The 263893-nt window shown below is 50.3% G+C and overlaps 6 protein-coding genes and 1 long non-coding RNA gene across 9 annotated transcripts; 3 read left to right on the top strand and 4 right to left on the bottom strand.

Moving 5' to 3' along the window:
* Positions 1-9720: 9720 nt before the first annotated feature.
* Positions 9721-17947, top strand: RFLNB (refilin B). Its single transcript, XM_057713763.1, has 3 exons — positions 9721-10010; positions 12927-13036; positions 14868-17947. Exons 1-3 carry the CDS (start codon positions 9798-9800, stop codon positions 15196-15198), a joined length of 654 nt encoding a protein of 217 aa, XP_057569746.1. The 5' UTR covers positions 9721-9797; the 3' UTR covers positions 15199-17947.
* A 6721-nt stretch (positions 17948-24668) lies between these two features.
* Positions 24669-25409, bottom strand: LOC130840485 (Parkinson disease protein 7 homolog). The gene has a single exon (XM_057716064.1). The coding sequence runs from the start codon at positions 25292-25294 to the stop codon at positions 24701-24703; it is 594 nt and encodes a 197-aa protein (XP_057572047.1). The 5' UTR covers positions 25295-25409; the 3' UTR covers positions 24669-24700.
* A 7721-nt stretch (positions 25410-33130) lies between these two features.
* LIAT1 (ligand of ATE1) lies at positions 33131-36039 on the bottom strand. The gene is made up of 2 exons (XM_057717102.1): positions 35853-36039; positions 33131-33649 (listed from the first exon to the last, which is right to left on the bottom strand). Exons 1-2 carry the CDS (start codon positions 36037-36039, stop codon positions 33159-33161), a joined length of 678 nt encoding a protein of 225 aa, XP_057573085.1. The 3' UTR covers positions 33131-33158.
* Positions 36040-48156: 12117 nt separating this feature from the next.
* LOC130839549 (basic proline-rich protein-like) lies at positions 48157-81577 on the bottom strand. The gene is made up of 4 exons (XM_057713807.1): positions 81536-81577; positions 74713-74971; positions 48849-48955; positions 48157-48756 (listed from the first exon to the last, which is right to left on the bottom strand). Exons 1-4 carry the CDS (start codon positions 81575-81577, stop codon positions 48157-48159), a joined length of 1008 nt encoding a protein of 335 aa, XP_057569790.1.
* On the top strand, positions 48259-193889 carry RPH3AL (rabphilin 3A like (without C2 domains)). Its single transcript, XM_057716063.1, is given in 10 exon segments — positions 48259-48302; positions 102113-102224; positions 105963-106106; positions 109066-109195; positions 140737-140823; positions 168818-168992; positions 189077-189166; positions 190694-190800; positions 190802-190840; positions 192789-193889. Coding segments are annotated over 9 exon segments (918 nt in total). The 5' UTR covers positions 48259-48302; positions 102113-102147; the 3' UTR covers positions 192858-193889.
* Positions 193890-220539: 26650 nt separating this feature from the next.
* Positions 220540-243009, top strand: DOC2B (double C2 domain beta). 2 transcript variants are annotated; one of them, XM_057716062.1, is made up of 9 exons: positions 220540-220912; positions 228093-228172; positions 231101-231175; positions 233993-234102; positions 234252-234378; positions 237388-237545; positions 241236-241317; positions 242104-242200; positions 242752-243009. In XM_057716062.1, exons 1-9 carry the CDS (start codon positions 220540-220542, stop codon positions 242886-242888), a joined length of 1239 nt encoding a protein of 412 aa, XP_057572045.1. In that variant the 3' UTR covers positions 242889-243009. The 2 variants fall into 2 exon arrangements, with proteins under 2 accessions (XP_057572045.1, XP_057572044.1); XM_057716061.1 differs by lacking the exon at positions 242752-243009 and having other exon boundaries at positions 242104-242349.
* Positions 241102-250055, bottom strand: LOC130840483 (uncharacterized). Of its 2 annotated transcripts, XR_009050015.1 has the most exons (8): positions 249973-250055; positions 249671-249852; positions 246581-246708; positions 245580-245755; positions 244671-244773; positions 243896-243969; positions 243482-243607; positions 241209-241239 (listed from the first exon to the last, which is right to left on the bottom strand). It is a non-coding gene; the product is annotated as an uncharacterized LOC130840483 (long non-coding RNA). The 2 variants fall into 2 exon arrangements; XR_009050016.1 differs by lacking the exon at positions 243482-243607 and having other exon boundaries at positions 241102-241239.
* Between the last annotated feature and the right edge of the window lie 13838 nt (positions 250056-263893).

Here is a 263893-nt window from a genome sequence, read left to right as displayed (position 1 = left end):
CATCCTCCCAGGCCCCTGTGCTCCTTCTCTTGCGGCCTTTGTTAACTATTTCCAACAAGAGACTACAGCTGCTGCCTCCATCTGCTATATACATTCCCTCTTATTCAGCATCCATCTCAACTACCTTCCAGAAACTTCTCTGGAAGGATGATCTTCTTGCTGCACTTCCATCCTCTTTGCACTCTCTCCGTTGATTTGGTGAGTCCTCCCCACCCCTAGGAACTCTCCCTTCACTCCTTCGACACCCCGCTTTCCTGGCTCCCACACGTCTTGGACTCCATCACTGACTCGTCTTCTGAACCTTGACCGTGGTCGAGCCCCAAGGTCTTAGGACGCCTGTGGTTTTCACTCCAGACTCCTTCAGAGAACTTTTCTGCCCATCACAGGCATAAACACCAGCTCTGCCTTCTGAGGTGTCTCAGATTTTTTGCCCTTGTCCATCTCCCTCAGCTGACCCCAGCCCACCTGCAGTTCCCGTCATCAGCCGGGACACAGCATCTCCAGGTTCACCCGGCTCCCTTCCTGAAATCCCCCATCTCTAAAGGGCACCACCTTCCTTTCCTAGTTCCTCAGTCTCAAGGCCTTGGAGTCAGGCACTGTGGACAATGCTCTTTGTCAACCAAGATGGTTAGTCAATTCTAAGAAATTTTTCTTAATGATTATACAAACACCAGTCACGGAAGCCAAGGGAAAAATCTAAGTTGCCCCAGCAAACCAAGCCTCTCAGTCCCAGTCAGGCCTGGCGGGTGGGGTTTCCACAAGGGGAAGCCCTTCTCCATGGTCTCCTGGCCGGGCCCACCGAGTTCCTCTTTGCTCTGAGGGTTTCTGAGAAGGAGATGCCATCAGGCTCACTCCCCTGGGCCTCGTCTCACTCATGAGTGCTAACCCGGGTGGTTCTCAGCGTTTCTGCACTGCTGTTTCTGTTTTCTTCACCTTATAAAACATTTCAATACTCATTTTTAAAGTATACGGTATGAGTATTCATGTTAATAAGTTTAAACAATATAGAAATCTATCAAAAGTCCTACTCTCCTTCCAGACTTTGTCTTATACTGTGGGGGAAGGACACTTGGCAAACAAAATTAACATTAAGCATATCTGCCTATCTTTCTACAGCTAAAAAGGAAATCTTGGACATCTTTTCCCTCAGCATATATAGAGCTACTTGTTCTTTTTAAGGCTACATCGTGTTTTATAGTTGAAATAGACCATCGTTTACATAGCCAGTCTCCTGTAGGTATACAGACAGGTTTCTATTTTTTGGCAATGAGAAACACATCACCAGGGGAAATCTTTCTGTAAATATCTTTGCTTACTTGTGCTCACCTTTTTATAGGCTCCTCTCCTAAAATCATTCAATTCCCATTTTAAAAAATGAAAGGGCACACACATTTGAAATGTTACCAAAATGCCCTCTGCAAAGATTGTTTTGCTGCACACCCCCATTGACTCTGTGTGTGTGTGTGTGTACCCTCTTTTCCACATCCTCACTCGCCCTAGATGTTTTTTCCTGCTTCTTGATCGAGAGGATGTAGTTGCAGGTCTATCTGTTGAAACCCAGTAAGCAGAACTTCCCCTTTGGTTTTCATTGCACAAAACCAAATATGACCCGACCAGTGTTGTGTCTTGCTGCAAGAAAACTTTCTAATTGAGCAAAAGCCCTGTGGCATCCCTCATGGTCAGGGCTCCTAGAGGACATGCTTTGTTGGTTTGCTCATGAAAGGAGCAGTCATCCTTTGTATATAGAGAGGTAATAGTTTGACGTTCAATTGAGCATCCTTCCTATTCTTGATCTCTGCCCTTTCCCCAGGCTCCATCAGCAGGCAGGGCTCCCTATATGCACTGTCTTCTGGCAATGATGCTATGGAGATAATAGCTTAAATTCTTAGCCCCTGTAGGGACTTTGTGATTCTATAGTAGAGAAGAAAGTCTTGAAAGCCGTAAGTTACAATAATTGTTGGAATGGCATTTTGCTTTGTTTTCAACCCTTATTCTAAAAGTGGACCTTGGGACTTCCCTGGTGGCACGGTGGTTAAGACTCTGCGCTCCCAATGCAGGGGGCCCGGGTTAGATCCCTGGTCAGGGAACTAGATCCCACACACATGCTGCAACTAAGAGTTTGCATGCTGCAACTAAGGAGCCCCCCTGCCGCAACTAAGACCCAATGCAACCAGAAAGAAAAGGAAGGAAGGGAGGAAGGAAGAAAGAGGACCTTTAATTTTAAGAGCCAAAATGCTGGAGGACTTTGCACACAGTCCACACCACCAACATGGGAACAGTGCATCTTGACATAAACATTTTTTTCCATTAAAATAAAAGAGAGGGGGGTGAATTTTGACCAGCAGGTAGGAATGGAAAAACTAGAGGGAATATGACTTGGTTTCAAGTATAAGAGAAAACCCCCATAAGCTTGAGGGAAATCCTGATCTAGAAGCCGTTGCCTGGCTTCCAGCAATTAACCTGGAAGACTACAGTCCCCATAGAGATGTGAGGTGTTCAACAAGGCCCCTGAGGAGGAGAAACAGTGTCTGAGAGTGTTGTCCGACAAGATGGGCCCAAGGGTGGGCACACCTCACAGAGTCCCTCACACTCCATCATGGGGAAGTGCTGGCTTCCAAGCTCCCTGAGCTCCCAGAAGTGATGAAAGGGCCAGCTCATTGGAGGAAACTTCAGGCTGGGACAACTAGGGTGTAGATCAGGTGGCCTATGGATATGAAAAGCAGAGGGTGGCATTCCGTGGCCAAGCAGAACAAGTTACACCTCATTAGAGGCCAGAGAGGCAAGAAGATGACCTTGGACCAGGCACTCACCACCAGCCACCCCATCCTTGCTGCCGGGATGTTACAGAAGCCTCCCCCAGATGCCACCCAGGCAAGGGATGAGAGTGGTAACTACGCAAGAGCCACTAGTCATTTCCCAGGAGATAAGAACTATACTGAGGGACTTCCCTGGTGGCGCAGTAGCAAAGAACCTGCCTGCCAATGCAGGGGACACGGGTTCGAGCCCTGGTCCAGGGAGATCCCACATTGCCGTGGACCAACTAAGCCCATGCACCACAACTACTGAGCCTGCACTCTAGATCCCGAGAGCCACAGCTACTGAGCCCACATGCTGCAACTACTGAAGCCCACGCGCCTAGAGCCCATGCTCCACAACAAGAGAAGCCACCGTACTGAGAAGCCCTTGCACCACAAGGAAGAGTAGCCCCTGCACACAGCAATGAAGACCCAACGCAGCCAAAACAAAACAAAAAAGCTATACTGTCAGCAGGACACTTTTCCAGACTTGAGAGAAACTGGGAGTTTATGAGCTACATTGACCTCAGTTAAAAAATAGAAAATAAAAAGAGCATTCACCTTTTGCATGCCAGAGTACAGTCACAAAACAATACCCATGACAAGTGCAAAAGGAGAAGTAACAGCTTGTCACCGTGTCGTTGACATGACATTTCCAGCCAGAAGCACAGCTGGACTAAACCAGCCACCCTAACTCGTGCTTCCCTTTGTCATCAGCACAACATCTTTGCAGGATGCATGTCCGGGAATGGAGTTAATTGACTCCAGAAGGCAGTGAACTTGGGGCCCTTGTCAAGTCTGCAGTGTGCTCCACTCAGGGATTCTAAGCCAGGGGAGAACGATGACCTCATGGCAGAGACCTCCTGGCAGAGCTGTGGCGGTTACCTCCTCCTCCCATCTTTGCCTGGCTGTCCCTTATTTGGTGCTTTAGTATCAGCCCAGGTATCACTCCCTCCAGAAATCTTCCCCCAAGCCTCACCTCCCTCTCTCCACCAGGCCGGGGTGGGTCTCTTTGTGCCCCCACACTCTGCCTCTCACACAGTGGGCCCTTGGTAAGTGCTGGTTGAAGGAATGGGTGTAGTGGGAGAGCACACATGAACCCCCAAAACTCCAACCCAGAGCAGATTATGGGAAGAGCTCTCAGCCTTGGGAGTAGAGGTGAAATGGATTCTGGGGAAGGAGACCAGGGTATCGGCTGATAAACAATTTTTCAACAGGGAGCAGAAAGCCCAGATTCCTTCATGCCCACATGTGATGGGAGGCCCCGGGCTAAGCTCACATTAACAACTCTTTTTATTACAAGCGTGTAGAACAGGTAGGCATTGTGCTCTGTCTTAGGGTTTGTAAGATGATGATATCTGACATTCTAGAAACTTCTGCTTCCAACACAGCCTGCTAACAGCAGGTCCTTTCTTAGATGGCAGACAGCCTTGATGCTAAAAAAGGCATCCCTGGAAGTAGCAGAGTCTACCTTTGAGTCTTTGAAAAGCAAGGTGTTGAGATGGGAGTCGGGTGATGTTTGATGGGTGTCTGGTGGGGCAGGGGGCCCAGCTGGGTCTGAAGTCGAGTATCCCCATCTTCTCAGGTCCAGACGCGCTCTTTGCACGTGGGACCTGGGAGCCTCTTAGAGAAATCCGAAGAGAAGGGGTAGAAGGGTAAGCCTGGCTCAGGGGAGAGGGGTTTGGAATTCAAAGGGGTTCTTTGCTTGTCTTACTATTTGTCTCTTGGCCCAGCTGCACACAGTTCAAGCTGAATCCTAGGGCGGGAGGCAGGCATAAAGGGAGCCACACTGCCTCAGGACCACCCTATAAACATAACTAGAAGGGGCAAGAGGCACTGAGCTGCAGATCACAGCACAGCTCCGGCACCTTGGAGCCATGGGGTCCTCCCCACTGCCCCACCAGCGCTGGCAGCAGCAACCAGGTCTTTGGTACCCACAGCGGTGCCGTGGCTGCAGCCTCTCTCTAAGTGCCTGGTGGAGCCGATGGTGGTCTGTGCAAGGGCAGCCTGTTGGAGGGCCGTGTGGGGCACTGTCACCCAACTTAGCAGAACCAGAGGCTGGGTGCAAGAAAAGGAAAAGAAAATTAAGAGCAGGCATTCTGTGCATACAACCAGATGTATTTATGAGAATATGAGAGACACCTTCAGAGATTTATAGAAAGACTTGTCACTGGTTGGGGTCATCCTGCGGAAGTGCAAGGCAAGAGTCGATAAAATTCCAGTTAACCTCCTGCTGATACGATCTGGGAAAACACGAGACACATGGAATTTTTCCTTGGGACCTCTTCTCTCACCTTAACTTCTTTTCGCACCCCTGGCTAATTTTCAGTAGAGACTCAAAACTTGAAAAACATTTCTTCAAAGGCAGGTAAATGTCTTCAGCAAGTCTCAGGAGTTCCCAGCAGTACGTAACTGCAAACCGCAGCCACCTCCCCCCATCCCCCCTTGAGTATTCTGCTTTGAATTTGGGGGAGGAGAGGAATGCACTGGCTCTGGGGAAGGACAGGGGAGCCAGCTGGCCACCCTCGGGCTTCCATTCTCATCCTTTCCCACGCAGCCCTGGAGACCCAAATCCCCCGGGGGTCCTGAAACACCATGGAGTCTGGAGGCTGCCTTTGGAGAGTGGCTGTGCAGACCGGCCATTTGTTCCCTGCACACCCTTCTACGGCGCCCTTCAGCCAAGGAGCCAAGGGTCTTAACTTCAGTTGCTCAACTAAGGGCTATTTTTCTGGGCTGCGAGTCCTTGTCCGGTGTGAATATGCAGAACGGAGCCAGGAGTGCAAGTGTACTGATGCCGTTCCAACGGGGCCATGAGCCCCAGCTCTTTGCAAAATCCCATCTGGGTTTTATTTTGCAGAGGCCACAGCCCTTTTTCTGTGTAACTAGGGAGCATTTGGGAGAACAGCTCTCAGCTTACAAATAGGAGGCCTCGAGGGTGGAGCCCAGATTTGACTGGGGTCCCCGGGTTCCCCACACAGAGGTCACCAGCCTGATTTCACCCCACGCTGCATTCGGGGTCTGGGTGAGTGTTGCCACCTGGGCTGGGCCAGATCCCATCTTTCCACCTGACCTGGTGGTCTCCCAGGTGAGAGGTCAGAAAAGGAGCCAGCCTGTTCCCTCAGGCCCACTTCGCTCTGAAATGGCCAAGCTGTGGTGTCCCTGGCCTCTATCTGGTTCAGGCCATCTTTGTGACTCCCAGGGGCACAGAGGTATGAACCAACGTCACCGAAGCTTGTGTGCAGACTCCTGTGTCAGTACATCTTTTTAATGTAGTTCCTTTCTTTATCGAATATGACAGGTCCCTTTCAGTGATATGACAGATCCCTTTCAATGCTCTTTAAAACCGATAACCTTAATCTTAAGATACTTAAGGAAACAAAATAAAGTCCTGTTTTTTAAGCATTTGGTTGAGATGGGTGCATGTGAAGGCAAGGGAGGACCTGGTTCAATACTAAGGCAAAGCCACTGCACCGTGAATCCCGGAACCCAGAGACCCAGGGGACTGGGACTGCAAGGTGCCTGGGGCCCTGGGCACATGCCAGCACGCTGGAGCCGGCAGTGTTTTTAATCCACTGTCTGGCTGGGTTTACTGAAGACAAGCTGTTCCAAAAACAATAAGCAGCAGCTGTTGTGGGGATCCTGTCCTGCTCTTGTCTAACTCAACTCCCATTTGGGCATCAGCTTAATTTAGTGGAGAAAAAGGGAAAATGTAGGATTGGCATTCATTGTGACATGGCTTTGTTCCTCAGACTCTGCTGGGAACAGCCTCAGGCCAGAAGCCAAGTCCTATGAGGACACCAGTCTCTGTGATCCAGGCAGGAGACCATGGCCGTTCGGAAAGGACAGCTTTGAGAAGAGGTCACTCTTTCGGCAGGGTCCGTGGTCTCCTTTTGTGCAACTCACCCGTGATTTCTAGGCGCCCCCCAGTTGCTCCTCAAAAGAAGGCCTGTCTTCAAATCCAAACCAGGAGGGGGTAAAGTGGAGTCTGTTGTCTTTCCTATGCTTTGGTTAGAGTTTTCTGTTTTTGTTTGTTTGTTTAAGAAACGTCCTTTGGAAAAGAATCTGTAATAAGATGTAGGGCAATGTTGAGCCCAGGGCATGGGGCTCTTCCCAAGGACTACAGCAGATTTGCAGTGCAGACTCATGGCTCAGGGCTGAGGAAACACAGCCGACTTCCAGGGCGTGCTGCAGGGCTCTCAAGAGGTTGCAAAAGAAGTCCCTCTGCATTCGCAGCCAGGGGGACTCGGGCAGGTTGAACTTGGATGGTTCCTGTTGTAAGAACCCCTCTGCTTACCTCCACCAGGACTGCCATGAGTTCACGGAGGTGCGGGTGCAGGCAGGACACCTGAGCCAGGCCGAGCATGCCCTCCACTTTCTCCTCTGAACCCAAGCAGCTTCCAGTCAGCTCCGGCTTATCTTTGAGCTCTTTGAAGACAGTCTGGACAGGAAAGGACAAACCTGGGGTCCCAGTTGTCTTCTGATTGGCTCAACAGAGTTCTGGGAGCCAGGGAGGGGAAGACTTCAATGCCCTTTTTGGGGGATGGACATCTGAGTGGTCCAGGGGACTCTGTATGCAACCACGGGCTCCACCTCTGCTTCTCTGTCAGCGTCAGGTCCCTGGGCTGAATTCCCCTTCAAACCCCTCCAGTTTCCTGTGTGTGTATCAGGGCTGGGCTCCTCCGTAAGGAAGGAGGCCAGGGTGTGCAATCATCTTTTGCTTTGGGAGCTCCTTGGCAATTGTCCCGAGGCCTGAGGATGTTCCGATCGCTCTCAAAGTCAAGATGCCCCTCTGGAGTTGGGGAGAGGTGTTGGGGATTAGACAAAACTCTCGTAGGCTGGAGCTAAGGACGTAGACACTTCTGGGTCCAGTTTGATGGCCGAGATGCCCATGTGAAGCCCTGGGCCACCTGTTTGATGACCCCAGTGCCAAGGAAGAAGGGGTGCCTCAGAGATGTCCCCTGGATCTGCCTGGACCCTCCAAAGCTGGCAGCTTCACACTCCCCTGCTCACTTCAGCAGCTTTGATGTCTCTGTGGATCTTTGTCAGGATGTAAGTAATCTAAGCCCTTCAGAATTCCCCTCAGAAGGGGGCAATGCAGGGTTCCCCTAGGCTCCAGGTTTTAGTGGGTCCAGGTGGAGATCCCTCCCAACACAATCCACAGTGATCCAGGCTTTGATGGAGACAGTTGTGCTGGCCTAGCGTGCTGACCTTCCTCAGTCTCATCCTCCTCTTCCAGACTGATGACCTTGAAAGCCACGACCAACTTGGAGCAACTGCCATCTTCCTGGACACCTCTTCCCCCTGGCCAGGCTTAGGGAAGAGTTCTTAGAATCTACCTGGGAATACTGGTGGGCAAACTCCCTCTAGGGCGCTGAGTCCTCCCACTGCCAGCAGACTGCCTTTCCACACCCCCAGGAAGCTCTTAGAGTCCTCCTGTGATGCCCCGAGTTGGGGGCATGAGATGTGCAGATGGCGAGGTCAACAGGGGTAGGGAAGTATAGCCACAGTACATCCTTGCACAAACCATTCATCCAGGACTCTGCACCTGGATTTTGTAATGTATTCCCACAGGTCCTGAATGAATGACCTCCCAGCACACAGGCATGTACCAGCTTTTATTCTCCATGGAGGGGATGATACTGGGCTTCCTGGTCACAGTAAGCAGTCTTGTACCAGCTGTGAGACTTGGGGCAAGTCAAGTTCCTTCTCTGTTTCCATACCTGAAAGTGATGAGTAAGGAGGGGAAAAGGGCTGAACTTTGCTAGCAAATCTCGAACATCTACTTTCTCTAAATTCATACTTCACAGGTTGCAAGCAGGACAAGTATCCTTTGTTTTTGCAAGAACACAGACTGGGCTGCCACGTGGGGCGTGCACGGTGCCCACCTCTCATCTAGCCAGGGAAGTCCCTAGCCCAGGGCACTGCTCCTCTCTAGATGTGGCACCTGCCAGCTAGGTCTGGGCAAGCTCCAGCTTGGGGCCCTAGCTAAGCACCCATCAGAAACCCCCAGGGTAGGGTGGCTGGTGGGGGATGGAGACTTCCTATACTTACTGATAATCAGGGGGTTCTCTGTAAGAAACAGTACTTGATTTTTCTAGTACTTTTAAATTTGAGAAGAGCCCACTTCTACAGCTGACAGCTACTGCAACAAGTTTCCACTCAGACAGGGCTTCTCTGTCAAACTCAGGGGGAAGTCCCCCGTCTGAAAAGCTGTGACCCCCCCCACCAAGGAGCCCCTGGCCCTTCAGTCAGCCGATGGGAAGCCCGAGGGCTGCGCCCACGCAGTTTTCTTGCCCCGTGTGGCCACGGCCTGTTCCGCTGAGCACCCAGGCCAGGGAGTGATGCGCTCCTCCCCCTGCCCCCCGGGAGTCCCCTGAGGATAAACGGAATAGGCGCTCTTTTCCTTCGGGGCAGAAATGAGAGCCAGAGACAGACTGAGAGGCCGCCCGGTTGAGCCAAGAGGCGGTTGAAACCATACGAAGCACATTAACTATTAATAATTTCCAGTTGTTTGCTCGCTGGGTTCGGCCTCTGCGGGCCGGGGCCCTAATTTTCCTCCCCGCTCGACGCCAGGGCTCGAGATAGCGCCGGCCGGCCGGCGGGGCCAGGCGAGGGGATAAGGCGCCCTCGGGCCCAGGGAGAGCAGGGTCCCCTGTCCGCTGGCGGCGGGCCGGGCGGCCGGGCGGGGCGGGGGTCCGAGCCGGCGCCCCCCGAGCCTGGCCCCGCCGGCCGGCCGGCTCAGCTCCGGGCGGGCTGAGCGGCCAGGCGGAGCGCAGCGCGGGCGGCGCACGGCGGGAGCGCAGCGGCCCCTGGCGCCCCGCCTGGCTGCTCGGCCACCGCGGGCCGGCGGGGCGGGCCCCCAGGCGGGGCGGGGCTTGGCGGGAGGGGCGGGGCGGGGGCGGGCCCGGGAGCGCGGCGGCCGGCGGACCCCGGCGGCGCGCGGGCGGCGGGCAGGGAGGGCGGCCGGCGGGCAGCGGCCCCGGCCCCGCCGCGCGCACCGCCATGGTGGGCCGGCTGAGCCTCCAGGATGTGCCCGAGCTCGTGGACACGAAGAAGAAGGGCGACGGCGTCCTGGACAGTCCGGACTCGGGGCTGCCCCCCAGCCCCAGCCCCAGCCACTGGGCTCTCGGGGCGGCCGGGGGCGGCGGCGGCGGGGACCGGGCTCCGGCCCCCGGGGCGCTGGAGCCCGACACGGCGGCCACCCCCGCGACCCCGGTGAGTAACCCTGCCCTGGCCCCTTCCCCCGCCATCCTCTCCATCCCCCCGCGCCCGGGCCCCGGAGACCCTCGGGCGGTCGTGTCGGCTCTACCGGGGCTCGCTGTCGGCGCCGCCGCCCGCCCGTCGGGACGGCGTGGCCAGCGCCGGGAGCCCGGGGCGGGAGCGCGGCGAGAGCCCCGCCAGCTGGAGCCGGTGGCTGGAAAATTGTCATCGCCTGGGAGGCGCGGGAGCCCCGGGAGAGGCGAGCCGCCGCCTCCTCCCTTCAGGGTGGCGGCCCCCGGGGCTGCCAGGCTGCGACTCGGCCATATTCCTGACCCTGCCGGGCTGGAGGGGTCCCGGGACACCGAGGGGGACCCCCATGCACCTCCGGGCTTTGCTCCCGCCCCCGGCGGCTCCGACGGGCCTGCCCCCTCTCTGCTGGTGTTGGGGAGAGGGGTATACTCGGGCTCCCCGACTCAGAGAGCAAAGGGAGCCAGCTTTGGGGGGCTGTTAGTGGCCTTGGAGGGGACCTTTTGAGATCGGTGGCCCCTCTTGTCCCCTCACCCAACCTGTGTCTGGCACATGATGGGTGGGAGGGCTTTAGGTGGGTGGAAACTTTCAAAAAAGAGTCCTTTGACTTTATGTTAAAATTTTTATTTAAAGGAAAACCACCAAGTCGCTTTTACCTTAGGAGTCGCTCAGGTGTTGGTGTTTATTGCCTTTACTTAAAGCCCAGGGGACCCACATCCTGCCTACAGTCAAGCTCAAAGTGGGGCTCTGAGCCCGCCCCTCCCCCCGGGGAATGGGTGTTTGCAGCGCTGTCCCCTGGGGGAAGTCGTCAGTAGCAGCTGCTGCTCTTTAGGGACCCACCCGCTTTGGTGCGTGGAATTCTTGACCACAGATCCTGTCTCTCGTGCTTTCCATTAGAAGGCAGCACTTGCTTCATCTTGGCCTTCAGAACCCTGGCCCCCTGGCCCTTTTGAGCCTCATCTTCCACACCCCCTGATCACAGGTAGATACACACATCAGCGCCGCTAATGCTGCTGCCTCCGCATGGCGTGACTTTTCCTTCCCAGGCCGTCTCCTTCTCCCTCTCCCAACACCCAGCTGGCTTTTCCACCTGTCAAACCCTGCAGTGCCCAACTCGTCACCTCCTCTGGGAAGTCTTCTTCGATGTTTCCCAGAGCCGTGCCAGAGGCTGTGACTTCGTCCCCTTTCCCTGGTGGCACCTTGTTCATGCCTTGAGCTCCTGCTGCCCCGCCCCACTCCCAGCCTGCCCTGGCGCAAGGCATGTGCTCAGGGAGCGTTCGGTGGCTGGGACAGGGGAGCAGAGGAGGCAGGGGCAAGAGATCCCAGTGCTTGTGCGGATACCTGGAAGAAGGCTGTAGTATGAGTGCTGGGCGGTGCCTACCTCCTCTTGGTGGCGGTGTCGTCCTGCAGCCCCCAGGACTCCCAGGAAGGCACCCCCTAGGTTGGGGAGTGCCTGGTAGCCAGAGAGTTGGGGGCAAAGCAGCGCCCGCTGTCACTGCCAGGGGCTGTTTCCTTAAGGTCTGTGGCAGCCAGTGCTCACGCCTTACCCCTCCCCCACCCACTGACCTGGGTTCACAAGCCCCAGTGAGGGCTTCTTAAGCTCTCCCCCAACCCCGAGTTCAAGGCTGGACCCTGGGGACCTCCTGACTCTCCCTGATCTATCTGGTCCCCTTTGGCTCTTGCATGTCCACCCGGTGCTCCCACTTGACCCCTTGTCCTGATAGCATAAGAGTCTCAGAGCCAACCTTCTAGAAATGTCTGCTTCCTGGAAGACGTAGGGGTGGGGCTGCCACTGCCACACCCTGTCCCAAGTGTAGGGCCTTCTCTGAAATCAGGCAAAGAAAATGACAGCTCCCATTAACCCAGGAACCTAAAGAGCTGCTGATCTATTGCTCGTTTAACACGGAAGCCCTGATTCCAGTCAGATCAGGTGAAAAACTAGCACCTGCGTGGAGGATGGCCCTGTCTCTGACTCAGGCTACTTGGTGAGTCAGAAAGCCTGATGCAGGAATCCCCTGGCAGTCCAGTGGTTAGGACTCAGCGCTTTCACTGCCAGGGGCCCAGGTTCGATCCCTTGTTAAGGAACTAAGATCCCACAAGCTGCAAGGCGTGGGCCCGTACACCCCGACCCCCGCCAAAAAGAAAAAAAAAGTCCTATGCTTTGACCAGCCTGGAAGATGGTGCTGCTATGCCCTGGGATGCTGTGCTCTGGTTCTTTGGGTTTTCTGGGTAGTGGAAGGTGACAGAGAACGTTCTGGTGTTCATCTGACCAGTGAGTTTGCAGATTCCTCCATCTTGGCTGCGTGTTGATCTGGCCGCCTCAGAGGCAGAGGACATGGGGGAAGCTGGACTGAATCTTCAATGTAAAAAAAGGAAAAACAAAAAAATCCCTCATAGCATTTCTTTTTGTTGGTTTTGGCCTTTTCTGAAGAGTTGCTGAGACAATGACAGGGTTGCGGGCACGTAATTGAAGGTTCTGGTTAGCAGAGCCCTGGTTCATGGCGGTTTTCTCGCCGCCTTGCTGCGGGATGATGCAGCAGCCCCGGGTCTGGCTGCGGTCTTGACGCTGAGCTCCAGTTTGTTTCCTCTTTTCATCCTTCCACAAAACCTCACTGATGGAAAGGGACACCCCCTGGGTGTGCAGATAAGGCCACAGGGCACATGCTGTGACTCTGCTGAGGGCACACAGCGTGTCCACGATAGACTTGGGATGCGAGCAGACCTCTTGGCACCCTGCCCTGTCCAGGGGTCTTCCCGTGCTGCGGGTCAGCCCTCCTCCAGCATCATTCCAGGAGCGGGGCACAGATCACAGTTGGGCCCATCAGCGGGAGGCTGGAGCCAGGACCTTCTGCGGGGAAAGCATTGGATGGGCCTGCGGTCTAACTGCATTTTTCATCCTTGCAGAATCCAGCTTCTCTCCCCAACCCCCTGGGCTCCAGCTGCTCGCCAAGGTTATGCCCCCTGTCCTTTGGCGAAGGAGTGGAGTTTGACCCCTTACCACCAATGGAAGTAAGGTAAATATAGAGTGCCCTGATTTCATTTTATTTCTGTTTTCATTTTTTATTCCAGTAATCAATGCTTGTTATTTAAAAAAAAATAGTCAATGACAAAAGTGTGCCAAAGACTCTTATAGATTGGTGGGTACTCTTTCAGATGTTTTTTCTGTATTCTAACCATTTGAATATAGATACACTTACTAAAATAAAAACGAGATCTCGTGTTATACATAAAGTCCTGCAACTTGCTTTTTACACTTCACTTATCATGGCCATCAGATGTTTAACAATGTGTAATAAAGTAATTCCTCTTTCCAGAAGCTACTTCTCACATCTCCTCACCGCCCACCATCCCAATGTCAAGGTGCTGTGGCCTTCTCTCAGGTTCTAATTTCACTGCACAAGCACCGTTCTTCCTCAGGGAATTTATCTCATCCAGGCTCACCTGGGGGCAGGATCCACTGAAAGGCTCCATTAAAGATGTCTTTTTAGAGAAAGGACTTTTACTTTTGGTAGCTGGTGGTTTTATAACTGGAGTTTCGTTGCATGAACACAAAGGGCCCTTTGACACAGAACAAAGGAGGCTCACCAGTTTGGAGGTGAGCAGTTCAGCCTTTTATTCCTGAGGAGCTTGTATATTGAACAAAATGGGGACAGGACTTCATGACGTTAGCTTCCCCAGCCTCTTAACCTACTTGCCCAGGGAGAATAGGTGTTTCCATTGGACTCATTTTGAAAAGAGTGCTGAGTTTTACTCCCTAACCTGTGGAGGGGGGCTGGCAAGGGGCAGTCCCGTTCAGTGTGTCTATGTGTGGTGCTTGCGCAGATTTGTGTATTTTATTTTTTTTATTTTTTTAATTTCTTGGCCGCGCCATGAAATTGCGGCATGTGGGATCTTAGTTGCCCCACCAGAGATCGAACCCGCGCCCCCTGCAGTGGAATGGTGGAGTCCTGACTACTGGACCACCGGGGAAGTCCCACTTGTACATATTTTAGTATCTATGAAGATGCAATGATCAGGAAGTAAAATGAATTCATGCTTTGCTAACAAAAAACAAAAAACCTCCCAAATTGCCCAAGAAGGACTTAAAAAAAAAGAATAAAGTAGCTGCTGAGGAATGTGGATGTTAATTTATTTTATGGAAATCAAGACTGTAATTGGCTTTGATGGATAAGGTCAGATCTCAGTTCCCTGGGTTTGAGGGAGTCTCCAAACTGAAGGTGGAGGTGGCCCTGGTTCTAGTATTTGGTATCACTGAGCTTTCAGAACCAGCATTCAGGATGTCTGGGTACCCGCCTCCTCTCATTAAAAAGCTGATCGTTTGCTTCAGGGGACAGAGAAACGACTCACCCCTCTTGGACAGGAGAATCCGCCTTGTTATATAATCATTCCCACTGATAGCAACCGCTGTGTTAACACTCTCCCCCATGATACTGGGCGCCTTTTTCAGAAAGAGGAAACTGAGGCTTGGAAGTTAAGTAACTTGGCCAAGTTCTCAAAGCCTAAGTCCACAGGAGCCAACTCCAGGGTGTGCCGCCTGCAGTGAGGAACAGTGAGTGCCGGGTGAACTTGAGAATCCTGCATGTCTGCACCGAAACCCCAGCTCCGCTGCTCCCCCCGCTCCCTGCAACTCTGACCTTAACCTCTGCACCCCATTCCTTCTCCCAGGGTTGTTGGGAAGATTAAATGAGTAAAGTGCTTAGAACAGGACCACACAGTAAGCGCATCATAAACTCCTTGCGGCTTCTCCCTGGAGTCACCACATCTCAAGGTTCAAGGTCGCGGTAGGGACCCCTGTGCCCCCGGCTCAGAGGCGCGGCTTCACGCTGCCTTATGTCTCCCGCCCAGGTACACGTCCTCGGTCAAGTATGACTCAGAGCGGCACTTCATCGATGACGTCCACCTGCCCCTGGGCCTGGTGGTGGCCTCCTGCAGCCAGACCATCACCTGCGTCCCCAGTTGCACGTGGCGCAGCTACAAGGCCGAGGTGCGCTTTGAGCCCCGCCACAAGCCCGCCCGCTTCCTCAGCACCACCATCGTTTATCCCAAGTACCCCAAGACCGTCTACACCACCACGCTGGATTACAACTGCCGCAAGACACTGAGGAGGTTCCTGTCCAGCGTGGAGCTCGAAGCCACAGAGTTTGTGGGCAGCGATTACCTGTCGGAGGAGAGCTGACTGGAGCAGGCTAGGGGGCTGGCCTGGCTTTCCCGTCCAGGTCGGGTTGGGCCAGGCTGCCCTCGTGTGTCATTCCAGTCCCAGAAGAGTCTAACCCAGAGATACCTCTAAGCCCAGCCTGGGGAATTAAAAAAAAAAACAAAAGTCACAATATCTTCTAATTATTGAAAGAATTTGATTTTTACTTTTTTTTCTAATCATTTTTAAAAGGAGTATATTTCCTAGTTTGCTGCTATGTAGCTTCCCCGGAGTCTCAATCTGATGAGAAAGTACAAGGATGGCTAGAGCAAAAGTAAAATGGCCACACTTTGAAATAGGGTGGAGGGGAGAGCTCTTCTTCCATTGGTCAGTTTGTCTGAGGAAGAGCGTGAACAAAATCTCTGAGATGGAAAAAGTGAGTCTGAAGAAATTTCAGCCCCCAGTGTCTTCACTGCTATGAAAGTGGTGCTAATTCAGTGGGCTGTGACACCCATATGGGTTCAATCTGTGGAGAGTTAAGTTCCATTCCGTTTTTTTTAAATTTCCATTTGTATTTCCTGCTAACCAAAACTTGTGGGATTCTCTAAATCTTTTTTGTAATATCGAAAAACCCCAAACCACAATATAAGATGCCTTTCAAAAAAGAAAGAAAAAAGGAAGGAAGAAAGTAAATGTTCACCCTGTTCTTGCCTCTATAGTGGGGTCAGGTCAACTGGTAGCTGAGTTTGGGGGCAACAGCTTGGTTCTGGTTCCTTCTGCAGGTGGGTTCCAAGCTCGGGCTCTGGTGAAGCGCCTTGAACCCTCGGCACCTGTAACGCCTCCACAGGCTTGTGTCACTCTCCTCGTGTGTATTTTGGGGTTTCCAAATACTTTCCTAGTTTTTTCACAAGGCAAAACATAGCAGAGGGTCCTTTGGAGAGAAAGGGCATTTTGAAAGAATGCTTAGGGAAAACCCTCTTGGGGAAGTCCACGAGAGGCCTTTCACTCACGGTGAGAGCCGACGGCCACACCTAGGACTTGACGTCCCCGGGGAGGAGGTGGACATAGATGTCTCTGGTGATCTGGTCCATCAGAGTGAGTGTCCTTTCCCATGACCTTGGGTCAGCACTGCACAGGAATTCTGCTGGTGCCTGAGGTCTAAGCGAAAAAGCAAGGAAATCTGCCCCCCGCCCCCAACCCAAGTGAAGCAAAGGTGAACCGAACACAGGGAATGGTGTCACAAGTCAAACTCCAAAGCCTGAGCTCTCTGTGACTATATACGTTTAAGCGTCCGTTTTAGTGTGACAGTCATGGCATTGGGTGTGAAGGGAAGAAACTGTGTGAATTCAGCTGAAGAGGCCACAGACACGGGGACACAGGCTGGGCCAGGCCAGGAGGGCACGGAGGCCAGGCTGCCTCTGGCCTTCAGCCTCCTGCCCGCCTTGCTTCACACTCCACCCCACCCTGCCTCACCCGGCCCATACTTCTTCCTCCTGCCAGTCCCTGTGGGGTTTGAGTAAAGAAAGTGGCAGATGGCTTTTGCTCTTCTGATATTGGGGAGAACAAAACAATGGGTATTTCCTCTGCATCCAAATTGTGTCAAGTGCTTGGGGCTTGCAGAGTCCTGAAGCTCAGACTCCCGTTGTTATCTCCGGGTTTCTGCTGCTGGCTTCCATCTGTCCTGAAAGCAGAATTGAGAGCTCTCTGGGTACCCAGGAGCCACAGCAGGGACTGTTGTTCTGAGGACAGCAGATGTGATGGTAATCACTGCCAAAGTCATCAGAGACCTGGAGGGCCAACTGGTCTGCTCCCCTCTTCAGGTGGAACAGTGTTTAGTCCATGGTGCGCCTGATTGGAAGCATCCCTTCCTTGGGGGCTGTGATCGGCTCCATGGTCCCGAGTCTGCCGGGTTGAAGCTCAGCTGGGACCCCTGGAGGGGGTGCTCTGAGACCCTGTAGTCTCCTGTCTTCAGTGCAGAGCAGCTTCCTGCATTTGGAATAGTGAATTACACAGCATTTTTTGATTAAAAATGGATTTTTCTCTCTGATTTCATATTCTTGTCATTTAAGACAAGTGGTAAATGTAATTTTTAAGCTATGGTAAGAGAATTCCCAAGGTTTTGCTCTGGCCCAGTGGAGACACTTGATGAGCCCAGGACAATGTCTTGGGCAGCTCGGCCAGAGAGACGAAGGGGAGAGAACGTGTGTGTGCCTTTGAACACAGCCCCGTGTTGAGATGCACGAATGAGATTTTTGGATATGAAATATATCAGTAAAGTAAGTAGAAGTGAGCGGCTGTGCATGTGGCATGTGAATGGAAAAGCAGATTTTGTTTTGTTAAGTTATTCACTAGGGACCCAACTGTAGTTCTCTCAAATCCTTTCTTTTTCTTCAAATCTGCTTTGCTGAAAGTTGCAGAAAAGGAAGCACGTGAAGACATAAGGGGACACGTCAGGGTGAGTTGAATCGTGGTGGATTCATGTTAGTTTGCAAGGCAGAAACTATGATTTTTAAAACCCACTGATTAAAAACAAACATTCCTAAGGGTGTCTGGGAAATACCGTTTACTTACGAGTTAAAAAGACTTTCTCTCAGACTCCTAAATTATGTCTTTTATGTAATAAGGATGATTTGTATTTCCAGAGAAGAGTTTTCTTTTGAAATCACAGGCCTTTGAAAAAGAAGAAAGTATCTTTTCATTTGACACGTTTCCTGTTTCTCACCTTAGGAACAGTATTTGACGAAAACGATTTCTTAAGTTTATCTTTGACATCTGTCCCACTCCATTTTGCTTTGTGACTTCTTCATTTAATAATAAATTATCTTTTAAAAAAAACTTGGAGATGCTTCCGTTTTTAAAAATAAAATAATGTCTGGTTAAGAAAAGTGAGAACGATGGCTCCTCTTCTTGAGAAACTTTAAGACATGATTATATATTAGTGGTATAATACTTCTGACTGGGGTATGTGTTCTCCTGGAGGTACAAGAATATTTTGCAAAAGGTTCGTGGGCACAGGTAGCTTTAAAGGATTTGTTCCCAGATTCGATGTGTGCTCTCTCCCAAAGCCGATCTGTGCTGAGATGCACCTGTGAGTGGCGATGTCCGGCCTCCCCTTTCAAATTGCCTTCCTTCCACTTTGCAGAAGAAATACTTGCCCTGGTCCAACCCAGCCTGAATATTAGTGTGGTATGCTGCTCTGGGCTGGAAAAATCTGTAGGTAGGACAGAGGGACAGCTAGAAACATGGTGTCTGGGCACCAGGACCCATGGTAGGTTTTGTGTGTGCCTGCAGCGTCCTGCATATCAATTGTTATGGTGGTGGAAGCAAGGTGGTCTGACGTTGGGAGATTCTCACTTCCAGAATCTCGTAAAGTGAGGCAGTCAGAGTGATGACACTCCTTGTGACCAGTCACATCTCTTCAACCTCAGACTGTTGTCTTCCCCGAAGAAAAATCCCTTTGGGCAAAGCAAAGAGAGGGTCAGTAAGAGCTATTGAAAGTGAAGGCATCTTATTTCACTCCAGCCTCAAATTCATGGCAAGGCTCTGTGCCTTTTCTGTGTCTTTAAGCTGTGACTCGGAAATAAACATGTAAAAAAAAAAAGAAACATGTCCCAGGAACACATATTATTCTTACAAATACATTTTAAAAGCCAGTCTCTTTTTAATAGAAATTAAGTATAACTTGGCTGATTGGGATGACAATGAGAGCTGATTTTGCCATTTAGGTTGCAGTGTGTAAATTTTCCATAACTGAATTACCTAATCAGCAGTTCCAAGGTTTTGATGGAAAAATATGTAAAGCGTGTAAGATTAAAGCTATAATGTGTGTGTGTAGAGAGAGGCAAAAGTGTGTTGAAGCTATTAATGTTTCAATTTTCTAACCTTTCTAAGAGTATCAGATTAAGCTTGTACCCCCAAGAGAAACAGCAATAGGTATAATTAATAATAATATGATAAATCTTAGAAAGCCCATTTGGTATACTTCCCAGAAATTTGAGAAATGAATAACTTTATTGATTAGGTAATGACTCCTATTGCGTGGAATGCCTCTTGTCAAAATTAAATTCTAATAATTTTATTTTGGAGTATAATCATTATTCAGTGGTTTGTATACATCACTATTTCCCAAAGTGCTTTCTGTGGAATAAAATACGGTTCTGTGATCAAATAAGTTTGGGGAAATGAAAAGTTGAACCATGCTAAACATGTTTATTGCAGGCTTCTTGGAACCCTTGTATTAATCAGCTGTTGTTATAGAATACCCCCCCCCCCACACACACACACATACAAAATCACGGTGATATACAGCAGTAAGCATTTTTTTTCTTGCTTACGAGTCTATGGGTCTAATAGGGCATTTCTGCCCAAGGTTAGGTGTTAAGTTCAAGTTTGTTCCCGTTGTCTCTGAAGTAGGCTGGGAAGGTTAGATTCTTCTCATGGAAGAGGTCAAAAGCTCCCAGAGGAGCAAGCAGAAACATAAATACCTCTTATGGTCTACACTAGGAACTGGCACCCTGGTACTTCCACCCACTTTCTACTAGGCCAAAGCAAGGTGCATGGCCAAACCTCACATCAATGGATCAAGGGAACCATACTTCCACCGTGGATGTGAGAAGGAGTGAGTTTTTGCTGAAGAATAATCTACCTTAGCCTTTAATATGGTAACATGCATTGATAATCTTCAAAAGGGAAGATCTAGTATGTAACATTTTCCAAACTCATTAACCCAAAGAACCTATGTGCATTTCATAGGACTAGTGTTTTTTGGAATGCACTTTAAGAAATGCTAGTTTGTGTGTATAACAATCAGAGTCCAGCCTGGAAACCTAAAACCATACAAGATATTTCCAACAAAGGGGATTTCATACAGAGAGTTGACCACACAGATGTTGGAAGGCTAAAAGAACAAGAAGGGGACCCAGAAGTAACCCCAACTGTTAACTGTAGGAAGCGGCTCCCTTCCCTAGCGCCCCCTTATGGCCATTTCCATCTTAAGATGCTAGGAAAAGATGAAATTAAACGCAAAGTCAGAGGAAGAAAGGAAATAATATTCTTATTGATGAAATGGAAACAGATAAATAATTGTGAAAATTTCAAAAACAAAAATTTGATTCTTTGAAAGAATTGATAAAGCTCAGCTAGATTGATTAGGAAATAGGAAACACAAGTTACCAATATCATGACTGAATAGAGATCCTACAGGCACCCAAAGCATAATAAGATAATATTAGGAACAATTTAGGCCAACAAATTTGACAATATCGGTAAAAAATTTTTCCTATGACAACATAGGAAAAATTCCTTTAAAAAACTTTATCTGGGGGATGGATGGGGGGAATGAATTGGGAGATTGGGATTGCCATATATACATTACTAATAAGAAAAAAAATACCAAATTGTACATTCTAAATATATGCAGTTTATTGTCTGTTAACTGTATCTCAATAAAAGTTCTTTAAAAAACAAAAAAGAAACTCAGAAAAGAAAAAGAAAAAAAAGCAAAACACTTTATCTGACCCAACTGACATGAGATGCAATAGAAAACCTGAAAAGAAAAGCAAACTGTTTGTTAATTTATTTCTGTCTTCAAAGACTCCATTAAGAAAATATTGAATGAAAAATAAGCCATGCACTGAAAAAAAAACTCACATCTGACAAAGGACTTATATCCAGACTATACAAAGAGCTCTCACACGTCACCATGAGAATGACAGCCCTGTTAAAAATAGGAAAGCGACTTGAACAGACACTTCATAAAGGAAGATATATGGATGGAAAATAAGCACATGAAAAAGTGTTCCATGTCATTAGCAGTGAAATGCAAATTAAAATCACAATGAAATGCCATTAGATACTTACCCAAAAGAAATGAATGTGGGTCCACAAAGTATATAATGTTCATGACAGTTTTATTCGCAACAGACATATGTTGAAGGAACTGAAATGTCCATCCACCAAACAGAGAATTGATCCACCTTGGTGTGTATTCCTACAATGTAATACCGCTTAGCAGCAAAAGGAATGCATTACTGCTACATTTAATGTGATGGATGAATCTCACAGATATAATGCTGACAGGCACCAGACAATATATACTGTATGGTCCAATATACAGAACATTCTAGAACGGGCAAAACTAAGTTGAAAAAAATAATAGCAATTGCCTAGGGGTGTGCGGTATGAATGACTTGGAAGGGACACGAGGGAACTTTCTTTAGGAATGGAAATGTTTTACACCATGATTGGCATAGGCTGCATGGGTTATACCCTGTCAAGATTGTACAATTTAGATCTGTGCATTCTAATGTAATTTTTCCCCAAAGAAAAGAGAAGCATAAAAAATGAGAGGGGTGGGGTGTGGGAAAACATTCAGGTGTTTTTCTGAAGCCTTGAAAATGTAACAGAAAATATGGCCAAAAGTAATTGAAGTACGTGGGCTGAGCAACTGGGTGCAGGACGTCCTGCTTGTGCAGCGGAGGAGCGAGGGGTGCGGACTTAGGAAAGCCGGGTCAGCGCGAGTTAGAAAGCTGCTTGTGCACGCACTGATTGTTCTTCTGCTGTTCTTGCACAAGACCACTGCCCCCAATCATATGAGGCCCTTTGTACAAAGAGAAATTTGGTTACTTCAGAGAAAACATTGATTGTGGGACGCAACGGGGAGTGTGGGAACTTTATGCTATCTTACTTCCTGAATGTCGGGAGCTCAATAAAAGCAACCTGGGATGAATCCGCGGGGCTCTTGATCCTAGAGGTCTTGAGTCCCCCGGTCCCATCTTTCTCTTAAGTCTGTCTTTGTGTTTCTTTATGCTTTGCGGCACCCGTCGTTCACCCTTGCCGAGACCAGCTCGGCGACTCGAGGTGAGTGACGGGTGCCGCAAGCTTGAAGAAGACACAGACACAGACTGAAGAGAAAAGTGGGACCGGGGGGCTCAAGACCTCTCGGATCAAGAGCCCCGCTGACTCATCCCAGGCTGCTTTTATTGAGTTCGTGGGCTAACATTCTCAGGTTACACTCATAAACAGTCAAAGGCCTCACATGATTGAGGCAATTATCTTTGTTTACTTCCTGGGTCTGAGTTGAGCAGGTGTGGACTTGAGCTGGGGGTGGAGAGCAAAACAGCCCTGGGGGCAGGAGACCTCTCTCAGATATTGGGGGTCTGTGCCCCACCCGTGTTGGCCCCTCTGCGACTGTGCCTGTCTTAGGTTGTTCCTCCCTTGAGGAATCTTACCCGTCTCTGGCTAACCAGTCATCCTCTAGGGCCAAACACGGTGATATAAGGAAGGTTCTATGCACCACCCCTGTTGGCCCCTCTGCGGCTGTGCCTGTCTTAGGTTGTTCCTCCTCTGAGGAATCTTACCCGTCTTTGGCTAACCAGCCATCCTTCAGGACCAAATAGGGTGATATTAGTCTCCACGCCCCGCACCCTCAGCTCCTCCACTGCTCAAGAATCCCATCGCTCGGCCCACATCAAAAAGGTTCCCGAATGTCTTCCCACACACCCTGAGTTACCGAGCTGGTCTCAGCAGTGGGGAGTGGATGGGGATATAGATAGATGAAACAAGAATGGTAGAAGATGGTAATTCTAGAAACTGGGTGATGGGTACATGGGGTTTCATTATACTATGTCTACTTTGTATATATTTGAAATTTTCCCTACTAAAAAATTGGAAAAAGTATATCAATGTTTATATGACACAACTAATATGTGCTCATTTTAAAAAAATCAGAAAATACATATTAGCAAAAATAAAAATCACTCCTATTTCCCCTAAACCATTACTAGTTTTTGGAAAACTGCAGCTTTTTTTTTTTTCCCCTCAATGCAGGATTTTAGTTCCCTGACCAGGGATGGAACCCATGCCCCCTGCAGTGGAAGCACAGAGCCTTAACCACTGGACTGCCAGGGAAGTCCCTGGAGAACTGCAGCTTTTGATGGTGGTTTGAACGGACCAATCTAAGAGACAACACTGCCTTTAGATGGCGGCACTGTAAATACTGTTTTCAACCTCACAGTAGTGTAGGTGTTGAATCAAGTCATCTGAGCATAAGGGGGCTGTGTGTGTGTGTGTGTGTGTGTGTGTGTGTGAGTGAGGGGCGGGGGAGGGGGTTCTTTTCTTTCTTTCTTTCTTTTTTTTGGCTGGGTGGCACTTCTTTCAGGATCTTAGTTTATTTCCCCCACCAGGGATCGAACCCAGGTCCCCAGCAATGGAAGTGTGGGGTCTTAACCCCTGGATGGCCAGGGAATTCCCAGGAGGTTTCTATTCTTTACATTTGTTGGTTTCTTTTTCAGAATGAGAATGCAGGGTCTTGGGTGTGTCAAACCAATTGCTGCTAATTACAAATTACTGCTTTTCTCCAAACGCACTGGGGCTTGGGGTAGGTAATTAGGCTGGCAAGCACAAATAACAGAATGCTCTGAACATCTGCGCCACTGTTCCCAACCTGCAGAAGCTCTTACAAAGCAATAAGGGTCCAAAAAGTTAGTTTAAATGAGTTCTTTTATTCATTTTTTTCAAGTATTTGTTTGTATCTGCTTATTTTCAAAAGGGAATAGGAATGACTACAAAAGTCACCTTCTGTGTGATACAGGCACTCAAAATACGGTAAAAGGATAAAGGCCACATAGTGAAAGGGTGAAGGTGGGTGTTGGAGAGATACTTGACCAGAACCCAGACTACAAAGAGATGCTGTAACTGAGGACAAAACTTTGTCTTGAGCTTCCTTACAAGCACAGCCAAAACGGAAAGAAGACTGTGACAATATCTAGTATATGGAAGTGAACCCCTAAAGACAGGGCTTTTTCCTGGCACTAAGCTCGAAGAGGCCTTTAGCACCACCTGTATGTATTTAAGGGGCACAAAATCAAAGATCCATATATTCTTCCAGTACTATTTCCTACTGGACTCTCGGGAAAAGCAAGGAGGGCATTTAAAATAGGGACTTATATGTATGGTAAAGGTACACACAGACTCTGCAGCCGGGGAGGGGAGGAAATAACTTTTCCTCTACCCTCTTAGGTTTAGTGCATGGTACCTGCGAATTAAACTGACAAAAGACAGATTAACAGGAGAAAAGGCATATAATGTTGTTGATCTTAATATTTTTTTTTCCATTGGTACTTTTTAATCGCATATTAGAGACACAGTTAATGAACGGGAGAAAAGTCACAAGCCTCTTCGATTTCTGTTTTATGCTTTTCCTCCCTGCTGTGTAAAACGTGTTCCCTGTTCATTTATCTCAGCAGCTGTATCAATAGTTAAGAGCAGCAAATGAAGCTGATAGTCAACAGGTTTCACACAAGAAAACGGAGACCAGAGGTAGAAGGAGGAACAAGCGGTAGCTTGCGAAATGCCCCATTTATTCTGTAATCAAGGTTCAGAAACGTGGGGACAGGACTGTAGGTTGAGGAATCTCTGTGCAGCTGTCACGTCACAGCCACACTTGGGGGGTATGGTGACGATGGCGTCTCTGCACAGTAACGCCCCCCCCCCTTTCTAGTTTAAAGCAAATGCGGTGAGGATGGATCACAAACGGCCTACTTCTCTAACCCACTGTCAAACCTCTGCTCTCATCTTTAAGAACAAGTGGGGCCTTCACTTGGTTGGCCACCTCCTTGCCAGCCAGCGCCTCGACAATCACCAGAGCGAACTCGAAGCTGGTTCCCGGCCCGCGGCTGGTGAGGACCAGGCCATCCCTCTCCACACGGTTCTCTGAATAGCTGTAATGACTTGCATTCATCATTTTGTCTTTAGCAAGTGGGTGTGTTGTGACTTTGCTTCCAAAACCTATTTCATGAGCCAGCAGAGCCGTAGGACCTGCACAGATCGCGGCGATGAGGCCCTTCCTCTCTTCTTGCTCCTTCAGTATCTCCTTCACGGCAGGTGACTCAGATAAATTCTGTGCGCCTAGATTACCCCCTGGCAGAACCACCACGTCGTCCGGTCCCTCTTTCTTTGCATCTTCCAGACTGGCATCGGGACAAATGACAACATCTCGGGTACACTGTACCGGGTCTTTTCCAGCCAGACCTGCAATGGTGACCTTAATTCCAGCTCGTCTCATGACATCTACAGGGATGACCGTCTCCATCTCCTCTGTTCCTTTAGCCAGGATGACCAGAGCTCTTTTTGAAGCCATTTTTATGTTGTAATTTTTAAAGACTTAACTGATCCTCGCCTCTCTTCGCACGGACGCGGAGCCTCGGCCCGGCCCGGGGGCACCGCTGCACCAGGGACGACTGGGCCAGAACCGAACCAAAACGGGACGCACGAAAGCATGCACGCCGGCACGCACGCGCGCTGCCGGGCCTATCTTAATATTTTTTACATACACAGGTTTTCACAGAGGTGAAAAGCCAAAAAAGTTAGACTCGGGAGCTTATATACCATTTTAACAAAGGGTGATAAATTGAGAAAATTGAAGAGTGACTAGAAAAAGGAAAGGGAGTTTGGGCTTCTAGGGCCAATGAACTATGGGAAAGTGACTAGGAAATAATTGGGGAAATTAATGGAAGATAAGGGTTATTTAACAAGGTCTGTTTATACAGACTCATCTTGGTGCCTCTGTGTCTCCAGTGGCAACAGATGCTCTTTCCTCCTTGTGGTACAGGAGGTGGGGGGCAATCTGTGCCAGCTGTACAAGGGGAAATTGATGCCCTGCTTTTAGGCAGATAAGGGCAGAACAAAGAACTTTTTCTACATCTGTTGATTTTCAGTTGCCTTCGGCTCAAAATAATCCTTATGCCACAGTGACATATTTTGGAGCAGCATAGCCTGAGTCCCTTCACCAGACCACTTGGATTCACATCCCAACTCCGTCATTTATTAGCTGTGTGACCTTAGCAAGTCCCTTATACTTTCTGTAAAATAAAGATGAGTTCTTTTCTCTTAGAGAACATGTGAAGATTAAATGAGTTAATACATGTGAAGTGCTTAGAATAGTACCTGCCATGAGTTAAAAGCTATACAAGTTTTTTTTTTAAGAACTTTTATTGAGATACAATTGACATACAGTAAACTGCATATATTTAAAGTGCACAATTTGACATTTTTTTCTCATTAGTAATGTATATATGGCAATCCCAATCTCCCAATTCATTCTGCACCAGGCCCCCCCCCCCGCCCCCGCTTTCCCCACTATACAAGTGTTTCTTGTTTTAATTGTCTTTTGGCTTGTGATTTCACTTCCAAGAATGTACCCAAAGCACTGGGCAATTGCACTAAAATGTGCATATAAAGAACTCTGTTCTTTGCAGAGTTGTTCAGAATAGCCAAAAAATAGGAAACCAAGTAAATGTCCACAAATAGAGATTGAATAAATAGTCTATACAATGAAATAGCAGGCAAGCTTTACAAAGTAGCATGCGGATGTCGTTTTAGGGACTTGGAAAGATGTTTATGCTGCATTTTTAAGAGGATCATTTGAAGACAACACACGTAATTTTACCCCATTAATTTTGTTTTCCTGTATGTAGATACTTGAATAGAAAAAGACTGGAAGGATGGATACCAAACAGATGAGGCCCATTCTCTCTGAATGGTGAGACTATTGCGTGTTTTTAAAACACTTTTCTGCTTTTCTATAACTTCTGATTTGTCTGTAGTATACATGCGTTTCCTGTGTAATCTGAGAAGTAAAACCTGTGTGTAGAACATGGTACAGCTTTTTGGTGACTTAAGTGTAGAGAAACCAGAGAGTTAAATGGTCAGTATGTAAACAGCTGTGTAGAGTCTGAGCTTTTACACTATTTGCAAGTGCAAGCTAACACATTAACCTCCACACTTTCATGGACGTTGGCTAAAGACATGAGACTCTTGGGTCAGAGACAAACAATGATTTATGAGTCACAGCAATAGCTAGAGAGTCAGCATTTGTTGGTTTCCAGAGCCTCAATTCCCACAGAATGACGCAGAGGGGGCCAGGTGGCACTGGGATATAAGGGGTGTTTTATGGGAGAGGAACTCTGAGCTTAGGAACCAGAATCGAGACCCTGTCTATCTTCCAAGGCTGTTGGTCACCCCAACATCCTTCAAATAACAAAGGCAAAAAAAAAAAAAAAAAAAAGGGGACTTCCCTGGTGGTCCAGTGTTAATACTCCGTGCTTCCGCTGCAGGGGGCACAGGTTCGATCCCTGGTCCGGGAAATAAGATCCTGCATACTGTGAGTTGCAGCCAAAAAAGAAAAAAAAGGGGGGGCAGTCAGTGACTCCTCACTAGTTGTGCAGACATGTGAGAGATCTGGGGGGAGTCTCTCCCAAGCACCGGAGCTGCTCAGACATCCACTTGCACATAAGTCACCTATGGAGCTTGTTAAACTGCAGGTTCTGATTCAGGAAGTCTGGGCTTGGGCCTGAGAGTTTCTAACCAGCTCCAGGTCCTGTGGGTGCTGCTGGTCCCAGGCCCATGTTTTGAGCAGCCAGGCCTTGGCACCATCCTCAACACCAAGGCGTGGGCAGTACGTAGCTGCATGTGGGTCTGCCGGGCCTAGGGTGAGGTGGAGAGGATCATTCCCAAGCTCTTCCCAGTGATGATCAGAAGCGTGCGTGACAAGAGTTTCAAAGGACTTGAAACCAGATTTGACTATGAACAAGTACACAGAGTGGCCAGGAGGCCTGAGAGAGTGTTTTCCCATCACCCTGGGGCCCTCCGGAACCCAGTGGCTGGGGATTTCTACCTCCCCAGGCCTCTTCTTTCCAGGAAGCTTCCCTGCCAGCCACAGTTCCCAGAAGGACTCCCTCCTTTCAACTGCACCCCAGCTGGCTGCAGCCACTGGCCCTGCTGACGCGGCCCAGGTGCTGTCTGCATCAACCGCTTTCCATGGTGGTGGAGCTTCAGGAGGGGTGTAGCTTGGCTCCCCTCTGCTTCGGGAGCCTGTGTGAGGCAGCACAGCACAGCGATTAAGAGCGGGACCTTTGGAACCTGCCAGACTTGGGTGTGACATCCCAGCTCCTCCCCTTAGTCTCTGAGTGACCCCAAGCAGGTCACTTTCCCTATCTGTGTCCATTTCCTCACGTGTCATTGGGATCACGACACCTCGCCTCTCAGAGATGGTTGTGGAGATGGAAACATGCTATGTCGGGTGTGTGATGCCTCTGCTGCGCCTGGAGAGGGAGGAGCCTGATCCCGGGAAAGGTTATTCCCAGTATTCTGGCAGCACTTAGCAGAGAACTGCAGACAGAGCACTGGCTTGATAAATGTTCTCTAAAAAGACCATCGGAGACCTTGGAGCCCATCTCTTACAAGCTGTGTGACTCAAGTAAGTCACCTCTTCTCTTTAAGCCTAAACTGTAATATGGAGATAATAATTCCCGCCACTCAGGGGACATCTCAACTGAGGAACAAATGAGATAGAAGAACCTATAAACTAGAAAATGACCTAAGATATTGTAATTACAAGGTAGGGGACAGGATGCAAAATGCAGACCATGAAAATATAATATAAATAGCCACCCACAGCTCCACATATAAGCATAACAGAAACCATCTAGTCGTACCTAGCACTTAACTCACCCAGCAGCCCCCTCAACCCTGCAGGGCACAGCATCGCTTCTGGATACAAACTTAAGCCTCCTCTGAGCACCGACGGTGGGAGTCTGTGGTAACGGATAACACACGGCTTCTTAGAAGAAGGTTGGGTTTGGGGTTTTCCACCCTCAGGTCGAGGGGGAGGCAGCTCTCTGAGAAGCACAGCTGATGGTGAGGGAAGAAGCCACCTGTATTAGTAATAAAATTACCCCCAGATTTAGTGGCTTCAAACAACTTTATTATCTCACCGTTTCTGTGGGTCAGGGATCTGGGTGTAGCTCAGCTGGATGCCTCTGGTTTCCAGTCTCACAGGCTGTAATCAAACTGTCACTCGGAGCGTAGTCATCTCCAGGCTTAATGGCGGTAGAACCTGCTTCCCAGCTCACTCATGGGGCTGTTGGTGGGAGACATTGATTCCTTGCCACATGAGCCTCCCTGGTCCTCTGCCCTAAGCTTCCTCAGTTGTTAACATCTTGCTGTGAGTTGATACATTGGTTACAATTGATGAGTCCACATTGATACATTATTATTAACCAAAGTCCATAGTTAAGGAGTCCCTTTTGGTGTTATACTTTCTATGGGTTTGGACAAATGTGTATCTACCCATGCAGTTTCATACAGAATAGTTTCACAGCCCTGTGCATCCTTCCCTCCACCTGCGCTCCACCTGTTCATCCTTCCCTCCCCTCACCAACACATTCTCTTTTTGTCACCTCATCTCAGAAGAGACATTCCATCACTTTTGCCGGGTTCTTGTCATTAGAGTCAATAGGTCCTCAGTGGAGGGGCGTGAACATCGGGAGGCAGAGATCACGGGGAACATCTACCTCACCAACTTACACCAAAGTCATTACATCCCTGAAATTTTCCTGCCGTGTCCACGGTGGTTATTTAAGAGGCTCACACAGAAGCACTTTGTTTCTAAGTCTCCAACCACTACTAGTGTGGAAACCCGGGAGCTACTCAGGGTGGGAGTGTCTTTCAGTAAGCTGGCCACGTAGGTACATTCTAGCTACCTGACCAGCCTTAAAGGTGGAAACCCACCCCCTAGGCACTGCCAAAACCAGGTGCAAATCATAAACCCAATTATTACTAAACTGTGCTGACCAGCTGATATATTCTGCTCCAAAACAGCTCACGGAGCCATGGTTACACAGCATTGTTCATCTTTAGTGAATAGATTCCACAGTGCTAGACAAGGATCAGTAGTTCTGGAGATAAGTGTGCAGTCAGTCCAGGTCGTTGAGATTAACTCATGCTATGCAATCCACCCCCGTGACCCTTGGTCAAGGTCTTTTAAAAATGAATCGTTCTTCACCTGGGGAGTAATGGACAAATCTACTTGGCATCTCTTGAGGGAGTCACTCTCTACTCTGTAGGTTTTCTATAGATTCTATGACAATCTGTTCAGTACATGTGTCCAGTGGGGTTGCCTCCCCTCCTCCCCCTCCCCACCATAACCTAGGTCTTTGCAGCAAACACTCCATTTCATTGGCCACTGTGATTAGTCCACTGATGGGCATATGACCTGTGCCAGGCCACAGATCTTCTTTGGGGTTTATATGGACACGGGAGTGACTCTCTTTTCTTCGATGAACTATAAGGATGTCAGTGGCTATCTTTGCAATCCTGGTATGAGAACCTGCCTGAACATGAAGCTAATCAGGGAGGCAGAGCCAAGATGTGGAGAAAGAGACACATTTTGATGACACAGTATGACCTTCTGGATCCAGCCATGCCTGAAGTCATATCCAAGCCTGCAATGTTGACCTTATAAGTCAATCACTCCATTTTGTCCATAAGCCAGATTCCCATTTAGTTCCAGGCTACAAGTAGGCACGTTCTTGTGTGGCCCAGAGCCCCCTCCCCAGAACACAGACTTTGAGACCCTCGATTCATTCCTGCTACATTCCCTCTTGCTCCAGACCCCTGTAAGTTGTTTTGTGGTCTGTTTGGATTCCATCAGCTAGCCAGTCACTGAAGCCACGTTTCTTCGTGAAGCTCACCCTTTGCTGAGGTGCGCTCTACATGCTCACCCAGAACAGTCTCTCCAGTGGCTATGTGGCCGCCCCCACCTAAAGCATCACTGCTCAAAACTCTTACCATAGATTGAATGCTTCCTGAGGGGCCAGGCACTATGCTAAATGCTTTGTGTAATGACTGCATTTGATTCTCACAACACTGAGGTAGGTATTTGCATCCCTGTTTCCAGGTGTGGTAACTAAGGCTGAGAGAGGTTAAGCAATTTGTCTGAGGTCACACAGCTAGCCCGTGGTGGGAAAGAGAAAAATGCAGCTCTGAGATCAACGCGTATCACTTTCACCACTATCCCAGAACATTTCATGGCAGAAAAACAACCGCAGGCCATGCCTGTCCCCACCCCCATGGAAGACAATACAAAGTGACCAAGGAATTCTGAGGCAGGTGTTCCCTCAGACTCCTACATGCACTGCACCCTCAGCCACCAAGGTGGAGCCAGAGGGCACAGGAAATGCCAACTCAACCGCCCCACCCTCTGCTGTCTTTACCTTGAACCAGGGTCTGAGGCTATCAGTGGGTGCTTCCCATCACCTCCTCCCCACAGAGCCGCACCCGAGCCCTCAGTCCCCTCTGCTTGATTCCATGGGTGTGCCTCACCCTGGCAGCAGGGGACAGGTGTGGCCTTGGCACAGGGAGGGCCCCTGCCAGGCCCGGCTGCTAACCGCCTCTCCAGGGGAGGACAGGAATCTTGTGAAAGCCCCTCAGTATATCTTGCCAGAGTGCAGTGGCCAACAAGTGAAAACCCTGGCATGAGCCTTTTAAGGGGGAGGGGGCTGCTCTGTCAGCCTGGGGCTAGCGGAGACCAAGAGGACCATTTTCACTTAACTTTTTTTTTTTAAGCTCTTTATTGGAGTATAATTGCTTTACACTGGTCTGCCAATTTCTGCTGTACAACAAAGTGAATCCGCTGTATTTACACATATATCCCCATATCTCCTCCCTCCTGCGACTCCTTCCCACCCTCCCTATTCCACCCTTCTAAGTCATCACCAGTCATCGAGTTGGTCTCCCTGTGTTACGCAGCAGCTTCCCACTAGCTGTTTTACATTTGATGGTGTATATATGTCAGTGCTACTCTCTCACTTCATCTCAGCTTCCCCTTCGCCCCCCCACCCCGTGTCCTCATGTCCGTTCTCTACATCTGCATCTTTATTCTTGCCCTGTCACTGGGTTCATCATTCACTTAACTTTCAAACAAGCATTCTGTGATGTTTTGTGTTGGCTTTCAGCTTCTCCCAAGTACACTATATGTCTTCACCTCCTTGGAAGGCAGGGACCTCATCCTAAATGTCCCCTCTGTCCCCTTCAGGGCCTGTACTGTGCTGGACACAGGCGTCCAGCACTACCCCAGAGACCACCTCGATCTCTTGGGACTTTCGGGCTGCTTCTCTGTGCCTGAGGGTGATTTCCCGCCACAGCTGAGGTCGGCCTCTGGCCTGAGTGTGGCCCACTGGAAATGCCAGGAAACAAACACCCCCAGGACCCCGCAGCCAATGCCTCTGGGGAGTGTAACACCCCAGCTCCCTCACCTTCAGGGTGGGGGGGATAATCCTGACAGTGTTTCCCTGTGGGATGGAGGCCTGGTTGCCCAATATGGAAGCTGGTTTAATAGTGTCCCTGGATAGGCCATCTCCCCTTCCCTGCATCCTCGGCACTGAGCTCTCCTTCACCTCCCAGATAGTCTACTTGCAGTGGAGTCTTTGTCTGCTTCTGGAAGAACCCAAACTAAGGCAGCACATGGCCCTCACTCAATATCTGTGGGAAGAAAGAATATTGATTTAGAACAAGTAGTATAGTAGGGCCTTTTTAATGTTCCAGAACTTTGCTTGAAATGCTGTCTTGGGGGATTACAGGAGGACCATATTGATAAGAGAAGCAATATTCCTTTCGAGACTTCGCGTAATAATCTCCCAGAGACAACGTTCTGGAACTTGCCTATTTGGAACTTGCCTATTTTGAAGGCTACGTAGGGCAGGGAGTATATTTAATTAAAAGAAAAAAAAGTCTTCAAGGAATTTGGGATATTTTCCTTGGGCCTCCAAAAGCATGCTGTGTAAGGAACTGTACCCATGAAATTAGTTTAAGACTTAGAATTGATACAATCTACACACTTTCTCTTTTTTTGTGGGTGGGGGAGATTGTAGCTATCTAATTGAGATGGGAAATTAAATAACAAAGAGACACCAGCTTATCTGAGAAAAAAAGGACATTCGGAAAAGAATTCTGTTCATCAACTTGCTTGCACCCTTAAGGAGCTCTGGCTTCCCAGGCCATGAGGGGCATTTTGGTGGAGAGCGAGTTGACCTCATCAACACACCAGACACCTGCTCCCTTCGGAGGTAGGTCCGATTTCCTTTTATTTTTATTCTTTTTCTTTTTAATCACATAAATTTGTGGTAAGCATAAATTATAAGCTGGTCCGTGCCACGGGTGGGCTTTCACTCAGGCAGAGCAGTAGCTAAATCAGAGTGGAGGAGCTTGGGGATAAGGTTTCCTTCGAAGCAGTGATTGGAGCGCTCGGTTGTCAGCGAGGGCTGCCGGCTGCTGCTGCTGCCGTCCTGGTCGGAGAGGTAGGCTGGGTTCTCGGGGGTCTCCTCGGCACCGGGGTCAAAGTGAAAGCCCTTCAGGGCCCAGACCCGGTACCGCTTCCTGCGGTTCAGCTTGTAAATGCGAATCCTTTCCTTTTCTGCCTCTGGGTCGGCGAGAACGCCATCCCAGCGCAGACTTTCGTTGATCTGGTTGGAAAGGGTCTCTTCTATTTCGGTAAAGTGGGGGAGACTTCTGGTGGAGGAGTAAGAGGGGTTGAGCTTGCTTTCATCCCCGGCCTGTCTGTGCTCTGGCACTGGGCCACGATTTTTGCTGGGACTTAAGATGTCATGGAAGGATGCCGACAGCTGCTGAGTCTTCAGGCCTCGACTCTGATGTTTATCTGCTGAGCAGATGGGCGGTGTTAGTGTTTGTGATGCCTGCCTTCAGCCTGCTGGGGGGTGATGCCCAAACTAAAGATCTAGTGCGGGACTGGAGGCCCCTCCTTACCCAGGGCTCAGGTGGCCAAGCCCACCAGCCGCATACACACCCACTGCTCTTATGCTTCGGGTTGTCATTCTGGGGAGGGAGGAACCTTTTATTGAGCACGTACTATGAACCAGGACCTCAGGGTAACGGCTATCAGCCCTATTTTCCAGGTGAGGAAACAGACTCCCCAAATCTCAGTCACTTGCCAATGTCACATAGCAGGTGGCAGAGCTGGGATTTGAACGCAGACCTGACTCTCAGTGCCCTGTTCTTTCCACACTGCCCCCCTCCTCGCCTCCCCACGTGCTTGCCAAGGTACTGTCCAATTCTGTGAGCCTATGACTTACCCCTAGTCTAGACACTTTATGATGGAAGAAATGGAGAACAGCAGAAAAGCTTCCTAAATCTGAGTGTGGAAATCATTCTGCCAAGCCAGGAAATACTTTTGCTGTGTGGCTTATACTGTTTTAAAAATATTAATAGCACTTCTGAGTTACATAATATGCATATACAGTACTACAAGTTGTGATTCTTTCATCAGCTCATCCTATTTTTTGGGGAGAGATCAATCTCCCTCCCCCCACCAAAAAAAAAAAAAAAGAGAGAGAAGAAAATAAGGGGAAAAAATCCTCTCCTGGCATTCCTATATCTTCCTACTCCCCCAAAACTATTTGGTGTCCCCTGCTGACAGTATGAGGTACACACCACTGTAATTTTTAGAGTCAGAAGCTAAGCTAAAAAGATAATAAATTTCCTAATTTGGTTTGGCAGCTACACATGGGGCTTATTTTTTTTTCTTTCACATGGGGCTTATTGACCTAAACTCCAGAATTATTTTCTTGCCTTTTTATTACGATTCCACCTGGAGAAGTAATTATAATCTGCCCATTGCTCCCTTCCCCAAACTACAAGAGAAGGCTGCTACTCTTTCTGCCTCCAGCTTGCCAGGAGAGCCGGCTCTGCACAAAGAGGACCAGAGCCCAGAAACTTGAACTTGAACCCAGGACTAGCCGTGCCAGGGTCAATGAGAGCCACCCCCAGAGGCACTGAGGTGAACCACACAAGTGACAGTAGAGATTTACAGCACCCATGGACAGGCGCATTCTATCTCACTGTGGCACCCTCTCCACAAATAGGTGTTCAGGGCCTTTGTCAAGCCCCTAGAGGGTTCTACGAGAGGAGCTCGGTCAGCCGCAGGGCTCTGTGGGTTTGTGGCAGCTGCTGGTGGGTGTGTGTCTGTGAAGTGTCCACAGGAGAGCGTAGCGTGTGAACCCCATGCGTGTGGTCTTATGTGTACGGGAGGGGTCTAGCATGTGAGTGCGTAGCAGAGTGTCTGTGTGTGCAGACTGTGAAAGTGTGCGCCTGCTGGGGTATCTGTGCTTTAGCTTTATTTGGTGGTTATATTGATAGAAGGGGGTGTTGTTGAGGGTGTTAGGGACTGTAAGAGTGTGTAGCAGTGACTGGTGTGATGGCATTTGTGTGCAGTTAGAGGCTGGCCTTGGCGGATGAGGGAAGGTGAAGGGCTGTCTGTGCCAGGAGGGTGTTTTATATGCATGTACTGAGTAAATACATAGCATCTAGAGGCAGTGCCCCTAATGAATGAGGGTGTAAGGAGGGTCTCCAGGTGGAAGGCCTGTGACTCTGTGTATGAGTGAAAGCGTCTGTCACTAGTGCCCTAGTATCTGTGGGTGGGGAAAGTGTGAAGATGGGACATCTCTGTAGGAGGGCTTGAGATTTCCGTGGGGAAGGTATGGATGTTCAGGATTCTGAGTTTGGACTGAGTGATTAGGCAGATGAGTGTCTGTGTAAAGCTAGGAGTCACAGTGTGGGGCTGGGAGGCTCTGTGGGGATGTCTGTGTGGGGTTGAAGGTCTCCACAGATGTTGAGAATTCTCCACGCAGGATGTGGGGTCTCTGCGGACATGGGCGGTCTCTGTGGGGAGGGCTGGAGCATCATGTGCGGGGAGCGGGAGGACCTCTGATTGGGACTGAGGAGTTTCTGTTTCTGGGTTGAACTGGTCCCCAAGTAGATGGGGGTCTCTGAGGGGTGGGGTAGGTGTCCTCGGAGAAGAATCTCAGGTACAGGAGCTGAGGCTGCCCGCTAGCTGCTCCTCTTACCGTCCTTCTTGCCCGACCCCTTGGTCTTTTTCTTCTTTTTCTTCTTCACCTTCCGTTTGGTCAGTTCTAAGGCGCAGCCCGTGATGGGGGGCAGTCTGGACCCCTGCAAGGCCGCCATGCAGCCCTCTCGCTCCTCCTCCTCGTCCTCGCCCTCCTCCGACGCCCCGGCCCCACCGCCACCGTCCATACACCCGCGGGGCCGCCCCTCGCGCCTGGGGCAGCCCGAGACCCGCTGCAGCTGAGCCCGCGGCTCCAGGTGCAGAGGGCCCGGCTAGGGACACGCGTCTCCATGGCGACCGCGCGTGCGCAATCCGGCAGCTGCTGCCCAGGAGCCGCTGGCGGACGAGGAGTGCGCATGTGTGTTTTAGCCTGCGCGCTTGGCTTGGTCCGCGATGCTAAGAGGAGGAGTGAGTAGGAAGATTCTGAACGCTTGCGTTGACACACATCTTCCACTCCTGTGCCCTTTTAAATGCTGTGTGTTCTCTCCTAAATTTTTATCTCCCGAGTTCCAATCTTGTACATCTACCCTGGTCTTTCAAGCCCAACGTGTGCAAACTCTTTTCTCCATCATTCTGAATCTCCGTGAACAAAAACAGCTGGTTCTTCCAGAGCCCTGGTGACCTTCCTTGCCCCCACTCTCTACCCGTGCCCTCACCTAAGCTAGGGCTGACCACCGTGCCTGCGACGTGAACTTCTGGACCCCTTTCCTAAATGGTCTCTGCTTCCAAACCCGACACATTCTTTATCCACACAGCTGCCAGAAGGAAATTTTTAAGATGGTTGACAATTTCACTCTCTTGCTGAAAACCCTCCGGGGAGGCCGTCACAAGACTGAACTTCAGTGTGGCTTACAAGACCTGGTATGATCTGTCACCTTTTCTTTACAGATTTATCTACCATAGATTGTATTCTCCAAAGACGGTTCCAATAACATCTCTCATCACCCAGGCTCTTCTAGAATCTTGCCACTCCCACATCAAGAGACACAGTCTAATTCCACTCCCTTTCAATCTGGGTGGCTTGGTGGGCCCACATGTAGCCAGTAGTATATGGTGAAAGTGACACTGTGTGACTTCTTAGGCCAGGTCATAAAAGGTATGGCATATCTATCTTGTTAGCGGAAGACTTGTTCCTGGAGACCTGAGCCTCCTGGTAAAATATCTGAGAACCCTGAGGCTACCATGCTGCGAGGAAGCTCAAACTAGACCACATAGAGAGCCCCCAAGACTGTGTGAAAGGAGAAAGATGGCCCAGCTGTTCCAGCCCGCACTTTTCCACCTGGAGCTATAGTCTGACGATAACAGCAGGAGAGACTCCCAAGCCAGCCCCACCCAGCCAAGCCCTTCCTGAATTCCTGATTCAAAGAAACTGTGAGAAATAATAAAAATGATTGTAACTGTTTAAGTTACAAAGTTTTGGGGTGATAAGTTATGAAACAATACGTAACTGAAATATAAGTCTTTGATTTTAGCCATTCTAGTGTGTATGAAGTTGTGTTTTCCTGTGGTTTTAAGTGTCATTTCCCTGATGACTAATGATACTGAGCACTTGTTAAACTACTTATTAGCCATTTGTGTAACTTACTTTGTAATGTGTCTGTTGAAGTCTTCTCCCATTTTGTCATTGGGATGTTTGTATTTTTATTGTTGATTTGTAAGAGCGCTTTACATGTCTTGGATGTAAATCCTTTGTCAGATATATTGCTGCAGAGATTTTTTTTCCAGGTCTGCAGCTTGTCAATTCATTTTCATAGTTCTGTCTTTTGGTAAGAAGAACTTTTATATTCTGATGAAGCCATTTTATATTTTTTTTCTTTTTGTATACTGGCCAAAGAATCTTTCTCTACTCCAAGATCACAAAAATACTCTTCTGTTTTCTTCAAGAAGGTTTATGGTTCTGGGGTTTAAGGTTAGGTCCACCATCTGCCTTAAATTCATTTTGTGAATAAATTCAGGGATCGAGATTCATTTTTTCCAAATGGATTTCCAGTTGTCCTAGCAGTTTTCATTGAAAAGACATTCCTTTCCCCACTGACTTGACTTGGCACTTTGGTAGAAAATCAATGAACTGTATACATGTGACTCTATTTCTGGGCTCTATTCTGTTACATTGATCTATTTGTCTTTCCTTACAACAATATCACACTGTCCTGATTATTGTAACTTTATAATAAGTCTTGGCATTAAATAGTGTGTCCTCCAACTTTATTCTTTTTGAAGATTGTTTTGACTATTCTAGAGGCTTTGCTTTCCCATATACATTTTCAAGTCATCTTGTCTATTTCTTTTTTTTATTTTTCCTTTTGGCTGTGTTGGGTCTTCATTGCTGCACGTGGGCTTTCTCTAGTTGCAGTGAGCGGGGGCTACTCTTCATTGTGGTGCACAGGCTTCTCATTGTGGTGGCTTCTCTTGTTGCAGAGCACGGGCTCTAGGCACACAGGCTTCAGTAGTTGCAGCACGCGGGCTCAGTAGTTGCAGTGCGTGGGCTTTAGGGCACACGGGCTTCAGTAGTTGTGATGTGCAAGCTCAGTAGTTGTAGCTCACAGGCTCTAAAGCTCAGGCTCAGGCGTTGTGGTGCAGAGGCTTAGTTGCTCCGTGGCATGTGGGATCTTCCCAGACTGGGGATTGAACTCATGTCGCCTGCATTGGCAGGTGGATTCTTAACCACTGCACCACCAGGGAAGTCCTCATCTTGTCTATTTCTTCAAAACCGCTGGCTGGATTTTGATGGGAATGGCATCAAATCTATAAATTTTGTGACTCTTAGTACTCAGTGATGACAGTCATTAGTACTGATCTACACACAGGCATGAGTGGACACATTGCTCTGTAAAGGACCGTTCTGTTTTTCTATTTTCCTCCATCTGTCATCTGCTGTCAAGGTCTCTAAAGTATCCCGTACAGCTCTGCACACAGCCAGTGCTTGGAATCTGCCCTCTTGATTGTCTGCTTTTGTCCCCAAGAGCTAAGTGAAATGTAAACGACTGAGGTCCTTTGTGCCAATGACCACCTGCTAGTGGTGATGTCTGGGGTTTGCTTTCCTACCCTGCTGACCCTGGTGCTTGCAGGCGGGTGCTTACAAAGACCGGCTGCCCTCCTTTTCCGAGAAAGGCTGGCCTGTCTTCCCTCTCAGCTGGGTCCCCTGCCTGGATGTTTCTCTGGCAGGAGGCAGCTTGACCACTTCTCTTCCTGACTTTCGTGACGTTTGCATCAAGTTTATATTGAACCAGCCAATCAGCTTCGAGAGAGAAAACTTATATCCAGCAAAAGAATATGTTTTTTGGAATAATCATAAAAAGTCCCTTGCAAGCAGGGAGAGATGGGGCAAATATATCCCTGTTTGATAGATGAGAAAGCAGAGAGATGCAAAGTGACTTGCTCACCTCTCAATGCTAATTAGCCTCCAGGTTGGGCCTGGAGTCCTCCTTCCCAGTGTTACACGTCTGGCATCTCGCAAGAAAACAGTTGACTTTACAATGATGTTCACTGACCAACAGAAGAGATGACGGTGTTCGCATTATTTGTTTCAGCTTCCTTGTTTATACTTTCTCTTTGTGGTTTCAGTGGCTGTTATTGTTATGAGCAGGTAGGAGCTAAGGTTTCCTTCTCTACAAGGATCAGGTTTTCCCCTTTGGCCAGTGCTGACTAGGCATGCTTGGGTAGAGCTTGCAGCTTTGTCCCTCCCTGCTGCCTGCTCAGCCTTGGTCCCCACAGCTGGCTGGGCTGCAGGTTCCAGCTCTCTGCTCTTTCCTGCCCACTTTCTCCATGCTGTCAGTCCCTTCCCCAAGGTAGACAGGCAGTGTCCACTCTTCAGCAACACCAGCCTTAGACCTGGGCAAGGGGGGTCCCTGCCCTGGGCCTTATGCTTCATAGGACACTGCTCTGACTCTCCCCCCCACCCCGCAGCTGTAACCCTAACCCTAACTCCCATAGGAAGTGTGTGGAATCAAGGGGTCCCGCCCACGCAGCCCCTCACATTTCTCCTCCAAGTCGTAGCACACCGTCCGAGTACCTGGCACCGTGGAATTTCTTGCCCAAATGGCCCCTGCCTGCTTGTAGGGTGTATCGGGCCTCCTTCCTGAGTCCATCCTCCTGAGTAGCCCTAGGCCAAGGGCAGCATAGGTGGAAACTCAATAGGCAGGCTGAAGTGTCCAGACCTGTGCATTCAAGGGTCTTCTCAGTGCAGGACAGAGCTGGGAGTCAGAAGAGGAGGGGTGCAGATCCCCAAAGAGCTGGAAATTCTAAATTTAAATCTGGCCTTCCAGACTGGTGTGAAGGTCTATTTGTCAAGGTAGAAAGATGGTATTTATTTTATTTAACAGTATGTCAATTTATTTTATCACTTTTAATATTTAGATATATGGTATGTGGGCCTCCACCTACTTTTACCCCAGGCTTTGCAACTGTTAAGAGGAGGCTTGCTCTTTATTTTTCTTCCTTTTATAAGCCACTCCAACTGCTTCCTGATTTTTACTTCGTACCTCATGGTACCTTAAAAAAAGGAAAAGAAAAATCCTACAACCTATTAAGTAAATCACATTATATCCATATGGCAGACTACTTGGGAGCTTCTAAAACAGAATGAGGCAGCCTGGTTTAGGTCGATTTGGGACAAAGGCAAAGACAGTGTCCTTGGAGAAGAAGTAGGGCGGTGTGAAGGGTTGCTAACACCTGCTACCCTTTCCTCACTCCCCTCCAGCCACACTGACCCACTGACCGCCTTGCTGTTTCTCCTGGGCTGGAGACATCATCTCCAGATGTCTTAGCCCAGGTCTTGACTTCCTGTCCCCTCCTCGCAAACACTCTTGCTCTAGATGTCCTGCCTTCATGCTGATGGGGACCAGAATATGTCACCCCCAAATATGCCTCTTTATACAGGGTCTGGGTGCTCTTCAGATGTGATGGTCTGTTTCTCACATCTGGGCCATTTCTGCTTGTCTCTTCATATGACAAATCCCAGGAAGCTGGGACCTACACAGGCAATTCTGTTTGTACAGCCCCTTCCCCACACCATCTGTAGTTAAGTGGTGTGCCGATGAGGATGCTGGAGCCTCTCTTGGGACCTTAGTTTCCTTCAGAACATTCATTGATTGTGTCTACACCTTGGCCCCCCGTCTATTTCTGGAACTCAAAGATCTAAATTTCTTCCTGTATTTAGTTGTCATTGATTTATGCTGCCATCTCTATAGGAAGCCACGTGCCTCTCGAGGGCTTCCCTGCCTAAACAATGAAGATCCTTTTGTGCAACTAGGTCCAGGCCTCTTTGGCTGCCTGCTGAACCTGCCCCCATGGCCCCTGCCTGCTTGTAGGGTGTATCGGGCCTCCTTCCTGAGTCCGTCCTCCTGAGTAGCCCTAGGCCAAGGGCAGCATAGGTGGAAACTCAATAGGCAGGCTGAGGTGTCCAGACCAGCCCCCATGCTTGCCCTCCTGGGCTGCTGTTTAACTCTGAGTCCTGGAGGCCTGTTGGTTTTGAGGTGACGAGGAAGCCCAAAGGCTCCAACTCACCAGGAACATTTCTCGAAAGTGTTAAAGAAACACAAAGCTGGATAATAGTTAATGGTGGTAAAGACAGATTTTACACAGTACTACTGTATCAAAGGAAAGAGACTTCTTTAGCATAGAACCGAGCTTGGTTCTGATTTATGTAGAGAGGACTTGGCCTTTAAAGGGAGAGCAAGGGAGTAGGGAAGGGGAGTGAATGAGGACTCAAGCAGAGTCAGGACAGTGAAAAATTACAAAAGAGCAAGGAAGTGGTCAGTGTCAGTATGATTAGGCCATCTTAGTCTGGTGACTGGCACTTAACCAAGATACCTGCTTACAGAGACTGAGACACAGGGGTCCCGTCCTTCCTGAGGGTTATATTTCAAAGGAATGGCTCCCGGGTCCTTGGGAAAGACACTCCTGGGTTCCAGGAGATACACATACATCTCAAAGGCACAGAGAAAGGATTTACGACAATAAGTTTTCAAAATAAATGCCCTAAGGAAATGGAGGCCAGGAACCGATCAGCAGGTAGTGGCTGGAACATGTGGTAAATTCCCTTGGCAGACTTGAGCTTTCTCAGACAGAAACTCAAGGGGCGTGGCGGGGGGGGGGGGGACTGGGTCATCGCAGGGACACCGTGGCCTTAGGCTGCTAGAAGCCAGGCTAGATTTTTTTTCTTTCAAGTCTCTGTGCGTGGGAGGGTGGACAAAGTCATTTGTGTTGAGAGTTGCAGTCCTCATAGGCCAAGACTGTGGCCTCGTTGAGAAGTGGGCTCAGAGGTACCTGACGGAAGTTTAGTTAAGGAAAGAACCTCTGTCAAATGGAAGGTGGAAGTTAACGAGGTCAACCCTGTAGTTGGGGAAGCCAAGAATGAGGGTTTCTGAGTCTTCCACCTGATTAGGTGGCCAGCGGGTGCCAGCCAGTGTGGTCATGGATCGCTAAGGACACCCAGAAATCCTTGGGCTCCTGGGGGCATCCTGCCACCTAACTTGTCCGCACTGCCTGCTCCCCAGGCCCAATCTTCTGAAAATGTCATAGGAAACATACAGAAGCAGCTGTGGTTTATTGGACCAAAAGAACACCACGTGCCTTGAAGTAAGAAGAGAGTTTGAGCTTTAATCACTAATTTCTGTGTGTGTCTCTGGGCGCATAAATGAGCACATCTATAACCTGAGGACATGAATATCTAGGCCACAGATGATTACATCAATCAGTGGCACTTGGAAATATATAAAACTCCATAATGAGGGTGCATTTTATTCATAAAGCCTTCCCATCTGTGGGAGTGAATCTGTATAAGCCAGTATCTATTTACCTTTGTCTCTTAGACTCAATAGAAAAGAGGCATGTCTTCCTCACACACACGCCGATAGAGCACTGATTCTCTTTACTTCTTGATGGTGACTCAGAAGTTAAGGATCTGAGGCTGGAAATGACTGGCCAGCTGTAATCCACATCCTTGGCAGGGTCCAGGACCCTTCTCACACTGGTCCCAACCTAACACTCTGGGCTCATTTTCTGCTCTGCCTCCCCATTCACCATTCCCAACCTTTCAACATTCCCTTTCTTGCCTTCTCTGTGCCTTTGCACCTGCTGTTCCTTCTACCTACAATGTCCTTCCCCATCTGGCCCACCTGGAAAACTCCTACTCCTTTGAGAACCTGAACAAGGGTTTCCTCTGGAAAGCCTGATCTGAGCCCTGCCACACCGTAGTCCACTCCTCTGTCTTTCTTTTGTATCTTATGCAGCCACAGGGGTAAGGTAGAATACCAGCCCTGCTACTACCTGGTTGTATGACCTTGAGCCAATTCCTTAAGGTGTTTATGTCTCAACTTTCATAGCAGTAAAATGGAGATAAACAATGTCTTACTTCCATGGCACCTGTCTAATCAGTACACGATAGGCAGCATGTTACAGCCTGCACGCCGTTGTCCAGAGACGATTTCTTTATGTTTCTGTTTTCCCCACTTAACTCTGAGGTTCTTGAAGACCAGGTATCTCTAAGTCACACACCTGCTGCGGTCTCAGGAACACTGGGCCTTTTTGGCAGCATGGGGTGGCAGAGGCAGAATTTGCAGAAGGGACCAAAGAAAATTCGGGAAAGAACTCAATAACTAGGATGTCAGTAGGGGCTCCTCTAAGCCTGGAAATCAAAGCAGGACGATTCCCTAATATGAAGCACTTATTCTCCTAAGGCTCCCTGCTTTGGGCCCTGTCCTTGCTGTTCTGCAAGGACACTTTCTTTCAAAAATTCAACACTTTCTTTGAGTTGTCCACCAAAATCAACTCACACCTAAGTGTCAGCGAGATAAGTAGACTTCACTGAGGATTTTGTAGGGGAGCTACCCATTTTTTTCTTTGGCAATGTCTAATCTGCCATTAATCCCATTCAGTGTATTTTTCATCTCAGACATTGTAGTTTTCATGTCTAGAGGTTCAATTTGGGTCTTTTTTTTTTTAAACTTCCATATTTGTACCTAATATATTCAAGCCTTCCTCTAGCTTCTTGAACATATGGAATATGGTCTTAATAACTGTTTCAATGCCTTTGCCTAGTAATTCTATCGTCTGTGTCATGTCTGAGTCAGTTATGAGTTGCTTCTGGTAATTTTTTGTTGGATGCCAGACATTGTGATTTTTACCTTGTTGGCTACAGGATATTTTTGAATTCCTATAAACATTCTTCTTTTTTTTTTTAATTTATTTATTTATTCATTGATTGATTGGCTGCATTGGGTCTTCATTGCTGCACATGGGCTTTCTCTAGTTGCGGCGAGCAGGGGCTACTCTTCATTGTGGTGCACGGGCTCCTCATTGCCGTGGCTTCTCCTGTTGTGGAGCACGGGCTCTAGGCATGTGCACTTCAGTAGTTGTGGCACATGGGCTCAATAGTTGTGGCTCATGGGCTCTAGAGTGCAGGCTCAATAGTTGTGGTGCACAGGCTTTGTTGCTCCGTGGCATGTGGGATCTTCCTGGAGCAGGGATCAAACCCATGTCACCTGCATTGGCAGGCAAATTCTTAACCAATGCCCCACCTAGGAAGTCCCTATAAATATTCTTGAACTTTGTTGTGGCAGTTAACTTGATTGCAAAGAGTTTTATCCCTTCCAATCTTGAATTGAAGCTTTCTTAAGTGGGACCAGAACTGGATTTCTGGATTTAGTCTAAGGTTAATTTTTCTTCAGTCTTGAAGCAAGACCTTTTTTACTCTTCTAACTAGTGGCCCCTGAACTGTGATGTTTTCCACTTTGGCTGTTGGGAACAGGCATTATTCCGGCCCTGTGTGAGCACTGGGCACTGTTCCCACTAATCCTTTTGGGTGGTTCATCCCCAGCCTCGCGTAATTTTCTCACATACCTGTGCTGAGCGGTACTCACTAAATACTTGAGGGGGACCTTCTGCAGAGCTCTAGATTTCTCTCTCTGTGTGCATTTCTCTCCTCTCTAGTCCTCTGCCCTGAGACTCTGACTGGTTTCATTGCCCCAGAATCCAGCCCTGTCTCTTCCATTCAGGTAGATTTCTCCTTCTCTGAACCATGGTCTGGAAACTCTCCAGGCAGTAACTTGAGCAGTGCGGGGTTCATCTTGCTGTTTCCTTTCTCCCAGAGATCACTTTCCTTTGTTGCCTGATGTCCAGTGTCTTGAGTGTTGTTGTTTCATATATTTTGTCTGATATTTTAGTGGTTTCAGGTATGAAGCTAATTCTGGTCCCTGTTACTCCATCTTGAACAAAGCAGAAGTCTGGGTAAAAATATTCTTATTTGATTGTGTAATGAATTCGTTGAACAAATTCAACTTGAAGATGTTGAACCAGGAAATAGCCTTGTTTTTTCTCGAGGGAGGAAGGAGGAGAGCTCTCTTCTCTCCCTCCCTTATCTTTTTCCTGCTTTGAGCTCCTCCAGATTAGGGCATTTGAGGGTTTCTCCAGGAGGTCCTATGTGATACATCCTCTCTGCTTCCCTCTACATCCTGCATCCTCTGACAGCTAGGGTTCCCTTGCCCCACCAGCCACTTTCTTGGATAGGAACTTTTTCAAGGCCAAATACAGCTCTTTTCCATGGTTTCCTCTTGGCCTTTAGGAGACTCCCCTGGCCTAATAGTGGAGATGCAGGCCTGCCTACCCTACTCTGTTTGTCCCACTACTGTAAGCACAGAGCAGTTTCCTGCCCTCCCCTCCGTAATTCTCTAGGCTAAAAAGATACACCAGGCTCTGGGTCAATGGTTCTCAATGATGGGGGATGGAGGGTAGGAGGGAGGACCCCCCCACCCCCACCCCGGTGATAACTGACAAGGTCTGGAGGCATTTTTGTTTGTCATGACTGGGGAGTGGGTGGTTAAGGATGTCACTAAATATCCTACAACGCACAGGACGGTGCCTCCCCCCCTCCCCCCCCCCAAACAACACAGGATTAACTGGCCCAAATGTCAATAGAGCTATGGTTGAGTGACCTTGTTCTAGGTTCATGTCAGCCCCCAAAGTCCAGGAGGCAGAGTCAACTCCCCTAAACTTCTTCTCTCACCATATTCTGCTCCTGGAGCTACGAAGAGTCACCATCTCAGCCAGCATCCTTCTGGGGAGCAAGCTGCCCCTCTTATAGGCACCTTCAATTTCTTGAAGGGGTGTTCTCTTTTTGTTCTGTCATCCTGTAACTCCGTTTGAAGAAAGAAAAGACATGAGCTTATTTGGACCGAGTTGCAAAAAGAGAGGAGAGAAGACCATTCTGAATTTGGCTGCAGAGGTGGTGGGGGTGGGGTGCTCTTTCCCAACCTACGGGAAGAGGAGTTAGTCAAAAGAAAGGGCTTCATCATCAGGCTCTCGCCAAGAGATTGGAGTGAGAGGCTGTGCAGCAGCTCGTGGCTGGTCGAGGGTGGTGTGTACCTGTGCGTGTTGGCTTGTGTGCCCCTCCGCAGTGAGCACGATGGAGCCCACCACCAAGAGGACGAGCTTATGGTGAGGGATGGGGGAGAGGAATGGGCCAGGCCCAGTGTACTGCCTTGCGGGCCAAGGGAATACACACTAGGCCAGGAGAGGAGGAAATAGCTTTTTAAGCGAGCTGGGAGGCTGTGTCTGCTCTCCCTTGTGAGCTACCCCCGAGGGCATGGGACACAGCCAGACAAATGCTGTTTTGTTACTGTCAGTGGGACAATGTAGTAGGGCCTGGGGAAACCATGGTTAAGTGAGACAACTGTGAATCCCCAGTCTAGCCAGAGCCTGGCACAGAGCAGAGGACAAGGAGTGCTTTGCTGAAAGCTTTGATACTGAAGGAATGAAGGCTAGCGGGGTTCACTCTGTCTGAGCCCCAAAGAAGTACAACTTTGTCCAGGAAGAGATGCTACATGGCCGCCACTTCAGGTCAGTGCAGAAATCTTTTTCCCATGGTCAGCAGTCCAAAGAGAGTCTGGGTCACCCCCAAGATGGTGAGTGCTCTGTCTTGGGCTGTGCAAGCAGTGGTGTGAGCGACTCCTGCCTGGAGGGGTGGTTGTGGGGTGGGTAGGTGAGCTAGAGCCTTTAGAACGCTGTAGCCTTGAGGTTTTAGGGTGAGTAGGGTGACGATGGTGGTGAGGATGGTGCTTGACTGAGCTCTTCCGGTGAGCCAGGCCTGAAGTCAGGGGCATCCCCCACGTGACCTCATTCAGTCCTCACAGTGGGGCCATCACGTCCCTTTTACACATAAAGAAACTGAGGCTTAGCCACTGGCTACATTGGTGGTTTAAATTTTTTTAAATTTATTTATTGGCTGCGTTGGGTCTTCTTTGCTGCACATGGTCCTTCTCTAGATGCAGTGAGCAGGGGCCACTCTTCATTGCGGTGCGCAGGCTTTTCATTGCAGTGGCTTCTTGTTGCAGAGCATGGGCTCTAGGTGCGTGGGCTTCAGTAGTTGCAGCATGTAGGCTCAGTAGTTGTGGCTCACGGGCTCTAGAGCGCAGGCTCAGTAATTGTGGCACATGGGCTTAGTTGCTCCATGGCATGTGGGATCTTCCCGGACCAGGGCTCGAACCCATGTTCCCTGCATTGGCAGGCGCATTCTTAACCACTGCGCCACCAGGGTAGTCCGGCAGTTTAAATTTAAATTAAGTAAAATTAAATGAAAATTAAAAGTTCATCCCATGTGACCAGTGGCTAGCAGACACAGCTGTATGACATTTCTGTAATGGCAGAAAGTTTACTGGACAGTACTAGCTTAGAGAGATTTGCATTCTTACCCAAGAGCACATCTCCCATGGCCAAGATCCAGAACCCAAACGGAGGGCTGACCCAGGTACTGGTGGGGGCTGCTGTGTGAGTCTGGAAACCAGAATTTCTGGATCTGGTCATCACTCAGCTACTGATTCTGGAGTTATCTCAGGAAATCAGTTCATAACAGGTTTTTGGTCACATTGTTTTCCTAGCGCTGCCCCTCCATGCGTCTCACTCCCACCCCACCCGGATACAAAGCCGGGCGCCGCGGCTCCGAGTGGGTGGAAGTGGAGAGTGTGGCAGCTGTGACACAGGGCTGATGGGTTTTGTGGCTGTGTCCTTTAGTGACTGTGGCAGGTGGCCTCAGCTCGTCCGGCCGGCGCCCATCAGTGGAGCGTTCATTCATTCAACAAATACACGTGGAGCTGCAGCAGGTGCCGGGTGCCGTTTCAGGCCCCAGAAGTCATACCTGCCCTCTTTCTGCCTCCTGGGGTGGTTAGAATGGCTTATTTGGGGGTTTGGGGACTTGGAGCTGCTTAGGGAACAGACAGTGATGTTTGTTACCCAGAGATAGGAAAGGGCCGTGGAGACTGGCTCCCTGGCGAGGACAGCCACTCAGAGGGGCCCGGGCCTACGCGGTGCCCTCAGGCCGCTTCTCCGCCCGCCGCGGCCTTCAGGTCCCGGGCCGGGCGGGGCGGAGCGGGGTGGGACGGGGCGGGGCAGGCGCCGGTCCCCGCGGCCGCCGCCAGAGGGCAGCCAGGGAGCGCGCCGGAGGCCCGCCGGACCCCGGGTAAGTCTGGCTCCCCGGGGGCGGCCCCCCTTTCGGGGCCGGGTCTGCGAGCGCCGGGGCGTGCGTGCGGCTCGCTGGCTGGGCCGGGGGACCGCGGGGGCGCGCGGCGCGGCCCCGGCGCGGCGGGCGGGGAGCGGCTGCGCGCGGGGTGGGGGCGAGCCCGGGGGCCGCAGGGCGCCCGCAGGGCCCGAGCCGCGCTCCCTCCCGCCCGCTGCGCCCGCCGCCAGCCTGGCCCGGAGCCCGGGGCTGGTCTCGAGAGGCCCCGGGGCAGCGCCTGGGCCCGGCCCCCGGAGCGCCTGGGGCTCAGCGTCCGGCCCTCGGCCTGTCTGGGGCCCTCGGGGGGCCCGTCGTGCGCCCGCGCTGGGGGCCGCGGCGCGGGGCGGGGGTGGCCGAGCCGGGGAGCCGGGGGGCGGCCGAGAGCGGCGGCGGACGGCAGGCGGCGCTGGGGCGAGCGCTGCGGGCGAGCGCGTCAACAAGTGCCGTGTTTACCGAGCGCCGGCGGGGCGCGCACGTGCGCGGGAGGGGCCCCGTGGGGACGGCGCGCACCACCCCTCCGCACTCGGCCTCGCCTTGGGCGAGCCTCCCACGCTGCAGACGGTGGGCGTGGGCACCCAGGGGGGCCTGGACCCTGGCCACTGGGGCTTTCAGCCCCGCTTAGGTGGTCAGGAGTGGGGCTCGGGTGGCGCTTGGTGCCCATAAGGATGTGAGGAGGGCGCGATGGAGTTAGCTGTCCCTGGCCAGACAGGATTCCTCACCCTGCGCACCTCTTTCAGCCTGAGAATTCTGACCCGGGTTTGTTTTCCAGTCCTCCCCAAACCCTGCTCCCAGCCGTCTGGCCCTCCTCTGTTTCTCCCAGGCCGAACGTTTGGGGGAAGCGCAGAAATCCATCCAGGGGGCCTCCCTGCCTTCAGGATGAAGGCTCTGGGCTCACAGTGGTGCCCGTGACTCCTGTGTTGCAGGGGTGGAAGCCCCCTTTCTTGGGCTGCAGCCAGGGCCCTGCTGGCAAGTCTGGGAATTTTGTCCCCTGCCTGGGGCTCAGAAAGCTGAGGACCTGATTTTCCCACCTGCGTGGTCTGTGACACCCCCACCCCTGGAGATGGCCCTGGGGAGAGATGTGATGCAGGAGGTGGAAACCCATCCTCCATGAGTTCGGGGCTGGGGGAGTCGCGGAAAATGGTAAGATTCCATCTGTGCAGCTGCGTGGGAACCTTTGATTTCCCAGCATTTGGAGGTATGGGGCAGTCGGAGTGTCGCTGAACAGCCTGGTAAGAGCATTGGCCAAGCCAGGTTTGCAGTCTAGTCTCTGCCCTTCCCCCTCCACACACCTTGAGAGATTGTGCCGGTCTGTGGGTGCCCCTGTATCCTCCTGCCGCTGACATCCACTTGGCCTCCCATCTCTTGGGGGAGAAAACACACGCATCGGAGCAATAAGCTTCGTTTCCTCTTTTCTCTCACTGTCACATTTTCCCGGACAAGTGCTCTGCACCTGCGGCCTCCCTTTTGGCTCCATGCCTCCCCTCTTAATCCTGCGCAGCGGGGCTGCTGGCCCCACCACGTTGCTGAAACTGCTTCCCTGAAAGCTTGTTTCCAAACACCGATTGTTTTGTCGGCCTCATCCTGCTGCCAGTCCTTCTGCCCCGGAAGCGGGCCCCTGCGTGCACGGGCCCTCTTTGCAGCCCTCTCTGCTGTGATTTCTCTCCTCATTTTGTTCTTATTCCTGCATCATTCCTTCTCCTCTTCTGACCTTCCGTCTTTTCTGGGATGTTTTGTGAGACCCTGTGTTTATCTTCTCAGAGAACTTGCTTCGGGAGTCCTCAGGGACCCCCCCTCCCCCTTTTAGCACTACTCTTGGCTCCTTGGATGCCCAGTGACACCCCAGACTCACCCTGTCCTCCTTACTCCCCAGCGGTGGGTTTCTTTCCCCACGTCACACTCACGTTTCCCTGAAGTATCTCGCCTCTCCCTGCCCCTTTGTGACCGGGCTACTGCTCCAGGCCTTGAACGTCTCAGGCCAGATTTCAGAGGCCCTTTCACTGATCTGATGCCAGAATCCCTTCCAGCCCCCGCAGTGCATCTGGCGTGTCATCTCTAGACTGATGGTCCCTGGATGACTACAGCTTTTACCCTGTTGCTGAGCCCGCTCCCCTGGGAAATCTTCAGAGGCTCCACGTCTCCTCGCACACAGGGCTCATCTCCTCCACCTCCTGCAGCTCCTCAGCCACGTGGCCTCCCCCTCCAGCAGCAATGTCCAGTTCTAGTACTTCTTACCTCACTGCCATGGTCAGCCCTCTCAGCCTTAGTCTTGGGGACCCAGCTCAGCAGCTGTTTCCCTGGGAGAGTTTTGCCTCTCCCAGCTTCCCTGGGGGCTCCTTTCCTGGCCCTCCCTCTCCACCATGCCCTCAGGACCACGGCTGCCTGTCTGCTGATCACAGGCCCCTTTGTGTCCTTGAAACCTCTACTTTTCCTCCCAGATCTCGAGGACTGGGTACCCTGTTGGCTCTCAATAAAAAGAGTCCCTCCCCTTAACCTCCAAGGGCACCTCCAGCCATCCTTCAGAGTGTGGTTTAAATCCTCCCTCCCTCCTGGACTCTTCGAGTCCCAGATTCCCATTGGCCTGCACTCCTGGGCTCGTGGATGGATTCATTACAGTTTGTGCCACCTAATTTAATACTTTGTTCTCTGCTATTAGCCTCCAGTTGTATCATGGGTGTGAGAGATGCTTTTCCGGCTCTTAATCATAGAAGCTGTTGGTTGAGCGGTTGGTACGTGCTGGGCATGTGCTGATCTTCCCAAGCGATCCCTCGTGTGTATTATCCATGCATCCGCCACAGGGGTAGGCGCTAGGATTCTTGTTTTCATTCTGCCCATGAGGACACAAACCCCACGAGGTCCAGAAACCTGTCTAAACCACACAGCTTGTAGATGGACGGAAGAGAGGTTGAAACTGAAGTCTGAGTCCTGAGACTGTTTTTTGATACTAGGGTTTGCTGTTTGTCCAGGAAAGTGTGCACTTCAGTGCAGGGAGTGTGTTACAGGTCCTCTTGGCGCCTGGCCCCGATGTGCAGGACGTCCTGGTGGTGTGGTCACCTGTTTTCTTGGGACCCCACTGGACCCCAGGAAAGGACTTTGTAACAGAACAGATGCTTAATGGTGGGACCAGTGACTAGGGAAGGCTGTGACAGCTGCCCCAGAGGCCTTCAAAATAGGCCGTGTGTATGTGTGCGAATGTGTGTATGTGTGTCTTAAGTAGGAGTCATGAAACAGAGAACCCTGAGGAGCCCTCAGGTCGTTTCTGTCCCTTAGCACACTTTTAAATGGCTTTTTTGTAAACAAAATTAACCCTATCCCCAAACAGTACTGCCTTCGACTAAGTTTCCTTAGAAGCTGTCCTTCCCTTCCCTCTACAGGTCACTGTCATATGAAAATGAGTTCCTGATGTGAAATACAGTTGCCATGGCAACCAGTAATGTGAGGCCCGAGTCTCTTGCTCCTAGGTCTCTGCACCATATGCTTCTAGGGGCCTTTTCCATCTTTGTCGCCTAAAAAAAAATTCTCCATTTGACTCTCCTTTTATGTGGACATTTAAAACATATGTTTTTTCAGGCAGCAGTTTTTAGGCACCGTTGGTGCCCCAGCAGCTTGTCACCAGGCTGCTGGGGCACCATTAATAATGACCCCAAATGGTGCCCCTGGTGTAGGTCACATTTTGAATGAAATCCAGTGCCCTGTGGGTAAAAGGGCAGTAGCTGTGGCCTCCACACACCCTTGATAGCTAGAGAGGCAGAGGGGAAGAGCATGGTCTGGTGTAGGGAGGGCTTTTTAGAACAGTTTTTTTCTTTTTTTTGGCCACACCATGTGGCACGTGGGATCTTAGTTCCCCGACCAGGGATTGAACCCGTGCCTCCTGCAGTGGAAGCATGGAGTCCTAACCACTGGACCGCCAGGGAATTAGGAAGGGCTTTTTGGTACAGCTTTGTACTAGCTGGAGGTGGTGAAATTGTTTATCTTTAGCTACTGTCTCCTGTGTAAGAGCCTTGCTCAGCCATCCTGGCAGGGGCCGCCCAGAGCAGGGTGCCTCAGGTGTGCTGAGAAAGACAGGGTGCCTTTGGCCATAATCATAGCTACTAACTCTGATGGGTGCTTATTTTGTGCGGACCTTATTCCTGTATTTAATTCTCAACCAAATGAAGGTAGAAGTACTATTGTACTTCTAGGAAAATGATGCACAGAGAGGTTAAGAGCTTGCCCAATGACACACAGCAAGTAGGTGGTAGAGTTGGACTTTAGTACTAGGAAATCTGACTCCTGTGGCCAACACTCTTTACTTGGTGCCACATAGATAGTGGAAAGACTACATTTAAAGAACGAAAGGGTGAATTGGAGAGGGAGAGCAGGTTGGCTTTCTCAAGATTTGATTTAAAACAGTCGTTTTCAACTTTTTATATCTTATGAGAGGCAAAAGGCTGCAGTGAAAAGGCAAGTACTAGAGTGTTCACAGCAGCACTATTTGTAATAGCCACAAAACTGGGAATCACCCAGCGTCCATTGGCAGTAGAAGGGACACATACAGCGGGGTGAGTACCTACAGTAGGACACCGTACCACAGAGCCACAGCCACACGGAGCAACACGGAGGAACCATGCAGACACTGTTGAGCCAGGAGGGAGGCGAATAAGAGATGTACCGTAGGATTCCATGTATATGATGTGCAGAAAGGGCAGAATGAATAAAAGGTGTTGGAAGTCAGAGTGGTAGTTCCCAAGGGCACAAGGAGGCTTCTGGGAGGCTGGTGAGGTTCAGTTTCTGTATCTGGGTGTTGGTCCCATATGTGTGTTCATGTTTTCAGAATTCTCCAATTTTGATATATGTGCTTGTGTGTGTGTGTGAGAGAGAGAGAGACAGAGAGAGAGAGATACTTCAATAAAATGTACTGAAACCGAGAAAAAGGCAGCAGTGACCCTAAACCCAGGACATGAATACTGACACTCTGTTCCCTTATAGGGACCATGCCCTTGACATGGTACCTGGAACTTTGGATTTCTTGTGAGAGGTGGGTGGTGACATGAGGCTGCGCACCCAGGTTCCCGGGGGGGACAGTTCTGGGGATGTGGGAGCAGGCCCAGGGTCCGCTCTTGTTTTCTCCTATCCCCTGCTACTTCGTTGGGTTGGGGAGAGCTTGCTAAGCTAGGAGGTGGCTGGTTGGGTTCTGCCAAGTCTATGAAGCGGCCCTTTTCTCCCTGCCGTGAGGCCTGGGCATAATGGAGATGAAGTGAATTGCCGTCTGCTGGTTGCGGGGGAGTGTCGGGTTGGCCTGGAGAAACTGCAGAAATATGGCTGGTGCTGCAGCCCTCGGCACAGACATCCTCACCCCTCCAACAGCAATGCACTGTCTGCAGAACATCAACATTTCAAGGACTGCGCCAGCCTGGAAGTGAGCGGCGTTCATTGGGAGATCAGCTCCTCCTTTCACGTGGAAGTTATATGCTGCTAAAAATACTGGAGCATCTTATGTAAGACCGCAGTTATGTAGTTAGCACCTTATGTAAAAGCACTTAGTATACTACGGACAATTAGTCAGTCAGGTGTTGTGGTGACCTTGGTGGGCATCGTCACAGAGTTGGTGGTTGGCTTGCCTGGCGAGGAGGGTGAACAGTTGTCGGCATCCAGGCCTGCCTGACTCAGTTGCACTCACACCTAATTTACCTGTTGATGCCTTTTCCTCTTTGGGCCTGGCCCATCCAGGCAGTTGAGCTGACACCAGGGTTTGTATAGTTTCTTCTTGCTCAGCCCTCATCCCCTTCTCATTTACTGGTAGAGCATCCTCTGATTCACAGAAGCCCAGAAGGGGTTAGAAGGGCCTCCTCCCCCATTCAAGCGTCCCCTCCAGGAGTAGCCAGGGGCGTGGCCGTTGGCCTGAGTGCTGCCAGTGACCAGGGCAGCCCATCCCATGGTTGGATGATGATTTGAATAGTTACGGAACAGCCATGGAACAAAACCAAGGTGCAGAATATGCCAGGTAGGCTGAAACGCTGAGCTGAAACTGACAAGAAGACATTTCACAGGGATCAGGTTTTTAAAGCCGTGGGAGCTGAGGCTTGGACAGCAATTTGGCAGGACCTGTTAAAGTACAAAGCATCTGCCCTACATCCTAGGGATTCTACTTCTCGGGGTCTGCCCTAAAGGAAGCCTGGCATGTGTGCTCAGGTGGAAAGTTCTGGGACAGCCTTTGTGGTAGTTTGCAATCCACGGTGGAAAAACTGTACATAGTTTGAATGTTTGCTGGTGGTGGAATAGCTCCAGCTATATCAGCATACACTTTCATACCTGGGAGTCCTGTGCAGCTTTGAGAAAGAATTAGTTGGATCTTTCTATAACAATAATGATGAATCTCTAAGATTATAAGGTGAAGAAAGCAAAGTGATAAATACATTGTGATGCCTCATGTAGAAATGTTTTCACATAGTCCTTCATACTTTATATGAATATAAATATATGTAACACATACCTACCTGTAAAAGCATATAAAAAGGTCTAGAAAAGGGAGTTCCAAACTTATAATAGCTGTTATCTCCAGGGAAGGGGAAAGGGCACCAGGATTGTCTGTGTGTGGGGGGAGGGTGATCAAAGAGAAATTTAGCCTTCTCTATAATATTTAAACTTTTAAAAATAATTTTATTGATGTATAATTTATACACCTCAAATCATTCATTCATTTTAAGTATACAATCTGTTTTAAATTTTTAAAAGGAAGAGTAATTATATAATTAAAAATTAATGTCTAATTTAACCCCCTTCCTGATACGAGAAGCCTTCCTCTGTCCATCCCTGAGTCATGGATGGACTGTGACATGAAGCTTACTGTATGGTGTTTTACATTTAGGGGCAGCTCACAGAGATAGAAATTCTTCCCTCTTTTGAGCTGAGATCTTGAAATTGGCCTCTTTGTCACTGCTTCTGGGTCTGTCACTTTGGAGGCATCACAAATAGTGTTCCCTTTCCCATGGGGCAGGATTTGCACTGGTATAAGCTCCCCATCACGCCGGCCTCCTCCAGGGAGAAGAACTTGCCTCTTTCAGGGGTTCCTTGTAGGTTCTACAGGGTGATGGGGATCACACTCCAGGCTGTGCTGGGCACCTGGCCCATCAGCCATCCTCCTAAAGTTTTGCAGAACTGGACCCTCTGCATCCAATGTTGCCTGAACATGGCATAACACCTTTTAAAAAATAATGGTCATTTAAAAATTTTATTTATTTATTTATGACTGTGTTGGGTCTTTGTTGCTGTGCAAGGGCTTTCTATAGCTGTGGTGAGCAGGGGCTACTCTTCATTGTGGTGCACAAGCTTCTCATTGCGGTGGCTTCTCTTGTTGCGGAGCACCGGCTCTAGGCATGCAGGCTTCAGTAGTTGCAGAACTCAGGCTCAGTAGTTGTGACTTGTGGGCTCTAGAGCACAGGCTCAGTAGTTGTTGCACATGGGCTTAGTTGCTCCGTGGCATGTGGGATCTTCCCAGACCAGGGATCAAACCCACGTCCCCTGCATTGGCAGGCAGGTTCTAAACCACTGCGCCACCAGGGAAGTGCCTCATTTTTTGAATCTTAAAGGTAATTCATATTCATTATGGAAAATTTAGAAAATACACAAAAACACAAAGAAGAAAGTAAATATCTGTGATTCCCAACCTCCAGAGATAACTGTGTTTAATGTTTAGAAATCAAGATCATTCTATATGTGGATGATTTTATAACCTATGTTTTTTAAAGAACTTTTATTGAGATACAGTTAACATACAATAAACACCTATGTTTTATTTAACATTTATCCACAAGAATAGTGACTGGCATATATGTAATACATTTTTTTCTTGGTCCAGTGTTTGTTTTTCTATTATTATTATTAAACATAGATAAGTTTCTAATGTTTTTGTGGTGTTGTGGACTGAATGTTTGTATCCTCCTGAAATGCGTATGTTGAAGCCCTGCTTCCAATGTGATGATATTTGGAGATGGGGTGTTTGGGAGGTATTTAGGGTTAGATGAGGCCATGAGGGTGGGGCCCTCATGATGGGATTAGTGCCCTTATAAGAAGAGATGGCAGAGAGCTCTCTCTTTCTCTCTCTGTCTTTACGCATGCACTGAGGAAAGGCCATGTGGACACACAGCAAGAAGTCTGCTGTCTACAAGCCAGGAAGAGAGTCCTCACCAGGAACTGAATTGACTGGCACCTTGACCTTGAACTTCCGGCCTCCAGAACTGTGAGAAATAAAGGTCTGTTGTTTAAGCCAGCCAGTCTATAGTATTTTGTTTTTGCAGCCCCAGCAGACAGATGCATGTGGTTAAGTCTGCCAGTCCTTTCATTTCATGATTTCTTCCTTTGCTTTTGGGTTTGAAAGGTCTTCCCCACCCCCATGTTCAGATAAATATTCACCTATATTTTCTTCTCATTCTTTATTCAGTGTCAGCTCTTCCACTCAGCTCTCTCTTGTACAGTCAACTCTAATCCTACTAAAATTTATTTTGGTTTATGGTATAAGATTAGAGCCTGATTTTATTTCTTCCCAAGTTGTCGACCAGTTATTTTAGTTCAATTTCATTTCCTACTAACTACATTTGAAATTTAAATTTAATTTTTTTGGACTATTCAGTTGACCCTTGAACAACATGGGTTTGAACTCTGTGGGTCTACTTATACATGGATTATTTCCACTAAATAAGTACTGCAGGGCTTCCCTGGTGGTGCAGTGGTTAAGAATCCACCTGCCAATGCAGGGAACACAGGTTCGAGCCCTGGTCTGGGAAGATCCCACATGCCATGGAGCTACTAAGCCCATGTGCTGCAACTACTGAGCCTGTGCTCTATAGCCCATGTGCCACAATTACTGAAGCCTGCACACTTAGAGCCCGTGCTCAGCAACAAAAGAAGCCACTGCAATGAGAAGCGTACGCACTGCAACGAAGAGTAGGGCCCACTCTCCGCAACTAGAGAAAGCCTGCGTGAAGCAACAAAGACCTGACATAGCCAATAAATAAATTAATTAATTAGTTAATTTAAAAAATTACAAAAGTACTGCAGTTCTACACAATCCATGGCTGGTTGAATCCAAGGATGTGGAACTGCAGATATGGAGGGCTAACTGCAAAGTTACATGGGAATTTTCAACTGCGAGGGGGTTAATGCCCTTGACCCCACCTTCCACCATGTTTAGGGTTAACTGTACCTTACAACCATGTTGTTCAAAATTCAAAAAGGCAAAACATGAGAGTCTCCCTCCCCCCTCCCTTAGCCTCCCAGGTCCAGTAACCTGTATTACTCGGTTAATAGATTTTGGTCTTGGACACTAGATTTCCTTCGCCCTTCTCCTGACTGACTCTATAAATGTTAGCTTTATTATCACGCACAAATACACAAGCTTCCAGGGCTTCTCTTTTTTCGTTAACCGATCTCTTTTTCTTCCACCATCACATTTCAGTTTTTTTTTTTTTTTTGCCACGCCTTGAGACATGTGGGATCTTAGCTCCCAGACCAGGGATCGAACCCACACCCCCTGCATTGGAAGTGTGGCATCTTAACCACTGGACTGCCAGGGAAGTCCGACTATCACATTTTTTAAATTATGACTTTATATATTTAACCCCTGGCAGTGCAGATTCTTTCTCAACATTTCCTTGGTTTTGCTTGCCCATTTATTCCTTCTTCTTTATGAAATGTATAGTGTTTTATTGCTCTTCTGCACATATCATTAGAATCTAATTTGGAGTGACATTAAAATTCTAAAATGATCATGACACTGAGTTTTCCTCTCTATAAATACGGTCTGTCTCATATTGATTCATGTCCTCCTTCCTGTCATTCTCTTTTTTAATAGCACCCACTAAAGTTTCATAGATCTCTTTATGGGGGTTGTGAACATTTCTTGTTAAGTTTGTTCCTAGGTGTTTTATGTTTTTCATTGCTAGGGAATAGGATCATTTCCCCCCAACCTTATCTTCAACCAGATTGTGTTGGAGTATAAGAAAGTATTTGATTGAAAAATTATTGTGAAATAGATATATATTCATATAAAACATATATACAGTTTAATAATAAAGCACACATATGCCCAGCTAACTGAAGAAACAGAGTATCAACAGCCCTTTAGAAATTGCTTTTATGCCTCTCCTTATGTGAGTTTTCCTCTCTCCTCATCCCCAGGGGATACACTAACCTGAATTCTGTTATTGTCATTAGCCTGCTGTTCTGTATAACTTTACCATGTAGGTTTATGTTTGTAAACAATACGTTTTAAAATTTTGTATACTTTTGAACTTTTATAAATGGAATCGCAGTGTATTCCATTTTTTAAAAATTAATTAGTTTATTTGTTGGCTACGTTGGGTCTGTTGCTGTACGCAGGCTTCTCATTGCAGTGGCTGCTCTTGTTGCAGAGCACAGGCTCTAGGCACATGGGCGTCAGTAGTTGCAGTGCGGGCTCAGTAGTTGTGGCGCACAGGCTCGGTAGTTGTGGCTCATGGGCTTAATTGCTCTGCGGCATGTGGGATCTTCCCAGACCAGGGATCAAATCCGTGTCCCCTGAATTGGCAGGTGGATTCTTAACCACTGCGCTTCCAGGGAAGTCCCTGTATTCCATTTTTAATAGATCCATTTGTGTGTGTGCGTTCTTGAGACTCATCTTGTCGTATGTAGATGCAGATCATTCCTTTTTTTGCTGCTACAGTAAAGAGATCCAATTTTTATCCCCCTCCACTTGTTGATGGGCATTTGGGTTGTGTCCACTTTTCTTTGCTGTTACCAACATCTTTTCCATGTGTAAGTTTCTCCAGGGTATGTACTTGGGAGCAGAATGATAAGGTCATAGACTGTGTGTTATCTTCTCCTTCCCTGGTTCTCCCTCCAGCCCTGGACCAGAGTGCTTGTTGCTCTACAACCTCATCATTATTTAGTATCATCCACACTTTTAATTCTTGCCAGTCTGGTAAGTGTGAACCAGTATCTCACTGCGGTTTAAATTATTTTGATGATTACTGCTCAGACTGAATGTGTTTAGGGGCTATCTGTGTTGACTCATTTACACGCCCATACTTTTCTTTACCTGGTTTTTTCCTGTTAGATTATTGCCAGTTCATAAAAGATCTTGCCATGTTCACATTCTGATACTTATCCTTTGTTTATTGCGTGGTGCAAATACTTGTCTCCCTGTGTGGCTGGCGTTTTCACTTTCTTAATAGCATCTTTTAGTGGATAAAACAGTTAAGTATTTCAGCAAGCTTATCATTAACTGGATTTCAATATTTGTGTATGTTTCTTTTCTTTTGTGATAAAGTGCATGTACAATGAAATATACAAATCTTGTGTGTTTCATCCGAAGAGCTCAGATAAATGCATATGCCTGTGCAACCCAGACCTATATCAAGATAGATGCCATGCCCATCACCCCAGAAAGTTCTCACATGCCTCTTCTCAGGCAGTCTCTTCCCGGCTTCCCCAGAATCAACAATTCTGATTTTTCTCCAGCTCAGTTTTGCCTGTGCTAGAACGTCACATAAATGGAATCATACGGTATATACTCTTTTGTCAAAGGCTTCTTTCACTCTGACTTGACATAGTGTTTCGAGATTCTTCCCTGTTGTTGTGTGTGTATCAGTAGCTGCTTCCTTTTGATTGCTGAGCAGTATTCCACTGTATGAATACGTACAATTTGCTTGTCCGTTTACCTGTTCATAGAGCCTTGGGCTGTTTTTATTCAGTGGTTTATTTACTATAGAATTCACCATTTTTCAGTATATAATTCAATGGTTTTTAGTATATTCATGAGGTTGTACAACCATTACCACCAACTAGTCCCAGAACATTTTCATCCCCCAAAGAGAAGCCTGGATCTTGGCATTCACTCCCCTTACTCTCCCAACAACCTCCTCGGCCCTAGGAAACCACTAATCTATTTGCTGTCTCTGTGGATTTGCTTATTCTAGACATTTCCTATAAGTAGAATAATACAGCACGTGGTTTTCCCTGACTAACTTTCATTTGTAATGGTTTCAAAGTTCGTCTATGTTGTAGCATGAATCAGTACTTCATTCCTTTTTATGGCGAAATAGTATACCATCGTATGGTTGTGCCATATTCTGTTTATCCCTTCATCTGTTGATGGACATTTGGATTATTTCCACTTTGGGCTATTATTAATAATGTTGCAATGAACATTCACATACAAGTTTCTGCATGAACATGTGTTTTCATTCCTCTTGGAGGTATACTTAAGAATGGAATCGCTGGTTATATGCTAAATTTGGGGCTATTATAAAATGGAGTGGCCATAAGTCTTCTTGTTGACATATGTTTTCATTTCTCATATATAATTTCTCTTCCCTGTTTTACTGCTGTTAGGAGTGGAATTGCTGGTTCGGTGTGACTGTTGTTTTTTTATTGGCGCATGAGATCCACTCAGAGAACGGCACAAGTTCTAAGTGTACTGCTTGTCTAATTTTTACAAAGCGGACATGGCCATGTAGCCATCACCCACGTCAAGGGGTGGGGTGTTGGCCTAAGCTGGGCTACTCCGCTGGGCCATTCTTTCTGGGATCTGAAGTCTAAGCAGAGTGAAACAGGAAGGGAAAGAATATGGGAGCCACTTACTCCCAACGGTGGCAGCTGAAGAGACCTTGAGGCTCAGACTCTGCAGCTGCCGGGGTTCCTGTGTTCTTCCATATAAACGCCTCGGCCTTCCCATCGATTCTGAGCTTCCAGATATCCCGGCAGTAAATCCCTTTCTGCTTAAGTCATCCAGACCTGGTTTCTGTTGCTTGCAATCGAAGAATCCTGTTGGATCCAGTGTGCGCAACCGCTAGCACCCAAAATTTGGTGGAATGTGTCCCTCCTATTGTTTTTTTTTTCTTTTTAAGATTTCTTTCTTTCTTTCTTTCTTTCATTTTTGGCTGTGTTGGATCTTTGTTGCTGTGCACGGGCTTTCTCTAGTTGTGGTGAGCAGGGGCTACTCTTTGTTGCAGTGCGCCGATTTCTCATTATGGTGGCTTCTCTTGTTGCAGAGCACGGGCTCTAGGCATGTGGGCTTCAGCAGTTGTGGCTCGCGGGCTCTAGAACACAGGCTCAGTAGTTGCGGTGCACGGGCTTAGTTGCTCCGCGGCATGTGGGCCCAGGGATCGAACTTGTGCCCCTGCATTGGCAGGCGGATTCTTAACCACTGCGCCACCAGGGAAGCCCTGTCCCTCCTGTTGTTAAAACTCAGAGTAGAAGCTGCCTTTAACCAATCCTTGAATTTTTACATGACCCCATTTGAACCTTTGGATTCCTGGGCTGACATGACAAGTTGGACTCTCAACGGGTAGTCACTTTACCTTTAACTTTTAAAAGTGTGAGGCAAAGCTACTCCAAACATTTGGGCTTGGTGAAGGTTGTTCCCCGCCTCCCCAACTTTAAATTTAGTTCCCAGTTTTGAAACAATTTCCTCTTGGTCCCTAGTGGAAAGTTAATGGAGAACACTGGCTTAATTTAGAAGGTGAAATGTAGGAGTGTATATTATTTTCCGGACTTCACTTTTGGAAACCAGGTTTATGTCTCTTCGATGTAGAGCACAGGGGGGTTAGATGAGGGGGTGTTTGGTGCCGTGATCAGAAAACAAGGGCTAGCACCCCAAGTTCTTTCACGCCATCCCTTAGGGACCCTTTGCCTAAGAAGGTTCGATGTCGAAATTGTTCTGCTCTAAGTGGGGCCTCATTTACAAGTAAAAAAAGAAATGAATTCTCTTCTGGTATCTTTTTTGATGTCATTGAATCACATGGATTAGTGACCAGAAATGACCCAATTTCTACTGGTCTCAGCGTTGTCAGTGCTTGTCGTCATTTATGTCAGGGTCTGGGCAGGCATTTGATCAGGGGTCGGTGCCATGGGTGAGATTTGCCAAGAAAAGGTCAGAGATGAATGTGAAATTCTTTCTACCCCCAAATGGAAACGATCAGCCCAGACTGTGTCTTGAAGTAGCCACCGAGCTGCTTTCCATGTTTCCCAGGTGCCATTCCTTGGCTTTTCTTGAGAGCCGGTTCCTGCGGTGACCTTTACCCGCCAGTTCTAATCCTGCTGGCGGTTTTCCTCATGTGCAGAAGCCACTGCTTGGGGACCGCTGACCCCAGCCTGGACATGAAGCCCTTTCTCCCACTCCTGGGGCTTATTAAGACCTTCCATTTTTGACTTGAGCACTGCAGAAAGTGGGCGTGGTTCGTGACCACGTGGTCTCCCAGATCTGCAGAGCAGGATACTAGCTGCTTTGAGGATCTTGCTTGGGCAGAGCTGCAGGTGGCTGTGGATGTGGTGGGTCTGCCAGAGTCATTTTTGCGGGTTGAGACCCATAGGAGGGCACCATACGTTTGTGGTTTACGATGACGATTTTCTCACACATGGCCGTGAAGCATCTTGTTTTAGGGTTACCAGTTTATGACAGCAATTTTCCAACAGGTGGAAGAGACGCGCCTCCACCAAGAGGCACCTCTTCTCACTTCACATAAAAGGGCCTCGTGGCCTGGGATGGCCTCAGACTTCCCCAAACCCATTTGCAGGTTTGGGTGTCATGTGGTCAACTGGGTCACCCCAACAGGGTGAAGGGGGATGATTTAGTGAAGGGGGAGACTCAGGAGTGAGAGGTCCCAGTATGGAATCTAAAATGCCTTTACAGACTTTGTATCTAGGTCACTCTGAGGTCAGGGCAGAGAGGACAGGCCCAGGCAGGCAGCCAGGACTCAACGGGTGACTGGCCTCCTGGTGCAGACCTGGTGTCCAGAGCGTGGGCTCACACAGAAGCTAGTCAGCGGCTGAAGGCTTGCACCCCAGGGGTCATGGCCTTAGAGGACGTCCACTGTACATCACTGTCAATGGTGGGTTCTGTTGACAGATTTTAGAACGTGGACTCTTAGGGTTCGTGTTGGCATCTGGGACAGGAATGGGGGCTGGATAGCAAATTGAGGCAGGTCAGAGGAGCTGGGAATAGATGCACTTCAGGGAAGGCTGGGTAGCAAGGAGTACGTGTGGGGATTGCAGGTTTAGGGGGGAGGAAGATAAGGTACCTCTCCAGAGGGTGGCAGGTGAGAACCGAGGCAGACCGTCTGCAGGGTCTCATCAGGAGGTAATGGGGTCCTGACAAATCGGCTAGTCTAGTGACAGGCAGCCTTAGGACAGATCTTCAGAAGCGTGGGGGATGAGGCCTCAACAGGGAAGAGGGTTGGCGCATAGTCAGCTGAGAGCCAGAGCCTCAGGGTCTCTGGGATGTGGGTGGGTCCAGTGTGAGCAAAGCAGAAGCTGAATTGCTTAGCAGTTGAAGACTCAGGCTCTGGGTTCAGACTTGCAGGCTTTCATCCTGGCTCTGCCACTCCCTCACCCTGTTCCCTTGAGAGTTTGCTTTGCCTCTGTTTGCTTATCTGTAAAATGGAGGTAATAATAGTATCTGTCTCACTGTCCAGAGGACTCAATGAGAAGTCCTGGACAAAGCACTTAGAACAGCACTTGGTGAATGATGGCAGTTATTATTGTCAGTATTGAGGTCTCCCCAGTTTGGCATGATGCATGTGCTTTGGCCTCAGAGCTGCCTGTGAATGGGGTTCATACTCAGGCTTGAGGGCTGCTGCTCTCATTTTGTACTGAATTTTGTAGCCTGCTTGCTTGCCTTGTTTCTGCAGCTGCTGGAAATCTCTGAGTCCAATGTATTGCATCAGATTTCTGGTGCCACCTCCTCTTTCTGCTTTCCGCCTGGCCTCTGTTCTCTTTGATCCTCAAGTTGTTTATTTTTTATTGTGTTCAGCCCCTAAACTGCCTCAAGCCCTCCTGGAAATAGGCAGTTATAAATTTCCAATGAATGCATATAATTTTAGATCATACATGGAATCAGAGTTACAGTGTAAGGAGGTATGCTCTACCTGCCCACATCCCTGTCCCCTCCTCTCTCCCTGAGTCTGGGGGATCAATTGGCAGTAAGAAGGACCATCCCTGGGACAGATTAGGGTTCACAGCAGAGAAGAGGCTGCAGATATTCTGGCTGTGAAGATGCACTCTCAGGCCCAGGGTGGAATGGGTGAGAAGGTGGGTGAAGGAGGACAAAAACTAACGCTTAACAAGTACCCACTGTGCACCTGGCACTGTATAGGTGCTTAATACACTTTGGGCAGCTCCAGGAGGCTGGTAGATGAGTATCCCCGTCATGAGACTGTAGAATTTGGGGGAGTTTAGTATGTAAGTTTAGAGATGGGATGTGCATCCGATTGCAGAGTCAACCCAGACCCAGTTGTGGGCCATGTGAAGGGCCAGGTGCGAGACCTTCCCCAGGACTTCCTCCCACTCTTCAGACTTGCCAGGACATATGTCTCAGTCATCTATTGCCACAATATTGCTGTGTAACAAACCACCCCCAAACCCACTGGCATATGGCAATAAGTATTTATTCCTCCCTCATGTACCTGTGGGTTGGGTGGGGTTTGGCTGACCTAGGCTGCTCTCAGTGGGACTTGGTTGGCTTTAAGCTGTGAGTTGGGTTTAGGCCTGTTTCATGTGTCTCTTATCCCAGTTGGACAAATGACCACCAAGGCATGTTTGTGTCATAGTTACAGGCAGGAGTGCAAGAGTACAAGCTCAGTTGCACAAGCACATTTCAAGCCTCTGTTTACATCATCACTACTGACATCATTTGGCCAAAGCAAGTCACATGGCAATCTCAAGCCAAGTGGCAGGGAATCACATGGCCCACCATTGAGCCATGGCAGAGTGTGGCTATCTCATACTACTACAGAGTGAAGAATTGACACCAATAATTCAGCCTAGTTTAGGATGAGTTTCATTTGTTCACTCAGTAAATATTTTTTGAAAGGCTATGGTATGACTGGTACTGTGTTGCCTCTGGGGATAGAGTGGTGAACAAAGCAAGCTTGGTCCTTGCCTTATGGAACTTACATTCTAGTGATAGAAACAAACTAGAGAGCTACTTCAATCATTAATTATTTAATTACCGTTGCAATCATCTCTACAGAGGACAAGTACAGAGCACTGGGGGGCATGTACAAAAGGGCCTGACCTAGTCCAGGGAGGAGGAGATAATTGAGCTCAGAATTGAAGGGTAAGACTAATTAGGCACAAGATCCCTAATAAGTTTAACAGTTGACTTCTCACCTGAAACCATGGAAGCCAGAAGGCAATGGGACGAAAGTCAAAGTGCTGAGACAAAAAGACCATCAGCCAAGAAGTCTATATTCAGGAAAAAAAAATCTTTTAAAAACAAAGGAGAAATCAAGACATCCCAGATAAATAAAACCTGAATTTGTTGCTATCAGACCTGCCCTACAAGAAATACCATAGAGAGCCATTCAGGCTGAAATGAAAGGACACTAGACAGTGACTGAAATTCACAGGAAGAAATAAGGAGCATCTTTCAAAGTGTAAGTGCATTTTGTTGTAACTCTTTTCTTCTCCCATCTGCATAAAGCAATAATTATAAAACTGTGTTGACAGACTTATAATACACAAAGATATAATTCATGTAATAATAATAGCATAGAAGGGGGAAGAAACAGCTATATTAGAACAAAGTGTTTGTATATATTAAAATTAGATTGGAGTTAATCAGAGTGATATTATTTTAAGTTAAATTGTTAGTTGTAATCTCCAGGGCAACTGTTAAGAAAATAACTAAAAAATATGTAATAAAAGAGAGAATTAAAATGGTATGCTAGAAAATACCTATTTAACATGAAAGAAGGCAGTAAGGGAAGTGTATAGGAACAAAAAGACATAAGACAATATAGGAAATAAATAGCAAAATGACATAAATCCTATCTTATCAGTAATTACATTAAATGCAGGTGGACTAAATACTCCAATAAAAAGACAGAGATTGACAGAATAAGTTAAAACCCCCAATTCTATACTATCTACAAGATACTTTAGATTCAAAGATACACACTGGTGGAAAGTGAAAAAGATAAAGATATACCATGCAAGCATTAACTAATAGAAACCTGAAGTGGCCACACTCATATTAGACAAAATAGGGTTACTGCAGACAAACAAGGGTATTTTGTAATGATAAAAGGGTCAGTCTGTCAGGAAAATATACCAATTATAAACATGTATGCACCTAACAATAGGCCCCCCAAATACATGAGGCACAAACCAATAGAAATGAAGGGAGAAATAAGAGTTGGAGACTTCAAGGTTCCACTGTCCATAATGGACGGGACTGGTAGGCAGAGGAGCAATAAGGAAATAGAAGACCTGAAGAACACTATAAACCAAGTAGACCTAACAGGTGTTTATAGAACACTCCACCTAACAAGGGCAGAATACAATCTTTTCACATGCACATGAGAGAACATATATTAAGTCATAAAACAAACCTCAATACATTTAAAAGGATTGAAATCATACATTATGTTCTTTGACTACAGTGAAATGAAATTAGAAGCAAATAACAAAAGGGAAATTTGGGAAATTCACAAGTATGTGGAAAGTAAAAACATCCCTAAATAACCAATGGGTCTGAGAAGAAATCATAAGAGAAATTAGAAAATACTTTTGAGATGTATAAAAAAAAATACAGCATACCAAAAGTTATGAGATGCAGCTAAAGCAGTGCTCGGAAGGCAATTTGTAGCTGTAAATGCCTATATTAAAAAAGAAGAAAGACTTCAATAGCCTTCTTCCACTTTAAGAAACTAGAAGAAGAAGAGCAAACTAAAATCAAAGCAAGCAGAAGGCAACAGGTAATAAAGATTAGAGCATAGAAAAGGGAAATAGAGAATAGAAAAGACCACCAACTGTATGATTCCGTTTATATGAAATGTCCAGAATATGCAAATCAGAAAGCAGATTAATGGTTTCCAGGGGTTGGGGAGATGGAGGAATGGGGAGTGACTGCTAATACGTACAGGGTTTTTTGTGGGGGCGATGAAAATGTTCTGCAATGAAATAGTGGTAGTGGTTGCATAACTGTGGATATACTGAAACCAGTGAATTGTACATTTTAATAGGGTGAATTTTATAGTACATAAATTAAATCTCAATAATGGTGTTAATAAAAAAAAAATCAAAACAGGGAAGTAGGCAGAGGAGGTTGGGAGGCACAGAGTTAGGGGAAGCATTCCCCAGGGAGGAGTATCAGGGTGTCTGCAGGCCCGAGGGGGAAAGAGTGTAGTGTGTTACAGAGGCCCTAGGTGGGCGGGGCTGGGCGGGGCGGGGCGGGGCTGGGCTGGGCTGGGCTGGGCTGCCTTTGGTTTTATCATTAGAGCAGTAGAAAGTCAGTGGAGGGTTTCTGTAGGTGGTTCCACTGCGGGGCTGGCGTTTTGGAGAGCTCATTGTGACTGTGTGAGGAGAACAGATTGGAGAGGGCCAGGAGTGGATTTGGGGAGGTATCTGTGGTAGCCCAGGTGAGAGGAACCTGCATGTCAGGGAGGTTATTGTTCAAGGTCACCCCACGAGATGGAGCCAGGCCTGTGTCCCTCTGGCACCACAACCTCTGCTCTCCACTGGCCACTGATTTGCACCCTCCCAGGTATTCCTGATAAGCCCAGAGCATGGCTGAGATCTCCCTGCTTAAGGAGAGAGGAGGAGGGAAACAGACATCATATTAATCAGGCTAAGTAAGTAGGACTTGTGACTAACTAGGGCCGGCCTCACTGCAAACAGTGGACATTAAACAGTAGAAATGGGAATTTATTGCCAGGACGCTGGAGTACCTCACAGAAGCCCAGGTCCCTGGAAGGGTTGGATTAAGCACATGAACCAGAAGAAAACCCAGGAGCCCTCTCTCTGCCTTGTGTTTGTTCAGCCTCTATTTCGGCTCTTCTCTCCTTTCTTTCACTGCAGACTACCTTTCTCTTCCCTGGGCATTCCCACCAGGGGAAAAGGGCCCCTCCATCTGCTCCTAAATTTGCATCTTTTTATTCCAGAGAGCAATTGAGTTGAGATTTCAATCTCTTAGCCAATTTCCTAAATTCTCAAGGAGGGAACCTTGATATGCCAGCTTGGGCTAAGTGCACCCCTGAAAGAGTCAGCTGGACCCGAGGGGGCTGATCCCAGTGTAAACTCAGGGCTTCTGGAGCCCATGCCTAAAGGCAGCTGGGCAGCTGGTAAGACCAGGGAGAAGAAGGGGCATCTGGATGCAAGTGACCTTATGTCAAGGGTCCCTCCACCCGCACTTTGGAGAACTCACTGCCTAGGATGGGTCTAGGGATAAGCCACATGAGACCTTATTTTGTCACTTGAACTGGCTTGTAAAGAGCCCTCTGACTGTCCATCTCCCCTCCAAAGGGGCCTTCATTTTCAGCCCTTAACCAGGCAGGGAACATTCCAGAATTTAGAATTAGTCTTAATACCGCTGTGAATCCTGTCCGTTCCCCTAGAAAAGCAAGGTCTAGCTCATGCCTTGCTGAAAAACTTGTTGAAAAGCACCCCAGTTACTGTCATTGTCTCATTTTCACCTGCTGTTTGAAACTCAGCGGCACTGATTCAGGTGCCTGGAAACCCTGGTGATTGTGGAATAATTGGGCCTCTGACTGGGGACAGAAGGGGACAGGAAGTGTCTGTGAGGTCTGGTGGGAGGCATGTGTGAGGGTCAGCCATCAATCGCGTCTCCAGCCCCACCATTTCCAGCCTCAGCGCATTGCTTTCAGCTGGGCTGCAGGTAATGCGTGCTGTGCTGCAGGTAACGCGTGCTGTGCCGCCTGCGCTGTGTGTGCAGGGGATGCTGTGGACAAGGGATGGCTGGTGGGGTGGGGGGGAAGCTGAGAGCCCCAGGCCCTTCACACCCGGGGCAGCCATTTCCAGTGCTAAGGAGGGGGATTGATCCTGGAAGGGGCTTTTTCTCTTGCTGTGAGAAGCAGGGAATTGAAGTCCTTTAGTCAGGCGCTCTCTCCGACATCAGAGGCGGGGACAAGGAAGGACACTGCATGCAGATGTGGGTTCCAAAGGCTCGTTTCTCTTTGAATTCCCGTAGCATTTATAGGAGGCCGAGCGGTCTGGCATCTTCTTATTTACGGCCGTGTGCTGGTTGCCTGGAATGTTGTTTCCAATACTAATAATAACGCTGGCGGCGTGCACGCGGCTGGTGCCATGCCTCTGCATTTAATTTCTGTTATAACCCAGTGAAGGAAGTAGGGCAGATTGTTTTATATGCATTTAATAGCTGGTAAACCCTCAGGTTGCCTGGGTGTAGGATGGAGCAGGTGTGTGAGTAATGTTTCCCCTTCTCAGCCACACAGCTGGTTAGAGCTGGGACTAAAAGCCTGCCTTCTGATCTCGGATCCCGAACTCTGTTCACGACAGAGTGGAACAATGTTCGGAATTCTCTCGGGCACAGAGTGTACCTTATTCTTCCTGGTTTTCCTGTCATCCATCCATCCATCCCTCCATCTGTGCCTCCATCTTGTTCTATAAAGGAATTGGGATGCTAACAAGAACATCTATTTCTCTAGATATCTTGAATATATAAGAAATTAGAGAAATATGTATTTATAATGAAAAGGTAGATACTTAATGCCAGAGCTATGTGTAGATATTTTTATATATGCTTGTATATGTGTGTGTATGTAATTAAATAGAAACCCATAAAAATGAGATCAGGAAAAACATGGATTAACTGGAAGATCACAACCAGGGAGAGAGTCAGGGTATATATTCAGGCTGTAGAGCTATGCACGGTTTACTATGGTTGAACCACAGATTTAGCTCTGAGCTAGTGAGTGCTCAAAGCAGGAAAAAAATGTATTATTTACATGATTCATGGGGTCCATAAGGAGCAGGAGACCAGACGCTGAGTGCTTTTCCAGGCGATCAGATCTGAAGGAAATTTCTTGCCTGGATGGTCATCTACGAGACCCTGAGGGGCAAGGGAAATATGTGGCACGCGTGCCACTGCTCCCTGATGCTCCTCCCATGCTAGACATCACTAATCAACCACAGTGCTTTCCCACTGAGGCCAGAGAGAGCCTTGCGGTCCTTCGAGCATGGTGTTCCAGGCAGCCATTACCAGCGATGTGGAGTCGGCATGCAGGACCCAACCACTTGCTCTTTCAGCTCTGGGGGTGATGGTGGTGTTGGGAGTCATGAGGGAGTTCTGAGTGGAGGAAGTCGTGGCAAGCACCTCTGCAGGGGTGACATGCGTGGACACCATGTCCTGTTGTCCATCAGAGGTGTGTTTGCTATAAACCCCGTCTAGGTGCCAGTTGGAGGGACCCATCAGGGTGATGACAGGTCGTAAGTGGGTCAGGAGGGACTCAGGGGACATGCTAGGAATTTCTGACTCATAATAGTCATTTACTTGTTCCACAGATATTTAGAAAATGCCTATGATGTGCCTAGAAAGAGCGCCTGACACACTGTCCTCACCCCCCTCATCCCAGTTTACCATCACTTTTTCAGAGATGCCCCCCTGACTCTTCTCTGCATCAGAGTTCACAAATGATGCCCCCTTGCACCTTTCTCTCACGGCCCATATCACAGCGCGTATGGATATATTTAGTTATGTTTGTTGGTTTCATGTTTCCGCCACTGAGATGTGAGTTCCAAGGTGGAGGGACAGTGTCTGTTGTGTTCATCATGGTATCCCCAGCCCTAGCCCAGCACGTGGTAGGTGCTCAATACGTATTTGTGGAATGAATGAATGAATGAATGAATGAAAGAGAGCGCAAAGGTGAAGCAGATGCAGGCTGCCCAATATAAGATAGAATGTAAATATAAGGTGGCAACTGCTCAGTGCTACAGGGAGGGGACAGGCAAGGAGCTAAGGGACTTCGGGGAGGAGAGGCTGCTTCCAGAGGGAAGGGGAGAGCAAGGCAGGCTCTGTGGTGTAGCAGGACTCTTTGCTGGGTCTGGAAGGATGAAGTGGAGGGAGGGACATCTGGGGCCCTGGGGGTAGTAGCAGGCAAGGCAGAGAGGCGGAGCTGGAAGAGAGGAGCCAGAATGACTTTGGGGTGCTTTTAGGGCAGTGGCGGGGAGCAGGAGCAGCGACACCAGGAAAGGTGGGTCCAAGCCAGCTGCTGGAGCTTTGTCCACGGGCTTGATTTGGGCAGCGGGCTTGTGAGTGGAGCAGGGATGGGGGGAGGGGCCCCAGGCAGGCAGGGGCAGGCCGGAGGGCAGCTGGGGAAATCAGGGAGGCCCCAGTTTGGCCTGGGGGTGTTGGAGGCAGTGCCTGCGGGGAATGCACGGCCTTTGCTCCCTGGACTCGGTTTACACCCTTCCTCTCCTGTGCTTGTGACCCTTGGGTACCACCCTCTGGCAGGTTCCAGCCCCAGGACTCAGCCCCAGCCATGCTCTGCCCTCCCCCTGTCCCCAGCCTGGCGCAGCTCTCTAGGGCTCTGTATAGCTAGTTTCCCCAATGACACCGTGGCCAACAGATTTCTAATTTTAAATAGAATGTGCGTGGATCACATGTAGCTTGTTGTCTTGAGCACAGTCTTTGACCTTCCAGGTAGAGATTTGTTTTCCTAATTTCCTTCCTCTTGAACTCTTTAAGGTGTTTTTTTCTGTCATTTACCTAGGGAACTTGTATTTCCTATTTATATTAATTATCAAATTACTCTATTTCACGTATGGGTCATTCAGTTTATTCCTTTTGGCCTCCTTCTTGCAAATCTGACATGTGGATTTGTTAAGCAGTTTGGTACCTATTTCACTGCTCATGTCCACTCGGTGAGGTTTTGACTGGAGAGTGAGGAGATGCAGCGGTGATGGGGCCTTGTTGCTGGTGATTCCTGGATCCTAGGATGACGCAGGGTGGGGAGATGCCAGCGGATACACATGCTCCTCACGTGTTAGTGCTGAAGGTTCTCGAGCCGGCATGCAAAGCCTCCTTTCCACGTCCATTCTGGTTGCACTAGCCTGGAAGGCCGGCCAACCTCGGGTGGCCAGAGGGGGATGGTGGAGCCTGAACTTGGAACCTGGGAGGTGAGCTGAGGGTCTGGGATGACCCAGGGCAGCTTCCTGTGTCCTGGGGATGTGAACAGTGGGTCAACTACCTGTGGTGGTCTGGGTGGATGCTGAGACAGGGGAGGCTGCCACACCATCCAGGGGCCGTGGAAGAAGCCCCCAGTGGAGGGGTTCCCTTTGGGCCATGTGACTGCTGCAGAGAAGCCAAAGTAAGCCTAGGAATGAGCACTGGGTGCTTCAGAGGAAAGCGCTGCCACTCTGGCATCTCCTAGCCAGGCAGCTGCTGGCACAGACTCCAAAGGGGTAGTCGGCATGGGAGCAGGAAACTTACTTCCAGGGCTTCTGTCATTTCCATTAAGACATCAGGCTCATTCAGTTTCATACGTGCAGTGCATTCTCACCCCTTCCTGCTCCTGGTTAGGTGACTTACTCAGGACCCTTGATGCAAATGAAAGATCCAACTCAAACTCGTTTAAGCAAAGAGGAAAAAAAAGGTGGTGGGTTGGGGGGCAGACTGTGGAACTGGCATGTTAGGTCTCAGAAGAGTGCTTCAGGCATGGCTGAATCCAGCAGTTGGTTGTCTCCCTCCATCTCTCAGTTCTGCTTGGGTTTATTCTCAGACTGTTTTCAAGTGGCAGCAAGATGGCCATGGGCCATCCCAGGCCAACATCGTTCTCATAGCTTGCTGTCACAGAGAAAGAGGGTACTTCTCAATAACTCTGGTAAGAGCCCAGGGATGACTCTGTGTGGCTGGGCCTGGGTCACATGCCAGCCCTGAGCCAGCCACTGTGCCCAAGTGGTGGGGATATTCTAATCAGCCAGCCCTGGTCACATTCACCCTGAGGAGATGGAAGGAGGGGCCCATGTCTCCCACCTAAAAGGACCGGGTATGATTTCTTGGCCCTGAGGAGGAATCATTCTCAAAGAGAGGAATGCAGACAGCATGTGCATCCATTGTGGAAGGCCAGCAGAGGCCCTGGCCTTTGCACGTGGGTGCACAGCCATCTGGAGGCTGGAGGCAGGTTTCAGGGTGCCATCTGCATAGCAGGGCAGCAGCACGCCTGCTGTTCTCTGTTGAGAGGAGCACGTACACTCAGACCTCTTCACATCCTCAGGTCTGGTTCATTCTGGACCTTCAGACTGAGCCAGACTTTCTGTGTTGCAAGCTGCTGGGAGCACATGGAAACCAACCTTTCTCCACCGTTTCTGTCCCAGAGGCCGCCTCTAGTCACTGACACCACTTTTCACTTCTCTTTGGCCTCTGGTCCCTAGATCCACAAATCTGGCTCTGATGTCTGCATTTGGCCCTCATCCCTACGGAGGTTTGAGTCTCTTATCTGGACACTTGACTCAGCTCAAAGCTTGGCCTGATTCTGGTGTCACCTGCAGTTTCCAGCCTAGTGGCCAGGCTGGACCTGTAGCTTCCTCTAAAGTCAGAGTGCCCACTCAGGATGAAGAACCAGCTGGTTCCCGGCCCACCTGGGTATGTGGCAAATGCTTTCCACAGACCCAGAGAGACTCACATCACATTCTCCTACGTGATACAACTGGGATCACACATTAGCACTTCTCAACAGTTTTAGCTACAAAATCTTTTCTTCAAAGGCTGTCTTCCCTGAAAATCCAGTATAGGAAGCTGACAAGAGCAGAGTTGCTCTGGGCTAGGTTGGAATACGTCCCCTTTATCCACCTTCCCCTCATTCCACATCAGCAGCCCCGGAGAGGTACGTGGCACCCCCTAGGGCTCCCTGGAACCTGGTTTGAGAACCTCTTCACAATTATGCCCCTCCATCCCTCTTAGCAGCACCTGCTTTCGTTCCCCACTGGGGATAGGTGCTAGACGTGGTGTTTTTCTTCTCACTACAACATTTTTTCTGTCATTAGCTTGTTTGCACTATGAAAAGGTCAACAAGAGGACCCTTGTCACCTTCCTTCTCCCTGCAGGCAGGCGTCGGGCCCCCCCTTTGTGACCCCTGTTCTCCTGGAGCTGCACGTGGCAGGCTGTTCCATTTGCGGCGTTGGTCACGTTATGTGGGCCCCGGTTTACCTTCTTCCTGGGGAGCTGCACCCAGGTGGATGTCCCTCCCCCAGTAATTGAAGTTTCGGGAAGTTATGAGATGCTGACACCTCGTGTACGACCACTGCCTGGAAGGAATAGTTTGAAGACCTTTCCATAAAATGTGCCCTTTTTAAAAAAAAATGTTTATTGGAGTGTAGTTGATTTACAATATTGTGTTCGTTTCCGATGTACAACAAAGTGAATCTGTTCTACATAAACATATATCCACTCTTTTTAAGATTCTTTTCCCATATAGGCCATTACAGGGTATGGAGCAGAAAAATGTGCCCTTTTTAAAAACAACAACAAAATCCTTGAAACTGTAAAAGTGGCGAGACTTTTTAAAAAAAAAAACCACCAAAAAGAATGCAAACGTTCCCCAGGGAGGCCTCCTTTCATCTGTTCAGTTTTAGAAGATGTCATCAGGGGGACTTGGTCACCCACAGATAGGCGGCGGGGGGCGGGCTTCAGCGTGGGCTTCCGTCCGCCGAGGAGAATCCAGGCCTTGGTTTGGCTCCAGCTGGGCCTTCCCGCGGCCGCCACTTGTTGACTTAAGTCCCAGTGATTCAGATCCTCCCGGGGTCGCCCCTGACAGCGCGTGGTGCGTGGTGGGCAGGAGCAGGACCTCCTCCTCCGCCTGGGGCACCAGCAGGGCCAGGCCCGGGCCAAACCCCCTCGGTTCCTGGTAGGTGTTTTGGGGTCTCTGGCAACGAGGAGACGGGAAGATTTTGTGTTTTCTGGAGCCAGGGATTTTCCCAGAACTTTGCTAACTCCCGGGAAGGGTGTGTCTGTGCTGTTAGAGCGTCGTTAATGGTTGACTTGCTTTTTCTGGGTTACCCCCCCCCCCGGAGCCTGCTGCTTCCCGGGAAGAGGCAGCAGGGGCCGGAGGAGGGCGGGGAGCCCCCCGGCACCTCCGTGACAGTTGCTACGCTCTCTGGACCATCCTCTGAGAGACCCCAGTGGATAGGGATGGGTTGAGGGGTGGCTGGAGGAGGGGATGTGTGTTTTGGTGGAAAGTTGGGCAGCGGATGGGCCCAGGGCCAGGTGGAGAAAGGGGCCATGTTACTACAACTGAGCGAATTGGAACTTTCGTTAATTATTTCTGTTGCACGTCGTGCAGTGTGTAGGCACTGGAAGAGAGGCTGCAGCCCCCCAAGTGCTATTTGGGGTCCAACAGGGTGAGCCTGTGACAAGTGTCCAGATGACTGTGAGATAGGACCAGAAAAACCAAGGGCCAGAAGGAAGCAAAAGTAAATGCCAAGGCGGCGTTTCTTAGAGTGTGGGAGGATTTTTAAGTATATTATACAGTAATATTAATTATATTATACAGACGAGCACTTAAAACATTTTAACGATTATCTATTTATTGTCGTGAGTATTAGAACGTAACTTTTTCTTATAAATTTATTTATTTCTTGGCTGTGTTGGGTGTTCATTACTGCACGCGAGCTTTCTCTAGTTGTGGAGAGCGGGGGCTCTTTGTTGAGGTGCACGGGCTTCTCATTCTGGTGGCTTCTCTTGTAGTGGAGCACAGGCTCTAGGCACATGGGCTTCAGTAGTTGTGGCTCGTGGGCTTAGTTGCTCTGCGGCATCTGGGATCTTCCCAGACCAGAACTTGACCGTGTCCCCTGCTTGGCAGGCGGATTCCCAACCACGGCACCACCAGGGGAGTCCCTAGAACGTAACTTTTTAAAGTTCCTTTCTGTTTATAGCAAATGATACGGTTTTGTGTTTATGGTGGAGATATAAAGTTTCCTTTGAAAATAAATGTAAGTAAAAGAGTGAGTTGAGTTAAAGGAAAATATTAAAGAAAGAGTAATACGGATGGCGGGTGGCATGGGAATGCCTGAGGTTTGGAAACAGCCTGCTGGAGAAATGCAGAGGCTGGGAAAGGAAAGGGCCCCTGGAGGAGTCAGCTGGGGTGGGGGAGGGGGAGGATCCAGGTAGGTGGAAGCGGGAGGGGGTGCATCTGTACCGGCAGGCGTGCACATGTGCGTGTGCAAGTCTTGGTATCCATGTGAGTTGCGACGTGTGAGTCGTGTAGGGACTGGAGGGTGGGTTGGGCTGTATCGTGGAAGATCTCGAATCCCAGGATATAGATTCTAAACTTAACTCAGGGAGCAGTGGGAACCACTGAAGGTTCTGGAGGTGGGGGGGCTTCATGACGGTCCTTGAAGAGACTCATTTATTTGTGGTGGGTGCCAGGACTGGAGGCAGGAGGACCAGCCAGGGGCCTAAGGAAAGAGAGTGTAATAGGCCAAACTAGAGCCATGGCTGGGAACCCGCAGCCCAGCCACCCGGCCCATCTCCTGCTGGCTCTGGCCGGCCGCCTACAGACATTGAAGAGAGGCAGGTCTGGGGTGGACGAGCCAGCTCTGGGTCTCTCTGTGGGGAGGCAGTGGGAGCTGGGCAGGGGTGGGGGTCAGAGGTTGTACATAGAGGCCTGCAAGGGAGGTGCCCACCTCTCCCGGCTGGGCCCAGTGGTCTGTTCCTGGGATCTCCTGGCTATGTGTGGAACGTTCTGGGGGAAGCGGGTGGGGTCGGCTGAAGGAAGCTCCTCTCTGGGTCAGAGCGCTGATTCCTGCAGGAGGAGGAAGCACGCAGTTTCCTGCCCTAACAGTTTGGCCCAGGCAGCCTGGCTGACAGCCAAGGGCCAAGGCTTCATTCATCAGCCCGGCCCACGGTCATCTAGGTCACATTTTTTTCTTCCTTCTAGTGCAGAAAATTTCCGCAGGAGTTCAGAGGCAGGCTTGGTTTAAAAAACAGGGTTGTTTTTGTTTTCCATCCCTTTGAAGGCCTACTGTGTGCTGGGCATGGTGTTTGGAACTTTTACTCTGTTCACCCTGGACAAAACCTGCATTGTGCAGAGGATGAAACAGGGTGTGGGGAAATGTGACCTGTCCCAAATTACACAGTTGGTTCACTGCAGAGCCAGATTCCGAACTCACACACTTGCATTGCTGTAGGAATGAGACTATGGACCAGATACGTCACTTGGGAGAAAGAACTCACTGTCTGGTGTGGGGCTGCTCCCTGCAGTGTTCTGGGGTGTGTCTGTAAAATGGGGGTGTTGGCACGCAACAGTGCTGCTGTGGGGATTGCATGAGATACAGTATAGCTAAGGCTCTATGTAAGCGCTAGCTGCTCTTAACTGCTGTTATGGTATAAAACCAGAGTTGCAATCCTGAACATTAGTTTTACTGGGAGACATTTTTGGGAGGGTGTCACTTAGGGTGGGGGAGAAACACTGTTTTAATTTTAAAATAATTAATTCATATGGCGTAGAATGGGACGTTTTGACCTTGGAGACACTTTGTCTTTGGCCTAGCTGTTTCTGGCCACACTCCCCGTCCCTGAATGTCAGGGGAGGTGTGAAGGGAGGAGGGGGAATCTGTGTTCACTTTCCTCTGTTATGAGCCTTCCTTAGGTGAAAGCTCGAGAAGAAAGCTTCACCTGGCTATTTTCACGGGCTCCCACGAGGCCCAGGCCTCTGATCTCACCTGCCCTAAATGAGTGCCCAGGGGCTGTGTCCTAATTGCCTATGACCTTAACTAGCCATTCTCTGAGTTACTTTCCAGCTTTAAAATTCAGAGTGACTCGGGCTTCCTAGGTGGCGCAGTGGATAAGAATCTGCCTGCCAATGCAGGGGACACAGGTTCGATCCCTGCTCCGGGAAGATTCCCACATGCCACAGAGCAACTAAGCCCATGTGCCACAACTAATGAGCCTGCACTTCAGAGCCCGTGTGCCGCAACTACTGAAGCCCATGTGCCTAGAGCCCGTGCTCCGCAACAAGAGAAGCCACTGCAATGAGGAGCCTGCGAATCACAACAAAGAGTAACCCCGCTCTCTGCAACTAGAAAAGCTGGCATGCAGCAACGAAGACCCAACACAGCCAATAAATTAATTAATTAATTAATTTTAAAAAATTAAAAAAAAAATTCAGAGTGGCTTCTTCCTTTCTGGCAATTCTACCAGGATGACTCTCTTCCTGGAATGCCTGCCTAATAGTGCCAAGACCCTGCTTTTCCCTTTCAGCTCTCTGCCAGACTCTCCTCCACTTGGAAGCCCTCTGGGATTGCTGCAGAGAGAAATCCTAACTGAACCTGCTCTTTGCTCCCACTGTTCTTGGTACAGTCCCAGCATTTATTAGAGCCGTGCTCTGATTCACTCAGGATTCATCCCACTTATGTACAGTTCGCACTGGCTATTCACAGTCAACAAAACAAAGGTGGCCCCTCTCCCTGTGGACCTTACAGAGATCAACAGGTAAACAAAGAAAGAAATGCACACGTTCAAACAGTGACACATGAGATGAAGAAAAAGAATGGGGAGCTAGTATTTGTCGACCTTTCTGTCTTCAGCACTAGGCTATCCCTCACCTGTGTGGGCCACATGGTGTGGACAGAGAAGACGTTTGTGGAGTAAAGTCACGGACAGCAGGCACTTTCCTCCTTTGCAGAAGGGATAAGGTCAAATTGTTAATCAAAACAAAAACATTTTGAACGGTATGACACATTACACAAATCTAACTTTAATAATGTCAGTAGTATTGCAGGAGTCTTTCCCATTGATGAAGACTAGGGTGGTGGGTTTTTTTTCCTCTGTAGCACAAAATTTTTAAAAAATTTCCGTTGCATCTAAAAAGCAATTTTAAGTTTACAGGAAAAAATTGAGTGAAATGTACAGAGTTCCCCCTTACTTCCTCCAGTTTTGCTTTATTAACATCTGCACTGATGTGGTGTGTTTGTTACAAGCGATGGGCTGATAGAGATACACTGTTATTCACCAAAGCCCACAGTCTTCAGTAGGGGGTTGCTCTTGGTGTTGTACATTCCATGGGTTTTGACAAATGTATAATGCCATGTATCCACCATGACAGTATCATACAGAATAATAGTTTCCCTCCCCTAAAAATCCTGTGCCCCACCTATGCATCCTTCCCTATCTCCCCCGAACCTCTGATCTCTTTACTGCCATCATAGTTTTGTCTTTTTCAGAATGTTATACCATACGTAGCCTTCCAGATTGGCTTCTTTCTTTTAGTAATATGCATTTAAGTTTCCATCTTTTCATGGTTTGGTAGCTCATTTTTTATTTTTTTCTTTATTAAAATATATACTTTTTATTTTTGGTGGCTCATTTTTATTGCTGACTTTTATTTCATTGTCTGGACATACCACAGTTTACTTATTCATTCCCTTTTTGCATGGATTGCTTCCAAGTTTTGGCAATAATGAGTAAAACTGGTATAAATAATTAGTGTGCCATTTTCTTGTGTGTGTGGATATAGGTTTTCAATTCTTTGGGTAAATACCAAGGAATGTAATTGCTGGATCATATGGGAAGAGTATGTTTAGTTTTGTAAGATACTGCCTTCAAAAGTAGCTGGACCATCTTGCAATGAATGAGAGTTCCTGTTGCTCTGCATCCTTGTTAGCATTTGGTGTTGTCGGTGTTCTAAATTTTGGCCATTCTAATAGGTGTGTGGTGGTATCTCGTTGTTACCTTCGTTTGCAATTCCTTAATGACATATGACATTGAGCATCTTTATGCTTATTTGTCATCTGTGTATCTTCTTTGGTGAGGTATCTGTTCAGATCTTGCCCAGTTGTAATCCGGGTTGTTTTCTTTTTTTAAAATTAATTTTATTTAAAAAATTTTTGCGTCTTTGTTGCTACATGCGGGCTTTCTCTAGTTGCAGTGTGTGGGCTTCTCGTCGTGGTGGCTTCTCTTGTTGCGGAGCACAGGCGCTAGGCGTGCGGGCTTCAGTAGTTGTGGCACATGGGCTCAGTAGTTGTGTCTCATGGGTTCTAGAACACAGGTGCTGTAGTTGTGTCACATGGGCTTAGTTGCTCTGAGGCATGTGGGATCTTCCCGGAGCAGGGCTTGAACCCGTGTCCCCTTCATTGACAGGCAGATTCCCAACCACTGTGCCACCTGGGAAGTCCCAGTTGTTTTCTTATTTTGAAAAAAAATAGTGTTTTCCCCATTTAGAATCTTGCCTGAAGGTTAAGGAAAGATTGTGTGTGTGGGTGGGAGTGATTGGCGTGGGAAAGGGGCCAGCACACATAGTTTTGTTTAGGGCCAAGAAGTTGGGATACCCTTGAGATCAAGAGCTTGAGCTTGGAGTTCAAGTCCCGGGCTTTGTCACTTACTAACTGTGTGGCTTTGGGTACGTTATTCACCTCTGTCGGCCTCAATTTGCTCACCTCTAAAATGGAGATGTTAAAACCTGATATAAAAAATAAAGGAGATGATTCTATAAAGCAGTTGGCACCAAGCTTGACAAACAGTAAACACCCCATAAATGGTGGGTGTTCTCACAGACAGTTAGCAGACATACCTTTGGCTTCTCCCCTCCCTTGGGTCCTAGTCTTTGCGATCCCAAAACCCACTAGACTTCCATGTGTGCTTACGGTGCACAGTTGGGGGGGGGGTGTGCGTGTGGGGAGCCTGCCATGTCCCAGCGGGTGCCCCCTTCTTGGCCTCATCCCTTCCCCAGCCTCCTCTCACTTCCCTGTCGGGAGCCCCGACTGGTTCCACCCACCTCTCCTTGGTCACTCCTTGTACCCACCATGTCCCCTGGGCCTCCTGTTTCTCCAAGCCGGGCTGTAAGTGTAGGCATCCCAGCTACTTGCCATTTTGACTTCTCTGAGGATGAACCCTAGGTCTGTTTTGTTTGAGGGGGATGCTGCTGGTGGCAGTGAGGAAAAGGCAGAGAGGGGGGAGCGTGACCAGGTTAGCGGGGTCCTCCCAGCAGTGCCTCTAGGCTGGCCGGCTTCTGGTCCCTTTAGAGATGGGCTTTGGGGTTGGTTTCTGAGGCGACCTCACCAACGTGTCCCCCACCCCTCTCCAGAAAGCCACATGGCCTTTCCCCTCATGCAGGCTTCTCTTTGGAGTCAATATGCATTCTGCTCACCAGGCATCTGCCCTGCCCAGAAATGCCCTTGTCTGGGCATTTCCCACTGTACCGAATGGAAGGCCCAGAAACCATCCACATTCACCACGGGCTGCTGGACGTAGGGAAGTGCCTTCTAAGGTTCTTTGTAGATGAATCAGGCGAGCCGGAGGACTGGCCACAGGCGGAGGGTGAATTCTGTAAAGCATTGCTCCCTTCCATCAGGGAAGCAGCAGTTTAGCGGTTATGATCATCATGGGGGTGATAATAGGCTATTATTATATTATTCTAATATGAACTGACCTCCTTGGTCATTGAGAGAGTAAAATGAATTAATATGTGTCAAATGCTTAAAACAGAACTCACACGCACGCGGTGGTAAATAAGGATGTCGGCTGGTCTCGCCATCATCTGCTCAGACCCTTTCCCCAAGGCACTCCCATTCCCACTCCCCTGACTCATCTCCCAGCTCCTACCTGCTTCAGTTCCCTCAGGTGAGCGTAGGGGACTGAAGGGACATTTTGGCATGTCCTTAACCCAAAGGAATGGCCTGTTTGTTCAGTTTAGTACAGTGGTGTTTATTGGTGCTCCCTACCTGTGCTCTTCTGAGTACTGGGAATTCCAGGATAACAATACTGATGATGAGGGTGGTGGTGGTGATGGTGACAGTCCTGCACTGGAGGTGTACAGTGTCATGGGTCCTATGCTAGAGGTGTTACCTGTACCATTTAAATCCGGGTTTTTCCAACTTGGCACTTTGATGTTTTCAGTTGGATAATTTTACATTGTGGGGGGCTGTGTTGTGCGTTGTAGGGTGTCTAGCAGCATCCTGGCCTCTACCCACTGGGTTGTAGCCAGTGGCACCCCCAGACACTGCCGGCTGTCTCCTGGGGGAATAAAACCACCCCGATTCAGAACCACTGATCTAATTTATTCTTCCTAACAGGCCGGGAGGCTGCTACTCATTTTACAGGTGAGGTAACTAAGGCTTAGAGAAATGAGGGAAGCTGCCCAAAGTCACTGAGCTAATTCGCACAGAGCCAGAATGCAGGTCCCAGATTACCTTCCCCAGAGAACAGGCTCGGAAGGAACCACTGCCCTTTATTTTCTGGCAGAAGAAGAGAATTCATCAGCCGTTGGCAGGGCCACCGAGGGTAGGTGACCAGGTGGGGGCCTGCTGGCTCAGCCCGGCCATCCGTTGCCAGGTTCATTTGGAGCTAATGAACCTGTGGCTGCTGCCCATTTTCTGACTTGGTTTGAACCCAAGGAGCTGAATGTATTTATGTGGAGAGACTGTGTCTACAGGCCTCAGGCCTTGACCATGACAGGGACGTCCCACTGCTTCTCCTTCCTTCAGACACAGCCCTGTTGCCCGCAGACACCTGTGGGGAGAAGGTACAGGCGTGGGCGTGTTTTTCTGCAAATTGGGCCACCTAGGCGCCTTCTCCCACTGAGGCTGTGAATCTCATTTTACAGTTTGCATGCCCCAAATACTCATTTGTAATTTTGCTGTTTTTAAACAATAGTTTATTATGAAAAATGTTAAATATAAAGCAAAGTTGAAAGAAGTCTGCAGTGTACACTTACATGCCCACTACTTCAGATTCTACTATTAACATTTGACTTCACTTCTCTTTCCCTTGTCTGGATACCAGTTCAGCATCATCTCTAGCTGGTGGGTCAGTGAACACACTGTAAATTCTTCATAAGGACACATTCACAGAATGGACAGTGGTAATCAGAGAAATGGTCTTCATTAACCAGGTTAATGGGGGAGGTAAAGGGTGGTGGATGACCCTACCCACTGTTAAAGCAAAGCTAGTGAAAACAAGTTACTAAGTAGATTGGAAAGTTATTTCGTTAAAAATGTCATCTAGTATTTAATCCATGCCATCTTAAAGTATAGAAATAATACAAGTGCAGTAGTTTCTTTTTCTTTTTTCTTTTTTTTTGCCACACCCTGTGGCTTTTGGGATTTAGTTCCCTGACCAGGGATTGACCCTGCAGTAAAAGCATGGAGTCCTAACCACGGGACCGCCAGGGAAGTCCCCAAGTGTGATAATTTCAGACAGTAAAAGTTATACAAATTGTCTGACACAAAGAAGACCACATATGTGAAATTCTAGATTAAGTCCTCTTTTCCTTTTGTGGAGTCATCCTTTGTCTCAGAAATCAGCAAAGATCTTTGGCAGATACTCTCACCCCTTCCTCACTAACTCCTGCTCCCTCCAGCCCAGATTCCATGTGGGGAAGTGGGGGCCCCCACAGTCACCCCTTGAGTCCCCTCTCACCTTCCCCAGGTGGGCCTCAGCTACTGCTTGGGCGGGGAGGGGATGGTCCCCAAGCGGGCACCGTCCTACGAGGCCACAGCACATCACGTTACCACTTGGTATATGCGATTCCAAACAACAGACACCTTTACTCAAAGTTGCTGTTTTTTTAATTATGAGAACTTTTTAAAACTTTTTATTTTGGAATTATTTTAGGCTTCCGTGAATGTTGCAAGAATGATTCAGAGAGTTCCTGCATACCTCTCACCCTGCTTGGGCTGGTAACATCTCATATAACAATGTAGCTGTTCCTCAGTTTTTTCTTATTGTTCATGACCTTCATGTTTCTGGAGTCCTGGTCCTGGGTGTTTTGGGTTTTTTTTTTAAGGTTTAATTAATTAATTACTTTATTTATTTTGGCTGCTGTGTGTTTGTTGCTGCGCGTGGGCTTTCTCTAGTTGCGGTGAGCAGGGGCTACTCTTCATTGCGGTTTGGGGGCTTCTCATTGCAGTGGCTTCTCTTGTTGCAGAGCACACACTCTAGGCACACAGGCTTCAGTAGTTGCAGCACTCAGGCTTAGTAGTTCTGGCTCCCAGGCTCTAGAGCACAGGCTCAGTAGTTGTGGCGCATGGGCTTAGCTGCTCCACAGCATGTGGAATCTTCCCGGACCAGGGATTGAACCCGTGTCCCCTGCATTGGCAGATGGATTCTTAGTCACTGTGCCACCAGGCAAGTCCCCTGCTCAGTTGTTTTATAGTATGTCCCTCTGTTTGGATTCGTCTGGTATTTTCTCACGATTAGATCGCATTTCTGGCAAGAATACTACCGAGACGATGCTGTATCTTTCTCAGTACATCATATCAGGAGGGACATGATGTCCACATGTCTTGTCACTGGTGATATTAGTCTTGATCACTTGGTTAAGGTCGTATCTGCCAGGATTCTCCCTTGTACAGTTACTGTTTTATTTTGTAATTCATAAACATCTGGGGGAGATACCTCAAGACTATATAAGTGTCCTGTTTCTCCCCAAACTTTTGGCTACTAATTTTCATATCCATCCATGGATCTGGCCTGCAGCAGTTATCACTGGGGTGTTTTAACGCTGCTTCTTCTGTTTCCTTCATTCCTTCTGTACAAGACAGACCGCAAGTATATTGCAGGTTCAGCTCCAGACCACTGGGGTAAAGCAAATGTCAAAACAAAGTGAGTCACAATTTTTTTGGTTTCCTAGTGCATGTAAAAGTTATGTTTACATGCTACTGTAATCTATTAAATGTGCAATAGCATTGTCTTAAAAAAATGTACATACTTCAATTAAAAAATACTTTATTGCTAAAAGATGCAAACTATCATCTGAGCCTTCAGTGAGTTGTAATCTTTTTGCAATGGTGACTTCAAAGATCCCCGATCACAGATCCATGTAACAATTATAATAATAATGAAAAAGTTTGAAATATTGTGAGAATCACCAAAATGTAGCACGGAGACAGAAAGTGAGCAAATGCTGTTGGAAAAATGGCCTCGATAGACGTGCTAGATGCAGGGTTGCCACAAACCTTCAATTTGTTAAGAAACACGATCTCTGCAAAGCACAATGAAGTGGAGCCCAGTAAAACGAGGTGTGCCTGTATTTATTAATTAACTGTAAGAGAGAGTTGTCCCCCTCTCCTACTAATGTATATATTTATTCAATCATTTATATCATAAAGACTCAGGTATTTATTTTATCTTACGGGTTATAATCCAGTACTATTGTTATTTTTTTTTGTTGCGCAAAGTGCTCCAGCTTTAGCCTTTGAGAGCTCACTGTGGAGGTTTTGTTGTGAAAATCTTCGGCCCTTACAGAAAAGCTGAACAAATAGTACAAAGATATCCCTCCACCTAGATTCAGTCACTCTTAGCATCTGACCGTATTTGCTTTCTCTCTCTCCCCTGCCCCTCTCCCGCAGTGTTTTCACAAATGCACCATCTGTTGTTTCTTCTTTTTTATTGAGGTTAATTTGCAGTTAATCTGTCCCCAGGCCATCAGAGGGTGACAGTAAAATGTAAATGGTCAGTTCCTTGTCCCCTGGAGACTGTGTACCTTGGTTGCCCTGTCCAGACCCCCGGTTCATTCTTCACTGTGCCCCGTGCTTTTTTTTTTTTTTTTAACAGCTTTATTGAAATATACAGTAATTCACATACCATAGAGGTCACCCATGTAAAGTATACAATTCAGTGGTTTTGGGTACTGGGCTTGTCAAAAACTTCGAACCCGAAACCTGAATGAACCTTTTGACCAGTATATTCACAGATGGGAGCAGCCATCACCACAGCCAGTTTTAGAACATTTTCATCTCCACCAAGAGAAACCCCGTATCTTTTAGCTATGACCTGCCGTCTTCCCCAGGAAGCCCTAGGCAAGTGCTAATCTATTTTCTGTCTCTATAGATTTGCCTATTCTGGACATTTCATAGAAATGGAGTCATATACTCTGCTGTCTGTTGTGGCCAGCTTTTTTTAGCATAATGTTTTGGAGCTCCATCCACGTTGTAGCTTGAATCAGCACTTTGTCCCTTTTTATGGCCAAATAATATTCCACCACATTTTGTTTATCCGGTCACCAGTTGATGGGCATGTAGGTTGTTTCTACCTTTTGGCTAGTGTGAATAGTGCTGCTGTGAACATTTGTGTACAAGCGTTTGTCTGAAAACCCGTCTACCATTCTTTGGGGTATATAGCTACGATTAGAATTGCTGGGTCCTGTTATAATTCTGTATTTAGCTTTTTGAGGAACTGCCAAACTGTTTTCCACAGTGGCGGCACCGTTTTACATTCACACCAGTGAGGAATGAGGGTTCCCATTTCTCTACATCCTTGCTAACACACGTTATTTTCCATTCTTAAAATTATAGCCATCCTAGTGGGTGTGAAGTGGTACCTCATTGTGGTCTGGGTGCGCATGTCCCTGCGGGCTCATGTTGGGGAGCATCTTTTCATGTGCTTTTAGGCATGTGTACATCTTCTTTGGAGAAATGTCTGTTCAACTCCTTTACCTATTTTTTCATTGAATTGCCTTTTTATTGTGTTGTAGGAGTTCTTTAAATTTTCTGGATACTAGACCCTTATCAGATATGTGATTTGCAAATATTTTATTTTCCATTCTGTGAGTTATCTTTTCACCTTTTTTTTTTTCCATTTTATGAATCATTTATTTATATGTTTCACGCTACATGGGCATTTGAAACTATTTCCTGTTTGGGTGTATTAAAGACAGTTTAACGACAAAAATATTTATACATATCTTTTGTTGCACAAGTGAACACATTTTTGAGGGATGAAAACATTTCCAAGACCAGGGTGGCAGCTTTTTTTTTAGCATCCTTACCTTCCAGGGTTACATAGTCACAGACTCAACTTTAAAGATTCACACCCATGAGAAAAAGGTGGGTTGTGCTGGCTGTGTGGGCCTGGGTAGCAAGGTACAGGCAATGAAGCCACCCATTTTGTTCAAAATCTTGAAAGGCAACATTTATTAATAGACATTTTTCTTTTTGTCTCAAACACCCAAGATAGACCTGATAGCTGTAAAAATTAGCCAAAAAAATTCAACTCAATAATATGAATCAGGTTTATGGAAGTAGGGACGTTATAGTCATAGGAAGTAAGAGATGGAAAGCAATAATAATTCTGCTGTTTGTGAAATTTAATACAAGGTATATATGGTGAGCACTTGTTCTTTTAATATTTTTCTAGAAATATAACATGAAAATATTGAAATAGACATATGTTCAGGAAAACATTTAGGATTAGGGTTGGCTCTTTGGTGCACAAAATTTATTTTTTAGAATGATTTTTTTAGACTTATTTATTTATTTATTGGCTGCGTTGGGTCTTCGTTGCAGTGCGCGGGCTTTCTCTAGTGGCAGAGAGCAGGGGCTACTCTTGGTTGCGGTGCGTGGGCTTCTAATTGCAGTGGCTTCTCTTGTGGCAGAACACGCACTCTAGGTGCGCGGGCTCAGTAGTTGTGGCGCACGGGCTTAGTTGCTCTGTGGCATGTGGGATCTTCCCAGAGCAGGGCTCGAACCCGTGTTCCCTGCATTGGCAGGTGGATTCTTAACCACTGCGCCACCAGGGAAGTGCTGGTGCACAAAATTTTTGAATGTCTATGACATCCACTTAATTTTTTTTCTTTTGTTGCTTATGCTTTTGGTGGGTGTGAAGGGGTATCTCCTTGTGGTTTGGGTTTTTTGTGTTTTTAATATTTTTTATTTATTTGGCTGTACCAGGTCTTAGTTGCAGCACGCGGGATCTTTAGCTGTGGCATGTGGGATCTAGTTTCCTGACCAGGGATTGAACCTGGGCCCCCTGCATTAGGAGCGCGGAGTTTTAACCAGTGGACCACCAGGGAAGTCCCTGTGGTTTGGGTTTGCATTCTTATATCTAAGAAACCACTGCCAAATCTGAGGTCATGAAGGTTTGCTGCTCTGTGATCTTCTAAGCGCTTTATAGTTTTAGCTCTTACATTTAGGTCCTTGATCTGTTTAGAGTACATTTTTAAAATGATGTGATGTAAGGGTCTAACTTCATTCTTTTGCATGTGGCTGCCCAGTTGTCATAGCACCATTTGTTGGAACGACTTTTCTTTCCCCATTGAGTGGTCTTGACACGCTTGTCGAAAAATCAGTTGATCACAGAGGTATGGGTTTATTTCTGGACTCTCAGTTCTATTCCCATGCACGTGTTTTGAGTGTCATCTGGGCATGAGGTTTGTCCTGCTCTCAGGGAATGTTTTGTCCAGTAGGAGAGGTCAGATGCTTTCATAAACCACCAGAAACTGGGAAGTGCTAGGAAGAGGTAAAAAGTGTTTGTGAAGATGCCAAGGAGGGAGTCATTGCTTCAGGCTGGGGCAATGGGTGTCGAGGGGAGGAGCAGGGGTGCTGCCTGGAGGGGGCATGGACTTAGACACAGGGTATGATGCCACGTGTTTCTGTTTGGAAACCAGTTTGGCAAGGTGGCATAGAGCCTGTGGATGGCCACGCACTCCCAGGGGAGGACGCTGGGCTTGCTTTGGAAGTGTCCGAGCAGAGCTGGGCCGTTGCAGGGCCCCTCTGGTGGCAGGGTAGGCTGGGTCGGGCGGGGGGAACCAGGAGACAGGGGAACCACTTAGGATCGTAGGGTGACTGAGGTGTGGGCCAGCTGCTGGGTCAGGCAGTGAGAATGATGGGGAAGAAGGGGCCGTCAGAGACCTGTGGCTTCAAGCCGCTCCGCCCTGTGGGCGTAGGTGGAGCGCAGCAGCCCTTGAGCCCCTCTGCTTAGCTCCCGGGCCTTGTACCTCTAATCCCAGCTGCTGGCTGCCTGCTCCAGGAAACCCATGCCGGCCTGCCTCCTCTGCGGTACCTCCAGATCTGCTCCACCCCAGGTAACCCCGAGCCTTCTCGGAACTCCCGTTCAGCCCATTCTTGCAGGTCTCGGTTTCTGTGAACTCCTGGCACACTCCTGAGGGCTGGGAGCAGGGGAGAGGCTTGGAGAGTGCTCCCTGGCCTGTTGCTTTCATTAGGCGCTGCACGCTGCAGCCAGGGCTCCTTGGGGGCAGAGAGGGTGACAGAAGGTGCCAGGGGCCGGCTCCGTGGCCTTGGGCGCGTGGCTGCACGTCTCAAGCAGCGGGTCTCGAGCCTCTTCTCTGGAAGGGGATGATGGCGCGCCATCCCCTCGGGTGTGTGGTGAATTTCGCTCGGCCATCCTGTGGCCAGCACCTGGCCGGTGGGCAGCGCCCTGTGAAGTCAGCCGCCTTCCCTTCCCAGGGAGGCAGCTCAGGGCCCGGGCGAGCCTGTGCAGTGATATTTTGTTTTGTGGGCTCCTCCTAAAAGCCTCCAAAACCACTGGCAAAACGCCGGTGGTTCTGTTTGGCCTTTTCCCAGCTCACCTTCTCAGTGCCAAGCCACATTCTGGGGGGGTCCCCTCCCCCACTATCAGGTCCCCGCCCCACGCCACCTTGCTTGAGTCTTCAGCAGTCCCCACCGTGGTCGTTTCGGATGGACGCCCCCACTTCTTCGGGTCTCAGCCTCTGCCAGGGAGACAGGGAGTGTGCAGAGAAGTGGACAGCTGGCACCTGGGCAGCATGTGCTTAACCTTGGAGCTGGAACAGGGAACCGTCTGTTTGTGTTTCCATGAATGAGAGGGGACAGCTGGCCGCAGATAGCAGCTAGGTCAGCGGGGGTTGCCTTGGCTGCTGGCTTTAAGCAAACAGCCAGGACCAGGGTCCCTGCCCTGGCTCTGGGGAAGTGGGCAGAAGAAGTGGGCCGAAGGACCTGGCAGAGCCCGAGAAGGGCCACCTGAGAGCTGATGTCCCGGCAGGGCTGTCCAAGGCTGCTGCTCCTGGGACCTGAATGCACAGAGGACCACCCCATCGCTCACCTGAGGCTTGGGTGAGAAGGGGTGGGCCTCTTTTCCTTCCAGAGGCTTCTCTGCTTCATGGAGAGGTTTCTCTCGGGCCCCTCCTCCAGCAGCTCTCAGGTGTGAGTTGCAATCAGATTTCCTTTGCAAAAATTCTGTTTGCCTTGGACTTGCCGCACAAATTGAATAGATGGAAGCGGGCTTGCATTTCTGCATTAAAAGACAAGTAGCATTCCGACCCCTCACCGTGCGCCCCAAGCCAGGTGCCTGGCAGCCCCTGGGGCGGGTGACTCGGGCATTTTCTGAGCAGAGTCCCGCGAGCCACAGACACCTGCTTACCCTGAAGGCTTGAGTTTATCCTGGTACAGCTAAGTTTCCATTCCATCTCCTGTTCTTTATTTTTGGTGCCATCAACATCTTTTTTGACAGTCTCGAGAATCCTGTGGAACGTTTCTCAAAATAATGGCTCTAAATGCACACATAGGATTACAGAGGAAGCCGATTATATTGACTTATCATTATCAGAATTTTTTTTTTAGAAAACAAGCTTTTAATGCAGTAACCTATGTGCTTCTTTTTTTAAAATCATTAAACAGCCTTGCAGTAGGTCTAATAACTATTGTAATTTTAAAGTAGTGAGGGGCATCCATAATATTCCGAGGTATCTGCAGCTCTGTATTGTGATTAAGAAAATATCTGTGATTCTACCGATGACCAAGACACAGGTACTTTTAGTATGACTGTGGTGTGTTGCCTGTCTTCATAATGAAAGGACAGGTTCATGAAAATGAAGATACAGTGTGTTCCTATCCAAGTTCATGGCTCCCCTTTTAAGAACTCCCAGGACAAGCAATGACCAAAGGAGATTGTTTTCCTGAGTCCGCTTATCACGTCAACTCCCTGTGTTAGATGTAAACCCCACTCCTGGTCCTGAGCACCCCAGGAACTCCAGGGGGCATTTAAGACTATCTTGAACATCTCTGCGTACATGAAGGGGCCACCATGTCTGCCGTCCCCACCCCCAAGGTAGGGCTCTGGGTTCTCTTTTCCCCATGTATTATGGGTTGGATTGTGACCCCATGTTGAAGTCCTAATGCCCAGAACCTCAGAATGTGACTTAATTGGAAATAGGGGCATTGCTGATGTAATTAGTTAGGATGAGGTCATATTGGAGTCTCCTTTGGTCTCTCTCTCTTTTTTTTCCCCTCTTGGCCTCGTACGAGGCTTGTGGGGATCTTAGTTCCCTGACCAGGGATTGACCCTGGGCCCTTGGCAGTGAGAGCACAGAGTCCTAACCACTGGACCACCAGGGAATTCCTGGTCTTAATCCAACACGATGAGAAACATAGGGAGACGGCCACATGGAGACGCACAGGGAGGAATGCCACGTGAAGATGAAGACAGAGACAGGAGCAAAGCAGCCGTGAGCTGAGCCGCACGCAGCATTGCCAGCAAAGAGCAGAAGCCAAGGGAGATGCTTCCCTAGACAGATGTTTCTCTGGGTCCCGCAGAGAGAGCTTGGCCTTGCCCACATCTTGGTTTTGGACTTCCAGGCTCTAGGACTGTTGCAAGCCTCCCAGCTTGTGGTACTTGGTTACCACAGCCCTTGGAGACTGATACCACGTGGCCCAATGGGGACCAGAGCACTGCTCTGGGCCCCACAGTCAGCCTGTGAGGCTTCCCTCCTTCCTGTGTGTTCAAGGGTGCGTCCTGCCCGAGGGACCTGGTTGCCCTGGAGTCGGCTGCCAATGACTCTGGGATCCTCTTGATCTGGGACCTCCACCTGCACTGTTTCAGGCCTGTTAGAAATGACAGAAGTGAGGTGTGCCTCCAGGAACGTGTAGGCAGAACTTGTGGCTGTTAAATCGGAGGGCTGGAACCTGACATGAGGGGGGAAGAAGCGGGATGCTTTGCATCTCATTTCCGTCAGAGGCTGCAAGTAGCGTGTCAGCCTGGAAGTGAGAAAACTGTTTCAGTAAGACAACGAGACAGGCAGGGATTTAGGTCCCCTGGAGTGGGCATTTTGGGTGAGGATTTACTTCCCTGGGGAGAAAACCCCTGCAGCGATAAGTGAGGCTCCTACCTGTGTACCTTGTGAAGCCTTCTGGGGGGTACAGGAGCTGCCCCTGCTCGCCCCACAGTCAGCTGAGATGTGGTGCATGCCTGGCACGGAGTCGACACTCGGAGCTTGTTTGGTAGGTTGGTTGCACCGGGTCTTAGTTGTGGCAGGCGGGCTCTTTGGTTGTGGCTCACTGGCTCCTTAGTTGTGGCATGTGAACTCGTAGCTGTGGCATGCGTGTGGGATCTAGTTCCCTCCCTGATCAGGGATGGAACCCGGGCCCCCTGCATTGGGAGCGCAGAGTCTTATCCACCGCGCCACCAGGGAGGTCCCATTCAGAGCTTGTTTGCTGAGTGAATGAATGAGGGCAACGAAGCCAGAAGCGGTGCCGCGTGTCTTTCTGAGCCCTGTGGCTCAGTATGGATGTGCCCTGGGGTGTCTAGGGTGGACTGGTCCTTGCAGGGCACAGACAGGAAAGGCTGCAGGAATCTGAGCCTGCACTGCAGGGTCTTAGAGAGCCTGACCTGAGGGGAGGAACCTGATTGGGCACAAGGACAGGTAGGGTGCCCTCGCTTGTCTGACTCTTACTAAGTCATCTTTAGAAAATGGTTCCAGAAGTAAATTCACCTGCAGTCCCAAACCCTACTCTCTGACACACGACTCTGCATTTTCCTTGTGGGCACATGACTGTTCCATTGTGCTGTCAACGTGTCTATGATGTGGTCTACCTCTTGCAGTTAATCTGGCCATAAACCCTTTTCCAGGTCATTTGTCTCTTTTTTTTTTCATTTGTCTTTTTTTAACATTGACTGTGACATTGTGCCCGGATGGGCCACTGTTGACCACTCAGGAGTTAGAGCCCTTTGGGGATTTCCCATAGGTTTTGTTGTATAAACCACTTTGCAGAACGGGCCTGAGGCAGGATGGGTGAGGCCTGCTCCTGGAAGGGCCTGCGTGTGGCTGGGAGGAAGGTTAAGGAGGGGTGGCTCAGACTGTCCCGCCTGCGATTCTAGGCTGAGGAGGCTGGGCTTTATTCCATGGGCTGCAGTAAACTCTCGAAGGTTAGTATTCATTCCACAAGGGCAAACCTGCATCCTGTGTCCCGAGAGCTGCAGTCTTTGTGGGGTAACAGAAGGGAAGACCCCCACCCTCCGGGACAGAGTGGAATGAAATGCTGAGGGGAGGCAAATGGGGTCGATTCCGAGTGGCGGTTGGGTTGGGAGGAGAATTCCCAGAGGATTGGTGCAGAGCCTCTAGACGGTGTACAGGGAAGGCGGGTCACGGGAGACGTTCCAGAAACAAAGCTAAGCAGCCAGAATACATCCAGGCTCCCAGTGACGAGAGCGTGGGCCTTGTGGAGGGGTGTGGTGGCAGGCGAGCCTGGAAGGGTAGCTTGGGCCAGATCATGGATGGCCTTAGTGCAGCTTGGGGTTTTCCCTTTAGCACTGGGGAGCCATTGAAGGTTTTAGAGCAAGGGAATCACATGGTCTGACCTATGCTTTAAGGATGACCTCTCTGGCTGCAAGTGAAGGGGGCAAGGTGCACCCCAGGAGGTTCAAAGGCCAACTGGGAAGCTTTTGCCAGAGTCTGGGCAAAGAGAGGGGGAGAATTGAATGGGGAGGGGGAGAGACGTCACCCCAGGAAGCAGATCTAGCAGGGTGCCTGCTGACAGGGTGAGTCCTAGGGACGTTTGTAAGGAAGTCGCTTCCCCAGGGCCCCTGTCTTATCTCCCAAATCCTCTCCAGCCTTGCCTTGTGCGTAATTAGCCCACAGAGAGGTTCCCTTGGGTTTCAAACAGGCCTTTGAGGCTTCCTGTCTGACTCTTTCAACCTCTGAGCACACTGTGACAGGTGGAGGAAATGTTGATGTCTCCGCTCACCTTATCTCACTGCTATTATCATGTTTCCCGTATCATAGTAACAGAGCAGATGTCAGGGCCTGTTGCTAAGGGTTCCCTGGAATATTAATACCTGGGTGTCAAACTGCGGGCTCTCACACGGTGTCTTGGAAGCCTGGGGAAGCCTCGGGAAGCACCGGCTGGGTGGCAAGTATGCTTTTATATTTGTCCCTGCTTCTTCTCCCTCCTTTAGACCCTCACCTCCTCCCCCGACCCCCACCCCTGCCCAGGCACAGCTCGCTGCTCCGAAGGCAAACCCGGCAGCAGCAGTGAATGAGCAGCCACCCTTCCCTCCCACGCCAGGGCAGGCGTGACCAAAGGATCACAGCATCCTTTCCAGAGGCTGATGCAGGCTCCACATCCTTCCCCGTGTGGCTCTCCAGGCATCAGCTCCTGCTAGGCACCGAGATGATGCCCCTTCCCCAGCCCTGCACAGGCCGCCTGAGAGGGCTCCTGGGCCCTGCCCCTGCCCCCCCCCCCCCCCGCCCCGAGATTTTCCTCTGGCACATGGGTGGGGAGCAGAATGGGTTTTACCTGCTTTTTGTGCCTCCTGTTTTGCCTCCCTCATCGGGCCTTTTGGCCTTTCCACTGCTTGCAGTTTGCAAGTCAAACTCCATACAGCTCTGGGATATTGGCCTCCGCAGGATATTGAGGTCACGTTGGAATTTTGTTTCCCAAATGCCATTTGTATCAGTTATCGATTGCCATGGTAATGCCACATAACCTCCATTCACTAACTGGGTGGTTTACAACATTATTGCTTCTGAGCCTGTGGGTTGGCTGCTGCTCTTGGCCAGGCCTCCTTCATCACGTTCCTTCCTCATGTCTCCGTCATGGTCCAGCCACTCCCACAAGACCTCGCTGCACCTGTGTGGAAAGGTGCACGTTTGTTCTCTCTCGGTGGCTGTTCACACCCGGCGTCCTACACTCTCTGGTGACTTGTGTTTGCCTTTGCACGTGGTGTCCCCTCCCAGACGCTGCTCCATGAAAGCTCGTCCATTCACATCCCAGCCCGAGGCATGAGACATGGCTCAGTTGTATGCATCAGTGAGAGTGTCCCTGAAATAAAGCCAAGGAGGTGAACACCCCAGGGTCTGACGGTGGAGAGAGAACCCCACCCGGAGCAGGTGCGGGCGGTGAGGCGCTGTCCTTACTTGGCAGTTGCCTTTGTCCCTGTGGCCCTGTAGGCGGGGCAGAGCCCCTGGGGGTGAGTGTGATCCTCCTCCAAGGGCAGGGTGTGTTGCCCTCTGGTGTCTTTTTCAGAATCTGGTGCGTCTCAGAGACAGCCGCAGGCCGGAAAGGTTTTCCACCCTGTGTTAAAGAGGAGGTCGTAAGGTGTGGAAGGTTGGGTCAAACGGCAGTGCTTTCCTGGCTCAGTGATGATGTGCGCTGCCGTCTGGAGTTGACAGGCTTGTGTTTTCATTTCATCCTCGCCGTGGGCCTGTGTGGAGGTGGCGCCCCCGGCCCTTTGTAGAGAGAACTCGGCGGGCGTTCCTGACCACCGGGTCATGCCGCTTCACCAGCGAACCCCACAAAGTCCATTAAGAGGGAGAAGCCTTCTTTTAAGTAGACTTGAATGTTTGCAGAGAAGAGGTCTTTTTTTTTTTTTTTTTTTTTTTTTGCTGATTAAGACTGTACACGTTATTAAAAGCAACTTGTTGGAGATTTACAGACAGATTCCTCCATCTCTGAGTTCTGAGTTTGAAAATACAAAAACCTGCATGAGGCCGATGGGACACAGCTGCCTGCAGCAGAACTTTTTGTAGGGAATGATTCCAGGTGCACTTTGGAGACACATTAAAAAAACACACACTTCCTTTCCCTTTGGGTGAATTTATCCTATTGCCCTATTACTCAGAAGTGGGCACAAAGATTTATCTCTCAGGATACCCATTTTAGGGCTGAATGTAATAGAACAAAATTGGAAGCAATCTATGTGCCTCCCCCAACAGGAAAATGATAAAATATATCCAGAATACTAAGTTACAATTAAGAACCATGTTTGAGGACTTTCAGTGATGTGAGAAAATACAGTGTGATGAGAAAGTAGAGCAAACAGTGTACATAGTAAGAAACCAACTGTACTTAAAATCTGTACAAAAATACCTAGGAATACGTGGGAAGATCTTAAACGAAGACGGTGAGTCTTCATCTGGGGGTGGGTGATGAGTGCATTTAGGGGGCATATTCTGCAGTGCCCGGGAGAGACCACGGTGCATGCATTTTGACTGTGCCCAGTGGAGTTGGCTGTGACTCCATCATTTGTCTGCAGCAACTAACGCCTAGGGTGACTCGCTCTTATTTATTTATTTATTTATTTATTATTTATTTATGGCTGCATTGGGTCTTTGTTGCTGCGCACGGGCTTCATCTACTTGCCACTAGCAGGGGCTACTCTTCGTTGTGGTGCAAGGGCTTCTCAGTGCGGTGGCTTCTCTTGTTGCCGAACACTCGCTCTAGGTGCACGGGCTTCAGTAGTTGTGACTCACAGGCTTACTTACTCCGCAGCATGTGGGATCTTCCCAGAGCAGGGCTCGAACCCGTGTCACCTGCATTGACAGGTAGATTCTTCTTCTTTTTTTTTTTTTAATAAATTTATTATTTATTTATTGGCTCTGTTGGGTCTTTGTTGCTGCGCGCTGGCTTTCTTTAGTTGCAGTGAGCAGGGGCTACTCTTCATTGTGGTGCACGGGCTCCTCATTGCCATGGCTTCTCTTGTTGCAAAGCTCGGGCTCTAGGTGCGTGAGCTTCAGTAGTTGCAGCACACGGGCTCAATCGTTGTGGCTCATGGGCTCTAAAGCACAGGCTCAATAGTTGTGGTGCGTGGGCTTAGTTGCTCCACAGCATATGGGATCTTCCTGGAGCAGGGATCGAACCCATGTCCCCTACATTGGCAGGAGAGTTCTTAACCACTGTGCCACCAGGGAAGTCCCAGGGTGACTCACTTTTGACCTTAAGGAGAGGAGAATTGATCTCCCTATAAGAATGTGTTTACTTTCCTAGATCTGCCTTGAAAGTTGCCTGGGGCTCACAAACCTCTACCCCCTAGGAATTTTCTCAGGAAATCAGCACCAGGCAACTCCTGTTCCTGGCCCCCCAAGGGTCCCCTGAGCCCTTGCGCTGCAGGGTTTAGAAGCGCTGGGGAGGGTGCAGCCTCCGCTCAGCTTGTCTCGCCCAGCGGGGTGCAGGTGGCACCCAGAGGCCCTCATGGGTCCCTCTGAGGGGAGGTGGCTCAGACGGAGCCCCTGGGCGCTGACTCCCGCCTGGGGAATCCTGAGAAGCAGCCTGCCTGGGAGTGAACATGCCACAGAGTGTAGGTAGAGCCCAGCCTGGCTCTGAGCAGGTCTGGCTTGTTGTCTGAGCTCCTGCTTGTCTGGAAAGGCCAGCCCCCTGATGAAATCAGCTCCACTGCACAGTGGTTCACTAAACACCTACTCTGTAGCCAGCCCTGTGCCAGGATGTAGAGAGGATGCAGGCCGCCCAGAGGGCCCACCCTCTAGTGGGAGGCGTGATGGAAACTTGTCAATAGGAGGAAGAGGTCTGGGACCGGTTCTCAGGTAGAACGCCCACCTCTCCTCAGGGCTGGTCTTCCACCCCCGGCAGAACACACACACACACACATGCGTGTGTGCGTGGGCCTCCTTCAGCCTCTTCCTTCTCACAGCTGGAAGGACCTCCGAGACAGACCTGGCCCTGTGTGCCCCTGCTCCCCTCGTTTAGAGCAAGGCCGGAGCCCCACGCAGCCCTCCACCGCAGACCCCACTGCCTCTGCTCCGCTCCAGGCATTGGGCCAGTTCCTCTCGTGAATGTGTGGGTTCGCCTTCCTGTTTTTTACTTACCTTCTTTAAGCCCCTGTTTTGGTCCCTCATCGTTTGATTTTTGTCCAAAACAGATTGACGTGTGTCAATACAAGGATGCAGTCCATGTTCAGCTCACGTGGACTGCTCTTTGGAAGTCTGAAGGATCCAGCTCTTAGGAGGGCCTGGGCCTGACGCAGCAGGGCCTTGGGAAGGGGCCCTCCTCTTCGGGGCCCTCGCTGGAGGGGGAGCGGAGCCCAGGAGGTGTGTTGGGTGGTGGTGAGCACACAGCTTGGCAGAGGAGGCCCCCAGGTCAAGGAGGGTGAAGGAAGCCGGGGACACAGGCCGGCTGGTGGGCGGGGAGCTTGCAGCCGGCTTCAACTGCAGGGGTTTGGGGAACATAAGCTGACCCTGTTGCCAGTTTTCTAACATATGTTTCCCCGAGCTGCCCTTCCTTTCCTACCCTGTCCCGAGATTGTTCCACATGGGCGAGGTACAGCTGTGCCTTCCAGGGTGCCAGCTGCAGCCCAGGGCAGACACTGCAGTCCCTAGGTGGGACCTGAGTTCTCGCCCAGAGCCACCGCTGTGGACGTGCCCAGCCACGAGCTTACTGTTGTCAAAGACTCTGCCAGCCGGTGCCCATGGCCCCAGGCCCTGGGAGGGGACATCTCTGTCTCCCTGGACCTCTCTGAGGTGTTGGCCCTGTGGGTTCATCTTCCTTGAAGCTCCAGCGTCGAGAGGGGTGGGGGACCCAGGATGCCGCCTCCTCCTTGCCCCGGGGACCAGGCTGGGGGGGGGCTCAGATCCCCCCACCAGCTTGGAGCAGCGACCAACCTCCCTCCCCAGGACCCTTCTCCAGTCCCCCGCCCGCCTCCCCTGCACCCCTCCTGCAGCCGGGTGGGTGGGAATGTGTGGGAATTGCCCAGGGCAGTCCCTCAGCCTGTCCATCTCAGCTCCCTTGGGTACCGGTGGGGAAACAGAGGCCCAGGGAAGATAACTGATTGTCCCTGGTCTTCCAGTAAGTTTGCATAAAAGCCAAACTTTCCTGAGTCTTTTCTCTCCTAGTTGAGTCATCCTCACTGCCATGAAACCCTTGCACAAAGTGATCCAATGCAGAGAAAGTATACATTGGTTAAGGGTTAGCAGACCCGCAGGGGTGTGCGTCTCTCAGCCTCGTTCTTTTCTCTTTTGCCAAACAGAAGGAAATAATGATTAGATTGAGGAAGAACAACAGTAGCCGGTGAGTGGTTGCAGAGTTGTTTTGGCTCAAGTTAAAAAAAAAAAAAAAAAAAAAGCAAAGGAATTAGACCCCAGATGGGTCAAATGACAGATAAATGTTATGTTGGGGGTTCTCTTGCCAGTGATCCCAAAACTCTGGCCCCCTGCAAAGTGACCCAAATGGAACAAAAGAGGTTCATTGCCTAGAGGTTCACTTGTGGGTGATGTGTTTGGGGCCATGAAGCTGCTGCCTCTGCACCTGTACTTGCTGCTGTCTCCTGGATGGCCCCACCTGTCCCGCTGTAAAGGAGGTGAAGGTTCAAGCATGAGAGCACAGGGTCCCTTCTTTCTTCCCGCCTCCTCCCCTTGCTCAGCTCCATTCCCTTTTGGTTCAGAAGCTTCTCCAGATGATGAAATAATTCCCGCCCTGAGATTCCCTGGCTTGCTCCTCCCTCTGGGGTCACCGCTGGTTGCATCCCTGCTTTTGTGGGGGTGCCTGGCAGAGCAGAGGGGCCACCTCCATACTCACTGCATCCAGCTGCAGCAGGATCAGCAGGAAGGCTCAGGGCCTTCTAGTCCTGGGAGCCGTGGCCCGAGAGTGGTGCCCGCTGCAGGCCACAGCAGGAATGGCAGTGCCTGTGAGGCCATGACAGGTGGCCGCCTGGACACCCAGTTAACCCCGGGCCCAGCCTGTCATTGTTAGGGAGACCCCATCACTTCCATTTCTTGCAGCTCCCAGAATAGTTTCTAAAGTAATAATAAGGAAACAGGACTACTGAATTGTAGTCTGTTTTAAATGATTACTTGGAACAGAATAACACATTTCACACCCATGCAGCAGTGTGACTTCACAAGATAACAGAACTTAAACAACAACAACAACAAAACAAACCGTAGCTAGAAGTGGGACTGGTTTAAAGTTGTTTGATGAGCGTGTCATTTTGGACACCACCTGTGTTTTCCTGGACTGGATGTGAGCCTCATTTAAGAGAAGGTCAAGACTTTACATGTGAGGAGGCCTTTGGTGACGGTGGCACGAGCAGCCCTCCCAGCACTGGGCCCGGCCATGGGGTCCCCACACGCAGCTCTTCGGGGTCCGGGGTTACCCAGGTCTCTTTCTCGAGGTGACTGACGGTGGGGAGTGGGTGCTCAGGTGAGCTGAGTGGAATAGAGAGACCACTGCGGTCAAGGTGGTGGGCTTGGTCCCTGGGTGGGTCAGTTGGCTGCCGTCTGCACACTGCCCCCTGCTGGTCATCCCAGAAATGAGTGACATTGGTCTGGAATAATAGTTCTCAAACCACGGTCCAGGGATCTCTGGGGGTTCCCAACGCCTTTCAGGGGGTCCACAAGGTCAAAACCACTTTTACTACTACTGCTACTACTGCCACTTGGTCAAGTTCTGTCACAAATATACAGATGAAACGTTCATTGACATGATTTCAAATGCCACATTGGAACTGATCTGTTGAGTTTGGGTGCAGTATGAAAGAAGAATGTCCACAATTATCTGGAAGGGCTATTAAAATACTCCACCCTTGGGATATCCAGTGGTTGAGACGCCACACTTCCAAGGCAGGGGCCACGGGTTTGATCCCTGGTCAGGGAACTAAGATCCCACATGCCACGCAATGCAGCCAAAAAAAAAAAAAAAAAAAAAAGCTACTCCTTTCTCCAACTATAGCACATATCTGTGACAGTCTGAATGTCCTTCATGTGCTTTAACAAAACCACATGTCACAAAAAATTGAATGAAATGTCAGATATGAACATCCAGCTGTCTTTTGTTAAGCCAAACATTACATAGATTTGTAAAAATGCAAAACAATGCCATTATTCTCAGATTGCTTTTGTTTTGAAAATATAGTTTTTAAATAAAACGTGAGCATCTCATGGGTTTATTTTTTGATGAATTGACAATTAAAATTTTTCTCTCAGTGTTAATTTCTAATATGGTAAATATCAATAGATATAGCCTATATCATTTGGAGTTCTCAAGAATTTTTTATAACAGTTTAATGAGATGTAGTTCACGTACCATAAATTCAGACATTTAAAGGGTACAATGTGGTGGTTTTAGTGAATTCACAAAATTGTGCAACCATCACCGCTGTCTAATTCCAGAACATTTTCATCATCCAAAAAAGAAACCCTGAGCCCATTAGCAGTCACTCCCATTCCTCCCTTCCCTCCACCCCCAGCCCCTGGCAACCACTAATCTACTTTCTGTCTCAATGGATTTGCCTATTCTGGACATTTTATTATAAATAGAACCATACAATATGTGGGGTTTTGTAACTGATTTCTTTCACTTAGCATGTTTTCAAGGTTCATCCATGTTGTAGCCTGTGTCAATTACATCATTCCCTTTTACAACCAAACAACAGTCCATTGGACGGATATGCCACATTGTATCCATTCATCAGTTCATGAACATTGGAATTGTTTCTGCTTTTTGGTTATTATGAATAATGCTGCTGTGAACATTCACGTCCGAGTTCATGGGTAGACACATTTTCCCTTCTCTTGGGTTTATACCTCAGAGTCCTTTCTGGGTCTCATGGTAACTCTGCGTCACATTTAAGGAATTGGCAGGCTCATTTCCAACCTCAGGGATTTTCAGGAGTGTAGAGGAGTCCTGTGTTTGAGAACCACTGGTCCGGAGGGGATCAGACCAGGCGAGTGTGGATAGCTCAGTACTGCCCCTCATCTTTGGTCTGGGATTGGGATTCCCTCAAACTCATCCCTCTCTCTCCCCCTCCCTTCTCTCCCCGCTGCCCCTGCCAACACATCCTTGGTGGCAAGGAGAAAGCCAGCTAAGCTAGGCTGCATAAGTTAAGCCACCAGCAAGCTCTGGAGCAGGGTCCCCTCCCTGCAGGATTCCCAAGGGGGCTGTTTTCATTGTGGTCCCAGTGGAGTAAAGCAGGGGTTGTTCTTGGAGGGTGCAGGGATCAAATGCCCTCAGGGCTTGCCCGCCAAGTTGAAAACTGCTGAAGCGTGCCTCTTCTCTCCTTTCTGATGCTGTCCCTTTGACGTCCTGCCAGTCACGTCCAAGCCTGTCACTTAGCTGCGTGATCTCCACCTAGTTTCCCCTCCCAGAATCATGAGTCTTTTGGAAGAGGAGCTTTGAAGGAATAGCGTTTAGCTGGAGGAATGATTCTGCTGGTGAGATTCCAGACATCACTGGGGACGAGGCAGGGATGGAGCAGGGGCGGCAACGGGCAGGGGTGGGTTGGACGTACTGGTATTTGGTGTATGAGGAACCCTGTCTGCCACCTGCACCCCAGCCAGTGACGTGCTCTTTCTTCTTCCCTCTTCTCACCTCAGATTTGACTCCGCACCCTGGCTGGGGGCTCCAAGTCATGGCCGACACCATCTTTGGCAGCGGGAGTGATCAGTGGGTTTGTCCCAACGATCGACAGCTTGCCCTGCGAGCCAAGTGAGTACCTCTAAGGCTTGACCGGACCCTCCCTTCCCTCCCCCACCCCCCCTTTCTTTGACGAGGTTCAATCTCAGGCCCCCAGAAAGAGCAGTTTGGAGACAAGTGCCCGTCTAATACACACCACACTCCTGGCGCTGAGCTGGGCACCTAACGGCCATTCACTCATTTAACAGCCATATGGAATAATCCCCATTTCTCAGATGAGGACAGTGAGGCTGAGGTCCTCACCCAAGTCACCTACCTTGTAAGTGGTGGCGCTGGGACTCCCCCCCCAGCTGACGCTCATGCCTATGTTCCTTGGATCTCAAAAGGCTCCAGGGAGCCAGACCACTTCCTTTGGCTTCTCTGTTAAGAATATAAATCCCCCCGTCACTGAGCCCTCAGTCCCTGAGTGAAGGCTTCAGGGAGCCTTTGATCTCTGGATGCCCACTTCACAGTTGAGCACCTGGCCCTGGCAGACAGGACAGAGCAAAGGCTTGTCTAATTTATGAAGAGCTGCCCCCTGGGCTGAACACACAGCCAGCCTTGAGGCATCCCACGTCTCTGCCATGTTCGTGTCAAGGTCTCTCTGGTTCTGGTTTGTTCCCAATGTTCCTGTTCTCTCTCAGCCTGGTGACCCCTCAGCTGTAGTTAGCTCAGGCTATCTCTACCCACTGCCCCTCTCCGTGGCTGGAGACCAGGGGCTCCCAGATGTCTCTCCAGCCTTCCAGTCTCTTCCTGTCCCTTGGGGAGTTAGGGGTCCCTGGGATCAGATAAGCCCAAGAGTGTCTCTTCATCTGTCAAATCGTGCTGAGTACGGGAGGCAGCATTTCCCAAATGGGACCAAGTTCAAGAAATTTGCAATTAGACATTGTGAGCCTGCAGGGGACAGAGCTGAAACATCAAAGGAGGATAGAAAAATTAATCTGAAATGCCCAAGAAGAGTGGAGTCCCACGTGATATGCAGGACTCTGCACCACAGTTAATTTGTCTGTCTCACCGGGCTGGCTCAGCTCTTTTAGCCCCCACGTGGCCCCTGCAGGGGAGAGACCAGGGCTGAAACCATCCTCCCTCCCTCTCTCCTCTGACACCAGGCGAGATGATGTGTCCTCCATGGCTGGATGTGAGGAGCCGGCAAGAGCTGTGCTCTTGTAGGAGTGACGGGTGTGACCCCCTGGCAATCCCTCCAGCGTTCCCTTCAGTTCTCCCTGACCGGGTCTTGCGCTCAGCAGCAGCCAGCAGCTGTTGTAGCACCTTTTAGAAGACCAGATGCTTTTATCTCCTCCCCAGGGTGTGCTGCCTTGTAATGCCAGGCTCCTTAAAGGAGAGTGTTACAGATCCCCGCAGCCAGGCACTGTGCCTCCAGAGGCCTGGGGAAGTTACCTGGCTCCAGCTCAGGTCTGTCCTCCCCTCCTCCAGCCACCATCACACAGTTTCTAAACCCCTACTATGTGCCACAGTGAACGAGACCAATACTGTCCCTTGTCTTAAGGCACTGATGGGGAGGAGGGAGCACAAGACACACAGTTACTCATGTGCAGCTGCTTTTATGGTGGAAACAGGCAGTCGGGTGAAGGGGGGCGGTGCTAACAACCTGGGATTTGGGGGAGGCTTCCTGGGGAGTGTGATGCTTATGTTGAATCTTGGAGGAGGGGTAAATATTAGGTGGAAATATGGGGGAAGAGCATCTAGGCAGAAGAAGCAGCATGTGCAAAGGTCCTGTGGTAGAGGGAACATGGCATGTAGAAGACCTGGAAGGAGGCCAGTGTGGCGTGAATGCAGAGAGCAAGGGGGTGAATGGCGTGGAAGGAAGATGCAGAGGTGGGCAGGGGCCAGATGGGGCAGGACCTGGTCCTTGGGACTCACATTCTAAACAGGGAGAGAGAAGGTCCCACCTTGCCTTATAATAATGTTTAAGCCTAGTGATGGAGCTATGTCTGGGCCTTAGGGAACTCTGAGAATGGACTCTTAAGCCATCTTGGAGGGGATCAAGGAAAAGCCTCCTGTGGCTAGTGCACAGCTGCTGCATGGCACAGGGAGATCAACGCGATGCTTTGTGTTGACCTCGAGGAGTGAGATAGGGAGGGTGGGAGGGAGGCTCAAGAGAGAGGGTATATGGGGATATGTGTATACATATAGCTGATTCACTTTGTTGTGTAGCAGAAACTAACACAACATTGTAAAGCAATTATACTCCAGTAAAGATCTGAAAAAAAAAAAAAAAAGGAAAAGCCTCCTGTAAAAACCACATCTTAAGGACGTCCTGAAAAAGAATAGGAGTGAGCCAGTGAAAAGGAGGTTTAGGGAGAGGGGCAGTCACCCCGGGTGGAGGGCACAGCCTGAGCACAGGCCTGGAGACAGCACACAGCCCAGAACACAAAGGAACAGATGGTGCTGTGTGAGGCCCTGTAGTGGGGGGATTACAGATGGGCACTGGGCGCCGCTGAAGTTTCTTCCTCCGGCTTTGCAGCCCCGTCCACCTCTGGCAGCATTGAGTTGGCTTCCTTTGGCCTTGGAGTGGGCAGGGGTGCGTGCCTGCCTTTCCTCTGTGTGCTGGGCAGACTCAGGACATATAAGTCTTGAAAAGGGACACTCACCTGCCCCAACCTGCTGGTTTTCTCCATCTGAGCATTTTAGGGACTCCGGCAGTGGGTGACTGGCCAGGATATCTCCCTGGGCCAGGGGAGGAAAATTGGAAAGCAGAGCCCCCAAGCTCAGGGGCACCCCCACCATGGGAAAAAGGCGGGCTGAGGAACACAGAGATGGGAAGGCATCACACCAGCACTGCCACCCGTCCTGGTGGGCACAGCACCTACACAGCCCAGGGCCAGCCCAGAGCTCTGCAGACCTCCTCCCCCCGGACCCCCGCCATCCTGCAGCGCAGGCCTCCCCATCTCTCAGAGGAGAAAAGAGGCCAGGGGTAGTTAGATGGCTTTCCAAAGGCAAGTGGAGGGCGCTGCGGTGGCAGCCGTGGCTGTACGTGGGAGGCAGGGCCTGACTGGCCAGAGGTAGTGAGCCTGAGGTGGGAAAGGAGGCAGAAAAGGAGGCTCGGAGGATGCCCTTGCCACCTTGTCCATCTCTGTGTTCCCAGCACTTGGCACAGAACGTCTTGGAGAAGCTGGGCCCCTGGGCAGGGAGCTGGGGCTCGGTCCACGGCTGCCACTCTCACGTCGTCCAAAAAATAGGAAGAGTTTGAGTTCCTCCACTCAGCCCTGGGGCCCAGTGGCGCTGATGGCTGCACCCTTTGGGTCGGGCCCTGGCCCCGCCTCACAGCCTGGCCAGCCCCCACCGCCACACCTCCTGTGCAGCTGTTACCCTCCTGCCCTGGGTCCTTCTAATTTTCAAAATGCTGTGTGAATCTCCTCTTATCCTCAGTGCTCGTTTTGAACCTAATGGCCGGTCTTTCCTGTCCCGGAGTAAACTCCGTCTCACTTTCTTACACAAGTCGGATCCGGGTGGGTGTTCTCTCTTCTCTTGAACATCTTCCGTGCTGCGCCCTGCAAACCACTCATGCTGTGAAGCTGCGGCCGAGGCCTGCTGCGCATTCCCCGCTCCTGCCCCCCAAGGTGCTGGGGGTGGGGGGGTGCTGCTATTCTCGTGGGACCCGGGAGCTGGCGGGTGGCAGAGGCAGCGATTGGAGGCTGGCGTCTGAACCCCTTGCCCCCGACACACAGGCTGTGCTCAGGGGGCCTTTGTGGATGCGGTGGAGGTGCCGGTTTGCACTGGAGTTGCACTTCTGTGCTGTGTTCTCTCGAGGCTGCAGACAGGCTGGTCTGTGCACACCTACCAGACAGAGAAGCAGAGGAAGAGCCAGTGCCTCAGCCCGGCCGAGGTGGAGGCCATCCTGCAGGTCATCCAGAGGGCCGAGCGGCTCGACGTCCTGGAGCAGCAGAGAATCGGGTGAGGGCTGCTCCTGAGATGGAGCAGGAGTGGGGCCGTGGAGAGGGAAGCAAGCGCTAGGGCCAGGTCAGTGGGCTGGGCGTCCAGTGCCCTGCGTCCTAGTGGGGCTTTTCGCTGGGAGTGAGTCAGCTCTGCCTGAACGCCCCTGGAGTGTAGAATCATAACCCAGCCTGTCCGAGCCTCAGTATACCCCTCTGTAAGATGGGGATAGTGGCTGATGTGCAGGCCCCAGGCTGTGGGGAGGATGAATGAGGGCAGTCAAACACGTTTGGGTCTGTTTAGCTGTGCACACAGGAGGGTTGCTGTTGTTCAGCTGGGAGAGGGATTGAGTTGAAGGCTGAACTGTGGGTTCTCCCATCAAAGACCGACAGGAGCCACTCTCCAGCTTATTCAAAGCCCTCCTGGCCTCCGGCATCCAGAGCTGACTCCTACGCAGTCTTCAGTTCTGTCGTGTCTTTTTTGTTTGTTTAATTACAAAAGCAATTCATACTTCCCAGACAATCTGAAAAACGAGGAAAACATAAATGCAGGGCACTGGCAGGAATTAATTTGATTCTAGTCTCCTTGTTCTTTTTCTATTTATCTTTTTCTATTAAATATATGATCATTTTTAGAAGTCAGACGTTGTAGAAATGCACAGTTCTAGAAAGTGAAGGCACCAATGCAAAGACCACTGCTGTCCAAACAGTTTGTTGTCTGTGCCTCAATAATACTGACATATTACTACCATTTCATTACAAAAAAGGGTTCGTATCGGACAGACTGGTTGTCTTTTGCTATTTTTCTCCCCACCGCACCTGGCCGGGGCCCCGCCCTCTCTCGCAGGCCTGGCCCCAGGGTCCAGCGAGGCTCTGCAGGTCTGGGAGGTGCCTGTGCTGATGGCTGACTGGCCAGTGCCGCATCCCTCAGGCTTCCCCAGGAGGGCGTGCTGGGAGCTGGTGGGGGGTGTTCCCCGTGGGCTCCCCCCAGCTTTGAGAAGCATTTGCGCCCCCTCATCCACCTGGGCTGCTGTCTTTGCGCTCCCTGTGACACTCACATCATTTGGCCCCGGCTGTGAGTGTGCAGTTTGGCTGGGGCAGGAATGACCCAGGAGGCAGTTAATCATCTCAAAAGGAGGAGGTGCATCCTGTGTGTTTCCAAGAGTGAGAGTCACAGGGTTGTACTGATAGGGGGTCTCCCGAGAACAAGCAAGTCAGGCCATGGCTTGTTTGCTTCCGGGAGCCCGCAGGTCCCTGGATGTGGAAGTCAGGAGAGCCTGCTGGAGGACATGTGGGCAGAGGCAGCCTCAGTGTCCAGGCTGCCCTCTGTCAGCCCCCAGGCAGGGCCTGATCACCCAGGGGAGAGGGTGGAATTGCCATGAGACTGGGGGCGGGACCTGAGTGTGGCCCTGGCTCTACCTCTAAGGAGGCTGCAACCCTGGCAAGTGACTTCACATCTTGGAGCCTCAGTCTTCTCACCTTTAAAATGGGGGTGGGGGGGAACAGCATCCTCCTTGCTGGGGGGTTGTGAGAGTTACAGGAGATAATGCACCCACACACCAGCCTCCATTCATTCAAGAATTTTTGCTGGGAATCCACTGGGCACTGGAGACACAGCAGCCAACGAAACAGAAGTGGCTGTGTCTTGTGAGCCTGGCAGTGCCGTGTGACACGTCGTCATGAAACAGCGGCCACGGTGGGCTGAGGGGCCATGGGACAGGAGGAAAGACACCTATTCTGGGCTCAGCGGGGTTCAGGGAAGGCTCCTAGACCTCAGCATCAGAGGTTCACAAAGGACCTCTTTCTCTTTCTCCCTCCAGCTCCTCCATCCGTCCAGTTGCTTAAACCCAAAGCCTTTACTCCATCCTGGATCTTTCTCTTACCTCCCCTCACCCCAGATCCATCCATGCTGCCCCTGAAATACGGCCGTCCTGGTCTCTGTACCCCTTCCCCAGACCTCCTGCTGCCTCCTGCCGGCCTCCTCACCAGACCTCCCTGTAATCCCAGCTTCCCACAGCAGCAGGAGGGAGCTGTTAGAAATGGCACTTGGATCAAATAACTCCTCTACTTAAAACTCTTCAGGGGGTTTGCACTGATCTTAGGAAATAATCCAAACTTCACGTTGTGACCTACAAAACCCATGTAATCTGGCCCTTCCTTGCCCCTCCAGCCTCCTTCACCCCAGGCAGTATGGCCCACCTGGGCTTCTTGCTTTTTTCTTTCGGTTAATATTTATTTATTTATTCATTCATTTTTTCATTCATTTTGGCTGTGCCGGATCTTAGTTGCAGCACGTGGGATCTTTGTTGTGGCATGCAGTCTCTTAGTTGCGGCATGTGCGCTTCTTAGTTGTAGCATGCAGGATCTAGTTCCCCAACCAGGGATCAAACCCAGGCCCCCTGCATTGGGAGTGCAGAGTCTTACCCACTGAGCCACCAGGGACGTCCCTTTCTTATGGTTCTACTGCAGCAAGGCCTTGCTGTTTGTACTGGCTGTTCCCTCTGCTTAGGATGCTCCCCCAGCTCCTTGCACGTTTGGTTCTTGTCATCCTTTACCTTTCAGTTCAGATGTTCTCAGAGAGGTCTTGACTGATCACCATCCAACGTGCCCTGCCGCCTCCCAGCCCCACTTATTTTATTTCATAACACCTCCCCATCTCTGGAGTCCCTTTGCTTGTTTATGAACTTTCTCCCTTTATTAAACATAAATTCCACCAGAACAGGGGCCATGTCCATCTCTGGCTTGTTGGCTACAGTATCCCCAGTGTCTGGCACATCATAGGTGCCCAGTTAGTGGTTGGTGAGTGAGTGAATGCTTAGGAGTTGGCCAGGGGAAGGGGTGGGGCAGGGAATGGTACCCCAGGTGAGGGCATGGCTGCCAGGACGTGGAATCATGTTGGGCCCCGTGGCAGCCGTGCCTGGGCAGTGGTCGGGTTGGAGGCAGGAAGCACACGCCCTCTGACTCTGTGTCCCGTGCTGCAGGCGGCTGGTGGAGCGGCTGGAGACCATGAGACGCAACGTGATGGGGAACGGCCTCTCCCAGTGCCTGCTCTGTGGGGAAGTGCTGGGCTTCCTGGGCAGTTCGTCAGTGTTCTGCAAAGACTGCAGGAAGGTAAGGCCCTGCTCTGGCTTCCCAGCCTGGACCAGCCCTGCCGTTGTGTGGCTTTGCATCCTGGCTCCGAGGAGTGTGTGTGTGTGTGTGTGTGTGTGTGTGTGTGTGTGTGTGTGTGTGTGTGTGTGTGTGTGTGTGTGTGTGTGTGTGTGTGTGTGTGTGTACACGCGCACACGTGTGTGTATTCATGTATACTGCATACATGTGTGCCACATGGTATCCTATGCTTCTTGGCAAGAAGGGTTGAGGCCTGAAGGTCAAATGGCCAGGCTTCTAGTGCCAGCTGTGGGGAGTGGACCGCTGGGTCTCATGGGCCTGGATGTCAATTCAGCTCTTTCACTAGCCGCATGACCTCAGAAAACTTATTTACTGTGTCAAGCCTCATCTTCCTCATCTGTAAAATAGGGATAACGATCATATGTACCTTAGAGAGTTGTGAGAATTAGATATTATATGCAAAGCTCATAAAACCTTACGTGGCATGTAAGTACTCAGTAAGTGTTATTAGTTGTTATTAAATACATACAGTTTTCCTCGGGGCCAAACTGTTTGCTAAGATTATACTTCCTGTTCTATTGGTCTGCTCTCTTGATCCCTGGCCACTCAAATGAGAATGATCTTTGCAGCAAAGCCAAATGGATTTTCTCCTTTTCTTATACTCCACTGACTGTTCTAAATTATGTCACATATTAAATTGTTTCATATTGAGTCCAAGACGTCTTAAAATAACTTTTCGTTTTTCCTGGGGTTTCTAATTGCCTTTCTTTTCTTATTGACCAAAGAATAATGTGCCTTCCAATCCTCAAGATTATGTAACATCTGAATTTTACTCTCTATTGTATGAAGCCTACTTTCTTTCGCTGCTGGAAACTCTTCTAGACTCTTGTTCCTGCTCTAGCCTACAGTTGTTACTGCAGAGCTGTCATCATGGGATTTCCCTTTATTGCCTTCCAAGGTTAGAAGCACTGTTCCCAGGATACTATGTCTTTTTCTTTTTTTGTTTCTCACTCTAGTTTTACTAGAACATATCCTAAAGTAAATTCCACGTGCTAGTCATTCTTTTAAGCCTGGAGTTATTTTAGTGAACAAGACAGAGAAAGAAACTTCTCCCTTTAGATTACATTGGGTGAGTGAACAAAAAAAAAAAACAAAAAAAAAAATGATCAAATAGATGAGAAGATTTCAGGAGGAAATAAATTCTTGGAAGAAGTAACAGGGGATGGAAGATTGGGGGTGGGGTGGGGCATTAAGAGCTGAGAGAACTGTAAAATATGGGAACATCAAAGAAGTAAAAATGGACTTGGCAACACAGAGGCCACTGGCAACCTTGACAAGGGCATTTTCAGTGATGTTCAAAAGCTGGATGAGAGAACCAAGGAGCAAAGAAGTTAATGTACCAAACGAGTAGGTGGGAAAGCCAGGATTTCAGCTAAGATCATTTTCCCTCTGTTCTGTTGCATGTGGTAAACTGGGCTGAGGAATGTGGATTAACTGGTGAGGAGTCCCAAGAACAGTGGAGGTGTGGCAGGGGCCTGAGTGTCAGGGAGGGGGTGGACACTCTTGTGCCGCTCCTGCGTAAGCTTCCACAGGCCTGGACTAGATAGGTACAAACAAGCCAGTGGGCACAGGGACTCAGGAATGTCTTGCTGCCAGCATGTGGGCAGGTGGGGTTCTGTTATGTGACTTCCGCCTGGGAGAACAAGGCCCAGTAGCCTGTTTCCTCCTTCTGCCCCTCAATCCCATGACTGCTATAAATGTCCGGGTTTGCGGGACCATAAAGGGGGGGTCAGAGCCTTGTCTCCTTCCCCTGGAAAAGTCTGGGGCCTCTGCCTCAGAGGCCGTTGCTGCTGCCCCTGAATGCCAGCTGCTCCTTGCAGAGCCATTTCCTAGGCAACAGTGGGAGTCCCAGGGGAGGACCTCAGCGGGGGTGGGGGTGGGGGATGCTCTTCCAGATACTCTTGCCACCTCCATCCCATGGTACCCTGGAGCACGGGGCTGGTCTGGAGGAGATTTCCATTTGAAATTGTCCTTATTTTGCAGCAGGCTCAGGACTCGGTCCTGGCTTGGGGGGTGAGATAAGGAACCCTTTGAGCTTCTGAGGGGGCTTGTTCTTGGGTGAAAGTGGGAGGAGAGGGTGCAGTTGCAGCCACAGCTCAGTGATGGGCATTGGGGGGGGGTTATGGTCATCCATCCTTGAGAAGCCTGTGTCATTCACTCAGTCATTCATTTACTCAGGATGCAAATAGTAGAGGGCCTACTGTGTACAAGCCATGTTCTAGGTGCTGGCGATACCATGAACAAGATAAAGTCCTTGCTCTTGTGGAGATTGTTTTCCAGGGGTGGGAGAAGGCAGACAATAAACAAACAAATATAAAACAATATTAAGTAGACTGAGGGCCCTGCAGCGGATTAAAACAAGGCGATACAATAGAGCGTGACTAGGTGCTCGGGTCTCTCTGAGCTCAGAACTGACCACAAGCAGGAGCCAGCCCCAGGAAGAACCAGGTGGAAGAGTGTTGTAGGCAGAGGGACCAGCTAGCACGATGGCCCTGAGGCAGAAACCAGCCAGGCATGTTCAGGAAACTAATGAAGGCACCTGGGGCAGAGGGAGCGAGAGGTGGGCACAGCCGATCACTCAGAGCTTTGTAAGTCAAGGTCAGGAGTTGAGATTTGATTCTGAGTTTCATGGGATGTCAGTGGAATGTTTTAAGCAGGGATGTAATGTGATCTGATTTGTGTTTCTAAGAGGTGAGCCTGGCTGCTGTCTGGTGAACGCATTGCAGGCAGACATTGAGTGGAAGGAGGAGATGAGTTAGGTGGCGATGGCTATCATTGGGCGATGATGAGGTTGGGGACAAGGCAGCCTAGGGACTGGGGCCATCCGCTAAGGGAATCAATCTCTCCAACGTATTCTAAGCAAATGGGGAGGGGTTAGAGGGGGTGATTGAGGGTCTTAGAAAGGAAAGAGGGTCCTAGACTGCAAATGGGCCAGGGCGTGAGGTCACTTGGTCCACCCTGCACGGTGAGGGGACGGAGGTCCTTCCGGGCTGCCAGTAAGTGCTGTTCCCATGCAGATGGACCTGGGTTGTAGTTCCAGCTCGGCCACAGTGCAGTGACCTTGTACAAGTCACTTAACCTCTCTGGGCCTCTGTTTCTTCATCTGTAAATGAGGTAATAGAACCACATTGTCATTGGGTGGGTGTGAGGAGTAGATGAGCTAATGCAGTGTCAGGTCCATTGCAAATACTCAGTAAAGCGTTCCTGTTATTATTATTATCACTATTATTATTATTATTTTAATATATGGAAATTCCTTTTTTTTTTTTTTAAATTTATCGGCTGCGCTGGATCTTCATTGCTGCACGCAGCTTTCTCTAGTTGCGGCGAGCAGGGGCTACTCTTCATTGCAGTGCGTGCGCTTCCCATTGCTGTGGCTTCTCTTGTTGCGGAGCAAGGGCTCTAGGCACGCAGGCTCAATAGGTGTGGCTCATGGGCTCTAGAGCACAGACTCAGTAGTTGTGGCACACGGGCTTAGTTGCTCCACAGCATGTGGGATCTTCCCAGACCAGGGACTGAACCCGTGTCCCCTGCATTGGCAGGCGGATTCTTAACCACTGCGCCACCAGGCAAGTCCCTATCACTATTATTATTAATTCACTTCAAGGTCCTAGCTGTTCAGATGCCCAGGTGTTATAAAGAATAGAACTAACCTCACATACATCTCAAAAGAGGTTTAGTGATACCCATGGATCAGTTAGCTCAGGCTACCATAACAAAAGACCACAGACTGGGTAGCTTCAACAACAGAGATTGATTTCTCATAGTTCTGGAGGCTGGGAAGTCCAAGATTAATGTGCTGGCCAACTTGGTTTCTGGTGAGGACTCTCCTCCTGGCTTGTAGATGGCCACCTCCTCACTGTGTCCACACATGTGGAGAGAGTGCTGATCTCTCTCCTTCATATAAGGACACTAGTCCTGTTGGATCACAGCCCCACCCTTACGACCTCATTTAACCTTAATTACCTCCCGAAGACCCTGTCTCCAAATACACTCACATTGGGGATTAGGGCTTCAACATAAGAAAAAAAATTTTTTTTCATAAATTTATTTATTTTTATTGGTTGCATTGGGTCTCCATTGCTGCGCGCAGGCTTTCTCTAGTTGTGGTGAGTGGGGGCTACTCTTTGTTTTGGTGTGCGGGCTTCTCATTGCAGTGGCTTCTCTTGTTGCAGAGCACGGGCTCTAGGCCGGCAGGCTTCAGTAGTTGTGGCACTCAGGCTCAGTAATTGTGGCTTGCAGACTCTAGAGCGCAAGCTCAGTACTTGTGGCACACGGGCTTAGTTGCTCTGTGGTATGTGGGATCTTCCCGGACCAGGGATCAAACCTGTGTCCCCTGCATTGACAGGTGAATTCTTAACCACTGTGCCACCAACGAAGTCCCAACATAAGAATTTTGATGGGACACAATTCAGCCCATATCAACCTGTGTTCTTTTTAGAATTCATGTTTTCTTGAACTGAAAATTGGAGTTCCCATAGTTAGTCCTATATTTTTTGTAATTTATATAAAAATCTCTGGAAGGCTTTGTAGCTCTCCAGCATTGGATGTCTTAAGCAGGGAAACCAAACTCCCTGATTTCTGTGTAAGTTCCTCAGGTGACCCTAACACTCAATCACTTATTCAACCTGTTCTGGGCTAAGTCTGGGTTAGGGGACTCCAAAAGGAGAGGGGTCCAGAACAGCCACTTCCATCGGGTCCTCATGGGTAGGCAGACAGTTCTGTCTAGAGTGATGCTGGCTATGGTTGGAACCAGGGTTTCCAGGGCTGAGAACAATCAGGAGGGCTGCCTGGAGGAGCTGGCTCCTGAAGGTTGGACAGTCTTCTGAGAGGCTGAAAGGAGAGCGAAGGGCATTTCAGGGAGGGGAGAACAACACAGCAGAGGCACATAGCTGGAAATGGGCTGGGCCAGTGCCTGACTGTGAGGATGCAGGCCCTGAGGGCAGGGAGGACACCCTGGGCCACTCTGCCAAGTGGTGGTTAGTTAGGAGCCAAGTTCCTAGAAAATCAGGAGGGAGGCCCAGACATAGCCTCACAGCACCCTGCAAAAGCTTTAGCCCTTGTATAGGGGCTCTCTGGTGTCTGGAAGGGGAGGACACTGTCATCTATTCAGTCTTTCAACAAATATATATGGTCATATAAATATGACGGTATACTGGTACAGGCATTGGGGATACAGTGTAAAGACACATAGATGTCTGCCCTCCAGGCAGGAGGTGTTAAATGATTATGGGTGATTCATCACAGTTGGGGTTGGAGTTACAGAGGCAGACCTGGGGGGCTGAGAGAGATCTAACAAGGTACTGGCCTAAATCGGGGGTGTTGGGAGCCCTCCACTCCAGGCTCCCCAGTTTCTGGGGTGCCTCCCTGTTTACTTCTCTCTCTCCTCTCCACATCCCCACCTTTTGCAATGGCCCGTAGCACTGGCTCCCAGGAGGTGTGTGGGCAAGGGCAGCCTGCAGAGAAGGGATGCTGGGGAGCTCTCTGACATGGGAAGCGTCTAGATCCAGGTCTGGGGGACAGATCGTCAGGTGCTCCTGGCCACATGGAGCTGTCCCCAGCAAGAGCCCCGACAGCGTTCAATGGCCACAAGCTAACGAGTATGAGGGTGGGACGCGTCGATGCTCGTCCTCGGAACAGCGTCCCCTCTAATTGGGCCTGCGTGTCTGGGCTGCTTGCTCTCATTATCAGAAGGCTGTGGTGGGAAGGGAGAGGGCCGGCTGGTTAATTAGAGAGGCCTGGCGCTCCTAATTGCTTAGGTTCTGAGTCCGCCAGCTTTCAGTTTGAGAAAGTGATGAGGAGGCTGGTCAGGGCTGCCAGAGAGTCCGCCCAAGCCCAGGATGGCATTATCACCGTGCTGGGGAAGCAATCAGATTTTTCTCTGGTCCCGGCTAAAATGTGCTTCACAGTGTGGGAGCAGGGGAGCCTGCCCATAAAATGACAGTCTCGGTAATGTATGCTAAGTCCTGGTGAAAAGGAATGAGGCAGCCCCACACTTTGCTCAAAGCCTTCAGGGGACATCCAGCTTTGGGTGGGGGAGGCACCCCCTGCCCAGGATGGGGGGACACTGTAGGAAAGGGGCCAGGCCAGAACCTGATACCTATCCCACTCTGCTCAAGGCTCTGAGGAGGGGTGTCCTGCTGAGGTCAGCACAGACCCCCAGAGGAGTAACCTTGGGGCCACTCATCCCATCACCAGGGCCGCAGCCTCATGAACTCTCATTGAACTCTAGTCACCTCCCAAAGGCCCACCTCCAAACACCATCACATTGAGGGTTAGGACTTCAATACACGAATTTTGAGGGGACACAAATACTTAGTCCATACCAAATAGGAACTCAGCCCATGGAGGCAGCATGCTTAACAAGCAGCACTGCTGGGGATTCTGATCCTCCTTGGGTTTGAAAACCCCTGCTCTAAGGTCCCAGCCCCAGGCCTGGCTCAGGGTGGTGGTGAAGGACCTCAAGTGACTCCGCCTTCCCTCTGCTTATCTTGCTCCCCTTGCCCTCCCCTACACCACACCCCCCAATCCTCAGCTTAGAGTCTCCTGCATCCTCCCTCAGGCCATCCTCACGCTTGCAAACAGTAAACACAGAGGCCACTCTTTCACCTTGTGACGTCCTTTGGAGTTTATAAAGCACTTTCACAAAAGTCATCCTTTTTGGTCCTTAAGGCAAAGCCACAAGGGAAGCAGGGGAGGTGAGGCTGTTCCACAGTCACAGATGGAGAACAGGGGCTCAGGTGAGGTGGTACGGCCTGCCTGGGTCACCTGGCCAGGTCATGGGGAGCTGGGTCCCTCAGGGTGAGATGCTATGCCATGCTGCCCCTCCATTCCTTCAGATGGAAGCATTCACATCTCATGCGTTCCCTTCCTTGGAGAAGCAAGGCTATCTTTCTAAAGAACACAGGAGAAGAAGCATCATACTCAATAGTTAAATATTGAAAACTTTTCTCATAAAGTCAGGAATAAGACAGGTTCTATGTATCTTTATCACCACTGCTAACCAACATTTGTGCTAGATGCCTAACCAGTGCAATCAGGCAAGAAAAAGAAATGTACAGCATAAGGACTGGAGAATAGCTAAGACTGTCTTTATCATGAAAACATGATTATATAACTAGAAAATCTTAAAGACTCTAAATACAAATGGTTTGTATTGGTGCATTTAGCAAGGTGGTTGTGTACAAGTTTGATATATATATACAAAAAAATCTGTACAGGTGTACCTTGGAGATACCATGGGGTTTGGTTTCAGACCACTGCAGTAAAGCAAATATTGCAGTAAAGCAAGTCACACAAATTTTTGGGTTGTTCATGTAAAAGTGCATTTTTTTTATGGTGCGTGTAAAAGTGATATTTACACTTTACTGTAGTCTATTAAATGGGCAATAGCATTATGTCTAAAAAAAAAAATCATGTGTGTACCTTAATTTGAAAATGCTTTATGATCTGAAAAATGCTGACCATCATTCTGAGCCTTCAGCCGGCTGTAATCTTTTTGCTGGTGGAGGGTTTTGCCTCAATGTTGATGTCTGCTGACTGATCAGGGTGGTCTTTGCTGAACACTGGGGCGGCTGTAGCAATTTCTTAAAATAAGACACCAGTGAAGTTTGCCACAATGATTGATTCTTCCTTTAATGAACAATTTCTCTGCAGCATGCAATGCTGTATAGTATTTTATCCATAATAGAAATTCTTTTAAAATTGGAGTCAGTCCTTTCAAACCCTGCCACTGCTTTGTCAACTAAGTTTATGTCATATTCTAAATCCTTTGTTGTCATTTCAACGATCTTCACAGCATCTTCACCAGGAGTAGATTCCGTCTCAAGAAACCACTCTCTTTGCACATCCGTAAGAAACAGCTTCTTATCTGTTCGTTTTATCATGAGATTGCAGCAATTCAGTCACATCTTCAGGCTGCACTTCTAGTTCTCTTGCTATTTCCACCACTTCTGCAGTTACTTCCTCCACAGAAGTCTTGAGAACCCCTCAAAGTCATCCATGAGGATTGGAATCAACTTCTTCCAAATTCCTGTTAATGTTGATATTTTGACCTCTTCCCATGAATCATGAATGTTCTTATTGGCATCTAGAATGGTGAGTCCTTTCCAGAAGGTTTTCAGTTGACTTTGCCCCGATCCATCAGAGGAATGACTATCGATGGTGGCTATAGCCTTATGAAATGTATTTCTTAAATAATAAGTTGTGAAAGTTCAAATTACTCCTTATCCATGGGCTGCAGAATGGATGTTGCGTTAGCAGACATGAAAACAACATTCATCTCCTTGTACATCTCCATCAGGGCCCTTGGGTGAGCAGGTGCTCTGTCAGTGAGCAGTCATATTTTGAGAAGAATCTTTTCTCAGCAGTAGGTCTCAACAGTGGGCTTAAAATGTTTAATAAACCATGTTGTAAACAGATGTGCTGTCATCCAGGCTTTGTTGTTCCATTTATAGAGCACAGGCAGGGTAGATTTAGCATAATTCTGAAGGGCCCTAGGATTTCAGAGTGGTAAATGAGCATTGTCTCTAACTCAAAACTGCATTAGCCCCTAATAAGAGAGTCAGCCTGTCCTCCGAAGCTTTGAAGCCACGCATTGACTTCTCCTCTCTGCCTATGGCATCTCCTTCCACTAGAAGGCTGTTTCATCTACATTGAAAATCTGCTGTTGACTCACCAGAGCCAAATGGACTGGAATTTGACCAAAGGTGACTTTCATGTAGTTCTTGCCCAAGCTTTCCAGGCACCAAAACTAACAGAAATCAAGGCCTAAACACATGCAGGCTCTTGACAAGGGTCCCCTAGAATGTCAAGGAGCTGGAGCCCTCCAGATGAGGACCATCATGCCCACACACTGGAGAAAAGAGCAACACTGCAAAATGGAACATCTGCCTAGAACAGAGAGGGCCTCCATTAAAAAGAATGAAATAATGCCATTTGTAGCAACATGGATAGACCTAGAGATGATCATACTAAGTGAAATAAGTCAGACAGAGAAAGACAAATATCACATATCACTTACATGTAGAATCTAAAAAAATGATCCAAAGAACTTATTTACAAAATAGAAACAGACTCACAGACATAGAAAACAAACTGGTTACCAAAGGAGAAAGAGGGGCTTGGGATAAATTTGGAATTTGAGATTAACAGATACAGACTACTGTATATTAAATAAACAAGGACCTACTGTGTAGCACAGGGAACTACATTCAATATCTTGTAATAACCTATAACGGAAAAGAATCTGAAAAAGTATATATGTATAACTGAATCACTTTGCTGTACATCTTAAACATTGTAAGTCAATTATACTTTAATAAAATTTAAAAATAATAATTAAAAAAAAAAAAGAAAGAAAATCTGCTGTTAAGCGCAGCCACCTTCATGAACTACCCTGGCTGGGTCTCCTGGATAACTTGCTGCAGCTTCTGTATCAGCACTTGCTGCTTCACCTTGCACGTTGATGTTGTGGAAAGGGCATCTTTCTTTAAACCTCGTGAAACAACGTCAACTAGCTTCAAGCTTTTCTTCTGCAGCTTCCTCACCTCTCTCAGCCTTCACAGGATTGAGAGGAGTAGCCTTGCTCTGGATTAAGGCCTGGTTTAGGGGAGTTTTGTGGTTGGTTTAATCCTCTATCCAGACCACTCAAACTTTCTCCATATTCATAATAAGGCTGTTTCATTTTCTTATCATTCTTGTGTTCACTGAAGTAACACTTTTTATTTCTTTCAAGAACTTTTCCTTTTTAATCACAACTTGGCTAACTGTTGGTACAAGAGACCTAGCTTTAGTCTGGCTTGGATTTTTTTTTTTTAATGAATTTATGTATTTATTTAATTATTTGGGTCTTCGTTGCTGCACACGGGCTTTCTCCAGTTGCGGCGAGTGGGGGCTGCTCTTCGTTGCAGTGCTCAGGCTTCTCATTGCGGTGGCTTCTCTTGTTGCAGAGCAGGAGCTCTAGGCATGCGGGCTTCGGTAGTTGCGGCACGTGGGCTCAATAGTCGTGGCTTGCAGGCTCTAGAGCACAGGCTTAATAGTTGTGGCGCACGGGCTTAGTTGCTCTGCAGCATGTGGGATCTTCCCAGACCAGGGCTCGAACCCATGTTCCTTGCATTGACAGGGGGATTCTTAACCACTGTGCCACCAGGGAAGTCCCTAGTCTGGCTTGGCTTTTGACACACCTTCCTCACCAAGCGTAACCATTTCTAGCTTTTGATTTACAGTGAGAGACATGCGACTCTTCCTTTCAGTTGAACACCTAGAGGCCATTGGAGGGTTATTAAATGGCCTAATTTTAACATTGTTGTGTCTCAGGAAATAGGGAGGTCCAAGGAGAGGGAGAGAGACAGGGAATGGCCAGTCGGTGGAGCAGACGGAACACGTTTCAGTTAAGTTCACTGTCTCATATGGGCACAGTTCGTGGTGTCCCCAAACAACTGCAGTAGTAACATCAAAGATCAGTGATCACAAATCACCATAACAAATATAATAATAATGAAACAGTTTGAAATATTGTGAGAATCACCAAAATGTAGCACAGAGACACAAAGTGAGCACGTGCTGTTGGAAAAATAGCGCCGATAGACTTGCTCAACGCAGGGTTGCCACAAACCTTTCATTTGTAAAAAATGTGCTAAGTGCAGTAAAGCAAAGCGTGATAAAATGAGGTGTGCCTGAATTTCTATACACCTGAGGCAAAAATGAGAGAAAATAAGAAGTCCAGTTTATGACAAAGGAGACACAGATGTGCAGTGGGGAAAAAGATGATCTTTTGGATAAATAATGCATGGTCGTTTGGATACTCATATGGAAAAAATGGGTCTTGACTTTTACCTCCCACTAGGCACAAAAGTCAATTCCAGCTTGATTTCAGAAATGTGAAAGGTGAAATAATATTTGGGAGGATAAATAAATAAGTAAATAAATAAGCAAACAAATAACAAAGAACATAGGAGAAGTCACTTTAAGGCAAAGCAATGGCAGATTTGAGGACCCCAGGTGCACCCACATGGCCTTTTCAGGAGCCCACCCTCCCCCCGTATTCCCTTGGTACCAGCAGTGACCAGCTTGCTGCCCTCACCACCACCTGAGGGAAACAGCTTTTCTACCTACTTTCCCAAGACCTTCAGAAGCAGCCTGAATGTTCTCAGGATGTTCCCAGTGCAAAAGCTAAGCATGTGGGGCAGGGGCAGGCCCACCTCAAGGGGCCCAGGCCTGTGTGGGCAGGAGAATGGAGCCGCCCCCTTGGGGGACTTTCACCTCCTTTGGTGCCAACTCAGCTCCATAGACCTATCCTTGCAAATGAAATTGAATTTCATGAAGGGCTTATCTCTCTGCAGAACTTTTTGATTCATTCATTCTACAAGGTTTTATTGGGTACTGACTCTATGCCAGGCCCTGGAGGCACCGTGATGAGCAAGGTTGGCCTTGCCCTGGTAACCACCACTTGTCATGATAAGAGCCTGTACTTCTCTCTTCTCAGTACTAGGCCAGACTCTGTTCTAAGGCCTTTTCACAGGTTAACTTATTTCTCTCAACTCAGTAATCCTCCTGTCAATCCAATGGGCTCAGCAGCTTTATCATCCTCCTTTACAGGTGGGTAAACTGAGGCTCCATGTGGTTCAGTACCTTTCCCAAGATCACTCAGCCAGTCAGTCGTGGAGCTAGCATTTGATCCCAGGCAGTCTGGTCCTGAGCATCTTTGCTGTAACCGCTGTACCACATCAGCCCCACGGAGCTTATGAGCCAGACAGGCGAGATGGACAAAGACAAGTAAATACAACAATTCCAGAAAGTGGGAGACAAACACATAAAAACCGGGGCGGGGGGCACTCCAACAGCTGGTGCAGAGGGAATGGAAAGGTGATGGTTGAGCTGAGACGGTAATGAGGAAAAGTCAGAGCTGGCAGAAAGTATCCCAGACAGAGGGAGCAGCGTGGACGGGGCGCTGGGTGGGAAAGAGCACAACGTATGTGAGGACCAGGAAGGAGGCTAGGGAGGCAGGAGAGGGAAGGCCCCGCAAAGGACCCTTCATAGCTCGGTGGCCTGGCCCTTGCTGGGCCTACGTGGTGGGGGCTGCCCCACCCTGTTCCTTGGATTCACTTGAATTCCCCCAAATCAGAGGCAAGTTAAAAAATTATTTATTTTTTAATTTGCGGTAAAATGTACAAACATGAAGTTTACCATTTTAATCATTTTTAAGTGTACAGTTCAGGGACATTAAGTACATTCACACTGTTGTGCAGCCATCACCACCGTCATCTCCAGAACTTTCTCATCTTGCAAAACTGAAACTATACCCATTAAATAACTCTCATTCCCCCCCACCCCAGGACTGGCACCCCAATTCTACTTTCTGTGTCCGTGCATTTGACTATGCTAGGTACCTCATATAAGCAATCATGCAGTATTTGTCTTTTTGTGACTGGCTTTTGTCACTTAGCATAATGTCTTCAAGGTCCATCCACATGGTTGCACGTGTGAGAACCTCCTTCCTTTTTAAGGCTAAGTGATAACATTGTGTATGTAACACATTTTGCTGGTCCATTCATCTGTTAATGGACACTTCGGTTGCTTCCACATTTTAGCTCTTCTGAATCGTGCTCCTGTGAATACAGATGTGCAAATATCTCTTTGAGACTCTGCTTTCTCTTTTTTTTAAATAAATGGTTAATGTTATTTTTTTAATAGTTTATTTTTTTAAATTTATCGGCTGCATTGGGTCTTTGTTGGTGCTCACGGGCTTTCTCTAGTTGCATTGAGCAGGGGCTACTCTTCATTGTGGTCTGTGGCTTCTCTTGTTGCAGAGCATGGGCTCTAGGCACTCTGGCTTCAGTAGTTGTGGCATGTGGGCTCAGTAGTTGTGGCTTGAGGGCTCTAGAGTGCAGCAGGCTCAGTAGCTGTGGCGCACGGGCTTAGTTGCTCCGCAGCATGTGGGATCTTCCCAGACCAGGGCTCGAACCTGTGTCCCCTGCATTAGCAAGTGGATTCTTAACCACTGCGCCACCAGGGAAGCCCAAGACTCTGCTTTCAGTTCTTGTGGTGTCTACCCAGAAGTGGGATTGCTGGATCATGGGATAATTCTGTTTAATTTTCTGAGGACCTGTCATACTGTTTTCCCTGACGGGTGCATCATTTTACAAAAGCACCAACAGTGCACAAGGGTTAGGAGGCGACAGTTTTTCCCAGGGCCTCCCTCCCAAATGGGGGGGTACAGTGAAAGTCATCTGTGGCTCCCTGTCCTCTGCTCCCTTTCCAGACCCAGCCTTCAGCACTCCTGTCCCTTTGGTGTGGCCACAAAAGCAGCCACCTCCTTGAGCGGCCTCCAAGTTGGCCCCGCAATGTCCTTTCTCCTCCTCGACCTAATTCAGATGTTAGAAGACGTGTGTTTGTGCCTCATTACGAAGATGGATTTTTCATTCAGCTACTGATGTTTCCTAAATTCCCGGAAAAAAATCACTTAATTCGTCTGCCCCGAGGGCCCACTCTGGCTGCTTGGCAGGAATTGACTTGGCTTCCGTTGCCGGGATCGGAGGATTGGACCAGACACCGCGTAGCATCATGGAACATCTGCCTTACTGAAGAACAGAACGTCTCCATCAGGACACAATTCCTTCTTGCCGCTCTGGTGTCTGTGCTGTGCTTTTCCTCCCCCAAAGTACCTTCTTTCTTGCCACTTTGTGCAGTTCAGAGCCCATTCTGATGGCCCAATCTGACACTGACCTTCAGCTCAGGGTCATCAGGACAAAGGCAGTGGAGGAGCTGCTGAGAGCCAGGCTGGGCTTCCGGTGGCAACGCCCAGAACATCCTGGAGAGAGAGGCCAGCACCGTGGCCATGGGTCCCCTGGGGACCCTACCCGCTTAGCTCACCTTCCAGCCATGCCCTGCCCTCCAGGATCTCACCGCTGGTGACAAATAATGCAACTCGGAGTGATGAGTGCTGTAGACGCAGGTGGCATGGAGTGATCCCAGAGCAGAGGGGCGGGGGTGGGGTGGGGGCTGGCACCTGAGAGGTGCGGGAGGCTGCAGAGTGGAGCTCACTTTGAGCTGAGCCTGGAAAGGTGGATACCCAGGTGCCAGGTGTGTGTGGGGGGGAGCATTTCAGGAAGAAATGCAGGGACTGGTGGGCGTTTGGCAGAGCTGATGTATGTAGGGGAGGGAGGAAGAAGGAAGGGGTGATGGTGAGAGGCAAGCTGAGGGAGGGAGAGAATGAAGTGAGGATCACCAAGGGGCCCCACGTGCCAGGCTGTTGGCCACAGAGCTTCAAAGGGTGCTGAGCAGGGGATGACCATCCGGTGGGTCTGTGGGGAGCTTAGGTCCAGAGGCAGATTTGCAGGAGGGAACATGCAGTGGGTTGGAGAGAGTCAGATGCTGAATTGTCCAATCAGCAGTAATAAAGGCCTGGTTTCAGACAGGAACAACCAGGATGGGGACTCCAAAAACGGTGAATAGTTAGAAGTAACAAAAGCTTCCAGTGATGGAGAGCTCGCTCTGGGCCAGGCCCTCCTTAGTTATCAGCTACCCTAGAAGGTCATGATCCACACTTTCTGGCCCTCTGCAAAAAAGTGTGCTGACCCTGTCCCGGCCCATTAGCCCCCACCTTGCGTGCTGGGCCCCTCAAGTGAAAAGGGGTGTGGCTTCCTCCCCATGCCTGTTTCCTGTTCAGGGACCAGGAGAGTGGTGCCAAGGTCTGTTGCTTGGGCTCCAAAGTATTAAAGAGTTTAGTGAGATGGCATTCTTTTATTTTCCCATTGACTTTGTTTTCCTGGAATTTTGAAAAGTAATTTACACTATTACATAGAGGTTAAGAGCCCTGGATTCTGGCTGCCTGGATTCTCCTCCTGGCTTGGGCAAGTTACCTCGCCTCTCTGCCTTAGTTTTCTCACCTGGAAGTTGGGAATAATAATAGTACCTACATCATAAGGTAGTGAGGATTGAGTTGAGTGAAATATATGGTAAGCTCTTTGAAATAGTATCTGGCACCGAGTACTCATGCAATAATTATAAAACTCAAACAATACAGAGCATATAAAATATTAACCCTCGCCCCACCTCTGACCTTAGCAGCCCGCCCATTCGTCCTTCTATACCTTTCTCTCTCCACACGTGTGCAAATGTACACAGGTGTATGTGCATACATATTTATTAATGGGACCACAGTATACTCCTTACTCTGTAATTCCCTTTCTTCATCTCTTTTCACTTAATAACATATCAAAGACATCCCCTCCAGGTCTATATACGGAAATCTAATTCCATCCTTAGCTGTGTGATATAACTACATTTTTGCCCTTCCCTGTAGCTGCTTCTTTTCCAGGCTGCTCACACACCCTTCAGGGGGCAGGACTGGGGTGGGGGCACTGGGCCTGGGCCCACCTTCTCTTGCTCCAGACACCGTTCATCTGCTCCCGGTTAGGCCTGGCCTCTCCCCTCGTCTGCACCTCTCCCAGGGCTGCAGCCCTCTGCACTTGGTCTCCTGCTGCCTTCCTTTGCTCAGCACTCTACCCTGATACATACATCCCACCCGTGTCTGAAGTCCAGTTGAGGGCAAGGGTCCCTGTGTACATCAGAGAATGGACATAGCTGGTGGGGTGGGGTGGACTGGGGGCGGGGCCAGTGTTGCCTAACCTCATACCTGCCTGCTACACCTGTGCCTGCGCTGAGTGGACCGGGAGTCAGCGCAGGAGAGCTCTGATCTGGGCTCCCCCTGACCTCGGATCAAAATCCCTTCCTGCTCTGGGCCTCTCCTATGAAAGGAAGCTGTTGGAGGGGTTGGAGGAGAGGGTCTCCTAGGCTGTCCAGCAGTTTCCTCCCGCGAAGCTCAGGTCAGCCCAGTCCTTGCAGGATCACTGCCCCAGAACCTGCTCCCCAGGGGCCTGCCCGGCCCCCACAGATCAGGGAGCGGTGGCAACAGCTGCAGCCATGAGCTGAGGCTCATTTCTCTGCGCCTCCAGAACTCAGCTCTGTTTGTTGTTACTTTAAAGCCACAGCAGGTTTGCTTCTCAACTCACTTTGCTCAGGCTGTGATTGCGTCCGTGTCCTCTCAGCAGGAGGAAGCCGAGGTGGGGGTTGGCATGTGCTTCTGAGAGCCTCCTCTGCCCCTGATGTTCCTGTGATGCCTTAAACCTTTCACAGCCTCCTGGAGGTTGGGAGGTGACAGGCAGTCATTATACCCGTTTTCCAGATGGAGAAACTGAGGCTCAGAAGGATGACTTGCTCCTGGTGGCACAGCCAGGGCCTTGAAGTTCCTCGTACTTCTTTGTTCAGAACTTTGCCCACATGCCCTTTGGGATGTAAAGGGAGCTGAAGACACGCAGGAGACCCCCGAAGGAAGGTGCCATCTGGTGCCAGCTTGCCCATGGGGTGTGAAGGCCATTGGCTAAGTGCCCCCAACGCTAAGGCTCACCACCCGTAGTCGGGTGTGGAGCCCTGAGCCCCCCTGAGGCAGACCCTCCCCCGAGAGTTTGTCACGCCCCCAAGGTGGCTGAGCAGCGTCTGGACACACGTGGCGTGTTTGTGGCTGTTGAGTCATGGGCTGGTTAGCGTGAGGCCAGCCCCTCAGTGAATGGGCAGAGCATCTGTAGGCCTGGGATGGGGTCTGGGAGACACTGGCCGGGCTTCCCCCTCGAGGCATCTGTCCGGCACCCCCTCGGGCCCCTCGCCACACACACACCCCGCCCCCCAGTGGCTCTTTTCCCGGGGTCTGGTCAGTGTAGCATCCAGAGCGCGGCGGCAGCAGGAAGCCGTGTTGGCAAATCTGTTTAGCGGCTGTTACCAGGCACCGTAATTTTGTGCAGCCTCTTGTCCTCTGTTGCGGTAAATAACCGATAATGACATTTCCAGCCCAAGCTGTAGCTGGCGCTGCCCACGTGGCTCTCCCCTCGCCGGCTGCGCCGCGCAAGCTGCCACCCTTCGCGGGGCCTGCGATTCCTCATCGCTCTCAAATTGCCCCTGTTTTTCCTGCTGCGTCGTTTCCCGCACAGCTGTTTGCTGTTCGCTGAGCTTAACTGGAGGTGGAATTAGCCTGTCCTTCTGTTTCCCCGCGGGAACACCAGGGCGCTGCTCCTGAGGATGCAGGGAGCGGAGAGGAGCGGGGGAGCCGGCCCCTCCCCAGGGCGCCCTTTGGCCCGGGCCTCCAAACCAGGAAAGAGCCAGGCCTTTCTCAGGGGGAACTCTCAGGCTCTCTCCCTTCCATACCCTTTCCTCACCCTTGTCATCCTGCCTTCCATAGGGGGGATGACTCTCCCAGGTTACAGATGGGGAAACTGAGGCTGAGAGGAGTTGTGAGCTGAGAAGCCTTCCAGAGACCCCTCTGCCCAAGAACCACACCTGCCGTGCTGGGTTTCCAGGCTCAGACAGGCGTGTTGTCCGGGCCCCCCAGGGAGGGAGGCCTGAGCACCCGGGTGCCACTGCGAGGCCTCCCTGCCTGGCTCCTGACTGCCTGCAGTGGCGTCTCACCTGCTTTCTAGCTCATTCTCTGCTTCTCTGTCTTGCTCAAGTATGGCTTCTCCCTCCCTCTGAAGTCTTCAGTGGCTCCCTACTGCCTTTAGAACAAAGTCTAACCACCTCCGCTTGGTATCCAGCGCCCTCAGTCCATTCATTCGCTGAGCACCAGCTGCTGACTTTTATCGCACATGTGCTGGGAGTTCCGAGGCCTGAGGGTCAGACCTGAGTCTGCCTGGCCCAGGCCTGTCACCGCGCTCGCTGGAGCTCTGCTCCTGCACACCACCAGCTTCCTTAATTGATCATTAGTGCTGTTGCTCCTGGAAAGTTAAGAAGCTCGAGGGTGTCTGTCGAGTCTGCTGTATTTTTCACATTAAAAAAAAAAAAAATCAGTTCCAGTGACAGGCACTTGGTGGCTTCAAGGATATTTACTGTGTCCCAGGCACTGGACGGGGCACAGAGAAGGGAGAGGGTGTTGTCACACGAACCGATCTTCTGAGAGTTACGATGATTCTGGAGAATCAGAGAAGACGGTGCTGACCCCTGGGATGGGTGGGGCTGCCGAGGGGCTGAATGTCCACGCAGGGCTGGTGGGGGCAGAGTTGGCAGGTCTCCTGACTTTAGCGGGGTGGGGGGCGGGCACGGATAGTGTGTCTGTGCTAACTTGGCTTCCGGTGGACCCCGGATGGGCCTTCTCCAGTCTCCCCAAGCCCTCCCCACCCTGTTCTCTTTGGCTCAGCAACTCGAGCATGTTGTCTGGCCGGCCATCTGCATCCAGCCTGGGCCCTGTGGTTATGCCCTGGGGCCCCTCCTGCTCCCCCAGGTCCTGGGCACCACCCCCCGCTGGAGGCCCTTCCCCCTTCTCGTGCTCTCCCCCTCCACCAGCTCCGCCAGAACCCAAATGCTCACATCTCCTTCAGCCTAAACAAACATTTATTGAGCACCTAGAGCATGCCAAGCACCAGTTCAGGTTGCAGAGTGACCTCAGGGTCAGGCCAAGCCTGGGTCCCTCCTGAAGCACCTGTGCTAAGGGTGGTGAAACCGACCGTAGATGTACTTGGATCAACATTGAAAGTTCACCGATCTACATGGCCTCTCACTTTCGAGTTCCCAAGCTTCAGCCAACACCATGTGCTGGTCCTCCCTCATCTCTGTCCCCTGCCTTCCTCCCAAGCTCTGGTCCTGGGTGTCCACTGTGGCCGGACACCTCTTCCGAGGAGTCCACTCACACTGCAAGTGTCCATGTGTCCAAAGCTGAATATTTTGCCGGCCGCTCATCCTCACTCTGTTAACGTCACCACTGTCCAGCCTGTCGGCCGGCTGCTAGCCTCAGAATGAACCAGAGTCCTTCCTTTTCCTCATCTTCTATACCCAGCTGTGATTGGAATTCCATAGGCATCTGGGAATGTTCTGGAAAAAGAACCTCTGCTGAGAATCCAGAGGACAGATTGACAAGAGTGACTGAATCTGTATTTTCAGCAAAGGCCCTTTTTCTGAAACTCAGATCTAATCATGTCCCTCCCCTCTTTAAGAGTCGCCATCGGCACCCTGATGTCTGCGGAATCCCAAGCCCATAGCACCTGGTGCTTGTTAGTCAGCCCCTCCCTCCCTACATGCCAGGCACCTGCTAAACTGGGGGATTTAAACAAGAATAGCCATGTCCTTTTTTCTGGAGGGCAGTCACAGGAGAGACAATTTCAACATAATACAGTTAACACTCCTCTAGAGATGTCGGCCCATATTGGGAGAACACAGGAGGGAGTAACTAGTGCTTCCCCTGGGGGGAAATCAAGGAAGGCGTCACGGAGGAGGAGACACTTGAGTTGTTCCTGAAGGATGCATAGGAGTTCGCTAGCCATGAGGCAAAGCCTGGGTGAAAGCATGGAGGGAGGGAAGCACCTAGAGTGTCAGGAACAGGCAGTGAGGTATTGGGCACTGGTGTGGTGGGCTTGGTGAGGCTGGAGAGTCAGGCAGGGGCCCAAGAGGAAGGCTCTCACATGTGTGCATCTGTCGTTTTGTCTCTGTGCCCTCAGCCTGTGAGCCTCACCATGTTCTCCGCTTGTCCAGGGCCTGGTAGCAGCAGGGCCTTGGAAAGTGTCTGCTGAATGTTCTTGGCATCCTTGGCCCAACCTGTTGCTAAAGTTGCTGCCCACCAAATTCTAGGGGGAAGGATGGAGAAGGTTCACTGGAGGCCCCTGCCTGGTCTTTCCATGGCGATTTCACGCGTTCCAAGAGCAGGGCTGTGACTTCAGTGTCTTTGAGTCCATCGCACAGGCTGGTCACACTTCCTAGAATCATAGAATTGCAGAGCTAGGATCTGCTTGGCACACCTGGCCAGGGGCTCCTTGCCTGGCCCTCCTTCCAAGGTGCTGCTTTGCGGCAGCCCCAGAGGAGCCAGGCTCTCTTGTGGCCTTAGCTGGGAGGCTGCTGGAAGGGGCAGGGCATTTTCAGGATGCTGGATGTAAGGACAGAAAACCTAAATGATCCAGCCTCTCTCTCAGCTGTGGCTCCTGTAACAGAGCCTGGGCCAGGTGGCTGCCAGGTGGCAGGTACGCCTCTGGGTGAGAAACTGGGGGAGGCCCCAGCCCATTGCTGCAGGAAAACAGTGGTTGGTTATGCAACCAGGGCCTGGCGGGGGGAGGCGGGAGCTGGCTGTGTCTGGGGCCTTCAGTGCCCTGAGTTCGTGCTCCCAGGATGGCCAGTGTCTGTCTCGACCATGTGTCTCAGACCACCACTGTCTGAAACTCAGATCTACTCACGTTCCTCCCCTCGTTAAAAGTCACATCGGCCCCCTGATGTCTGCAGAATCCCAGGCCCACAGCACCTGGTGCTTGTTAGCCAGCCCCTCCTTCCCTCCCTCCGTAGCCAACTACATACCAGGTGCCTGCTAAACTTGGGGAGTTTGAGCAAGAACAGCGTGTGCTTTTTCTAGAGGGGGCACAGTCACAGGAGAGACACTGTCCATGGGAGAACTCCATCCACTTCCTCTCTCTCAGGGACATCCGTTTCCTGGGCCTCATCAGCATCCTTCTCAGCTAGTGTGGGGTCGAGGGGCAGGAGTGAGAGGCAGGATCGGGGTGTGACCTTAGTCTGGCCCTCCACTTACTCTCCTTGTGTGACCTGGGCTGTCTGCCCCAGGGCCGACATCCTTGAGTGACTCGTCCATGTGAAGCACGCCGCGCCCAGCAACGCAGTACGTGTCCTGTAAGCTCTCGCTTTTATGATTATGGCCCTGGGTCCCCACCCTGGCTCTGCCACCTCCTGATGACATGAACTTAGCCAAGTCACCCAAGATCTCTGGGCCTCCCATGTATCATCCAAGACATTCAGATCATAAAACCTCCTTCTCGGGGCTGTTGTGAACATAAACGAGCTGAAATGTGATGATGATAACGTGTGTTGAGTGCGGAGCTGGGTGCCAGGCATGGAATCAGTGCTCAATAAATGGCGGCTATTATCATTATTATGAGCTGTAAATCTAAGTAACCACCCAGCAGGGATCGAGAGGGTATAAGCCCGCTTCCTCCACCACCTGGGCCCTCCTCCGTCCTGACTCCCTCCCGGCCAGAGTGGGGTTGGAGAGCTGCAGGCCATGTGACATGGTGGTCCTGGAAGACCACGGGTCCAGGGATTTGGATGGAGCCACGTGGACCTGAGGCTGAGAGCCCAGAGGACTTGACAAGCTCAGCTGTGGCCCAGGCCCCATCAGTTCCAGGAGTGAGGGGTTTCTTCCTTCAGGGCTGGAAGGAGCTAGTGAGGGCTCCAGGAGTCTAGTCCCTGAGGGACTCGTAGGAGCCAAGTGGGGAGGAGCAGGCCGTGTTCAGAGCTGAAGGAACGCTCGGTACCGGTCAGGGAGCCCTCGTGTGCGGTGACTGCATCTACCCCAGAGGCTTCCTTTCTCGGCAGGTTGGCCCAGGGACAGGGGGGCCCTGGGGTGCACACCAGGCCTGGGAGATTGTAGGAGGATTGTGTCCAAGAACCCCTGATAGAACTGTCCACTGGTTTCTTTTTTTTAAATTGAAGTATAGTTTATTTACAATGTTTTAGGTGTACAGCAAAGTGATTCAGTTATATATATATATACACATATACTATAGAGATACTTTTTTTTAATAAATTTACTTATTTTTTATTTATTGGCTGCATAGGGTCTTCGTTGCTGCGCGGGGGCTTTCTGTAGTTGCTACAAGCGGGGACTACTTTTTGTTGCAGTGCACGGGCTTCTCATTGCAGTGGCTTCTCTTGTTACAGAGCACAGGCTCTAGGCGCGTGGGCTTAGCTGCTCCATGGCATGTGGGATCTTCCCAGACCAGGGCTCGAACCCATGTCCTCTGTGTTGGCAGGTGGATTCTTAACCACTGCACCACCAGGGAAGTCCCTAAAAATATATTCTTTTTCATATTCTTTTCCATTATAGGTTATTACAAGATATTGAATAGAGTTCCTGTGCTGTACAGTAGGTCCTTGTTGTTTACCTGTTTTATGTATAGTAGTGCATATATGTTAATCTCAAACTCCTAATTTATCCCTCCCCACCCTCTTCCCCTCCGGTAACCAAAAGTTGTTTTCTATGTCTGATACACATTGATTTCTATCCTCACACACCCCTGGGGAGAGTCAATGCTATTGCCTGTCCCCACACAAGGCCCCGTGAGACCCAATGTCCCCTTAGAGGTCGAGAGGGACAAGTGTGGAGTCCCCAACCATCCTTCTTCTCCATCGAGACTTTGGAGCAGCTTCATTTAGCCTTTCAACACCCAGACTCCCTTTAGATAAACGTGGAAAGCTTCCACCTTTCTTAACGCTATTTGAAATTTCAAAATAATATTTTATGTTTGAAAAAGTCTGCATACAGTTGAATGTGCTTTTCCTGCTCCAAGTGCCCTGTCCTCGGCCCTGGAGGGTCTGGCATTCCCTCAGAGGGGTGCACCCTAGCCTCAGGGGTCGACACTGGCCCTCAACAGGCCAGCTTCCGGAACCAACCCTGGTCATCACCCTCAGCCCTTCACCCCTTCCATATTTTGTGCATAATTCCCTTCTGCCCAGTGTGTCTGCATCCTCGCGCTTCGGTCTCAGCAAGACTCAGTGCTCCAGCCACGCAGGCCAGTGTTTGTATGTCTCCTCCCCCCAGAGGGCTGTGTGCCCACTGTGTCCTGCACAGGCGCCTGCTGGAGGAATGAAAGAATTCCCTAAGACCCAGGGCCATGTTTCTTGTGGTCCCGCTTTGATCATATGTTATTAGATTTGCTGGTTTTTAAAACCTTCTTAGCTTCAGACTGAATAACCCATCTCCGCTCCTTTTGCCCAAACTCTTGGTTGTAGCCGTGGCAGTCTCCACTCACCCTCCTGTCACCCACCCTGCCTGGCCCGGGGGCCCGTCTAGACAGCTCAAATCTTCACTTTCCATGTTTGCCTGGAAAAGAGGCAAGAACTGAGCACAGCATCTTCGTTTTGAGAGGGGATGCTGAGGATAACCAGGACCAGGAAGGGTTAACAGGGGCAGGTGGGGGGGAGAGGCAGCTTCATCCTGCCCGTGGTACCCCAGGCCCCATCAGACACGTGTGGGGCATCCGCACAGAGCTGATCCAAAGCCACACCCTCGGCATGGTTTCTTAGTACGTGCTTGTGAATGCTCATCTCGAGCTCCTTCTGTTGCCTTTTTCACCCTCCTCTCCGCTCAGGATGCAGAGCTGACCATGGCAAGTGGCTGGTGGCGGGAGGCAGTGTTTTGGAAGCTAGCCCTGAAATCTGCAGGGCTGCTTTTCAGCTAGGAGAGGCGGCTGGCAGCTGGGGGGCTGCCCAGGGCTGGGGTTTGCAGGTGGTCCCCACGTAGCATCAGCCGCTCATCTGGTTGGGGGCGGGGGAGGGCCCGCTCGAAGCAGGCCGTGCAGTCTTCCGGTGACGGGAGTAAAGAGAGGAGGCCCAGCCCTGCATGGGTTAATACACCTGCCACCCACAGCCGGGATGGAAGAAGGCTGGCATTTCCCTGGCAGGACACTAGGGTTGGAAGCACAGAGAGACTTGTCTCCCTTAAGAAATTCTTCTCCAGTTGCCTCCTGTCTTCTGTCTCAAGCCAAGCAGCAGGTGGCTGGCATTCTTAAGGCTGTGTCTTTGGGCCTTGGTGACTCAGTATTTGCAGCAGTCAGGGCTCAGGTCAGCGTGCCCTCAGCCCTGCTGGCCCCCAGACGGTGTCCTAATGAACAGAGGAGAACCCTGACTATGCCCTCTCCCATTTGAGGCTTGACTGAGTCTGAAGTTCTGGAGGAAGGGCCGGGGCCTGGGGAGTCAGCCCTGCCTTCACTTGAGCCACCAGGGGAGAAGGAAGGCTTGGATGAGTCTCTTGTCTGGGCAAAACCTGGGGTTCAAACAGCATGGAGTTCACATCCCAGCTCCCCGTGGTCAGGTTACTTAGCCTCAAGCCTCAGATCCCTTGTTTATAAAACAGGGACAATAATACCACTTCCTAGGGTGGTTATGAAAATTAAATGAGATTCTACATAAAATACCTACCTTGACACCTGGTGTAGCACCAGGGCTCAATAAAGGATATAAATATTTATAATTTGTACATCAGTATCTAAAGTACTGAAAGTCATTTGGCAGCAGGACCTGAATTCCAGATACTGAGTCTCTCTGTGGCAAGGAGGCCATGTCTAGCCCCTGCTCTCCTGCCCTCCAGGGCTGGAGATGCTCCTCCAGGCCTGGCTGATGTCTTGGGGTCGAGCAGGGTTGAGCCTGGGATCAGAGGGGTCAGTGACCCACTGACACCACCTGCGGAGGGATGGGGGTTGGAGGCAGGGCTGACTATCTACATTTGAGCCACACTCAACCAGTAAGTCCAGCCTCCCTCCCATCTGTGCATGTGCTTTCAGCTTCTTTAATCCATCCTAACCCACAAAAATCCAGATTGGTCAAAAAACGAAGTTGGGGCAAGTGATTTCCCAAAACATTTAGCATAGGCTTCCTTTAAATAGGAATTCTGCTTACCCATTTAACATAGATTTTGACTTAGCACAATTCGATTTATATTTTGGCCAATCTCCCTCCAGATATTTTTCTGTGCATATATCTGCTTCTGAATAGATACAGGCACATATAAATATATATATGGTAGAGAACCACCATCTAAATGGTGATTTATAGGCGTACTGTTTTTTTTTTTTGGTTTTTTTGGCTGCATTGGGTCTTCGTTACTGCGCACAGGCCTTTCCCTAATTGTGGCGAGTGGGGGCTACTCTTCATTGTGGTGTGCTGGCTTCTCATTGAGGTGGCTTCTTGCTGTTGCGGAGCACGGGCTCTAGGTGTGCAGGCTCAGTAGTTGTGGCATGCAGGCTCAGTAGTTGTGGCACACGGGCTTAGTTGCTCCACGGCATGTGGGATCTTCTCGGAGCAGGGATCAAACCCATGTCCCCTGCATTGGCAGGTGGATTCTTAACCACTGAGCCACCAGGGAAAGGCCAGGCTTACGGTTTATAACATGCTTTTTAAACGTAATTTATTGTGAACGTTGCCCATGTCAGTAAATACGCGGTTCCATTGTGATTGTTTCCACTTTTTCTGTTTACATCGGCATTTTTATTGCCGAGTACCTTTCTCCAAAACACAGGCAGATTTTTCCTTGCTGAAGATTCGAGTTCTAGCAGGGGGGACACACTGGGTGGTGTGAAATGCACGCGCGTGGGCCGACTTCCTCACGTTGTTCATTCCCGTGCTGTGATGGTCCGGACGTAGCCATTTCTGTCCCCTGCTTTCCGGGGGGGTGGGGGTGGGGGGCAGTGCTGACTGCTCCACGAGCATCATTGCCACCTGGCTCCTAAGGAGAGACCATGTCACCGGCAGACTTCAGTCGGTGAAACCTGAAACTCTTGGGCAAGTCCTTTCGCACTTTCAGTCTTGAAGCTCTTGGGCACGTCCTTTTCCAGATAAGTTCTGCTCATTCATCAAGTGCTCCGCTCGACGGGACCCTGGTTGAGGACAGAGGGGACCATGCCTTGAGCACCCTCATCAGTCCTAGAACATTGCCTTCCCTCCAGTGTTGAGTAAATGTTTGTTGAGTTGAAGCACCAAACAGTTTCAACGTAACCGTCTCCGGTATTCATTCCTGCGCGGCGTACGTTTTTCTGGCCTCTGGGTGTGGAACGTTTGAGCACAGTTTCGTCTTTCTTCGGTCGGCTGAGCGTCGGGAACGCCGCTTTCCGAGTGACGGATGATGCCGCGAAGGCTTCAGGGCCTGTCGAGGAGGGAGTGGCTGATGCCCGGGTTCTAAGTGCTCTCGGAGGGGAGCGAGCGGTTTCATTCCCACCCCCGCGTGGGCACCGCGCCTGCTTCCTTCTGATTGACGGCAGCCTGGGGACCCCACCGTGGTGCGTGGGGGGGCTCTGCATGGAATGAGTCAGGGGCTCGTGGCAAGGATGTGAAGGCCAGCCTGGGAGTGCGGTGCCCGAGCTCTGTGGTCTCCCAGACCTTGTCGTACCTCTGACTCTGGCCTGCCGTGTGGGAAGGTGAAGGTGATGATGTTCGATGGGGGGGGGGGGGGGGCGGGGTCCCGGGGAGTCTTGGGGTACCCGGCGTGGCCCGGGGTGTGCGGATGCTGAGGAGGGCACCCCACGGACCTCAAAACCAGTCTACACATGCAAGCGGCCTGCAGAACGCCCCCCTGAGGAGGCAGGCGGGAGTGGTCACGTGGGGGGTGGGGCACACATCTCCGCCCCCACCCTTAGCAAAGGACCCTGGGTGTCGCTTCCACTGCGGCCGGCCCAGCCTGGATTCGTGCCCTGCATGCGGAGAGGGAGGCCCACCGGGCAGCAGTCTCACCACCCCGGACGCCCCACCCCAGACGGGGCTCTCCCTCGTCGGATCCCCCGCCGCCTGGCCAGTCGGCATCCCTCGGTGAGGACGGGGAGCCCCTGCCCGCTGCTGCCCAGCGCGTGCCTCCCGTCTCTGTGTGTCTCTTCCCCCCAGCAGCCTGGCACATTCCAGGAGGGACCACGTCTTGCCTTCTCAGTTGTAATTTTAAAAGTAGCTCTTCTTTGTTCATTTGTTTATTCCACAAAAGTTCATCGTGCCGGGTACCGGGAAGAGGAAAGGGGCCAGAAACAGACGTGGCCCCTGCCCTCTGGGAGTTGACCGCCTAGTAGGGGAAGTGACCGTAGTTACACAGCCACACAAATAAGCATGAGATCTCAGTGGAGGAGAAGACACAAGAGCCTGTTAGGGAAGCTCCAACTGGGTAAGAAATCAGGGAAGGCTTCCTTGAAGAAGCGATGCTTTTGCTGAGGTCTGAAGGACGCATAGGCATCCCAGGAGAAAGTGTGATCAAGAACATCCCAGACAGAGGGAGCAGCACGTGCCAAGGTCCAGTGGTAGGAAAAGCAAGGACTGAAGTCAGGCCAACATGGCTGGGGCTTGAGAGTGGAGAACAAGGCAGTGGAACCGGGGAGAGGGGTGTGAGCTGAGGTCACAAGGAGGTAGGTCTAGGCTGAGCAGGCATCATGTGTCATGTGAAAGGGGGCAGTCTTCATCCAGAGGGCAACAGGAAGTCTCCGGAGGCTCTTAAGCTGTCAAGGACAGGAGACAGGACGTGATTAGATTTGCATCTTGAAAAGATCACTCTGGCTTCCATGCAGGAACACACCCGAGGCTGGCCAAAGTGGGGTGGGCCATGGCGCAGGCCCCGGAGATGGCAGTGTGGATGGTGGAGGGGAGTGGCAGTTCAAGTGAGGTTTAGAGTCCTTGGAGATGGGTTGTCTGGGTGGGCATGAGGGAGCGTGAGGACCAAGGATGATTCTGGGTTTTGGCTTCTATGACTGATGGGTGTGGCATTCTTCACGGAGACAGCCATGCAGGACCATGGTGACTGTCTGCTCCTTACCATGTACTGTGCTGAGCCCTTTTTTTAAAAATAATTTTTTAAATTTATTTTTTTGGCTGAGTTGGGGTCTTCGTTGCTGCACACGGGCTTTCTCTAGTTGTGGTGAGCGGGGGCTACTCTTTGTTGCTTCTCCGTGTGGTGGCTTCTCTTGTTGCGGAGCATAAGCTCTAGGTGCGTGGGCTTCAGTAGTTGCAGCACGCAGGCTCAGTAGTTGTGGGGATCAGTTGTGGCGCACGGGCTTAGTTGCTCCACAGCATGTGGGATCTTCCTGAACCAGGGCTTGAACCCGGGTCCCCTGTGTTGGCAGGCAGATTCTTAACCACTGTGCCACCAGGGAAGTCCCCTGTGCTGAGCACTTTTGTGAATCATCTCCCTCAACCCTCCCAACTGTGGCATGAACCTGCCGGTTAACAGCATTTTCAGGACAAGGAAATGAAGCTCAGAGAAGGTTAGTGACAAGTCCAAGGTTGCATCTAAATGGCAGACTGCTCTCTCCTGCCCCATAGCCTGAGCCCTGTGGGCTACACCCTGAGCCACCCCCTTTCCTGGTGCATGTTCTGGGCTGGGATGTACATTTGCAAAAAGAATGCACAAAGCATCTGAGTCAGGCCCAGAAGCTAGACTTGGTTTGTTTAATGCTCAGACACAGTTTCAGGCTATAGGAAGCATGAGACAGCCAAGCCCAGGAAGCCAGTGCTCACTGACCCACAGCAATTCCGCTCAATGGAAGCCCACATGGCAGGGAAGCTAATGGCCAGCCCCAGGCCCAGCTCTTCTTGACACAACAGTGCAGTGTTCCCTTTGCACTGAGCTGATGTTGTGGCCGGCTCACACTCTCTCTCACTGGCTTTTCAAAATACCACCTGCTTAATTTTCTTTATTGGAACCTGGGAACAGAGACCAAGCCCATAAGGGGAAAAGGCTTGTTATTCTCTTATTGATCGAGATTTAAATAGAGCAGCAATTATGTATGACTTGAACTGGGGCATGTTATCTTTTTGCTGGCCTGGATTCCAGAGCCAGAGACACTGTAGCTTGCAAAGATGGACCAAGAGATGGTGGGAACTGAGAGGGGTTCCACCAGTGATGGGTGGTAGCCTAAAAACAGGGCTACCCATGGGCTGGGGAGGGTGTGCCCTGTCATGCCACCCCCCACCCCCTTCAGCACCCTACAGGACAAGGGGAGGAAGGAACATTTGAGACATGCCACCCATCCCTCCCTGACCAGGACTGGGAGCTGACAGCCTTTGACCCAGCCTCTGGAGGGCAACTGGTCCACATGTCTCCTGCCCCCAGGTCAGGTGGTTCCGTGTGCTGTGTTCTGCTGGTAGAAGACAGGACACAGCTTTCGTGCACTCTCTGCTAGCTTCTTTCCCTGCCCCCCAACAGCACAGATGTCCAGTCAATCAGATGCTATTTATCGAGGGCACGTGCACAGCCATCCTTCCACCCCTGCTTAGATGTCACTCCTGCAAGGCAGCCAGATACTCCCCTTGGCCTCGGCGGACAGGCCGACGTAGGACTGAGCGTTGGGTGCCTCGCGGGACCCCGCCCTCACATCACGGGACCACGCTCCACAGGGTGCTCAGTTCTCCTGAGCTCTGGAGGAAGGATGCCTCCCTAGTCCTGATCGTCACTACCTCACTGCGGGACCGTAGGCTGTCTTCAGCACCTCTGAGCCTGTGCCTTCACCCGTATGATGGACATGATAACACCCACTTCCTTCACACTCTGTCGCCACGGCGGCAGGGCCTGGTGCTCAATAACGGGGGCAACTGGTCTTACCTCCCAGATCCCAGCAGCATCGTCTCATTCAGCAACCTCGGGAGGCGGGCAGGGCACGCTGTGTGCTTGGAGGGCGAGCTACCATCGAACCCTAGAAGCATGTGGAAAACGCAGGAGGACAGTCTCGCCTCTCCGAGATGGCTCCACTCATTTTCCCACGTGCGCCAGCTCTGCAGGACCATGGGAATGCCAGCTGGCTTCAGCGCCTCCTTCCTCTCTTTACCCCAGAGGGCACGGGCCCGTGTGTGTTTCTTTTTTTTAAGTAATTAATTAATTTCTTTCTTTATTTGGCTGCGTTGGGTCTTCGTGGCTGCACGCGGGCTTTCTCTAGTTGTGGTGACCAGGGGCTACTCTTCGTTGCAGCGCACAGGCTTCTCAGTGTGGTGGCTTCTCTTGTTGCGGAGCAAGGGCTGTAGGCACACGGGCTTCAGTAACTGTGGCGTATGGGCTCAGTAGTTGTGGCACATGGGCTTAGTTTCTCCATGGCATGTGGGATCTTCCCAGACCACGGATCAAACCCGTGTCCCCTACCTTGGCAGGTGGATTCTTAACCACTGCACCTCCAGGGAAGTCCCCCATGTGTGTTTCTTGAGGCTCCACTTTTGGGCTTATGGGGGCCCCTGTCCTCGAGGTAGAAGGGTCGGGGTGAGCATTGGGAGAGGCAGCTCCGGTAGGCAAGGGAGCGTCTGCAGGCCGGGTCAGGGCTGGTGACTGGGGGCTCCGGGGGGCAGGCTGCTGACCCTCAGAGAGGTGGCGCCCCTGCTGGGCACTGACCCCAAACCCAGGCCTGGCACAGGAGTGGCCGGGCCGCTTCCCCTCCGCAGGACTGTGGGAGCGCGGAGGGAGAGCAGCGCAGCAGGGAGCAGCCCGGCAGCCCTTCCCAGATGTACTGAGCCGCGGAAGCCCTTCCCAGATGTACTGAGCCACGGAAGCCCTTCCCAGATGTACTGAGCCGCGGAAGCCCTTCCCAGATGTACTGAGCCGCGGAAGCCCCCGAGCCTGGGACCTTTGCAAGACCGGGGCCCCGACAGACTGGGATGGACTTCCCTGCCAACCCAGAGGGACAGGCGCTTGGAGCAGATTACCGTTTATTTGGAGAAATAAAAGTGACATTTCTTGTACCTGCGCTTCGGATGGAAGCAAATGCCTACCCCCCACGCGTGTATCATAGCTTCCCGTCTGCCACGGGCTGGCTGCCTGCCTCCTGCAGCTCCGCCGCCCAGTCAGGCGGTGACAACATGCTCTGGGAAGCCAAGTTGGTGACATTTCCCTCTCCGTGGAGAGGTGTGCTCCTCGCTCAGTTGGCAGCCTGCAGGAAAGGCCAAGTACAGATCCAGCCTTCCCTCGGCGGGGGGCAGGAGAGAGCCCCCAGCCCCGCAGGGACCGGGCAGCTTCCACGCAGAGGCAGAAAGATTGATTGATTAGCTGGTGTCCCTGTTCTCTAAGGAGGACACGCTGTCCCCGAATCAGACTCTGCCTGGGTGAGCCCGGAGGAGGTCTCAGCCCCACCCGTCCCCCTCTGCCTCCTGGTGCGTTTCATCTGGCTTTTCCCAGCAGGGCGTGTGGCTGTGTATTTGGGGGAAGCAAAATACGTATTTAGAAGTTCTGTGAGCTTAAGCAACTCTGTAGAAGGAAAAACGCTGCAGAAACTAGGTTCTGGCTACTTATGTGTCCGGAGGCAGTTATATAATGGCTCTAGAGGCAGACCCGCGTCTGTTCCTTACTTGCTGTGTGAACTTGAGCAAATTCTCAAACGACTGGCTTTAAAATGGGCCTAATACTTACATAATAGGGTTCCTGGGATCATTAAATGAAGGGCCTTGGCATCAAGGAAGTGCTTAAGCGGTCACTGGTATTTCTCACTGTATTGGAGTCTCACCTTGTCAGGTACACAGGGAGTTTTTTACATGGTTATATACGAATGTCTGTTTCCTTTGTTGAATAACATCACTTCCTGCCCACATTTCCAGGGACCAACACAGTCTGCTGTGTTAAGGCTACAGCATATTCAGTTGTGTTTGCCTGGATCTGCCTCTGGTATCGGGCATTTGGGTTGTTTCCAGTTCCTTGCTGTTGAAATGATGCAGCTGTGACTCTCAGCAAGCTTTTTACTTTTTTTTTTTTTTTTGATGTCATCCCAACAGGATGTACTTGTGGGGGTGAATTTCTATCACGGAGATCTGTAGATGGGCACACTCATTGCGCCCCAAAGCCAGCTGCAGGTTTTAGATGATCTATGCCTTTTGGGTACTTCCCCTTGGGGCCTGAAGCAAAAGCCATCCCCTCGGAAGATGCCAAAGGGCTCCTTGGTGGTAGTTTTCCCAGCCCTCAGCTGAGGAGAAAGGGGCTGAGTGTTTACATTCCCATGTCCTCTCTCTTGTAGAAAGTCTGCACCAAATGCGGGATCGAGGCCACCCCCGGCCAGAAGCGGCCCCTGTGGTTGTGTAAGATCTGCAGTGAGCAGAGAGAGGTAGGGTACCCAGGGCAGCGGAGTGGGGTTGGGCCGGGGCGGGGGTGGGGCATGCTCGAACTCGGGAAAGTTCATGGTTGCTCGCTGGGAGGGGGTTCTCAGAAGGCCAAGGACAGCCTACCCAGGGCAGCCCGAGACGGGGGTGGGGAGGGGCAGTTGGCTGGCTTGCCCATTCCCCAGTGCAGAGCTGGCAGGGGGCCCTGGTTCTGCTCTGCCTGGGGCCCGTGGTTTCTGTGGGGAGCCCCTCGCACTGAGTGGAGGTGCAGGTGGCGTTTCACAGGGGGCTGTTATAACAGAAATGTCTGCTCCGGGTTGAAGGTTTACTGTGCGCCTGGCACCGTGCTAGGGTCTTTCCACGTATGAATTAATTTCATCCTGATACAACCCCATAGGTGGGTGCCTGTATTGTCACCTTTTACTGATGCAGGAGGTTAAGTATCTTGTGGGCACCGAGCTAGTTAGTGGGTCTAACAGCCATGGTCTGCTGTCATGACGCTGCCCCCGAAGTCCCTTCTGGTTCCAAGTTTCTATCATTCCACTTCTGATCCCATTTTAAGGGGAGAAATCAAGGCTCAGCGAGGACTCTGAGGCAGGAACAGATGGGGGGCTTGAACCTACGTCTCCCAACCCCAAACCCAGGGCTTTCCTCACTGTACCAGGATTAGAAGTGGGGCCGAAACAGTGGAGGACATTGTCACACAGCTCCTGGGGAAGGTCGTGGGTCGGGGATCTCAGGAACAGGAGTCGGGCAGAGGGAGGATGCCCCAGGTTTTCTAGGTGTAGATTTATTGTTTTTACGTATCTGCTTGGTGATTAATATGCTCCTTTCATCTGAGGGTCCATAAAATGTCTTTAGTTAAGGAAAATCCTCAGCCATGATATCCTTGAATATTGCTGCCCTGCCATTCCAAGTCTCCTCTTCAGGAAACCCTGTGAGATACAGCTGCAAGCCTCTCAGTCCATCCTCCAGAGCTCCCAACTGTGCTTCCTCTCTTATTTCTTCATCTTTCTGGATGAATTCTTCAGTACTGCTTCCAGCTCACTAAATCTTTGAGACTCTGTCGGTTGTCTCTCTCAGCGACAGCTTTCCTCGGGTGTTTTGGAATTGGGGTTTGTCTGCTCATCTTGAGTGGGAGTCAGTTTCTCTCTCTTTTCTCTCGCTGCTCATCACCTCCACCCAGCTCTCCTTGCCAAGTGATTTCAAGTTGCCTCCACCCAGGCCCTGGGTCCCCCGGTGCAGGGCCAGCTGTCTTGGGTTAGTGATGAGCTGTGTGTTCACAGCGATAATGGGATTCTTTCCAGAGATGATCATCAAAGCCCTGGGCCGTCTGGTCAGGCCCTGGCTGTGTGTGTGTGCTTCCTCCAGCTTCTATCAGTGTTCATATTCATAGATAAGCTCTAGTCTTAGGGTGGCAAAGTGGGATCTCTGCTTTTTTTCAGCCTCCTTTCCCAGATGGACAGTGCCTTCATCGGCCCCCACTTCAGGGACTCTGGCTCTGGTCCCCCACCTCCCATGGGAGACTTTTAGTCCCTGTACCCTTGGAAGACCAACCTTTCAGCTGCCTCCACCTGCTTCTGGGCCCTGAGCTCAGCAGGCAGTGCCTTCAGCCCCTCAAAATAGTAAATATTTGGAGCTTCTGATCCATCGAGATATATGTGTCATTTTTGAGCACAGTTGAGCCTCCTCGTTGGGAATCTTTTTATGTATCTTTTCTGTGTCTTTGGGACAGGAAAGATAGCAGGCAGGGCCTCCAAGTGTGAACTAACACTCTAGCCTGTCTTGCCCGGAGGTCCCTGATTTCTCATCCTGAAATGGAGACGATAATGCTTATCTCATGGAGATGCCGTGAGAATTCAGCAACAACATTACCGCGTACAAAGTGCACAGACTGTCCAGCCTAGATTAGGTGCTCCATAAATATATCAGAGGCCCTCCTCTCTCACCCAGCCAGAAATTCCCCCCTTGAACTTGAGGTCCTTTTGGTCTTGAGAGGGTCCCTTTTAAGATGCAGTCATCCACGTGAGAGAGGAAAATTCCCTAAAACCGTATCTTGTGGGAGACACCTGAGCAGGATGACAAGACGCGGCTGAGCTGTGGGAGGACTGAGATGAAGAAATTGTCAAGGCAAAGGAGGGGGATGGAAGGAAAGACGAATTTAGCAAATGTAGTGATTCAGTGGAGGGCTTGAGGGGGAGCTGCCCCTGTGCAGCCCCACCACGCGTTACCCTCACGCTCACTAGCAGTCCTGAGCTACTGCGGGCAGCTTCCACCACCAGCCCATCCTAATCTCCAGAGCACTCCGATGCCCAGAAAAGTCCGAAATACCTTAGGATGAGTTTTCTTATCTTTCCTAAGGCAAAGAATATGAGGCTGTGCTCTATGCCATCAGTGTGTCCTTGAATATCTAGAGGCCGATAAAACTGCGCAAGATCAAGGATGCCGTATTCCCTCTCTGCGGGACCAGGCAGACTGTGGATGTTTAGGAGGCGTGGATGGGCCCTGAAAGTACGTGTGTCTGTCTGGGTGCCTCTGGGTACCATATCCAAGTGCTGCATTTCCCTGCCTGCTTTTGGGGTGGGAGAGTGACAGGGTAATTGGTTTCCTAATGCCTTTTTTTTTTCCCTGTAGAAAAATATCTAATCACAACAAAGAGATAGCTAAATAGAAAGAGCATTTGAAATGTCATCTTAAGTGCCACATAGAGCTGGTTCTGCGTCTGCGATAAAAATATGGAGTTGTGTCCTGCAGCAAAAAACCACATCCTGATGGAAGAACTTGCATTTTCTGATGGAAACTCTCATACTACTCGGCCCAAACACTCTTATCTTCTTTTCCATTTGACTCTTCCCTTCCATCATCGTTGGCTGTAATTTTAAGGGTTGTTTGTTTGTTTGTTTGTTTGGAGTGAGTCGAATGCTGGGTTCACGTCCGTGGGGCTGTCAGGTTGGCATTGCTGCCTGTTTTGTGCACTTCAGTGATGCGGTGGTGTCAGCTTCAGCCCCTCTGCTCTTGAGGCGCTTACAGTCTCATGCATTTATTCTTTTGGGCATTCGGTGCATTTATTGAGCATCTTCTATATGCCAGGCGAAAGAGCTCTTCTTGTGGGAGATGGAGACCACAAGTGCAATAAAGTAAATCTTGTCATGTCACAGATGATGAAAAAGTACTCAGAGTAAAGTGGGGTTGGGGTGATGGGAACATAGGGGTAGCTGCTATTTTATACAGGGGTCAGAGCAGGGCTCACTGATAAAATGGCATTTGAGCTGAGGTCTGAAGCACACTATGTGGCTGTGTGGACAGAAAGCATTCCAAGTAGAGGGCACTACAAGTGCAAAGGCCCTGAGGCAGGTGCGTCCTTAGTAGGTTTGAGGAGCAGCAAGGAGAACAGTGTGACTGGAGCAAAGTCAGGGTCGGGAGAGGAGTCAGAGACATGGCAGGGGGTCAGATCATGTTGGTCCTTGTAGACCTTTGGAAGGACTTTGGCTTTTACTCTGAGTGAAATGGGGAGCCCTCGAAGGTCTGGAGTAGGGAAGAGGCATGACCTGAATCCTCCCCCAATTTTTAAAGGATACTCTGGCTGCTTTGTTGAGAATAAATTATAGACTATAATGTCAGAGTTAGTATCATGATGTTTCATCTTTCTTATTTAATATTACCCCAGATATTTAAGTTCTTTTTTTTAATCTTTATTGGAGTATAATTGCTTTACAGTATTGTGTCAGTTTCTGCTGTACAACAAAGTGAAAGAGCCACATGTATACATATATCCCCATCCCCCAGCCCCCTAAGAGGCTCAGGGCCTCCCTCTCAACCTCCCCATCCCACCCTCCTAAGTCCTCACAAAGCATCAAGCTGGTCTCCCTGTGCTCTGCAGCAGCTTCCCACTAGCTATCTATTTTACAGTTGGTCGTGTATCTATGTCTATGCTACTCTCTCACTTCGTCCCAGCTTCCCCTCCCCCCGGTGTCCTCAAGTCCGTCCTCTACGTCTGCATCTCTGTTCCTACCCTGCCACTAGGTTCATCAGTACCATTTTTCTAGATTCTGTAAATACGTGTTAGCATACGGTATTTGTTTTTCTCTTTCTGGCTTACACCCCAGATATTTAAGTTCTTGACCGTTGTTACCCTCTGAAGTTTTTATTTTTAAAAATATTATATACATTTTATTATTTTGTGATTATGAAATTAATACAGATTGTTGACATTCACAATGTGCAGAAAGCGTAAAGAAAAACAAACCCCTCAAAATCCATAATCTTACATTCCAGAGACAATCAATTAACATTTTGGCGTAATTACTTTCTATCTTTTTTCTGTGTCTTTTGTCTTTATATTGTTGAACCTCTGTTTTAAAATTAACATTTTATCGTAAGCAGTTCTTAGTTTAATCAATAACTCTTTATAAACATTCTGTCACATGGGTATTCAGCTAATTTAAGCCTTCTGAGTTATTTCCTTTTTCCCTTCTCATTGCTAATTGCTTTATATATGTGTACTTAGCTCTTTGCGTACATTTGAGATTATGTCCTCAGAACGGATGCTTAGAAGGGAAAAATAAATACCAGTGCTTATAGTCCCTCTTTTCTTATAGACCCTTGAGTTACTAAGTTGACTTATAATTAGCTGGTATATGTAATCTGAAGTAATGACACGTGCATAGTGTATTTTCTGAGTCTTCTGCTATCTGATAATAGCTATTGCCTTTATACAAAAAAGACAGTGACTTGACTGATAATGCAATTGATCATATTCCTTCCCCTTCAAAATTCTGTGAGTTTGACTTCTGCTGTCTAACCGACCACACGTGAAAAGAGCCACCATGAGGGAGAGTAGGCAAACGTAGCAACTAGGAGAACCAGTGCCCAGGAAACCTAGAGATAATAGTGAAACTGTGAAAGAAATATACATGTTTTATTTGTTGTTTGTTTTATTTTTTATTTTTTTACTTTTGGCCATGCCCTGTGGCTTTTGGGATCTTAGTTCCCCAACGAGGGATCGAACCCAGGCCCCCTGCAGTGGAAGCATGGAGTCCTAACCACTGGACTGCCAGAGAAGTCCAAATAAGTTTTTAAATTAAGTAAAAGAGATAAGAGAAGCACTAGAAACCAAACCGAACAAATAGGACATTTGAGAAAAGAATGAACAAATTTGAAGAAGAACCAAGTGAACCATTTTCATTTCTAAAAATGAAAAATTTATTAGTGACTTTAAAAACTCAATCCAGTGATACTCTGGTAATTTTTTAGAGCAGTAAGCCTTGTCCTTCCCATTACTAGCCACAGATGTTTCCTTATCATTTGCTTCTTATTCATTGTTTTTTATTTTTGATCCCTGGTCGGCGCTCCCAAAAGCCTGGTGTCCCTTGCCTCTGATTTCCACTATACTAACTGCACGAATCTGATGTTTTTGTGACTACACGAAACTACAGTCTTTACCTAATTAAACCAGCCGCTTATATAAGCATGCGACCTCCCAGCTCCCTGTTGCATCTCATTTCTATTCCCTCTGTGGGCAGGCACGCTGTTTGGTCCCTTTCCTGGTTTCCTTGTCGGCAAATTAATAAACCCTGATATATGCTCAAGATTTAAAGACATAGAAAAGAGAATGAGGGACTTCCCTGGCGGTCCAGTGGTTAGGACGTCGCCTTCCAATGCAGGGGGTGCAGGTTGGATCCCTAGTTGGGGAGCTAAAGATCCCACATGCCTCGTGGCCAAAAAACCAAAACAAAAAACCCCAGAAGCAATAATGTAACAAATTCAGTAAAAGACTTTAAAAATGGTCCACATCAGGAGCACCAGCCTGCCACCACACCCTCCACCAATCAGGAGAAAGTCAAATACCCTGCAGCCCTCATCCCAAATTTTGCCTATTAAAAACTCCTCCCCCCAAACTATTGGGGACTTCAGGTTTTTTGATCATGAACCACTCATTCTCCTTTCTGGGCCCTGCAATAAATCTTTCTCTGCTCCAAAAAAAAAAAAAAAAAAAAATTTAATAAAAATAAATCAAAAATGGTCCACATCAAAAAAATCTAAGAAAGAAAAAAAGAAAAGGGAATGAGACGCCCCTCAGTGGACTGGTTCACAAGCACATCAGGCACACCTGTGGAACCCCAAGGAGGACCCTGTAAACCAGAAGACAGTTTCCAGGATGCAGGGTAGGCGACAAAGCAGACGCAGCCTGTGAAGTCAAAGCTGCGAACAGAAGGCAGGCTGACAAGATCCGATGCTCAGGATAAAATAGTTCTGAAGGCAAGAACAGAACATGGGGAGAGGTCTGAAGCCAGGCGTATGCTTTTATTCCCTTTTAAATAACCAGTAGTAGTATTTATGTCTGTATTTGGAAATTAATAATTTTATCTGGACATGCCTGTCACGTTCACTGATTTTTGTCAAGGACAAACATATTTGGATCTCCGATTCAGGAAAGCGTTTCAATTATGTTTTTGCTTATTGCTTTGTTCCCAGACTATTCTGGTTGCTTCTTGGGAGCACTGTGAATTTGAAGAGTGCATTTCCATTGTGTGTCTTATGTTTTCATCAGCTTCTACCAAGTCGTTTTCAAGTTCTTTTTATTTTTCCCTCCATTCTGAAAACTCTTAAACTCACTGATTCCTTTTGAGGGGGGCGGGGGGGTCTGACTCTGGTGGTTTCCTGTGTTTGGTCTTGGTGGTTGCACATGTGTCTTCATCCCCCTTCTGATGCTGTGAGCTCCGCAGGCCCCGGGTTTACCAGAGGCAGCAGGAACACCACTCACAGCCCCTTCCCTTTGTCTGGGATTCCACTCCACGGAGGAGGCACCTTGACTCTCCTGGGACCTGGCCCTCTGGCCCTCAGAACTAGAGAGGACTTGAGGGGGACTTCCCTGGAGATCCAGTGGTTAAGACTCCGAGCTTCCAGTGCAAGGGGCACACGTTCGATCCCCGGTTGGGGAACTGAATTCCCACATGCCACACCGAGTTGGCTCTTCCTGCCTCTCCCTGCCCTCCCACAATTGAGCTTCACTTAAGAAAATACACCTTCCCAGATGCAGCTCACTGTTGCCAGCTCCTTCCCACTCCTGCCTGGTTATTTTCTGGGAGTCTATCTCCCATTCTTAAAGACAGAATTATAGGAGGGAAGACAGCCCCTGAACAGCACCAGAAACCCGTAGACATGCCGCACAAGGAAGGCTGCCCAGGGGACGTCAGACCCTGGACCCTGATCCCTGCCAGGCAGGCAAGGGTGGGTGGACCAGTGACACCCATTTCATCCATCCCACTCGCCTGTCTTCAGAGGGGAGACTGACGGCAGGTTGAATGTCAGATCCCTCCTGTGCTGGTGTTCACGTGCCCTTTAGTCATGTGCTTTGTTGGGTGTGTTAGCGCGAGCTTGAGAAGGACTGCATGAGGGACGTCTAAACACATGACGTTGCAAGCCGGAAATTCATGTCATTGATTGTTTAGCCTTTAATCCTGATTCATTTTAAAAGACAAAGTGACTCACACAAAGTTATACTGTAATCAGTGGAAAAGTTAATTGAAATCCAGATTCCCCAGTACTCTAGAAACCATTCTTGCAGCCTCTAAAATGTCCCTTTGGAGTAGGAAGGCATCTTTGAGGATGCAGGCATTCTTCTAGGGGGATGAGCTGGAGAGGGGAGAAAACCAATTTGTAAGTAATTGGAAGCTGATTAATACAATTAGAGCATTCTTCCCTCCTCAGCGTGCGCTGTGCCTTCCCCGTTTCACTCCACATCCTGATTATAACTCAGCAGAGGTCGGGCTGTACCAATACTTACTGTGTTTCCTGCAGTGCTTTAGCATAGAAAAGGTGCTGAGGAAAGGCTTGCTGATTGAAAGAGACATTTGCAAAAGAGGAAAGCAGGTTCCTTGTTTAGATCACTTCAGAACCTTCTCCCAGCAGGTGGCCTTCGATTTCCCTGAAGTCTTGTCACAGATGGCCTTGGCTGGGGTCCCACAGTGCCCAGTGATTCTGGGCCTCTATTCCAGCCTCTGGCCCTTCTCTCCTGCTTGTTGATCAACTGAAAGGGGAATTTGTGGAGTAGGAAAGTGGCTTCACACGGTGGTTTTTAAATCATCTTAACTCACCCATCCTGGAGGGTACCCAGTAGCCCAGTTAGGGCCCCTAGGGAGGGTCCATCTTGGCACAAACCTGCAGGAGCCTGGGAGAATCAGGGGCTCCCTCGCTCCCAGCCGGCACCCGTGGGAAGCAGCCGTGCCAGCCGAGCCCAGCATCCTGGTGGCACCTGCCTCCCGGGCGGGCGGCCCGTGCGCACCGCAAGCTGCCATCTGCTTCCCCACGCTGGTTCTCTTCTGGCCCTGCTGTTACTTGCAGTTTGGATTTTTTGCTGCAAACAGCTTTGCCAGAGGGCCCCTCCGGAGGCCCTTGCGTGTGCTCAGGCGTGGGTGGCTGGCACGCGGGCGGGCGGCTGCCTGCGCGGCCCGCCGTCTGCGTCTGGCTTGCTCTGGGCTGCTGTCGCTGTGGCCCCAGGGGACCCGGATGGTCACACTTCCTCAGTGTGTTGGTCACCTCCCACGTGCTGCACTCCGCCAAGTGGAGCCGCTATCAGTACCGGCTCCCGGCTTCCCACACAGCGGAAACGGCACAAGGAGGAGGCTCCTAGGGCCCCCCAGCCCCCCGCCTCCTGTGGGGAGGCAGACTGGTCTCCCTGCCCCCTATTTGGGGTGCCTTTCTGCGCCTGTGTCCATGCACTGGAGAAAGAACTTTCCCCTCTGAGATGCTGCCTGACCTAAGAGGGCACTGACGTTCTCACCCCTGCGCTCCAGCCCGCTGAGCCCGGTGTCCTACCTGGGAGTCCGGTCTGGCTCTGAGGAGCAGGCATTAACTCAGCACCCACTGCGGGCCAGTCAGCATCTCGCATCTTCCTCACCGGAGCCCGGCGAGCTTTTCGCTATTGTCCCCATGTCCCTTGTCCAAAGACACCAGGTAGTAATTGACGGAGCCAGGGATTGAAGCCAGGTGTGTCTGCCTCCAGAACTCCTTCTGACAACTTGACTGTCTATTCGTGCATCCGTCCATTTATTAATTCACATAATAGGTATTGAGTATTTACTATGTGCTGGGCACTACTTTAGGCCCTTGGAAAACAGTGATGAACAAATCAGCCAAATATCTCTGCCTTGAGTTTATATTTTAGCAGGGACCAGGGGAAGAGAGAAGGAACAGACAGTAAACATAACTGTTGCAGGAAGGGAGACCCCTCCCAGGGCCCGAGAGTGGGCTCTTGTCTAACACTCAGAAGTGAATCGTCTGAGGAGACACCCTTGCTGACAACGCAAGAGGAGGCTTTGTTGGGAAGGGGCGCCCGGGCGGAGAGCAGGAGGGTAAGGGAACCCAGGGGGACTGCTCTGCCACGTGGTTCACAGTCTCGGGTTTTGTGGTGATGGGATTAGTTTCTGGGTTGTCTCTGGCCAATCACTCTGACTCAGGGTCCTTCCCAGTGGTGCGCACGTCGCTCAGCCAAGATGGATTCCAGCGTGGAGGGTTCTGGGAGGTGGGTAGGACACATGTGCTGGCATCTCCACTCTTCTTTTGACCTTTCCTGAATTCTTCCGGTTGGTGGTAGCTTGTTAGTTCCGCGTTCCTTACCAGAACCTCCTGTTGTAAGAAAACTCATGCAAGTGGCTACTATCTTGCCTGGCCAGGGTGGGCAGTTTCAGTCAATGGTTCCCCGAACATAACCAAACGAATACATAAGCTAATTACATAGTATGTTAGATGCTGCGTGGGAGGAAGAGAGCAGAACAGGGCGAAGAGATCAGGAGTGTGGTGTGGCGGGGGGGGGGGGGGGGAGGGAGGTAGCTGTGTTGTAAGTAGACCAGCCACCATGTCACACCCATTAGGATGGCTAATATTTAAAAAACAGAAAATAACAAGTATTGGTGAGGATGTGGAGAAATTTGAACCCTTGTGCATTGATGGTGGGAAAGTAAAATTGTGCAACCACTATGGACAACAGTATGACAGCTTCTCAAAAAATTAATGATCTAACAATTCTACTTCTGGGTATCTACCCTTCAGAATCGAAAGCAGGGGCTCAAGCAGATACTGTGCATCCGTGTTCCTTACAGCACTGTTCACAATAGCCTAAAGGTGGAAGCAACCCAAGCACCTACCTTTGGCTGATGGATAAACAAAATGTGCTCTCTGCCTGTCATTATTCATGTTATTCAGCCTTAAAAAGGAATGGAGTTCTGACACATGCTACAGCCTGGAAGAACGTTGAAGATATTATGCTAAGTGAAATAAGCTAGACACAAAAGGACACATATTGCAGGATTTCCATTTATATGAGGTCCGTAGAATAGTCACATTCACAGAGACAGAAAGAAAGGTGGTTGCCAGGTGCTGGGGGTGGGGGGATGAGGAATTATTGCGTAATGGGCACAGAGTTTCAGTTTGGGATGATGAAAAAGGTCTGGAGACGAATGGTGGGACGGTAGCACATCAGTGTGGATGCACTTAACGCCCCTGGACTGTACCCCTAAAAATGGTTAGAAAGGTACATTTTATGTTATGTATATTTTACCACAGTGGAAAAAAAAAAATGGGTAGGGGTGGAGACTGGCCAGGGTAGGCCTCTTCAAGGAGGTGAGATGTGATCAGAGACTTGAAGGAGGTGTAATGAGGAGGCCATTGGCTCTCTGGGGAAGGAGCAGCCCAGGATGGGGCCACACCCAGAACAGCATGGCACCAGCCAGCAAGGCTCCCCTCCTTCCACGTGCGGGGGTCCTGGGGTCCCCTGAGGCTGGTGGGGAAGGAGTTGGTCCTCAGAGGCTCTTTGGCCACCAGAAGTAGGGAGGGGAGTTGATGTGGTCCAAGAGGAAGCCCTCAGCCCACCAGGAACAGGGCCCACAGGTCCTGGTGTTTGGCTGTTGTACCACCAGGCGCCCCCCGCCTCCACTTACTCAGCCACCTGGGTGTGTTCAGCGGTCTGCGAGGTTGGGAGCCCTGTGACCCTGTGATCAGCTTGTGTGACACCATCCTGACACCACAACCTCCTCACCCCCCTCTCTCCGTCTGTTGGGCCTGCGCAACCTGGCTTTCCCTGCTATGATACCCTCCTCTACGTGGCCCTGGGGAGGCAGGCGAAAAGCTAGGGCAAACGCATCTGAATATGGTAATTTTCTTCCATTAATTTGAACAAAAATTGGATAATCAGCTTCTCCTGCCCATTTTCCAGATGCCAAGTGACGTTGGCTGGCACGATTGTGCCACCTCTCGCTAGCCAGCTGTCTGGCAGATGGGGACTGGGGAGTAGAGGGAGGCTCCACCCTTTAGGAGCTATGCTTTAAGCTCTTAGGTGGTGCCCAGCCCTGGAAATACACACCCATCCCCTCTCCTAAGGAAATAACTCAAGACACATGTCCTCCTGCAGTGCCAGAAAATCCTTCTGTGAAAAACGGAAGCAGAAGAGAACCAGCCTTTGTTGGGGTCCTCGTCTGGGTCAGACGTGGGACCCTGTGTCCCCGCCCTTCCAGCCAAACGGAAGCTCTGGGACCTTAAGTGACAGGTCCAAGGTGGCACAGCGGGACGTGAAGAACCTGAGCTGTCTCAGAGGCTCCTGCCACCAGACCGGCTTCCACCTCATGACTTCTACCAAGCTGGCGACCACTGCCTTCGAGAATCAGCCCTCCTATTCCAGGATGGCCCACAGGCTGGAGGAGCACGGGAGGTTTCACCCTCAGTGGGCAACGTAGTGATCCCCGACAACCTGGGGGACCCCTGGGTCCCGGCGCCACTTCTCTTTGCCCTGACTTTGTAAGTCATTACACCCTAGCCCAGGCTAACTCACTCATAGCCGAAGCCCAGCCCTGGCTGTTAGATCTAACTACTTACACCCCTGAACCTGGTTTTGGGTCCCAGCACCTGGTTGTCCTCTTGACGCTTGAACTTTTTTTCTTTTTTCTTTTTTTTTTTTTGGCTGTCTTAGGTCTTTGTTGCTGCGCACTGGCTTTCTCTAGTTGCGGTGAGCAAAGGCTACTCTTCGTTATGGTGCGTGGGCATCTCATTGTTGTGGCTCCTCTTGTTGTGATGCACAGGCTCTAGGCGTGCATGCTTCAGTAGTTGTGGCACACAAGCTCAGTAGTTGTGGCACACGGGCTTAGTTGCTCTGAGGCATGTGGGATCTTCCCGGACCAGGGCTCGAACCCGTGTCCCCTGCGTTGGCAGGCGGATTGTTAACCACTGCGCCACCAGGGAAGTCCCTTGACCCTTGAACTTTGCCTGCTGCTCCCCACCCTGCGTCAACCCAAGGGTCATGGTCGTGGGCCTGCTCCTGATGGTCCCTTTTTGCAAACTAACTGAGAGGGCAGTGCGGTAGGCATCCTGGCTGGTTCGTCCCCACATTGCACCTGGCACCTCCTGAGTGTCATCTGCGTGTGCTGCTCAGCCTCACAGCCCACTCCTAGCCGCACAGCCTGGAGAAACTCTCACACACTCCCGGGAAACATGACCGAGAATGCATGTAGCAGCGTTTATTGTAATAGCCAAAAAAAACTGGGAACCACCACATCTTCTTTCATGGTGGAATAGATAGATAAATTTCAAAGGATGAATTAAATATCCAGTGAGCAAAAGGGAAAAAAAAGCAAGTCACTAAAGAATACACAGTGACTCAAAAATATGATGTTCAAAAACAGGTAATAGTAAATATTTTACTTAGACATGTACACATAAGCAGTTTTTAAAAGTAGAAAGCAAAGCAAAGAATTGCTTCACACACGATTGCAGATGGTGGTTACTTCTGAAAAGAAGGCAGGGAAGGCCTCCAGGGCCTTCTCAGATCTGGTCATATTTAATTTCTTAATAAGCTCACAGGTGTTTACTTGAATGTGATTCTTTGAAACATACTGTGTTTCCATACACTTTTGTGCGTGTGCTAGATTTCACAGGCACACACCCAGAAGGTAACAGAGGAGATCATCAAAAATCAGACCCAAAAAAGCTTGAATCAGTCATATGGAGAAAAGCCTTTAAAATCTCCCAGAATGCGGGGGGGAATAAACCAAAGAGCTAAAACCATAACAGAGTCAGTGATGAATCCAGAAAACAGAGAAGGCGATGGAACCTCAGAATTATAGATTTTCGCCAAGAAGGAACAAGACCAGCTGGAAATGAAGCAATAATCAAATCCATAACCGAGGAAGGCGTCCGTTGTTCGAGACCACACACTGGAAGACCCACGAGTCCTGCCGAGTAGGGGTCAGCCCAGGAACAGTGTCATGTTGGCTTTGGAATATGTTTCTGAGACTGTGTTTACACAGAGGCATGTTTGTTGTTCTGGGAATTGAATCAGAATCACGAAGCTCCTCTGAAAAGACCTGGCTAGGTATAATTGGCCTGTCCAATTTTCTGATTCCAGCCCTATTCATTTGCCATGTGCGGCCCCTCCATCTGGGAACAGAGGCTGGTTTTGCAGCCAACCACCACCGTGGCACGCTTGCCCTCTCTCAGAGCTGTGCTGGAACAGGGAAGATAGTTACATATTTGGAATTCAAAGGGATTTCATGCTGCATGCAAATGAAGGGTAAGAGGAGGCGGGCGTACAATGTTGACAAAGCAAGTAATTAAAAACAGTAGTGAAAGCATCCTTCTCCTCTGTGGATTTGTTAAACTTGCAAGACCGTTCTAGACAAAGGAGAAGACAGTCTCTCTGGGACCAGATTGAGAAGGAAGATAGGGGTCTCTGCTCTCAGTGACTTGTAGGGACCTTTCCATGTCACAGATAATCTGGGAGATGCAAGGGCTAGTGGGATACCCCTGGGGGCCATGGGAGAAGGTGAGGCCAGAGCTGGAGGTTGGCCTGCCCGCCCCAGAAATTCTCTGTGACCCCGGGGCACATGGCCCCACAGCCAACCCAAGACCTTATTGGGTGTCACCTCCCTCTGAAGCTGGCAAACACTCCTCACCAGTAATTGTGCAGAAGCCTCGCTGGAGTGAACCGCTCCCCGGGGGTTAATGGAAGCCAAAGCATTTCCTCCAGTTCTGAAATAATCTAACCAAGGTGTTTAAATTATCTGTCAAGAAAATGGATAGCACCCTGAGAATATTTCTTCTCACTGCATTTTTTTCTTTTCCGCTATGCTAGCCATTTCCTGCCACCCAGGCTGAGCTGGTTGCTCAAAAACCCACTTGAAATGAAGGGGAAATTTGCTCACGCCCTGGGAAAGGCGTGTGCTCCTGGGCTGAGTGAGGAGCTCTGCCCACGGTGGAGGTGGGGGTGGGCATTGGAAGAAGGGGCAGGTGTGTGCTGTCCTTGCTGGGGCTGAATTTCTAGCCCATCTCCTGGGGAGGCTCAGGCCTGGCTCCCCGTGTGGGGAGCCTGAAAGGCAGCCAGCAATACCAGGGAGGGTGGGGTGGAACTTTCCAGGCAGGTTGAGCTTGTTCACTCTTGCCGGGGCCTAAGGTGGGTGGGAGGATAGTGGAGACTTTCTCACTAGCTCACCGACACACACACACAACACACACACACACACACACACACACACACCCCTGATGTGTTTTTTTTTTAAGGGTTAATTTGGGATTTTCTTCCCCTGAAGATTGATTGATTGATTGATTGATTTTTGGCTGCATTGGGTCTTTGTTGCTGCGTGTGGGTGTTCTCTAGTTGTGAGCGGGGGCTACTCTTTGCTGCGGTGCGTGAGCTTCTCATTGCGGTGGCTTCTCTTGTTGTGGAGCATGGGCTCTAGGCCCGGGCTTCAGTAGTTGTGGCATGTGGGCTCTAGAGCACAGGCTCAGTAGTTGTGGTGCGTGGGCTTAGTTGTTCTGCAACTCAGTTGCTCCGCAGCATGTGGAATCTTCCCGGACCAAGGATCGAACCCGTATCCCCTACGTTGGCAGGCGGATTCTTAACCACTGCGCCACCAGGGAAGTCCTGCCTGATGTACTTTGTTTTGTTTTGTTTTTAATATTTATTTATTTATTGGCTGCATCAGGTCTTAGCTTCAGCACATGGGACCTTCACTGCAACATGCAGGATCTTTCATTGAGGCACGCAGGCTCTTCGTTATGGTGGGCGGGCTTCTCTCTAGTTGTGGCGTGTGGGCTCCAGAGCGCATGGGCTTGGTAGTTGCAGTTGCCACGTGGCTCTCTAGTGGCACGGGCTCCAGAGCTCAGGCTTAGTTGCCCCACGGCATGTGGAATCTTAGTTCCCCGGCCAGGGATCGAACCTGTGTCCCCTGCATTGCAGGGCAGATTCTTAACCACTGGACCACCAGGGAAGTCCTGCCTGATGTGTCTTAAAGTGTTATCCTTTAAGTTACAAATATGCAAATACTCCTGCAGGGGTCTCACTTGGCTTTCCCCTAACACCTCAATTCTTAGTTAGCACTTTAGAAGGGATCAGTGGAGAGCCAGAACCTGGTGGATGCCTGGGCTAGGAGGGGAGCTCTGCCCCACTGCTCTGGCTCCTCTCTGGATTGCTTACTTGTGCTCTACACCGCCAACCGAGGGTTTCACCCCAGGCGCTGGAGAGGTGGATGCAGGGAAACCCTCCCCGGACAGGATAGTTCCTGAGGGCAGACCATGAACACCTCTCACATGGCAGAGAACAGCAGAGTCAAAGACCCCAGCCCTTTGTGGATTTAGGTGCTGGAGCCACCCACCTGCAAGGACATTTGATCTTTTCTCTCCGTAGCGCAATCTTAACACATAGGAGGTACTGAATAAATGCTGTTTGAATGAATTAATATCTGCAACCTCCCTCTTCAGGAGTTGTTTGCAAGCTTTGCCTTTCTGAGGTAGTGGAAACAAGCCCTAAACTTAATTCCCACCAAAAGAACAAAAAAGAAAAAATCTTAAAACAAGAAAGTGAGATAGGGAGGGATGAAGGAAAGAAAGGAAAGAAAAATAAAACTATCAGAAACTCAAGTATTTCAATATGACAAACCTCTCTATTTTTTTTTTTTTTTTTTGGCACACAGGCTTAGTTGCTCCGCGGCATGTGGGATCTTCCTGGAGCTAGGATCAAACCCGTGACCTCTGCATTGGCAGGCGGATTCTTAACCACTGCGCCACCTAGGAAGCCCTAAACCTCTCTATTTTAATTCTGCTAGTTGTTTTAGATGGACAGACAGGTGTATATATGCATATATAGCTTTTTAATTATCCCAACCAATATTTGTCTAATCACTTACATTACAATAGAAACAGTGTATATTAACTCCACTTGCCATGAAAAATGAGGAACCTAATGCCTTTTTTTTTCTCCAGCCACTTGCTTTTTGTTAAGACAATCTGGAATTTGGGGTCAGATTATTATTGCTACCTATTCTTAAGCATCATTTCTTTTACTTTTTATTATTTTTTAGTCGTATTTACATTAGTTATCTAGACTGAATTCTATCTTTCATTTATTTTATCAATCACGATGAGTTTTTGGTGCCACTGAGTCCCTCCATTCTGGAGCTTTTTATTTTAATTCATCTGTTTGTCAGCTGAGCAATTTTTTAGGAAAACTGGTTACACCTCTGTTTTCAGTTTTTGCTGATAGGATCCACGCATCGTTGGGGGATGAGAGTCACAGCCCTTTGCTGATTGCAGAGGCAGGTGGAGAATTCATCCTAGGCACATAGGATGGCAGGTGATGCCGTCTCCACGGGCTGCCTCTGGCTACACATGTGTAACACGGGCTTGAGACCCACTCCTGCCCCGCTCACTCCTCACCCTGAACAAACCTGCACGGTCACATCCGTGCCGCAGTCGCACACATAATATAAATGCCGAGTCTCCATCCTCCTTGAAGAGAGTAGCAGATAATCCAGCTGTAGAGTCGGATGGTCCTCATCTGGTTTGACTGCACAGATAGCATTTCTGGCATAAAGTAATGCTGAAAACAAATGTGTGTCTTACATGAGCACACCTCCTGTTGGCTCACCTTGCTCAATATCAGCTTGGTAGCCATGGCTTTTCATACCCAGCTTATCACCACGGAAGCCTGATCACTGGGTACTGCCGGGCAGTCCTGAGAGCAGCATCTCTTCCAACTAACAGCATGGTGCCCTGGGCCCTTCCTGGTTTCCAAGGGATCCAGCTCTGCCTGCCTTTATGCTGAGAAGCCCCTGTTCCCTTTGAAACGCTGTCTGGGGTTTTCCCTTTGTCAAGATTCTGACTCCTGGAGGTTAGGTGGGGGCAGTGACATCTGACGGAGAGCTTGTCTTTCTGCAGGGGCAGAAATGTCAGTGTTGTGAACTCGAGCTGGTGTTTTCAAACTAACCGTAACTTGACTAAGCCTTTCCTATCTTGCTCCACTATGAAAAATTTAATTAGTGCTTTCTTTTCCATTCCTACAAGCTTTTCTCCCTTCAGCACATCCAGATTCAGTATACCAGCCGTAGACTCTTCCAACTCCCCATGTGTCAACCTGCCAAGCAGCCCAGGGATTTAATAACATTGACATCCAATTACCAATCTGTTATACTTCAATTTAAATCAAAGTAATACACGCATGTGCTTTTAAAAAAATGTAATTGTTCTGAAGAGCTTATGCTGGAGGGTGGCAGTTGCCTGTCCAGCCCCTCCCTCACCCAGCCCATCACGTACAGGCTGCTTGCTTTAATTCACATGCTGGCTCCTGCCCTGACTTTCTTGATATACAAACTTTCTTTTATTTGTATTTATTTATTTGTTTGTTTAATGGCTGCATTGGGTCTTCATTGCTGTGCGCAGGGCGGGGGCTACTCTTCATTGCGAGGTGTGGGCTTCTCATTGGGGTGGCTTCTCTTGTTGCAAAGCCTGGGTTCTAGGTGCACGGGCTTCAAGTTGTTGTGGCATGTGGGCTCTAAAGCACAGACTCAGTAGTTGTGGCACACGGGCTTAGTTGCTTCACAGCATATGGGATCTTCCTGGACCAGGGATGGAACCCGTGTCCCCTGCATTGGCAGGCAGATTCTTAACCACTGCGCCACCAGGTAAGTCTCGATATATCAGCTTTAGATACTGTCTATTGATTCCAGGCTCTAAAAGGTGAAGAACTGGCTAGCTTGAATTACTCTACTTTCCCTCTCTCCTCCTAATTTTTGATACTGTTGTTAATTTTAACTCTTTGATTCCATTTGTAACTTTGTATACTGTTTGCTTCTTTCTTCTTCCATCAACTTTATTTTTTTTAAATCTTTATTGGAGTATAATTGCTTTACACTATTGTGTGGGTTTCTGCTGTACAGCAAAGTGAAAAAGCCACATGCATACATATATCCCCATATCCCCTCCCCCCTGAGCCTCCCTCCCAACCTCCCTTTCCCACCCCTTTAAGTCTTCACAAAGCATCAAGCTGGTCTCCCTGTGCTCTGTATTAGCATCAACTTTAATATTCACGCTTCCACTCCTTCTGCATGAGTTGTGGGCCTGAATGCCTCTATTCTTCCCTGCCGTACTCTCACCTCCCTCCTTTTCTAGATGATACATTCACTAATAGATTGCCAAGATTCTATGTTTAGATTGTTCTGTCACCATAATTAATTCTTCCATGCTTTGTGTTTTGTGCCTGGCTCTTAGTTTACAAAGGCAACTGAGTGATGACAGGAAGAGGGTAATGCCATTGAAAGAAGAATTTATTGTTTACAATTCCTGAGAGAAGGGAGCATTCCGTGCCACTCAGGGCCATGTGGGGAAGCACCAGATTCGATCAGGAGGCAGAAAGGAGTGCAGGGAAAGCACAGGCCACAGCAGTTAATGGGGTTTCTACAGGAAAGGCAAGGCAGGGCAGGGTATCTTAGGGTTGGCTAGCTTGAATAGTTCCAGCAGCCGTTGGGGCATAGAGGCTGGCCCCGGCTGCCTGGTACCTGGCCCTGGATTGAGTTAGGACAGAGGGAATATTGGCTCGGTGAGTGAGAGTCAGATAAAGGAGGTAGTTGGAGTGTGGATTCAGGATTGGTTGGAGGGTTTATAATATGACTTTTGCACGCCCACAAAAGCTGCATCACAGGGGAGATGTAAACAACTATTGGTTTGACCTTGTGATTAATGGATGCCAAATAGACAAATACAGAATCTAAGAAAACAACACTTTGTCTCTAGGTTAATTATAAGAGTTGAAAATCATTTAATTTCACAATGAATAAAATTAATAAATAAATAAATTTATGAAATAACATTAATTATAAATGAATTAATAATAAATGAAATAGCATTTACCTGTATATGATTTTGTAAGAGAATGAAGAGGGTAGGTTCCAGAGCTAGACATTAGGAAAATGTGCCTAGTGTCATGATCAAATGGATTTCTTTTTAACTCTTTATATCTTAAAACCACATCACATTTTAAGTTACTTAATATTTGGACCATGACTTTCATGTATGATTTTTAGCATTTCCTGGAGTCTTTATGGCCCTTTTTTCTCATTCATAATAAAACTCTATGTCCTTTTATGCAGCTTCTTGATTTTACCTTCTTTTGAGTGGGGCCTTCTCTTTTCCTGTCAGAAATCCCTCCAGACCCTTTTCTGGCTCTAACTTGTACCACTTACTGAAAGCTGTCTTCATGGCATTTCCCTTTGACTCACCTCCTGAGTTGGAGACACTGTTTCCAGGATCTTGTCTTCCTCTTTCTTGTTTTTCACCTCTGTTTCGCTGGAGCTCATCCTGAAGTAACTTTGTGAAAAGGGACTGTGCATAGGAAAATTGTAGTCCTTGCGAGTCTAAAAATGTCTCTATTCTCTTGATTGATAGTTTGGTACAATTCTAGGTGCATAGTCTTTTAGCATCCAGTGTTGCCAATAAGTCTGATGCTGTTCTAATTCTGGTTTCCTTGTAAGAGACCTATTTTTCTTGCTGGAAGCTTCTAGGATCTTTTTATATTTGTAACTAAGTGATCTCATGAGTAGGTATCTATTTACTTTTTTTTTCTCCTGCCTTATATTCAGTTAAAAACATTTTAATCTGAAGTCTCATGTCCTCTTTCAGCTCCTGGAGATGTTTTTCTATTGCCCTCCTTCTGAGGAGTCTATTATTAGGAATTTGACCCCTCAAGTTGAGCATTTTGTCTCATCATTTCTTGCACTTTTTTTCTGTTTCTTCATCGCTGTGCTCCACATTCCAAATTTTCTCTTTTTTATCTTCTGGGCTTTATTTTACATTTTTATATTTCTGCATCATATTTTTAATTTCTAGGGGTCTCTTCTTATTCTCCAGGTATTCCTTTTTAACAGCCTGTTGTTCATATTTGATTAATGTATATTTTAAGTCCCTGAATTTAACTTTCCTATTTTATTGAGTTAATTAGCAACATATCCAATTGTTTCCTTTTCTAGACGTGTATAGAGGTTGGATGTTGTACCAGAGATGTGGAGGCTTAAACAACTTGGAACAACAGTCATTTATTTGCTCACAATTCTGCAGCTTGGACTGGGCTCAGCAGAGCAGTTCTTTTGCTGGTGTCTCCTGGTGTCATTCATGGGCTGTAGGCATCTGACAGTTTGACTGAGGTTGGGGTCCAAGGAGGCTCACTCCTCTGCAGTCGGTGCTGGCTGTTGGCTGGGGTGTCTTGTTCTCCTCTGTGTGGCCTTTTGTCCTCTGTACACTAGGCTAGGCTCTCTCATGATGGCAGCAGTGTTCCAAACTGGTCAGAAGTCACACATTACTTCTGCCACATTTATGTGTCAAAGCACATCACAAACCTAGACCAGATTCAAGGGGTGGGGAAAACAGACTCCACCTCAATGGGAAAAGAGGAAAATAATTTGGAGCCATGTTTAATCTACTATAGCCTCCCAGACAGTGTCTCCCTCTGTATTAACTCAGGCTGCCATAACCAAATAACATAGGCAGGGGCCTTAAACAATAGGAATTTATTTCTCATAGTTCTAGAGGCTGGAAGGTCAAGATCAGGGTGCCTGCACATTTAGTTCCCAGTGAGGGCTCTCTTCCTGGCTTGCAGATGACTGCCATCTCACTGTGTCCTTATACAGAGGAGAGAAAGGCAAGCTCTATGGTATCTCTTCCTATAAGGTCATTAATCCCATCACGAGGGCCCTACCCTTACGACCTCGTCTAAACATAATTACCTCCCAAAGACCCCCATCTCCAAATACCATCACCTTGGGAGTTATGGCTTCAACATATGAATTTGGGGATGGGGCACAGTTCAGTCCATGGTACCCTCTAAGAGCCAGTGTGTCTCTTAAGTAACCTGAGTTAATAAAAGCCTTGAAATTTAGACATGTGTTCAGTAATCTCAGCTGACTGGTATTTGTTAGGTATCCAGCACGTGCGAGCAGGTGCTGGGTGGCCTGAGGGGCAGGGATGGGGGGGCTCCTGCCGTCATGGTACTTTCATTCTGATGCAAGAAACAGACATGTAAATAGACATTTGTAACAGTGTGTGTGCACTGCAATGGGAGACCTGCCCAGTTCTGTGGAAGCTTCTGGATAAAAGTAATTTCCTAAAGGCTGAATTCCATTATCCCAGCCCAGGGAAGGAAGAAGGATCAGCATATACAAAGGTCTGGAGGCGTGAGACAGCTTAGTGTTGTCAGCGAGTAGGAGTGGTTGTGTCTGGCTGGTCCCCTGTGTAGGGGAGGGAGGAGGCTGGGGAGGGAGGCAGGGGCTGGCAGAGCTCTGGGGTCTTATTGGCCATGTTGTGGAGTCTAGCTTGCCTGTCAGAGCTCCTGGGAGGCCAGCACTCTGTGTGTGTGTGTGTGTGTGTGTGTGTGTATGTGTTTTCAGGTAATCCTGCCAGGGTGGGTTGACCCTTTAAGAGACATTCAATAATGGGCCACTTCCCATGGCTTTTCAAGACTGGAGCTTGTTAAGCAAACAGAACATGGTCTCCCTGAAGGCAGAGGCCCATGCTCTGTCCCCCGGGGACAGTTCCTTTGCTTTGCCTCCTTGGTTTGTTCATTCAGTCACTCAGTCAGCAACATCCCTGCCACGTACAGGCTCCTCCCTGGATGCTGGGAATTCAGGGACGGCTCCGGCACAGCCCTGCCCTGGAAGAGCTCACAGCTTCTTAGCTGGGTGCGGGGCTGGGGCAGCAGTGCCACGTGGTACAAGAGCCGCTCTGGTTCTGCCCAAAGTGGCACGGAAGGCTTCCTGGCAGAAGTGTCGCTGCCTCATGGAGCCGAGAGTGAAGGGCACTCCAGCTGGAAGGAAGAGCACATGCGAAGGCCAGACTGTCCCCCTGCTCCCACCCGTGGGGCGAGGGGCGGAGAGCGTGGACGCCACACCTGAGTTCACGCGGGTGCACTCCTGATGTGCGTGGAAGGTGGGGAGAGGCGGCAACACACGGAAGGGGCAGAGCAATGGACGGGGACAGAGATCTTAGGCCGCCCCTCCCGCATCCTCCCGGGTGGCCGGTCCCCTAGGCCTGCCCTTCTGTCCAACAGGGTCTGTCAATTACCACCTTTTCCAGCCACAGCCCTTTAGGAAATGCCAGTGATTAGCGATTGTTATCATGGTAATTAAAATTCCCTGGGAACAGCTTGGCATTAGCATCTGCAGTCAGGTTGGCCGTGAGCTGAAATTGGAATCAAAGCCTCGAAGCAGAGCGCAGAGGGGGAAGCGGTGCAAGGGGAGGATTTAAGGCCGAAGCCAGCCCTCCACCCCGACCTGCCGCAAGTGCCACGGGGGCTGTGTGGGTCTTTTCTCATTCAATGGCATTTTTAAGGCTGGCTGCTTTGCGGGCCTTATCACAGTGAGCCACACACGGGGAAGACCACGTGGCTTCTCCAGAAAGCAAAGGTTTTCCCCATCTGTGGCCCTAGACAGGGTAGTTGGGGGTTAATTTCCACGGAGGGCTTTTCCCCCCACTGTTCTTGGGGAGGGGATCAGGGGTTGATGCCAGACTGTGGGTGATGGACTTGGATGCACAGAGCAGAAATCACATGATTAAAAGCTACTGCAGTGCCTTTTGCAGGGTGCGGATGGGCAGCGAGGAGAGAGAAGGTCTGAGGACACGCGCGGACTGGTGGGGGCAGGGGAGATTGCTGCTCAGAAGCGGAATCCCGCACCCCTTACCTCACCAGTCCAGCTGTCCCACGTGGAAGACATTTTCCGAAACACCGACAGTGTATTGGGTGCACCTCTACATGGAGTGCCCCCCATACCAGGTGATGCACCTGTGTGCGCTCGTCCCTCTGCCTCGGGGACGCTGAAGGTGCTGCTCCTCCAGGTGGGTCCCAGATCACCAGCCAGACTCGTCTGGTCTCTGCCCATCGCGGCCGTATCTGGCCGTCCGTCACCAGACTGCAGCGCCAGCAGGAGAGGAAAAGACCGAGGCCCCGTTACGATGAACTCACCTGCCCACTGGACCCCAGGGAGGCGCTGCAGGCCTGGCAGGCCTGTGGGGCCACGGCCCCTGCGGAGCATAAATATCGGGGTGAATTGTATGAAATTGACAAGGGTTTTTATAGGTCAAAAATGGTTGAATACAAAAAAAAAAAGGTTGAATATCAGCAGTTTCATGCAATTCAACCTCATCCTTTGGATCCTGGGCTCTTGATCCTGTTTTCCTAAAGCACTTGACTGATCCGTGTTTTTTAAGTGCGCGGTAGGGGTGGAGGTGGATCATGGCAACAGGAAGCGAGGCTGGTGGCATGGGGCCCGCTGGCTGTGATATGCCAGGGTAGGCGGGGGCAGCCAGGGCTGCGGGTCTCAGTGGTGCTCCAGTAAAGACTGGGAGCACGTGGCTGCCTTGTGCCTGGAGTTCACAGTCAGGAAGGCGCACCAGCACGCCCTCCTAGGCACTCCCCCTTTATCCCTCTTTTATTTATTTATTTTTAAAGAGAACTTTATTTATTATTTTTTTGGCTGCATTGAGTCTTTGTTGCTGCGAGCGGGCTTTTGCTAGTTGCTACCTACTCTTCGTTGCAGTGTGTGGGCTTCTCATTGCGGTGGCTTCTCTTGTTGCAGAGCATGGGCTTTAGGCGCGTGGGCTTCAGTAGTTGTGGCATGTGGGCTCAGTAGTTGCACACGGGCTTAGTTGCTCCATGGCATGTGGGATCTTCCTGGACCAGGGCTCGAACCCGTGTCGCCTGCAGATTCTTAGCCACTGCACCACCAGGGAAGTCCCTATCCCTCTTTTCCTCTGAAGCAGTAAACCCACTTGATTGCAAGAACTTGGGTGGAACCCTCAGGCCACTTCCCCAGGAAGGTGACAGACTGGATTGGGACAGGCTCCAGCAAACAACCCATGGCTGCCAGTGCAGTCATTCAGCCAGTGTTTCCGGAGCACCTACTGTGTGTCAGGCATGTGCTGGGGCTTAAAGATCCAGTGGTGAGCAGAGTTGCCCTGGGTCTCCCCCCCGGGTGCTAGACCCTGGTGTTCATCGACAGATGAGTGGATGATATTCTGTGTGTACATAAAACAGAATATTATTCAGTCTCCAAAAGGAAGAAGTTGTGACACATGTTATTGAACCTTGGGGACATTATGCTCAGGGAAATAAGCCAAATACTATATGTACATCAAAAAGACAAGTACTGTATGATTCCGCTTAATTCATAGACAAAAACTACAATAGAACAGTAGTCAAGGCTAGAGGGGGATGGGAATGGAGAGTTGTTTAATGGGTTAAGTTTTAGTTTTACAAGATTAAAAGAGTTCTGGAGATGGGCTACCCAACAACATGTTAACATACTGAACTGTACACTTAATTTTTTAAAATATTTATTTATTTATTTGGCTGTGTTGGGTCTTAGTTGCGGCATGTGGGATCTTCATTGCGGCATGTGGGATCTTTCATTGCAGAGCTAGGGCTCTTCGTTGTGGCGCGAGGGCTTCTCTAGTTGCAGCGTGCGGGCTTAGTTGCCCCGCCACATGTGGGATCTTAGTTCCCCATCCAGGGATCAAACCCACATCCGTTGTATTGGAAGGCAGATTCTTAAACCCTGGACCACCAGGGAAGTGCCCTGAACGGCACATTTAGAAATGGTTGGGACTTTCCTGGTGGTCCAGTGGTTAAGACTCCACACTTCCACTGCAGGGGACATGGGTTTGATCCCTGGTCGGGAAACTAAGATCCCACATGCCATGGAGCACGGCTAAAAAATAAATAAAGAATAAAAATAAAAATAAGGAAATGGTTAAGATAGTAAATTTTATGTTATATGTATTTTAACACAATTAACCGTGTAGTGTGGGGTCCCTGCCCTGAAGGCACTTAGTGCCCCACTGGGGATTTGACTTTTCTTCCTGGAGGGCTGTCTGATGATATACATCATTATCTGTGTACATGCATCCCTCGACCCAGCAGTTCCTGCAAATACTTCTGAAGGCAGTAACCGACACCTGTCTGTGGATGGGTATGCCGAGATGATGGTTGCAGCACTTTTCAGAAGAGTGAAAACTTGGAAACATCTTAAATGTCTATCAGTAAGGGGTTGATTTAATTAAGTGTAATACATCCAAACTATAGAACCGTAGTGTGATGTGGAGACTGTTACTTATTAACACAGAACAACTGCTGTGATGTATAGTTAAGTATCATGTAATGGCATCTACATGACCCTGTTCTTCCAAAAAGGAAGGGAGGGAGGGAGGGAGGAAGGAAGGATGGACGGAAGGAAGGAAGGAAGGAAAACTGAATTGTGTATATGCCCAGGAAAGGGGGTAAGAAAATGCACAGTACAGTGTTGAGCAGGGCTCTATGTGCTCTTCTTCATTTTGCTCTTTTGTTATTGTCCTAATTTTGCGTGCTACGTGTGTATTTCTCGGGGAAAAAAGGCAAAGCAGCATCCCTGGTGAGGGTCAGAGAGGCAGTGCAGTGCGGGTCCCAAGCCCACCCAGACCCTGCTGTTCACAGAGGGCTTGTTTCAGTTTTTCCCCCCAAGGCCCAGCCCATGGTGGGGGCAGGAGGCTGGCGTGCTCAGGGGAGGGCACGCAACGCCGGCGCCGATAGCAGAGGGAGGCCGAGTGAGCCCCTTGCCAGACCTCCATGGCCTTTTGGGTTTGGGACCTATTCTCAGGGGCCACACAGCAGCTCTGCAGGGACAGGGTGGCCTTGTCAGTGGCTGCTTGTGTTTATTTCCTCTCCCTAGATGGCACTTCCCTGCGCTCTAGGCGTCCAGACACTTAGTGTCCATGACGGTGATGTCTGATCCGCTGAGGATTTATCCCCCACTCAACCACGATTTAGTGAGCCCCTACTTCACATCTATAGTGTGTTGAGACTCTGGGACCTCGGGTGTGGAGTAGAGGCCAAGAGAATGGTGGGCTGGCCTTGGGCAAGTTGCTTAACTTGTCCAAGACTCAGTTTTCCCATCTGGAAAGTGGGGATAATAATAGAGCTTCTCAAAGAACAGTTTCACTGGATGCCTCTGGGAATGGGAGAGGAGACTTTTTAATTTCGCACTTTGTGAATTTTAGATCATGTGCATGTATTACTGATTCAAAGAAATAAATACATACTGTAGGAGGGCTGCAAGAGGATCAGAAAGGCAGCTCCGTGAAGCATTCATTCCACCAGACGGGTTCTACATTATTCAAGAGCCACATGCAAAAGCAGACTTTTCTGCACAGGAAAGCTGGGAGGGAGGGCTGAGTGACTAGTGCCTGGAACAGGGTTTGGACTCAGTGGTCCTGTGCCTGGCAGTCTGGAGCATAAGGAGGTGACTGCTCTCTATTTAAGGGAAAGAAACAGATGCACCTCACTCCATGAGTGAACAGTAAATGCTACAGTTAAGGTTATGCAGGCCCATTACTAGGGTTGAGTTCCTCTAGGAGAACTTGCTGGGTTGTTCCAAGCGGGAAGCACTGTATGTCCTTTTGCCCTGTTCGAGAGCCCTGTGCACATTGGTATATTAAAGGTTCTGAGAAGTCCTGCAGTGACAGAGCTTGGTTTAACCTAGTGCTTCCTGATAGAGAACTTTTTTTCTTTTCTTTTCTTTTCTTTTTCTTTCTTTTCTTTTTTTTTTTCCTTCTGCCTGGTCCCTGTTAATCCCACAGAACCAATATAGTACAGAGGAAGTCTGGAGAGTAGGAAACACTGTTTTCTAGAGCAGCGGTTTCTAACCGTTTTGGCACCAGCGACCAGTTTTGTGGAAGACAATTCCTCCACGGCCGGGGCGGGGGGGTTGGGGGTGGGTTCAGGTGGTAACGCGAGTGATGGGGAGCAGGAGATGAAGCTTCACTTGCTCGCGCGCGCACCACTCACCTCCTGCTGTGCGGCCCGGTTCCTAACAGGCTGTGAACCAGTACCGACTGGTCCGCAGCCCAGGGGTTGGGGACCCCTGCTCTAGAGAATCAGGGCAGACCCTGGCCTTCTCATTTTAAATTTTCCTTTTTGAGTAGGGGACTTGATCCTCTGGTTGTAAAGCTGCACACGTTTGTCACATGAGAGGAGGAGGGTGACAGTGACGACGGTGGGTACCGCGTCTGTCGAGTGGCTGCCCTGTGCCCGGCACCGGGCTATGGGAACTTACGTTCACTCACGATTCTAACCCTCATGGCCTCCCTGGGAGCTGGTGCTGTTCTGCCTCCCACCTCCCGATGATGAAACCGAGGGTCAGGAAGGTTGATGTGTCCAGATCCCGCCCGCCATGGGGCAACAGATCCAGGATTCAAACCCACCACGTCTGCTCGGAGCTGCCAAGGCTTCCTCTTCTCCGAAAAGGTCACCTCCTTCCTTCACACGCTCCCACTCTTCTTACCAAATACCCTTCATCAGGAAAGAGATTTCGCAGCACTTGGTGCTTTCCGAAGTGGGTGGTGAGGGTTCAGGGCCCTTATCTCAGTCGCTGCTCTGAATTCTAATCTGTGGCTTTCTTTGCGCTCCGGCCTGTCTGTGCCCCCCACAAGAGATGATCACATGCCAAGAAGCTCTTCAAGACTACAGTCAATGCCAGGCCGTGGCCAGCCCTGCTCTTTGTCAGCCTCTTGTTACTCTGCCCAGAGACTCGAGGGGAAGGCGCAGGCAGGAGGGATGCAATGGCTTCTTGAGAGCCTTCTGGGAGGGGGGGGCGCCGGCTAGGAGCACAGTACAAGGAGGGCTGCCCTGCATTCGGTGTCCTGAGCAGATGTCTCCCCACCCAGGTCTGGAAGAGGTCGGGGGCCTGGTTCTACAAAGGGATCCCCAAGTACATCCTGCCTCTGAAGATCCCTGGCCAGGCCGACCCCCCGCACTTCCGCCCGTTGCCCGTGGAACCAGCTGAACAGGAGCCTAGAAGCACTGAGACCAGCCGCGTCTACACGTGGGCCCGAGGGAGAGGTAAGCCCCCATTGCCCCCTCTCCCTGGACAGCAACCAACATTCGGGCCATCAGCCTGCCGAGCAGTGCCACAGACACCGGGCCAGTGCCCGCCACACCTCCACATGCCTCCCACTGGTCTTCGTGCCTCTCTGTGCCCTTGGCTTCCCCGCTGCACCACGTGGGAGGCTGGTCCTCAGCAGGGTGCTTGCTTACAGCGGGAGGGTCCACTGGGGGCCATTTCGCCACCGAGCACTGATTTGGGGGTGGGAATGCCATGAACAACAGCACGGATCTGTGCAGAAATGTGATGTCAATTGAGGTTTTTTGCAAAGTATGAAAATGCATCTTTCTAAGGCAGGCCTGTACCGTCTCATCTCAGCGCTTGTCTTGTGTCTCAGGAAGGGGGGACTTCTGGCTTGCCTGGTCCTAACAAGCAAAGTGACGGTGTGCCCAGGGCCCCTTGGTGTTTGTGGTGGCTGCACTGATGTGGGTGTGTCCTAAGTGGCCACCAGCAGAAGGGGAGCTTGCCCCATGGGTCACAACAGAGCCTGGTGTGGTGGACAGCTCTCCACTGCTTGCATGATGCTTTAGTGCTTGTGATTTTATTTTCAAAGTTTCTGGTCTCATAGCAGCCTTGGGAGGTGGACAGAGCAGGTATATTGTAGCCCCACTTTATAGATGGGTAGCCTGAGGCCCAGAGAAGGGGAGCGATTTTCTCAGTTGAGTGTGGCAGAGCTGGAACCAAAAGGCGGGGTCCTGTCCTCGGGGCTTTGGCTCCTACTGCCCTGACGTGTTGGAGTTTCAGCCCAAGACTCAGGGTCTGAGGGCCCTGCATGAGACACAGCGGCCGGAGGGATGAGGGCTCATCCTGACGCCGGGGGCGATGGACCCAAGAGAGTGGCCGTGGCTGCTGCTTCTGAGGGACTCTCAAGCATTTCCATGTTTGGATTACAACCTGGTATTTATCTTCGTATCATTTGGACTTTGGTTTTCTTGTTACAAAAGTAAGGCACGTTTATTATACAATTTTGAAAGTTGTCAAATGATATAATTCAGAGGTAAAAATCCCCCGTTGGTCAGCCCTTCCAGACATAGCTGTCATTAACAGCTTGGCGTCTGTTCTCCAGATATTTTTTCTCAGCATCACTCGGTTTGTTGTTGTTGTTGTTGTTGTTGTTGTTTTGTTTTGTTTTAAGTTCTTTATTGGAATATAATTGCTTTACCCTCCTGTCATCACCCGGTTTTTTGCAGCCGGCTTTCCTGGCTAATTCTCCTGGACTCTGTTTGCACTTCACACTCCCATGAGTTCGCCTTCCCTGCCATCACTGCCACAGACGAGCCTTGGTGGGGACCATGGCAAGTGCAGGTGGAGCCTGGACAGGCAGGGGGCAGTGGGCGGCCAGAGAGGAGTCCCTTTTCCATCCTCAGTGCTGGGGCTTTCTCCTGCCCCAGCCCGGTCCAGGTGCGTCTGTGTCCCTCAGATCTAGGGAAGAGATGTGGCTGTAGAGACTGAAGCTGGTGGGTACTGGGCAGCTTCTCATAGACTGAGGAGGAGATACCTTGGGGCCTCCCCCAGAGGAGCCCTCACTGCCCTACTGTCCTGTCTGCTCCAGCATCAGTGTGGCACACATATGCGTGTACACACACACACATATCCACACACATCCCTGGGGAAGGGCAGGACCTTCTCTTGTCTCCTCCTCAGCCACACAGACGGCCTTTTAATTATGTGGGCAAGGAGGCCAGCGGCCCACACACTTGGAATTGGCACTGCTTGTTAACTGAGCTTGCAGTGAGGCCAGGCCAGGCAACATGGAGGTCCCCTCTCCACCCTGATATGAACTTGGTCTCCCTCTGCAGACCTGGTCGGAAGCCCCCAGGCCCGCAGAGCACAAGGCCACTGGAAAGAGGCTCCCCCTCACCACCCACAGCCGCATCGTCAGTGGTGCTGGGTGCCAGGCAGCAGGCTGGGGTCAGAGCTGCAGTCTGTGGTCCAGGTCAGAGCCTGTCTGCTAAGCCTGGCCCTCGTAGCACCCGCTTCAGCCCCACGGGAGCTCAGGCCAGACAGAAACAGAGTGACCAGCACTGGGGTGTGGGCTCCCCCATCACGCTGGAAGCTGTCTGCAGGCAGGGCTCTGTCTGTCCTGAACAGGCCGATTCCTCAGCACGTAGCATGGGAGAGGCACAAGGTAGATGCTTATTGGATGACTGAGTGAAGAATGAAGGAATGAACTACCCACCTGCTCCAGGATATTTGAAAGGCCTGTGGAGGGATTTTCATTAGGGCCTCAGGCTCCCCTGGGTCAGGGGTCTTGGTGGACAGCCCGGAAGACACTTGGAGGCTGTGAAAACCACCTTGCTCTCCTGAGGCAGCTCTCCTCGCAGGCTTCCGTCCCTAGGACCCCAGGGCCAGCGTCCCCTCCCGCCCCACAGTCCCTGCTCCCTGGTGTGGAAGCTGATTCTGACACCAGCTCCCTCTCTGTGACCCCACCCCCACCCCTACAATACTCTCTTCTCCCTCCCCCTCCCTCCTTCTCTCCCTCCCTCCCTCTGCACCTGTGTCTCCCAGCTCACTTCACTTGGAAGAGGAAGGGGAATCGATGGATGGAAGCCGTGAACTTTGCAGTCCACAGAGCCATCAAGTGAAATGTATTGATGTTTCCGAGGCAGGTTCCTTTTCTTCCTCCTTTACATTTTCTTGGTTAATTTTTAGTTACATGAGCATACCTGATGTATTTTTAACAAGTTAAACAATTCAAAAGTCTATGAAAAATTAAAATCTCTACTGCCTGCCATCATTTCCAAACCCTTTTTTCCCTGTTCCTACCAGCACATACTTGATATAGGATTATGTTTTGTTTTGTTTTTATTTTATTTTAACAACAAAAATAGGCTCTTACCCCTCACTCTGCATGTTGCTTTTTCCACTTAAAAGAATATCGTGGGCATCCCTCCAGGGCAATAGATATAGATTTTACTTTATTCTTTTTAATGGCTGAGTAAAATCCCATCATATCATATATTGTGGTTTAATTATTCACCTATTGATGGGCATTCAAATGATTTCTGACTTTTTGCCACTGCAGGCGATACTGAAACATCCTTATGTGTATACGATGCTTCTGTTTTCATAGGGCAGGTTTCCAGAAATGGCTTGTATGTTTTAAATTTCAGTAGACATTACCAAACGATATTCTGAAAATGTTACAGTGTTTTATACTCATTTATACCTGCATCCTTGCCTGCCGTGAATATTATTGGTGTTCACTATTTTGGCTGGTGTACGAGATGAAAATGATACTTCATTTTTTTAATTTGTACATTTGAATATCTCTTCATGTCTTTCTTATTTATCGATTATTTAAGCTTCCTCTTTTAAAAATTGCCGGTTTAAACTCATTGCTCATTTTTTATTATATTGTTTATTTTCTCTTATTGACTTGCAGATGCTCCTTAGGAATATTAAATGGGTTGCACATATTTTTCTCTTTGACTTTACATTTTGTTTGACTTTAGTCTTTTTTTATATATATAAATTTATTTATTTATTGGCCACATTGGGTCTACGTTGCTGCACGCGGGCTTTCTCTAGTTGTGGTGAGCAGGGGCTACTCTTTCTTTGTGGCACACAGGCTTCTCATTGCAGTGGCTTCTCTGGTTGTGGAGCACAGGCTCTAGGCACACGGGCTTTAGTAGTTGCGGCACATGGGCTCAGTAGTTATGGCTCATGGGCTTAGATGCTCCACAGTATGTGGGATCTTCCCGGAGCAGGGCTCAAACCCGTGTGCCCTGCATTGGCAGGCAGATTCTTAACCACTGTGCCACCAGGGAAGTCCCTTGACTTTAGTCTTTACTTATAGTGTTTTGTCACTTAAAAACAATTTCTTTTCATTTTTGTGAAGTCAAGTGTGCCTTTCTTTTGCTTTGTGGCTCATAGGTTTCCTATCTTGCCTTGAAATGTCCTCCTCTCCAAGGTTAAAAAAAATCTGTTAAATAAAATGTTTAAGTAATATGAGAATACGAGGAACTACTTAAATATGATAAAATTACCCAAAAAGCAGAAATGTAACACCAAATATCATATTAACTGATAAAGCACTGAAGCCATGTTCTGTCAAAATACAAGTCAAGAATACCTCCATCATCACCATCATTCAACAGTATTTTGTAGAATTTAACTAATGTAAAACAACAAGAAAATAAAATAATCGGTTGCTATTGAAAAAGAAAAAATTCTCTATTTGTAGATGAAGTAATTGTATACCAAGAAAACCCAAGGTTTACTAAAACAACCCACTAGGATTAATAAGAGAATTGGGGAAGCGACAGGACACAAAATAAATCAATAGTTTACACCAAAAACAATGAACAGTTTTACTCTATACTGATTAATTTGAAGTAGAAATGGAAAAATCCATTCATAATTGCAACAAAAACTGTAAAATGCACAGAAACAAATTTTAAAAAAGAATTATAAGTTGAACATGGAGAAAATTATAGAATCTTATCAAAGGGCACACAATGGAATATTACTTAGCCATAAAAAAGAATGAGATAATGAGATTTGCAGCAACGTGGATGGATCTAGAGATTATTATACTAAGTGAAGTAAGGCAGACAGAGAAAGATGAATATCATATGATATCACTTATATGTGGAATCTTTAAAAAATGATACAAATGAACTTACATACAAAACAGAAATAGACTCACAGACAATAGAAAACAAACTTATGGTTACCAATGCGGAAAAGGAGGGGAGGGATAAATTATAGATTTGGGTTTAACAAATACACACAACTATATGTAAAATAGATAAACAAAGGTCTACTGTATAGCACAGGGAACTATATTCAACATCGCGTAATAACTTATAATGGAAAAGAATCTGAAAAAGAATATATATATGTATAACTGAATCATTTGCTGTACACCTGAAACATTGTAAATCAGCTATACTTCAATTTTTTTAAGTTACTATAATCAAAAAAAGTTACCATAATCAAGAGAAACAGTATAGTATTGTCTCCAAAATAAATAGAATATCTATTTATATAGATAAGTGGAACAGAATAGAGAAATAATAGACCCAAGTATGGAAGCTAAACATAGGTACCTTTTCAATTCAGTGGGAAAATAACTGGTTTATTTAACAACCAGGGCCAGCATAATTAGATTTCCATCCTATTCCATGTGTATCCAGAAATACCTTGCAGACAGATTAAAGATCTAAATGTTAAAAATAACGCAATGAATGTATTGGAGAAAAATTAGAAGTGTTTCTTTCCTCTGTGTTAAACTCAGAGAGCTGGTGGCACCCTGATGCCTACAGGACAGGTGGGCTGACTACCTGAGTTGGCTACGTGCCCCCTCCTGTGGACACTGGGTGTTGATTTTGGCCGAGGCTTTGCCTGCAGACCTCTTGGTAAGCCCAATACTAGCTTGCTCGTAGCAGGACATTCATTCTTTCTCCAGGATGGGATGGGAAACAGTGTAACCTGAGTTCCTCCTGTGACTGGCCCTGAGTCTGACCCGGCTGCCTCTGGGGAGAGGGCTCCACCCTCCTACCCAGTCAATCCAGGTGCTGTTTTCCCTTGGCAGGTCGTTGCTCCAAGTTTGTGGCAGCAATAAATATAGTCAGTTTTTGTGCCTTCCCAGGCCTTTTAGTTCCCCTGTGAAATATGAGGTGTAAATGGTGGAACCCGTACTATGGGCTCTAGGGTCTTAATCCCTTTAGAGTTGGACCCACCTCTTCTGCAGGCTTCTTTCCTCTCAGCTGGATTCCCACCCTGGGGCAGGGTGTGGAAAGATATTTGCTAGGAGTAGGGATATGAATCTGGCATATTTGGGTGATAAGAGATTACAGGTTTTTTTCTCATACACTTGAAAGCTTAGAGGTGGCAACTGCAGCTTTGGTTCAGCAGCTCAGTGATGTCAGGACAAATGTCTTTATAATTCTTGCTCTTTCCCTCATGGTCACAAGATGGTTGCTACAGTTCCAGCTATTGCTATTTTTAAAAAAAGAAGAAAGATTAAAGAGGAGGCTGGAAAATTAAGCTTTTCGCTTCTGCAGCCTTGCATTATAATAGAAGCAGGCTGGTACTTGTGCTGAAGGAGTCCGATTCCCTATTGATGGAGAGCTGAATTCATCTGACCAAAGTCATTATGGTGTGGCAGTTTTTCTCAGATAGGATTTTGTGCTTCTCTACCTCCAGCGCCAAGGATACTTAACGTGATCGGGCTTATTTTCTTCAGCCCCCAGTGCTATGACTGGGAGACCACACTGCCCTGGGTTTGCTCTGTGTTTCGTCTGCCCTGCCTTTCCCAGCTGTGGCTGAACGCCTGAGATGGCGTGGGGATGCAGCTGAAGCCCCAAGTCTTGGGTCCATACAGTGTCCCAAGGGTTTTTTAGGTTGTGTATCCTTTTTGCAGATGGGAACTGGAGAGCCGAGTTTCCTAGGAGACGGACCCCTGGATCAGTGAGGTTTTGCTGTGTTCTGTGGGTGATGGGGGCCCATCACCATCTAAAACTTTCATCACTGCCCTGTGGCCTGGCCAGATGGGGGAGGCCTTTCCATTCTGCCCTCCCCCCTAGATTCCCAAAAGCCCCAGCTGAGCACAGGCAGGTGCCCTGAGCTCCCAGTAGCCACAAGGCAAATTCACTTTTCTATCCCCATTGAGGGCCAGGTCACAATCCCTCACCAGGACCCTCTGCAGGAACCTTCCTGTCTCCCACCCTCCGTCATCCCCCTGAGCAGAGCACAGGCTTCCTGATGGAATTGAACAGAATGACACACTGGTTCATTTCAAGGTCTGTTCTGGAAAAGTACTTTGAGGTTTTGGATTTGTTCCAGTTAGGTAGTTTTAAGAAAAATCGGAGTTTCGTTATCACTTTATTGGTTCATTAGATTTTTTTTTAATATTTATTTATTTGTTTGCTTGTTTGGCTGCACCGGGTCTCAGTTGCAGCGTGCAGGATCTTTAGCTGTGGCAGGCAGCATCTAGTTCCCTGACCAGGGATCGAACCTGGGCCCCCTGCATTGGGAACATGGAGTCTTAACCACTGAACCACGAGGGAAGTCCCAGTTCACTAGATTTTAAATAAAATTTTTTTTTAAATCCTAAACTGTGGTTCTGTTTGCAGTCTGGTGAAAGCAAGCTTCAGGGTTATTTGGGTTGAGTGGTCTGGTTCAACGCAGCTACAAATGTTTACCTGGGGCCACGCTTCCCGAATGACCCCTTGGCCAGCCTTCCCACCCCCGTGCCACCATCTCCTGTCCCGCTGGAGAAGCCGAGTCATTGGTGCTGCATTGGCCGCAGCCAGAGCTCGTTGACTCACGGCCATTATCTCATCTGATGCTCAGAGCAGCCTATGGGGCAGCTAAGGACGTGAAATTGACTCTAAGTGATGGACGAGGTGGGGGTTGTCTGCCCAAGGTCACATAGGCTGCAGCCAAGAGGGCCTGGGACCCAGGCTCCTAAATCCCAGCCCACACTCCTCCCCTCTGAGTGTAGCTAGGAGCAAAGCTATTGCCCACATCGCCGCACACACACTGGCTTTCCCCTTTCAGACTTGGTTCGAGGGTTTTTGGTTGCCAGGCTGCTGAGGAAGGTCTCCCAGAGGCAGGGATGGAGAGGAAGGCTCTCGGGGCCTGTGGGGGTGGGGGGACATGGCAGCAGCCGCTTCTGCTCCTCAGGGGACTCTTGGACCAGCTCCGTTCCCCAAGCTGTGCCCACCCAGCAGCTGCTACTCAGCTGCCTGTCTGCATGCCCTTCAGCCTCAGCCTCTGCTCCCACTCTCAGGACCCATGTCCACACGTGGGGAAGATGTGATCGGCCCAGCTCCCTCCTGTACAGGCTGCCCTTTATGCATCCAGCCTGTGTGGCATCAGACACTATAGATGGTGTGGCCAGTTAGGCCCAATTGAGGCTGCTTTCCCCAAAAGCAGAGCCGGGACAGAGCAGGGGGATATTTGTGTGTCTTGTTCAATAGCCATTGAACCACAGAATTGGGTGTTTTGTATCTGACAGGGTGGTGAGCGCCCTGTCACTGGGAGCATTCAAGCATTGGCTGGATAATATAGTAGGGATAGTATGGCTTAGAAACTGGGGGAAGCTTACTACGGGCTTGTTACTGTATATCCAGAGTTATGCCCCCATGTTGTGACCAGGGCTGGGGGGATGGAGACATTGTCTATGGCCCAAGATTGAGAAAGTTACATGGCTTTGAACCTAAGACCTCTGTCTCGTTAGCACAGAGCTGCAGCCGACTGAGCTAATAAGCAGTTTCGTGGCAGCCGTTTTTCCATCAAACGCATATGCTGTTTCCTGACTTCTTAACGCAGTGTGCTATTTATACCAGTAGATCCATTCATTCTTAATGAGCCACGGTTGTGGATTGTAAAATGTTTTATTTTCAGACAGGATTGCTCACTGCCCAGAGCCAGTCGTTGCTATGCCGCCTTCCTTCTTTCTCTGTTCCTGAGAAATCAGCGTTCTGGAAGCTCCTTGGGGAGCTCAGCTGCCCTCTCCCCACTCCATACTCACCCCCAGTATTTCCCCAGCAGACTCAGAACTTGCCTTTTCTATCACATCAGCCTGAATGTGGTACATGAATTCCTTGCAGCCTTTGGAGCAGCCGGGAGTGTGTGTTGTATGCAGGGGGGCCAGGCTGGCCGAGGCTTGGAGAAGGAGGCAGAGCAGAGCAGGAGGGCTTCCTTCTTGGGAGGTGGGAATGCCATCTGTCCTGAGAGGGTTGGACACTTGCCGGTATTATAGGTCACAAACTGGTAGAACAGTGACTCGATCTGACTCACTGCTTTAAACTCATTGGCAACTTTTTTAAAGGTAGAGAATACTCATTAAAAAGAATAGGGAGTTCTGGCTTCTTTTTTGAAAATCAGAAAGTCTGGCAATACTGCCTCTCCCTGGAAAAGCTGGACAGGCTAAGTGGCAGCGTCTCCCATCACACAGGCCTTGCAATCTCTGGTTTGCCGCAGTCCCCACCCCTCCCTATTGTCCCTCATGCTTTTCTTTTTATTTATTTATTTATTTATTTATGGCTGCATTGGATCTTCATTGCTGCTCATGGGCTTTCTCTAGTTGTGGTGACTGGGGGATACTCTTCATTGTGCTGCACACACTTCTCATTGTGGTGGCTTCTCTTGTTGAGGAACATGGACTCTAGGAGTGTAGGCTTCAGTAGTTGCAGCACGTGGGCTCAGTAGTTGTGGCGCACGGCCTTAGTTGCTCCACGGCATGTGGGATCTTCCTGGACCAGGGCTTGAACCTGTGTCCCCTGCATCGGCAGGCGGATTCCTACCACTGTGCCACCAGGGAAGCCCCCTCACACTCTTTGATCACCATCCTTGCTGGGTTATTAAGAAGAAAGTGAAATAGTTCTTGTTTCCACATGCCTGTGAAAGAGAGAGAATAGAAGTTAGACCTATTGCAAAAAAAAAAGTGGGCACACATCTCTGTGGAAGTGAAGGCTTCTCATATCCAGCCTAACTCACTCACTGACCCTTCGGCTGACCAGTGGAAGACAGGAGTCTGACCACATCCCATCTGTGCATCCCTTCTGCTGCCCTGACCCCACAATTCCTACCCACAGTGGTTCTGCGCCTTCTGTGCGGGTGCCCCACCACTACTGCCCCCAAGGCCTCGCCAATAAGGGCTTAAGAGATCAGGCCTTGCAGAGCTCCTGCATTTTAACAGGAGACCCCCGGACCAGAAAACTTTAGTTTTTGGAAGAACTTCTTCCTTTCTGGGCCTTGGTTTCCCCATGAGTAGGATGGGGATGACAGGGACCAGGACAGAGTCCTTTCTCTTCCAGCATTCATATCTCACAGTTCCAAATCCAGGGGGATGAGACTTTATGGAATAATTTCCAGCAGGTGGTAAAGCAGCTCCCAGACTGTACATTGAAGCTGTGTCTACGGGAAAGACCAGCCCCATTTCAGCAGTGGCCCCGCCCTCCTCACACGCACACCCACCCACTCACGCACACACACAGTCCTGGTATGTGCTGCCAGTGCAATCCCATCAAACCCGGGCGGCACCCACCCCCCAACCCCTCGCAGGTAAGCGGGCTTGTTGGACATGTGCACTAAGTACTTATGAACTTCCTGCATCTTCCTTTCACGGTCCTGTCCCCGGGATTGTCTCTAGTTCATTACCACCTTCCCTTCTCAGTTCGTTTTATACCCTGCATGAGTTCTAGAGTCCTGGACAGCTGGCAGTATGTGGGCTTTTTTTATGTCTAAAGATAATAGAAACCACCAAATACACACAGACAGACGTGAGCCGGAAAGGACTATTCAGAGAGGAGCAGGGAGAGGCTGCCTCTGACCATCTGAGGAGGGTGCTGTGTGTCCAGCCCGGCACCTTGAAAGCCATTGACCCCAGACTTCATGGTGTAGGTCTGCTGTTCAGGTCCAAAAAATAAAAAAACAAAGTCATGGTTGGACCGTCCTGTCTGTGGCTCCCACTAGCCGTTTGGGGACGGGAACGCTGTCCATCCCACCGGGGGCAGGAGTTGGGGGCGGGGTGGTGCCGAGTTGCCCAAGCCCACTGTGGGCCCTTCTGGGACAAACACTGACAGTCGGTCTTCTGTGCGGTCACCATTCTTCCAGGCTCAGCTGAGGGCCTGGGTGCCACTTGCCTATGGGTCTGTGCAGGTGAAAGCGGCAGGTCTCAGGCCTCCGCTGCCATGGACAGCAGCCCGTGCTGGGCTCTGTGCAATTGTGTAATCCCAACACCTGTGCTGGGGGTACTACTGTTGTCCCATTTTATAGAAGAGGAAACCAAGGCACGGAGAGGTCAGATAACGTGCATTGTAATTGCAGTGTAGGAAGAACAAGAAATCCCCATGGATTTCACATTCAGGAAACTCTGCCCTTCTCCCAAGTCTCAGGGAAACAGAGGCCTGGCCAAGTCTTGCATAGCTAGGTTTTGAAAGAGAATCCCACGCGTTACTAATTTGCCTTGACCTTCGGAGCCCTTGGCGAAGCCAAACGTTCGCTCAGTGCCAGCGTGTGTGAATGAAGGGGCTACCCCCAGCGTGGAAGCCCCAAGCTTCCAGGAGCCACCGTTGTCCCCACTGCTGCACCCCACCCCTGCCCCCCTGCAGCGCTCTTGCCTGTCCCGGGCGTCCTCGCTGGCCTGGGGGTTGATTTCCCAAGAGCAGGAGGCTCTCATTAGCCACCCCACAGAGGTCAGGGGCACGGCTGTCGCTTCTAATCTGTCCAAACACGACGACTGCCTCCGCTGATTGGATGACTTCAGCTGCAAGGTGAGGTCTTGGGACTCCTTGCCGCCCATCCCCACCCCCTGCAATCCCCACCTGAGCTGAATTGGGGAAACCGGCCCCAGCCCCACCCCCAGGCAGCCTGGCTTTAGTTGAGCAGATGCCCACAGAGCTCTCACCAAGTACAACACGGCCTTCCCTCTCTAGCTGCTCACCTGTCTTGCCGTGTGAACCTACAACTTAATTCCACCCACTCTAGGTTTCTCAGCCTTCGGGGACCTGGGTGAAGTGAATAAATCTGGGCCTGCTTGCCCTGTCTGACTCGGAGATAACAGTGCTGGCTCCACTTGGCTCAGCAGCCCTTTCCCTGGGCCTCCTGTCCATCACGGGACGGAGGCCAGCCTCGCAGATAGAGCCGAGCTGATTTCTGCGCACTGGTCCAGGAGCGGCAGCAGAGGCTGGGAGAGTCTGTCTGCTCAGTGATCTCCATACAGGAAGGAGGGGCCGGGCTGCCTCTGCCTCCGTTGCCCCTGGGGTCCATGGGGAGTCCGGGTGAGGCTGGCAGCCCATCCCCACACCCAGGCTCTGAGAGCAGATGCCACGGGCCTGAGCAGGGACTGAGATTCCAGCCCAAGTGAGGGAACCTGAGGGACACACCCCGAGGCCAGACTCTGAGGGGTTGTAACAGACAGAGACAGAGACCCAGAGACAGACAGACAGAGACGCAGAGAAACTGGAGAGTGAGAGAAACCGACCAAAATGGAAAGAGGGACCAAGAGACAAACCCAAGAAGACTCAGAACACATAGGGACACAAAGACACACAAGGGAGGGAAAGAAAGACAAGAGAAGCAAAGGCAGAGAGAGATTTTTTTTAACCATCAACAAGAGAGACGCAAAGAGATGAAGTCAAAGACAAAGGCACAGAGACGTAAAGAAGGACAGAGGGAGAGCACTGACGTCATGGAGCGGATGAAGGTGCGTCTTGCATCCCAGCAAAAGAGCCAGCAGGAGGTACGCGCCCACTTTGCTTCATCTCTGCCATAAATCAGAAGCGATAACCTGCCAGAGAGAAATAGTGCAGAGTACATCCAAGCCAGACCAGCCCCTTGTCCCCTAGGTGCCTGAGTCTGGAGCCTTCTTTTTGATCCTGTCCTAGCCTCAGAGAAGCCCACTGCCTGCCTGACCTTTGCCTTTCCTGTTCTGTCGGGGCTGCCTGGCACACCCCAGTCCCAGCATTCGATCTGCCAAAATCATGCCCATCTTTAAATTCCACCTCTTCCAGGAAGCCCTCCCTGACTTCTCCTTTCCCTGAATGCTCTCTACATCCCCCTACAGAGTATCATGTTCTCTCTGGAAGGAGCTGTTCTTATCTTCCATCCGTCCCTCTCCCATTCTATCTGGAGCTCCTCCAGCCAGGGCAGGACCACAGGATTTCAGTGCTGGCGACCACATCACTATCGATCTGAGGATTCGTCTTCATTATCTGGTGCCTCCTGTCTGTCTGCAAGCCCCAAGGAGGGAGTTAATTAAAATCAATGGCAAATGAGTAAACAAGCACAGGAAACCCTCCACTCCCGAACTCTCAGTTCCTGGCCTGGTCCGTGCTGTCCCTGCTGAGGTCCCAGGTGGCAGCCTGGAAGGGGGGACCAAGGAAGGAGGGCTCCCAGGTGCCACACCCTCACCCCTCCCTCTGTGGTGGTCCTGTGACTGTCCCTACCTTAGAGAGGAGGAAATGAGGCCCAGGGTGATCTGGCAGCTGGAGAGGGAGGGTCATCCAGATCTCCTGACTGCGGGCCCAGGAGGGAGGGAGGGAGGGAGGCAGGCTCTGAGCCTCTGCAGCTCCACCCAGCCCATCCCCAGGAGGACAGGGCCGTCGCCTTGGGGCTGCCTTTCTTATTGTCCAGACCCTGACTCTCTGGGGCCCCGGAGGGAGTTTCCAAAACAAAGGAAGAACTGTCCTGGGGCCCCGGGTTTGGAAGAAGAGAAGATCTTGTGTGAACAGTACACTCCCCTCCCCAGAGCCCACTCATCCTGTGTCCATGGCAACCGGCCTCTGACAGCCCCTCCCCCCATGAGTCTGTCCCTGGCTCCAGGGCGAGGCCGCCATCGCCTGCCTCGTCCCACTTGAGCGTCCTTCGTGGAGAGGCCGCGTGGAGGCGCCTGCCAGGTGGAAAGCCCGGCTCACCACCAGTTTACTGACCACCTTCAGTCCTGCTGTCTCTGTGCCGTGCTGTGTCCTCTTCGCGGAAGGCTTTTTCAGAAAGCAGTCAACACATATTTGCTGAGTGCCAGCCTGGCCCAAGGCCCAGCGTTGGGGGCTGAGGGAAGAAACCGGACACCAGTTAAGATGTGGCCCTGCCGTGACGGGGTTCCTGGTACAGTTGGGGAAGTTGAGGCAGGCATTTGTAGGAAAAGAAATTCAATCCCAGACAGTATCAGAGAGGGGCCAGAAGAGCTGCCCCAGCAGTTGTAGAGAGAGCGAGGGAGGGCCTGTCTTCTGTCCTCGGTCTGGAGAAACTTTCCAGTAGAGGCACGATTTGGATGGGTTCCTGGAGGATGAATTGGAATCTGATTTTTAAAAATATTTATAGGCTCGTATAGCTTTTTAAACTTGCAGTGCCTTTCATTCTACTTGATCATATTTTATTGGCAGTTGTTATTGTCTCCATTTTACAGATGAGAAGATTGAGGTTCAGAGAGCTGAAGGTATTTTTGTCCAGGAGTGTCCAAAGCAGAGCTAGAATTCAGTCCTAGATGTTGGGAGTGAACTAGACGTTTTTCTCACCTACATCGCAGCCGCTGCCTCTGATGGGAGAAACGTGTTGAGCAGGCAGAGGATGAACTGGCCTGCCTGCAGGGGAGGACTTCTGAGGGGTGAGGCCAGACCGCGGGGTGCCCTGCCTCCTGGGCGAGGAGGATAGAGCAGAGATTCCAGCAATAGGTAGGCCTGGGTTCAAGTCCCAGCTCGGCCTCCAAATGGCCTCTGAAGGCACCTAGTGCCTCCAGTGTCTCATGAAGCACAACTTGGAAACCTAAGCTCCCCTGGAAAAGGTGAATCCACCCCTGTGAGGCTGGCCTGGGCATGGAACATGCTGAGGCCAGAGGTCAGCCCCGTACCAGACGGTGTGGGCCGTGCGTGCAGGATGCCCCCCCCCCCCCATCTAGTAAAATAGCTCCCATCTATCAAGCACCTACCATGTGCCAGACACTGGCTGTGTTACCTCTGCTCACGCTCACAACCACCTAGGAAAGGATCCGTCATCGCCCCCTTTCATAGATGGGCCCGCTGAGCACAGAGAGGTGAAGAAACTGGCCCAGAGTCCCCCAGCTGGGAAGTGGCAGAGCCAGGACACTGTCTGTCTGACTCAGAGCCGGTGCCTCTTCACCACCCCCACAAGCCCCTCCTGCTGCCACCAAACAGAGCCCCAGACTTGGGAGGCATCTTGGTGGGATTTCAGGCTGCAAGCCTGGCCCTATGTACAAGTGGGACAGCCCTGTGACTCCTCTTCTCAGCTGCACCAGCCTGGTGGGCTGGGTAAGGCTAATTGGGGATGTCTCTGCATTCCCCCAGGGCCTTATCTTTCCTTTACATCAAAAAAAAATTTTTTTTTGTTTTTAGTATGCAAAATTTTCCACCATCTGCTTTGCCTTGGCAGAATGTTTGCTGAAAATATCTCTCTTCCTCTCTAATTCCCATAATTTCTGGGGGCTTTGGGAGCCTCCAAGCAGAGCAGCAGCAGCTCACAAGGGCCTCCCAAGCTCGCAGGCTGTTGGCTGTCCTTGTGCCAGGCAGGCGGATGCTGTGTGGTCCAGAAGTCACATCTCCCCGCCTCTCAACTAGAGAGGGGCACTGCGGTCTCTCCACTGACGGAACAAAGCTGACCTGGAGTTGAATCCTAGGATTCAGACCCAGGGAAGCTGTCTGGGTTGATCTCTTTTTGTACGTGATGAAGCCCTGAGAAGTGCCCCCGGGGTCACAGAGAGATGGTGGCAGAGCAGAGCCAGGGCGCAAGTCCCCCAAATCCCACTGCAGTACTGTGAGGTCAAGTGGCCAGCATCCTGTCTGTACCCTGGACCATCCCGGGCGAGGTGTCCCCACAAGCCAGCAGCTGCCACACATGTTCTTTGAGGCAGTCAGGAAAGACTTTCCAAAAGGGAAGACTTCCCCCCCACCTTTATGTACCAAAACGCTGAGTTTCCATGGTGACAGTCAAATTGCAAATCCATCCAAGAGTGAGCCAGGGTGTAAAAAAAAAAAAAAAAAAAAAGCTGGCCTGTCCCCAGAGAAGTAGGCATGGCTGGTGCTGGGGCTGTCCGCTGCTGAGGATGAGAGCTGGGCAGAGTGGGGCAGCCCTGCTGGGGCACGATGGGAAAATCTCAGGGATGCCAGGTTCCCAAGTAAGTGGTTCAGGGGCCCCCCATCCTCCCTGCCTCCTGGCAGAGCCCTGGTGAATCCATTTAGTGACACCTCCTTCTTGAGGAAGCTATGGGGACAGTCTTCTCCCTGGTGTTTTCCCGTTTTCAATCTGAAAAATCAGGCGTGGGCAGAATACAAGCACTCATCGCTGACCAAGCCATCAGCCTTTGGGGAGTTAGAGGGAAGAAATCAGCCTTCAGACACACAGAGTGTTTTGTTGAGGCTGGAAGAGCAAGGGCCAAAAGATTTATGAGCCTAAAAGCTTTGTTAATAGACCTGGAAGATTTACGATTGCAGCTGCCGTGCAGGGAGAAAGGTGGCAGCAGCTATCGAATGGCAAATGAGCCAAGGTTTGGGTTTTACAGCGACATTTGGAGGGGGTGGAAGAAGAAAAACCTCCTCCTTTGCTGCCGGAGGAATATTTGGGTAAACGACGTTTGCATTGGGCTCTGTCCAGGGATGGGTCTCTGCAGCATCTCCTCAGTGTGTTTCTGTCCCACTGATGTAAGTGCCGAGGCAGGGCATCGACACTGCTGATTTCCTTGGGTTTATTCCTTTTGAGTGGAGTTTATTAGAGTGGATTAGAAAGGGGATTGGGTTTGCATCACAAAGACCTCTAAGCTGAGGCTTGGCCCCCTGCTCAAAACCCCAAGCACAATGAGCTAAGATGCTTGAGCTGAGGGAGACGTATCCAAAAGGGATAAGACATCGCCCGCTGCTTCTCTGCTCTGTGATGCCTTTGTGAGCTCAGTTGTCATCTGGGGCTGCTCCCCCCTTCCATGGCTGTGGCCCTTTGGGGTCTCTAAGAGGAGACAAAAAAAACAAGCCAACTGACTGTCACTTAGGGAGATGTATGTTTCCCAAATATTGCACGGTGCAGGATTCCCACATGGGAACCAGGCGGCGTGGCGCCTGAGTCCTGCCTCCAGGGTTTGCGCTTTAGACAAGACATACCCCTCCCAGCAAAAAAATGCTCTCGCAACATAGCACAGCCATCTTCTTGCAGCTTAAGCCCACTCTCAACCCAACGCTGTGACCACGTACCACAGATGACAGAACAGGGAGCAGAGTGAAGAAGTGGGGTGAAGGAGTGGCCACCGTAACCCAAGTCCTGGGACATCCTTTGCCATCATCTCCTTTCGAGCTCTTGGTACCTCGTGCCCTGTGGCATCTGCTCATGAGCACCAGAGGATCCAGGCATTATTTCCACACCATGAAGCCCCATGTCGTGTCCCCCACTGCCCCAGCCTCATAGTCCCCACCCCGCCAAAGAATTACAAAGATCCTGCATATCAAGCATGGGGGAAACAGAGCATTCCAAGTCAGGAAGTAGGAATCAATTATCCATAAGCATCTCAGCCAAAGAGATGGGGAAACCAGAGTGGAGCTCAGTCACTGTGTTCTCCTTAGGGATTTCCCACTGCTTAGCAGGCTGCTGGACACCCCCCTCCTGCGGGGGGGGAGGGGGCAGAATCCACCCCGATTCCTTTGCAGCTGCCCCAAGGGAGACGGGGTACTGCTTGCTCCCTCCTGCCACCTCCCACTCTCTTTGTCTGGGGACCCACAGGGTCAGCGTTTAGTCAGTCATCGAATGAGTCAAAAATACGTAAATGTTTATCAAACGGGTGTCCATAAAATCAAGTCTCGCTGGATTCATGATCAGAGAAACCCAGTCTGGGACCTAGAAAGCAACTGCAAAATAAGTCAGGCCTTTACTTGCATTTTTCAAATACTATGAAGGAGGCAATGTGGACCACAGCCCCTCCCATTCCCGGCTCCTTTTGATTCTACATCACAAAAGCCCAGAAAGCCAAAGCAGAGCTCTTCCTTGAGGGCAAGAAGGGAAAGAAACAGAGCAGAAAAGGCAAAATCCTTGAGCAGCAGAGGAAGCGATCCTGTTAGCATCGTTCTTGCCCCACCCACACGGATCAGGCTCCACAGGAGAGGCACGCCAGCCTCAGTCATGGTGCAATTTGGCCCCTGCCCTCAAAGAGCCTCTCGATCTGCTGGGGGAAACACACAGAGAACACTTACAGCAGAAAGTAGTTGCTGCTGGTGTAGCAGAATACACAGGGTGTTCAGCCAGCCAGGCAGCGGCCATAGGGAAGGCTTCCTGGAGGAGGTGGTACCTGAACTAAGCCAGGAGAAGTGGGGTAGGCAGGGCATTCTGGGTAGAGGGAAGCCAGGCCCTGCAGGAGGTGCTGCCGGCAGTTTGGCAGGAGCTCCAGGCCTTGTGGGGCTAGAGGAATCCTTGGTAGGAGAGCCAGGTGTGCAGGATGGATGGAAGAAGTAGACAGAGGGCAGGAGTTTGGGCTCGATCCTGCAGGTCCCGAGGAGCCTGTAAAGAAGGCTGAGCCAGGATATGTGTGTTAGCGGTGCCTGTGCAGGAGGAGGTGCCTGTGGATGGGGCCCAGGTGGAAGGTTGTCCCAGGAGTCCAGGCTGGAGACAATGAGACCTTGAGCAAAGCAAGGGCAGCGACCAGGGTAAGGAGGCCACTGATTCAAGAACCACTTAAGAGATGAAACTGGCAGGATGTGGGGATGAGGGAGAGGGAAGAACCAATTAGTCATTAAAGCTTTCAAAGCACTTACTGTGTGCCTGGCCACTCTGCTGTGGAAGCAGAGGGTCAAGGATCTCCTAGGCTGAAGTGGTCAGCCAGCTCCAGGCCCTCTGGTTGCCTGGTTCATGACCTGTGACTTCCTTAGCCGAAAGGTGACACAGGCTGAAGGCATGAAGACGTTCCAGAAGGCGCTAGATCCGGGTGGAATCTACGTGACATAGGTCCTGCCATCTCCCCTTCCGTACCCACCGTGGATTTCCCTAACTGCCCAGGCTCTCTCTCTGCTGGGCATTAATGCAATATCAGAATTCTCCTCTGTGTGCCGCCCCAGAGGGACCTGGAGCATCAGGTGAAACCTGTTAGCTGCCCTCAGTATAGACTGATTTTTTTTTCCAGCCTTATCTCCCATCTAGCAGGTTCCTATGGCTCAGGGTTGTTCTCTAGGTTGAGTACGATAATGCTTGCGAGGTGCCTGCACAGTGCCAGGCAGAAAGCACTCAACCCCTCCTAATTCCCTCCATAACCAGCATCTTGCATTCCTGGGAAAGACACACTGACTCTTACCCCACCCGCTGAGTTGGTCACCTGTGCGAGCTGGTTACCTGTGATCTCAAGCCTTTCTGTGTGGTTGTACTTGCTGTTATAATTACATCACTTAATTAAATGTTGTATACACTGATGGAAAACAAAGTCAGAAAGGACAGAGTTGTTTCAGTAAAACCAAGGCTTTAAGCCTTGGTAGAAGTCACTTGCTTTAAAAAGCTATTGAATTAGGTGTAGGCAGCACAACTGTTTTAAAAAAAAAAAAAATGGGAGAGAGAAATGGAAACATAGAGGATTTTTACGTGCCCGTGTCTTCAAGCTCTGCTCCAATTTAAAGAAACTGAACCTGGGAATCACAGACAGCACAATATGGATGTAGTTTAGACATGAAAGACCATGTGGGCTGGTCTCAAAGAAGCTCCCAAGCCCTCCATCGAAAGATTGGCAAATGGATGTACATTTCTCTGCTTAAAATTAAAATAGAGCGTTTAATGTATGAACAGATCCTGTGTTATGACTCCCACTGCTGATCAACCAGCCAAATGTGGTCGCATTTAGTCCAGAAGAGAGGGTTTCTGCCGCGGCGGGTGCTCACTGCGGGAGCTCGCCCTCCCCTTCCCTGCCCTGGGAGTCCAGCCCCACGAGCCTGGCTCCCTGCTGCGTTCACAAGACCCCACCGGGCGTTGCTGGCTGAGCCGGGGGGAGAGCCCAGGTCTGCTGGCTCCCAGTTCAGGTCTTCTGGTGGAATCGGAGTGATTACAAACCCAGGCTGTGGAGCCAGCCTGCCAGAGTCAGAATCCCACCCTGGTCAAGGGCCTCGGTTTTTTTGCTTGTGAAATGTGGACAATGTTATCTCCTATTCTGCAGGGTTGTTCTGAACCTTCTGCAAGTTAGTGTGTGTCAGGGGCCTGGAGCCCTCCATCAGGGTCAGCGAGGACTGGAATTATTTCTGCAGAGCACGGCTGGGCACTTTTAAGCGTTGTCAGGTGCAACTGGGCCTGCATCAAAGGGGAGGCTTCTGACTCAGCCACAGGGAGGAGGTGACGGGCGGAGATGGCTGCCCCGGGGCTGAGCCCTCCATGCTGGCGTGGGTCACACTGGACCCGAGTCCCAGCCTCCTCGCGCCAGGACTCACCTCTTTGGCAGAAAGGAGTACTCTGCCGTCCCCATCCCCAGACCCCTGTCCCCATGCCCCATAGGACACCAGGGCCGGTGCAGGTCCTATGCCACTTTGTCCAGGCAGGAGGAAGCCTGTCCTGGTCCCCTCTGTCCGACACACCTGCTGTTGGTGGCCAGTGGGGGTGACCTCCTGTGCTGGTGTCTCTTTTCCAGTGGTTTCCAGTGACAGTGACAGCGACTCTGATCTCAGCTCCTCTAGCCTAGAGGACAGACTCCCGCCCACTGGGGTCAGGGACACAAAAGGTGAGACCCCCTGGGAGGAATCAGGTGAGTGTGGGAAGCAGCACTGTTTGTTTCCCAAGCCCCAGGGGCTGCGGCTTTGGTGCTTCCTCGGGGCCTACTGCTCCCAGCAGCTCCCCAGTGGGGGTCTGTGGAGTTGTTCTAAAGACCTGGGAGGCAGAGTGGGCCTTTAGCTGGATGACCAGGAGCTAAAGTGTTGGTACCACTCAAGAACAGATGGAAAGTGGGGTTCCCTCGTGGCCTGTGGTTAGGATGACAGGTTTTCACTGCCATGGCCTGGGTTCAATCCCTGGTCTGGGAACTGAGAATCCCACAAGCCACATACAGCAGCAAAAAGAAAAAAAAAAAAAACCCAGCAGTGGAAGAGAGGCTCAGGTGTATATGCAGAGAAGGCCTTGGGGCACATTTTTCTTTCCTTTCTTTTAAAACACATGAAGGGCCTTCCCAGGAAAAGGACCAGCTTCATTCGAAGTTCCTCCAAAGGATAGAACTGGGATATTTGTAAGACGTTTCAGGGAGGCTGATTTGAACACATAAGAAGGAAGCTTTTCAGTAATTGCCCCAAACTGGAAGGAAATGGAAGGCTGGGTGATCTTCTGTCAGAACTGATACAGAAGGAATTCCTGCCAGGGGTGGCAGTCTGGACAAGGTCAGAGCTGCCAAATGCCTGGCACACTTACTTTGACTCCCACTCCTGTGCCCATGGCAGACATTACTAGTTGCTCACGGTACTGTCTCCCACAGAGCCTGACATGGCCTTAGAATCCTCCTCTGTGCCATTTTCCCAGTGATCCGTATCAGCAGGCGGGGTGATGCTTGATGTGAAAACTGTCCCTGGACTTGATGATCTCTTAGGCCCCTTCACGCTGAAGATTCTCTCTTAGAAAAGTGTGGAGGAAACTTACCTGCCAGCCTTGGTTGCCGGGGCAGGTTTTACACTCCTCTCCCTCCTGCTACCGTAGCTCGTCCCCTCTCTTCACACCGACTCTCAGCTGTGATCAAGAGGGTCCAGGAGACGAAAAGGTGGAGTGCAGTTTGCAGGCCCCACCTCTGCCCTCCTGGCCAGGCAGGGACTACCAACCGTGTCTGAGTGAGGACTGTTTAGTTCGTAAAGGCAGCAGTGAATGTCCCTCTCGTTGGATTAACAGAAATTTACATGCTTCCCCCCCCCCCACGCCCTCCTTCCCCGAGAGCAGCACAGATTTGTCCACTGCCAGTTTTCATGTGGGTGACTCTTGCTTTTTCCTTAGTGAAATGACCTGAGGGCCCATTCAGCTGCCTTTATAGATTGTGGGGCCAGTCAGCAGTGGCCAGAGGGTAGGGTCATGCTAGAACCTGGCAACCATGTGGATGGGGAAGACAGGGTGGCCGTTCCCAGGGGAAGGGACTCTGGCAGACAGTCCCATAGGTACAGGTCACAATTCCAAATGAGGAGACAGTAGATCAGCTCCTTGTCAGGCTGAGATTGTCCCTGTCTCAGCTCAAGGCCCAAAGGGCCCAGCCCCAAACCATTCACATGGTTTCTTGCAGGTGGCAGCATGGAGTCACCGAAGATGGGGCCCACCCGCCCACCCAGCCACCTCTCAGGGAGCCAGAGCAGCCTGGCCAGCGAGACCGGGACGGGTTCTGCAGACCCACAGCGGGGCACCCCACCCTGGCCGGACCCAAAGGGCCCCGGTGAGTACCAAGCCGCTCCTTCTAACCCATACACCTCCTCTCCATCTGCTCCCCTCCCCCGTGGCCTGCTCCCCTCCCCCATGGCCTTCCTCCTCCCTCATCTGTGCTCCAGAACTGGAGAGTGCTAGGGGATGTTTTCAATTCTCTGTTTTTACGCGCCCTGTGCCAGGCACTGGGGCAACAGAGGCGAGCCAGATCCATGCCTGCCCACAGTGAACAGAGAGAGGGGCCCAAGGGAACAATGACGATTGTCCCTATGCATTCTCAGTAACTAATGATGTGGTTACCATCCTCTGCTTTATAAAACATAGAATCTCTCAAAGTATTTCACTGCCTCCATAACAGTCACAGTAACTCCGTTTTTTTTTTTTGGCACACGGGCTTAGTTGCTCCGCGGCATGTGGGATCTTCCTGGAGCTGGGATCAAACCCGTGACCTCTGCATTGGCAGGCGGATTCTTAACCATTGCGCCACCTAGGAAGCCCAGTAACTCCGTTTTGAGAGCACCTGCTATGCGCCAGGCAGTGTGCCCAGCCTGGGCCAGGTGCCGTGGGGGACAGTCTTTGACCTCCAGAAACCTACCACGTAGCTGAGGGAGCCGAATCAACTCACCCAAAACAGAGCCGAGGCCAGGGCAGGCCCAGATCCTAAGAGGGAGCATTCGGGACCCGTGGAGCTGGCGGCATGGAGCCCGGCCTGCCCTTCACCTCCAAGGTCAACCTGCATTGTCTTGGCCAAGTAGACAGGAGGCTTATTATCCCCATTTGATGGGTGTGGAGGCCAAGGGTGAGAATCCAAGCTCCCACCTGCCCCGGCCAGCCTGGAATCATCACGCACTTGGGGGAAAGGGGGTCCTCACACTCGAGCAGAGAAAATTGTGCAGGTGCACGATCAGCCCCTAGTCTCCTTCCAGAAAGAAGCCCCAGCTGGACTTAGGGCCTCTGCAGCCGGGGAATCCACAGCGCAGCAGCTGACACCCCTGCTGGGCAAGGGACAGCTGCAGGGGACACCCACCAGGAAACCCCGTGGGAGCGCTCGTCCACTCTCCATCCCCCTCCTCCGCCCTCCCCTCCCCCGCCCCTCCCCTCTCATTTCCCCTCTTGATGGGCACGAGAAACAGGGACAGCGATGGACTGTGACAGTGGGTGGGCAGGTCTCAGGGAGGGAGGCACCGTGGGCGTGGCCATGGAGTGGACCCTCTCCCAGCCCCCTCACCTCCTGCAGTCCCCCACAGAGGGCACTTTGCAATCACGCTGGCCCGAGCTCTCGTCCCAGCCCTGCCACCAATACCCACGGGAACTTGGGCAAACCATCAGGTCGAACCACATGAAACTGCATTTTTTAGATCAAAAATAGTTAAATATTGGCAATGCCATAGGATTCAACCTAATGTTTGATCTCTCGGCAGCCAGTTCCATTATTACTACAGTGGGAACTACATCCTGTCCCTTGCGGGTTATAGAGAGGGTGAGACCCAGGGTCCACGTGGTGCGTCTGCCTGCGAAGGTCTTCAGGAAATGGCCAGCAATCCTGGGGCAGGCAGCGTGCAGCGCTTAGGTTGTCACGTGGACAGGACTGGCCCGGAGGAAGGTTCATGTTGCCGTGTCCATTTGCTCCTGCTGGCGTCCCAGGGTCACCTGTGTTGATGAGTGTGGGTGTCGATGGCCGCGCTGCAGCACAGGGACTGGGCAGCTTGCCGGCAGTGACACAGCAAAGCAGAGGGGCAGGGCTGGGCCCAGAACGTAGGCCCCCCTGCCCAGGGCTCAGCCCCCCAACCCTCCCAGGCAGGCCCCCTGCTTAGTTTCAGACAGGGTGGTGCTTCAGGTGCGGGCCCCTCCAGCAAGGAGTCCACCTTCCCGGCATTGCATCCCCAAAGTTCACGCTGTCACTGGGGCAGGACTCTGCCTCTGCTCACCCTATAGTGGCCTGTGTTTTCTCTCCCCTGAAGGTAAAAGGCACACCTGGGCGAGCCCCCGCTGCTGACATGGCCTCCGACGGTCCCCTCTGCTTGCCCTGAGCAGGAGCATGCTTGGTGCACGGGGCAGACTTTCCAGTGGAAGAGCTTGAGAGAGAGAGAAAGAGCTGGAGCCAGACCTTCCCCGGCTCCTTCCTGACCAGTCCTAGAGCCCTCTGCCGCCAGCCCTGTCGGACACGACCTCGACCTCTGACTCAATAAACCAGTGTCTGGGCGGCCGAGTCCGCTGCCCCCATACCCAGTGCCTTTCTGCACCCCTTCTCTCCTGGGAACCCCTCTCTCCACCCCCACCCCAGTCCCTCCACTCAGCTGTGAGCCTTATTTATTGCCCCACCCCACCCCCAGGCTCCCCCATGTTCATTTTAAGTTTGCTCTCGTCTTCGTTGGACTGGAAGGGCCTTCAGACCCACCTTCTGGGGCCTTCCCTTATGCACTGCAATTTCAGAGTGTGCTAGGCAGGGCTTCCTCCACATTTGTATTCATGGAAGAAGAAATCCCAGCCTGAGCGTGACCCTTCACAGCTGAGCATGGCGCCCGGAAAGGAGCCCAGAGCAGGTGGGATGAGACGTCCGCCCATCCTTCTCGTCCCCCTGCAGCTCCGGACCTGGGTGCAACCTCCTCCCTCCTGGCCCAGGAGCCGCTGTTGAACCTGGCTCTCTGTGAGGTTTCTTGGAAGCCCTCCTTGCCCTCCCCGGGGGCTGATGGAGCTGGAAAGGGTTCTAGTGAACACTGTGAATTCACTCACTAAAGAGCAGCCTTCAGCTGAGTCCCCTGCTGGGCGCGAAGTTCCCTAAGCCATTAATTCACGGCTCTTCAGTAGGCTCGGTTTGGCAGAAAAACACTTAATTCCGGGTGTGGGCAGATACTTCTGGAAAAGCTTTCCTGGAGGAGAGAGAATGCGTGTTTATGTGTGTATGGTGTCCACACCCTCCCTTCCTGCCTGCCCTGTGCCTGGTCCTCGAAGGGCCTTCCTCTCCAGGCTCTCAGGCCTCCACCATGAGCTCTTTTGCCCTGGTCGCTGGCAGACAGTTAAAAAAACTCACTGTTTCCCTGTGACAAGTTATGCTTCAGAATAAAAACAATAAAGATTAGATTTTGCATTGAGCCAGCGTGTTGATCAAAAGGCCACAATCACTTGTGTTTCTGAGATGTATCAGTACAGAAATGGATGGGGAAAAATGTGGTACGGTGGTTGCTGGAACACTTGCTAAGCTGCAGTGAAAGGAATGAGCTAGATCTGCGTGGGTTAGAAGGGCTCACAAGCCTTACGTTGAATGGGAAAAACAAGGCCATCTACGTAAAAATACAAAGTAAATGTACAAATAGTCAAAATGAACTATATGAGCTTATATGTACCTGTGTAAAAATATGTGTAAAGTGGACAAGGACCTCTGGTTAAACACGATGGACTGGACACATTTGTATTTTCCCTGCCTCCCCAAACCCCACCAAAATGACATAAGGAATGAAAATGGCATGAACTGCAAAGATGGCAGCAGGTAAGAGAGGTCTGAAAACTTTGGAAGATTGGGAGAGTATAACTTGTTTCGTGCCAGCTTTCCTCACTCCCCAAAGTGTCTACAAGGGAGAAAGCCAACCCTTAGCAAGCCCAGTTGCTCTGCAGAACCCCCCAAATGCTCAGAACGTGGAGGGACCAGGTATCCCTAAGGCAGAAGTTCAAGATGGGTGTGAAAATAGTATTGGTTGGAAGAAATGATTAGACCTGAGCCCAGATGGCACATGACTGCCTTTCTCTGACCTTGATAGGAGACGTTTACAGCTGGCCAAGACTGAACTAGAAGGATTCTGGATTGGCAACCCCAAGCCCAGCCAAAGCCTGGGGTGAGGTGATGGTTAAGGGGGAGACCCTCAGCCCCCTTCCTCTGCTCACAGCTGGGCCTGTGCCCATCCAGCCAACCCCAAGGCAGGACGTCGTTGAATTTCTCTCCGAGAAACTGAGCAAAGAGCAAAGACTGACACATCCTGAAACTGACAATTCCCCAGTCTCTACCCAGTCACCACTGTGAGGCCCCCATTCCCAAGCCCTGCCCTCATGTACAGAGCTTCCTGTTAGCTCTGCTGTGTTGCAGTCATAGTGGCAGGGGCACTAACAGTTGACCAAAACCAACAGCTAAAGATACAGAGACTCCAGCACACAGAAGGAAGGGGTCAGAGGACAATCCTCTGAAGATATTTGTGCATGAAACAGGAGGAGAGTGTCATTTTTTAAAAGGAAGTGTTAAAGCTCTTGAAAATTAAATACATATATATGATAGCAGAAATTTTAGAAGGGATGGAAGATGTGAGAAACTCTCCCAGAAAGTAAAACAACAAAACAAAGTAGGAAGGAAACGTCAGGACAATTGGACAACCAAAAGATCAGGTCCATGCAGATGGTCTAAGCTCCAACTAATAGGAATTTCAAGCCGAGAAACAAATGAAAACCACCTAAATACCATCAACGAAAGAAAAGAGCCATAAATTGTGATATAGTCAAAGAGGCCACGCTCAGTATAGATGACTCTCCCAAACAATGCTGAACAAAGAAACAGATGGCAGAAAAAATAAATGCGTAATGACACCAACTATGTAGGGATTTTAAAACATGCAAAAATGTTATATATTAACATATATTTTATGCAGTAGAAGAATAAAGAAATGCATAGGAAGGATAAACAACAGATTTCAAGACACAACTTGAGAAGAAGAGGCATAAGGAACGGTTTCAACTTTACTGGTAATGTTTCATTAATCTCAGCAATGGATAGATGGGTTTGTAATGTATATATTTCATTATATGTTATATTTGAATTATTTTTATATGTCTGAAATCGTTCAGAATAAAAAATTTAGGGAACTATAGCAAGCCTTATGAAATTTCAAGACATTAGGTTAAAAATCCTAAAGAAAAAAAATGTTTAAACCTTCCAAAGAGAAAAAAAATTTTTAAAAACAAGTCACATGCCAAGAGTCAGGGATTAAAATGGCTTTGAAATTCTCAAAGCAGATTTTGAAGCCAGAACACAATGAAGAAGTATCTTCTGAATTCTGGCAGAAAATAATTTCTAATCTGGATTTATATCCACCCAAATCTCAATGACAGTAGAATAAAGATGTTTTCAGACTTATGAGGGGTTTTTGTTTTGTTTTGTTTTAATTTATCTCCCATACGTTCTTTCTCAGCCAGCTACTACAGGATGTGCTCCAACCAAACAAGGGAGAAAACCAGGATACAGGAACACAGGAAACTGGGGATCCAACATAGGAGAGGGACAAAGAGAGTCCCCAGGATACTGGCAGTCGCTGTGTGTGGGGGCTAGAGGCCAAGGCCAGCCAGCCCAGACTGGAGCATGAGGACAGAGGAGATACACAATGATCTACAAACAGGATAAGGAGCGTACCTGTGATGGAGAGATTGAATATGATATCATGATATTTTGTGTCATGACATATATATAATAACATATAAAACTGAAAAATCAAGAAATAGAATCAGCATGAGATTTCAATACATAGGTAAACACCAGCAGAAGTGGCTAAGAGTTCTAAGGGTTGCCTAGAGAGGGACTTGGGGTGGGAGTGGGGGTAGGGGGGCAGGAGATTTCAGCCCTATGCTATAAACGTGGTAGTACAGTTTTTTTTTTATTAATTAATTAATTAATTTATTTATTTTATTGGCTGTGTTGGGTCTTTTTTGCTGTGCGCGGGCTTTCTTTTAGTTGCGGTGAGTGGGGGCTACTCTTCGTTGTGGTGCGTGGGCTCCTCATTGCCGTGGCTTCTCTTGTTGCGGAGCATGGGCTCTAGGCACGTGGGCTTCAGTAGTTGCAGCATACAGGCTCAATAGTTGTGGCTCATGGGCTCTAAAGCGCAGGCTCAATAGTTGTGGCGCACAGGCTTTGTTGCTCTGTGGCATGTGGGATCTTCCTGGAGCAGGGATAGAACCCATGTCCCCTGCATTGGCAGGCAGATTCTCAACCACTGTGCCACCTAGGAAGCCCAGTAGTACAGTTTTTAAACTTTATACCAAATTACATTTCTAACAATGGAATTTTTCATGGAAAAAATAAATATCAAACTGGATAAACCCATGGGATGTGGGTGAGAGCCCTGGGGCCATAGCAGGAAAGTAAGATGAGGAGATGAGGACCTGCCTCGTAGAGAAAATACAGCCCCAGAGGTCCCTATATCCAAATGTCCGGCCTGTAAGGGGCTGTTGCCTCTGCCTCCCGGCTCTCAGGAATCTGATGCAGAACAAGCCGCCACACTCAGCTCTCACTAGGACCTCGTGCCTGGACCAGATCTAGTCCAGGAAAAGAACCCAATCCTTACAGCCGCCAAGGTGAATCCCAAATGTGTTTCGCAGAGATGTGTCACAGGGTTGAGAGGGTTCTGAAGCAGTTTCATCATGTGTTAACCCCGGAAGCCTTCAGCTTTAGGGCAGAGATGAGACACAGATCCCCTCACCGGGGTCTGGGAGCTGCCAGGAGTCAAGGGACCTTTAGTCTGGGAACCAAGAAATCCTTGCTTTCTGAGTCTCAAGCATCCAACTTACAAATTAACTTTTGGACCTGAGCCTCATGGCTTGGGGTGGAAGGGTATTCTCTGTCATCTGTAAAAATCATGGAGTATAGAAATGATTTGTCCCAAATATCAGATAACCTAAGTAGTTCCTAAAAGAGGCCACAGGTGGAAAGCTTATGAACTTTGAACACCTGGTTTCGAATCCCAGCTCCGCTACTTAGTACCTGAAATTACGGGTACTTCTCTGCCTCAGCTTCCTCATCTGTAAAATGGGGATAATACTTCCTTCACGGGACTGTTGTGGAAATTAAAAACCTGAAAGCATGTGTAAAACTCCTACCACTGCTGTTAGTCATGAGTCCCATAGGATTCAGATGTGGCGCTTGCCTCAGGAGTTGTTTAGATGACGTAGGAAGCTAAGTGCGGTGGTTGATTGGAGCCTGGGGCACAGCAGATGGACGTGCTCTTCCCCTTGGGGAATAATGGTTCATTCATCCAACACTGACTGGGCAGCTGCTGGGCTGTCAAGTGCAGTGTTAGAGGCTGAGGATCAGTTGTGGACAAAGCAGACGTGGCCCCCACCCTCCTGCAGCATGGCAATCACCCGGTGGGCTTGTTAAAATGCAGGTCACTGGACCCCACCCCATAGCTTCCAGCTCAGAATTCCAGAGTGGGGCTGAGAACGTGCATTTGTAAGTCCCCAGGTGATGCTGATGGTCCCTGCTGGGAAACCAACCCTGAGACCCATGGATCTAGTGGAACCAGTTTACCTATGTCTCCTTGGACTGACACCCCTAGACCAACCCAGGCAGGGGAGCGGCGGGCGATGACCAAGCTGGCAGAGAAAGCGCAGCGCCTCACTGGATGAAGAGACAAGCCTAGGACCGAGTCCTGCTGCCAATCCCACCCCTGGACAGAGACGCCACCCCCAGCTCTTCCTTAGCCCCGGAGCAAAGAGCACCCACAGGCCCAGCAGCACAAAAGTGGAGGCTGGCATCTTTCCCAAATGAGAAAACACCCACTTTCTGGTGTCACATCCCTAGATTGCCAGGAGCCTGAAATCTCTATTTCTGCCTGTTCCTGCCTCTCCAGTGAACTGTCTGGTGTGTTCTGCCTGAGTGCTGAGTGCCCGGAAGCAGCAGGCAACGGAGAGGAAAGCTGCCCGGCTGGAGGCCCATCAAGGACCCCAGGCAGTGCCCTCCCTTGCTTCCCTCTCTGTCCCCGCCTCTTCACACCACTTTGTTTGCTGACAACAAACAGAGCCCTCAATTCCACTGAGCCAAGGCCTGGGAGAGAGGAAGCATTTTGCTGTGTAATAACCATTATGGCCACCATCTGTTGAGTCAGGCACCTGCTGCAAGCTTTAGGCTGCTCACCCTCCTATGCGGGAGATACTTCTAATATTCCCATTTTACAGAAGAGGAAACTGAGGCCCAGGGAGGTGAAGACTGCCTGTATTTGAATGCAGAGCAGTCAGATGCCAAAGCAGTCCCTTGCTGGGGTGGGAGTGGGGGATGCTGCGAGGGGAGGGAGCCGGGTGCAGGCAGAGAAAGGCACAGATTGAAACTTCTAGGTGAATAGGGTCAAGTCAGCCCCTTGTCCCACTGGGGTACTTTCCTGCTGCTAATTAACAAATGAGCATAAAGTTCAGTCACTGCACAGAGATTTTTGACCCCATGTTGCACACTGTTTCGCACCCCTGACCCAGCGGGGCTGAGAACACCCTGTGCTCTCCTGAGTCTTCCCTCATAGGGACACCCCAGGGTAGGTTCAATGAAGCGGCTGTCTTTTCAGGCCACGTATAAGCAGGTGGATTTGGCTTAGAGGGCTTCCAGGAGCTTCCATCAATCAAGTAGCCTCTCAGCACCTTTGGAGCCAGAGCCTGTCTCCAGACTGACCTGCCGCTCCTCCCAGAGCTATGGGATCCAAACCTGAACGTGACCCTTGAACTCTAGGACCAGGAGCTGCAATTCCACAGCCCCCAGCCCGTCTCAGCTGTCAACCCCCCACAACTGTCTTGTCTTCCCATGCCACCTGCCCCTCTTTCCTTTTTTCTCTCTTTTTTTTTTTATTGTGGTAAAATACACATATCATCAATTTTAACCATTTTCAAGGGTACAGCCCAATGACATTAACTACATTCACATGGTTTTGCAGCCGTCACCACCACCATCTGCAGAACTTTCTCATCACCCCAGAGTGAACTCTGTGCCCGTTAAACACAAACTCCCCCTTCCTCCCTCCCCCGCCCCAGCACCCCCGTTCTACTTTCTGTCTCCATGAACTTGACTGCTCAAGGTACCTCCTGTAGGTGGAATCATGCAGTATCTGTTCTTTTATGTCTGGCTCATTACACTTAGATTTGTGTTTTCAAGGTCCATGCATGTTGTAGCCTGTGTCAGAATTTCATTCCATTTTATGGCTGAATAATATTCCACTGGGTAGATAGATCACATAGTTTTTCCGTTCATCTGTTGAGGGTCACTTGGGTTATTTCCACCTTTTGGCTATCGTGAGTAAGACTGCTATGAATATTGATGTAAAATTGTCCATTCGAGACCCTGGTTCTAATTCTTTCGGGTGTATTGCTGGACTATATGGGATGGCTGGATTATGGGGTAGTTCTACATGCAACTTTTTAAGGAATCACCACTGTTTTCCAGGGCAGCTGCACCATTTTCTATTCCCACCAGCAGCACACAAGGCTCTGCCTTTCCTTCTAAAGCAAAATGTTGTCCTTCTGCATCTCTCTGCCCCCTGTGGCTCATGGCATGGGGAACAGCCATCACTCAGGGACTTCAGCTGCTCCCGCAATGGCTGGAACCCCCCTGGCCTTGGTGCTGGCCTCCTGGGCACATGCACAACCTGTACAGTCCCACAGGGCCCCAAACTCAGTTTCGGGCTCTGCTGTCACTGTCTTGAAATTCTCAGTAATGTTGAACAGGGAGCCCCGCGTTTTCATTTTGCTCTGGGCCCTGCAAATTACAAGCTGGTGCTGGCTGGCCTGGCTGTTCTTTCTGGACGCAGACCCTGTAAGCATGGCCAGATCCACAGTCAAGGCCTCACAGGGAGGGTCCTCACACTCTCTGCTGTGGGGCAGACTGGGGACACTGGTCATCTGGCCCTGTTGCCAGCCCACGAGATGGGAGAACTAGACTACATAGTTTTCTAATTCTGTTCCCCAGAGGTCCCTGGGGTGGGAGTGGAGAGATGGGACGTCCTGGGGGCGGCGGGGGGGGGGGCCCCATCCCTACCCCTACTGCCAACATAGGGGCGCCCTTTGACCTGATCTCTCTATTTGGTTCTGCAGCAGGAAGGAAGCCCCTGGAAAACAACCAACCTGTCTGGATCCTCCACCCCAGGCCACCTGCCCCAGCCATGAGTTCTGCCCCAAGGGAGGGAGAAGAAGCCTCTGGGATAAGGATACCAGGTGGAGAGCCCTGTGGTGGGAAAGGTGCCCCAGGCACCAGCCAGAAATGCACTGGGAGGGGCCCTTGCCAGGGGAGATGGACACCACGCGTACACACACACACACACACACACACACAGAAAGATCCAACTGTTTACAAAACATCTGTGAACAGTCAGTTCAAACTGCTCATCTGAAGGGCCAGCAAAGGCTCTTCTGCACACAGGAGGGATGAGACTAAAGGAAAACCTGGCACTGGCCTTGCCCAGACCATCTGGGGAGAAAGGACCCTGCCAGGGAGACAATGGCAGAGCCCCCAGCCAGGCTGTCCCCTGCAGTGAAGGACCTCGGTGCTCCAGGGTCCTCGTCCCTGTCTCTTCCCCAGCAGCTGGCCGGGGCTCTGACCTGCACAAGCCCAGCCCCACCCCCAGGCTGCCTTGTGCAGAAAGCCAGGGAGAGCGTGGTGGCTCCATCAGTGCAGGGAAGGAAGGTGGGGCGAGGGCGGGCACGGGGAGGAGAGAGGCGGGTGGGAGCTGGAAGAACCCTGGGAGAGCGGACAAGCTGCCCCCATGGCCTCACTGAGACAGGCCGGGCTCTGAGCTCTTTGATGCAGACCGCAGGATGTCTGCAGCTGCTTCAGTGCCAATTACTGGAGAAATAATTCAGCGTGCTCACCCCCTGCCTCTCACCAGACACTCTTTGGGGACATTTTAAATCTGACTGTACCTGCTGAGCAGCTGACAAGTGAAGCCTCTCCCTCCCCGCTGCCGGCTCCTCCACCTCTCTGCCCAGGCTCTTTAATGGGGAAAGGGCACCTAAAGCTGGGTGTTGTCATCCTTGCCCCCAAGGCAGGGCCTGCCCAGATCAGCACCCTGCACCCGCCACCTGGGTTCTGCCTTTAGATGAGGTGCAGCTGAGCTGGGTTCCCTAGAGTCCGTCCCCCGACCTCCACCCCGGGCTCCTTAAAGGCAGGGTCATGTCTTATTCATCGTTGAGTCCCTGGTCAGCTGTCAAGAAATATTGCTGCGTGGAGAAATGGGGTAAACGGGGAGGTGGATAAGTGGGCAGACAGGGTGGAAGAAGGGAGGGAGGGAGAGAGAAAGGGAAGGATGGATGGAGGGAGGGGGAGAGAGAGGGAGGGAGGAAGGGAGGATTGAAGGGAGGGAGGTGTGGGTGGGTGGAGTGTTGGGCAGGTGGATGGAAAGATAAGTGAATGGTTATTATGTGTGGACCAGGGTATTAAAAGACAAGAGAGCATGGACAGAAGGATAGACTGCTGTCCTGAGGGAGGATGGATGGATGGATGGATGGAAGGAAACACTCCCAAGTCCAGGGCCTGTCTGTTCTCCATCCCTAGGGAAAGGCCAGCAGATCAGGAGCCTATACTTTCCACAAGATGTTGGGTCCACTGCCTGGGGCTCACTCAATTCCAAGCAGCTGATAAGCTCCCAGGGAAGAGCCAATGTTGAGACAGACCCGGGCTGCTGAGAACCCGGTCTTTGCAGCCCCCGTTAGTATGCTGCTGCCGGCATGCCAGGCCTCCAGGCCCCAAAGCAGCTGCTGCCTGGGGGGCGGAGTAGCGAGTCTGGCTGCCCATCCAGCTGCACCCCTCTCCTCACCGTCCTGACTCTGCTACCTCCAGAGCGTGTGGGTACAGACAGGTTGCCTTGCCAGCATGAGCCTTGGTTTCCCTGTTAAGTAAAAGGATGAATCAGCTGTGCTCCAGGGTCTTCTGGCCCTGAAGGTGGTGACTTTGTAGCATCCAGGGTGAGAGCCAGCCTGGGGCAGGTGTCAGCTGAGAAGGAGCCATCTCACAACAGCAGCAGCTCTGCTGCAGGGGCTGGAGCACCAGGAGGGAAACCCCTGGGCGCCCAGGAGCACCGTCTCTGAAAGAGCCAGGGAAGGGCGCCCTGCACAACTTGGAACAGATCCCCGGTGTGGCCTTTCCGCACTCTGAGGCCCTTCCCAGTCTAAACAGATCATTCAACACGGTTCCATGTGCAGCAAGCTGCTGTTATCCGAATGGCTGGCCCCACCCTTCCTCTTGGGGAAGGAACTGTCTTTGTTTAGGAAAAAACTTTTTAAGGCTGATTGTGAATGATGCCGAGAACATAGTCTAACTGGGGTCCAAGGCCACAGAAGAGATAGAAATGAACAGGAATGCAGAGGAAGGACAAGAGGTCGGAGAGTGATGCCAGAGAGATGAGATGAAGCTGGGGATCCCTGAGTGAGGCCACCACTGCCCCCACACGGCTGCACACCCCCATGGGGGGCAGAAGGACAGGCCTGTCTTGTTCCCTGTGGTGCTGTTTGCTCTGCAGTGATGTAAGCCGCTCCCACCTCACCCTGCACACTCACGTACCTTATGGAGACGGATTTGGGGGAAGAGGGGCTGAATTTCACATCTGAATCTCTGTGGTTCAGAATCTTAGTATGGAAATAACAACCACCCCACAAACATGGAGTCAACTCGGTCAAAGCAAGACCCCCAAGCCAGAGGTGATGCCAACACCCCAGGTTTTGCAGAAACCTTAGCAAAGGCTTCAGCCTTCCCCAGGATGCCTAAGTGGACTTCAAAGGCGCCCCTCCTAGAGCATGGAGACCGCAGCCGGGGTGACCACCCATCCCAGTGTCCCCACAACTAAAGGATTTCCCAGGATGCAGGGCTTTTGGTGCCAAAGCCTGGAAAGGTCCCAGGCACACTGGGAAGTGCCGCTCACCCTAAACAGTTGACATCGGGGTCCCACAGGCCACACTGGATGCTAGTCCTCATGACACTGGGAGGCAGACATATTCCTCCCACTTCGCAGGTGAAGAAACTGAGGCTGGGAGCAGGTAAGCCGCTTGCATGAGATGACACAGCTAGCAGGTGGCAGAGCGAGGATTTGAAGCCCAGCCCCCTGCTCTTAAGCTAGTGCTCGTCTACACGGTCCCACGCCGAGGCTCAACTTGTCGAAAATTAAAATCAGCATCCTCAAGCAGCCTTACTCTGTGCTCTGGTCCAGGGCCTGGGTCTCAAGACTGCTAGTTTTCTGGAACCACCCCCCTTCCTGCCAATGGCTTTGCCTTCCTTGGGCCCCTTGGCTGTGGATCCCCCAGCAGGCCTCTGCCACCCCCACCCATCAGCCCAGCAGAGCCCTGTGGAACTCCACCACCCACCCTCCCCTGGAGTCAGAAGAAACAAAAATGTCCCCTCCTTCCTGCTCTGGTTTTTACCAGCGCCCCTCCCCACTGTGCTCCTGCCCCCATCTGCGGGCAGCACCTCCCGCATCCGCTCCTGGGATGGGAAGCAGTATTTCCTGACCAGCCCAGGGGTTTCCAAGCTGGGAATTCAAACAGCGCAGCATGGAATAGGCTCAAACAGAGTCAGCTAATGGAAATAACAAGATGATAAATTATTCCACAGAAAGAGTGATTTTCCTTATACCCTGCTTGACTCAGAAAACACTGTGATCGCAGTAGAAATTGAAGGTGTCAGAGCTGCTGTCTGGGGAAAGAGAAATGAAAGCATTCTGCCTGCCGCTGTCCACACAGTGCTGGGGGTGCGAGAGAGTGTGAGGTTAATCCCAGGCCGGGCGCACAGCTGGCCCCAAGCAGGCGTGTCCTCCCTGGAAGCCCCATGTGGCAGGATCTGCCACCAGCTGGCTAAAGAGTCACGGGCAGAAAGCCCAGGCCCTGGAGTTCGACAAAGCTGTGTTCTTGTTCCAGCTCTGGCTGTGTGACCTTAGGCAAGTGACTTAACCTCTCTGAGACTCAGTCTCTGGGAGATAACAATAGTGAGGGTCACACGAAGTAATGCGTGGCACCTGCTCTGACTGGTGCCTCACTCATTTACTCAGGTAAATGCCCTGACTCGCCCACTCTCTCTCTCTGGCTGTGCCCACTGCACGTGATCAGAGAGGGGACAGAATAACTCCCAACTCCGGGTGCAAGCTCCATCAGGGGAGGCTGGGAACTGCAGTTGGACACACGACCCTGGGACCATCTGGGGCACCAGGCCCATGCCAGGAGGCAGCTCCCCCAGGTAAGCTCCTGCTCCTGCACAGGAGCTTTGGGGTGGGGGGGGGGCTGTCTGACCCCACCTCTTACCCAGACCAGGCACTCACCCTGTAGTGTTCTCCACTCTCTCTGAAGCTTCCAGACAACTGAAGTTTATCCTTTCTTTGTCTGTTTGTTTATGGTTTTGGTTTTATGCTTGCTTTTTAGCCAATTTTATGGAACTCTTTCTGAAGTGTATTAGGAGCTCCACTTTTTTTTCCCAGACCAACACATAAGCATCTTGTGCAGGGAACTCTCCCTTGATCTGTGGTGACCTCAATGGGAAGGAAATCTAAAAAAGAGTGGATATACGTATATATATAACTGATTCACTTTGCTGTACAGCAGAAACTAACACACCATTGTAAAGCAACTATACTCCAGTAAAAATTAATTGAAAAAAAATATAAGCATCTTATACAATTTGCTTGACTACTCAGGGTGCTGTGGACGTGAGGAGACCCATTGCCCCTCCTTCACTAACTGGCCCCAGTGTGTTGCGCTGCTGCCTTGCCCTAAATGCTCGTCAACAGACCAGCCTCCTTTGCAGTCTCCTGCCGACTGCCCCTGGGGGCGCCGCGTTAGCTGGTGGAAGGTAAATAAACAAGCTTTGCCAAACCATTGTTCTTAATTTCCGTTCAGGCCAAAGCTTGGACTCCGAGCTGAGCTCTGTTCTAAAGACATTTTTTTTTTTTTTTACTGCTCAGAGGTCTTTGATTCCTTCACTACCCAGGAACTGGCTGAGTTCCCAGGTTGACACTGCCTTGAAGTTTGACTACTAAAGAAGAAAAAAAGTTTCCCTCTATTTTGTTGTTAACTCAATCCAGAGTTAACATTTATGGTAGCATAAAGATTTTAAACATCCTGGATAGGACTTCCTCAACTAGATTGTTTTGGCAAATACAGATATGAAACTGGAGAGAACTGATACGGAAGGAGAGGTCCCAATTCCAGGCTGAGGTGGGCCAAGTGATGGGTACCCTAAAGAGGCCCAAACTTTAGGGCAGAAACAAAATCTCCCCCGGATTTGGGGGCTGGCATGCAGCTGCTCACGTGTTTGTCTTGACAAATAAGAATATAAAATCATAACCATCATATGAGATCACTCTCAGTTCAGAAGAGAAAAAGAATCAAGGAAAGGACCATCTTTTTTGAATTAAGGGAATTTAACTTTGTGTAAAAGTAACTACATTGTCCTCTGTTTTTCCCATTTTGCCACAGCTGGGTAAAAACTTCATCACGGACCTGTCAGCTTACCAGCTTTTGCAAATCACCAGGCAGGACCAAGGCTTGGGGGCTGGATGCCGGAACTCATTGTGCATGGGCTGGGGCTGGGTATTCCCTGTGCCAAGTGGAGCAGACACACAGGCTGGATTTGCATCCAGAACGCACCTCTTGTTCGCTGTAGGATCCCCCAGGGTGTGCACGGCAACCACTACCTTTTCAGAGATGAATCTTTGTTGCGGTGCGAGGGCTTCTCATGGCGGTGGCTTCTCTTGTTGCGGAGCACAGGCTCTAGGCACGCGAGCTTCAATAGTTGTGGCACATGAGCTTAATAGTTGTGGCTCACGGGCTCCATAGTGCAAGCTCAGCAGTTGTGGCACACAGGCTTAGTTGCTCCACAGCATGTGGGATCTTCCCAGACCAGGGCTCGAACCCGTGACCCCTGCATTGGCAGGTGGATTCTTAACCACTGTGCCACCAGGAAAGTCTCGCTCTTGCTTTTTCAATGGGACTCCCATGCCCCTCGCAGGTCTGTGTAGGTTGAAATGAGTCCAGGGACAGGAATGATCTTTGGGGACAGGAAGCATCTAGGCCAGTGAGCAGAGACACGGTGGATTCGGCTCCTGGCAACACAGGAGCCGGACTGGCCCGGTGGCTCCAACAGCTCCGTGAAGTCCCCAGAGATCACGCCCAGCTCCGTTTCCCTGGGGCTGAGACTTTATTTAGCAAAGGCCCTCGGCAGGCAGGCACCGGGGCAGGAGAGGGGGCTGTGGGAACAGAGGTCCAGCCTCCCAGCAGGGAGGGGCCCTGCCCCCATGAAGCATTTCCCGAGCCTGGACCCTGGCAGAGGGGCCACCGAGCGACCCAGCAAGGCTGAACCCCCCACTCCCACCACACACACACACACACACACACACACACACACACACACACACACACACACACTGACATTCTCTCCATTCTGAGCGCAAGGCGCCTCTGAACTCTGAGTCTGGTCAGGCAAGTGTGTGTGCAGCTGTGTGTGTGCAGCTGTGCGTGTGCAGCTGTGCGTGTGCACCTGGGTGGATGTGCACCTACACAGGTGTGTGCGGCTGTGTCTGTGTGTCTGTGGGTACACGCACGAATTTAGAAGTCGGTTCTAACATCTCTCTCTCCGTTTCCACCCAGCCTCCCTGTACTTTCCCTCCCTTTTGCCCTTTTTCTGTAATGAAAAGAGAAAAGCAGCAGAGGGGACCAGAAAAAGGGGACTCAGGAGTCAGACCTGGATTCGAATCCCAGCTCTGCCAGTTCCCTCCCCAGGGACATTGAGCAAGTTACTTGTCCCCTCTGAGCTGCAGTATCTCACCTATGGGATAAAAGAGTTCACCCAACGCACCTTATAGCAGGAAAAACACATGGACGCGGAGCAGCCGGGGAGCGGGGCCGCTCTGCAGGCTCTGGGCTCAGGTGGCTGCGTTCCCAGCCTGTTTCGTTGGTTTCTAGCAGAGGGACCCTGGGTGGCTTCTCACCTTCTCTGAACTCACCTTACAGAGGTTCTGCGAGGATTAGGAGTGACATGGGCAAGGCTCTTAGAACACGTGGTGCATAGTAGGAGCTTTATAGGGGCAGTTATTAAAATGTGTATCAAAAAGCATTTAGAGGAAAAGAGAGAAAACAAGAAAGCACTTAGACTCATTTGAAGGGATGGAAATGTTCTAAAATTGGACTATGCGGATGGTTGCACAACTGTAAATTTACTCAAAACCATGAAATCATACACTTGAAACAGCTGAATTTTATGGTGTATAAATTATACCTCGATAAAGCTGTTTTTTGGTGAGGCGTTTAGAGTTGAGCGATGAAGCAGGCTGCAGAATAATACACGCAGTATTGAGGCCACTTGTGAAAAGTTTTAAACTGTATAAAACAGTATTTCTCTGATACGAGTATACACAGTAAAAACATCAAACAGAGCCTGGAATGCCGTATCATAATTATGCTTGCCTGCTGAGTGGATGGGACTCAGGAAGGGAAATTTTACCTGTAAAGTTTTATTGTATTTATATATTTAAAAGACCAGGAAGCCTAGGCAATGGTGTCATGAAAATCAGAATATGTAGGAGGCAGGGGAAACGTGGAATAGGAGACACAGCATGGATAGCTGGGGGTGGGGGTGGGGTCGTGACTCCCTGCTCCATGACTTCTGTGAGATGGTGGTGATCACGCCACTGTTTGCCTTGTAACTACTCATTACGCTGTGCATCTGCATTATATGTGATTTTCTGTTATAGTTCACATTTTTTAAGCTAAAAAACCTCAAAAAAGAAGATGAAAATGTTGATTTTGGTGGGTATGTTTTGGGGTTTGATAGGTCAACCTCTATACCCTTGTGTATTGAAATCCAAATTAATTCAAATAAAACAGTGAACCTGCCTTGCAGGATGGGGTGAAGGCTGTATAAGGTAATTGGCCATACACTGAAATGCCTGGGGGACAGGGAGGGGGAGAGCGTTGTCCTCCTTCCTCTATCAGGGTGTCCCTGGGGTTGCCTTGGCCGTCCCCAGTCCCCATAGGAGCTGGGCTGAAGCACCCCTCCGCCTGCCCACCAGGCTCACACACGTCCAGAGCACCAGGCAGACACTTAGTGGAGAAGCCTCAGACAGCCTCCCTGATTTCCCAGGCTCTCCACGTCTCTGGCTGATGGATGACCCTCTGCTGTCCCTCCCTTCTCCCTCTAGACGCTGCTGTCTCCAAGGCCACCGCCTGCCCAGGGTGGGAGCTAGTGCAGGCAGGGAGGAGCCGGACGGGCTGGCAAGGCCTCCGTCCTTCCACAGCTGCCCTGCCTGTAACCCCGAGGCTCACCCCGGCAGCCTCGGCTGGTTCTGGTTGGCCCAGCTGCCAATGTGTTTGATTCTTTCCTTCGACCACTGTGAACTGAGTGCCCGCCAGCCAAGGCCAGGCACTGTGCTGGGTTCCTGCCTCCGAGGAGCTCGCAGACAGTGAACAATACACAGGACCTGAACTCAGCCACCGGGTTCCGGTTGTCACAGACAGTGAACAACACACAGGACCTGAGCTCAGCCGCTGGGTTCCGGTTGTCACAGACAGTGAACAATACACAGGACCTGAACTCAGCCGCCAGGTTCCGGTTGTCAGGCCTCTCGAGGAGTGAGAGGAGGAGCCCCACCATGAGACGATGTGGTCCAAGGATGTTTGGGAGGTGTTGCTGGCTAGTGCAAAGGCCCTGAGGTAGACCCAGGCTTGCAATCAGTGGGCCCGGGCAGGGGAGGGTAGGAAGAAGCAAAGGAAATGGATTCCTCTTCAGGACTAAGTACCCTCTGCTAAAGCCTTGTGGGAAGGGGTCAAGGTACAGTCACCACCAGGGCCACCAGAACCCAGGTAAGGCCCAGGGAGCAGCCCCAGGAAAACCCCACTGGCCTATCTGGGATGTGTTTCAAGTCCTGAGCTGGAGGCTGCACCCAAAGGATCCCAGGTGGCAGGAGAGGGTAGAACCACCCTCTTTGTCCCCCAGACAGAGGCAGGCACAGAGCCACGAGCCCTGGCCTGCCTCAGAGTGACTGACTGACCTTGGGCAGGGCAGGTCACCTCTCTGGGCCTAGGATTCCGTGGTAACAAAGATTGGTTGTGTTGCGGAAGTCTGTCTGACCTCCAGCTTCAGAAGGCTGGGACTGTGTGTGATTCCCGGCCCTGCCCTGCCTCTGCTGCCTGGGCTCCCAGGGCTGAAACCCTCCAGGGCTTTAGAGGCACGTCACCTTTGACCCCACAGCCTGAGGGCCACAAAGATGGAGCCGTCCCTCCAAGTTCTCAAGAAACTCGGGGAGACAGACACTGGAACAAACGTCGCAGAAAGCGAGATGCGTGCTCCGCTGGGCACAGACACGGCCACGAGGGGGCACCGTGGAAAGACCGCCTGACCGCGGAGGAACCCCACCTGAGCATCGGGGCAGCACAGGTGTGTGCAGTGGGTGGGGGGTGGGGAGGGTGTGTGGGCACCAGGCTGGCAGTGGGAGGGAAGGCTGGATGAGCTGTGAGGACACCTCACTGTCCTGGAGTCTTGGACGCTAAGACACAGCTACTCGCTCACATACTCGCCCAGGAGGCAGGGGAGCCCGCGGGTGAGTAGCCCCTAGGGAGGAGGGGGGGTATGCGGCTCAGCAAGGCCATCAGGCCTCCACCCCCCGGCCCCTGTAGGACCCCGCTTCACCCCCCCCCAGCCGCCCCGAGCGGCAGCCGGCTCAACCACCAGCCAGCCGTTCTGACTGGACCCCTTCCTCCTCCCCCAGCCCCCCCTCCCCCCACGCTGACCTAACTCTCAGCCTTCACGTTTCAGGACTGAGGCTGAGGCCTCACCTCCCGCGCTGGCCGGTCGCTGAGGACCTAGAGCTGGGGGCTCACAACCCGGCCATGGAGAAGGGGAGTTGGGGCTGCCACGCTACCAACCTGACTCAGGTGCTGGGCTTTCCAAGGGGGTGTGAGGTGAGCCCCAAGGCCTGGCCCTGCAGGGGCGTGGCCCCATGGGCCGTCGGCCTTTGAGGGGGAGGGCTGGCCCAGAGCTGGTGTGAGGATGCCAGGAGGATGCCAGGCAACCTCGGTGAGGCTTGACGCCCACCCCCACCACACCTGCACAGAGCTGTGTCCTGTCCTCTTCAGCTTCAGCACGTGGCAGACGTGGCCTGTTGATGGGGGTTGGGAGAACAGTGATGTCACAGCCCAGGGCGTGACAGGGCTGAACACATCAGCATGTGGATTCTGGAGCCAAACTGCCTGGGCTCAAGTGTTAGCTCTGCCTCTTTCTGGTTATGAGACCCTGGGCAACTGACTTAACCTCATTTACTTAATGAAAATGATTTTATTGTAATAATTATATGTTTATTTTAATGTACAGTAGAGAAATATAACCAGCGCATCGATTCCCATCACAGATATTACGGTTAGGGCAAAGCTAACCTGAGTATTAAAAGCATTTTTTAATGCAAGTTGATTTAAAGGAAATAATAACACAGGTCCAGGTTGAGAAGCTGGTTCATAAGTGATGGAGGCTGGGGAATGCCAGGTTAGGGCGTGTCACCTGCTCGGCTGTGCTTTGAGCTTTTGCTGGGGGCTTGAGACCCTCAGAGAGTTTCGGGGCAGGTGGAGATGTGGGGACTAGCGGGCAAGGGTGTCCTCAGTAGCAGGGGAGCCTGAAGGACGCTGCTCTGCCCTGTGGACCAGGTCTCCCTTCTCTGGTGTGTGATCTTCCCATCCTGCCTGGGATGCAGGTGTGATTTAGGAAGTAGCGGCCACAGGGCACAGCAGGGTGTGGCCGTGGGAAGTGGTGGCTGACATGAAGCCACTGGGAGGGTGGTTGCTGGTGGAGGGGTACCGGGCCGGGGCTGTCGTTGTGGTGGGCAAAAGGCATCAGGAGCCGTGAGAATGACACGGAGCGGGTGGTGGGTGTGTCGGTGGGGGCTGGGGCACGGCATGTTGGTAGAACATCAGAGGGATTTGGGGGGACTCCACTGGCACTGGATGGAGGAGGGTCAAGCTGGGCAAAATGGTGGGAGAGGCCCAGGTCATCAGAGGCCTTGTTTACAGGGAAGCCAGGGTCTGCGAGTCCAGGGGGCAGGGCTGAGAGGGAAGCAGCAGTGGAAGGCTGCGTGGGGCTGGGGAACCCCAGAGCTGCACGGGACACCCAGGCCACCAGGTTCACGGGGCCAGAGTCTTGGTGGGGAGTTAGACGGTGCTCAACCAAGGTGAGGCTTCAGGAGCTGGCATCCCTGCCTTCCGAGGGACTCAGGAAGTCACGGCTCCCCTCCGGTGGAGACCCCTGCCCGCTGAACCCAGGTCCTGGCTCCCAGCTCCCACCATCGCCCTGTGGAGCCAGGATTAGGACTTATCTTCAGGGGCCAGAGATTCAGAAAGGAACAAAGTTTTAAATAATTATTCTTTTTAAAGGGTACAACTAAAATCTTTCTTCATCATGGGCATATTCTTTTCTTACTTTTTTATAGTGGCAAAATATAGATAACGTAAAATGTGCCACTTTAACCATTTTTAAGTGTATGATTCAGGGGGTTAAATACATTCACAACATTGTACAACCATCACCACTACCCATTCCCACAGCTTTCTCATCATCCCAAAGAGAAACTATACTCATTAAATAATAACCCCCACTTTGCATCCCCATGCCTCTGGTATCCTCTGTTCTGCCTTCTGTCGCTATGAATTTCTTTTTTAACAGGTAATACATGTATATAGTACAAATGCACAGAGCAGAAAATTTTCCCTCCCCCTCCCCCATTCCCTTCACAGATGAACTATTTTTAGCAATTTCCTGTTTATTCTTTCAGAGGTATCTCATGTGGATATAAATACGTATACATATCTTTTTATTTATATACAAAGGGAATACACTGTTTTATGCCTCTTCCTTTTTTATTAAACAATATATCTGTGATGAAAACATTATTAGGGCATGAGAATATCAATATATCCTCCATATTAGTGCACACAGAGCTGCCTTGTCCTTTTTAATGGTTACATAATAATATTCCATTGTAAAGGTGAATCATACTGTATTTAACCTACCCCTTATTGATAGAAATGCTTCAATTTTCAGTTTGCTACATTTATCTATTGTCAGCTTATGCCCACTCTTAGTGGGAAAAAAAAAATGCAACAGCACCTAGGTAGCAAGAACAAAATTAAACGTGATGAGATGCCCTTTCACAGCAATCAGACCAGCAAAAATTCAAAAGTCAGGCAACATCAAGCATTGATGGGGATGTGGAGGAACTGGAACTCTCAGACACAGCTGATAGGAATGAAATGGTCATAACCACTGTGGAGAGCAGTTTGGCATTATCTGATCAAACAAGAGATGCATATGTCCTTCAGCCCAGCAATTCCCTATCCAGGAAGTTGCAAAGAAACCTTCCCAGGTGGGCCAGGAGACAGGACATGTCCATGGCAACATGTTTATAATAGCAAAGCATGGGAATCAACCTAAATGTCCAGTGACAAGACAAAGGAGAAATAAATTGTTGCGTAGTCACAGAGTGGAATATTATACAGCAATGAAAACAAAACTCTAGCTACATGCATCAACAGGAATAAATCTCACAGTGGTAAGTGAAAAAAATCAGTTGAATGAGGATGTGTACAGAATGATACCATTTATATGAAGTTTTAAGATGTACACAATAATATCATATACTGTTTACGGATGCATACATAGTTAATAACATAAAAATGAATGAATGGAGTGATAAGTATCAAATTCAAGACAGTGATTGCCCCTGAGGAGAGGAATGGAATGGAGGAGGAATATCAGAGGATTTCAAATGCGTCTGTAATTTTTTAAATTGTGGTGAAATATATAACAAAAAAATTGCCATTTTAACTGTTTTTAGGTGTATCATTCAGTGGTATTAATTACATTCACAATATTGTGCAGCTATCACTGCTCTCTGTTTCTAAAACTTTATCTTCATCACCCCAATCAGAAACTCCGTGTCCATTAAGCTCCCCATTCTCTTCACCCCAGATCCTGGTAACCTCTAATCCGCTTTCTGTGTCTATAAATTTGCCTGTTCTAGACATTTCCTACAAGGAAAGTCATACAGTATTTGTGCTTTTGTGTCTATCTTATTTCACTTAACACGTTTTCCACTTTCATGCGGGTTGTAGCATAGATCAGAATTCATTCCTATGGATATCCCACATCTTGTTTCTCCATTCATCTGTTTGTTTTGAATTAATTTTGGTTGTGCTGGGTCTTAGTTGCAGCAGGCAGGCTTCTTAGCTGCAGCATGTGGGTTCCTTAGTTGTGGCAGGCAGGCTCTTCAATTGCAGCTTGAGGGCTCCTTAGTTGTGACTCTCTGGCTTCTTAATTGCAGCATGTGGGATCCTTGGTTTTGGCATTTGAACTTAGTTGCAGCATGCACGTGGGATCTAGTTCCCTGACCAGAGATCAAACCCAGGCCCCCTGCATTTGGGAGCACAGAGTCTTAACCACTGCACCACCAGGGAAGTCCCTCCATTCATCTGTTGATGGACACATGGCCTGTTTCCCTTTTGGCTGTTGTGAATGATGCTGTAATGAACATTCATGTGCAAGTATCTGTTTGAGTCTCCGCTTTCAATTCTTTTGGGTCTGTACCTAGGAGCGGAATTGCTGGGTTGTACGGTAATTCTACGAGGGTGGGTCAAAATTATCCACACTCGTTATATGAAAACTTCTGTAAATTCTACAGCCAGAGTGGGGATAATTTTTGACTCACCCTTGTAGGTTTAGCTTTTTGAGAAACCTGTAATGTTTTGTTTTAAGGCTGGCTGGTTGGTCTTCACTTTATACTCTAGGTCTTTTCTGTATGACTGAACTATTTTATAAATTTTAAACGCAGAATGAGTTGAAACCGGAAACCACCATTTGCATTGCTAATATCTTCTGAACTGCATCATAATTCAAAGCTGTTTGAGGGAACGTCTGTAGCTATGGGCTCTCAGTTTCAAGACTGCCAGTTAGCGCTCCTGCCCATTCTAGCCCATTCCTAATGCCGAAATGTTCACCCCACTCCAGAAGACTCTCAAACAAGCCCCTGGGCTCCAGCGGTCCCCAGGCCTCTTGGGGTGGGGGGAGGGGCGCTGCCTCATCCTTGCTGTCACCTGAGCCTCAGGCTACACCCCCGTCCTCCAGCAGGTTATTTCTGGACCTTTCCCCGAAAGACTCAGCATCATCCCTTCCTGGCATCTGATCTCCGGCCAGAGGCAGGGTGATCCTGGGCTAAGCCCCTCCTCCCAGGTGAGCATCTCGCCTCGGCCTCTTTCCAGTCCGGCAGCCCAGACCATGGCCTGTGAGGAGAGGGAGAGAGAGCCGTAATCCCTCCACTCAGCCCCTGGGTGCGAGTGCTGAGTCAGCCTCCTGTGACCTTGGGCCAGGTCCTCCATCTCTAGGCTTCAGAAAGCGAGAAGGGTGGGTGCTCACAGACCTGTGGTCTGCAAACCGCTGACCAGGTGTCCCAGGAGGAAAAGGAGACGAGCATCTCTTTGAGCCATTTAGCCCATCACAACAGCTCCAAGAGCATTTGAGCATCTGTGAAATAACATCGTTAGGTAAGTGTTAACTTTTCCCCACTGGTAGGCCCAGTGCTAGTAAATGTACTGTGACGACTATAATGTGTTTATGAAATGTGCATAATAAATTATCAGAAAGAGCTGCATTTTTAATATTGCTTAATACATCCAGTTTGCTCGCAGCAGCCACAGGCTATGTGACAACTGGTTCCGTTGACTTATGGTGCCGGCTTTCCATAGGCTTCCCAGGCCGAGGCCCTGGTGTGGGCCGAGGGAGAGGCTGGAGACGGCCAGAAGTTCCCCATCCCTTCCTGATTTGCCCTCCATCATCTGGAATCTGAAGAAAAATGAGTTTTCATTCACCATCAGGCCCCTCGCAGAACTCAGCCTGGGGCCTGTCACAGGGTAGGTACTCAATAAATATTTGTTAAAGTGCGGATTCTTGGAGAAAGGTCCCCAGAAGGACCCTCTCCATTACATAGCAAGTGCTTGGAATTTCTCCATCAGACCCTCCTTTGGGTTAAAATTTCTTATTAATGCAGAGAAGTTTCTTTTTTTTTTTTTTTTATGGCCATGCGGTATATGGGATTTTAGTTCCCCCACTGGGGATCGGGCCTGTGCCGCTGCAGTGGAAGTGCGGAGTCTTAACCACGGGACCGCCAGGAATGTCCCGAATACGGAAAAGTTTCTATCAGCACAGCAAGCCCAGAGCTCTTCCAGTAATCAAGGAAGGGTGGAGACTTGGGTACACGTTAGGCCAGGGCCAGGGAGGGCCCTTCCTCCCAGGGCACACGGACACCAGCCAGAGACACCAACCGAGAACGTCCAGCCAAGTGCAGGGTAGAAGTCATTTCCTCTAAATGCCTCTCACCTACTGGAAGGAAAGGCTTTAACTGGTCGCTCTCAGCCAGGAAAGAAGTCATGATGCCTGATGTGGGGTGTTTCAGGCTCTCATTTGGGACTTTGCCAAAGCACTCTAGAAATTCCAACCCTCCCTGCCTAGTGTTGCACATTGAATAGTGTGGCGACAGCAAGACAGGTGAGAATATTAAACCATTTGCACCTTCTAACCCAGAGATTCTCATAAAAATAATTGTGCATAAAAATAATTCAGGGGTGCTTGTTAAGACACACTCTGAGTCTTCACGCACATATCTGAGTCAGTGGGTGTGAGGTAGGGGCCTGGAATCTGCATTATTAACCTGTATCCCAGGGATACAGGTACCTGGGCCGTCCTTTGAGGAACCCACTTTTACCTCGTTGGACAGGGGCCTTTGTCGTCTGTTGGGGCGGGAGTAGGGCGCTCAGAAGCCTGTTGGGAGAAGCGGAGTGAGGGGAGAATCAGGAGTACAGGGTTCCAACAGATTCCCTGGCGGTTCAGTGGTTAGGACTCTGCACTTCCACTGCAGGGGGCACGGGTGTTTTGTTTTTTGCTGAGTGGGGTCTTCATTGCTGTGCGCAGGCTTTCTCTAGTTGTGGAGAATGGAGGCTACTCTTCACTGCAGTGCATGGGCTTCTTATTGTGGTGGCTTCTCTTGTTTCAGAGCACGGGCTATAGGTGCGTGGGCTTCAGTAGTTGTGGCATGCAGGCTCAGTAGTTGTGGCACACGGGCTTGGTTGCTTCGCAGCATGTGGGATCTTCCCGGACCAGGGATCAAACCTGTGTCCCCTGCATTGGCAGGTGGATTCTTAACCACTGCACCACCAGGGAAGTCCCTGGGGACACGGGTTTGATCCCTCGTCAGGGAACTAAGATCCCGCATGCCGTGCGGTGTGGCCAAAAAAAAGAGTACAGGATTCCTGAGGGCTGTGACTCTACCCCACTTAACTTTGCCAAGGACAAATCCAGCTGCCAAGCTGCCCACCCATGCGTGGGGAACGGAAGGCAAGATGACTGATAGGGTCTGGACACATCCAGCTGTTTAAAGATCCCCACACACACCAGCCGGCAAGTACATTCACTTCTCAATGCACTTTCCCCAGCGTCCAAATCTGGTCCTGGCAGCGGACAGGAAAAGAAGGGCAGTCAACTGCCTTTCACCACTGGTAGAGCGACAGAGGCAGGCACAGGGTGTCCGACCATGGTTTGCACTGGGATGGCAGGGGCGAGAGAATGACACTTCACTGAGTGCCTCTTACATGCCAGGTGCTTTATAGGCATCCCTGCCTTCATTTCTCACGAGGTTGTTCGTGGCCGCCCCCATTCCACAGGTGACACTCCAAACCTAAGTTAAGCAACGTGCCCCAATTCAGACACAGTCAGGAGGAGGGAGACACTGGCTTTTGTGTTTTGTTTTGTTTTTGACTGCATCAGGTCTTAGTTGCGGCACTAGGAATCCTCACTGCGGTGCGTGGGCTTCTCTCTAGCTGTGGCGCACAGGCTCCAGGGCTTGTGGGCTCTGTAGCTTGCAGCACGCAGCCTCTCGAGTTGAGGCGCATGAGCTCAGTAGTTGCAGCACGTGAGCTTAGTTGCCCCATGGCATGTGGGATCTTAGTTCCCAGACCAGGGATCGAACCCACATCCCCAGCATTGGAAGGTGGATTCTTTACTGCTGGACCACCAAGGAAGTCCCGAGCCACTGGCTTTTGAATCCATCTGCCTAACTCCCCTGCCCAGACTCTTTCTAGAAATTAGACATCTGCCCAGATAACACCAGTTCTACCCCACCAGGGAGCCCAACCCCATCTCAGCTGGGTTCACAGCTAGTTGAACTCACTTCAGAGTGGCCCTTGACTCTGCCACCTGCCGGAAGTTGGCCCCAAATATGCCACATGTTTCTCCAGTGGTCATCCTGGCATTCACTGACTGGGTGCTTTGGAGGCTGGGCCCTCCACTCCCACTTCTTCCAGACCCTCCCCAGAGCCAGCACCTGCAGAGCCAAGAGCCAGGGACCGATCTTCTAGAAAGCCAGACCCACAGAAAGTCGAGGCCAGGAGGAAATGGTCAGCCCCGCTCTGTCCCCACTCCCAGTGAACACAGAGGTAGAGCCTTGACATCAAAAGGGCACAGGGTCAGGGGTCAGGATATCCAGGCTCTCATTCCCAGTCACTCGACCTCCTGAAGCCTCAGTTTCCCCATCTGTAAGATGATGACTACACTTTCGTACTCCTCAAGTGAATGAATTATGAAACACTGGCTCAGTGTCTGTGCTTTAATACCCCATGTCATTATATAATCACTGTGTGATGCAGCCACCTCTGGCACAGAAGAAGTCACTCTGTGCCTATTTAAGGACTAATCCCCTTAAGCATTCCCGGAAATGAGAAACCCACTCACTGTGTTAGGCTTCCAGGCTCTCCTGTCCTTCCCTTGGCCTTTGACTCTTGGAAGGCTGAATTTCTCTCCCACCAGGATCCCAGATGGTCCTTAGGGAGCCCCCAGGCCAGTTCATTCCCACTGCAACCCCCGAGACTCTTGGCCCCCTCCTTCTTCCTCTCCAATTTGGGCTCTCCCCAGCCAAGAAGCCTCAGGAAGAGCTCGGGGGAGCAAGGTTTACCTATGTTTCCAGCTCTGCTCTGTAGGGGTGAGGAGGGAGAAGCAGGGGTGGGGGCAGTAGAAGCCTCCCAAAAGTCAGAACACCTGGTTTCCAAACCCAGCTCTGCCACCAGCCAGCAGTCACCCAGGCGAGTCACTATGTCTGAACCTTAATTTCCTCACCTGCAAAGTGGGAACACTGTACCCTGCCTACACGGTGGGGTGATACAAGGAATCAGTGAGATGACAGTAGGGAAGCTCTTGACAGAGTACACCGTAGGTTTCGAGGGTGGGCGGTGACCTTCACCATCCAGTTCAGAACTCGCCAGGAGACAACATGCGGATCTTCCATCACGTGTCTCACCAGTGAGTCTCGTCTCCCAAGGGAGGGGTGAAGAGAAAGCCGACACTGGTGAGCACCTCTTATCTGCCATGCTCTGTGCTAGATGCTGTGCTCGATGCGGCCTCCCCACGATGATGCTGTGAGGTTGGAATTAGCCCCATTTCACAGGTGAGGAGACTGAGGTTCAGAGCAAGCTAATGATCTGCCAGAATGATGCAGCTGCAAGTGATGAGGGCGAGCCCTCCTCTCTCTTCCCTCTGCTCCCCACACCTCCACAGGGGTTATGGTGGGTGGAGGGGCACAGGCTTGGGACCCTGCATTCAGTTTTCCTGGAAGGGACCCAGCCAAGAAGATAAGCATTTCTGATGTTCAGTGGAAACCAGAGAGTAAACAGAATTCCGTCTATGCCCAGAGCTTTCTGGGGGACACACCTACATAAGCAGCAGCTGTTCCCAACAGAGCCGTGTTCTGGGGAAAGCAGGACAGCGGCCAGGACTGGGCAGTTGTTTGGTTATCTGACCATGTGGGAACCCGAGCCTGTGGGGCGGCCACCCCCAGCTGCTCCAGCTCTGCCCCATTCAGCATTCCCTGGGGAGGCCCAGGCCCTGCCTGCCCTCATCCTCTCCTGACTCGCTCATAGTCAAGGTCCTCACATGTCCCCATTGTTGGGGGGGGGGGGGTGCGGGAGGGAGGGAGCTGAGTCCCTCAACCTACTCACTGACCAAGTGAGAAACTGACTGCTGATGAGAGTGTGTGTTTGTATGTGACCTGAGAGTAAGGGTGAACAGACTGTGCCACTAGTGACCTTGGACAGCTGTGGATGTCTTAGTAGTGTGTGAGCATCCTGCCGGGCACTCCTAGGACTGGGGCTGTGTCCTGCTAGATTGGGGGTGGGGAGGTGCCCTGAGTCCCCTGATCGCTTTTTGGGTGAGTTTGTGTCTCCTGTTAGCTGTGCTGGGGCCATGGGCGCCCTGAGTCCCCTGACCACCTCGAGAGGGCTGTTAGTGTGTCCTGTTAGGGATGTGTGTGTATTGGGGGGCGTGCGGTGCCACAGTAGCCTCAACCAGCTCCGTATGGGTCCGTGTGTCCTGCAGGTGTGGGCCGTGGGCGCTTCCACCCGGTTCTGCACACGTTGCTGTGCGCTGGGAGTGTTCGTGCACACCGGCGTGTGTCCTGTGTGAACGGAGCCCAGAAAGTGCGGGCACGCGCGGGAATGTGCGGGTGTGCGTCCTGCGGGTCCCGGCTCGGCTCCCGGCTCGGCTCCCCGCGCGTCCTGCGGCGCGTGAGTGCAAGGCGCCCGGTGGCCCGGCCCGCCGGGTGTGTGCGCGCGGGGTCCCGGGCCGGCGTGCGCGCCGGTGTGAGTGCGAGTGAGTGCGGCGCCGCTCGGCTCGCTCCGCTCCGCGCCGCCCGCACACCCGCACTGCTCGGCGGCTGCCGGTGACGCGGGCTGGGCCCGCCCCCTGCCTGCCGGCCCCTGGCACTCACTCGCGCCGGCCGCCGCCGAGCAGGCAGCAGCCGCGTCAGGGCCGTCCGGGGGCGCCGCCGGCGATGCCCGCAGCCCCCGCCGCGCCCCGCCGCCGAGCCTGCTGAGCCGCCCCCGGGCCGGGGCCGCGCCGGGTCGGGCCGGGCCGCGCCCGCGCGGGGCCGCGCTGCCTGCATGACCCTCCGGCGGCGCGGGGAGAAGGCGACCATCAGCATCCAGGAGCATATGGCCATCGACGTGTGCCCCGGCCCCATCCGGCCCATCAAGCAGATCTCCGACTACTTCCCCCGCTTCCCGCGGGGCCTGCCCCCGGACGCGGGGCCCCGCGCCGCCGCGCCCCCGGACGCCCCCGCGGGCCCGGCCGCGGCCAGCGCGGGCCGCCGCAGCCCCTCCGACGGCGCCCGCGACGACGACGAGGATGTCGACCAGCTCTTTGGCGCCTACGGCGCCGGCCCCGGCCCCGGCCCGGGCCCCGGCCCGGCGCGGCCGCCCGCCAAGCCGCCCGAGGACGAGCCGGACGCCGACGGCTACGAGTCCGACGACTGCAGTGAGTTTCCCACCCGCCGGCTTCTTGCCCCCCACCCTGCGCGGCTGCTCGCGCTGCCGACCTCGCCCGCCCGCGGTCCGCCTGCGCTCTGGGTTCCCCAGGCACACCCCCCCGCCGCGCCGTGCGCTCCCCGCGCGCCCGGCATACCCAGCCCCGACACCACCCCCGAGCAGATCGGAGAGGTGGGAAGTTTGGGGGCGCCCCCTGGGGGTGTCCCATTTCCGGGGCCCGGCTCCCCGGAGCCCGCGCCGCGCCCCCTCCCGGCGCGGGCGGCGGCTTTTGTTCCCGGGCAGGGCAGAGCTGCGCCCCGAGGAGACACCAGTTGCTGCCGGCCGCGCGGTCGCTCCCCGCCCCGGAGCGCGCGGCACACCGGCCCTGCGGCCGAGGGTCGAGCCGGGCGAGAGGCGGAGGGCGCCGGGGCCGGGACCGGGACCCGGGCCGGGCGGCCTCCCTGGTAAGCCCGGCGGCCGCAGAGCGCGGCGGCGTGGCTGGCGCGCGGGCCGAGGACCAGGGGACCGCGGGGCCGCTTGTCCTTTGGTAAAACCTTGGTGGTTCCTCCTCCCGCGTCCGTTGGTACCGCCGCTGCGCTCGAGCGGGCCGCCGACCTTCGCCCACCTGTTACATCCGCCTCCCCGGCCAGTAAGGGCCTCCCCCACTCCAGCCCGCGCGTCCTCCTCCTCCGGGGCTGAGCCCCGAGCCCCAGGGAGTCGGCAAGCGCCGGGGGCCCCGGGGCCGAGGCCGGGCCGGCTGGCGCTCCTGGCGCCTTCCTAGGCTCTCAGGGTGCCCGCCCGGCCCGCCCCGGGACTGGAAGGGAAACGGAGAGAGCAGAGGTCGCCGTGCGGGGCGGGAAGGGAGACGGCGCTGCTCGCCGGGCCCCCAGCCCGGCTGTAGCCCCGGCCTCGTCACTCTCAGAGCTGGAAGACCCGAGTCAGACGCTGGCCCTGCCTGGGATGCGGACCTTTCTCGGGCAAGGGTCCCTCGCCGACTTCCCCCAGGCTTGCCGGGTCCCATCCCCCGCGCAGCAGCCTATCAAGTGTGGCTGCGCCTGGCTTGAGTACCCACATGGGCCTCAGGCTCGGGGTATGGAGCTTCCCCGGCATAAAATATGCCTCTGGAAGCTGACAGTGGGGGTTACCAGCACCACTGCGGGAAGAGGTGGGGCCAGACCTCTCATCACCCTACCTAGGGAGGCCCAGGAGGAGCAAGTGGAAGGAGGCCAGTCAGCCTGTGGGTCGTCTGGGTCGGAGCTGGGCCTGTGCTGGGAAGCTGCCTGTTCTGCGCTTTCTCGGGCCTGGACCACAGCCTTGTGACCAGAGCCTGGCATATGGAGGCCCTGGGCACAAGGGTGGGGAGTAGTCCTCTCCCTCCACGTTCCTGCCAGCCTGGGGAAACTGGGTCGAGAGAGTTTATTGCCTTCTGGTCTGTGCCCTGGACCTTCCTCACCTCCGGCTCCTGGCACTTTGGGTAAGGTGCACCCCCTCACTTGCTGTGCCTCTGTGCAGGCCCTGAGACCCAAGTCATCCCTTTGCATGCCCTGAATCTTCAGCCAGCTCCAGAAGAAGGGATGGGGACCTTGTTCCCATTTCCAGCATCTTTCCTGCTATGCCAAGGGAGCAAATGAGCAGGGCAGGGCTTCTCCCTGAGCTTCAAGCTCTCCTGGTGCCACTCAGGGCCCTCTGATGACATACAGCTAAGAGGTGAGAAATCTGGTTGTTTCTCTTGGCTGTCCCTGAACCCACAGGCAAGGAGGGGACCAGAAAGCGTGACACTCAGGCCAGTTGCCCCATCTTCAGTCCATCAACTCAGCAGTCCTTCACAGAGCACTCTCCTAGCAGCAGAGAGGGAACAGGGCTGGGGCCCTGGACCCAGATAGCTCATTGTCCTAGCAGGGGACAGACACACTTGAGGTCAGCTGTATAAGGCAGTCTGATACAGCCTTGTCAGCCTGAACCAGGGGCTGGCCACACCCATGTCACCAGGGCACTCTGCTGAAAAGAGCAAAGGAGGAGGGCATGTGGCTGAGCCAGGGCCAACTTGGACCCCATCATTCCCTTCAAGGGGCTGCCATCCTGGGTGTAGACCCCATCAGTGGCTGAACAGACATCCCACCATAGGAGCACAGAAACCTTGGCTCCTGCCCATGGGGGACCAGGTTCTGGGGTGGACCCGCTCTTCACCCAATACCCCAGACCTCACCCCCCCATCTCAGCTCTGACAACCAGATCCCTACAATAAGCCTAAGTGATTCAAGCCAGATGGTTCATTATGGCTTTAGCCAGGGTTATGCTATTTGCTGCCCTAATTATTGGATTATCTCCGTTCTAACAAAAAGAAATTAGGACAGTTGTTCTGTTGTCTAAGGCTGAGAGTGAAGTGCTGTTTATTTGGCCTTTTTTTTTTTCCTTCTCTTTAAAGCCCATCCTTTATTAAGTCACCTCAAGGCATAAGCACAAAATTGACAGGTTCCAAACTGATCTAATAGAGGAGCGCTGATGGGGAGAAGATGCAGAAATGTTACAGTTAGAAATGTTCCCCAGTGCCCTTCCCCTCCCAGTGGTCCACGGTGCGGCCTGGCTAAGCTGGACTCCGCTGCTAGCTGCCCTCCTGATGGGTCCTGTGCCCCACCCTCCACATGTGCTACTCCCCTGCCTGAGATGCCCTCCCACCCAATCTCCACCTGTGGAAACAGTCCCTTCTTCAAAGCTGTAATGACTAGGATACTTTGGGGGTTATAGGTAACAGAAAATTCAGAGTGCCTTAAACAGTGAGAACTGTTGAGGTCATCTGGCACTGGGGTACATTCATGCAGCCGTTCCTCAGCAGCGTCAGTGGTGATGGTCTGTCTTTCCACTTGGCCATGCCCTTTTCCTCTTAGGCTGACCTCCCTCATGGTCCAAGGTGGCTGCTGCAGGTCCAGACATCACACATAACAGTAAGATCCTAAATTTGATAAGGATCAGTTTCCTCTCCCATGTCTCAGTTGAAAGGCGAGGAAATTTCTCCCAGAAGTTCCTAGGAGATCTGTCCTTCTGTCTCTTCGGCCAGAATTGCATCTCATGCCCATGCATGATTCACCCTGGGCTGGGTCAGGGCAGATGCCCACAGAGACCTGGAGCAAGGATGGAGTGGAAGAATTGCTGTTAGGCCTGACCGGAGGCCCTCAGCTTGAATGATTTCCCTGTACCCACTGGCTGTGATTCCCTTTTCTTAGAGCCAAGTCATGTTCTACCCAGACCCTATTTCTATGCACTTAACCTTACAAGACCAACCAGGTGTCGGGCACTGTGCTGAGTGTGGAGGCTCCAGGATGCCTGAGACATGATCTCTGCCGTCAGGGAGCTCATGGAAACCGAGACACACAAGTAGCCCAGCAGTGAAGACAAGGAGTCAGGAACCCAGATGGGAAGCACTGGCTTGCACAGAGTTCCCCCACAGAGAGGGTGCTCTGAGGCTGGGAGGAGGGAGGACGCAGGCTGGCAGAGTGGAGGGAGGAAGAGTCCAGTGGCTGGAGCAAGGGGAAAAGGCTGATGATGAGGCCAAAGTGGTCATATTACAGAGAGCCTTGAATGCCACACCAAGGAGGCTGAACTGAGTCCAGGAGGCAGTGGAAAATTTTTGAAAAATGTAAAGCAGGGAAATGAATAGGTTTATAAAAGTCCTAACCCTCTGCCTCTGAGCTCCTGGGAAGCAGGGCTGTACAATGTGCGGTTCATTCCTCTTTGTTACCCCCTGCAGTGCCTGGTCAGTGCCTTGGTTTCCTCAACTATGAAATGCTTTCGACTCAGGCTTGATCGTTTTCTGTGGTTCTTGTCATGTTTTTTTTGCTTTTGTTTTTGTTTTTAACTATTTGAGAGGATATTTTTCTTAAAACAAAACAAAACCAGGGCCAGTTCCCTATTCCCAAGGGTGTACGGGTGCAGAAAGTCCAGGTGCAAACCAAGGTCATAATGATGCTGTCAGTCTCCATCAGCAGAGCAGAGGGATGTGCTGCCTTAGAGGAACTTACAGGGGCTGGAGCTTGATTTTCTCTGAATTAGCCCCATTAAAGCTCTATAATTATCAACAAGCGGGTGACAACTCTCAAAGGCCCATTAGTGACCAAGCCTCATTATTTATCCAAGGATGTAAACTTTAGCCAGGACATGTGATTTGAGTGGCTCGAGGGCAGGGCCCTGTGGCTCACACAGACAACCACCTTCACCTGCCCTCAGGGGGCCTTTCGACTCAGAGGCCCCTCCAGGGCGGCAGCCAGCCCTCCCCTCTCCCCAAGAGCAATTCTGTTTCTCTCTCTTTTGTTTCTCCATTGCATCCTCTCAAGAGTTCAGCTAAACCAAGTGGCAGACAAGAAAATTTTGGAAGCCACTAAGTTTTCAGGCAGGAGCTCTCAGGATGGAGGTGAAAAGGCCTGGATCCTGCGTCCAGCTCTGCTGTGCTGACCTGACCAAATCACCTCCTCTCTCTGAGCCTCATTTCTCCAAATAGGAAATAAACACTTTGGACGATGAGCTCTCTAAGAGAGCTCCACCACTGGCAAGTCTCTAAACATGGTGACTGAGCTTCTATTTATAAATTATTATTTCTTATAAAACTTGCATCAGAGTTCAAAGAAATTCATCAACCCCATCCTGGGGCAGCACTGGGCTTGCTGTTCCTTCCTGGGTGTTGGTTTCACCAAGCAGCATCGTGCCTTCCTTAAACACGGATATCTGTAGAGCCAGTGAAAGGGACCCCTCTCCTCACGTGGAGCTGAATTTCCCAGTGGGGACTCTGTCTGCTGGCTTGTCCTTCTCTGGGATCAGGAACCAGACAGAGATTGTGGACTGTGTGTTTTAATACCCGAGCATCACATCACATCTGTGCTCCCGTGAGCAGCTAGAGAACAAGTGGGTTGGGATGGACCAGCCATGTGGATTGAACATCTGCCCTTTGCTGGCGTCAGAGGTGTGGTCCCTGCCCTCAGGAGGCTAACATCTGGGGGGCACAAGCCGCAGGTTAGGCCTGAAGGGAATAGCAGACTGATTTACTGTCGTGCAAAGCCAAGAGCTTTAAAGACAATTATTACAAAAGCCTGGGCCTGGAGACGCTTGGGCCCGTGGTTGTCAGTTGTTACGGGGGTGGTGATAGATCCCTCCCTTACAGCACCTCACCTGCCCACCTGCCCAAAGGGGAGCTAGGATACAGGCAGCAAAGGGCCACATAGAGCTGGGCTAAAGCACGCATGCTGCGCTCAGGGAAAAGGACTTTAGGCTCCACTCAAGGCCCAGTGACTTTTAGTTTAGACACAGTTTTAACAAGTAGTCTCACCTGGTTTCACAGAAGAAGCAGGTAACTAGGGAATAGGAGGGAGAGCTGTTTGTGCTACCAGGAGCAAGTACTCTAAGAGGAGTTTCAAGCTGATGGCAAAGGAGGAGGCAGAAAAAAATGAAGAAAAACCTCAAAAAGAGTGCCACCTGGGATCCCTGGGTGGAGGAATCGTCTCACAATCCCTTCTGTGTCTGGGCTGGGACTCTGACAGACGGAGCAGTAACCATAGTCACAGCAATGACTCAGGTTATTCTGAAACGTGTAAGTGACCATTTGTGTATTCTGCTCACAGAGCCTGGGAGGGGAGTGATCCAGTTCGGAACGAGTTCATTCCGGAAAGTGTCTCAGAGGGGCAAGTGCACATATCTAGAAAAATCACCTAAATGGGTCTGCTCCTGCTATAATTATCTACTGAGCACTTTTTATATCCCAGGCTCGGTGTTAGAGGGCGATGCCATGAGGTAGACGCTGTTGTGTCTCCATTTTACAGATGAGGAAACTGAGGCACAGTGAGACTAGATAAGCTAAGGTCACACAGCAAGGAACTGCAGAGCCAGAATTTGAACCCAGGGTCAGCTGTCAGAGGGCCGATGTCTCACACCGCACGTGTGTCCCCGCCAGGCACTGAGCTGTGTACCTGACCCTGTGTTAGGACCTGGGGTGCAAGACAAATAGTGGCAAGACTTGGCCAGCGGCCCGTGGTTTGCTCTAGACCCACGCTGGGCACCTCTGGCCTCCCCCCAGCATCACTCCAACCACTCTGCCCCCCCTCACCCTCTGGCTTGGCCTGTGGTTAGAATGTCCCCTCCCCCAGCACCATGGGGCACTGGCCAACCCCTACTCGTCTTACATGGCTCAGATGAAGCATCACTTCCTCCAGGAAGCCGGCCCTGATGGCCCCAGTTCACATCAAGTCCAGGCATCCCCCCTTGGACCCTCCATCAGTCTTGGCCCACCAGGCTTTGTTGTAGCAAATCCCTTTCATCTGTGCCTCCCATTAAGCTGTGCTTCCCTCGGGGCAGGAACCCTGCCTTACTGATATCTTTGTTCCTAGAGTTTGGCGTATTGTAAACACTTGGTAAAGAAGAATGAATGAATGAATGAATGAGGATGCCAGTTGACCAGCCCAGCAGCCTGCCACCAGGATCTGGGCTTCTAAAGACATCCTGTGAATGTGTATCTTGCGGGGGGAGACTTGCGCCTGAGGTCTGCCCCCACCCACAACCCCTGCCTTCATGCTGCAAGCCACGTCGGCGTGAAAGGCCACAGCTGCCGTGTGTGATCGCACCCGAGGGTGCCAGCTGCCTCCAATCACTGCGGCGCCCTCTGCCCAGCCCTTGGGAATCACTCACTGCCTTTCAGAGGCTGGGGTAGCAGCCTGAGGGCCCAGCTCTCTCCGCGCAGCCTGCCCAGGGCGCCCGAGGGACCCAGGAGACCGGGGAGATGCAGCCCCGAGTGCTGCGGGGGGGGGGCGGTGAGTGGCCCAGTCGGTCGGCCGGGCCAGGACCTGCAGCCCCACGGAGCCTGACCCCTCTGCCTTCTCGCACATTCCTGGGACAGTTAAGAGGCAGGGGGAGCTGAGACGTGGAGTCCAGGCCAGCAGTTGTACCAGGAGGACAGGAACTCCTTTAGCGGAGCGCACAGCACACGTGGCCCCCCCAGACCAGCCACAGGCTGCGAGGCACTGCTCGCGGTGTCTGGGGGTGACAGGCCTAACCCCCCTGGGCCGCAGCTCCTTCCCAGGGCTGGGGGGATCGGCACGCAGCAGGTGCCCAGCTGGTGGCCGTCAGCGTGGGCACCGTGGTACCTCGTCTGGCCGCACAGGGGTGGGTGACGTTTCTCCACCACACATGACCTGAGCCCTTCTTGTCCACAGCTGCCCTGGGCACGCTGGACTTCAGCCTGCTCTACGACCAGGAGAACAACGCCCTCCACTGCACCATCAGCAAGGCCAAGGTAGGCCCCACCTGCGCGCAGGGCGGGGAGGGAGGTCGCGCCTCCGTCATCTCAGCTGCTCCTAAGATGTAGCTGCCTCCCCTGCAGCGAGGCTTTTAGAGGAAAGAGTAGCACAGAGACGCCAGAGAGAATGAGGGGAGGAGGCAGAGGGCAGCGTTCAGGAGACAAAGGCCCCCAGAGCTGCGGAGCTGTCGAGGGAGGGAAGGGCAGGCGGGGAGGCAGGCGGCCTGTCCTGCAGGCCGAGAGGAAGAGTTGGACTTGGACGCCTCTGGCCTAAGGTTTCCAGAACCTGGGCCTCCCGACTCCTGGAGGAGGCTCTGGACACGGTCGCCACGCCAGGCCGGGGATGAGGCTCTGGTCGTGTAGGCCTGAGCGTGCTCTCTGGCTGGGGGCGTGGGTGTCTGTAACCCCCGCAGTGGCCCTGCCCTGGGCTGGCACCCGTCAGCTCTGTCCTCAGCCACGCTCTTCCCTTCATCCCCCCACCTCCCCTGCATCGCTCCCCCTGGGAGGAAGGTGCCCAAGTTGATGTTCTCCCGCAAGGTACGTGTGGTCGTGTGACTTGGTAGAACCTCCCGGTAGAGCCGTGCAAAGGCCTGGGTCGGCTCCGAGTGAGGAGCTTCTGGCTTTGCTACCTGGGCCCAGCCCCCCCCCCCCCAGCCCCCCAACCTGCGAGCTTCCCTGCCCCTCTTCCTACCCTGCCTGGGGCTCTGCCCACCCAGAGGGGCAGGCTGCCTGGTTCTGCCGCCGCTGTGCCCACCCGGCCTGGACCGCCGTGGCAGGGGTGCGCAGTGTCCCCGCTGGGCCCGCGCCATCCCCGCCCCTGCCTCTCCTCTGGGAGCTGCTCGGGCTGCGACGCAGGGCACGCTGTGCCTTCCTCCCTGCCTTCCTCCAGAGGCCTCCGGCCCTGAGCTGGGAGACCTGATAACCCCCGCTGTGCCGAGCTGGAAGGCAGGATGCTTGGCCCCGGGGCAGGCCCCCTTCCCTCCACCCAGCTGTGTAGAGGTTGTCCAGGCCTGGGGGCTGGGAATGGCTGCCAGGCCTCTCTGGCCAGCCGCCTTCTCTTCCCCACCAGACACCAGGCGCCTCCCGTGCTGTGTGCCCCGCCTTCCCTACCCAGGCTCTAGAGGGGCTGCGAGGGTGTACTGTCGGGGGGAGGGGTGTGTGTGTGTGCACATGCATGTGTGTCCGCTTGGGACTGTACCACTCAGGCATCGGAGGTGGAGGATGGGAGGACCCCAAGCCAAGGCAGCTCCCACGTTCTCCAGTTCACCCTCTGCTTAGATCCAGTTCTGCAGGGGGGCGGGGGGGGGGGGTGCAGGCATGGGAGGGGCTGGGCTGGGGTGTGGGGAGGAGCCCCGGGGGTGGGAAGGCCGAGGCCAACAGGTGGAGCCCCTCGGGGGTCTCTGGGAGGAGGCTAGATGCTCTAGTGCTGGCCCCTAGCCTGGCCACCCTCCCTCTGGGTGGGCAGAGCAGCCTCCGTTTGTTCATCCGTGAAATAGGGTTAATCGTCCCCAGCGATGTGGTGGTTGTGAGCATTAAATGAGCGAGTGCTCGGACCTAATGCTGTCCTGGAGGACGGGGCCTGGCGGCAGGCGCATACACGCACACACCACTCACGTCCACAGCGGAACTGGGAGACCTCTGACGGAACTACCAGCCCTGGGAAATTCCACCTTCGTGGGAAAGGGCAAGAGGCGGGATGAGAGGCATGTGTTGGGAAGGGCTGCCTCTCTGCGAGGTGCACGTGGAGCGGCCCAGCTGAGCAGGGCAGAGCTCAGATGCCCTCACCCCCTGCCCTCAGCCGCTTCTCCAGCATCTTCCAAAGGGCCCGGCGTGTAGGGGAGCAGATGCCCCACCAGCAGGCCCCTCGTCAGCATTGCCTCCTCAAATCCCACAACAAGGCTGAGACGTGGGGGCTATTAACCCCTTTTACAGATGATAAAGCTGAGGCTCAGGAGGCAAAGGGACTCAGCCACTTACCCAACTGGTAAGTGCAGGAGCTGAGACCTGAACCCCGGCCAGCCTGACTCGAAACCCGTGGGCCCCTTCCTGGTAGCTGAGCAGTGCTGGTTGGATGCCCGCACCTGGGAGCTCTCTGAACCAAGGTGGGGAGTGGGGAGAAGAGCCTCAGCTCCCCTGGGAGGCGGGGGAGGGGGAAGCAGCCAACTTGCAGTTCAGCTTTGAATGAGGTCACGGGGTCACCTGCCCTGCACCACCCAGGCCGCAGCTGCCCCCTCCGTCCCCATGTGCCATCCCAGAAGAAAAACAGGCAACTGTCACCACCAGGAGCAGGCACGAGGTCAGCGGTCAGCGGGGCCCTGCCCGTCTCTGGTTCCGTGGGTTCCCTGCTGTGCACATGTGACTGCTGGGTGAGAGCCAGTGAGGGGCGCCACCTTGTGGAGGGACCCTCCGGGGACACAGACCGGCTGGGGGCTGTGGCAAAGCCAGAGAGAACTTGAGCCTGGTCTCCAGGACAGAGAACGTTTTCCCGTGGCCGCAGAGGGAAGCGTGTGGATGAGCAGGCAGAGGGTCACGAGGACTTAGGATCGGTGGGGAGCTGGGGGAAGGGGGCTCAGGAAGGAGAGGCCTGACCACAGTAGGATAACGATGGCCTCGTGCAGAGAAAGGTGAGTCACCTGGCCTTCATGATAAGGAGAAGAGAAAGAGGGTGATCACACAGAGACATTCTGTGTCGCCTGCCCAGGGCCAGACATTTGCGGGGAGAGGAGATTGCACCAGCACCAAGGCATCCTCGCTCCCCCATTCTGGGCGTGTGGGGTAGGGTTGCTTCTGTGAAGAGGGTCATGAATACACCCAGCCAGGAGGCCCAGGGGGCGGGGATGCCTGATGACCCAGGTGCCTGGAGGCCCTGGCTGTTCTGTGTCCCCAAGCCCCCAGTTACACCCTTTGCTGTTCTCCTCTGCTCAGGGCCTGAAGCCGATGGACCACAACGGGCTAGCAGATCCCTACGTCAAGCTGCACCTGCTGCCAGGAGCCAGTAAGGTGAGGGGCCTGCCCTCCATGACTGGGGCCCAGGCCGGGCTTGGGGCACCCGGGGAGGCCCACAGCTCCCACACCCACTCAGAGCCCAAGCAAGCCAGTGGGTTCACTCCACCTCCACCCAGAGCACTCGGTCACCCCCACACCCTCCCAGGGACCTCAAGTCTGCACCACCTGCCTGCTGAGTTGGGGAAACTCCCCCAGAGAATTTCAAGGCCAGTGTTTTGTAAGAAACATTCTCAGCTGGATGGTGATACTATGTGCAAACAAAGGGTTTTAAGCCAAATAATATTGGGAAACATTGTTAAACATGTTTCTTTACTGCAGGACTTATCAGAGCCTTTAATGTGCTGGCGGGCTGCTCTGTGATGCTCCGCAAGGGGGATGGAAGGGTCAGCATCTGCCCGAATTATTTGACTAGAGAGCCCTTGTTGCTGTACCAGGTGACCCGACAAGCAGACGAGGCCAACAGGTGCATCTACAAAAGCAGAGGGGGAAAAAAATTTTTTTTAAATTCTGTGTTAAACAAAAGCATGAAGGTGGCCTTCAGCACTGGAAGATCAGAAACTGATTAGACTTCCTTTCATATGTCTTACAGTTCAGTGTAGTTTTATTTGTAATTTCTTGGGAGGGAAGATCACATAATCTTTTCAGAATTGGGTCCTTCCCTGACCCTGGGACCCACAGACATCTCAAGGGGTGAGTGGGGCAGACCCCATGCCAAGGTGGAACTTGACGGGAGTCCAGCTTTGTTTCCAAGTAGAGAGCAGGGTGGGGCACAGCGACAGGGGACACAGGACATGGGCATGTAGAGCAGCAGAGCCTGTGGCTGGTGTTCTTGTCCTGGCCTCTTTCTCTTTTTTTCTTTTTAATCATGTGGTAGTTTTTTGGTTTGTTTTTTTTTAATGGTTTAATTTTTTGGCTGCATTAGGTCTTTGTTGCACATTGGTTTTCTCTAGTAGCAGCAAGCAGGGGCTACTCTTCTTGCAGTGCGTGGGCTTCTCATTGCGGTAGCTTCTCTTGTGGAGCACTGGTTCTAGGTGTGTGGGCTTCAGTAGTTGTGGCTCCTGGGCTCAGTAGTTGTGGCACCTGGGCTTAGTTGCTCCACAGCATGTGGGATCTTCCCAGACCAGGGATAGAATCCGTGTCCCCTACATTGGCAAGCAGACGCTCAACCACTGCGCCACCTAGGAAGTCCCTGGCCTCTTTCTCAGAAGCCAAAGTTGGGGAATTCCTTCCTGGCCCTCGAGTGACCTGACAGAGAGGAAGAATCAGCGATAGGCGGTGCCCCCTGGGCAGAGGGCCTGTCCCCGAACTGCTCAGGACAACTGCCAACCAATTGGATGGTCCCACCCCAGTGGCCACCCCAGGCTGAGTAGCTGCTGGGCCCTGAGTTAACTTTGGGGCCCAAACCCCCTGGATGAGTGTGTAGAGCTGGGGTTCCTACTGGTCCAGGGGGGCCACCCCAGAAGGGAAGGCAGGGCTGCGGGAGAAAGGGCAGTGGCCCTCCTCCTACACCTGGAGGAGCAGGCTTCCCACTCCAGGCCTCCACGTCCTGATGCTGCAGCGGGGAGACCCCAGGGTTGTGAGGGCCACGCAACCAGGGGAAGGGGCCCAACTCGGGGGCTCAGTGAGCATGCGTCTCTCGACTCCTGGGACCTTGAGTCAGCAGTGCCTGGCTGCTGAGTCCTAGGGATATACTGCGCGTGCACACACACACACACACACACAAGGTTGATTCTCACGTGGGGCAGTGTTTCATAAAGCACAGTCTCCTGATAGAGGAGGTCCTGAAAACCATGCTGAACAAGAGGTGCTGTTATGTCCTGGAACTTGATCCTCACAGAGTTACGGTAAGTAACCCACTGGGCTCCACAGAGCTTATGTAAGTGGTGGAGCTGGGATTTGAACCCAGGGCTGTCTGACCTCAAAGCCTGGGTCAGTGTGGTGGATGTCAAAGGGAACCGGACACGGAGCTCAGTGTCTGAAGGGGGCAAGACAGGTACAGAGTCTAAGAACCAAAATCTCTGGAAACATGGAAGTGGGCAGGCCGCCCCCCCAGGCGTCCTCCAAGAGAGGTGTGTTCCCGGCAGGGGCCAGCCTGAGTGAAGGCAAGGAGGCTGAGGGAAAGAATCTGGTCCCACAGGCAGCCTTCCCAGCCGCCCAGCCCACGCCTCCTGCACACACCCAGGCACACACCTAGGAGGCTGGGTCCTCCTGTTGTAGTTTCCTAGGGCTGTGCTAGCAAATTACCACTGCCTCGGTGGGTTACGACACCACGAATCTCTTACCTTACAGTTCTTCAGGGTGAGAGCCTGACATAGGTCCCGTTGCGCGAGTGTCCACAGGGCTGCATTCCTCGGGGAGAAGCTATTTCTCATTCTTTTCCAGCTTCTAGAGGCACCCCTTTCCTTGGCTCGTGGCCCCTTCCTCCATCTTCAAAGCCAGTGTGGCCTCTGACTTTCTTCCCCTGTCGTGTCTCCCTCTGACTCTCTCTTGCCTCCCTCTTCTGCTGTGGGCCCCGTGATGACGGGACGTGGCCCACCACATCATCTAGATAACCTGCCTGTCTTTGTTTTGGCCACGCCACGCAGGATCCAGTTCCCTGGCCAGGGATCGACTCTGCGCCCCCTGCATTGGAAGCATGGCGTCTTAATCACTGGACCACCAGGGAAGTCCCCAATCTGCCCGTTTTAAAGTCAGCTGATCAACAACCTGAATCCCCCTTTGTCAGGGGAGATTGCAGATGCACCGGTTCTGGGGGATTACATCGTCCACCACCTTCCTTGACACTCAGAGGATCACTTTTGCTCTCCCCAGGCAAATAAGCTCAGAACGAAAACTCTTCGAAACACTCTGAACCCCACGTGGAACGAGACCCTCACTTACTACGGGATCACAGATGAAGACATGATCCGAAAGACCCTGCGGTGGGTGAGGCCCCGGGCCACCGGCTCACCCCGCCACCCCACCACCCAGTCTTGTCCACAGGGCTGGCCCTCTCCCCCCAGCCCCCTGCCCAGTGCTTGTAGATCCCCACTGACTTTGGAAGCAAACTGAGAGGCCCCTTGCCCTCCAGGATCTCAGTGTGTGATGAGGACAAATTCCGCCACAACGAGTTCATCGGGGAGACGCGTGTGCCCCTCAAGAAGCTGAAGCCCAACCACACCAAGACGTTCAGCATCTGCCTGGAGAAGCAGCTGCCGGTGAGTGGACCGCGGGCTCCCTCCAGCCGCGGGCTCTGCAGCCGTCCAGGGCCCAGCCTGCTCTGAGAGCAGGGCCAGGAGCATTTATTGAGCACCTACTATGTGCCTAGCATAGTTGCAAGGTACTAGGGAGACAGATAAACCTCCCTGCCCTCGTGAAGCTTGGGCGGCAGACGGAACAAAATGGAGATAAACCACCCAAACAGACCGTCTGTTCGGCAGGGATCAGGGCCGAGAAGGAAAGCGTGAAGGGGGGGTCGATGGGTTAGGTGGGCGCTCTGGCAGGGCTCACCCAGCGAGCAGGGAATACTCCAGGCAGAGGGAACAGCAGGTGCAAAGCCCTATGTGGAAAAGTGCCTGGCCTGTGGGAGGCACAGGCAAGAGGCCAACTGAGTGGGGCAGAGAGACCGAGGGGAGGGGGTCCTGAGAGCTGAGAGCAAGGGTTGGGGGTTGGAGAGGCTGGGAGGACTCCGGCCTTATCCCTGAGTGAGATGGGCCAGGGCATCTGAGGACATTTTAACCAGCTCCTCAGGATGGGAGGGAGTGGAGGGCCAGGGCAGGGAGACCAGCAGGGCAGAGGGAGAGGCAGGACTCAGGCCTGGGCTGGACAGCAGCAGAGGCGGGGGAAGAGCCCAAGATCAGCATCCTCAGGCCTGGGCACAAGCACCTGGAAGGGTGAAGGGTCATTAACTGGGATGCGAGGACCACAGGAGGAACAGCTGGGGATGCTCGGAGCCCAACTGGAACGTGTTAGGCATGAGATACCTGTGAGATACCCAGAGGAGACAGAAAATAATTCTTTCCTAGAAATTGCAATTGTTTGAAAAAGTCACAACCAATTTTGCCCCCTGGCTGTCGGCAGCAGCTGAGCCCTCCCAGAGTCTCTGAGCAGTTTTCCCTTCCTCCCCTTCCCCTCCCTCCCCCTCCCCACACCTGCCTTCACCCAGTTCAGGAGGGCTGGGAGGGGTTGGCCAGGAGGTCCCAGACTCGGAGCCCTAAGAAACCTAGGCCTTCGGGGACTGCATGGTGTTCAGGGCACCGTCCCCTCCCCAAGATGATTCCCCACTGGAGGCCTGGGCAAAGGGAAAGCTCAAGAGGACAGAGCCCAGTGACTGTCCCCCGAGTGCCTCTACCCTGGTAGGGCCCTGAGATACATGCTTAGCACAGCCTGGCCTGGAACAAGTGACCTGAGGTCAGAGGTCCCTCCCAAAATCCCAGCTCTGTCTTTTGGCATAACTTGAGCAAATTGTATTCCTTCGTTACATTCTCTCCCACTCACAGCTATTTGTGTGATGGAGATTATCTTTTTTAATTTTATTATTAGTCACTAACCACAGGTGACCCAGTTTCTCCAAATGATCTATGTCACTTACAAAGGCAACATCAGCTCCTGCTGGAGTTGTGTTCTTGGGTTTTGATCCCTGACTTAAACAAACACCCGTGTGGTATGAGTGTGAATTGTGTGTGAGCAGTGGGTGAGTGTGTGAGAGCATGGAGTGTGTGTGTGTGAGCACCTGTTTCATGCACGGGGGTACGTGAGAGCACACATATTTGTGCACCAGGCGTGATCAGGGCCTTGCTGAGCCTCGCTTGACTTTGCTAGGACCTCATTGGTCCAGTTCAGGACCCATAGTGACTAGGGTGCAGTTCAGGATGATCACTCAGCAGTAAAGTTTTCTGGGTTTTTTTGTTTTGGCTGCATTGGGTCTTCATTGCTGTGCACAGGCTTTTCTCTAGTTGTGGTAAGTGGGGGCTCCTCTGTTGTGGTGCACAGGCTTTTCAGTGCAGTGGCTTCTCTTGTTGTAGAGCATGGGCTCTAGGCAGATGGGCTTCAGTAGTTGTGGTGTGCAGGCTCAGTAGTTGTGGCTCATGGGCTCTAGAGCGCAGGCTTAGTAGTTGTGGCGCACGGGGTTAGTTGCTCCGTGGCATGTGGGATCCTCCCAGACCAGGGATTGAACCCATGTCCAATGCATTGGCAGGCGGATTCTCAACCACTGCTCCACCAGGGAAGGCCCTAAAGATTCATTTTGACGATACCTTTTAGATTTTACATAGTCTTATAAACATTATTCATTCTCTGTAAACACTGAACGATGCCCAGTTCAATGGTCTTCATGTGAAACAATCCAAAGTATATCCTATCCTAAAAAAAAGGGCTGAAAATATCCCAGCTCATACTGTTTAATTTTCACACATCACAACTGGCACAAGAGCCATGGTTTAGTGAAGCTGTCACACACGAAGCCCTAGGCCTGAGTGGCAGGTAGTTAAATCTCACCTGCCTCCTCTGACCCACAGGAACAGGCTGCCTGAGCACTGTGTTGAGCAGATGCTGAGGCTGCATTTGAGCTCAGGGCGAATGCAGTCATCAACTAGCCATGTCTGCTGTGGGGGTGGGAGTTGGGGAAGGAGGTCATTCCTTCACCTCACAGAAGTCCCATCTCCGGAGACGTGCAAGCATGGCCCCTGACCACGTGAGATGCTGTTTTAGTGCCAGGCAGAGGACAGTCAAGGGCAAAGGAACTGAGTGAGAGAGGAGCCTGGCAGGGAAGCCTAGGAGGGGCGCTCGGGGTCATCGGGCTCAGGCTGGGTGGACGGGGGGGCGTGGGGGGTGAAGGAGAGGGGTTCCAGGTGAGTAGCAGCTGGAAGGTGAAAACAGGGGGTCTCAGGAGGACAAGGAATGGAGAAGCATGGGGCTGGCCGGGGTGGGGCGGCCACATGGTGAGGCCTAGAGTTGAGGTCTAATCCCAGAAGCAGGCACTGGGCAGCTGCTAGGGCAGGAGGGGCCCCCAGCTCCCCCTGGGGTTGGGAATGTGCCGAGCTCTGTCTTCTGGGTTCTCCCCAGGGGCCCCCCCGCCTGCACCCTGAGAGGCTCCAGGAAGCATGTTCGGGGGCCAGGGCCAGGGTGACCCCTCACCACCCACCGGGTTCCGTTTGGCCTGGGCCTGTGGCTGCGGGAGGGGTGGGAGCGGGTGAGGACGCCGGAGTAACCTCCCGCCCACCCCACAGGTGGACAAGACGGAAGACAAGTCCCTGGAGGAGCGGGGCCGCATCCTCATCTCCCTCAAGTACAGCTCGCAGAAGCAGGGCCTGCTGGTGGGCATCGTGCGCTGCGCACACCTGGCCGCCATGGACGCCAACGGCTACTCGGACCCCTACGTGAAAACGTGAGTGCGCAGCGCAGGCCGGTCGCCGCCTTCCCCACTTTCTCACCTCCCGGGGCCGAGAGGTCCGTGCGATGAGGTCAGCTGTTCATGTGGCAAGTAGTTGTGTGAAGCACAGGGGGTGCTGTGCCCGCAAGTTCAGACTCTTCTAGGCTCCTTGGGCAACTCTGTGGGTTGAGCCTGGCCAAACCCATTTCTCAGATGAGGAAAACTGACGCCCGTAGACGTTGAGTGGCTGCCTGGTCATGCAGATAGCAGTTATCTCCTGATGGCTGGTTCAGGTCTCTCTGTGGTCATGGGGCCCCTTGAATAGGTTGGAGGAGGGGACAGGAGGCCAAGAGATCCAGTGAAGGGACTCCATCAGGACTAGGGCTGGGCACATGTGGGCAGTGCTACGCAGTGCCACAAGCACAGGTAAGGGTCCACCCAGCCCTGCCAAGTGGGGCTCTAGGTGGTGCTGGGGAGAGACACTAACTCAGGGGCCCCCAGAGCCGTGAACCTGGGTCAGGGCAGGCTGTGATCCTAGCTCAGGCAGGCGTTGGTGGCCGTTCGAAAAGGGATAAAGCAGGTGTTTTGGTGACCACCATGTGTACTTTGGGGGTCTCCACAAACAAAAGATGGATTTTAGTCTGCATTCGTAGCAAGTTTGTCTTGAAGGGTAGGACTTGGGGAGGAGTTTGGCTCAGCAGAAAGGTGTTTCTGCTCAGGGAAAGGGAGAGAGGAGTTAAGACACAGCTAAGAGGCAGGGATGGTCCTGTCCTCAGGGGACAGCGAGGAGGCACAGGTGACAGAGGCCATCACAAGGACTTCTGGTTTTCCACTTAAAAGACAGTGAGCTGGGCCCCATCCTCAACCATTTGCAAAACAGTGATTTCTAGTGGATCAGAGACCCCTGGGAGAGGAAATGCTGTGATAGCTCAGAAGACAATTCGACTCTTAAAACCAGTGGAGGGAAAGTGATACTCAGTAACCTGGGAAGATGCGTATGCCCTGTGACCACATCATTTCCCTTCCAGGTCTAGAGCCCCAGACCCCGGTGGAAAGCTGCTTTTGCAGCAGTGCTTGTGATAGTGATAAGCTGGAAACAGCCCAGTGCTCAGCAGCAGAGGAATTGATTAATACAGTGTGGCACCTGCGTGCTGCGGAGTTCTATGCAGTTGAAGTGAATAAATGAGGACCAGGTGAATTAACCTGGACAGCTAGGCCAAGCATGCTGAGCCCAAAGCAAACTGTAGAGGGGAGCACAGTGTGATACTGTGGTGATGGTCTCTGGGGAGGGAGGACAGTGCCTCCTCTATCTGTGGTGCTAGAGTTTTCTTATGGAAGAAAATATGAAGCCAAATGGTGTGCAATTTTTTTTTTTTTGGGGGGGTACACCAAGTTCAATCATCTGTTTTTATACACATATCCCCGTATTCCCTCCCTTCCTTGACTCCCCCCCCCTCCCCTCGAGTCCCCCCAAGGTGTGCAATTTTTAAATCAGACCCAGCTGACAGGAATTCCAGGGTCCCGTGCTGGGTTATCCAGAAATCAGGGTCTCACCTCGTACGACAGAGGGTCCAGCCACCTCCCACAGCCAGGCAGCCCTGGCAGGGCGTGTCCGCCACACCTGGGGCTCCCCCTGCCACAGGGGTGGGAGTGGCTGGTCCCACCCTCCAGCCATGGACCTGGCCAGCGAGGCCTTTCAAAGGCAGGTAGCTCTGTGGGTGGCGCCCTGTGTCAGAGGGAGGCCCCCAGCGGCCTAGAAACCCTACATCTGATTTAAATTCCCTGGGTGAGATTCAGGGGCTGCCACTCAGGCCTCCTCAGGCTCCCTTTCTCTGAAAGGCCCCTTCATGGACCGTGGGCCTCCTCTTTGCTAAAACAGGGGAACTAAAGGCACAGGTGAGGTTCTGAGTGGAGCCACCGTGGAGTGCCAGCTGGAAGAGGCTGAGGGGCAAAGCTAGATGGGCACCCCTTACTTTTATAAACTTCCCCCCAGGTGACAGCTACCTCAGCTTCCCCAGGCTGGCAGCTGCCCCTGAGTCCAGTTCAGCATAGACAAAGGCCTGGGGGCAGGACAGGGCACGACCCCCAGCTGGGACTGCGTGAGGGTCACTAGATGGACGCAGGCCATGCAGCGCTGAGGGCACGGGGAGCCTGGGACCAGCTTCCCTTCAAGGGCTTCCGAAGGCAGGGCTGGGAGACACTCCCACCGTGCAGGACCCTCCCCCTCCCTCCTCCCCAAAGCCAAACAGGCAAAGACCGGTCAAGAAGCACATGGAAGCGACAAGGAACTGAAGAACCTCACCATCTCTGGCGGGGGGGGCGGGGGGGGCGGGGGGGCGGGGGGGGGGGCCCGGTTAGGGAACCCTCGACTTGTTTAAAAAGTCATCTTTATCGACGCATAACTTACATCCCCTAGGTTTCTCCTCTTTTGAAGTGTGACTGATGTATACAAGCTCATTACCACCACGGTTAAGACACAGAAGCCATCACCCCAGAAAGGTCCCCTAGCCCCAGGCAACCATTGATTTGTTCTCTGTCATGACAGGCTTGCCTTTCCCAGACTTTCTTGTAAAGGCAACTGCAGCTTCTTCCACATAACCTACTGTTCTGGAGAGCCAGCCGTGTGGTACGTGTGCCTGAGTTCAGTCTATAGTCGTCCATCAGGTAGTTTCCTGTTACAGTGCAGGGGGGTTGCTTCCACTTTGTGCTGGCTGTATAAAGCTGCTAAAGAACAGATTTTTGTGCAGACCTATGTTTTCGTCTCTCTCCCCACCCCCAACTTTGGTCAATACATATTTTCTAGTGTTTCTATAATGAACCAGTATTATTTAGGTAATAACAATAACAGCTTTTTAAAAAAGGGCACAGAAAGCAACAGTGAGATACCACTTTCTATGTTCACGGATCCCACCCAGTACCAGGCACTGAGCTGGGTGCTGGGAAGCTGGTGGTGGGTGATGTGGTCCTGTCAGCAGGGGCAGGGCAGTTGTCACTCTAGTGTCCACGCAGGGACAGGGTGAGAGGGGCCTGGCTTCTGAGCACCAGCCCTGTGCGGAGCAGCTGTGTGACCTTGGGTAAGTCCGTCCACCTCTCTGAGCCCCAGATGAGGACCGCTGTTCTGCATTAAAGTCTAAGGAGCTGATGTCTACAGAAGGAACGGGCCCGCAAGCAGGGCTTCCCTCTCCCTGCAGGAAGCACCATTGTCACTGCCCAAAAGACTTTTTTTCCTTCCTCAGAGCTCCAGTGAGGGAGTAGCGATGGTTGTACAACTCAGGGACTATGCTAAAAAATCACTGCATTATACACTTAAAGATGAATTTTATAGCATGTGAATTCTATTCCGTAATCTGCTATTAAAAGAAGAAAAGCTCTAGCAAGGGACCAACTCTGCTAAACAAATTTTTTCCAGTGGGAAATGTGAGCTTTGTGAAAGTTAGACTTCCAGATATAAGGAAAATCCTCTTTCCTAGGGGGATGGAGGGGCCTCTGTGACGTCAGAAATGGGCTGTGACAGAGGCCCAGGTGATGAAGGATCCACTTGCTTCTCCCACTGCACTCACCGCTCACCTTTGCAGAGCAGTGCTGAGGACATCAGATGACTAGGGGGAAAGGGAGGCCCAGGAATCTCTCTTCCAAGCCCTGCTGGCTCCACGTGTACTCAGAGCATCTTCTCACCCTCTGCCTGTCGATTGGGTATAATTCCAGATACCTGAAGCCAGATGTGGACAAGAAATCCAAACATAAGACAGCGGTAAAGAAGAAAACCCTGAACCCAGAGTTCAATGAGGTACGAGGGGCTGGTGAAGCCATGGGAAAGCCACCCACTCTGCCTCAGGGCAGGGGGCCCCAGGGGGACTGTGTTTTCCAAGGGGCACTGTGGGAGCTGGAGGGTCGGGCCGATAGGAGTGCCCCCAGCCGTGGGGTGGGGGGAGTGGTGGGAGAAGTGAGGCCAGGCTGAACCAGGCCAGGGTGGTGCAGATGGAGGTGAGGGGAGGCCTGGAAAACTCTTCAGAGGATTGAATTGATGGGATTGTAACCATGTTGGAGGTGGAAGGGGAGGTATGAGGATGTGAGCGGCCCCAGGTAGGTGGGCTCAGGTGGACACCCAGGTCCTCAGCCAAGCGGGTGGGTATAGCTGGAGAGGAGAGAGATGGGGCGTAGGCACCAGAGCCTGAGTGACTCCGGTACAGGCAGAGAGGGCCGAGGAGGTGCTGCCAGGGAGCAAGGGGGAGACCAGATGATGAAGGATCCTGGAAGCTGGTGGGAGAGAGGGTTCCACAAAGAAGGGAGTGGTCAGCAGCGTCAGACCCAAGAGAGGTCAAGCACACCAAGTCCGCCAAGTGTGCGTTGACTTGGCAATAAGGAGACTGTCGGGGATCTTGAGAAAAGCAGCTTCAGTGACAAAGGCGCAGGTGGGTCAGAGGGAAGGGGACCCTGAGGATCTCAGCTGGGCTCTTGGATGGAAAGGGGTGAGATGGGTGAGAATCCATCACCATCCACTGCTGTGCACTGGCCACCGGCCGACTGCCAGGCCGTGTGGCATTGGCCCTGACACTCTCCTTCTGGCCACCAGGAATTCTGTTATGAGATTAAGCACGGGGACCTGGCCAAGAAGACCCTGGAGATCACCGTTTGGGATTATGACATTGGAAAATCCAACGATTTCATCGGTGAGAGGACACAGTGGGAATGCGGTGTACCAACATGCCCGTCCCGGGTTCAGCAAAGGGCAGGGGCCCTGAATCAGGCCACAGTCCCACCTTCCTGGCCTGTGGGAAAAGCTGGGGCCATAGACAAGATCCAGCTTGGCCCCATGTGACAGAGGAAGACACAGGCCCAGAGAGGGAAAGAGGCCTAGCCAGGTCACACAGCAGTCTGTGGTGGAGCAGGGGTAAGAGGTGATGACGGTCACCCCCTCGGGTTGGACTCTGAGCCCTTGTGGCCCCAAATTCCTGGTGGCTGTGCACAGTGGAGCTGCCACCTGGTGCTGCTCGGGTCCTGGGTAAAGGAAGGGCAGGGTCCCTGGGCCCTGATAAGGGGAGTGGGGGATCCAAGGGTGTGGCGGTCAGACCACTGCCCACCCTCAGAGCCAGTGGGCAGGGCAGAGAGTCTGGCCTCGGAGCACAGACTCCGGGAGGGGTGTCGGGGGGCACCGGTTCCAGAGGGACCCTGAGAGTCAGAGGTCACCGTGTCCCAGCTGCACCTCGGCTCCCCTCTGTAGGCGGCGTGGTTCTGGGCATCAACGCCAAGGGAGAGCGCCTGAAGCACTGGTTTGACTGCCTGAAGAACAAGGACAAGCGGATCGAGCGCTGGCACACGCTCACCAACGAGCTCCCGGGGGCCGTGCTCAGCGACTGAGCCGCCCCGCCTGCCCGCCGCCCCCACCCCTGCCCGCTGCCGCCCGGCCCGGCCCTGGGCTTCCTCAGTTGCCGCTAAGGGCCTCAGCCCCCATGCTGGGGGAGCTCCGGGACGCCTGCTCGGACACAGAGCTGCTGCCGCCCCCACTCGGAGGCCGTGGATGGCCCAGCCCCTCCGAGGGACAGCAGGGCCAGAGGTGGTAGAAGAGGCCCTTGGCCTTAGCCCCCACCCAGAGGAAGTGGATGGAGCCGTCCAAAGAGCAAGGACCCTACTGGAGGTCAGCAGTGAGTGGCAGGAAACCCCAGGGGGTACCACCAGGGAGCGGGGCAGTAGGGGAAGGAGACTTCGGGCAGGGGCAAGACAGGACTCTGAAGAACGTTCATTCCCTGAAGGAGGTTCTGACTACATCTGTTCATCTCTGGCATGACTGGGCAGGTGGACAAAAGTTGACCTGAGAGCCAGGATCTGGTGAACATGGGCAAAGGGCAGGCGCTTCACTCAATGATTCCACAGGCCCCTGGCCATGAGTGAGACCCAGAGCCTGCCTTCAGGGAGGTCCCCGTCTAGTCAGGGAGCTGGAAACAAACCATTACAATGGGGGTGTGAAGAATGCCAAGGTCAGCCTGACCCAGCTGCATGTTCTGTGGATTCTGCTGACTCAGCGGGGAGAGCAGGGAGGGCTTCCTGGAGGAAGTGATGCTTCAGCAAGGCCTTGAAGGCTGAGTGGAGTTTCCAGGCAGACAAAGTGGAAAAAGCACTGTAAGCAGAGGGAACAGTGTACGAGGCCTGGAGGGGAAAGCTGATTTGGGCCAGGGGCACTATGTGGGACCCAGGATCTCTGGGGGGAAGCCGCGTTGTTAGGATTGGGGCACAGGGGCAATGGCACCCAGCCGTGCTTCCGCCCCACCCCTACCTTCCAGGCCAGCTGGGCTTGTAGCCATGGGGGGAGTGGCTTAAACTGATGTTAGTGCAGGGTCAAGTTCAGTTCTCAGACCCAGCTCCCCTACCTTTGATCTTTCTCCTCCTGAGGAAGGTGGAGGATGGATCCTGCATCCCATTCCCAGCTTAAGCATCAGGTCAGCTGCAGTCAAGGAGAGAAAGATCCTTGTTTTTCTTTGCATGAAAAGAACCAAAAAGTCCTCCTTGTCCTCACCCTCCTCTCCCCATTCTCCACCCCCAGCCAGGGGCCCTTGTGGGTTGGGAAGCAGGGAGCCCCAGGTGGCTGCCCCTGCATCCTAGTCCTACTGAGATCCCTTTCAGGAATACTCAGCAGCAGTCCAGGGCCTTGTTTCTGGGAAGGGCTGGCTCTGTCTTCCAGGAGCTAAGAGAGAGACCCCTGCACCCTGGATCAGGGTCTCCAAGAAGGAGTTGAGGGCATCAGAATCTTGGGCCAAGGCTTGAAGTCCCCAACTTTTCCTGCCAACTAAGAGGCCTTCAGGAACACTGGATGAACAAATGCAGACCCCAGGAATTTGTGTTCAACCCATCACTGCCCCGATGGGAAACAAAGCCCAGAGGGAAAGTGATCTGCCTGAGGCCTTCCAGCCCTACCACAGCTGGGGCAGATCAGGTTCCATGGCCCCTGCCCCAGCTCCAGCCCAGAGCTCCAGATACCACACCCACACCAATGCTTGTACAGGGCTCCCAGGGGCTGGACCTTCTGCTGCAGACACAAAGCACATTCCCGTCTGAGGCCTGGGGTGATGATGTGAATCCCACCAAGTGCCCATCAGCCTTTTTTCATTTTGCAGGGAAAACAGGACTCCAGCCCCCATACAGTACCTGGCAATCTTGGCTGGTCATGGAGTCTTGGTTTTCCCTCTCTAAGAAGGCTTTGTGTGTGGTAAGAGTTTTACAACCACTGTCTTGATGAATCTTCATAGGCCTGTGAGATGGGTTTGTCATCGCCACTTGACAGATGAGGAAGCAGATTCAGAGAGGCTGAGTCTATTTTTGAGGAGCCTTGTGGCTGGGTGAACTCTGGGTTATCTTCTTAGCTTTGCCTTTTGGGGAGTCTAACTCAGAGAGGAGCTTCAGACTCCCTGTAAACGCACGGAAATGCTGAATGGCTAAGTTAGAAGCACACCTAGAGCCTCACCTAGTACAACGTCCTTGTTAGATACACGGGAAAACGAAGCCCCAGCAAGTAGAAGGGGCCTATACAGGACCCAGTTGGGATAAGACTGGCACCTAGTCCAAGGCCTTCTACTGCCCTAGGCTGTGCAAGTGCAGACTTAGTCCTGAAAAATGGTCCCAGCTGACCACAGGGACAGTCAGGCTGGGCGGTGGGGCTCCTGCACAGCGAGCCTGAGTGGAGGATGGGGCACTGGGGCAGGAGGCCTTCCAGAGAGTGACAGAACCTTCACTAGGACCCTGGCACTGTTCTGGACCCCTTACAGGTTGTATCTCTGTTAGAGAAAAAGCGCTTTGAGAAGCTGCGGTATGAGCTCTCTCTTTGACCCCAAACGGACATCTTTCCTCTGGTCCCTCAGCCCCATAAAGACGGTGAATTTGACGCCAAAAAAAAAAAGTCATTCCAAAGTCAGGTGTCAATAACCAGGGGGTCCCCAGGTGTGCATCCACCTCCACCGCCCCACCCCCACCCCACCCCCGGCTAGTCTCCCTCCACCGCCACCGCTAGCCAATCCCCGACGGGCCCGTCTTCCAACCCTGAAGCGGTAACCTCCTGACCTCTTGTGGCGAGAGCGAGGAACTGCATCTCCCGGCCCGAGCATGTCCTCCCTTTGTTCCTTCTCCAACCGAGAGAACCTCCCGATGCATGGACTCTGGCTGTCTTCGACGCAGACTCGTGCACTGCTTTACCACCGTTTTGCTATCACGTGACGGCTGCAGAAACGGTCCTGAAACTGCAGCCCCACACACAATTTTTGTACTTTTTGTCTGACCTACCCGAAGGTGTCCTTTTTAAGTCTTATTTGTTAATATTTATAATGACATATAATCCAAAGTAAACGGAAACGTTCATTGAGATCATATGGGCTTGGGAGACTCATCTTAACAGATTTGAACGGGTGGGCAGGAAAGAACGAGAGCCTGGCAAGTGGGGCTTATTCTGCACATTGTCTCATTTACTCTTCACCAAGAACCCATTTGAGGGTTCCCCATGTTACAGATGGGGAAAATATTTGTGCAGAGTCACAGCTGTTAAGTGACAGAATCAGGATTCAACGCGTGCCTCCAAGACCTTTTATGCCATGCTGTAATCTACACATCCAACCAACAGCTGTGGAGTGTTAACTCTAAGGCCAGCCGCTGGCTTAGGCTCCTGGGGTAGATTCAGCAGCAAGACAGTCAATAAACGGTAAGTGTGTTAAAAGATGACAAGGGGGGGAAAAGGGCATAAAGGAATCATGTGAGCAGGGGAGGTTGGGCTTAAATAGGGAGGTGAGGCGCGCCTCCAGAGAAGTGACTTTTGAGCTTAGGCTTGGAGGAGGTGAAGGGGAGTACTGGGGAGACTTGAAATGTTCCAAGTGGAGGGACAGGCAGTGCCCCTAGAGGTGGGAGCCGGCTTGGTGTGACAGGAATTGCAAGGAGACCGATGTGGGTGGAGCAGGGTGTGGCAAGGGAAGAGCGGTACAGGAGAGCAGAGGGGAGAGGGGATGGGATCAAGGAGGACTTTATAAAGTCTGTGGCGTTCACTCTGCATGAGATGGGAGCTAGCCCTGGCTTACCTGGGAACAACCTGTGGTCTGCGGTGATCAGGCCCAGTTTGGAGGTCCCTCTGGTGGTGGTGAGCCAGTGGGTCCAGGGTTCAGGTCAGGATCCAGAGCAGCGACGGCTGGGTCCTGACAAGAGCCACCTAAAGCATGATTTTGGTCAATGTTCTGGCCACCAGCCTCCCTTAGCAACTGCCTCTGTGCGGGCCTAATTTTCCAGGCCTCCCGCCCATTCTGTGAAGTACCCCATACCCTTCCAGTGCATTCCTTTTCTGCTTACATTAACCCGTGTCGGATCCTGTTATTTTCAACAAAGAAAACTGCCTGGTGATCTGATGCAGTCTGATCATCTAGGTCTCAAACGTCACCTCTCCTCTTGGTGAAGCCTGCCTTGACAACCGCAGTCACTTTCTCCCGCCTCACCCTGCTTTCTTTGCTTCATGGCACTTACCACCCAAATCACCTTGTGTGTTTGCTCATTCCTTTCTCCCCTCACTAACCTTCATGAGAGTAAGGGCCACATCTGTCTTATCTACTGTGGTAACCCAGACCAGGACTGAGCATAGGGCAGGCCTCTAATAAGTACTCGTTGAATGAATGGATGAAACCTGCCAATATGGACATTGTTTGACAGGAGCCAAATCCATGTTTCTGGAGCATGTAATTATGATGATGTTGGGTCCACGTGCAGGTGGGTATGCACGAGACTCCTGTTAGCGCCAAAGACTTCTGGGGTACAGATGAGAAAGGACCCCAGGTATCACAGGGTTCTCTGAGTAGAGAGAGGGAGAGAATGAGAGGAGCAAAGGAGAGAGAAAGGAAGAGTGAGAGGGGGATCAAGATGGCAGAGTAAGAGGATATAGAGCTCACCTCCCCCCACATTAAAAAATACATCTACATGTGGAACAGTTCTCACCGAAAACTATACAACTAAGGCTGCAAGAAAGATTCCCACGTAATCAGGTAAGATGGGAAGAAAAGCATCGGGTGGAGACCTGCGCCCCTGGGAGGGAACTAAGAGGAAAAGGGAGATTGTACAAGTGGAAACTCACCCTGGGGAGGGAGCAGGTTGAACGACAGACTGGGCGTCCCAGTCCTGGGGTCCTACCCAGAGGAGGCAAGCCCTTTCGGATGCTGGGAGAACAGCTGGGACCAACAGAAAGGCTGGGAAAGCCTAGACTCCACTGGTGAGAAGTGCGCTGTGTTGGCTTGCCACCAGACAGGGCAGAGAGAGGTCTGCCCTAGCAGCTGCCACCTTGTCGCACTCCCCAACCCAAGCTGAGTGAACACCCTGGCCCCACTCACTCCACGCCACAGCTTGGCACTGTGAATCTAGAGCAGTCAGATCCTGGAAAAAGACTTGACCTAGGGACACAGAGGTGGCCCAGGGCCTGGTGTGTGGTACAGGTGGAGCGGCGGCCATTGCTGGTGCGTACTCAGCGCCACAGAGGCAGCCCTGACTTCTGAAGACTGTACAGCCACTTCAGTTCCTGCAACCACAATGCCACGATCCCCAAGCAAATGCTCCAGCCCCACCCACTCCATGCCACAACCTTACACTAGAGCTGAGGCCACCACAACAGAAGAGACAACCTTGATCTGGTTCTGAGCGGGACTGCAGATGCCTACCCAAGCAGCACCCTGGACATCTGTAAGTGCATGAACCCCGCTTACTCCCCTTCTTTGGGGCAAAAGTTCCAGTGTGGGGAGAAGGAAAACCACACACTTGAAGGGAACAGAGCCAGCTCCAGCCCAACCGTCAGGGCTTCCGCTCCAGCAGCTTGGGAGCAGACCCCACCCAACAGGGCAGCTGTGGCCAGTGAACAGACAGGAAGCCTTGCTTCACACCCTGCACAGTCTTTGGCATCTCCGACACCAGCCATACCCCCTTATCAAGGTGATAGTTGTCAGCACATCCTGAGGAAAGACATGGGCTGGCATCCACATCAAATTCAACCATCACACCAAAGACACTGGGCACACACAGTCTACATAGGGATGTTCCCACATAAAAACACTCCTTGAGGGACTTCGCTGTTGGTACAGGGGTTAAGAATCCGCCTGCCAATGCAGGGGACACAGGTGCAATCCCTGGTCCGGGAAGATCCCACATGCCGTGGAGCAACTAAGCCCGTGTGCTACAACTACTGAGCCTGCACTCTAGAGCCCATGAGCCACAACTACTGAGCCTGCATGCTGCAACTACTGAAGCCCACGCACCTAGAGCCCAGGCTCCACAACAAAAGAAGCCACTGCAATGAGAAGCCGCACACTGCAATGAAGAATAGCTCCCTGCTCAGTGCAACTAGAGAAAGCCAGCACGCAGCAATGAAGACCCAATGCAGCCAATTAAAAATTTAAAAAAAATTTTTAATGTACTTGAAGAAATTATGGCTGGAAACTTCCCAAACCTAAAGAAGGAAACATATTCAGGTATAGGAAGTACAGAGGGTCCCAAATAAGATGAGCCCAAGCCAGTCCACACCAAGATATATCATAATTAAAATGGCAAAAGTTAAAGAGAGAATTCTAAAGGCAGCAAGAAAAAAACAAAGAGTCATATACAAGGGAATCCCCACAAGGCTATCAGCTCTTTTCTCTGCAGAAACTTTGCAGGCCAGAAAGAAGTGGCACAATATATTCAAAGCCCTAAAAGGGAAAATCCTGCAACCTAGGGTACTCTATCCAGCAAGATTATCATTTAGAATAGAAGAAAGAATTTCCTCAATAAGCAAAAGCTAAAAGAATTCAGCAATACTAAACCTACCCTAAAAGAAATGTTGAAGGGTCTTCTCTAAATGGAAAAGAATCTACAGGAGAGGGAAAATCCCAGTAGGCAAGGCAAATATATAGTAAGGATTAAAGATCAGTTAAATAAGCCAGCACTTAAGATTTTTTATTTAAAAAACAACTACAATAAACACTAAAGGAATAAGCATGAAGATGTAAAATGATATCAAAAACTTAAAATGTCGGGGAGAGGAGTAAAGAAGGTAGATCTTTTAGAATGTGTTTGAACATAAATGATTATCAGCTTAAAGCAATTAGATATAATTATGGGTCAACATATATGAACCCCATGGTAACCACAAATCAAAAACCTACCATAGGGACTTCCCTGGTGGTCCAGTGGTTAAAACTCCTCACTCCTAATGCAGGAGGCCCGGGTTCAATCCCTAGTCAGGGAACTAGATCCCACATGCTGCAACTCAGGATCCCACACATGGCAACAAAGATCCCACATGCCACAACTCAGACTCAGCATAACCAAATAATTTTTTTTAAACCTACGATACACAAAATCAAGGATAAAGAACACCAGCATACTAAATAAAAAGAAGAAGAAATGAACAGAGAACTACAAAAACAACTGGAAGACAAGTAATAAAATGGCAATAAGTACATACCTATCAATGATTACTTTAAATGTCAGTGGACTGGGAATTCCCTGATGGTCCAGTGGTTAGGACTTGATGCTTTCACTGCTGTGGCCTGGGTTCAGTCTATACTCCAGGAACAAGATCCTGCACCTGCAAACCATGTGACACAGCCAAAAAAAAATTGTGGGGACTAAATGCTGCAATCAAAAGACATGAGGTGACTAATTTCATAAATATACTGCCTACAAGAGACTCACTTCAGGGCTAAAGACAGACTGAGGGACTCACCTGGTAGTACAGTGGTTAAAAATCCGCCTTCCAATGCAGAGGACGCAGGTTCAATCCCTGGTCAGGGAACAAAGATCCCACCCGCCATGGGGCAACTAAGCCCATAAGCCACAATTACTGTGCCTGCACGCTCTGGAGCACGTGCACTCCAACTAGAGAATCCCACGCACCACAAGGAAAGATCCCACATGCCATAATGAAGATCCCGAGTGCTGCAACTAAGACCCAACACAGCCAAATTAAAAAAAAAAAAAAAAAAAAGACACATACTGAAAGTGAGGGGATGGAAAAAGATATTTCCTGCAAATAGAAACAATAAAAAAGCAGGGGTAGCAATATTCATATCAGACAAAATAGACTTTAAAACAAAGGCTATAACAAAAGACAAAGGAGAGCATTATATAATGAAAAAGGGATGAATACAAGAAGAGGATATTATACTCGTTAACATATACGTACCCAATACAGGAACACCTAAATATATAAAGCAAATACTAACAGACATAAAGGGAGAAATTGACAATAATACAATAATAGTAGGAGACTATTAACACCCTACTGACATCAATGGACATATCATGCAGACAAAAAAAAAAAGAATCACTAAGGCAACAGAGGTCTTAAAAGACACAACAGACCACTCGAAAAATTGAAAGTATTTCCTCTAAATTCAGGAACAAGACAAGGAGGCCCACTCTCACTGCTTCTATTTAACACGGTATTGGAAGTCCTAGCCACAGCAATCAGACAAAAAAAGGAAATAAAAGGTATCCAAGTTGGAAGGGAAGAGGCAAAACTGTCACTATTTGCAGACATGATACTCTATATAAAGAACCCTAAAGTCTCCACATAAAAAAACTATTACTTACGGGGATATGTGTATAAAAACAGATGACTGAACTTGGCATACCCCCCAAAAAAATAATAAATAAATAAATAAAATTTAAAAAAAAAACTATTACTACTACTAAAGGAATTCAGCAAGGCTATAGGATACAAGAGTAATATACAAAAATGTGTTGTATTTCTATAAGCAAATAATGAAATAGAAAGAAAATTTTTAAAAAACCTCACTTAAAATCACATTGAAAATAAATACCTAGGAATAAATTTAACCAAGGATGTGAAAGAGCTATACTCTGAAAACTGTAAAACACTGATGAAGGAAATTAAAAATGATTCAGAGAAATAGATATCATATGCTCTTGGATTGGAAGAATTACTATCATTAAAATGACTATACTACCCAAAGCAATCTACAGATTTAATGCAATCCCCATCAAAATACCCATGACATTTTTCACCAAACTAGAACAAACAATCCTAAATTTTATATAGAACCACAAACTATTCCCAATTGTCAAAGCAACACTGAGATAAAAGAACAGAGCTGGAGGTATAACCCTCCCAGACTTCAGACTACACTTAGAAAGCTACAGTAATCAAAGCAGAATGGTACTGACACAAAAACAGACATGTAGTTCAATGGAACAGAATAGAGAGCCCAGAAATAAAGCAATACCTACAGTCAATTACTCTAAAATAAAGGTGGCAAGAATATATCATGGAGAAAAGAGTTTCTTCAACAAGTGGTACAGGGAAATCTGGAGAGTCACATGCAAAACAATGATATTAGAACATTCCCTCATGCCATATACAAAAATAAACTCAAAATGGTTTACAGACCTAAATGTAAGACCTGAAACTATAAAACTCCTAGGCGAGAACATAGGCAGAATACTCTAAGTTGTAGCAATATTTTCTTCAATCAGTCTCTCACAGTAAAAGACATAAAAGCAAAAACAAACAACTAAGACCGAATTAAACTTTAAAACTTTTGCACAGCAAAGGAAACCATCAACAAAATGAAATCTACAGACTGGGAGAAAATATTTTCAAATGATGCAACTGACAAGGGCTTATATTCAACATACAGACAACTCATACAACTCAATATCAAAAAAAAAATCTGATAAAAAAATGGGCAGAAGGATCCAAAAAAAGAGAGAATATATGCATACACATAGCTGATTAACTTTGCTATACAGTATAAACTAACATAATATTGTAAGGCAACTATACTCCAATAAAAAGAAAAAAATGGGCAGAAGGGACTTCCCTGGCAGTCTAGTGGTTATGCTTCCACTGCAGGGGGCATGGGTTTGATCCCTAGTTGGGGAAATGAGATCCTGCATGCCACAGCATGGACAAAAAAAAAAAAAAATGGGGGGCATAAGACTTGAATAGACATTTTTCCAAAGAAGGCATGCAGATGGTAACAGGCACATGAAAAGATGCTCAACATCACTAACCATCAGAGAAATGCAAATCAAAACCACAATGAGGATCACCTCACATTTGTCAGAATGGCCATTAAAAAGTCTACAAATAACAAATGTTGGAGAGGATGTGGAGAAAAGGGAAGACTTGCACACTGTTGGTGACAATGTAAATTGGTGCAGCCGCTAAGGAAAACAGTATGGAGGTTCCTAAAAAAACTAAAAATAGAACTACCGTATGTTCCGGCAATTCCATTCCTGGGTATATATCTGTAAAAAAATGACACTAATTCGAAAAGATCACCGCAATGTTCACAGCAGCACCACTTGCAATAGCCAAGACATGGAAGCAATCCAAGTGTCCATCAGTGGATGACTGAATTAAGAAGATGTGGTTTATATATACACAATATATATTTATGGAATATTGCTCAGCCATAGAAAATAAAATACTGCCATTTGCAGCAACATGGATGGACCTAGAGAATATTATGCTTAGTGAAATATGTCAGACAAAGATAAATACTATAGGGTATCACTTATAAGTGGAATCTAAAAAATAATACATATGGGGACTTCCCTAGTGGTCCAGTGGTTAAGACTCTGCACTTTCACTGCAGGGGGGTGCGAGCTTGATCCATTGGTAGGGAATTAAAATCCTGAATGCCATGCGGCACGGCCAAAAAACAATAATAGCAATACAAATGAATGTATATGGAAAACAGAAATAGACTCATAGAGAAAACTTGTGGTTACCAAAGGGGAGAGGGAAGAGGGCAGAGACAAATTAGGGGTACAGGATTAAAAGATACAAACTGCTATATATAAAATAAAGAAGCAACAAGAACATACTATATAGCACAGGGGATTATATGCGTTATTTTGTAATAACCTATAATAGAATATAATCTGCAAAAGTACTAAGCTACTATGCTATACACCCAAAACAAGCACAATATTGTAAATCAACTATACTTCAATTAAAAAAAAAAGAAAAAGAAAAAAGAGAAGGAGAAAAAGAAAGGAGGGCTGAGGGGGACTAAGGAGGAAAAGAAGGGAATGGCTGCAGAAATGGGCCTGGGAGAAGGTAGGCAGGGATCAGGAAGGCCAGCTCCACTGCACGCTCAGAGCCCCAGGGGAGGTGGCAGCCCAGCATGGGCAGAAGATATGGCTTTCCTTATTATCCAGTGGCCAGGGAGAGTTCTCCCAGCAGGGACTGAAAGGGGACCTAGAAACAAATCACACCAGGGGGGTCATGTCCCCATGTCCATGGCCAGCAGCAACAGGTACAGGGAAGCAGACTTACAGTCCAGTGCAGCCAGGGTTGTAGTAAACATCCTGATCACTAAGATTCATTGGGGCATGAACAGGCACCATGCTAGGCTCTTTATGGGACTGTTTGCCCAAGGATAATTAAGAGGTAGAACTGGTATATGAACCCAAGCCTTGTAGCTCCATAATCCATATCCTATTTCTATACTATGCTGCTAGAGGAGGCAGATGGTGTTGCCAGACCTAGTAGAAGACTCTCAGCTCCCACCAGGTCCCTTGCAGGTTAGGTCCCACTGGCCACCAAACTCCTAAAACTAGCAGGGTCCCACTCCGCTGAGAAAGATTATCCAGGGTTCACCCTCGTGGCCCTTGCTGTCAGTCTTGACAGAATGCAACACTCTTCTCGCCCAGTGATTCCCCTCCGTGGGTCCCCTGACCACAACCAGGCGAGATCGTTTATCTGGAGAAGATGGGTTTTCTGACTCTTGGTTTAGCTTCTATGGAGAGAAACAGCTTAGTCCAAGTTATGGCTCACCTCCGTGGGTCAAAGAGCCTGGGCAAGAGGTCACAGGATAAAACCATGGCTGTGGGCAAGGCACACAGGGTCAAATGTGTCTTTCACAGGAAGTCCCTGAGCCAGTGGGAAAGGTGGAAGGAGTGGTGCCAGCCCAGAGAAAGAAAGGAAAGAAGCCAAAGAGAAGTGCCATAGTATCCTAGGAAAGAAACCAAAAAGAAAAAGCTAGTAAACAGCCAAGAGCAAAACACTTAAAAAAAAAATCAGGAAAATGACCTAAGTGATCAACAAACAGTGAATAAATTCCATTATGGTCCATCTGAAGGCTAGAATGTCATACAGCTCTTCCCATTTTTAATTATGAACCCAGTGAGGTATCATGGAAATGTGTGATAGAAAGTGAAAGGAACAAAGAAGGATTAAAATTGAGTGTAGATGCAATCCTTTCCATTGTCAGTGTTTTCACTGTGGTAAAACATACATAAAATTTATCATTTTAACTATTTTTAAGTTTACAATTCAGCAGCATTAAGTATATTACAATGTAGTGCAACCATCAACACTATTTCCAGAACTTTTTTATCATCCCAAATGGAAACTCTATCCACTAAACAACTCCACATTTCCCTCTTACCCTAGCCTTTGGTATCCTCTATTTTACTTTCTGTCTCTGTGAAATTGCCTATTCTAGGTACCTCATATAATTGGAATCACATAATATTTGTCATTTTGTCTGGCTTATCTCAGGCTCATAATATTTCTAAGTGATGTACCATGTATCAGCACTTTGTTCCGTTTTACAGCTGAATAATATTCTATTGTATTAATATACCACATTGTGTTTATCCACTCATCTTTTGATGAACACTTGAATTGTTTCCACCTTTTGGCTATGTGAGTAAGGCGGCTCAGAACAATTTCTTTCAGCAATATTTATAGTTTTCAGTGTACAAGTCTTTCACATTCTTATTAAACTTATTCCTAAGCACTTTCTTCTTTTTATGCAATTGTAAGTGGAATTGTCTTAATTTCCTTGTCAGATTGTTCATTGCTACTTTATAGGAATGCAGATTATTTTTGTGTGTTGACTTCGTATCATGCAACTTTGCTGACTTGGTTTATTAGCTCTCACAATTTTTTGTGGAATCTTTAAGGTTCTCAAATATAAGATCATGTCATCTGCCTTTGTAAATCAACTATACTCCAATAAAAAATTTTTTTAAAAAGATCATGTCTAAAGCAGTTATATTCCAATAAAGAGCTTAAAAAAATAAATAAAAGGGAATCATAGAAGAACCTAAAGAAAAAGGTCAGGTCATCTGCAAACAGATAATTTTATTTCTTCCTTTGCAAATTAGATGCCTTTTATTTCTCTTTTTTTGACTAATTGCTCTGGCTAAAAGTTCCAGTACTGTGTTGAATAGAAATGGTAAAAAAAATAAAAGGGATTTCCCTGGTGGGCCAATGGTTAAGTTAAGACTGTGCTTCCAGTGCAGGGGGTGCAAGTTCAATCTCTGGTCCAGGAACTAAGATCCCATGTGCTTCTCAGCCAAAAATAAGAAAAAGAAATGGCAAAAAGGGCACCCTTGTCTTGTTCCTGATCTTAGGAGAAAAGTTTTAAGTTTTTCACCTTTGTGTATGATAATAGCTGTAGGTTTTTTTTTTGTTTTGTTTTGTTTTTTTTTTTTTTGGCACACAGGCTTAGTTGCTCCGCGGCATGTGGGATCTTCCTGGAGCAGGGATCAAACTCATGTCCTCCGCATTGGCAGGCAGACTCCCAACCACTGCATCACCTAGGAAGCCCTGTAGGTTTTTCATATATGCTCTTATTATGTTGTAGTTTCCTTCATTTCCTATATTACAGAAATTTTTTTATCATTAAAGAGTGTTAAATGTAGTCAATTGGTTTGTGTGCATAAATTGAAGACATTTTTCCTTTATCCTGTGAATGTGGAGTATTATACTGATTTTTTGTGATTTTTTTAAATTGAAGTATAGTTGATGTACAATAGCGTATAAATTACAGGTGTACAATATTGTGATTCATGGATTTTAACGGTTATGCTCCATTTCTAGTTATAAAATATTGTCTACATTCCCTGTGTTGTACAATATATCTTTATAACTTATTTTATACATAATAGTTTGTACCTCTTAATCCCCTGTCTCTATACTGCCCTTCCTGCCTTCCCTCTCCCCGTTGGTAACCACTAATTTGTACTCTATATCTGTGAGTCTGTTTCTTTTTTGTTATATTCCTTAGTTTATTTTTCAGATTCCACAGATAAGTGATATCATACAGTATTTGTCTTTCTCTGACTTACTTCATTTGGCATAATATCCTCCAAGTCCATCCATGTTGTTGCAAATGGCAAAGTTACATTTTTTCTATGGCTGAGTAGTAGTCCATTGTGTGTGAGTGTGTACAATATACAAACATATACCACATCTTCTTTACCCATCATCTGTTGATGGATATTTAGGTTACTTCCATATCTTGGCAATTATAAATAATACTGCTATGAAGATTAGGGTTTCAAATTAGTGGTTTTGCTTCTTTCAGGTATATACCCAGGAGCAGAATTGCTGGATCATATGGTAACTCTATTTTTAGTTTCTTGAGAAACCTCCCTGCTGTTTTCCACAGTGGCTGTACCAATTTACATTTCCAACCACAGTGTAAGCGGGTTCAATTTTCTCAACATCATCTCCAATGCTTGCTGTTTGTGTTCTTTTGATGATAGCCGTTCTGACAGATATAAGATAAGGTGATATCTCACTGTGGTTTTGACTTGCATTTCACTGATGATTAGCAATGTTGAGCATCTTTTCTATGCCTGTTGGCCATGTGCATGCCCTCTTCAGAAAAACGTCTATTCAGGTATTCTGCCCTTTTTTAAATTAGGTTGTTTGGGTTTTTGTATATAATTGATTTTCATATGTTGAACCATCTTTATATTCCAGGAAAAAAAATCCATCTTGTGGAGCTATATGTAATGAGGTGGATAGAACTACAATCTGTCATACAGAGTGAAGTAAGTCAGAAAGAGAAGGACAAATATCGTATGCTAACTCACATATACGGAATCTAAAAATGGTACTGATGAACTCAGTGACAAGAACAAGGATGCAGATACAGAGAATGGACTGGAGAACTCGAGGTATGGGAGGGGGCGGGGGGTGAAGGGGAAACAGACGAAGTGAGAGAGTAGCACAGACATATATATACTACCAACTGTAAAATAGTCAGTGGGAAGTTGTTGTATAACAAAGGGAGTCCAACTCAAGGATGGAAGATGCCTTAGAGGTCTGGGGCAGGGAGGGGGGGGGGGACTCGAGGCGGGGGAGTCAAGGAAGGGAGGGAATATGGGGATATGTGTATAAAAACAGATGATTGAACCTGGTGTACCCCCCAAAAAATAAAAAAAATAAAAAAAAATCCATCTTGGTCATGGCGTATAATCTTTTAAATATGAGGCTCAAATCAGTATGCTAGTATTCTGCTAAGGATTATTACATCAATATTCATAAGAAATATTGATCTGCAGTTTTTAGTTTATTTGCCTGGATTTGGTACCAGAGTAATACTGTCCTCATAGAATGAGTTAGTAAGTATTCCCTCCTCTTTATTTCTATGCAAGAGTTTGAGAAGGACTGGGGTTAATTCTTTATATCTTTAGTAAAATTCACTAGTGTAACAACGTGGTCCCAGGCTTTTTGTTGTTGTTGGGAAATTTTTAATTACTGATTAAATTTCTTTACAGTTTATAAGTCTACTCAGATTTTCTGTTTCTTCATGATCAGCCTTGGTAGGTTGTATGTGTCTAGGAATTTGTCCATTTCATCTAGGTTATCCAATTTGGTTTGGGGGGCTTTAAGATTTTATTATTTATTTTTTCAGCTGCGTTGAGTCTTTGTTGCTGCACACAGGCTTCCTCTAGTTGTGGTGAGCGAGGGCTACCCTTCTTTGGGGTGCCCGGGATGCTCAGTACGGTGGCTTCTCTTGTGGAGCACAGGATCTAGCTGCACAGGCTTCAGTAGTTGCGTCACATGGGCTCAGTAGTTGTGGCTTGTGGGCTCTAGAGCACAGGCTCAGTAGTTATGGCACACGGGCTTAGCTGCTCCGAGGCATGTGGGATCTTCCTGGCCCAGGGAATGACCCCAGGTCCCCTGCATTGGCAGGCGGATTCTTAACCACTGCACCACCAGGGAAGCCCCTCCAATTTGTTGATGTACAATTGCCCACCATATCCTCACAGTCCTTTTTATTTCTGTAAAATTGGTAATGTGCGCCTTCATTTCTGATTGTAGTTGTTAGTCTTTTTTTAGTCAATGTAGGTAAAGTTTTGTTGATTGTATCTTTTCAAAGAAGCAATTCATGGTGTCATTTTTTTTTAATGTATGCATTTACCGCTATAAATTTCCCTCATAGCACTGCAGTTCCTTCATCTCTGACATTTTAGTATATTGTTTTCATTTTCATTCATCTCAAGGTGTATTCTATTTTCCCTTGTGATTTCTTCTTTGACCCACTGGTTGCATAATAGTGTTAAATCCATGTTTGTGATTTTTCCAGTTTTGCTTCTGTTATTGATTTCTAGTTTCATTCCATTGTGCTTAAAGGTACCTTGTATGATTGCAACCTCGTTAAATTTCCTAAGGCTTTGTTACTTAACATGGTCTATCCTATAAAGTTCCACACGTACTTTATAAGAATGTGTATTCTCCTGTGGCTGGTTGGTTAGCTCTAATTGGTTTATGGTATTGGTCAAATTCTCTATTTCCTTATTGATCTTCTGTCTGGTTGTACTATCTATTACTGAAAGTGGGGTACTGAAGTCTCCATCTATTGCTGTAAGAACTATTTCCTGTCAATTATGTCAATTTTTGAGTCATATATTTTGGGGCTCATTTATTAGGTGTATGTGTTTATAAATGTTATATCTAGCTATATTGAAAATTTTATCAATATATAATGTCCTTCTTTGTCTCTTGTAACCTTTTTATATTCAAAGTCTATTTTGTCTGACAATAATGTGGCCATCCCAGTTCTCTTATGGTTACTACCTGCAGGGAATATCTTTTTCCACCATTTTATTTAGTTCTCTTTTATGTCCTTATATCTAAAGTGAGTCTTTTATAGACAGCACATAGATGAGTCCTATTGGATTTTTTGGTCCAATCTGCCAATCTCTGCCTTTTCATAGAAGAGTTAAATCCACTTACACGTACGGGAATTCCCTGGCAGTCCAGTGGTTAAGGTCTCTGTGCTTTCATTGCCAAGGGCCCAGGTTCAATCTCTCCTGGTCAGGGAACTAAGATCCCACAAGCCACGTAGTGTGGCAAAAAACAAACAAACAAAAAAACACAAAAATCCACTTACATTTAATCTGATTATTGATATAGGATTTACTTCTACTATTTATTTTCTATGTCTTATTTTTTTGTTCCTCAATTTCACTATTACTGCTTTTTCAAATATACATTTAATCTTTTGTAATATAACATTTTTTTCTTTCATAATTGAGATTTTATTTGTTGTTTTGAGGATCACTACAGACATTTCAATTTGTACACAATTCTTAACATACATACCAAAAATCTAAAAAATCATGTGGTTGTGTTTCTTTTCTGAACAGTTATTCCAGTGACTTTCCAGATTAAAAATTGGAAGCAAATTTTCCTTAACAGGATACCAACCAGTATCTTCAAATACTGATATGCTGTTACATCATAAGTCCCACTAATTCACAATTTAATATCATATCCACTACATACTCAAACTGTCAATTGTTCACAGCACATTAACAAAGTTACTAGAAGAACCCAACGACCAGGACCAAAGATGTTACAGAGTACACAAAATTCTGACCAGGAGAGCCAAGATTAAGGAGTGAGTGGTTTGCTTTAGGAAACAACTTTCCCAAAAACAACACAGGAAGAGAAGTACTTTAAAGTGCTCAAGACATTAAATGCACAACTGACTCCAAACTGCTATTTAGTATGCTTTGTATTACAGGATATAAAAGCTACTACCCCCCATCTATGGAATGTTAAGCTGACACCCAAGACAATCAAAGCTTCCCGTATTCAATAGCCCACTATTTTCTGGCTGTACCAAAAAATAAACCAGCAGCAAATGATTTCACCTCTTAAAAAAAGCATTTACACTTTAAAAATGGATGAGATGGGATTCCCTCCTTTTTAAATGTTTAATGTTTTAATGTTTAATGTTTCTAGAGCTACTAAAGAACTTACATTTACAAAATAGTTGATAAAAGTATTCCTCTGGATTGTACAAGGGAGACAGGGACCATTGACAAGACCGGGTGTGTGATATTAATCAGACTTGGTTTCCTTCTCTCCTGCTTCATCAGAGGCTGGGCTCTCCTCATTTTTAATTTCTCCATTTTCTGCAGGTTAAGTCTTCTTTAGTGTATTGGTTAGCCACTTTGGTCTGTTTTCCCTTTGCTCCCTTTACCCCTTTTGTCTGCACTTTTTAAGATTTATCCTTTCCTGCCGCCTTTTTTGGCTTCGTTTCCACTTTTGTGGGAGCCAGTTTAGCCGACAACCTCCCCAATCTCCTCTTGGGCTCCTCCTTCGCCGCCGCCTCGGAGGAGCTGACCTTCCTTTGGGTATCATGGCAGCGGGCTGGGTTGTGCGCCAGGTGCCTGCAGGACGCAGCACACTGAGAATCTTTGAGAAGCTGGGCTGCCTGGCTACTGCCGGCCGCCACCCAAGCTGGTGTAGTGTAGCATCTTGATCCCCTTCTTCCCTTTCCTGTATGTTTTTAAGTTATTTTCATAACTTATATTTACCTACTAGTTACCTTTTCCAGTGTTATTTTCTCTTATGGCTGTGAATTACCGTCCTTTCACTTCAGCCTGAAGACCTCCCTCTAGTTCTTCCTATAGGGCAGGTCTACTGGTAATAAATTCCGTTTTTGTTTATCCAGGAATGTCTTACTTTCTCCTTCCTTCTTGAAGGATAGTCTTGCTAGAGATAGATTTCCTGCTTGACAGTTTTTTTCTTTCAGGATTTTAAATATGTCATTCCATGGACTTCTTGCCTCTATGGTTTCTAAAGAAAAATCAGCCACTAATCTTATTGAGGGTCCCTTATACTGATTAATCAGTTCTCTCTTCCTATTTCAAATTCTCTTGGTCTTAGGGTTTCAGCAATTAGATCTCTTTGGGTTTATCTTGCTTGGGGTTCACTGAGCTTCTTGCACATGTATTATTTGTATCTTTCCTAGGATTTGCAGAGTTTGAGGCCATTATTTCTTCAATTGATTTTTCTGCCCCTTTCCCTTTTTCCTCTCCTTCTGGGATTCTAATAACACATATGTTGATATGTTTGATGGTATCCTACAGGTCCCTCAAGCTCTAGTCATTTTTCTTCATTCTCTTTTCTATATGCTTCTAAGACTGAGTAATTTTAATTGCCCTGTCTTCAAAAGTTCATTGATCCTTTCTTCTGCCTGCTCAAATCTTCTGTTGAACTCCTCGTGTTTCGGTTCTTGTACTTATGCTATCAGTGTCATGTTTATTACAGCTACATGCTATTAAGCCCAAAATACGTTATAACTTTTCCTTTAGAGTCATATGCTCTTTTAAAGAAATTAAAAATATTTACTTTCATATTACTTTAATATAAATTTATTTATTTATTGGCTGCATTGAGTCTCTGTTGCTGTGCACAGGCTTTCTCTAGTAGTGGCGAGCAGGGGCTAACTCTCTGTTGTGGTGCGTTGTCTGTTCATTGTGGTGGCTTCTCTTGTCAGGGAGCATGGGCTCCAGGCAAGCGGGCTTCAGTAGTTGCGGAACGTGGGCTCAGTAGTTGCGGCACACGGGCTTAGTTGCTCCACGGCATGTGTGATCTTTCCAGACCAGGGCTTGACCGTATCCCCTGCACGGGCAGGCAGATTCTTAATCACTGCACCACCAGGGAAGTCTTGGGTTTCTTTCTCAATATGTCTCAAAGATCATTGCACCTCAGCTCAACTAAATTGAACTGATTCTTTTACAAGGCTATGTGGTAGTCCATTACTCTCTTAAATATTCCTCACTCCTTAAATACCTTCATTTCTGATATCATTTGCCTGAAGAACTTTATTCAGCATTCCCTACTGTAAAAAGTATTCATTTTGTATTTATTTTGCTTATTTTCACTGGACTTGTCATATTTTTGTCTTTCACAAAATGTACGAAAATTTTTACTCATTCTTTGCATACTTTTCCCAACCCATTTTTTTTTTTCTTTTTGGCCACAACCATGCAGCTTGTGGGATTTTAGTTCCCTGACCAGGGAACAAACCTAGGCCCTCCGCAGTGAGAGCAGAGTCCTTACCACTGAACAACCATGAAATTCCCTCCCATCCAATTTTTTTCTCTTCTCTCCTTCTGGAACTACATTTACACATATGCTAGACCTTTTGATATGTATACTATCTCACAGGTTTCCCTGAGGCTGTATTCATTTTTTTTTTTTTAATCTTTTTCTTTCTTCTTCAGATTGGAAAATTTCTACTGAGCTGACTTCAGGTTCACTTGATCCTTCTGTTATTTTCCTTCTTATTCTGCTGTTAAGCCCATCCAGTGAATTTTTCAGATTTTTTTTTTTTTTAACTTTTCTTTTTTCTTGACCATGTTGTGCAGCTTGCAGGATCTTAGTTCCCCAACCAGGGATCAAACCTGGGCCCAGGCAGTGGAAGCACTGATTCCTAACCACTGGACCACCAAGGGGTTCCCTTTAACTTTTTTCCATTTTTTTTTAGTTCCAAAATGTCCACTTGGTTTTTTATTACAATTATAGTATTTCTGATGAAATTTCCTATTAACTTGTCACAAACATATTTTCCCTCTCATCCTTGAACATAGTTACACTAGAAGCTTTCAAATTCTTATCTGTATGGTAGAAAATCAATAAAACTTTGCTAATTTACTTATCTGGATCACCTTAGGGATAATCTCCATTGATTTTCTCTTGAGTATGGGTCATGTTTCCCTGTTTTTTTATCACATGCTGAGTAGTTCTGAATTGTATCCAGGTTATTGTAAACAATGAGACTCTAGATTGTTATGTTCCTCTGGAGACAATTTTTATCAGTTATCCAACTGAAATCAAATTGCAGATTGTCTCACTAGCAATGTGTGGCAGCTGAAATGTTAGTTCAGTCAGCAAAGATATTTGTTAATGAGAGAATTATTGGGCACATTTTTATATGTCGACTTTAACGTTTCAAAGCACAGTAGAGAATAACCTGCAGAACAATTCTGTGAATTCCTCACAAGATTCATTTCCAAATGTCAACACTGCTGAGAATTTTCCAGCCATTAAAAAACAAACAAACAAGTAAACAAAACCAAACAGAAGTTTCCAAATCTCAAAATTAGGTCTTATTGAGCTTCAAACTCTTCCTGAGAGAAGATCTGGGAGCACAACTGCTCTTGTCCTCTCCTGCTTTCTTTTGGATTAAATGAATAATTATTATAATTCCACTTTAGTTATCTACTGACCTTTCAGCTATTCTGCCCTACATTATTTTTTATAGTGTTTACCCGAAGTATAACCATATATATTCTAAACCTCTCAA

This window comes from Hippopotamus amphibius, chromosome 17 (genome assembly GCF_030028045.1).
Source record: "Hippopotamus amphibius kiboko isolate mHipAmp2 chromosome 17, mHipAmp2.hap2, whole genome shotgun sequence".
NCBI lineage: Eukaryota > Metazoa > Chordata > Mammalia > Artiodactyla > Hippopotamidae > Hippopotamus > Hippopotamus amphibius.
Note: the sequence above shows the minus strand (reverse complement) of the source record. Positions and strands in the feature narration are given on the sequence as shown.

Coding starts and splice junctions, on each gene's coding strand:
- LOC130839549 (XM_057713807.1), bottom strand. CDS start 81,577: ATGGCGAGACCAGCCGACATCCTTATTTACCACCGCGTGCGT. Junction 74,972..81,535: donor TTATTTACCACCGCGTGCGT/GTGAGTTCTGTT, acceptor CCTCGTTGCCAG/AGACCCCAAAACACCTACCA. Junction 48,956..74,712: donor CCGCCCCCCGCCGCCTATCT/GTGGGTGACCAA, acceptor TGACCACCTAAG/CGGGGCTGAAAGCCCCAGTG.
- LIAT1 (XM_057717102.1), bottom strand. CDS start 36,039: ATGGACGGTGGCGGTGGGGCCGGGGCGTCGGAGGAGGGCGAGGACGAG. Junction 33,650..35,852: donor GGGGTCGGGCAAGAAGGACG/GTAAGAGGAGCA, acceptor TCTGCTCAGCAG/ATAAACATCAGAGTCGAGGC.
- DOC2B (XM_057716061.1), top strand. CDS start 220,540: ATGACCCTCCGGCGGCGCGGGGAGAAGGCGACCATCAGCATCCAGGAG. Junction 231,176..233,992: donor TGCTGCCAGGAGCCAGTAAG/GTGAGGGGCCTG, acceptor TGCTCTCCCCAG/GCAAATAAGCTCAGAACGAA. Junction 234,103..234,251: donor ATGATCCGAAAGACCCTGCG/GTGGGTGAGGCC, acceptor CTTGCCCTCCAG/GATCTCAGTGTGTGATGAGG.
- RFLNB (XM_057713763.1), top strand. CDS start 9,798: ATGGTGGGCCGGCTGAGCCTCCAGGATGTGCCCGAGCTCGTGGACACG. Junction 10,011..12,926: donor CGGCCACCCCCGCGACCCCG/GTGAGTAACCCT, acceptor TCATCCTTGCAG/AATCCAGCTTCTCTCCCCAA. Junction 13,037..14,867: donor TTACCACCAATGGAAGTAAG/GTAAATATAGAG, acceptor TCTCCCGCCCAG/GTACACGTCCTCGGTCAAGT.
- LOC130840485 (XM_057716064.1), bottom strand. CDS start 25,294: ATGGCTTCAAAAAGAGCTCTGGTCATCCTGGCTAAAGGAACAGAGGAG.